At 48.5% G+C, this 285,186-nt stretch overlaps 1 protein-coding gene and 1 long non-coding RNA gene across 3 annotated transcripts; one reads left to right on the top strand and one right to left on the bottom strand.

Moving 5' to 3' along the window:
- The first annotated feature begins 14,184 nt into the window (after window positions 1-14,184).
- On the top strand, window positions 14,185-206,984 carry MVB12B (multivesicular body subunit 12B). 2 transcript variants are annotated; one of them, XM_047069613.1, is made up of 10 exons: window positions 14,185-14,305; window positions 27,660-27,782; window positions 77,920-78,027; window positions 82,977-83,073; window positions 90,632-90,761; window positions 94,580-94,702; window positions 124,038-124,132; window positions 182,552-182,607; window positions 185,170-185,229; window positions 203,254-206,984. In XM_047069613.1, the coding sequence occupies exons 1-10, from the start codon at window positions 14,231-14,233 to the stop codon at window positions 203,338-203,340; spliced, it is 954 nt and encodes a 317-aa protein (XP_046925569.1). In that variant the 5' UTR covers window positions 14,185-14,230; the 3' UTR covers window positions 203,341-206,984. The 2 variants fall into 2 exon arrangements, with proteins under 2 accessions (XP_046925569.1, XP_046925577.1); XM_047069621.1 differs by lacking the exons at window positions 182,552-182,607; window positions 185,170-185,229; window positions 203,254-206,984 and adding an exon at window positions 161,717-161,903.
- LOC124504230 (uncharacterized) lies at window positions 185,694-188,119 on the bottom strand. Its single transcript, XR_006960346.1, has 3 exons — window positions 187,908-188,119; window positions 187,507-187,757; window positions 185,694-186,270 (listed from the first exon to the last, which is right to left on the bottom strand). It is a non-coding gene; the product is annotated as an uncharacterized LOC124504230 (long non-coding RNA).
- Window positions 206,985-285,186: the final 78,202 nt, after the last annotated feature.

Raw genomic sequence — 285,186 nt, forward strand, 5'->3', positions numbered from 1 at the left:
TTGACCCCAATGCACTACCTCCAACTAGAAGTTTCTGGCACAGTTAGCTATATACCTTTGAGCAAGACATTCAGCATCTCTGAACTTCAGTTTCTTCATCTATAAAATACGCAGGTTTATGATAGGGATATCTACAAATAGGTTGTTACAAGGAGTATGGGAGCCAGGCACGCGAAGAGTTTAGAATATATGGTGCCCGGAACATGGTAGGCATCACATAAAAAGTAGGTGTTATTATTACCTTTGCTCCTACTTTCTTTTTTTTTTTATTTATTATTATTATTATTATTTAAAATTTTTTTTAACGTTTATTTATTTTTGAGACAGAGACAGAGCATGAACAGGGGAGGGGCAGAGAGAGAGGGAGACACAGAGTCTGAAACAGGCTCCAGGCTCTGAGTGGTCAGCACAGAGCCCGACGCGGGGCTCGAACTCACGGACCGCGAGATCATGACCTGAGCTGAAGTCGGACGCTTAACCGACTGAGCCACCCAGGCGCCCCCTAGATGTATTTTTAATGTTTATTTATTTAGTTTGAGAAGGAGCGTGTGAGCAGGGGAGGGGCAGAGAGAGAAGAAGAGAGAAGATCTCAAGCAGGCTCCACACTGTCAGAGCAGAGCCTGACGTGGAACTCGAGCTTACAAAATGTGAGATCATGACCTGAGCCAAAACCAAAAGTCGGACCTTCACTGATGGAGCCACCCAGGTGCCCCATCCTGCTCCTATTTTATTTATTATATAAAGATCTCTTTATTATATAAAGATCTCGGGCTCAGAGAGATTAAGTAACCTGCCTAAAGTCACAAAGCTGGTCAGTGGAATAAACCCCAGATGTTTGAGTCTTCTCAGCCCAGGTGCCCGACATGTGAGTAAAGAGGTCTTTAGAATGAGCCGGGCCCCAGCCACCATCTGAATACAGCCTCATGACAGATCCCAAATGAGAGGACCTAGCAGAACCCAGTCAACCCCTAGATTTGTGAGCAAAGTAAATGATTGCTATTATTGGACGCCACTGTTTCGGGAAGGTTTGTGGCACAGCGTTGGACACCAGGACCCCCGTTTGGTTGCTTACTAGGCACAGTGTACCCCTTGGATAGACACAAGGCCACGGTACCGTGTCGTTTGTTCGTTCATCCATCTACTGAGCAAATACATACTGAGCCGCCGTTCTGCCCGGGGCTCTTTTCTAGGCACTGGGGATTCGGCAGTAAAGGAGACAGACAAGACGAAAAACAGACCAACAAATAAAAAAGAAAATACCAGGTAGTGATAAATGCCAGGGTGAAAATAAAACATGACGAGACAAAGTGACAAATGGAGTCTTTTCAACTTAGGTGATCGAGGAAGTCTTCTCTGCTACTCTTAGGGTGAGGTGAATGTCAAGAGAGTAAGAGCTGGCAGCAGAATATTCCAAGGCAAAGAATTGCTAGTGGAAATGCCCTACGGTGGGAACGAGCATGTTTGGGCATCCTCGGAAGGCCGGTGTGGCTAGAGCATGGTGAATGGGGGGGCAGGGGCCACGAGAAGGACTCTAGGAGCTGTGCGGGGGAACACGTACGGCTTTGTAGGCCAAGGAGATGATGGTGGGATTTTGTCCAAATGCAACGAAAAGGCATTGGCAAGTATTTTAGCAAGGTGGTGTGTCCAGTGAGAGTAGGGCAGGCTGTGCTGCTATAACAGATAAACCCTAAAATCTCAGTGGCTTTCCACCACAGAAGTTTGCTTTTCTTTTAAATAGCAGTCACCTATGTGTTCGGAGGGGGGGTGGATTTCCTCTCAATGGCAGCTCAGAAGCTCAGGCTGCCTCCATTTGGTAGCTCCATTATCTTGTATCTTCCAGGTCACCGTAGGTCATCTACCTAGGGGCAGGTAGAAGGAGGGGACAGGGTGGGGAAGGCACACCAGGTCTTATCCGCCTTAGCCTGAAGCAATGCAGACGGCACTGCTCACATCCCATTGGCCAGTCACATGGCCAAGCTAACCATATTGAGGCAGGGAACACGCAGAAGACCTCACAGATAACACCTGAGAGCTCCCGACAGCCTCTACCAACCAGAGAGTAATAGAATCTGATTTGTATTTCAAGTCGGCACTTGGGGTGACTGCGAGAAAAAAGTGACCCAAGAATTCCCATTCCCATTGGGAATCCCAGCTATGAGGAGGTTCGGAAACTGTCGCCCAGCTGTCTCCTCTTTTGAATTTGTCACTCGTGGCCCTTAATGCTGGGCAAATTTTACCTGCTGGAACAAACAAGAAAAAAGAAAGCAACAAACAAAAAAAAAAAAACACAAAAACTTGCATCTGGCTCAGGTCAAAGCTGGAGCCAAGATTTCAAAACCAAATGTTTCATCAGGGAAGCCCTGATTCCCAGACTTTGGCATCATGGATTTGTAAGTTCCCAAAACAAATATGGAAACCAACAAGAGTTATTTTGTCTCATAAGTACATACTGTCACTTTATTTCATAAAATAATGGGCATCTTAATATTTATAAGTCAGAAGGAAATAATGGCACAATAAAGAACATTCTTTTTTTAATGTTTATTTATTTTTGAGAGAGGGAGAGAGAGTCTACGGCCATACCACCCTGAACGCGCCCGATCTCATCTGATCTCGGAAGCTAAGCAGGGTCGGGCCTGGTTAGTACTTGGATGGGAGAGAGGGGGAGAGACAGAGAGAGAGAGAGAGAGAGAGAGAGAGAGAGAACCGAGCAGGGGAGGAACAGAGAGAGAGGGGGACAGAGGATCCAAAGTGGGCTCCATGCTGACAACAGGGAGCCCAAAGTGGGCTCAAACTCATGAACCTTGAGCTCATGACCTGAGCTGAAGTCAGACACTTAACTGACTGAGCCACCCAGGCGTCAGAACATTCTTTTCACAGGAAAGACAGTTGACAACTTTACACAGATCATACACATACGTGCGTGCACCACGCACGTGTATCGTCACGCTAGGCCAATATGCACTAATAACGTATGTTCGTCGGCTTTCTGGAATTGCCTGTGAGAACCTTTTATCGTCATTAAATAAGTGAATCTGTGCCATGAGCTACTGTGTAACTATTCTGAGTTGCTGTGTGAGAAGCTGCTTGAGGCAGATTAACCACTTTTCACTCCAAGAGTCACCCTCAAAACTTTCAGTTTGGGAGTCACGTTTGAAATCCCTGTTCGTCTTCTTATACTGTGATATCTTAACACTCACGCCATGCCCCTCTCAATTGGTAGCCATCCAGGCCTCTTCTTGTAATAACTGCTTACCTGTTTGAGGTGTCTTTCCCCTTAGGTGGGGCTCCTGAGATGAATTCCGTGCTTACCCTGTAGCCTAAAGTTTAAGCCGGAGCAGTCTCAACATCGTGCTCCCCTTCGGTATGTCCCGCCATTGTCCCGTGATGTCGTAACTTACGGACGGAAATGCAATTCTGCTCGTGGAATGCCACATTGTCTTTATTTCTCTCGTTTCCCTCCTTGCATTTCCTGCCTCGCTGACAGGCACTGGGCCATGAACGGATACTTGGAGTCTACGGGACTGAGTGGACAAAAGCAGCCAACGTCCAGAGCCAAACGGACGCCAAGAGCCAAGGGTGGCCACCCAGGCCAAGCGCAGGAGTCTGGGGGAATGCAGGGGGAGCAGGCACCTGCCCTGGTGGTTGGGGACAGGCCAGGGAGGAGCGGGGGGAGCTGGAGGGCTAGAGAAGCCTCGTGAGGACCTGCAGGAGCTGGCTGGACCCCACCTGCTTCTCCAGTCTTACTTCCCTCAGCCCCCTCCAGTCAGACTGACCCTGCTGGGCCTCCTCTTCACACAAGACCTCCTTCTCCTCTTGTGCCCTTTGAGCACGTCCTTTCTGCCTAGAGGACCTCCTTCTTGTGCCCCAACCCTCGTTGTTCTGCCGGGCCAACCCGTATGCATCCTTCAAACGGAGCGTGCTCTGCCTTTTTTCCGCACGGCTCTCACTGGACATGCCTCGTTTGCTGCCTCGAGCCTCGAGGCTGAAATACTGGATGTGAGGCATACGAGAAAGAGAGGGGGCCAAGATGGCCCCAGGTTTTGGGCTGAGCAACTGGAGAAAGATAGCCTGTTTCTAACAGGCAAGATGGAGCAGACAGAGGGAGGAGTGGGTTTGGAAGGTGCAGTCGGAGCAACAGAAGTGTGACACTGGAGATGCCCGCTACACATTCAGACGGGCATGTCGGGTGGGCTGTTGGGTAAAAAAGTTTGCGGTTCAGGGAAGAGGACTGGGCTAGAGACAGAGTTGGGAGTCAGCAGTACCAGGCTGGTATTTAAAACCATTTTTTTTTGGATATGAGAGTCTGTGGGATGTGTGTCTTTTTTTTTTTTTTTTACATTCACTTATTTTTGAGAGATAGAGCACAAGTGGGGGAGGGGCAGAGAGAGAAGGAGACACAGAATCCGAAGCAGGCTCCAGGCTCTGAGCTGTCAGCACAGAGCCCAACGCGGGGCTCGAACTCACGGACCGTGAGATCATGACCTGAGCCGAAGTCAGATGCTCAACCGACTGAGCCACCCAGGCACCCTGGGATGCATGTTCTTTCAGACGCTGTCCTTCAGCCTAAGATGGCTGGTCCTTCCAGCAGGCCCTGGGCCACCCCTTAACCTCACCTTCATCCCTCCAGCCATGAACCCTTCACAGCAGCTCCAGCCACCCCTCACCTTCCTCTCTACTCTGCGTGTTCACACAGCTTACCTCCTTTGCCTGCCTGATGACGGCTCCTCGTTCTTCAAGGACCACATCCTTTCTCTCTGTAGTCTCTTCCTGGAAGAATGAGTATTTCTATTCTTTCTGTCACAACAGCACTTTGACCATAGGTTATCGATACCCTTGGGCAGATTGCTTCACACTATAATGTAATACCTGTGTGGTTGATAAATATTTTAGAAGATTACCCCAATGTGTTTTCTCCTTGGTAATTCCTTCTAGACCCTCAACCCGAGCCTCTTCCCTCCTTAAAACCTCTTTCCCAGGACTTAGTACTTCAGGGCAGAAATGATATAAAGTAAACCCAAGAACAAACAACCAACAAAAACAAAGGGTAACTTCTTGACTGTGAATTCTCAAATTTCACTGTTAAAAATCCATGGCATTAAGAGAATAAGAAGACAAGCTACAGATGGGGAGAAATATTTCTAGATGATGGTGCCTGGCCCGTGGGTAAATAGATGCGACCCTCCCCTGTGTCCAGTTTATTTGGTTCAGGGTAGACCTGACCTCTCGTCGGGAATTAGAATTCTCTCCCCGTAAGTCTGGAATTAGAGCTTAGAGACCCTTGTCTGTGTCTCAGATCACCGGAGCTACATGATGCATAGCGGACTGAGGGGGCCATTATGGCAGCCATGTTAGATTGGGAACCAGAGAGAAGAGAGGTCTGTTTGAAAGGGGGAAGGATAGAAGCAGACACATGGGGAGAAGGAGTAACAGGAGGCCACGTGACCCTGGACAAGCCCCAGAATTTTCCTTCCATGTGACTGTTTTCCTGTTTGTTCCACAAATTCTCTTTTTTGCCTAAGCTGGAGTGCGTTTCTGTTACTGATAACCAGATGATCGTTAGCAACAAAATCTGAATCTCCTCCAGACTGTGTGCACATCTTGAGGGGGAAACCGACTCTCTAAGTCCAGAAGCCTGACCAGGACTCTCCGTGAGAGATTGAAGAAACAAGCACTGTCCGTGGAAGAGTAGGACCCCATCCACCAGAATGTTGTCCAGGACTCTGGGAATCCTGTTCAAGAATTGCGTATAGCAAAGCTACAAGCATTCGATTTGGAGTTTGACGCCTCTGACCCTCACTTAATCACAGCATGACTTAGGAAGCCCCAATTTCCATAGCTGTCGCGTGGGGATCACAGTCCCCGCATCACGGGATCCAAGTCGGCATTGAGTGAAAAAATTTACGCAGGAGAGCCGAGCCCAGTGCCTGGCACAGGGGGAATGCCTGTGAATGGAAATTGTCGTGATTTCTAACTGCCGTTGAGAATGACACTGTTCATCCAAGAAATATATGTTGAGTGCCTCCCGTGTCCTGGCGTGACGGAAAGAGAGAGAAGACTGCCAAGGTGCTTGCCCTCCTGAAGCCTCCAGTCTAAAGAAAAGGAAGTGGCTGCTCTGGAGTGCCTTCCTTGTGCCAGCTCTCCAGAGTAAGCTCCTCTGTGACTAGGAAGTGGAGTGAAAGAATCACAATTTGGGTCTGTCATTCTGCGGTGCCCCCTTGTAATAAAAGCAGTTCTGCACGTGGTTATGGTTTCTGAGTTTCAACAGCACTGTTTGTGGTTGTTCTGGGTTTATTTTTCCTATCCTTACAGTCAAACTCTGTGAAAGAGAGCCGGCCACCTCTGCACCCCTGTCCCACAAATGCATTCAGCCCACCTGCCCGCCTTCTGCTTCTCCGGGCGTCTGTGTTCAGTCTGAGAGCACAGACCAGATCAAAATCCATGCAGATCAGAGCAAAGTTCTGTTTCAGCTGGCAAGACTGATAAACTGATGAGATTTCCCCCTTGCTCTCTTTTTTTTTTTTTTTTTTCAACGTTTATTTATTTTTGGGACAGAGAGAGACAGAGCATGAACGGGGGAGGGGCAGAGAGAGAGGGAGACACAGAATCGGAAACAGGCTCCAGGCTCTGAGCCATCAGCCCAGAGCCCGACGCGGGGCTCGAACTCACGGACCGCGAGATCGTGACCTGGCTGAAGTCGGACGCTTAACCAACTGCGCCACCCAGGCGCCCCACCCCCTTGCTCTCTTAAGGCAGCATCCATCCATTCTAGTTCCCACGGATCAATGCCGGAAAACAGCCTGAGGAGTAATGATGTAGTTGTTAATTGGGAGAGCTTTAAGGGAGGGGGCAAAGAGGACAAAAGTGAGCTGTGGGGATCTCAGGTTCAGGAGGCTGTCTGAGTTGATGCTTGGGCCTGTGTGCTCAAGGCCTGCTAAGCTGCAAAGACCTGCTCCCCGAACTTGGCCGCGTGTCATTGAACACCCTCTGGGATCTCATCATGTCTGAAATACACTGACTTTTTTCTTTCCTGATTAGATTCATTATTAAAATGTTTAAAAAAAAAACCCTTGATTGTCTTCCTCTCTGATAAGGAAACTATGATTGTTTTTTATTATTTTATTTTATTTTATTTTATTTTATTTTATTTTATCTTTTTCCAGATTTTCTGAAATACAATTGACATATATATTGTGTAAGTTTAAGGTGTACAACACAATGATTTGATATACATACGTATTGTGAAATGATCACCACCGTAAGGTCGGTTAACATACTCATCCTCTCCCACACTTAGCATTTGTGTGTGCAGCGAGAACTTTTAAGATCCGCTCTCTTAGCAGCTTTTAAGTATACAATACAGTGTTACTAACTGTAGTCACCAGGCTGTACATTAGATCCCCTGAACTTGATCATCTCGTCGCTGGAAGTTTGGACCCTTTGACCACCTTCACCCATCTCCCACCCTCACCCCCCCATGTCTCTGGCAGCCACTAATTTGCACTCTGTTTCTATCATTTCCGTGTTTTAGATTCCTCATATAAGTGAGCTTATACAGTACTTGCCTTTCTCTGTCTGACTTCTTCTTTTTTAATGTTTACTTATTTTTGCGAGAGAAAGAGAAAGAGGGAGAGACAGAGTATGAGCAGGGAAGGGGCAGAGAGAGAGGGAGACACAGAATCCGAAGCAGGCTCCAGGCTCTGAGCTGTCAGCACAGAGCCTGACATGGGGCTTGAACCCATGAACCACGAGATCGTGACCTGAGCCGAAGTTGGACGCTTAACCGACTGAGCCACTCAGGTGCCGCTCTGACTTATTTTACTTAGCATACTGTCCTCCTGGTTTGTCCATGCTGTCACAAATGGCAAGATTTCCTTCTTTTTAATGGCTGAATAATACTCCTCTGTGTGTGTGTGTGTGTGTGTGTGTGTGTGTGAAACTTTATCCACTCGTAGGTTATTTCTGTGTCTTGCTTTTGTAAATAACGCCACGGTGAATGTGGGCGTGAGGTGTCTCTTTGAGATCTTATTTTCATTCCCTTTGGATATATACCTGGAAGTGGGATTTCTGAGTGACATGCTAGTTCTATTGTTTAATTTTCTGAGGAACTTGCACACTGTTTTCCGAGGGAACAGTGATTTTAAGTGGCCCGTCAATAGGCCCAGCCTCAGGAGGTGACCTGATTGACAAAGCCGATTTCCTAGAGTCCCTTTACAGTTGTGTGTATGTGTGTGTACAGCTGGGAGTGGCCATGTGACCCATTTCTGGCCCATGGGATCTAGCGAGGTCTGCTGGGGAGTTTCTGGGAAAGACTTTGCTCCCTGTCCGCCTTCGTGCTATGAAAGAGGAGACCATCTAAAGCTGGAAGAGCCAGCCATTCTGTGCCCAGGAGGCAACAAGTGTGAGCATAAAAGACAAACCACCTGAAGGTGTCAGCAAAGGATGGAAGGACACGTGCTCTTAATGCCTTCATTCTCCTATAACAGGAAGACCGGAAGTAGATGACGCCAGGCCAGCAAAATAAATGCCTGTTGTTCAAGCTACCGTTGGCTGTTGGTCCTGTAGTTTGTGTCCATATACCTAAGATGCTAAAATACATAGATATGCTAAAATAGAAAATGAAAATCTCTATCCTCCCCTTACCTATAGCCACTGTTAAACTATTAACGTTTGGTATACATTTTCCAGGGGTCCAATGTATTCTAATACCTATAAATATTTATAAATACATATAAAATTAACGGGCTCCTAGAATAAATGCCTTCTGTTCTATACCCCGTTTTGGTTTTTTGTCTTACTTAACCAAATACCGTGGTATATTTCGATGTCAGTACAGCTTTCCTTTTTTAATGACTCAATCTTCTATGGCTGGACATTTAGGATATATCCAATATTTTCTCATTATAAGCAATGCTGAAATAATTATCCTTGAACATACATCTGTGTGCACTTGCCTGATTGTTTGCTCTGGATAATTATTAGACATGGACAGAGGGTATGCACATATTAAATGTTGACACATCTATGTATTAAACAAATGTTTATTGAGGGGCTAGTATGTGGGGCACATTTATGCTTGATGAACAGATACCATGGTGGAGCTTTTAGTCTGATGGGGAGACTGAGAATTGAACAGGTAAACAAATAGTAAATAGCTACAAATTGTGATGAGTGGGAAGAGGGAAATGAATGGATGTTGTGTGAATACAAAAGGAAGCTACTTAGATGACCAGCGAAGGCCTCCAAGGAGGTGACATTTAAACTGAGAGTTTAAGGATGAGAAGGGCCCAGGAGCTCAGTCTGGTGGCTGTTTTCCATTATATGAACGGAGGCAAAGCCAGGAGACTGGTAAGGATGTTATTGAAGTCGTCTGGGCAAGATAATGTGGTTTCGAGTGGAGTATTAGGAATATACAAATGGATCAGTGGACAAAAACAAAACATTCATAAACAGGGAACTCAGTACATTATAAAAGTGTGTATGCTTACAGTAGTGGCCCACAATTTTATTTACTGAAGTTTTACGTTATATTTTAATATGTTAGATAAGCAGTATTAGTACTGCTCTAACAGATACTAAAATATAAGTTAACGTGATACTAATATATGATATGAAATATGAGTTATAATGTAAGTTTTACATTATATTTTATATTCATTAGGATTACTATTCTTGTAAGAAATTTAATATAATCTCCAGTTTCAAAAATTTTCTGCATATTTTCCCGTATTTATCAAGATCAGTTTTTTCTTGATGTTTATTTGTTTATTTTGAGAGAGAGAGAGTGTGTGTGAGCAGGGGAGAGGCAGACAGAGAGGAAGAGACAGAATCCCAAGCAGGCTCCATGTCATGAGCACAGAGCCCAGCATGGGGCTCAGCCTCATGAACCAAGAGATCATGACCTTAGCTGAAATGAAGAGTTGGACGCTTAACTGACTGAGCCACCCAGGCACCCCTCAAGATCAGTTTTAAAATACTTTTGTCATGTTCCATTGCACCCCTCCCCCCAATCATATTGGTTTTTTAATTTAGATTCCACTAAATTTATATATTGAGTTAGGGGAGATAGACATCTTTGCAATAGTAAGACTTCCTCCCCAGGGACTTGTTATGTTCTTCCTTTTATTAAAGACTTTTATGTTTTTCAGTAAGGTTTTATAGTTTTCTTTCTATGGCCTTGCCGTTTCTTGTTAAGGTAAAGGCCAGGTATTTTATAGTATTCATTACTACTATGAATGCAATTTATTTTATTTTATTTTTTAAAGTTTATTTATTTTTGACAGAGAGACACAGAGCATGAGCGGGGGAGGAGCAGAGAGAGAGAGGCAGACACAGAATCTGAAGCAGGCTCCAGGCTCTGAGCTGTCAGCACAGAGCCCGACACGGGGCTCGAACCCACAGACCGTGAGATCATGACCTGAGCTGAAGTCGGACGCTCCACCGACTAAGCCACCCAGGCGCCCCTGAATGTAATTTTTTTTTTTTAAAAATCATACTTTCTAAATGGAAATCACTGGTATTTAGTGCTGTATTTAGGGGATCCTATAAGTAATACCTCTTTCCCTCTTCTGAATTTGGAAGAAATTGAGGCATAGATACAGGAAAGAGACATAGGAGATAAAAGTCCTGGAAATTGACAGGAAAATGTAGCTTTTGATCAGTAGCCAAGTAGGCTTTCTATAATATTTCCCCTTGGATGGGATGATTTACCTCTATAGTAGCAGGCAGTGCTGGACAATAGTATCTCTCTGCACCAGAAATAGGTCCATTTGCCGCATGGTAGAGAACACAGAAATACTTGCTGTCTGTGATCAGCCAACGCCAAAACGAACACAGAATTCTTCTGTATAGAAAAGAAGTCTTCTCCCTTAACAGGAAAGTGATTGATTTCAGTGTTTATCTTATAGCTAGCCATTTTACCAAAATCTTAAGATTTTTGACTGATTCTCTTTAATTTTTGTTTTTAGGTACACACTTAAATCATGAATAGATAATATCAATTTTGTCTTTTCCTATCCAATACTTGTATTTCTTATTTATTTTTCTTCTCTTATTTCATGGGCTTTAGTTTGTGGCAGCTATAGCAGGCATCCTTGTTTTGTTTCTGACTTAAATGAGAACACCTTTAGTGCGTCACCATTAAATATGGTTGTTTATGGCTTCTGATAAATAAATTTTATCATGTTAAGCTTGAATTTTTTTCCTCATTTACTAAGAGGTTTTAAAAATTTATAAGTAATTGGTGTTGAAGTTTATCAAATACTTTTAAATTTTTTTTTTTCAACGCTTATTTATTTTTGGGACAGAGAGAGAGACAGAGCATGAACGGGGGAGGGGCAGAGAGAGAGGGAGACACAGAATCGGAAACAGGCTCCAGGCTCCGAGCCATCAGCCCAGAGCCCGACGCGGGGCTCGAACTCACGGACCGCAAGATCGTGACCTGGCTGAAGTCGGATGCTTAACCGACTGCGCCACCCTGGCGCCCCTATCAAATACTTTTAAAGCATCTGTCTTGTTGAAATATCCTGTGATTTATTTTTTTTTTAATTTTTTTTTCAACGTTTACTTATTTTTGGGACAGAGAGAGACAGAGCATGAACGGGGGAGGGGCAGAGAGAGAGGGAGACACAGAATCGGAAACAGGCTCCAGGCTCTGAGCCATCAGCCCAGAGCCTGACGCGGGGCTCGAACTCCCGGACCGCGAGATCGTGACCTGGCTGAAGTCGGACGCTTAACCGACTGCGCCACCCAGGCGCCCCTCCTGTGATTTATTTTTAACAATGCAATGAATTTATAGACTCCCTGAGGCTGAATTATTCTTGCACTTTTGGAATAAATCTTGCTTGATCATAGTGGATTTTGGCTTGTTTTCCATCAAGTTGGACTCAAATTGCTAACATTGTGTTCGGTAGCCTTACAACTATTATATACTTAAATAGGTTGGTTTATAGTAGTGATTCACGTATTAGAGATAATTGGTGAACTTTGAAAAGGTGGTCCTGACTCAGATGAGTTTGAGAAATGCCATGTTTTTTACTCCTGGACTTCACAGGGACTTTACTATACTCATACTTACTGTGGTTCTCCAAAAGGTAGACTGTAAATGGCACGCGGCCCTGTCTCAAGTTATTTGACTGTAGACCCTCTTTTTCAAACAACCCTTATTAAATTATCTGGAGACCAGTGTTCTATACTGATCTGCAGTTCTCCTTTTTGGTGTAATCTGTCGGATTTTGGTATCAGAGTTATGCTAAATTTGGGAAGCGATATGGAATATTTTTGCTTTTTTTCTGTGTAAGTTTTTCTATTAAAAAACTTTTTTAATGTTTATTTGTTTTTTTAAATGTTTATTTTTGAGAGAGCAAGCAGGGGAGGGCCAGAGAGAGAGAGACAGGGAGACAGAGGATCTGAAGCAGGTCCCATGCTGACAGCAGAGAGCCCTATGCGGGGTTCGAACTCAAAAACTGTGAGCTTATGACCTGAGCTGAGGTTGGGGCTTAACTGAGCCACCCAGGCACCCCTGTTAAACATTTTAAATAACATCTAAACACTTCTGAGCAGAATTGCCCTAAAAAAGGGCTTGTCTGTGTAAAACAGAGCAAAGTGGAGTGGTCCTGGCTGAACTTGGCCACCAGCTGAGGCTATTTCCTCGGGGTCACTGGGGAGGCTGACAGGAAGCCTGGCCTGGCCCCCTGCCCCCAAGTGACTGCCCACCGCACAGAGAACAGCTAAGTGCTGACGGCTTTAGGGGTCAGTCCAGAATGTGGGGCTCGAACTCACAAACTGCGAGATCATGACCTGAGGGGAAGCCAGACGCTTAACTGACAGAACCACCCAGGCGCCCCTCTGTGTAAATTTAAATAACGGAGGGATTGTCTGACCCTTAATGGTTTGAAAGAACTTGTCCGTAAAACCATCTGAACCAGTGGCATTTCTGAGACAGACGCTTGGAATGCACACACTTGCCTGGCTTCCCCACAAGACATTTTCCCCGACAGCCAATTCTGCTTAGAAAGACCTAGAATGTGTGAAAATTAGACTTGATGTATTAGCAAATTGATGCCAATCACTCTTTGCATGGTCCTCAGCTCTAAAGGCTCCAGCCTTCTGACCACAGTTCTTTCAAATGGCAGGCCAGCCTCTGCCTGGGAATGCCTTGCTGGGGCTCTGTGGGGCATTTTTGGTTAAGGAATTATGCAGAGCCTGCTCCTGTCTTTGGTAGCAGCCATTCTAGCTGAGAGTCAAGCTCTGGACTCCACTCCTCATGCAGTCTTATCCTCTGGCCTATACCTTTCCCCGAGTACTGTAGGGCATCACTTCTGTAAACCTCTCCCTCTAGATGCTTCCCTGAGGGCAGTCCCATGGCCCCTGTGGGTTGATCATTTGCCCAGCATAAAGGGGAGGCAGAGAATCGCTGGGAGATTGGGGTCATTATGAGAGAGAGGCCCGTTTTTAGTGGAGTCTGGGACCTGGCTAAGCTTGTATTGGGTCATTTGGGAGAGTGGGGGCTCCCCTGAACTGGAGTGAGCGGAGCTGAAGGAATGGCCTGCAGTTCACGAAAATCTAGGAGGGCTGGGTGTCCCTGCTAGAGGACAACGTGTGTGTGTGTGTGTGTGTGTGTGGTGTTCATCTAAGGCGCCAAGAGGCCTGGGGGCGTCCAGGGTTCTAAGGCTGTGCTGAAGGACTGATACAGTGAGGCCTAGGAGAGCTGAGTGGGCTGCGGGGGCCCTGGAAGAGAACAGCTTGGCGGAGGGGATAACTAGGGCCCAGGCTCCAAGAGGCCTGGGGCTCCCGGGGCTCTGAGGCCGGGCTGGGGAGGGGGGGGGTTACCCGCCGGCTGGGGGAGGCCGGGCCGGGGGGCTCGCGGGCTGGGCCGTGGGGGAGGCCCGGGGTAGGCGGGGTGCCGGCCGGGGCGGCGGCGGCGGCGGCGCGGGCTCCGGACGCGAGGGCTCCCGCTCCCTCCTCCCGCCCGAGCCAGCCTCGGGCGCCCGGCGCCTCCCCCGGAGCCAGCGCCAGAGCCGGGAGGCCCGGAGCCCGGCCCGCCGCCGCGGCCCGCCGAGGGAGCCGCCGCCGCCGTTGTCGCCGCCGTTGTCGCCGCCGCCGCCGCCAGGCCGCGCCCCGCCCCTGCCGCCGCCGCCGCCGCCGCTCCCCGGTGAGGCTCGCGCTCGAGCTGCGGCGCCGGCCCCGCCGCCTGGGCCCCGGGCCCGGCCCCTCCCGCGCCGCCCGGGCGATGAGAAGCTGCTTCTGCGTGAGACGGAGCCGGGACCCACCGCCGCCGCAGCCGCCGCCGCCCCAGCGGGGAACAGTTAAGTGAGGTCGGGCGGGCCGGGCGCCGCGGAGGCTCGGCGGAGCCGGCCCTGCTGCCCCGGCGGACGGGCGGGCGGGCGCGGGCCCCGGGCCGAGGGGCGGGCGGACGGGCGGAGCCGGGCCGCGCCGAGGCCTGCGGGCTCCGTGCCCGGCCCGCCGCGGGGACAGGCCTGGCGGCCTCTTCCCGGGCCCGCGCGCGCCGCGGCTTCCCGAACCCCGGCTCGGCCTTGCAGCGGACAGGCGGGGGGGGGGGGGGGGAGCTCGGGGACCCGAGTGCCAGCAACGCCCCCAGGGCCGGGCAGGTGAGGGTCTCCGAGAGCCACCGCCGCCCAGGTGAGAGGTGAGGCGGCCCACCTGTGCCCAGGCCGCTGCGGCCACCTGCGCAGACTGGGGACATTGATTTCACTGGCCTGGCCTGGGGTCCGGCTCTCTGTGGTCACGTGGGTGCAGACCAACTTGCACCTGAGCCTTGAGCATCACCTGGGGTGCGGCCTCACCTGTGACCTGGGCACAGCAGAGAGGACACCCAAATGCCAGGGCACCTATCTAAAGGTGAGGCGCCCGGAGTGGGCACCCGAGACCCAGAGTACCCATCCTGGAAGTGTGATGGCTGTGTTGATGAGCACCCCACAAGGACTCCAGCCTAAGTGAGACAGACTTAGGACGGGGGGGACATCGGATCCCCAGTGACAGGCCCGAGTGAAGAGGGCAGACCTATGTGCATCTTTGTCCTCTTTGTTACCAACAGACAACTCTTCCTAAGTTATCAGCCTCTCGCACCGCTAAAGATGTGACTCGTCTTTCCCCTGCTTCTCAGCAGTCTCTTCAGCGAGGCGCAGAGGAAGGCCCCAGGAAGCAAAAGGCAAATGGCTGTTGCCCCTTCTCTGCTCCCCACCCCCACCCAAGAACAGACTTCTGCCACAAAAGCCACAACAGGCCAGTGACTCTTTAGGGGCCTTTGTCTCTGGTGGTTCCTTCTCAGTATAATCTCATTGTGCATTTCTCGACAGCTGGCTGCATCTCATCTCGTTTTAACAGGGGGAAAAAAACCAAGTCTTATCAGCTGCAGCAGAGAAGCTTTAGAAAAGTTAGGGGATAAGCTCTGCAGAAACCTAGGCAAACCGAAAAGCTCAGGGTCCTCAGAAGGTTAGTTACAGGGCACAGGTGACACCTTTCTAGCTCCCTGGAAATTGTGGCAGTGCTTTGAGATAACTGGGCCATGCGGAGAATATTGAAATGGAGCCTCTGAGAGGTGGGGCCTCTGCTGGGACCTAGGCACCAAGACCCGTGTGAAGCAGTTGACATGTGAATTACTGGTTCATTTGAGTCCAGAATCATCTTCTTTAATCAGCATTTTAAAAAATTTTGTTTAATTCATTTTTGAGAGAGACAGACAGAGTGCAGTTGGGGGAGGGGCAGAGAGAGGGAGACACAGAATAGGAAGCAGGCTCCAGGCTCTGAACTGTCAGCACAGAGCCCACCATGGGGCTTGAACTCATGAACTATGGAGATCATGACCTGGGCCAAAGTGAGGCGCTTAACTGACTGAGCCACCCAGGCGCCCCTCTAATCCGCATTTTTGATTCCTTCCTTCTAGCTCTTAGGCCACACTCCTGATTTATGCTGAAGGTATTTTCCCTGCCTGCCTCCATCCCGCTGGCAGACTCTTCCCACTTCCAACTGGAACAGCGCACCATGGCCAAATGCAAGGGCTTTAGAATTAGACCTCAGCTTAATCCTTGGCTTTCCTACTTCCTGTGTGTTCTTGGGTAAACTAATGAACTTTTCTGAGCCTCAGTTTCCTCATCTGTAGAGCGAGGCTAATGATAATATGTATCTCACGGGATTATGGTGAGCAGTGAATGAAATATTGCAAGAGAAGCATTTAGCTCTGTGCCTGCCTCAGGGCAAGTGGTCGGTAAAGGTTAGTGGTTATTAGTAAGTGTTTGTTGGCTTATTAATCAGAAGAAGAGCTTTATTTTTTTTTTTCTTTAGAGTGCCTTTCTGTTTGTAGCTCTCCTTAGGGCAATCAGGAAGGGATGTTAGCGTAAGAAGAACACAGGGCTTGGATTTAGGGGTTTGGATTTGAATCTCAGTCTCCTTCCTGCAATCCCGGTGACCCTAGGCAGGTCATGGAACCTCACAGAACCTTCCTGAATTCCAATGTCCTTCTATGTAGAAGTGGCTTAAGAATAAAACCTACCCCATAAGGCTGAATGAATTAATGTATGTGAATGCATGTGGCACTACAGAGGGTGTGGGGGAGTCCTCTCTAAATTTAGGTGGACTCCAAAGGCAGACCCTGGTTTTCTGGGTCCATCATTTAGACGATTTGGAGGTGGGAGGGGTTGTAAGAAAAAGAATGCAAGAATATCTTGCTTTTGTGCATTTCACGAAACCACACGGCCATGTGAACGCATTTCTGGGTCCCCTCTCAGGGCCTTGGAAGGGGTAAAGGGTGGGGGTGGCTGAAGGTTCATTGCTATCAGTTTCATGGCAGATCGGCTTCTGGGGGGGCGTCAGAACCTAGAAGTCCTGGGCCCCTCCACCTTAGCAGGTTGGAAGGGTTCCACGCGTCCCGCTCGAAGAGCGACATCCTTGCCACACTGGAAAGTAATGATAGAGTTGGAGCCGAGCATGGGAAATGTCAAAGGTGCTATTATGATCATGAAGATAACAAATGACTACATGGCTGGATGTGGTGGGCTGAGAACACTGTATTTAGTTGGTTGCGGTTGAATGAGCAGAGTCTCCTTTGCTAGTTGGGTTGTGGGAGGGGAGGCCTGGGGTCCCTGAACGAGCTGCCTCTCCCAGGCTGTTCTCGCACTCTCAGAGGCCCTCCCTGGCCAACATTTTCCTGGCCAACATTTTCTGGCCCCACTGGCTCCGGTTGGCCTTCTGCTTGCTGGGCTGCCCTTGGGAATTGTGGTTTCCCTGCATCGTCTGCGCTGTTTGCAATGAGGTTGCCTATGTCAGACCTCCTCTCCTCTGCTGCTTGAGAGGCAGAGCCGCTGCGGGGTGTACTTGACATTGCCTCCCTTGTTGGGGACACCCTGCGGGCACGTGTTTGGTTTACCTGACACAGTTCGGGTGAGATGTGGAGCTTGTGCTGGCGGAAATGTGAGAGGCCCGTGGGCCTGGAGCCCCGGAGTCACATGCTCAAGCCTTGTAGCTCCTACCTCCCTGAGGACTGGGGGACCACCTTGTTGCACTGTGGTTATAATCTTTCTTTATACATGAGATCTTTCTATACACACACATGGACACAGACGTAGCTGTTGTTTTTTAAACAGGTACTGATCAGCAAAAGCAAAATACTCAGGAGAATATCCTTTGATCCTTTAGAACTACAGCAGAATAAATGAATTCTTGGTGTGCAAAATAACCCTAAGATGTTTATGAAAATGCAGATTCCAGAGCCTCACACCCAGACCTCCAATCGGAACATCTGGGGAAGGGGCCCTGGGATCTGTGTGTTGAGTAAGAAATGTGGGGTTGTGCTTCTGCTTCTGGAAACTTGAAAACCACAATTGTGGAGGCTTTTTTTCTTTTAAAGCATACAACGCACATAACATAAAATGAACCATCCTGATCGTTTTGAGGTGTGCAAATCAGTGGCATTAAGTACATTCACACTGTCATGCAGCTCATCTTTGGAACTTTTTCATCTTGCAAAACTGTGTACTCATTAAACAGCTTCGCTTTCCTCTTCCCCCAGTTTCTGGCAGCCACCATTCTCCTCTGTGTTTCTATGAATCTGACTAATCTAGGAACCTCATACCCGTGGAATTATATAGTATTTGTCTTTCTAGACTGGCTCACCTCACTCAACACGATGTCTTCAAGGTTCATTCACGTTGCGGCATATGTCAGAATTTCTTTCCCTTTTAAGCTGAATACTATGCATTACGTGTATATACCGTATTTTGCTTGTCCATTCATCTGTCTACGGATACCTGGGTTGCTTCTGCCTTTAGGCTCTTGTGAATAATGCCGTTGTGAACATGGATGTACAGAGATCTTTTCAAGACCTGTTTTCAATTCTTTTGGGTACATACCCAGATGTGGAATTGCCAGACTATACAGTAATTCTATTTTTTTTTAAGTTTATTTATTTATTTTGAGAGGGAGAGAGAGAGAGAGAGAGAGAGAGAGAGCGCACAAGTGGGGATGGGGCAGAGAGAGAGAGAGAGAGAGAGAGAGAGAGAGAGAGAGAATCCCAAGCAGGCTCTGTACTGTCAGCACAGACCCCGACTCAGGGCTCAAACTCATGAACCGTGAGATCATGACCTGAGCCGAAGTCAGAAGCTTAACCAACTGAGCCACCCAGGCGCCCCTATTTTTAATTTTTTGAGGAATCACCCTACTGTTTCCCTTAGTGGCTACATTTCCATCCCCAGCAAACAGTGCACCAGGGTGCCAATTTCCCACGTCCTCGCCAACACTAATTTTTAGACTTTTGATAGTAACCATGCCAGTGGGTATGAGGTGATAGCTCAGTGTGACTGTGGTTTGCATTTCCCTAGTGATTAGTGATGTTGAACATCTTTTCATATGGTTGTTGGCCATTTGTAGACCACTTTTGGAGAAAGGTCTATTCAAGTCCTTTGCCCGTTTTTTCCCATCAAATATTTAATTTTTGTTGTTGATAATTGTGAGAGTTCTGTATGGATTTGGATTTTCACTCCTCATCGGATATGTGATTCGGAGAAACTTGCTTCCATTCCATAGGCTGTCTTGTTCACTCTCTTGACTGTTTCTCTTGATGCAAGTTCTACAAGTTCCTTACACGACACAACCCTGTGAAGGAAATATTATCTGTCGTTCCAATTCTGCTGGGGAGGAAACTTAGGCCCAGCTCAGCTAACGCACCTGCAGCCACACAGGTTTAAATTAGTGCCGGAGCTGGGATTCAAGTTCGGGTCCCTCTGACTCCAGAGCTTGCACCCTCTCCATCACTCTGCTTCGCTTTTCATTCCCGCACTGACCTGATACTGTAAGGAGGCCCCGCGGTGGTCTGCAGGAACGGGGGCGTTGGTTTGAGGAGCATTGGGTTACAGGAGAGGAAATCGGAACAAAAGACTTTCGAATCTCCTCCTTCCTTCCTGAAGCCCTGCATCATTGCTTGGACCTTAGAAATTGCAGAGAAATGCCAACAGGCTTTTAACCGTTTTGTTTGTCTGTTTGTTTGTTGTTTAAGCACCTCAGAAGCTTGTTTCGGCTGTCCATCTGCTACCCACAGTCCCCCCAGTGGTCTGTTCACGCCGCTGCTGATTCCACATCTCTTGCCCACAGTACCTTCACTGCCCTGCACCCTCTCTCTTTCCAGGAGGCCAGGTGGAGCGCAGGCTCTTCCCTCACATCTCCCTGACTCACCAGGCAGAAGGAAGTGGCCCCTCATTTGCAGTCTCTTTCTTTTGGGATGTTTCCTCTGGCGTGTGAGCTCCGTGGGTGGTGGCCACGTCTGTTTCATCGCTGTACCACCCAGCACAGTGGCATTTCACCTGGCTGTGCATTATCCAGTCTTGGGCCCAGCCCAACCCAATTAAGTCAGAGCCTGGGGGTTGGAAGGGGCAGCCGTGGTTTTTACAAACCCCTTAGGGGAGTCTTCTGGGAGACCAGCCTGGAGACACCCTGGCCCCTGCCAGGCTCTCATCCAGCCTGCTTGGGCTGGGTCACAATCACCTCTGGAGCTAGCTGCTGGGAGCTCTGCAGTCCCGACTCCCTTCCTCTGCAGCCTGCCTGTCCCTGGAAGCGTGGTGTTTGTCCTGGGCTCACTGACGCCCAGCCTGGCGTTCTAATTGGAAGGGGCCCGCAGGTCTGCTCTTGCCGTTGCCCTTGCTGTTTTATGTGCCCACCTTAATTCAGCGAAACGTGGGCAGTTTGGGAGGATAGGAACTTGATTCATCCGTGCATCCACTCACCCACCCACTCACCCATAATCCATTTATTGAGCACCCACCGTGACATAACACCTTTGAGCAACTAATGTTCTGCTAGGGAAAGTGTACTAAACCTTCTGAGAGGCAAGGCTGTGTGTTTCTGTGTGTGCATACATGTGTGTGTGCACACGTGTGTGCTGAGACCGTGTTCTTGGTGAGCATCGGCGTTCTCAGTGACAGCAGCTGTGTGTATGGGCACTCGAGGAAGGTTTGGGAAGAACGGGAGATGTGACCTAGGTTTTGAATGGTGGGGTGGGTGCCATAGGGGGAGAGCTGGGTGCTCTTGGCTGACTCTCTGGGGAGGGAGAGACCGAGGGACTCATTCCGAGGCTGTTCCTCATGGATAATTACCTTCGGGTTTTTTTCTGTTCATTCATTCGTCAAACATCTCATGAGTACCTGCTGTCTTGTACAGTTCAGATTGTGGACCAGCAGCTATTTGTCACCTGGAGCTTGTCAGAAATGCAGCTTCTCTGGGGCGCCTGGGTGGCGCAGTCGGTTAAGCGTCCGACTTCAGCCAGGTCACGATCTCGCGGTCCGTGAGTTCGAGCCCCGCGTCAGGCTCTGGGCTGATGGCTCAGAGCCTGGAGCCTGTTTCCGATTCTGTGTCTCCCTCTCTCTCTGCCCCTCCCCCGTTCATGCTCTGTTTCTCTCTGTCCCAAAAATAAATAAACGTTGAAAAAAAAAATTAAAAAAAAAAAAAAAAGAAATGCAGCTTCTTAGGCCCCATCCTACGCTTATTGGATCAATATCTCTGGGAGTGGGCTCCAAGAGTGTCTGTCTTAACCATCTCACCAGGTGACTCAGGCCAGAGTTTGAGAATCCCTGCTCCAGAATGTTGGATTTCCAACCGTCATCATTGCATACCCTCCCTCAGTGCTTAGCACAAAGGCCCCCCATAAATGTTTGTGGGCTTACTGCTGTGTGCCAGTGCTGCTGGGTACTGGGAATGTGAGAGATGCTTCAGGGGGAGGATGGCATGTTCAGCCAGGACATACGGTGATGACAGCCAGCAGGACACTAGACACCTACCACTGAGTCTCAGGAGAAAAGTCCGGGCGGTTGGAAGTATTTTGGAAGTCATCGGCACACAGGTAGAATGATTAGATGACCAAATGTCTGAAAGTCAGAAAGGGGTTGGTAGTGATGGGACACGCCTGGTTGACCTGAAGCTGGGTGTTCTGATTCTGGCCCGAGAGCCCATTTGCTGGGTGTTGAGGTGACACATTGGCATTTTTACCCTAGACACTGGCCATCAGGGTAAGGGTGTGCCTGACCTTATGTCCCTGAATAGCAAGAGAGCATTTCTCTTGGGTCCTCCTGGGATGGCTTCATCTGTAGAGCATCTGCCTTCTGTTGGGGGTCCTCCCTCTTCCTTCTCTCCAGGGGACAATAGGGCACCAAAACTTGATGGGAGTGGGCAGGGCTGACCCTCATTTGCAGTGTTTGTGGGCAGGTCGGAGTGGGGCTCACAGTATACTGGAGACTGCCCCCAGCACCAGGCTCCCTGGTTTTGCAGAGTTGGGCCTGTATGAGGCAGGGCTTTGGCCACAGCAGTGCTGGAGAACTTGATCCCGGATTTATTTTTGGAGCGAGAATTCCAGGATCTAACATTGCACTGTGTGAGCTGCAGCACCCTGAACCCCAGGCCCGCATCACATGTTTTGTAGAAAATCTGTTTGGTATACAAACGGTTAATATAAATCTAGGCATAGGCCCGATAGAATGGATACATTTATTCAGCAGACTCTTTTATTAGAAGTAACTGGGGCCTTTACTGGGGAAAAGGAAGTGCTCGCCATTGTTAGTTTCCCTGGCTGGGAAATTCTTTGCGATCTAGGAGAGCTTAGAAAAATATTTGCCTTAGTTTCCTAATATCTTAGCAGCCTTCCCGGCAGCTTGTGGCCTATTGCCACCTGACCATACTCAACAGTGTTTGTCACAGTGATTTGGCTTCTGACCAGGTAAGTGGTCCAGACCAGAGTGCAGGAGGCACAGGGATGCCACTCTGAGCTTCCACCGTGGACGCCTCTCAGCCTGTGCGCTGTCGTCCAGGAATAGTCCAAGCTGGCTGGCCGTTGGCTTGGGTGCTGCATGGACCCAGGCCTCAGCCTGCCATCTCCTAAGGAGGTAGGTCTCTGCACCTTAGCTGCATGGAGACCACCCAGCTTGCGTGTTTGTGTGTGTTGTGGTGTGCATTGGTGAAGCCTGGCCATGGGCTCCCTCCCATGGGAATGGGGCCGTGTCCTTCTGCACCTGCTGAAGATTTGTTAGCAGCAAGATGCCAGTAATCGGGGCAACAAGAGGGCCTCGGTTCCTGTAGACCGCTACTGCCACTGGGCAACAGGCAAAGAGCTGCCCGATGTGGGCACAGCGGCAGCTTGTATTGGGAGACAGCCCGTTCTCAGTCTCCACCCTGCTGTTGGTCAGGTTCCCACGGCAAGTGAAATATTTATCCACTTCTCTTCCCCAACCCCGCAAGCTGGTGGATGTGGGCAGTTTATGTCTTTTGTGCCCTTGACTTTGGATTTCAAGCAAGCTGATGGCAAGTTCATCCTTCTGTAGGGATTTAATTAATCCACGGGTTTTGTCATTTCAATTACGGTAGCCCAGTTTAACCTGCCCCCCCCCAATCCTTTGAAATTATTCTCCTCAAAAGTTGTGTGCAAGTCGCGCCTTCAGCCCTTGGCGGGCAGTGCTGGTGCTGCTTCTGAGCCAGCCTTCCTCACCGCGGCAGGGAGGCCGAGTTGGGGTTCCCGCTGCGCCTCCTTTGATGGCAGCGCCCCTTCCCCCCTGCGGTTATTGCCCCCCACCCCACCCCGCCTCTAGAAGGGCCTCGGCGGAGAGAGGTCTGAGCTCTGTTAGTTGGGTTTTGATTTCAGTACAGGAGTTGATAAAACGAGATAAACCCCAGGCTCGAAGGGCCGGGGAAATTAAACAGAGATGATATCAAAGTTCCCCTGAGTTTTCAACTGTGATACAGTAGCTTAGTTTTCTCCCAGACTGGGGCCGGGAAGCGCGCCTTTGATTCTGAAACAATATTCAGCATCAGTTAAGCCCAGCACTGCTGACTTTCAGGGATTAAGCACACTGTTGTAGTAATTCTTTGATCAGCTACAAGGGAGCAGTGTGCTGTGTGTATGAGAGGCTTTATAGTTAAAGTTCATTTCTCTGTGAACCTGGGATGATGGCATTGCCAGGGTGCTGCAGGGCTGGGCGCCGGTGCCTTCCCCAGGCACTGTTTGCAGCATTGCAGGCAGAAGCGGGAGGTGGATTTTCTCCTACCCACCCTTGTTGCATCGTATTCATCAGGCACGGCATGGAAAAAATCCTCCTGGATTTTCCTCCGGAAAACCCACCTCACTCTAACTGATCCCATGTAGCCCCCGTATGTACAGGCAACACACACACACACACCCCACAACACATTTACACATATTCTTCTGTCTGGCGGGGAAATCCTCTCGGGGTAGACACAGGAATAGCTGCCCAGAATAAAGCTCTGCAGCCCCTGGCCTTGGAAATGACGTAGTGGAGGCTGGCCACGCACTCGGGGTAAAGATTGGGATGGGGATTGGGGCCAAATGACCTGCAAGGTTAAATTGGGAGGACTAGCCAAGTCCAGTGTTGCCACTGCACTCTCCGTGTGCCCTCGTGCAGATGTGACTCCCGGGGGGCATCACGACCCACATTCCTCACGTGGCATTTACCAAGAACTGACTTAGTTTCAGGTTGGTTCAGTCTTAGGGCTCTGAGAAATCTCCACCTCTGTCGTCTTGTCATCTAAAACACTGGTCAACTTTTGGCTTTCCCCCTAGAGACCTTCCTTGCAGCCACAGCTGGGATGGTAGAAGTTTCCCCAAATTGCTCCCCCCACCTCCTCCCGGTTGGCCTCGCGACTTCCAGTTGGTAATGGAGCCCCTGTGTGCTGTCGATTGCGCTCGCACGGTGCTATACATCAACCTATTCCCTCCTGTGCAGTGCTCGGATCTCCCTCATTAGGCCTAAATTTACCTCTGTCCTACACAAACATGGCCTTAGCTCATTTTTATTGTTGTAAATTATTTATGAGGGAAGTGTTGAATCTTGAAACTGAGGTGTGAGGAAAATTAATCCCATGTTACTTTTATCTTTCTGTACTTTTCTCCCCCTTGTTTCACTTATTGGGCTATGGCTGGAGAAAGAAGAGCTTTGGCATTTTTAAAGATAATTAGTGTTGAAACTGCCTTCTCCATCTATCGGACGGGATGTTGGTCTCCCTCGGCACAGTGTCACGGAAAGCAGACCGGACCTGGGAAGGAGGACTAAGGGTCCTGTTTAGGTCTGCGAGCTGCCAGATGCCTGGCTTCTGACAGCCGTGGGCCTCAGTTTTGTCTTCTCTAAAATAGGGGCGATAAGACCCAGCCACCTCCCAGGTTTGGTGTGATCATCGGTGGAGAAGGAGCCTGAGAAAGCTTTTTGAGAAATGCAAAGCACCCTACGTATGCGGTAGAGGGGTGTCAGTGTGTTTGGTGTGCAGTTAGGGTTTTGAGATAGGGGTGGGTCTCTCTCTGCTGCGTAGCTGCTGAGGACGAAACCAGGGGGTTGTTGCAAGTAGGCCTTGGTATTTTACGTTTCAGACCCGCATTGCCTCTTGCCAGACAGGTTAATGTTGGTCTTAAACAGCCCGCTCCCCCCTCTCGGGCAGATCTGCTCCGCAGGCTTGCATTAATGGCCTCTTCTCCCCTCTCAGAGGCCTGGCCTGTGACCCTGGGCGGCCGAGTACTCGGCGGTGCCATCCCTTCTGGCTCGAGGCTCCACACAGCCCGGGAAACGTGGAGTGCCAGTTAATAAATGGCCTTTTGTTAGGAAGGTCAATTGAAGTGACGGTAGAGACGCTGTTAAAAGTAATTTGCAGTCAGAAAATATGTAATTCAGGGCAAGCTGCTTTGAGTGATTGCCTCTGCCATGGATATCTTGGGCGTTTCTCATTAAAAGCTTCCTTTGCCGGTGGTGGGGCTTCCTCCACCGCCGAGCCGGCCGCGGCCCCGCGCCGCGAGGAGTCATTTGTCTGTATTTCACAAAGGCTGCCTTGATCCCCAGGGTACAGCAACTGGGGGGAAAGGGAAGAAAGAGGCGTGCATCCGAGATGCTCTGTGCTCATGCTCTGCTGTCGCATCCTCCCGTCTGCAGGCCGGGCTGGGACCGTGCACGCATGGGCACGGGCCGCCGGCTCCTTTGTCTGCCTCAGCCGGAGGCAGCCCGCGGCCATCTTGGAACCTGCCGCTGGGCTGCCTCCCCGGTGCATTGTGGGAACGGCGGGGCTCCCGAGGCGAGTTTCCCCACCGCCCTTGACGGAGGGCTTCGGGAAGGGAGCGGCCTTGTCGTGGGCGTCCAGGGCCGACGTCGTGACCCGGGGCCGGGACTCTATCAGCAAATAAAACCTTTCGTATTTATTCCCATGTTCGCCTCCTGTCTCTCTGTCTCTGCCTCGCTCTCTCTGTCTCTCATGGTAGAGGCGGTACTAGCTTAATAATAATAATAATAATAATAATAATAATAATAAAAAGAGACTTACCTCGGATGTTCTTTATTAAATTCACAGCATGGTATTGTAGCACTGGCAGAATTTGTACATTCTGCTAATGAGTTGTTAATTGCAAAGCGTTTTGGTAACCAACAGCAGGTACCCGTATTTTTCGAACTGCAGCAAGGTTATTTTCGTGCTACCATACTATGGGATTTTCCAAGGGAAGATACTTTTTTGATTAGTGTTTGCTTCAGATTGGGCTGGTACACTTATTTACCTCTACACCTTCTTTACTGGGGCATGCATATCTACTCATTCAGTAAGTATTTACTTCATGCCTACTGTGTGCCAGAAGCACCAAGCCCTGTGCTTTATATAAACCTGGCTGGTAAATGAAATTTGAAAATAGAAAATGTGGCATGGTATGCTACCCCCTGCCCCGGGCTCTAGAAGCTTATTTTCAGTAGAATTAAGTAAAGCATAACTTAGTTTAGCTTTTGTCATAAACAGAAGTTGAGAGTGTGGCTGCTGCCAGGTGCTTCCTAGCGTTGATTGGAGACTTGGCTCGATTTCATTGGCAGGTCTGTTTTCCGGAACTTTTGTGGGCTTGGGGGGACACTGATCACTTGGGTGACTTGCATATAGCATTCTGATTGTTCCTATTTAAAAGGCTGCAGTCATTTTTAATGGCCTCCGCCTTTTCTGATTCTAGGCTGGGAACTAAGAGTATTTCTTCTCCCTGCCTGTTTGGTTTGCTTTAGAAGCAGTAACCAGCTTTGAGAGATCTGGTAGACCTACAACCAGTGGGATTTAATTGCTGCAGAAGGAGGTGGAATTTAACTTGCTCTTTTTCACTGCTTGTCCTTTTAAAAGAACTAAAAGTCATTTACATAAGGTGTTACCTCTTTTATTTGCTTTCTGGTGCACTGCCTCTGGAGCTGCCCAGACCCAGTGCTCTCTATATCCTACTTGTCTCCTCTGGTCACATCAGGAGGCAGTCAGCAGCAGAATAATAATGCCATTTCCCCTCCCTGTCTCCCAAAGTCCCCGGCAAGAATTATGGTCATTGTTAGTGTTTAGCTTTGAGTAAGTGCCCACATGACCTGCAGGATTAAACACAACAGAGGCACCTGCCAGCCCTCCCAGGAACGGCACCTACCACGTTTCTAGCCAGTTATGCTGGACCTGTGTGCCCCAAGCCTGCCAGTCTCGTCTGCATTTTATTGAGTGCCTACTGTGTGCTAGGGACCCCTCTGGGCTCTTCATTTATATGACTCCCTTAGATCTCATGGCAGCTCTTTGACTGTCAGTACATTGACCTCTTGCTTGCTCAGAGTCATGAGCCAGTAAGCCATGGAGCCTGGACGTGAATGTCATTCCTTTGCCTCCGTGCCCAGAACACTTCCTTCCATGTGTCTGGAAGCCTGCCTGCTCCACAGTCCACGCTTGGTTGTGGTAGAGGCTGTGGATTTGGAAGTCTGCACCTCCCCAAGGAGATAATGTACGGGAGAGAGGTGAACAATGCTGTTAGATTTAGCTGCGTCTGATTTATCCTCAGAGAAGCTACTGGCATCTGTTCAGAAATCAGGCAGCTTGTTGAGAGAGTCAAGAATGGTTTGCTTTTGGGTTGGAGTCAAAGTCACTTCAGGGACGCCCTCCCTAACTCTGTTAGCCCAGAGTTCAAAGCCAACTTGAGAAGATCAGGGGTCAGAGATAACTTGAGTTCTTGATCTGAGGAAAGGGTCAGGTAAGGTCGGGGCTCCTGTAGCTGGTTCAGGTAGACAGAGCTTCGCTCCGGATATTTGCCCCAAGATTCTGGCTCTAAGTGTTTGAGACTTTGTATCATTCACTTTAAATGGTCAGTTTGAATTTTGTGCTTTCTTTTTCCTTCTTGGAACCAGGACCAGTCCACCATGCCTGAAGTCAAAGACCTTTCAGAAGCTTTGCCAGAGACGTCGATGGATCCCATCACGGGAGTGGGAGTGGTGGCTTCTCGGAACCGAGCCCCAACAGGCTATGATGTAGTAAGTCAAGATCCACTGATTCAACCGATATTTGCCTCCTGTGTTCAAGCCCCTCTGAACCTTGTACATAAATGTGCTTCTTCCCTCTAGGAACTTAAACAGAGGGGGAAAGCATCACCAGTGGGAAGTACGGGGAGTGTCCTAGTTTGGGAGTCCAAGAAGCTGAGTCCATCTGGGCTGTTTCCTGGCCTTGGCTAAATCAGTTGACTTCTGTGATGGTCAATTTCACCTTCTATAAAACTGAAGGGTTGGCCCTGTTGATTTCTAAAGTCACTGCTAGTTGTGACATTTCATGGAAAGGATCCAAGAGCCTAAAAGAGCCGTGGCGGTTGGCATCAGTGGTCCTGCATGTGTTAATGTCATCAGTGTATTGCCCTATGTTTGTATAGCTCTTTGCAGTTTGCAGAGCAGTTTCCTACCTGGGAACTCATTTGGCTGTCACGGTTCTCTGGAAGGCTCGGAGGATAAGTAGCTGTATCTTCCCTTTGCTGATTAAGAGAACCCAGGCTCTGATAAGTGGAGTGACAGAGCCCCAGTCCTTGGGAGTGGTGACTCAGGACCAGACCCCCTTCCGAGTCCAGTGCTCTGCCTGATTACACCACTACAGTTTAGCAGAGAACTTGCTGTGCTTTTCAGCAGGTGTCTGTGGTGGTGTTCAGTAGATGGCTGGAATTGGTTATTTTGTTGTTTCGTTACATACGTCTTGATTTGGCTCGAGCTTAAAAAGTGCTGAGTAACATGAGGAAGGTTTTGTTAACAGTGACTGTGGTCACATGTTCTGAGATTTTCAGGTGGCCTTATTTTTACTTTCCTCGTTTTGTTTAAGACAGTGTTTTATTCTTATTTATTGGAAGCGTGCACCAAGAATACATACGAGTAGAAGATTATGGGTCTCCTCAGCCAGCACTGAAAACCTGCCGCCATGATTATATTAGCATCTGATGTCCCAGGGGTGGGAGGGCTACGACAGCAGGGCCCAGAAGAAGCCCTAAGGCATGCTTTCTCTGCCTTGACACTGTTGACATTTTGGGCCAGATAATCAGAGACTTCTGTGCTGTGGGACTGTCCCATGCCACGTATATAGGATGCTTAGCAGCACGCCTGGCCTCTACCTACTAGATGCCAGTAGCACCCCCCCACCCCCGCCCAGTTGTGACAGCCCAAACTGTGTCCAGACATTACTGGTGTCCCCGGGTGGAAGGGATAGAGGGGCAAAAGCAAGCGCTGCTGGGAACACCACAGTATGTATCGGGCCAGCCAGCGCTGGGTCCTGTGCAAGGCAGCAGCAGCCTGTTAAAATGCTCCCCATCACTTCCCCAACTGTTTGAAAGCTTATAAACATTTTAAAAGTGAAAGGGCGAGGGAATCTTTTCTGACAAAGATTTGAGTCTTACCTGCTGTCTGACTTCAAAGCACTGTTTGAATGTATAACTTACCATAAAATAGAATCATTAGATATGGCTCTGTGCCATAAAACTCTTGGGAAGCTAATAAAAATGTTCCTGATTTGAGAAGCCAAAGTGTCTTTTGATGAATTAGATATGAAGCAGCAAGTCATGAATCAGGGCAGGGGCTCAGCGCTCACGCTCTCTGGGAGGACTGGCTCGGGGGTCGCTCTCCTGGGAGGGCTCATGCGGGGGGCTCACCCCCAGGGCATGGGTCTCCGCGCCTTCTTGTTATTCTCCTCTGTTGATCTGTGTCTTTAACATTCGGCTTGTACCTTTGGGGTCATCTGGAAAGCTTGGCTGGTGGGTGGCGGATGGCCTTTGATAGTCTGGTTTTCTGAAAGTCTTGGGAAGTCTGACAGGAGCAGAATCTATCCCTATCATTTTCTCCTAACATCTAGCTCAGGGCAGAAGAGCGCAGTGTCAAATGAGTAAAATTAATAAGCACATTTCATGATTATGCCGTACCACGCATTATAGTAAAAGGTGAGCAGGGCAAGAGGCCCCCGAGGGTCAGCCTGGCAATTACCCAGCCTCCGCACGCGCAGATGGAGAGTGTCCGGGCTCCCTCTGAAAGCCCTTCCAGGGAGAGGGGTGGGATTCCTCTCTTTGTGCTGACCACTGGATCGTCCTCAGGTAAGATCTGGTTCCCGAGAGGTCCGACCCCGAGTTCAAGGGGAATGGCGGGGAGGCCCGTTCCTTTTATCTAGAGTTTCACAGAAACTCAGCCTCCAAACCGAAATATAAGGCGTTTTATGGTGGCGGGTTCAGAGTTGCTTAGACCCAACGTCAGTGGCCGAGGAAGCCCTGCTGTAGATTTGTGGCGAGACCCCTCTCTGCCGGTCACATCTGCTGTAGGATTAGTCCCTCCAGTGCACAGAGTACGTTAAGTGCCGTGACCACGAAGCCCTGAGAGTTTGGCACCGATGGGCTGCTGGCCCTGGGTAGCACGGCCGCTTTAAAGTGAGCACAGGCCTTGTGGCTTGCTTGAAGTAAAAGATGCCGCCTGTGTGTTTATAAAAATTTGATTTTGTAACTTCTCTTTCCTCCAGGGCAGGGGAAGCTTCTTAGGCTAAGGGGCTGGGGATAATTTGTGAAGCTTCTCAGTTTATTGTCCCTATTTCTGCAGCCCTCTGTGAGATCGCCTGCCCCCCTGCCCTTTCTGTCCCACTGCCGCACTCTCAGATCTTAGAGCACCTGGTGCGGATGTTCCCTGGCGTCACAGGGCGGGCGGGTTGCACGTGTGACGCCACGGCATCTGCGTCCCGACTCTGTTGTCGGTGCCTGGCATTTGCTGAAGGTAGCACATGCTGTTGTATCATCTTTGGGTGGTCAGTTTTCCGTGACTCGGGATGCCAGAGACGCACTTCGTGCTAAAACTCTCCTGTGCAGAATTAACCTCTGATTTCCAAGTCAATCTGGGATGTAGCAATCTGAGGGCATCAGGCTGGCCGCAGCTGATGACCACTGTGGGTGTATTTCTCATGTATTTCCGCTGAAATACGTCCTAATACGTCCTACCTTTTATTTACATTCTTCGGCCTTTCTAAACGAGTGTTTACAACTCGGAGACTAATGCCTCAACACCGTATTTATGGGGCGACTCTTTCCAAAACGGAAATAGCTTCCTTTGACAATACACTTTCAGGTAATATACTTTCATATGATAACATACTGCTTTGGCAAAAACTAACGAAACGAAAAGTCAACAATACAGACAAAGAGTAATCAAACACTCTAGAGTGTTTTAATTAATTTATTTTAATTTCTTTGAGAGAGAGCAAGCGAGCAAGAGGGACAGAGGGAGAGAGAGAGGGAGAGAGATCGAGAGAGAGAGAGAGAGAAGAGAGAGAGAGAGAGAGAGAGAGAGAGAGAGAGAGAATCTTAAGCAGGCTCCACGCTTAGCGCAGAGCCCAACGTGGAGCTCGATCCCACGACCCTGGGATCATGACCTGAGCCGAAATCAAGAGTTGGACGCTCAACCGACTGAGCTACTCAGGCGCCCCTGGAGTGTTTTAATTTAAATTGTTTATTTATCCAGCCTGTTTTGTGAGTAAATACTATGTGCCGGCTAGGAACTGGGTATATGCTGATGCATGAAAACATCCAGTGTTCCTACCTTCACAAAACTTACAGTCCAGAGGGAGAGGAAGACAATCAAATGACACACAAATAAATGTAAAATAAAATTGTGCTAAGTGCTTGGCAGGGAAGTCCTAACAGACTGTTTTATTGATCAGATCTAGCTTTCCAGATCAGTCTACCTTTCTTGCTAAATTCCAGGTTATGACAGCATGAACCTGCTTCAGCTTCTAGAAATCCCTCCTTTTCTTCTCTACTCTGAGACCTGTCTGCCCCCTAGCTTTTTCTGAGACCCTCCCAGGGCGCCACCTCAGTTGTGCTTGGGGTTCTTAGCTCTGGCTCTCTCCCCTGCCTCTGCACTGTGCCATTTTTCCTGGTGACACCTGTGAGGTTGCCCTTGGCTGGGTACATACAGCTCCTTGCTAACCTGTCAGTGAGTGACTGCTCCCACCTTCTGCCTGAGTCGGGTTGGACAGTGTGCCTTGTCCTCTACCAGAGTCACTTTTTTTTTTCAGTTTATTTATTTATTTTGAGAGAGAGCAAGAGGGGCAGAGAGAGAGAGAGAGAGAGAGAGAGAATGAATTCCGAGCAGGTTCTACACTGTGAGTGCAGAGCCAAAACTGGGACTCGATCTCATGAATCATGAGATCATGACCCGAGCCAAAACCAAGAGTCAGACGCTTAATGGACTCAGCCACCCAGGTGCCCCCAGAGTCACTTTTAATGAGACTTACCTGGAACTTTAGGGGGAAGGAGAGTGAGAGAGTAAAATTCAGAGAATACGGACGCCTGCTACTGAGGCGCAGTGTCCTTTGACCCCTACTTGCCCAGACTCTTCTTTTATTCAGCCCACCTCCCAGCAGCCTTTAGGGTTGAGTTCCAGCCTCGGAGAGAGTAGGAGATATTTTTCTTTTTCCTCACGGCAATCTAACACCGCCTCCATTCTCTTCCTGAAAATCCTCACCCTACACACAAGAGTCTTTGTGGCACAGTGACCCCAAAGTGACAGATTATCCCCTAGCTCAGTGAGTATTTTCAGATGTCCAGGTGGAGGATTCTCAAGATTTTGTGAGTCTCAATCCTCTGGAGGACCCCACGCCCCAGATTCCGCTGCAGTACGTCTGGGCAGGGCCTGAGAATTTCATGTTGACCAATTCCCAGGTGACGTAGATACTGCCGGTCCAGGGGCCACACTTTGAGAACCACTGATCTAAATCAAATCATTCTTTTTATTATTTTTTTTATTTGAGAGAGAGAGAGAGAGAGAGAGAGAGAGAAAGAGAAGGAGAAGGAGGGGCAGAGAGAGAGGGAGACACAGAATCCGAAGCAGGCTCCAGGCTCCAAGCTGTCAGCACAGAACCCACGGACTGTGAGATCATGACCTGAGCCGAAGTCGGCCACTTAACCAACTGAGCCACCCAGGTGCCCCTAAATCAAGTCATTCTTAAACAGTCTCCGCATGTGGCCACCACACATCTACCTCAGGGAGGGCTGTGCTAACTTTTTCTGTTGTTTTTCAGCCTCTCCTGATTTAGAGTTCTGGAAGTCTCTGGGGATGTGTGTGTATGTGGGGTTTTTTTTTTTTTTGAAATATATTTTAAAAATATAAAATGGTACTACTGATATTTTCCCAGCTTCTAAAAAAATAGTATATTGTGGGCATAGATAGCTCTCTATCAGTCCATGTAGGTATATCTCATCTTTTTTTTTATCTTTTTTTTTATCTCATCTTTTTAATGACGAATATTGTATTGTCTGACTATGCCAACATTTAGCTAATCCCACATTGAAGGGCACTTAGTTTGTTTCCCATTTTTTTTTAATTTTTTTTAACGTTTTTTTTAAATTTATTTTTGAGACCAAGAGAGACAGAGCATGAACGGGGGAGGGGCAGAGAGAGGGGGAGACACAGAATGGAAGCAGGCTCCAGGCTCTGAGCCATCAGCCCAGAGCCCGACGCGGGGCATGAACTCACGTACCGCGAGATCGTGACCTGAGCTGAAGTCGGACGCTCAACCGACTGAGCCACCCAGGCGCCCCTCCCATTTTTGTTTGTAATACGCTAAACAAAATCCTTGTATATGTATCTTGCTGTGACTGTCCTATTAGCTCCCTAGAATAATTCCATAGGTTGGAATTACTGGGTCAGGATATTCACATTTTAATTTGATTAACATTACTGATTGCCTTCCAGAAAGGCTGTGACATTCTGTCAGTTTCTATTCTCATTAAGGTGAATGTGAATAAAATGAATTTGGGGGGGTGAGGGTGCAGGGGAATGAAAGGACTGAGTCTCCCCCTCCCCCAGGCTCTGTGCCCAACTTCCGGTGGTGCTGGCACACCGCCAGGAGGGAGGGCCTCGTGATTCTATGACACTTGTCGCAGTGCTACCTGTGGATCTTCTCCCCAAGGGGTCTGTCATCCCTGAGAAACAGATTCTGTGTAGGACAGAAATCCAGCTTTAATTTCACGTGATTTCAGCGTATCTTCCAGCCTCACATCCTTCTAGTCACTTCTTTGGCCTCATCGAACCTCTCACTTCCTCGTGTTTGGAATAAGCAGAAACTTGATACCGTCGTACCTCTAAGTCTACTTTTCCCATAATTCCAGAATTCCTGTACCTCTCCCCCACCTTTCTGGGGTAGAATTTGACTTCTCCTTCAAAACCCCGTTTGAGTAGCTCCTTAGTGAAACTTCACCTGACATTACTCGTTCGTGTATTTATTCACGCATCGGTTTCACGAATATTGTCGATCACCTGCTGTCGTGCGAGGCCCTGGGAATCCGAGGTCTGGTGAAAGGTGAGAGGTGAGCCTGGGAGGGTGGATGAGGCCGGATCACAACACAAAAGAGCCGGCTGCTCTTCTGAGGGTGGTGGGGGTCGTCAAAGGGCTTCAGGAGGAAGAGATTCTTAGATTCGTGTTTGCACAAGTTCACCTGGCGTGTGCAGCAAGGAGAATAATTGGAAGATGTAGGTACCAGGGTAAGGGGGGATGGATTTGGAGGCCGTGTGCTAGCGCGGGGTGAGAGACTGGTGGGCTAACCACAGCCGTGGAAACGGAAGACGTAGATGGATCTGAGGGACATGGGAACGTGGGACATGGGCACCCAAAGACATATTCTTCCACAGAAAAAAATGGATTCGAGTGTGGGGAGGCGGGCGCAGAGGCGAGGAACGGAAGGGCCAAGATGACATGTGGCTGTCTTGCTGGGCAGCTGGTGGATGCTTATGCTGTCGCCGAAATGGGAACGTGGACGGCCGGTGGGGGGGGGGGGATGCGGGTGGGGCGCGCGTGGAGCAAGGCGATGCCTCAGTTTGGGGCACGCTCAGTGAGGTGCTTGTGTGACGTCCAGGTGGAGCTGTTGAGGGGCCCTCGGTCTGCAGGTCTAGACAGAGATCTGGGGGTTGTCGTCACATGGTGGAGACCATGGTGTGACTGAAGTGTTCCTGGGACATGGTCCTGTCGCATCAGGGTCCCTGTCCGAGGCCCCCCGGGGTATCACTGAGTACTGGGTACGAAGGGGGCCCTGCAGAGGGGACTGGGGCTGAGCGTCCAGAGAAGTAGGTGGGAACTAGTAGGAAACTGAGGGGAAAATGAGTCTGTCTAGAAGAAGGGTAGCGTTCACAGTCGCCTAAAGGTTAAGGAAACTTCAGCTGAAAGGTTTCTGTTGGGTTAATGCCAAGGAAGCGGGGTAGACTCAGAAGCAAGACCGGAGTGGACCTGAAAAGCCCACCTGAAGTGGGAGGGGACCTTGAAGGCAGGGAGGGAGAGGGAGATGACAACAGGAGGGTGGCATGGGATCAGGAATCTTTTTTCCTTTGTTTACAGGCGGGAGCGTGTTTGAGCACGCCCGGTGGGGAGGAACCCGGGGAGAGGGGCTGTCTGAGGAAGCAGGGCCCACGAGGGGCAGAGGACTCGGCGTCCAGGGCCCCCCGGAGAAGAGCCAGGAAGCGATGCTTTTGCGTGGTTGCTGCTTCCTCCTGGCACCGTGAGCTGGGAAGCCAGCCTTGGTCACGGCCACGACCGGCGAGTGGGCCTCGCGGGCAGACACGGGCCGCTCGTGCCTTAAGCCTGCGCTTCCTCCGTCCCCTTTCTCTCAGCACAGCTGCTTACTTCTGAAACTAATTAGACGACAAAACCTTTCTTAAAAACTGCTGGACCTGAATAATTTATATATGCCCTAAATGTATGTGGGATTTTCTAAATAATTAGAAGTTTCGAATGCTTGAACTGTCAAATGTGAGTGGCGCTGGGGGGCCTAGGCGAGACCGGCTTCCCTCTGGGCCGGTGGGCTGTGTCGAGGGGGCACAGAGAGGGGTACGTTTAGAGTCCTATGCCCGCAAATGAGGTCCTACTTAGCACAGTGGTGAAAGAAAGAGGTAATCTGCTAGGTGCTGAAGCAGGTTCCAATAAGCTGGTCTTCTTATGTAGCGCCCAAGGAATTCTTAAAAAGTCACATGAGGGGCGCCTGGGTGGCGCAGTCGGTTAAGCATCCGACTTCAGTCAGGTCACGATCTTGCGGTCCGTGAGTTCGAGCCCCGCATCAGGCTCTGGGCTGATGGCTCGGAGCCTGGAGCCTGTTTCCAATTCTGTGTCTCCCTCTCTCTCTGCCCCTCCCCCCGTTCATGCACTGTCTCTCTCTGTCCCAAAATAAATAAAAAACGTTGAAAAAAAAAAAAAAGTCACATGAAAAGCCTGTGAAGACACTAACAATATCTTACTAGAAACCTATGGTGGGGGACCCTGGGTGGCTCAGTGGGTTGAACATCTGACTCTTGGTTTCGGCTCAGGTCATATTCTCACCGTTACATGAGATTGAGCCCCGTGTCCGGCTCTGTGCTGAGAACGTGGAGCCTGCTTGGGATCCTCTCTATCCTTTTCCCTCTGCCCCTCCTCTCTCTCTCTCTCTCTCTCTCAAAATAAATAAACATTAAAAAAAAAGAAACATATGGGGGACATCACATGGGAAATGTGGGGTGTAGTCATATGTCTAGTCTGATCCCAGCTGACACGCAGCCCTCCAGAAATCTGAGGTGCTACTTGTGACCGGAAAGCGGTCTCCTGACCAGAGCCCATGGCCTCGAGGAGCTGCCCCCACCTCCAAACTCTCTCTGCCTCCACAGAGCAAAAGCAGAAGCAAGGGGCAACAGCTTCTTCCTGCCGCCTCCGGTCCCCTCCCCACCGCTCTGCTGTCCAGAGCGGAAACCACTTCAGGCCGAGACCTGCCTCGCACACGGGTTTATTTTCAGAACCCGAGCTTGTTTTGAGAAAAAGCACCAGGTGTTCCTCCCTTTTGTTTTGTGAGAAAATACATTAAACGGAGAATTACTAAAAACACGGATAGTGGTTTTATGACCGGCCCCTGAGCCTTTGTTTCCTGTGGCTTGGATCAGCCAACTTCGTGCAACGCTGGCCTCCTCCCTGCTCGTTTGCCTGTGCCCTGCAGAGCCCTGCCTGGCCTCGGACATCCAGGAGGTGTGCGAGAAGCGTGCCTTGTCTGCTCTTAGCATGAGTCTGTCAGAAATAGTGGCTCGGTCTGTTAAGTGTCCGACTCCTGGTTTTGGCTCAGGTCATGATCTCATAGTTCATGAGTTCGAGCCTCACGTCAGGCTCCACACTGACCGCACAAAGCCTGCTTGGGATTCCTTTCTCTCTCTCTGCCCCTCCCCAGCTCATATGCTCGCTGTCTCTCTCTCTGTTTCTCTCTCTCTCTCTCAAAAAAAAAAAAAAAAAAAAAAAAAGAAAGGAAAAGAAAAGAAATAGTAGCTTGAATTGTCTACTTCTAGACTTCTGTCCCACCAACTCTGCATTTTGGTTCTGACACAAAGACTTTCTTCTCACTAGTGACTTTCTCTGCAGCTGATTCTTCTAGACAGCGGGGAGAACTTGACAGTGCGGCATTCTGGTGCCTCCTCTTGTTCGCTCACCTTCCTGTTCACCACTTAGAAGGGCTTCTGACAAAGAAACCCCAGTTAGCTGGGTTAAGGGAAAAGAGGGACCTGCTTTAATTTTCCTTTTTTTTTTTTTTTTTTCAGTTCAGCTTTTTATTTGGAGATCACTGTAGATTCACATGCAGTTGTAACGAGTAATACGGAAAGATCCTGTTTTTACTCAAGTTCCCCTTATAGTAACATCTTGCAAATTCAAGTACCACGTCACAACCAGGATAGTGACCCTGAAACAGTCAAGACACAGAAAGCCTCTGTTTTCAAATGGACCTGGGATTTTATTTTTACCCAGGTGTGATGAGGCCAAAGGATCAGGCGACAAGTGCTGCTGAAAAGGTAGTTTGTTCTATTCCCAGCTCCCAGGGGGAGGAGACAGGCCATACCACTGCAGGGCCACCCAGGGAAGCCCCAGCAAGGGGCAGGAGGCAGAGGGAGGAAGCAGGGGCAGGAGCCTTTACTGTGGTGTCTGTGCGAAAGGCAAGGCAGGTCAGGTGAGCAGACTTTGGACCCTCTGGTTGAAATCGTTTCCGTGGGCTCTAGGCTGGAGGGCTGGTCTCCAGTTGTCAGATACCTGGCCCTGGGGTGATTTAGGCCAGGGGAACAGTGGAAGGAGCCTGGTAAAAGGAGGTGGATGGGGCTATAGACTCGGGGTTGGTCTGTGCAACTCAAGGTTGCGTGTAAACGCTGTGCTCATAGGCAAGTTGTATACAATCTCTAGCAGTTAACTAACATCTTCCTTAAGCGCAGAAAACTACTAATTTGTTCTCTGTTTCTATAATTTTGTCATTTCAGAAACGTTCTGTAAATGGAATCCTGCAGCATGTAACCTTTTGAGATTGGCTTTTTTATTGTTGTTTTTCAAAAACTCGGCATAAATCTCTGGAGATTCATCTATTGCGCTTTTCATAGCCAAATTGCATTCATTGGTGCGGCTGCACCACACTTTATCTAGCTGTTTACCTATTGAAGGACATCTTGGTTGTTGCCAGTTCGGAGCTATTGTGAAGAAAGCTGCTGTAAATACTTGCGTACACGTTTTTGTGTTAACGTACGTTCTGGTTCCTCTGGGATAAAGGCCCAGGCGTGCGGCCGCTGGTCATAGGAGAGGTTCATGTTTAGCTCTTTTAAGAAAATGCCAGATTCTTTTCCTGGGCGACTGTAACCTTTTACATTCCCGCTGGTAGTGTATAAATGACCCAGTTTCTCTGCCTCCTTTCTGACATTTATTATTGTCCTTTTTTTTTAGTATTAGACATTCCGATAGGCGTGTAGTTATTCGTCACTTGGTTTCATTTGTATTATGCTAGTGGCTGATGACGTCAGACACCTTTTCACTTATTTGCCATATCACATCTGTCTCTTCCGTGAAATGCCACTCCATCTCGCACTCCTTTCCTAATTAGGTTGTTTGGGGTTTTTCCTGTTTGAAGAGTCTATGTGTATTTTAGGTACGAGACTTTTGTTGGTTATGTGGTTTAGAAATCTTTTCTTCTGGTCCATACTTGTCTTTTTATTTTAACAGGGTCTCGGACGAGCAAACGTTTTAAATTTTGACAAAGCCCCACCTACCAATTTTTCCATTTATCAATCATGTTTTTGGTGCCAAGTCTAAGAACTGTTAGCCTGGCCTTAGATCCTGAAGATTTCTCCTATTTTTTTTTTTCCTACAAGATGTGTAGTTTTACATTTAAGTGATACATTTTGACTTAGATTTTGTATAAGGTGTGGACTTAGGTCTGCGTCCTCTTTGTTTTCTGCTGTGGATGAATGGCTGCTCCAGTACCATTTGTTGGAGAGGCAACCTTTCCTTTCCTCTTGAATTGCTTTTGAGCCTTTAGAAAAAATCAGTTGGGCATATTTGTGTGGCTCTCTCTTAGGTTCCATTCTGTGTGTATAGCCCTCCACCAATACCACACAGTATTGATTACTGCAGCTCTGTAATAAGTCTTGAAATTGGGTAGAATGATTCCTCCCACTTGATTCTTCTTTTTAAAAATTGTTTCAGTTGTTCGAGTCCTTTGTCTTTCCATATAAATTCTAGCATAATCTTGTCCATATCTATAAGAAATATGCTGGAATTTAGATGGGAACTAACATTTAAAAGGGGTTCTGACCCAGTTCCAGCATGGCGGGGGGGGGTTCTCCACACCAACAACAAGCAGTTCTGACCCCAGCAGTGGGTGTACTCTAGATCAACCATGAACTGTCTGCCCAGAGATAGCATCACGTCCTACAGGTTGAAGGCTCAGTCCCGCAAGACTTCCCCCTCCCCCACTTCAAATGACCACCACAGGCTGGGTTGTCACCTGTGCTTCTGACCTACCAGTTACAGATCAGAGGTTCCAACTACCGCTTCCTTGGGTTCAATTAATTTGCTAGAGTGGCTCACAGAGCTCAGAGAAACATTTTACTTATGAGATCACCAGTTTATTATAAAAGGATATAACCCAGGGGGGGGGTGCCTGGGTGGCTCAGTCATCTAAGTGTCCAATGTCGGCTCAGGTCATGATCTCATGTGTGAGTTGGAGCCCCGCATTGGGCTCACTGCTGTCAGCCCAGAGCCTGCTTCGGATCTTCTGTTCCCCTCTCTCTGTCCCTCCCCCATTCCCGCACATGCTCTCTCTCTCTCAAAAGTAAATAAAACATTACATAAAACAAAGGATATAACCCAGAACAGCCAGAAGTAAGAGAGGCCTAGGCCAAGGTGTGGGGAGAGGGCGTGGGACTCCTGTGCTCTTTCTTCCAGTGCACCATTCTCCCCACATCTCCACGTGCTCACCAACTTGAACTTGGAAGCTCTCTAATCCCCATCCTTTTGGATTTTTATGGAGGCTTCATTCCATAGGCATGATTGATTAAATCATTGGCCATTGCTGATTGATTCAACCTCCAGCTCCTCTTCCCTCCCAGAAATCAAGGGGTGGGACTACAAGTTCCAACCTTTTATTCATGGTTGGTTCCCTGGGCAGCCCCCATCTTAGGTGCTTCTCCAAAGTCACCTGATTAACATAAACCCAGTTGTGGTAGAAAGGGGCTTGTTATAAACAGTAAGACACCTCTCTGACCTTTGTGGCTCTGAAACAATTTCAGGAACTGAGGACAAGAGGCCAAATATTATAACAAAAGATAGTCCCATTACTCTTACTGCTCAGGAAATTCCAAGGGTTTGGGGAGCTATGAACTAGAAACCGCGAGTGAAGACCAAATATGTATGTCTTTTTTTTTTTTAATGTTTATTTATTTTTTGAGAGAGAGCGAGCGAGGGAGCGCAAGAGTAGGGGAGGGGCAAAGGATCCAAAGTAGGCTCTGTGCTGACCGCAAAGAGCCTGACACGGGACTTGAAACCACAAACCCTGAGATCACAACCTGAGCCAAAGTCGGATGCAGAGCCAACTGAACCACCCAGGCACGCTACCAAATACGTATTTATTATTATAAATCACAGTGTCAGGGGGCACCTGGGTGCCTCAGTCACTTAAGCATCCAGCTTTGGCTCAAGTCATGATCTCACAGTTTGTGAGTTCGAGCCCTGCATAGGGCTCTGTGCTGACAGCTTGAAACCTGGAGCCTGCTCCGAGTTCTGTCTCTCTCTCTCTCTTTCTCTCACTCAAAAATAAATAAACATTAAAAAATTTTAAATTACAGCATCACAATATTAAATCTATATCAATTTGAGGAGATTCACATCTTTACTATGTTGAATTTCCCAATTTGTGAGCATAATATTGTCTCCATTTATTTAGTATTTTGATTACTTTCACCAGCATTTTTTAGGTTTCAGCAGATAAGCTATATACGTTTGATATAATTGAACTTAAGTACTTCATTTTTAATTTTGAGCAATTGTAAATGGAGTTGTATTTTTATTTATTTATTTGTTTATTTCCAAGTTTATTTATTTGAGAGAGAGAGAGAGAGCAAGAGGGAAAATCCCAAGGAGGCTTCCCACTGTCAGTGTAGAGCCTGATGTGGAGCTCAAACTCACAAACCATGAGATCATGACCTGAGCCAAAATCAAGAGTTGGACACTTAACTTACTGAGCCACCCAGGTGCTCTCTATTTTTAATTTTGATGTCTGTGAGTTCATTGCTATTATATAGAAATAGAATTGGTTTTTGTATGGTTATCTCTGCTGAACTCACTGTTGTATGTTTATCTTTGCTGAACTTTTGAGACCTTGCTGAACTTACTTATTAGTGTATATTCCTTGGGATTTTCTGTGTAGACCATCACATCAGTTTTTCTTCCTTTTTAACCTATATGTCTTTTATTTCTTTTTCTTGCCGTATTGCAATGGCTGGAACTTCTAGCACTGTGTTGCATAGAAGTGGTGGCAGTAGGACATCCTTGCCTTATTCCTGATCACAGGGAGAAAGCATTCAGTCTTTCACCATTAAGTATAATATTATCTGTAAGGGTTTTTTTTTTTTAATTTTTTGTCTGTTTATTTAGTTTAAGAGTGACAGAGACAGTACGAATGAGGGAGGGCAGAAAGAGAGAGGGAGAGAGAGAAAATGCCAAACAGGCTTTGTGCTGTCATCACACAGCCCCATGTGGGGCTTGAACTCACGAAACCATGAGATCATGACCTGAACCAAAACTAAGAGTCGGACACTTAACCAACTGAGCCACCCAGGCTCCCTGCTGTAGGTTTTTTTATAGATGCTCTTTATCAAGTTGAAGAAGTTCCCTTCTATTCCTGTTTTTCTGAGTATTTTTATCGTGAATGGGTGTTAAATATTGTCAGATGCCTTCCCTGCATTGATTGATAAGATCATGTGTTTTTTTTTTCTTTAGCCTGTTAATGGGTGTATTACATTGATGGATGTTTGAATAATGAACCAGCCTTGCAAACCTTGAATAGATTCCACCTAGTTGTGGTGTATAATTCTTTCTACTTATTGTTGAATTCTTTTTGCTAAGACATTTTTTGCTAATATATATCAGTATTCATGAGAGATATTGATCTGATATCTTGATATTAATTTTCTTTTGGTACCATTTCTATCTGGTTTGGCAATACTAGATTCATAAAAGGAATTGGAAAGTGTTTCCTCCTTTTCTGTTTTCTGGAGGGGATTGTGTAGAATTGGTGTTAATAAAATGTTGGATTTTAATGTTAGGTAGAATTCTCTAATCTCTAATGAGATAGTCTGGACCTGGACATTTACTTTTTGTATATTCTAAAATGATGACTTCAGTATCCTTACTAGTTATAGGGTTATTCAAATAATTTATTTCATATTGGGTAAGTTATAGTAGTTTATGTTTTTTGAGGAATTGATCCTTTTCATCTAAGTTATCCAATTTATGAATGTAGAATTGTTCATAGCATTCCATTATTATCCTTTTGATGTCTGCAGAGTCTGTAATAATACTCTCCATTTATGATATTGGTAATTTGTGTCTTCCTTCTTTTTCTCTTTGTCAGTCTCCGTAGAAGTTTGCCAATTTTATTAACCTTTAAAAAAACCCCAGCTCTTCACTTCATTGGTTTTTCTCTGTATTTGCCTTCTCAATTTTATTGATTTCTGCTTTTATCTTCATTATTTCCTTCCTTTGCTGACTGTAGGTTTATTTTGCTCTTTTTCTAGATTCTGGAGGAAGGAGCTTGGATTATTGATTTGAGACTTTTCCTCATTTCTCATGTATGCATTTAGTTCTATGAATTTCCCTGTCAATAATGCTTTAGCTACGTCCCACAAATTTTCATACATTTTTTAAAAATTTTCATTCTGTTCAATGTATTTTTAAATTTACCTTTAAATTCTTTTACCCATGGATTGTTTAGAATTGTGTTATTTAGTTTACCAGCATTTAATGATTTTCCTGGAATTTTTCTGTTATTGATTTCTAGTTTGATTCGATTGTGGTTGGAGAACACACTCTGTATGATTTCAGTTATTTTAAATTTGTTGAGGTTTGTTTTATGCCCATGAAATGGTCTATTTTGGCATACAGTCTATGGTCACTTGAAAGACTGTGTATTTGTTACTGAGAGGAATTTTTTTTAAAAGAGGATTAGATCCTCTTGGTTGATAGTGTTGTTGTGCTCTTCTGTATCCTTGCTGATTTTCTGTCTAGTTATTCTATCAGTTTTTGAGATCAGGGTATTGAAGTCTCCAACTACAATTTCGAAATTTTCTGTTTTTCCTTTCAGTTCTATAGTTTTAGCTTCATATGTATTTTACAGCACTGTTTTCTGGTACATACACATTTAGGATTGCTGTCTTTTTGGTGTACTGACCCATTATTATATAATGTCCCTTTCTGTCTCATAATTTTCTTAGCTCTGAAGTCTTATTTTATCTGATATTAATATAGTTATTCCTGCTTCCTTTTAATTAATATTTAATAACTTCTTCTATACTTTTACTTGAGCCTACCTATAGCATTATATTTGAAATAAGCCTTTTGTAGGCTGCATATAGTTAGATCATGATTTTAAATCTACTCTGCCAATCTCTGTCTTTTAATTGGTGTATTTAGACCACTTATATTTAATGTAATTATTGATATTTTGAGGCTAAACCTGACATTTTATTTTTGATTTTCTGTTTTTGTTTGTTTGTTTCTGTGTCCTTTCTCCCATCTTCCCATGGGTCACTTGAACATCTGTTAGAATTTCATTTTTGCTTATCTAATTGTTTTTGAGTGTCCCTTTAATAGATTTTTTTTAGTGGCTTCTCTAGGTATTACAGTGTATGTGTGTGTGTGTGTGTGTGTGTGTGTGTGTGTGTCTTATAACAATCTACTGGTAACCTCATTTTACTTACTTCAGGTGAAGTGTAGAACCCTTACTCTCTTTTATGTCCCTTTACTTTCCCTCATTTATAATATAATTATCTTAAATATTTTCTCTACATATATTTAGAACCTTGTCAGTGTTATGATTTTTGCTTCCACCATCAAACATAACTAGAAATTCAAGAGAAGGAAAGTCTATTTACCTGCATTTTTGCTTACCATATTTTTTTTCTTCCTTCCTGATGTTTCAGAGTTTCCGCTTTTATCATTTCTGTTTAGAGGACTTCCTTTAGCCATTATTTTAGAGTATTTCTGCTTATGACAAATTCTCTTAGTTTTTTTAAATCTGAGAATGTCTCTATTTCCTGTTCATTCCTAAAGGATATTTCACTGGATATAGGATTCTGGGTTGACAGTTCTTTTAGCACTTGAAAAATGATGTGCCATTTCCTTCTGGCTACCGTGATTTCTAGTGAGAAATCTGCTGTCATTCAAATTGCTCTTCCCTTAATAGGTAAAAAATTGTCTCTTTCTCACTTCTTCAAAAAAATGTTTTTTTCCCTAATTTTTCAGAAGTTTGTGATGTTTCTTGGTGGGCATTTTTTTGGATATATTTGGACTTTGCTTACCTTTTTTGACTCTGCAGCTTTATGTCTGTTGCTAAATTTAGAGTTTTTCACCATTATTTCTTCAGATACTTTTTCAAACTTACCCGCTTTCTCTTGTCATGGAACTCTAATGGCAGAAATGTTAGATCTTTTGTTACAGTGCCACAGGTCCCTGAAGCTCTGTTTATGATTTGTGCAGTCTGTTTTCTCTCTGTTGGGTAATTTCTGGTCTGTCTCCCAGTTCACTGATTCTTTCTTCTCTCTTCCATGCTGATACTGAGCCCACCCATTAACTTTATTTCAGTTACTGTATTTTTCAGTTCTAAAATTTCAATTCAGTTTTTTGTATTTTCTATTTCTTTCTGAGACTTGCTGTTTGCTAAGACTTTCTATTTTTTTTCATTTGCTTGAAGCGTGTGCATAATTGCTCAGTGAAGCATTTTCATGATGGCTGCTTTAAATTGTTTTTTTCTTTCAGATAATTCTAACATGTCTGTCATCCTGATTTGGGTGTCTATTAATTATTTTTATTCAGTTTGAGATCTCTGTTTCTTTGTGATGTTTTTGATGAGTGAGTTTTGATTACAACTTGGAAATTTTGGGTATTATGTTGTGAGATGCTGGATCTCATTTAAACCTTCTGTTTTAGCTGGCTTCTTTTGACACAATTCTGGTAGGAAAACGGGAGGAAACTACCTCTTTACTGCCAGAAAGAAATAGAATTCCAGTTTCCCCACTTGGCCTCTGTTGACACCCGAGAGGTAGGGCTCCTTGTTATTGCTGGACAGAGGTAGGAGTTCTAACTCCCTACTTACCCCCCACTTATACCTCCCTGATAGGAGTGCCTCATTACAACTCCCCTGTGGCTTCTAGTGACATCACATGGTTGGGAAGGTGTCCTTGTTAGATATCATGGTGATATCTAACAGAGAGGTCCTGCCTGTCTGTTAGACCTCTTCAACATCACCCCATAGGGGAGAGGGAGAGATGTGGGGAGGGGTACCACATTACCATCTGGTGGGGATGAAAGTCCTGGCTCCCTACTTGGCCTTCCCTGACACCATCTTGGCAGAGATGTTAGGATGCACCATGACAGCCTGGTGAGGGTGGGAGTCTAGATTCTCTACTCTGACATTGCTGGCATGAGTGGGAGTGGGCACAGTATTTTATATCGTGTCTGGAGTAGATCTGTTAATGTCTAAAAGTTTCTGTCTTGCTAGGATGCCCCTTTGGCTGGAGAAAGCAGACTTTTGTTGGGGCTTTTTTGGTCTGTGTCTGTTGCTCTTTCTGGGTTGCTGGCTTCTTTAGCTCTAAGACTGGGATATGTAGGGCAAACAGAAACCCACAGAACTCACCATCATGTTGTTCCTTGGGTCCTGAGGTCCCTAGCCGTCTGCCTTCTTCTGTCACCTTCCAGGGTTTACTTATGTTTGTTTTGTGTAATATCCAGGGTTTTTAGTTGTACTTAGTGGGAAGAATAGGGAAAAGCGTATGCATCCCATTTTCCTGGAAGTGGAAGTCCTGGCTTGCTTTAATTTTATGTTAATTCTGGGTTAACCAGAGAATCTGTTTGTTTCTACGCCTGTCGGAAATCTTTCTAAAACATTTATGTTTCAGCCTTATTATGTTTATAGGCAAGAAATATGCTACTGGGAGCTTGCAAAATACTTGCCAGTTACTCCTTAATGTCGACAAGACTCGAAATGCTTCAGGGCCACCTTTCTAATTTTTGTGGCCCACATTAAAGTATTAAGAGACTGTTTGCATGAGGGATGGTGCATATTTGGAGGAGAACATGTGGTTGAAGTTGAGAATTGTGGGTGATGAGCTATGTTATTGAAAGATTGAGGATTACTGGAGGGGAGGTAGAGTCCATGAAATGTCTCCAAATAGGGGAGATGACAGTGGAAGGCAGCATCTGTTCTGATTCTTGAAGTGGGTAGACACCCAGGGGTTCTAGCAACCAGTTGTATTTATTAAGTAGTTATTTGTAAAGTCTTGCTTTGTTTTAATAGCAGGTAACTATTAATAGTTTGGTCTCTATCCTTCAAATCCCTTTTCTGTGAATTTGAATATACAGTTGATCCTGGGCACCTGAGTAGCTCAGTCAGTTAAGCGATCAACTCTTGGTTTCAGCTCAGGTCATGATCTCACAGTTTGTGAGTTCAAGCCCTACATCAGGCTCCACACTGTTACAGTGTGGAGCCTGCTTGAGATTCTCTCTCTCTCCCTCTCTCTCTGCCCCTCCTGTGTGTTCTCTCTCTCAAAATAAATAAACTTTAAAAAATATTTTTAGAAATACAGTTGATCTTTGAACACCATGGGCTTGAAAAGTGCAGGCCCACTCATGTGGATTTTTTTCAACAAGTACAGTGAAGTGCCATAAATGTGTTTTCTCTTCCTTATGATTTTCTTAATAGCAGTTTCTTTCTCTAGCTTACTTTATTATAAGAATATGGTATAGGATACATATAACATACAAAATATATGTTAATCACCTGTTTATGTTATCAGTAAGGCTTCCAGTCAATAGTAGACCATTGATAGTTTTGGGGAGGGTCATAAGTTATACATGGATTTTCTGCTGCACACAGGGGGTGTTGGTGCCCCTAACCCCCACATTGTTCAAGGGTCAGCTGTACTTATATATAAAGAGAGAAGATGTATAGTTTAGTGGTAAAAGCATAGACTCTGGAACCCTCCTACCTGGGTTCAAATCTTGGCTCTGCCATTTATTAGCTGTGTGATCTTGGTCAAGGTACTGTACCTCTTAGTGCCTCAGTTTCCTTGTCTCTAAAGTGGGGATTAATAACAGCTTTCCTCATAGAATTGTATGGGGGTTAAGTGGGCTAATGTTTGTAAAGTGATTAAAATAGTAACTTGGCTTAAGCTAGGTAGCTGTTACTATATTATTATTAATATACATATGCTATACATAATATTCTTTGACTTTTCTCTTTTCTTAGCTATGTTTGTAGGAAATCTTTCTATGTCATGACCTGTATGTCAACCTCATTCCTTTTAATTACTGTTTTCCCACTGTGTAGTAACTTGTTAACCACTGTCCTGTGGGTGAAAATTTATTTATTTATTTATTTATTTATTTATTTATTTATTTAGTCAGTCTTTGAAAGACAATGCTGTGATAAGTAATACATGTCTGGGTGTGTGCTAATGGATCAAAGGATAGGTACACTTTAAATTTTAGGAGTTCTTTCCAATAGCTTTTCAAAAATGCTTTACCAATTTATATATATTCCAGTAAATGACATACAGAAGTTTCTATTTGTCCTCATCTTTTCGATCACTCTTTATTAGCAGTCTTTATCTTTATCATCAGTCTTCTTATTTTTATTTTCCCAAATTAGGAGCTCACTGTGTGGATTTGTAGTATTGTTTGTGTTTAGGTTGAGTATCTTTTCCTGTCGACTGGCCATTTGTATTTTTTCTGTTAATTTCCTGTTTTTATAGACATTGACTCATTTGGTTAGCTTCTTATTGATTTGTGGGATTCCGTCATATATTCTATTTACCAATTCTTTGCCTATTACATATGTTACAAGTATTTTTCTCTCAGACTATCATTGTCTTTCAAATGTGTTCACAGTATCAAGTTTTATTGTTTGTTCATGTTATCAGTTTTTGGTTTTTATGTAGTCAACATCTGTCATGTTTTTTTTTTTTTTTTGTCTTAATGCTTTAAAAGATTTGTCTGGATCATAAAACTAGTAAATGAAAAATTTCTGAGAAACAGTACATTTAAATAGTCTCAAAGTATCGCTCACAAAATATTTATTAATTACAAAAGAACAAAAGTGGGGAAACCAAACAGATACCAGCATAAATAGGTGATCCAAGTTAACATTACCAGTAGTGACACAAATAGATATCATGTGCCTCTTGATATGATACACTGTGAAGGACACGGTATATGAATAAATATGTGAATATATATATATATCGCACATATAGAGAGAGAGAGGAAGAGAAAAAACAAATGTCGTAAAATGTTAACATTTTAGGGAATCTAGGTGAAGGGTATACAGGAATTATTTGTATTATTTTTGTGACATCTCTAAATCTTAAATTACCTCAAAAGAAAAATTTAAAAAAATTAAAGAGACGCAAAAAAGCCTATCTACCCCAGGATTATAGAAATATTATCCTGTATTTTTAGCTAATACTTCATGTTGTTTTGTTGACTGGGCTTTTTAAACATCCAGATTTTTGTTTTGGGTTATAGTATAACGTAGAGTCTTAACATTTTTTGTCTTAACGCTTTCTGAGCACTGTCTTCTACCTTTTGGTTTGATGTACTGCTGTTGTCATAAACCAGACCCCTGCATATTTACAGGTTGGAGCTTTAGACTGGTTGAAAGCTCATTTCTGGTCCCAAAGATGGAATTCAGCAGCTTCTTTTCCCTTAGGGAAAGGGCCCTTATGCAGAGTGGAAGGCATGAGGCAAACAAAAATAAGCTGTGTTGCTGTCGCCTTCCGACCCCCCTGACCCCTAGCCAGCCCCCTGGGATTAGAGGGATGGGGGAGGGGAGGAGGGGAAGACTTGATCCTAGGGGTCTGCGAAGAATCCTGGGTAGGCCTTGCCTTCAGGGTTGGGATGTGAGGCTCCTGTGTGTTGCCAGTAGATTCGACAGCAGCTGTATACAGCAGGCCCAGGCTGGGGGGTTTAAAAACTCTCCAGTTAGGTAAGACTGTTCCACTAACAGCACATCATGCCCTTAAAATTCATCTTAGCTTTTGTGAGTAAACCTAGAACTACGGCATCATGACAGTGTTGCAGCATCTTGCTGTTCACTTAAGGCCCGCAGGCCTCAACGGATTTAGAAAGCAGTCTGGTGACCACGGGGAGAAATCTTGTTGCCAGGTGGCATTTGCTTGAGCCCCAAAGGCAGGAATTTTCCAGGCTGTTTCTAGGTTCTGTTCCTTACCATTTATCCATTTAACCTATTCTTCTACAACAACACACTGTTTCTGTTTTCGAAACTTTAGAGCATGTGGGGTTTTTTGAAGTTAGTAATTCTTTGATTTTCTGAAAATTAAGGTGAAGTTGCCATAACATAAAATCAACCAGTTTAGAGTGAACGATTAAGCAGCATTTAGTATATTCGCAGAGTTGTGCAACCATCACCTCTCTCTAGTTCCAGAACATTTATTTCATCATCTGAAAAGGAAACCCAGCAGTCATCAAGAAGTTGCAGGCCTTTCTCCCCTCCCCCAGCCCCCAGCAACCACCAGTCTGGGTTCTGTTTCCATGGATTTACCTGTTCTGGATATTTTGTATAAATAGAACCCTATACTATACGACCTTTTTTATTTGGCTTCTTTCACTCAGCATGATGTTTTCAAGATTTCCATAGCACATTTTGATATCTGATAGAGCCATTTCCTTCCTTCATGTTCTTTTTTTCAAAAAATTTTGGGTATTTACAGCATCTTATCTTTTTAAAAAAAAGTTTTAATGTTTATTTATTTTTGAGAGGAGGGGGGGAGAGAAAGACAGAGACAGAGAGGCAGAGACAGAGACAGAGAGTGCGTGAGTGGGGGAGGGTCAGAGAGAGAGAGAGAGAGACACAGGAACCCGAAACAGGCTCCAGGCTCCGCACTGTCAGCACAGAGCCTGACGCAGGCCTCAAACCCGCAAAAGGTGAGATCGTGACCTGATCTAAAGCTGGACACTTAATCGACTGAGCCACCCGGGCGCCCCACGTCTTATCTTTTCTAAAAGAACTTGAGAATCAGCTTGTCACATTCCACAACATATTATGTTTTGATTCTCAGTACAGTTGCACTGAGTTAGCATGTCGATTTGAGGGGAATCCGCATATTTACAATACTGAGTTTTCCCGTCTAGGAATAAGGTGTGCATTCTCTTTATTGAGGTTTTGTCTTATGTCCAGTAAAGTTTTATAGCATTCCTCATATGTCTTGTCATTTCTGTATGTGCTTTTTTGTTTGTTGTGCATAGGTTCTTTTTTTGTATAGCTTTAGTGAGGCGTACTTGACCTACAATATACTGCATAAATTTAAAGTATTCAGTTTGACGAGTCTTGACATGTGTATGTTTACACCTATGAAACCGTCACTGTCAAGATCATGAGTGTGTCCATCACCCCCAGAGGCCCTTCAGTAACACATCCCTCACTATCCCAGCCCCATCCCTAGAAAGCCACTGGTCTACTTTCTGTCACTGTAAGCTAGGTAGCATTTTTTGGAACTTTATATAAATTCTTTTTTTTTTTTCCTTTGGTCTGGTCTTTTTTTCTCAGAATTCTTTGTCTGACTTTTTTCTCTCAGAATAATTCTTTCAAGATTCATTCACCCTGTCGACTGTATGAGTAGTTTTTGTGTGATTGTTAAATGAGTAGTAAGTACTTCATTGAATAGTTATATGACAGGTTATTTGTTGATGACTATTTGGGTTATTTCCAGTTTGGGCTAGTGAAAAATAAAGCTACTATGAACATTCAGATACAAATCTTTGTGGGGACATATGCCTTCATTTCTCTTGAGTAAAAAATGTAGGACTGGATGCTGGATTGAATGGTAATGTACATTTAACATTTTAAGAAATTGCCAGTGTTCCATATCCTTGTCAACATTTGATTTGCTCGCTTTTTTGAATTGTAGCCATTCTACTGGGTGTGTAATGGCCGTTGATTATGGTTTTAGCTTGCATTTCTCTGGTAACGAATGGCTTTGAGTACCTTACCTTGTGCTTTTTTGCCATTAGTATGTGTTTATGTTGGTGAAGTGTCCGTTCCAATTTTTTGCCCATTTTTTATTGGGCTTGTTATCTTAGTTTGAAGAGTTCTTTGTATATTTTAAATACAAGTCCTTTGTTGGATATATGTTTTAAAAATATTTTCTCCCAGTTTGTAGCTTTCCTTTCAGTGTATTTGAAAAGCTAATGTTTGATGAAGTCAAGGTTATTAATTTCTTTTTTTTTTATAGTTGATGCTTTTTGTGTAACACTTAAGAAATCCTTGCCAAGCCAAAGGTCAAGATTTTTGTCCATAATCCCTTTGAGAAGTTTTAAATTTTTAGCTGTTACATTTAGGCCAAACTTACTTGAAGTTAATTTTTATACATGATAAGATACAGGGATCAAGGGTCATCTTTACAAATAGCTGAAGTGAAGATTATCCTTTCTTCACTGAATTGCTTTGGAACCTTTGTGAAATATCAAATGATCATGTATTTATAGGTATATTGCTGGGCTCCGTATTCTATTCCATTCCATCTGTCTACATGCTAAAACTGCACCCTTAGATTACTGTAGTTTTGTGATAATTCTTAAAATCAGGCAATCCTCAAACTTTATTCTTCTCTAGCTATTTTGGTTATTCTGGGATATCAAAAATGTCCTTTGAATTTTAATATAAATTTTAGAATCAGCATGTCAGTTTCTAAAGAAAAGGCCTGCTAGGACTTGTGATTGGGGTTGTACTCAATGTATGGACCCATTTGCATAGAATCATCATCTTAACAATATTGAACCTTCAGATTTATTAACATGGTTCATCTCTTTATTTATCTAAGTCCTCCTTCGTTTCTCTGGTAGATCCTTTTTGGTTTTCAGTGTACAACTCATGCAGATCTTTTGCCACATTTATCCTTAAGAATTTCATACTTTTTGGGGTACCTGAGTGGTTCAGTCAGTTAAGCGTCTGACTTCTGCTCAGATCATGATGTCACCATTCCCTCAGTTCAACCCTGGGGTCGGGCTCTGTGCTGATGGCTCAGAGCCTTGAGCCTGCTTCAGGTTCTGTGTCTCCCTCTCTCTGCTCCTCCTGCATTCATGCACTGTCTCTCTCTCAAAAAAAAAATAAACATTAAAAATTTTTGAAAAAAAGAATTTCATACTTTTGATGCTATTGTCAATGTCATTTATTTTCATTTTAATTCCATTTTAGTTTTTTTTTCATTTTTTTAATGTTTATTTTCTTTTGAAGGAGAGAGAGACAGAGCATGAGTTGGGGAGTGGCAGAGAGAGAGAGGGACATAGGATCGAAAGAAGGCTCCAAGCTCTGAGCTGTCAGCAGAGCCTGATGGGGGGCTCGAACTCACAAACCTGAGACCGTGACCTGAGCTGAAGTCAGATGCTTAACTGACTGAGCCACCCAGGCACCCCAATTCCATTTTAGTTTATAGAAATACAATTGATTTTTGTATATCCATCAGATATTCTGCAACTTTGATTAGTTTTTATAGCTTCTTTGAATATTCCTTACAACTTTTCTACATAGACAGTCATGTTGTCTGTGAGTAAAAACAATTTTCCTTCCTCCTGTCCAGTCTGTATGCCCTGTTATTTGTTTGTTTATCTCTACCTTACCACACTGGCTAGAACTTCCAGTACACTTGGCTAGTACTCAGTACACCTGAGTTAACCTGGTGAAGGCAGATTCACTTGCCTCGTTCCATGTCTCAGGGGGAACAGCATACAGTGTCTCACTTGAATATAGTGTTAGCTGTAGACTTTTTGTAGGTACTGTTTCATAGGCTTAGGAAGTACCCTTCCAGAAAGCTTTTATCATACATGGATATTGTATTTTGTCAAATGCTTTATCTATATTGAGATGATCATGTAGTTTTTGCTTTTTAATCTTTTAACATGATGAAATATACTGGTTGCTTTTGGGATGTTAAACCAAACTAGCTTTTTTGGGGATCAACATCACATGGACATAATATGTTGTCCTTTTAACATATTGTTAGATTCAATTTCCTAAATTTTGTTAGAACAGTTTATGTACATATGCATGAGAAATATTTGTTGGCCTGCAGTTTTCTTTTCTTATCGTATCTCTGTCTGATTTTGATATTAGGGTAATGCTGGTCTCATATAATAAGTTGGGAAATATGTCTTCCTCATATAAGTTCCTCATATATCTTCTGGAATATTTGATGTAGAATTGGTATTATTTCTTTAAAAAATTTTTTCTCTTAATGTTTATTTGAGAGAGAGAGAGAGAGAGAGAGAGAGGGAGAGAGAGCATGGGTGGGGGGAAAAGCAGAGAGAGAGAGAGAGAGAGAGAGAGAGAGAGAGAGAGAGAGAAGACACAGAATCTGAAGCAGGCTCCAGGCTCTGAGCTATCAGCACAGAGCCCGACATGGGGCTTGAACTCACGAACCATGAGATCATGACCTGAGCTGAAGTTGGACGCTTAACTGACTGAGCCACCCAGGCACCCCTAGAATTGGTATTATTTCTTCTTCAAATGTTTATGGGATTTACCAGTGAAGCTATCTGGACTTGGTCATGGGAAGGTTTTATAAACTCAAGTTTTTAAGTAGATATAATGCTGTTTATCTCTTCTTGAATGAGCTTTGGTAATTTGTATGAGGGAATTTTTCCAATTAACTGAAGGTTTCCAGTGCCTGGGCATAAAGTTGTTCATAATATTTCCTTATCGTCTTTTTAATATCTTCAAGATCCATAGGATGTCTTCTCTTTCATTTCCTATAATGGCAGTTGGTGTCATCTCTCTTTTCTTGCTCAGGCTACCTAGAGTTTTATCAATTTCATCCATCTTGAAAGAACCAGCTTCTGGTTTTATTGATTTTCTCTATTATTTTTTCTTTTCTATTTTATTGTTTTCTCTTTATTATTTTCTTTCTTCTGCTTACTTTGGATTTAATGTTCTAGTTTCTTAAGGTGAAAGTTATAGTCATTGATTTAAGACGTTTCATCATTATTAGTATAAGCATTTTTAGTACTATGAATTTCCCTCTACACCTTGCACTAGCTGCATCCCTCAAATGTTGATATGTTGTGTTTAATTTTAATTCCATTCACAGTACTGTCTAATTCACCTTTTGGTTTCTTCTTTGAACCATAAGCTATTTAGATATGTGTTGTCTCACTCCCATGTATTGTGAATTTTCTAGATATATTTCTGTTAGTGATAACTTACTTCATTCTAGGCCATCAGAAAATAAACTTAGTTTTTTGGCCTGGTGCAAGAGTCAGTAAACTTTTTCTGTAAAAGTCCAGATAGTAAATATTTTAAGCTTTGTGGACCAAATATGTATATTGATTTTTTTAACCCTTAAAAAATATAGAACCATTTGTAATTCATAGACTGTACACAAACAGGCTACTGGCTAGATTTAGCCTGTGGGCTGTGGTTCAGGCCTAGATGATCTGTCTTAGTAAATGTTGTATGTATACCTGAGAAAGTATATATATATATATTCTGCTGTTGTTGCAGTTGGAAAGTTTTTGATAATTGTTAAAATAGTTCTTCTTCACCTCTCCCTTTTGTGGGGGCTCTAATTACATGTATATTTGTCTACTTGATATTGTCCCAAAGTTCAAGTAGGTAGACAAATCCTAGAAGGAAATAACAAAAATGAGATCAGAAATGAGAAGTAAAGGAAGAAAGAATTGTTAATTGAGAATTGATTCTTTGTAAAAAGCAGAATAGATAAACTTGTAGCAAATATGGCAGTAAATGGAAATAAAATGAAGATAAGCAGAATTTTGATTGAGAGAAGGAAAGTAAGAGTATAAAGAGATTTGAAAATTGTAAGAGAATATGATGTGTAACTATTATATGCAGTCTTATGCGACTAAAATTAAAAATCTTGATGAGTTAGATCATTTCCACTGCTATTTAAGAAGAAGAAATCCTATCGCAAACGTGCATTGAAGGAAGAAATTGGAAAAGTCATTAGAGAGTTATTTCTAACAAAAGCATCAGACCCAAATTGTTTTAAGGTAGCATTCCCTAAAATTGTCAAGGAACAGGTAATTCCCACATCTTCAAACTATCTTAGAGCTTTCAAAAAAGAGGGGGAAGCTTTTCCTTTTGTTTTACAGAGCTAATTTAATTGATAATTGATATTGCTATTGTGCATGGTACTATTTTTTCCCATTGTTTTCTTCAAACGATTATTAGTTTTGGCTTGCATAGTTTGTATAAAGGAAAACTAACTTTTAAAATACATTTATCATGAGATGCCTGAATGGCTCAGTTGGTTAAGTGTCCGACTTCAGCTCAGGTCATGATCTCACAGTTTTGTGAGTTCGAGCTCGTGTTGGGCTCTGTGCTGACAGCTCAGACCCTGGAGTCTGCTTCGGATTCTGTCTCCCTCTCTCTTTACCCCTCCCCTGCTCATGTGTGCGTGTGCTCTTTCTCTCTCTCAAAAAAAATAAAAATTTGTAAATGTTCATTTATTTTTGAGAGAGAGACACAGAGTGTGAGCAGGGGAGGAGCAGAGAGAGAGGGAGACACAGAGGCAGAAGCAGGCTCCAGGCTCTGAACTGTCAGCACAGAGCCCGATGTGGGGCTCAAACCCACGAGCCGTGAGATCATGACCTGAGCCAAAGTCGGACACCCAACCAACTGAGCCACCCAGGAGCCCCAAGAAAAAAAATTTTAAATACATTTATCTTGTGTCCAACAACCTCATTGAATTATTTTATTGCTTCTGATTTCCCTTTCTATTCCTTGGCTGCCCCCATGACCCTTTGGACCATGGTTTAAGCAGATGACAAGTTTGTAAGGTTTATGCAGTAGGAAATGATATGATTGCAAATTCCACTGTGTTGTGAGGGGGAAGAGTTTAAGAAAGCATTGGCCTGCTGACTAAGCAGATATCCATTAATAGCATCTCTACTCTCCTTTGCTAAGAGCTGTTGAAGTGTCTCCCCACCCATCTCCCTAACTCCATTCTGACCTCCAGTCTTCCCTATGTGATTGCAGATGGAAACTTTCTAAAAGAAGCAGACTACTCCTGCTCAGAATTCTTCTCCAGCTCTCTGTTCCTAGATTCAGAGACCAATTCATTGTTTTACTTAGACACCCGGCAATTAACACTGGGTAGGTGTTTATCAAATGGATGGGCTTCACTGGGATCTCAGACCTTTTTCTTGACTTGCCCCTTCACTGCCTTTCCACCCTCATCCTGCCCCCTTCAGCTCTGTGTGCTTCTCCAAATGTGCCGTTCCCATTCTTGCCTGTGTGCCCTTGTGCGTGCACGCCATTCCTCTCCCTGGGGAACTGTGTTGGAACTCTTTGTATTTTGGTACTTTCCTCTCTTGCAGCTCTTACCACTCTGATTGCAGAGGTCTGCCCATGCGCACCTTCCTGTGAGGCCCCTGGAGGCTGTGGAACAGTGTCTTTCATGTGGCTGCACCCCCAGTTCCCTGCACAGTGCCTGAGAGTATACGTACCCCACCAGGCACGCAAAAAACGTTTATTGAATTGAATTAGCTGGCTCCTTTGTTCTGCCTTTCTGTGCCTGGGATAGCGGATGCCAACATCCAGCTAAGTTATGTTTGTGTTAAACATGAATTGAAATGCAATTACAGCTGGCAGTGTGGTTTGAGAGCCGAGCAGCAGAGTAAATAAGAAGGGTGACTTAGCCGCAAGTGCCAGTTCATCTCCTTTGCTTTCCTGCCTCCTGTCACTGAGTGTGACGCATGCACGAGCAGCACGAGTTCAAGTGTCCTCCCTTATACCCCAGCAGTTTAACTCTTTCCGTCCTTCTGGTCTTCTTGGCTCTCTTCCAAGGGCCCCTTTGTCAAAACCGGCCAGAGGCCCAGAGCCAGGCCCTGCGGTCGGTCGCAGGTGGTTGTCTCCAGCAGGAGGCTGTCCTCCCCACTGCAGGTGTCGCCCGAGAGCTGGGGCAGAGGTGGAGTCAGCAGCAGGGAGCAGGGGAGCCTGGGCCAGGGTGCAGGCCGGCCTCCTTCCTGAAGGCCTGGGGGAAGCCGTGTGGAGTCACTGGATTTTCTGCCAATCCCAGAATTCCTAGTTTTTGCTCTTTTCTTAACCATATCTGCTAGGGCCCCAGCTAAGGCAAAAACAGTACAGCTTACCAAAGACATTGCCTCCTGATCTTAGACCCATTTGGGGTTTTTTTGACTTTATTGAATTGCATGAAGAAACCACATCTTATAAATGGACCTACCTTGAGGTCAGTTGAATTGGCCAGAGAGAGAAACTTCCTTCTTGTATTTGGGAAGGCACTTAGATGTCTTGGAGTGTCAAGGTGGGGGCCTCCAGAATCTTTCAGACCGTGCAGTTGCTTGTTAATGAGCATTCATATGGCCTCCCTACATCAACTGGGCATGCTTCTTTGTATAAGCCTGCTCTCGTGGGCTCAGAGGCTTTCTGAAACTTTAGAGACGGAGCTGAAGGGGAGAGGAAGCGTCCGCTGACTGGCAGACATGTATTGGGCCCCAACGAGTGTAGGTCCTGTGCTGGGTCCTGGGAATCGTGAATGTCAGATGTGGTCCCTGCCTGCGCGCAATTTACGGACCTGAGCAAAAGGGAAGAGGTGCGTATCCTTGGGTAGCCCTCTTCCTTCCTGAGATTAATCTTCCCAGGAGAATCCTCATTCCCTCTCCTTCCTGCCTGGGTTCTTGCTTGTGAATCCCTCTCATTCTCCCTCCCTCTTCTCCCTCTTTTCCCTCCACACAAACGTACTGTGGTCCCCTCTGTTCCTAGAAACTGATGCAGCACCACCCCCATCACCTTCCTTCACCTTACCGTCCCCTCCAGCTGCTGTCTTAATAGTCCTTTCCCTCGAAGGTTGTTTCTGCCTCTCCTCTTCTTCACGATCTCCACTCACCCTTACTTCCGAATTGTCTCCCTCGATGGCTTTTTCCTAATTCTTACTCTCCTTGATCTCATCTCAACTTTGGACACCGTTGGCCAGTTCCTTCCTCCCTGAACATAATCCGTTTTCTGAATGCAGAACTGGCCTATGCTCCCTATGGACCGTTTGGAAGATAGAAAGTACAAGGAGGGAAAAAAGGGGTTTGTAATCCTACACTCAGAGGAACAATGCCAGTAACATTGTGACCTGTATTTCTTAGTTTTTTCTTCGGCGTGTGTGTGTGAGGGGGGTCAACAGTAATGGGATTCTGCTCTCTATTCTGTTTCTGATGTACCTGAACCACACACTGTGCTTATTATCGCATTGTGTGTTTTTAGTGTATTATTGTACTATTTTCTTAGGTCATCAAATATTCTTCTATAGCCCTTCTTTCTTGAAACACTCTTATCCCTGAAATGTGATTTCAGCTGCTTTCTACGTCATTCTTCTCCGGTTTCCCCTCCCGTGTAGTCCCTCCCCAACACTACGACATCCCCGGGTTGTGTCCCAGCCTCCATCACGGTGCGCTCTCCTCCGGCCTGGGTCCCAGCCACCCGGAGCCGAGCCGCATCCGCACGTGGGCAGCCTGTGCTCGGGCCGCTGTCGTTGGCCAGACCCATGTTTCCATCTGCCTGCCAGACTCGTCCACGTATTGCAGTGGTGGCACTCAACCTGAGTATTCCCAGAATGAACCGTCTTCTGTTTCCTTACCACTGCCCACCCAGCCCCCCAAACCACAGCCGCCCCTCCTGCCAACTCCTTCTACCAGGTGGAGACCAGACTCTTCCTGGACCCCCCCGCCCCCGGTCACGGCCCCCACCCCTGGCAAGCAGGTTCTTGGATTCTACCCCCGTGCCATCTTTTACACTATTCCCTTTCTGTCTCTACTGTCACCAAGGTCAGCCTTCACTATTCAGGTCCCAGGTGGCCTCTTCCAAGAGGACTCGTCCCTCTCTTCTCAACTTCAGGGTTTGTCCTTGAAGCATTGGGGCGAGTCCTAACTCCTGCACCTGCTGTGCTCCCCCAGGTTCTGGCTCCTCCCACCTCTGCTGCTCAGCGCATCCCGCCTGATGCTGCACCTCTGACTGTTTCCACGCCGCCCCCCTCCCTGCGCCCTGATGTGCTTTCTCGTCCTTCCGAGCACTTCCCTCCATTGTGGTACTAAGGGAGCTCTCCCTGCTCTTCCGGTAACTCCGAATATCCCTGCTATGTCTGGGCCTGTGCTAGTTGTTTCCATAGACAGTGTTTCCTTCACACAATGACCCTGTGAAGTTACTGTTACAACCTTCTTTTACAAGAGGAAAACGAAGCCCAGGAGAGCTCGAGGGCTCTTCCTGAGATCACACAACAGGTGTGGATGAGCGGAGATCAAACCTCGGTCTCCTCCGTGTACACACTGTACCCTCACTGCTTATTCAGCTTACCTGTCGGCCTTCCTCTGAGGAAGGGACCGTGTCTACTCATATTTGCGTATGCGGAAGAGCATCGTGCAATGCCTCGCGTGTCTGAGCGCTTAGTAAATATCTGCGGAAGGAAAAGTAAAGACGTGAATTGCACCCCAGCGATGACTACATAGGCAGGTAGGGGTCCCCGTTTAAGGCCAGATCAGCCTGCCTACCTGAGCGTGGCAAGGAGTGTTTCTGCTACATCAGCACCAGCATTTGCCACTGACTAAGGGATTACTGTGTTCTAGCCGCCGGGCAGAGCACTTAATTTGCACTGTCTCTCTTAATAATTACACAACTGTCTGAGGTAGAATCTATTGTTTCCCTTTATGGAGGCACAAGCTGGGGCCCAGAGAGGTTAAGGAACTCAGCCAAGGTCACACAGCTACTAAGTGGTGAAGCCACGATTTGAACTCACATCTGTCCAGTACCAAAGCCCGTGTTCTAAACTGCTACGTTCTCCTGCTCTCCTGGCCCAGGAGAGTAGGGATTGGGTGGTGTGAGGCATAGGTTGTTATCCCAGGGTCCCGTGAGGAAAGGGCTTTGAAATACTGTGCCCTGGTTAGCAAAGACAGAGAGGAACTAGCCTTAGGAGCGGCTCCTGTTTTCTTCTCTCTTCTTCTCCTCATTCAGCAGACGCATCCTCCATAATAATTCTCTCTTACTGTCTGGATCCTGTGGTAGAGAGAGGATTAGTGAACCCTGCCCCCCTTTTTTTTAATTAAAAATATCTTCATGACATTTAAAAAATTATAAAAGCTCGTTTCAGAAAATCCAAATCATATAGAATTATATGAACTGAAGAATGAGAATATTACCTTTCTTTTCTTCTTAATCCTACACTTATTATTAGCAGTTTGGAAGTATCCTTCTAGGCTTGTTTTTTTTTCCCCCCTTTTTTGCAAAAAAAAAAAAAAGTATTTATTTTTAATTAAATAAGGGATACAAAAAAATCTTATTTAAAAAAATCAAATAATACAGCCGAAAGCTCAAGTCACTCTCCACCACACCCCTAATTTCTGTTAGCCACTCTCATCAGTTTGTTCTTTTTTTTTCCTTTTCCCTCGGCACTTACGCGTTTAAATGACTGACAGAACTATGTTGCTATAACTTGACTTTTTAATATAAATTAGATCACGCAGCAAGCTCTTGCTTTATTTTTCCCGAACGATGCGTATGCCGGTTAGATCTTTCTAGATTGATGCGAATAGGACTAACACGTTCTCATTCCCTGGAGTGTGATGCTCCATGGCAGGCTGAACGCTCTACACGAGCATTCTCCTGGGTCATCTCTGTCCAGTTTTTCACTGCAAAGAGCCTCAGGGCACACCCCCTTTTTGCGTTGCCAGATTTAGCAAATAAAACTGATCAGATGCCCAATGAAATCTGAAAAATTTGAAAATTTTTTAAATTTGAAAAAAATTATTCACTGTTTCTCGTGTATCTGAAATTCACATTTAATTCAATCGGGCGTCCTGTGTTTCCTCTCGCAATTCTTCGCCTTTTACATTTATGAGTATTTGAAGGCCCTACTCCTTTTTTTTTTTTTTAAGGTGTCTACGATATCTGATTTTTTAAAATGTTTATTTATTTTTGAGAGAGAGACAGAGTGCAAGTAGGGAAGGGGCAGAGAGAGAGGGAGACACAGAATCTGAAGCAGGCCCCAGGCTCTGAGCTGTCAGCACAGAGCCCAACGTGGGGCTTGAACTCACAAACCGTGAGATCATGACCTGGGCCAAAATCAAATGCTTCGCGAACTAAGCCACCCTGGTGCCCTGATCTGATTTTTTTTAATTAAAAATTGTATTACTAAATATTTCATATACAGTTCTTGAATAAGGGGGTTTGGGGGCACTGAACCCCCCCACCACTGGCACAATTGAAAATCCATATATAACCGCTGACTCCCCAAAAACTTAACTACTAATAGCCTACTGTGGACCAGAAGCTTTACTGATAACATAAACAGTCAATTAACATCTTTTTTTGTTATATGTATTACGTACTGTATTCTTACAATAAAGTAAGCTAGAGGGGGAAAAATGTTATTAAGAAAACAGTGAGGAGAAGAAGAAAATACATTCATAGTACCAAACTGTATTTATCACACACACACACACACACACACACACACACACACGCACACACAATTCGCAAAGAAGTGCATCTACACAAACCGGTATTGTTCAAGGGTCAGCTGTATATAGAAAAGTATACAGAGTAATGTAACAAATATCCATGAAACTATCATACAGCTTCTTCAGATATTAGTATTTCACTAAGTTTATGTGGGATCTTTGTTTTTTTCAATAAGAGAGAGAGAAAACCTTATTGGTGCCTGTGTACCCTTCGGACCATGCATCCTTCTTTACCCAGAGTAACTACTGAGTTTGGTATTTTTCATTCCTATACATTCTTCCTGTTTTCAGACTTTGTATAGATGACTTCCATGTGGAATCCATTATCATATTGTGCATATTTTTCAACTTGTTCTTTCGCTAAGCATTGTTTTCGAGATTTATCCTTGGTGATACATACAGCTCTAGTCAATGTATTTTCAAGGCTGTATAAAAATCTGTTGCATGAATATACTATGACATATGTATTCATCCTTTTGTTGATAAGGATTTGGGTTATTTCTGATAATTTACCATCATAAACAGGGTTGCACCTAATACCTTCATATCTTTGTGCTAAGAATTTCTCTAGGGAGCACTTACGGCGTGGAATTGCTGGGTCATTTTCACCTTACTGAATTTAGTAAATGTGTTTTCCAAAGTGGCTGTGCCAGTTTGTGTCCTACGCGTTTTTGTCAGATATTTACAGGTTAGTCAGTGGTTTGCTTTGAATGATATAACATTGTCATTTTTAATTTGCATTTCCTAGAGAGGTTGAACGTTCCCTCCCATGGTTTCTCCATATTGTATATCATTTTTCTTTTGGCTTATCTCTTTTTCTCATTGATTTGTAGGAGTTCTTTATTTATTTTGGATATTAATCCACTGTGAGTCCTGCATCGCTCACTGTCTGAGGCTTGTCTTTTTACTGTTTTTAGTGTCCTTTGCGGTACTGAGGTTTTAAATTTCAGGGTCGTAAAATTCATCAATCTCCTCTCTCACGGATTTTTCCTACACATGCATCCATTTCTTTAACAATTTCCTCTATTGAAATCATAAAGATTTTTTAACATTTTTTTGAAAGGCTTTAAAATCTTGCTTTCCACCTTTAATCTTTAACTCACCCGGAATTTGTTTTTATGTGAAGTAAGGCTCTAATTGCATTTTTGGTTTCACAGGATGTCTGAGTGGTATTGATTGAAGAGTTCATGCTTGACCACTGCTATGTCGTCTGCAGTTCTGTCATAGGTTGTGGTGGAGAGGAACCCGCCTCTGTGTGGCTGCCAACCAGCCGCAAGGAAACCTATTGCTGTTCTCGGTGCAGGTCTCCATGTGGAGACCCAGGGCTGTGTCCTGGCCGGCCATCTGGGCGTGGCAGAGGCAGGAGCACTGTGGCCCCAGCCATCTTTCCCAATGACCCAGAATGGAGCGGACATTTCCACTTTGCTCTAGCCGAGCACCCTGCCCGTGTTTACATCCCATTTCCCTGCTTATGGCTTTGCAGTCCCCAAGAACTGACTCCTCTGTGTGTCTGTCTTTCCCCCCCAGCAGGTGCAGAAGCAGGGCTCCTGATTTCTTGGGGTGTCCCCGGGGGCCTCTGCTTTCTTCCACCCTGCCCCGCCTCAAGAAGCAGTCTTCTCGGGGCGCCTGGGTGGCGCAGTCGGTTAAGCGTCCGACTTCAGCCAGGTCACGATCTTGCGGTCTGTGAGTTCGAGCCCCGCATCGGGCTCTGGGCTGATGGCTCAGAGCCTGGAGCCTGTTTCCGATTCTGTGTCTCCCTCTCTCTCTGCCCCTCCCCCGTTCATGCTCTGTCTCTCTCTGTCCCAAAAATAAATAAACGTTGAAAAAAAAAATTAAAAAAAAAAAAAAAAAGAAGCAGTCTTCTCTGTGCCTGCTGGAGTCACGGCAGCTGTGCGGCAGGTAGAATGAAGAAGGGTGTTCTGCATAGCCCCTCGTGCCAGCTGTAGTTTGTGCATTTTCTCATTGCTCGCTCTTTTCCTTACTCATTCAGCCAGTTGGCAAATACCTGACTGTGTATCATCAGGGGGGCTTTCCAGGGCCAGGGGTCCTTCAGCCAGGCCCTAAGTGAGGAGAACGTTCCACACAACGATGTTCCAGAGGGAGCCCCAGGAGCGAAGCCAGGGAGGCAGGAAATCGCAGAGACTAAGGGAGATGGGGCAGCCTCAGGGACAGAGGTGTGCATTCATTTCTTTCACTAAAAAATGTTAGACATCCCAGCTGAAAGTCTGTGGCAGACCTGAGCCGGCTGTTCAGGATACAAAATGATAAAATAGTGCAAATGGAATCAAAACCAAACAACAACCAAGAGTTTCTGGACTCGTCCTCAGTCAGATGGCTCTTTCCACTGTAGAGTTTTAGAAAGCCTTTTGGGCACACAGCCTGTTAGGGAGTCAGAAGGAAGGCCACTTGGGCTCCCATTCGTGCTGTGCCTAAACTGCTCTGAGGAAGAGGTGAAATGGCTTCACGGTTGGCCATTGTCCGACCTGGGCCAAGTGTCTGTGTTTCCACAGTGGATGATCTAACACGTCGAGAGCCCTTTGAACTTCATTCTTATTCATAGTGTCAGCCAGATATTTCCTTTGGAATGTCTGCAGAGTTTCCCGGCCCCTTTGATTGTTTTGTGTCTGCCAGATACATCTTTGAATTGTGGGTGGGCTCCCTTAAAACACCAGGGTGTGAACGGGTTGGCCAGTCTGCTAGTTAGCCTGGTGGTGAGCCGTGGTGTCTTTTGAGAACCCCTCGTTAGGCAAGGCGAACCTGATGCTGACATCGAAGAACTGTTGATGGCTGCGAGGATTTACTGCACAGCCCCTCTGCGGGCAGCCTCGTTGGGTAGCTGATTTACAAAGTGTTTCTCAAGTTTAAATCCGACAGATCGTCATTTCTCACCCCATCAAACGAAGTCTTTTAGATTGTTGTTCTTATTATAAAAGCTGCGTAGAGTCAGAAGGTACAAACTTCCAGTTATAAAATATGGTGTTCATGGGGAATGATGTCCAGCATGGCAACTATAGTTAATAATACTGTGTTGCATATTTGGGAGGCTAAATCTCAGAAGAAAAAAAAATTCCGTAACTATGTGTGGTGATGGAGGTTAGCTGTACTTATCGTGGTGATATTTCGTAGTATAGACAAATATCGAACCACTGTATTGTAAACCTGAAATTAATATAATGCTGTATGTCCATTATGCTTCAATTAAGAAAGAGAACACCAGAAAATACCCAGAAATCTCAACTGCTCACAACCAGACAGTAGTTAATGCTTTGCTTTATATTTGTCTCAATCTTTGTGTACACAGATGATTTTTAAGAAACAAAATATGACATTGTACTACGTAAATTATTTTGTAACTTCGTCTTTTCCCCTGAACTTTCCATGAGCCTAGATACGTGTCCTCAAAATCATTTCCAGTGGTGCTGAGTCATCCATCTACTGTAAGGATGTTCTTTAACCATTAGAAATTTATCATTCCCCTCTTTTGCCTTTGTTTTGTTATTGTTCTTATTTATTCTTGAGAGAGAGAGAGAGAGAGAGAGAGTGCAAGTGGGGGAGGGGCAGAGAGAGAGGGAGACACAGAATCTGAAGCAGGTTCTAGGCTCTGAGCTGTCAGTGCAGAGCCCAACTCAGGACTCAAACTCATTACCTGTGAGATCATGACCTGAGCCAAAGTTGGATGCTTAACCGACTGAGCCACCCAGGCACCCCCCCCCAACTTTTGCCTTTAAACACTGTGCCCCAACGGACATATAGATAACACTCCTCCCGTCTGACCCCACTCCGATCACAGAGCCCCCCTTTCTGTCCCTTTGATCCATCTGCCTGGTTTCTACCCTGTCTTCATGGTAGCTGTTCCCTTGCCCTGCAAGGCTGTTCCTCCAGATCTCACGTGACCGTTTCTTCTTGTCATCCAGGTATCAACACTGAGGCACCTTATCAGAGAGAGCTTCCCTGGTCACCCCCCTGAAGCAGACTCTTTTCTTCAGTCACTGTCCCCGTTCCCCTATTTTATAAATGCACTTAGCATTCCCTAAAATTATCTTACATGTCTGTTTATTGTGTGTCTTCCCCCATCGAGACTGTGACCCTGGGGGTCAGTGACCAGGTCTGGCTTGTTCAACTACCTATCATCTGCACCGTGATCAGAGCTAGGCGCTCAGAAGTTCAATGTGAATGAACAAATGATGTGTGTATTCTTGTGTTCACATCTGATCTCTTCCTGAGGCTCTCTGCCCAGGAGTGGAATTCTTTGGTCACACTGTGACCCATGTGCATGTCTATTTTTAAGGCATTTGATATGCAGCACCGAATTAATCTAATTTAAAGTTATACTACTTTATACTCACGCCAGTAGCAGTTGGGGTGCCTCTTTCCCCCATAGCCTCCCTTGACTGTTGCCATCTCCCCTCTTTGAAACGTGTCTTTGGTAAAGAAAAGTGGCATCTTGTTGGCACTCGAATTTAATAAGTACGTAGGTGGAACATATTTTCGTGTTTGTTGGCCATTCGTCTTGCTTCTGTGAACCGCTGGCTCATGGCCACAGCCTGTTCCTTGACCGGAGTGTTCGTCTTGTCCCTGCGGCTTTCTAAGAGCGTGTAGATAGGTTCTCTCTTAAGCTTCTTGGTAAGAAGATTTTTCCCCACACTTAATATACCATGGACACAATTATAAATATACCGCATCCTTTTTTTTTTTTTTCAAATTTTTTTCCTAACGTTTATTTACTTTTGAGACAGAGAGAGACAGAGCATGAACGGGGGAGGGGCAGAGAGAGAGGGAGACACAGAATCGGAAACAGGCTCCAGGCTGTTAGCTGTCAGCACAGAGCCCGACGCGAGGCTCGAACTCACGGACCAGACCGCGAGATCATGACCTGAGCCGAAGTTGGACGCTCAACCCACTGAGCCACCCAGCCGCCCCTACCACATCCTTTTTAAGAAGCGAGTAAATATTCTATGGCATAAGCATACCATGATTGATTGAGCCAAGACCCTTTCATTCCTCAGTTTCCTCATCTATGAAATAGATAGTAACTCATTATCATCATCGTAACTTGTAGTGTTGTTGTATAAATGCATTGCTTACTCTAATGATCTAGGGTGAATAAAATACTGCACTTAGGCTCCTGGCACACAAGATGTACACCATGAATGTTAGTGAGTGCGGTGTTTTTACCCACAACACGTGGGGGATGCAGTGGAGCAGACTGGACAGGTGTGGCATCAGGTAAAAGTCCAGCGTGCCCCCCACCCCGGGGAGGCCTGAGCTGGGTGTCGGCCCTCCAGAGAAGCAAAAGCGCTGTCTTTCACTGAGGTCGGCTTGCTCAGACTTGTCTTGGTTTCTGTGTGCTTGTGTACTAGTTTTGGTTGCATTTGCCTACCCTCCCCCTTACACAGGTGAGCTCCAGGACCTCTGTGTCTCGCAAGCAGAGGAACGCAGTGAAAACACGGGGCCTTGCCTGAGTGTAGACACCCTTTTAAAACCAGTGGAACCACATGATCCTCTTAAGAGATACTGAAAAAGCATTTGACAAAATACAGCATCCTTTCTTGAGAAAAACCCTCAAGAAAGTAGGGATAAAAGGATCATAAAGGCCATCTACGAAAGACCCACCACTAATATTATCCTCAGTGGGAAAAAACTGAGAGCTCTCCCCCTAAGGTCAGGAACATGACAAGGATGTCTCCCTCTCACCACTTATTCAACATAGTGTCGGAAGTCTTAGCCTCAGCAATCAGACGACACAAAGAAATAAAAGGCATCCAAATTGGCAAGGAGGAAGTCAAACTTTCACCCTTCGCAGACGACAGGATACTCTATGTGGAAAACCCAGACTCCACCAAAAAACTGCTAGAACTGATACATGAATTCAGCAAAGTTGCAGAGTATGAAATCAGTGTACAGAAATCAGTTGCATATCTATACACCAATAATGAAGCAGCAGAAAGGGAAATCAAGGAATTGATCCCATGTACAATTGCACCAAAACCCATAAAATACCTAGGAATAAACCTAACCAAAGAAGTAAAAAATCTATACACTAAAAACTATAGAAAGCTTATGAAAGAAATTGAAGAAGACACACAAAAAAATGGAAAAACATTCCATGCTCATGGCTTGGAAGAATAAATATTGTTAAAATGTCGATATTACCCAAGGCAATCTACATATTCAATGCAATACCTATCAAAATAACACCAGCATTCTTCACAGAGCTAGAACAAGCAATCCTAAAATAAATATGGAACCAGAAAAGACCCTGAATAGCTACAGCAATCCTGAAAAAGAAAACCAAAACTGGAGGCATCACAATTCCAAACCTCAAGCTGTATTACAAAGCTATAATCATCAAGACAGTATGGTACTGGCACAAGAACAGACACATAGATCAATGGAACAGAATAGAGAACCCAAAAATTGACCCACAATCATATGGCCAACTAATCTTTGACAAAGCAGGAAAGAATATCCAATGGAAAAAAGACAGTCTCTTTAGCAAATGGTGTTGGGAAAACTGGACAGCGACATGCAGACGAATGAACCTGGACCACTTTCTTACACCATACACAAAAATAAACTCAAAATAGATGACAGACCTAAACATAAGACAGGAAGCTGTCAAAATTCTAGAGGAGAAAGCAGGCAACAACCTCTTTGACCTTGGCCACAGCAACTTCTTACTTGACATGTCTCCAGAGACAAGGGAAACAAAAGCAAAAGTGAACTATTGGGACCTTACTAAGATAAAAAAGCTTATGCACAGTGAAGGAAACAATCAGCAAAACTAAAAGGCAACCGACAGAATGAGAGAAGATATATGCAAATGACATATGAGATAAAGGGTTAGTATCCCAAAATCTATAAAGAACTTATCAAACTCAACACCCAAAAAACAAATAATCCAGTGAAGAAATGGGCAAAAGACATGAATAGGCACTTTTCCCAAGAAGACCTCCAGATGGCTAACAGACACATGAAAAAATGTTCAGCATCACTCAGCATCAGGGAAATACAAATCAAAACCACAATGAGATACCACCTCACACCTGTCAGAATGGCTAACATTAACAACTCAGGCAACAACAGATGTTGGCGAGGATGTGGAGAAAGAGGAACCTTTTTGCACTGCTGGTGGGAATGCAAACTGGTGTGGCTACTCTGGAAAACAGTATGGAGGTTCCTTAAAAATTAAAAATAGAACTACCCTACGACCCAGCAATTGCACTACTAGGTATTTATCCAAAAGATACAGGTGTGCTGTTTCGAAGGAACACATGTGCCCCAGTGTTTATAGCAGCACTATCGACAATAGCCAAAATATGGAAAGAGCCCAAATGTGCATTGACAGATGATGGGATAAAGAATATGTGGTTTAAGGGCGCCTGGGTGGCGCAGTCGGTTAAGCGTCCGACTTCAGCCAGGTCACAATCTCGCGGTCCGTGAGTTCGAGCCCCGCGTCAGGCTCTGGGCTGATGGGTCAGAGCCTGGAGCCTGTTTCCGATTCTGTGTCTCCCTCTCTCTCTGCCCCTCCCCCGTTCATGCTCTGTCTCTCTCTGTCCCAAAAATAAATAAACGTTGAAAAAAAAAATTTAAAAAAGAATATGTGGTTTATATATACAATGGAATATTACTCAACGGTCAGAAAAGAAGGAAATATTGCCATTTACAACAGCGTGGATGGAACTAGAGTGTACTATGCTAAGCAAAATAAGTCATTCAGAGAAAGACAAATATCATATGACTTCACTCATATGTGAAATGTAAGATATAAGACAGATGGATGTGAGGGAAGGGAAGGAAAAATAATTTAAAACAGAGAGGGAGACAAACCATAAGAGACTCTTAAATACAGAGAGCAAACTGAGGGTTGCTGGCAGAGTGTTGGGTGGGGGGGAAGACCTAAAGGGGTGAGGGGCATTAAGGAGAAGACTTGTTGGGATGAGCCCTGGGTATTACATATAAGTGATGAATCACTAAATTCTATTCCTGAAATCACTATATGTTAACTAACTTGGATTTAAATTAAAACAAAAATAAATAATAAAAAAATAAATAAAACCATTAGAGTCAATAGCTTAGACTTAAGTCTTACAAGATAAGGAAGGCGTTTCAGCATTAAAATTAAAATCACCATTTTCTTCCATACTTCCAGCACCAAAGCAAAACCCTCCAAACCTACATGCTTCCAGAAGTGTTCACAAGCGTTACCTTTTCTGCGGCATTTGGTACTGAGCTGAAGCAGTGTGTTCCCAGCCTCCTTTCACTATGGTGATACTGGTGGGTCTCTGAAGTGGCCCCGAGTGGGTCTTTCTGTTTGGATGATGTTCTTCTGGTATATTCCAGGTATGCCCCCATGTGGCTTGTCAAAGGCAGGGCCCATAGGTGTCCTGGTTTTGACCTAGCAGGTTGCCTGTCCTTCCCTGGGCGGTGAAGGGTGACTGCTTCCTGAGGGTTGAGGTGGAGACGCAGGAGTGCACAGTTGGGCTGGTGACCTGGGAGGTCCCCCCATCTTGGTTTACTGAGTTGACGTTGTTAAGTTTACCTCACTTCTCTGAGCCTCATTTTCTCACGTGTCATCTGTGGAGCAAACAGTACGTATGTCATTGGGTTGTTGGGAGACTTCAATAAGAAGTGCACGTGACTTGCTTAGACCCTTGCCAGGCAGACAGGAAGTCCTCTGCAAGGGTTCCAGCCCCACTGCCTGTCCTGAAACCAGGAGGATTTCTTACATTTGAGTTCACGGTTCTGTTACAGCACCCATGCCCCATAGGCCAGCTGTGGGGAGCCAGTCACACCGCACAGTGGCTGTTCGGGCTTCCCGTGTACACATTTTTTCCGTAACTGGGGCACAGTGGTCCAGAGTGTGACCTCTGAACTTGGGCCAGAGAAGGATTCAGAGGCCTGGGCCGAGAGACAGAGGCTGAGTCCGGATCCTGGTCAGGCAGCTTCCTCTAAGGTCTTGTGGTTGGTTCTGCAGGGCTGGGACTGTCACTCACAGGGGACCCCCAGGGTAACTCTAGGCGGATTCGAGCAGCAGAGGAGGCCAGAATCCTCTGTGCACGCAGCTTTGGACATTGTTACACTCTTGGGAACCCACTGAGGAGGTGACTGGCATTGAGGTCATGTTGCACCTGGAGGAACATCCCTGATGGTGGGGGTTTCCCTAAAAGGAATCGTCCATTCCCATAGTGTCTCCCATGATACATTTCCCAGCTCTCTGATTCTTTTAAAGTTAAAGTTCACTTTTCTTTCAACAAAAGGATACATAGGTAAAAAAAAAAAAAAAAAAAAAAAATCAAAGAGTACCGAAAGGCTCAGAAGAACAGGCAACAGCCCCCAGCCTGTCTGTTCCTTTTTTACTCCCCAGAGGCACTTTCAACCCTTAGATTTCTTCACTTCCGGTACTTTATCTCCACCTTTCTAAAAAGTTTGAATGAACTACTTATTTCTTAATTTACCTATCCTACACATTCAGTTCTCTTAAAATCTCCCCCAGCAGGCAGCCTCACAATTTTTGGTAACTTGGTGGTCAGTGTTTACGTATTATGACAAGGCAGACTCTGGGTACCGCTCAGTCAGGTAATGTACTATGGGTAGTTTTTCTTTCTCATGCATCCTTCTCATTTTCTTGGAATTAGTTATTGACTTGTTTCTTTCATTTTGCTTAACTGTCTAGGTGCCTATTTCTTTTATATTCTAATTTTTAAATTTTCTTTTTAATGTTTTCCCAGCTATCATTTTTATTTTATTTTGCTGTGTTGTGTTTTGTTATTTTATTTCCAGTATAGTTAACATACAGTGTTCTGGTAGTTTCAGGTGTATAATGACATTCAGCACTAACATACATCGTGACACAGCATTCCTTAAGCCCTGTGACCTATTCCCCCATCCCCCCTACCAACCTCCCCTCTGGTAACCATCAGTTTCTTCTCTGTAGTTAAGAGTTTGTTTCTTGGTTTGCTTCTCTCTCTCTTTTTTTTCCACCTTGCTCACTTGTTTTGTTTCTTAATTTCACATATGAGTGAAATCATACAGTATTTGTCTTTCTCTGTGTCCTTTTGAATTAGTATTTTTGTATTTTGGGGGTGTGATTACTGGATCATAGGGTAGTTTTCTTTTTAAGGAACCTCCATACTAATTGCCTATTGATTTTTACATACATATTAAAAAATTTTTTTAATTTTTAAATTAATAAATTATGTTTTCAAACAGCTTTATGCCTGTGTTTTTACTTTTCTAAGTGCTCCAGTACATCTGTCACACACCCATCCATATTTCTTCCCAGGGTTTAAGTACAGTTCCAGAAACTGTCCTAGCCACTCTTCCTCCAGATGTCCCACCATGGCTTTCTCTCCTTTTCCTCACATCTAGGCCTGGGCACCCCTGTCGTCACCGTCCCATGTAGGATCTGTTTCCTGGGGTTCATGGTTTCCTCTTCATTGATTTCATCCCCAGTTTTGCTGATGCATTCTCCAGTAGGTTCCTAAGAGAGGGCTGCTGGAAGATTAAATCCTTGTATGTCTGCAAATGTCTTTATTCTGCCCTCACATTTAATTGGTTTGAGTGGAGAATTCAAGAATTCCCCAGAATCTTAAAGACATTTTTTTCCCTTGTCTTATTTAGCACTCGGTGTTGCTGTCGAGAAGTCTGATGTGTTCTGATTCCCATTCCTTTTTATGTGACATGGTACTTCTCTCTGGAAGTTTGAAAGATGGTTTATTTCTCCCAGATTTGGTGGGATTCTCTCGTTTTGCTTTGGGGTGGGACTTTTTCATTCACTGTGCTGGAACACTCACGTCCTCCTTAGTATGGACACTCACCTTCTCTTCCATTTTTTGTTTCTCTTTCTGGAGATTTCATCATTTGGATGTTGTCCTGATCCCTCAGCCTTCTTTGTTTGACTTTCCTATAGCTTATCTCATCTCAGTATTCTGCTTTCTGGAAGTGATCCTCAATTTTCTCTTCCAGTATTTTTTTTTAATTTTTAATTTTAGCTATAACTTTTTTATTTCTAGGTTCTCTATATTATTCTTAAATTGATCCTTTAAAATGGTTTTCACAATATTCCATTCTTTGGTGGTTGCAATATATTTATTAATCCCTTTGAAGATATGAATTATAGATTTGGCTGCCTGTTTCTTAATTTTAATTGTTTCCTCATACTGCTTATACTGTCTCTGCTACCCTCAAATGCCCGTTGTTCTTTTTTTCTTTTTTTTTTTTTAAGAAAGGATTCAATTTTGTTCCTTTTTTTTTAATGTTTATTTTTGAGAGAGAGAGAGAGACGGAGAGCAATTGAGAGAAGGGCAGAGAGAGACACACAATCTGAAGCAGGCTCCAGGCTCTAAACTGTCAGCACAGAGCCTGACAACACAGGGCTCTAACTTATGAAACCCGAGATCATGACCTGAGGCAAAGTCAGATGCTTAACCTACTGAGCCACCCAGGTGCCCCTAAATGTCTGTTTTTCTAATTTGGACACTGTCTTTCATATTTGGGACTTACCTTCAGCACCTGGTGATCCTTTGCTGTCAGTTTATGTTTAAGAGTGGGGCACTAGTTAGTGGGGGTGGAGTGCCAGGGTGGGGGTGGGGCCTGTGGGCTGGTGGGTGGTGCACAGGGTGATGTAGCAGGGAAGTAGCTTTTGTAGCAGGAGACCCCGAGAGTCTATGCGTGCTGGTCTATTCTCTGGCACTCTTTAGTATCTCCAGAAACGAATCCTTTGGTATCCAGTGCTTAGGGGATACACACAGCTGCTGAGACACCAGAACCAGGAAGGAGGATAAGCGTGGTGGTGGCAGGGGAGGGGGGCCCACCATTCAGTATGCACAGTTTTCAGTCTGGAGTCTACATCCTCCTTATGTTCTGGAGTCCTGAGCCTTACTGGTTCCATTTATGCAGAAAATACATCTGAAATGGGGATGGGGATCTGGGAGTATGACTGCTGTGTTTATAGACCTTGTTCCAATCTTCCTGTTTCACCCTCATCCCCAGTGGTATCTGGTGGCTCTGGGACGGTGTCCCGGGGTGCAAGTCATTAGACCCTCCACTCTGCTAAATCCCAGCCTTTCACTTTACACATCTCTTTGCACAGACGGTTGTTGACATCTCTCTTGCATCGTGCTCTTCTCCTGCTCTGTATTTTAGTGGGTTCATGCCTTCTCCACGTGGTTGTCATTTGAGAAGAACATCGGCAGAGAAGGGAAACATCCCCATGTGTTCGGTCCGTCACTGCCCACCTACTCCTCTCCACAGGCAGCTCCTATACCCAGGGAAATGCTGGAAAGACAGGGAGGGCATGAAAGGGTGAGTGTGTATAGGAGAGAAGAATGTGTATATGTGAGTGTGTAATTAAAGAGCGTGTATGAGAGAGAGAGAGAGTGTGTGTGTGTGTGTGTGTGTGCGCGTGTGTGGCACGTGTGAAGCCCTGTAATAAATACTCTGAGCAATGCACTCAGCAGCAGCAACTCCAGTGATTTGGGGAACAGGGCAGGGTAAAAACAAGATAAGCGAAACAATAAGGGACCTCATTGTTGAAATGGGTATGTGGCCTCACAGAGTGGGGATTTTGAAGGGGATATACTCAGCTCAAGGGATTACATCCTGGAAACTTCATTTAAAATTTTTTGATTACCTTACTCGGGTAGCTAGCAAGGTGTGTGGCTTTTCACATTTCGACCCTGACTGAGTGGCAGGTTCGTTCATTCCTTCAACAAGCTTTGATTGAGCCCATATGTATCAGGCACTGTGCACAGTGCAGGGGATGGATGGCAATTGCTATTTTCCTTGTGAAGCTTGTAGTCCAGGGGCAGGATAGTAGGGGGCAGGTAAACATTAAGTGCACATGTACATAATTTGTGTTTGAAGGCCAAATCTAGTCCCAGAGATGGGGAAGGAATCCCAGAGGACCAGCTGAACCCCAGTGTGGCAGTTTAGGACTTTTTGAATCTTGATGTAGCACGATGTCACTTTAAAGGTGTGGTTCGATGTCAGACCAGCTGTCCTCGTTTTCGGTTTAGACGTGTTAGTGCTGGCTCTCTGGGTGCCCCCTGCTGAGCACTGAGGCAGACGCTTTGCATGTACGGTCATCTCTAACCACGGAGTCCCCAGGAGGAGGGGGTTTGCTTAAGCCATCCAGTGTCAGGTTCAGGTCTGCCTCTTAATTTCATGGGCTGCGCTGCACCTAGATCACCTCTTCCTGCAGCCCTCAGCCCACCTCCCCATGGCCTCTCCCATCCCGAGAGTCAGAGGCTGGCCACTGAGTTCTCACGGTCAGAGTTGAAACGTGAATTTCTGCAGGGGGGCCTGCGCAGCCTCCCGCCTCACACGTAACTTATCGTGTACCTCGTTAGCTCATCTAATTTGGGACACAAGCATTAAGGTTCATAAACACCTTTGTGTGACTGGATTAGAAAGAAGCTTCTGGGTACATCTTATTTTTACAGGGAAGGCGAGGCTGGGAATGCCCGGCCTTGTTACCCCAGGGCCACTTTCTCAGTGCTTCTGATGAGCTGGGACCCGGGACCTTCTTGCTCCTTGTTCTAGTCCACCCTCCGTGTGGGTCCGGGCTCTGGGCACCTCTGTGTTCTGCCCAGACACACACACACACACACACACACACACACACGTGCACACACACATGTGCATACACACACATATGTGCTTGCACTCTCTCTGTCTCCCTCTCTCTCTCTCTCTCTCTCTCTCTCTCTCACCACCCTCCTCACCTCCCCTTGGTTGGGGTTGGAGGGCATTACACATTTTTACTTCATTGCAAATGAGTTGTGGCCTCAGGGCAAAGCCAGGCCTTTGGTTGTGCATTTTTAATGCCTTTCCAGTGCAGGTTGGAGGGCTATACCGCCTGGGCCTCCCAGGTAAGGGGCAATCCCGCTGCGCACCTGTTCTCTTTACACGCTTGTACCGGCCTCTTTATCACAGTGAGGTGTCTTTCCCACCCAGAAAAAGGAAAATTCAGGCAGTGGGGTGAGCAGAGGGGGAACCATCCTTTTCAAGTCCTGGAAACAATAGCCTTGATTTAGGGTATACCCGCCCTCCAGTGGAATTACTAAATATCCAGGAGAGCCCTTCTGAACTCCATTCCCTTTCTGGTGGGAGGTTAAAGACAGCTCTGTTTTCTGAGGTCCCAGCCTGGGATTCCACAACCTTCTAGTGTTCTGCAGACTATTTTTTTAATGTATCAAAAATAAGGCATTTATTATTGAGAAACCACGGTTTGTGTAAGTTCCCTTATTTCTTTGTTCCTCTAGCATCTTTTATTTTCACATCTTCATGGTTCTGAAATTGGGATGCATCTTAAAATAGATCCATACAGTTTGATATTTGATTTCCTTTTTTCCTAAAGGGTTATTCTTTCCATCCCTGAGTGATTCCCAAGTGACTACATCCTAGAATTGAGGAAGTACCAGAAAAGTACAGTTTGGGAAATAAAAATCTTTCAAAACTTAATGTGCTGACTTCTCCAATCCTTTCTTGGTCCATTGCAACAAAGGTTGCTCTTTTCTCGTTAGAACCACTCCATTCTCATGGAATCCACAGGAGAAAACAAACAAAAGAGATGCTTGGTGGTGGAGAGTTAGGGCCCCTGCCTTATAGCTCATGTTTTCCAAGAAACTTTATGTAAGACCATTGTGGGGGAAAGTGCTGATGAGGCCTATGCTGTTCCAGGTCGTCTCTTTCTGTGGGGGTGACATAGTTGGAGCAAACGGTTCCTGAAATTATCCCCATACCATTCCTCCCCCACATTTCAGGTCAAACATATTTGCACATGTAGCATAAGGGTCTTTCTTTTTCTCGTGTTGCACTTGCTAATTTACGATTGTTCAGTTTGGGGGGGGGGAAGGCATTTTTCTTTTGCCAGTTGGCCTTTGGGCCTCTCTGAGGCAGCCTCCGAGAATGTAGCTGTAGGGGGCCCTGGGGATGCCCCCCACGCCCCCGCCCTGCTCATGTGACCACCAGAGGCCGTTGGCGTGCTGTGTGGAGAGTCCACGGGATGGGGCTGAGACCAGGCAGTTTTTGTGCAAAGAATGGAGGTGCTTTCAGGGATTTGTCAGATCGAGAACTGCCCCCCGATGTCTAAGTCCCAACAGGACGACCAGGGAGACAGCAGAGAACAGATCGTCTTGGAGCTCAGTCTGAAACAGGGTGCTGCCCCCCCAGCTTCCTGGATGTGCCCCCTCGGGATGCTGTCCTCTGGAGCTACCGAGTGAGACAGCAGAGCAAGCCCCGGCGGTCTGTGACTAGAACAGTCTGAAAAGAAATGGGGGGGTGGGGAGGGGAGATGCTGTCCTCATCCAACCATTCCTCTCCTGCTCTCCAATCTCATCGTCAGCAGATTGCCCCAAAGCAGGGACTTTCACGCTAAGCTCCCCGCCCCGGCCCAGTACACAAGTCCTTTAGGACTCAGATCAAGGCTGGCTTCATGCTTGAGCGCTTCTGAGAGGAACACCTCTGTAGCTCTGGACGGGGAAATGGCTTCTTAGTGAGGCCATAAACAAGGAGCTGAATCTTTTTTATTTTTCCATCATGATACAGTTTCCGACCTTGAGTACCACTCGTGGAGCCTGCATACGGAGGAGACAGAGAGGAGCGGGCTTCCCTGGTACCCCGCCCCCCAGCCCCCACTAGGGTCCCCTTGACGAAGCATCCTGGCTGGCCCCAGGGCCCTGGAGCGGGCGGTGCTCCTCTCAGGTGGCATTTCACACCCCATTGGACTTTTTTCTGCACCCTGTATGTCCCCCGAGTAAGTGGTAATGAGGAACTTAATGTGCTGACTTCTCCAATCCCTTCTTGGTCCATTGCAACAAAAGTTGCTCTTTTCTCATTAGAACCATTTTTGTCAGGGTGTCTTTAATCAATGGCTTCCCTGGGGACAATATTTTTAGAAGTTGTATTTTTCACATTCTCCCTTTTCCCCTTTTGGAAAATCTCTTCCCGGTGCCTAGTGAAATGAACTAATGAGATGCCATGAGAGTTCGGGCCAGTGTTAATTGGCGCAGGTATGGAGAAGATGCTCACACACGCCTCCTTTTCCAGCCTGCCTTACCTGTGCTCTTTTTCTCTGTCTCTTTGGTGTAGGTTGCACAGACAGCAGATGGTGTGGATGCTGACCTCTGGAAAGATGGCTTATTTAAATCCAAGGTTACCAGATACCTGTGTTTCACGAGATCATTTTCCAAAGAAAATGTAAGTCTGGTAGTGGTGTCCGTTTGCTGAGTGAGCACAAGGCATTTACGTGCCTGGCTGAAATTTCCTCTTTTTTTTTTTTTTTTTTTTTTTTTTTTTTTGCTGTTGTTGTTGTGGTTTATTTTCATTGCCATATTAATCTGTGGTTTTAGTGAACTGGGTAGAAACCAGCAGCTAGCGCTGTGTTTCATTTATTAACGGTATTATTAGCCACGTACCCAGGTGTACCGTGAACTCCATTAAAATGTGTTCTCAAAAGGGAACCAGGAAATTTCTCCCCCAGCCATCATTTGCCTACCTTTCCTGTAAGTCACAAATCACAGGGTAGTGTGGACGTGAGAGTTTGCTAGTGCAGCTGGATTTAAAGCCGGCCGATAAATGGAAGCATGGCTGGAAGGACACTCCATGATCACCTCTTCTCCCAGACACGGCCTCGTTTCCCAAATGACTTTCTCCCTGAGTCTCTGTGACGTTTGACATTTCTTTGTGTCTGCAGGTAGGTGTCTACCACATGTGTAGATGTCTTTCGGTGTGGTGTTCTTAATTCTTGGGCCCGTAAATTAGGAAATTTTAAAGCTATCCATTAAGGCTCTTCCAATAGAGTGTTTTAATGAGTGGCTTAGAAAAAAAGGGAAGTAGCTTTCGTATCTACCCAGAGCTACTCTGAGTGGGGCCTCTTAGAGGCACTGCAAATAAACCTTTTCCATCCTCAGACAGTCTCTGCGAGTATTCGCTCCTTTCCCAAGATCAGAGAGTTTCTGTGCTTATCTAAGGTCACCTGTCTTCCCTCGCCCCAAACGGGGAGCTGTCAGACTTTGATTTTCAGGGGTGACATTGTATTTTTGGCCTAGATGTCATTGTCTCTTTCTAACGCAAAAAAAAAATGGGGGGTTATTAATTTATTTTTATAAGTTTTATTGTAACAGTAACAGAAGCTCATGGTTTAAAAAGAAAAACGATTTTTTTCAAACATCCTCATTCAGAAGTGGGAAAGGGGAACAGTCGGTCTTTCTCCCCATCACATACCACACGGCCTGTGGTCCTATCCCTGGGTCCTCTGGTGTCCCTCAGTGATGTCTGGACGTAGACAGTCACATGGTTCTGTGGCTTGCACACTCTCCCACCCGCCGTCCCTGTTGTTTATTGTTAAGTCTTTGTTAGGAAAATCATTTCCTCATGTATCCAGGAGTGGGGCAGAAATCATTGCTTTAATTTTCTCCCCCTAATTACGAGAGTAACATATGCTGGTTGCAAAGGACAGAGTTCCTAATGGGGCAGGGACAGTCCCGGCACTAAACACTGGAAGTCCTTCTCGTGCATGTGGGAAGGTGGCAGCTAAGGCTGTAAGGAGTCTGAGCAGGTCCCTGGGTGCCGCCCTGCGAGACACTGGAGGCTGGGTTGCCTTTCCGGACGGACGTGGGCTCGTGCAGTTAGGGGTGCGTGGCCCCATTCCTCCTCCCTGCGTCCGTGTCCACACTCGGTACACTCTCCCGCCCCCTTTGTCCCTGAAGTTGACCTAAACCCGCTTTTGAAATGATTGATATTTTTAGCTTTTGTCACCTCCGTCCGGTCTGCCGGCTGCCACTTTCCGCAGGTCAGCTCATTCCTGCCACTTAGGGCGGGATGGACGAACTCCCCGAGGAGCTGAACAACTCACTGTGGCCTGGTCTCTTGGCTCATCACTGATCTCTGCTCAGCCTCTTCTCCTGACCGAAGAGGCTGCAGCTCCAAACCGTACCCTCAGAGGACAGCTACGATGTCTTTGATAGTTTTTGATTTCTAGGGTTATTTTGTTTGATTCTTTGTTTGTTTTTGCATTTGCCCTGAAGGCTGTGGGGTGTTGTAGTCTAGGCCAGAAGAGTTCTGGATCCCTTGGAGCTGGGGATGGTGACAAGTCAAAAAATGACAGAAGTCACCAACGCTTGTTTATTTTGGGTGTCCCGGGTAAGTGTATTTCATATTATAGAAGATGCATCGAGTTTATCAGCCTTTGTTGAACATTAAAGAGATCTTACTGAGTGCCTGCCTTGCAGGCCTCACTCCAGGAGGGCCAGGCGTTGGGGGGGGAGGGGTAGGGTGTTAGCAAAGGGCTGGGGGAGAAATCTCGCTTCCCCTCTGAAGGAGTATAGGAAATCGGTGCATTTTCTTTTCCGAGGAAGAATGACTGAGTCCGGGAGTGAGATCCAAAGGGATCCAGACGAGGGGGGGTTGGCAGGGACCCACTTGCCAGCTCAGGAGCACAGGAGGAGTGGGGTGTGTTTTAATCCCATACAGCCAGTCTGTCCTGGTTGTGCTGTCACCACCAGGACTTTGCATAGTGTCATTTTTTACAACTGTAGAGGAGGGATGTGGGATCTCAAGACTGGACAGATTCTTAATTAGGCGGCTCGAGACTCCCAATGTAGGAGTTTTGGGACACTCCTTTGGAACCTAAATTCCTTTCCCCCAATAACGCTATTAATACAGAAACCTGGCTTTGGAGTGACATTGCTTCCTGGGGAAGGATCGAGATTAATTGCACTTTTCATGCCCTGTACTTTCTGCATTACCTGTAATAATAATGTACATAGATTAGGTAGGGAGGATATTAAACAGAAGGATTTATGAACATTTGAATATTAAGTTGGTTATCTGTGGCTACCTTAAATGCAAGGTTGTCAAAAATAATTACAGTATACTAGCAAATACTGGCTACCAGAGACAATATAAATACCCTGAGTCAGTGCATATTGGGCTTTTGGCATGAATCATTTGCTCAACAAGGATTGGGAATACGTTCTTCATATTTATGAGGAGGAAATGAAAGAGAGCACGGGATGGGGGAGGGGAGAGGAACAAGCAAAATTAATGGTGTCGCAGACCTACTGTATTAAACCCGGTACAGCAGCAGCCCCGTGCACGGAGGGACCACACTTGGGCTGCGGGCAGCTTTGACAGTGCAGCCTCCCGTTTTGTATGCATGGGAGGGTTTTTGATGCTTTTTTTAATGGCCACACCACTGATGTTCTGGTTTTATGATCAGGGACATTTGTAGAGTGTGGAGGGTGAGGTCGCTAAGTGGTTTGCAGTTGACTTCTGTGAAACCCAACTTGTCAAGTAGAAGACATTTGAGAAGGATATTGATGAATGCCCATCCATCTACGGGGCAGGAAAACACAGCCAGTTGTTAATTTCTCAATGCAGAAAGCAGTGATGACATGGAAAAGCAACTGCCAGGGGAAAAAAAATTATGATAGATTAGATCAGGCAATTCTGAAAGCAGCTGATGTTTTCGAGTTAGGTTAACGGTTCAGACCTTTTCTACACGGTCAGAGATTTATTCTGCATTAGTAAGATTCCCCTTTCCACTTGCTGCACTGCACTGGGCATTGTTTCCCTGAGACCCAGCTACCTGAAATGTAATAATATAAAATGGTCCTCAAACACGATAGTTCAGGGAGAAAGAAACGATTTTGCGACAACAGGGCCATGAAAGCACTGGTCACAGTTTGCACTTGACATGCCGACTTTCACGATTAAATCTGGAGAATGTATTTCATTTGTGCACTTTTGGGGTATGATGGCTTTATCAAATATACTTTCATTTTTATGTTTATTTTTATTGTTACTTTTGTTTTTGCTGATACAGTTTTTTTTAAAAAAATTTTTTTAACGTTTATTTATTTTTGAGACAGAGAGAGACAGAGCATGAACAGGAGAGGGTCAGAGAGAGGGAGACACAGAATCTGAAACAGGCTCCGGCTCTGAGCTGTCAGCACAGAGCCCGACGCGGGGCTCGAACTCACGGACCGCGAGATCATGACCTGAGCCGAAGTCGGCCGCTTAACCGACTGAGCCACCCAGGCGCCCCGCTGATACAGTTTTGATTTGTCATCCAAGCAGATCTAATCTCGTTGCTGACTCTGGCCCACCCCGTTGAAAAGGTGCCCCCCAAACGTTAAATTGTTCAGATCATTATTGAGCACCTGCTGTGTGCCAAGAACCATGCTAAGCTTGGGTTTAGAGTAATGACAGATGGTTTGGGTCCTCGTGGTTCTTGAACCCCAGTGGTGAGACAGACGTTAAACAACTAACCTCACAAAGATGCCATTACAAATTGATACGGGGGAAAATAGAGAGTGACCAAGAGAGAACATAGCATAGAGTTTAGATGGTAAGAATCCCCTGACTGGTTTTCTGAGGTCTTGTTGGCACTGAGCGTTTCCACCGGAAGTGTGGGCTGCAGGCACCAGTATGTTTGCAGACGATCCCCTCTTGCAGTTCCAGAAAGGGATGTGCTGTCTGCAGGAGGTATTTTTGCACTGGTTACGGAAACTGCGCACTGTGGACCACCATGTACTGCCACTGAACAGAAACTTTAAGAGGCCCTTGGGCATGTCATTTTAGGAGATGTGTAATACTGAGGCAGCAGGGCTTTTCACTCGGTATCAGTTTATGATTCTTGGGATTTTACGGAATGCATCTAGCAGCCAAAACGTGTCAATATGCAGACCGGCCATCGCGCAGGAGTGTGACTGGTTCTCCGTTAGGCTCCGATGCAGCTCTCTCCTGCTGTGGTGACTGCCCCGGGAACGTGCTCTTTCTAAAACCCGCTGGCCCCCGAGAGCTGAGGCTCCAGGCTGAGTGGCAGCCTGGTCCCAGGACGCGTGCGCACAGCTGCCCTCTGCTGGGTTATGTGTCGAGCGTCTCCCGGGTTGCTGTCTAGCCAACTAACCAAAGCCGTGGCTGAGTGAGTGGCTTTGAGGTGCCGCAGATGAAACTCCTTCCCGGGGGCCACGCGCGTCCCCGTGTAACCGCTGGGGAACATTAAGTGGCACCTACTCTAATTAACCTGCTGTCGTAAAGCTGCACCAGTCATTGTGTTAAATATGCATCTCGAAGCCAAAATGGCAAACCCACCACAGGGGTGTTCAGATTAATAGTCTGTATCTCTTTTCTTTCTTCCCAAGAGTCATTTAGGGAACGTGTTAGTGGATATGAAGCTCATTGACATCAAGGACACTCTGCCTGTGGGCTTCATCCCGATTCAGGAGACGGTGGACACACGTGAGTCTCCCTTTAGCACCACTCATTACGACGGGACTTTTCTTCCTGCAGGTGTATTTTTAGAGGTTTTGCATGGGCATTTTTCTTTGGGAACATTCCAGGAGGCCTTGCTGCATGCCCGTGAATGAACCCTGCTGCTTCTGACGCGTGTCTGACTTGGTTCTCCGAGGAGTTTGTGGTGTTCTGGGGAGCAGCGTGTAAATGAGCAGAATGTCCTTTTCTCTTACAACGGGCTCCCTGCTGAATCGGCCGCCTCAGGAACACAACGGTGAAACTGCTCGTGGTTCGTGGTTAGTCCATCCTCTGGTGTTAATGGAAGCCAACCTTGGCGCAAGACCCAGAAGCATCAGGAAAAAAATCAAAGACGCCTGGGGAATACAGGTGCAATAATGTCCTTATTTTTGGCTCTTGGAGCACACAAGAAAAGTCGGAACCAGAAAGCCTGCGCTAGAGGACACAGGGTTCAAGTGTGAGTGAATACTCTGACCCCTGAGCCACAGCGAGCAGAAGCGCGTCCCCGGCCAAATAGAAGCTTTTTCAGGATCCTGGAGTGCTTTGAGGTTCTTGTCAGGCACGTCAGTTATTAAATCATGCTGGAAAACCTCTGGATATTTGAGCCTCCCCATTTTGATACAACTTAACTTGTTTTATTTTTAACTACTGATCCCAACTTTAGGATGTCCCCAACAGTGAAGCAGCAAATGGAAAACAAAGAATCCTTTCTTTATTACATATGATTCACTTGTGAAATTCTGGATCTCATTCTTTGTCATACATGCTTTATTTTTCCATAGTTAGTCCCATTTTGGGCCCACAATTTTTTTGCTGTTTTCTTGCTAGCATTTCATATAGACCAGACTTTGCATATCTACACAGACGCCATATAGCCATTTTTTTTTTAATTTCTTTATTGTAGAGAGAGAGCACATAGCGGGGGAGAGTGGCAGAAGGACAGAGAGAGTGAGAGAGGAAGGGAGGGAGAGAGAGAATCTTAAGCAGGCTTCACACTCAGTGTGGAGCCCGCCACGGGGCTCAATCCTGGGATCGTGATCTGAGCCGAAATCGAGCGTCAGCCGCTCAACCCACATCTGAGCCACCCAGGCACCCCCCCCACCCCGCCACCCCTGGCCATTATTTTAATGAAACAAGGATATTCCAGTGTATAGCGTATTTTTATTTTCTTAATTGTCCTCTCACTTTTGGCCATTTTGTTTTTACTTGTTATATACGTATTAGCTAATAATCATGAGAGCGGACGTGTTGTAACCTAACAGATGCTAACCCCTGTGATAAATGGTTCCTGACTTCACTGAATCTTCAAAAGACCCCTATTTAGAGATGAGCATTATTAAACCCATCACATGTGAGAAAAATGAGGCACAGGAACTGCTGAGGGTTTGAAGAACTTATCCAAGATTCAAGTGGGGGAGTAACTGGAAGACACACGCAAGTCAGACTCCAGCCATACTGTTAGCCACACAGCCGCCCTGTAACAGCATGTGGTTAAGTGCCTTTTACAGAAGGGTTTTATATATTTATGCATCAGGGTTTTCTGGTAACGGTTCTATTGAGATATAATTCACCTACCATATAATTCACCCATTTGAAGTATCCATTTCAGTGGTTTTTAGGATAGTCACAGAGTTGTGCAACTATTACCACAATTAATTTGGAAACACTTCATCATCAAGAAAACCCTCTACTCATTAGCAGTCACTCTCCATTTCTCTCCAGCCCTCACCTTGCCACCGCTTCCCAGCCCTGGGCAACCACTAACCTACTTTCTGTACAGACTTGCCTGTTCTGGACACTTCATGTAAACAGGATCCTCCAACATGTGGTCTTTTGTGATTGACTCTTTTCACTAAGCATAACCTTTTCAAGGTCCACGTTGTAGCATGTGTCAGTACGTTATGCCTTTTTATTGCCGGATAATATTTCGTTATCTAAAGGTCCCACATTTTGCTTATCCATTCAGTTGGTGGACATTTGCACTTTTGGCTATTAGGATTGATGCTGCTGTGGGCATTCATTACAAGTCGTTGTGTGGTGTGGACCATGTTTTTCTTGCTCTTGGGTGCACACCTAGGAGTGGGATTTCCAGCGTCACATGGTAACTCTGTATTTAATTTTTTGAGGACCCACCAAACTGTGTTTCAGGGGAGCAGCACGATTTTGCATTCCCACCAACAGTGTTTAAGGGTTCCAGTTTCTCCACATCTTCACCAGCACTCGTTATTACCATTCTGGCCATCTTAGTGGGTGTGGAATGGTCTCTCCCTGTGGTTTTGATTTGCATTTCCTGATGGTTAACGGTGTTGAACAGCTTTTCACGTGCTTGCTGGCCATTTGTATATCTTCTCTGGAGAAATGTCTCTTCTGATCCTTTGGCATTTTAAATTGGATTGTCTTTTTATTGTTGAGTTGTAAGAATATTTTCAGATATTCCAGATACAAGTCCTTTATCAGTTATATGGTTTGCAAAATTTTCTTTCTTTGGGTTTTCTTTTCACTTTCTTGACATCCTTTGAAATGCACAAGCTTTTTATTTTGACGGAGCTCGGTTCATTTACTTTTTTCCTTTGTTGCTTATGTTTTTGGTGTCATACCTAAGAAAGCATTGCTTAACTCAAGATTACCAAGATTTATGCCCGTGTTTTTTTCTGAGGGTTTATTGTTTCAGCTCTTACATTTATGCCTTTGATCCATTTTGAGTTAACTTCTGTGTATGGTGTGAGATAGGGGTCTAACTTTATTCTTTCACATGTGGATGTCATGTTCTAGCACGATGTGTTGAAAAGACTATTCTTGCCCCCGCTGACTTGTCTCAGCATCCTTGTTGAAGATCATTTGACCATAAATGTGAGTTTGTTTCCAGACCCTTGAGTTCTCTTCCATTGATCTGTATGTCTTTCCTCATGCCAATAGCACGCAGTCTTGATTACCGTAGCTTTGTGGCAAGTTTTGAAACCAGGAAGTATGAGTCTCCCAACTTCATTCTTCTTTTTCAGGATTATTTTGGCTATGCTGGGTCCTTTGAATTTCCATGAATTTTAGGATTAGTCTGTGTCTGCAAAGAAGCTAGCTAGGTTTTGATAGGAGTGGTGTTGAATCTCTAGATCAGTTTGGGTATGGGTAAGATTTTGAATGATTTTCTTGTGATGAGTTTCCAAGTACTTGAGGCTGCAGGGTCTTAGGTCCGCTCTGGTCTGCTCCAGCCTTCTTCTACAAACATTTTCCTTCTCTTCAAGCACTCTATACTTGACCCACACTGAGGTACTCACTCTACACTCTTCACTCCTGTTTCCTTCCTGACTCTGCTTATTGGCTGTGTTGTTTTCCTTGCCTGAAATGCCCTTTCCCTCAATTCTGAGCGTCCACACCCCTTAGCTTTCAAGGGCGAGCTTTAATTCTGCCCCCTGCGTGAAACCGTCTCTGACCCCGAGGTACCAGTTTCAAGTAAGTTCGCTCTCCTCCACGGTCAGCGAAGATTGATGAACGCCTCCATAGGCACCACAGGCTTTGCGAGAGAAGGTGACTAAGATACTGGGCCTTCCCTCCAGGAGCTCAGTCTGGTGGGTGACCTGGCCCTGAAAACAAGGTCTCACGTTACAACGTAACCAGACAGAACTGTCATCCGTCAGAGAGCAGGGGCCAGCTGCCTCCTTTCCACTTTTCATCACAGCCGGCACAGCACACGTTTAGTGGAGGGAGGGAGCAACGTAAGCACTGCGGTGCAGTGGTCGGAAGCCAAAGGAAGCGATCGGGTTTGCCTCTCAGTGGCCCCCTGTTCTCTGTCAGGACACGCTGCGGCTTGGCGTGGGGGAAGCACGTGGGCTCCGGGGTCAGACTCACTGATACAGGGTCTGGCTCTGCCACTTACGGCTTTAGCACCCCAAGCACATGACTTCACCCTTCTGGGCCTCAGTTTCCTCATCTGTAAAACGGAGGGGGGAATGTCCGATACCTCGTAATGTTTTTAGCTTGGATTTTAGCCGCGTCTATGTCTTCTGCGCATCTTTGCTACTAACCTTTTTCTCTGAGGGTGAGATTCATGTTTAATTCATTGTCGAATCACCTAAGGCACCTACCATACACAGCACCTTGCTCGGAGGATGGGCTTCATAAAGATAAGCTTTAGTAGTCTCTGTTGCCAAATTAACTTCCAGAAATACCAGTTCACGGTGCCACTAATGATACAGGCTTGTTTCTGTTTTCCAGAGGCCTGTCGGCGTAGGCTTTAAATTTTTATTCAGTTTTACTATTCTAATTTTATTTAATTTTCTCGTCATCATTCATTAGCAAGACCTGAACATTTTCACACGTGTTCGCTTGCTGCTTTTGCTTATTCTTATGTGACTCGTCTGTTTAGGAACTAAAATTGCCTTGTGGACTTGTATTCATTTCCCACTTTTCCCCCGTGTTTTTCTTAGGTTCAAAATTTGCCTTGGTGTTCGTTTTTGACAACTAATTGACTTGTGATGTCTTTATATCGATACACTGGAAAGCCACGAGGGATTTCCCATTCTGCATTTTCCTCCTGATTTGTTGAACCAGTTAAGTGAGGAGGCCCAGGGCCTCGTCCTGTCTGGGCCTGCGGTCTGGCTGCGGTGCAGCCCCCGTGATCTGGGTGGGAAGCCTCTTCCCCGTGACTGGGGGTCTGTCACTTGGCTGCCCGTGGACATCCTGAGGGCAGGTCCTCGCATCACCAACAAGTGTCTCCCCACACACGGAGAGGGGGTGGGCTTAGGGTAGCCTCTTCATTTCGGGTTAGATGTCGTTTCCTAGAGCCTCTTCCCAGGGGCCAGGTGAGCCCAGACCGACCGGAAAGACCTGTGGTCAGCTCTGTGCAGTTTGCAGCGCCTTTAAGGCCCCGATTTTATGAAGTCAGCCAAAAAACAAAAAAAAGAAATGAGACTCTTGTAATGAATTTAAAATAGTTTGTTGCTATCCACACAGTACTTAAAAACTGGAAGACTGTTTGTTTTAGTAAAGTGCTGTATCCTTCCTCTGTGTTCATTAGCATGACTGAACACATTTCTATTGACTCTGTATAATGTGTTTACTTAGAATCAGGCCTGTTTAAGCATGTGTAATTAGTGGCTCCGTCTCTTACCCCGAGTTGCTGTAGATGGAGGAATGGAGCAAAGAGCAGGGTGGCAAAGGCAAGTAATATGCCGGCCTTTTCGTTTATTGGAGGAAAGGTCTCACCTTCTTCACACATTCAAAGGTCCCATCTTACCGGCTAATAGTTTCTGAAGGGGCAGGGTCGCTACGGGTGTTTCCCGCCCGGGGTAACCGTCCCTGCCTTGTGAGGTATGATGTCTGGGGTCTGGATTGAGGACGTTACTACTCCTAGCTCATAGATCGGATCTAGCCCTCAGTTCCCTTGCCTGGGAAAAGAACCCACCAAGTTCCTGAGTTTCCTCCCCTCCCCACTCCCAAGTCTACGAGGCACCACCACTGATGGCGATCCCCCCTCCGTCAAGCCAAGACCAGCAGCGGGACTGCCCTTCCCTCCCCGTTCTGTTGTCTGATTTGAAAGTGCGTACTTTCTGCCCCAGAACTGAAAGGTCCTGAAAGTCAATGTCAAACACTGACATAAATTGTGTGCTAGAGGTTTACTGGTAATAATGACGATAAGAACATTCATGGCTGTGCTTTATCGAGCACTTACTATGTGCCAGGCACTGGGCTAAGTGAAGCATATGATGTGGTATCACATTTCGTCCACCCAGTGTCCCTTTGGGGTGGGGTTCCATTAACTCCCTTTTGCAGATAATGAAACCCAGGCTCAGAGAAATTAAGTCACTTGCCTAAGATCATAGAGCTGATGGCGGAATTGGGACTTCAACCCAGATACATCAGACTCATGTATTGAGTGGCTGCAATGGATTGAAATTCATTTTTTAAAACCACAAATGGGGGCGCCTGGGTAGCCCAGTCGGTTAAGCATCCAGCTCTTGGTTCCGGCTCAGGTCACGATCTCATGGTTCGTGACTTCGAGCCCCGAGTCAGGCTGTGTGCTGACAGCACAGAGCCCGCTTGAGATTCTCTCTCTCCCTGTCTCTCTGCCCCTCCCCAGCTGGCTCTCTCTGTCTCTCTCAAAATAAATAAATAAAACTTAAAAGAATAAAACCCACAAATGAACAAACCAAAAAACACCTGGTTGGTCACCATTGGAGGTTGCTACATCACCAACTCATTGCTCTAAGATTTAATAGGTAAGAGCAAAGAATCATGTGTTTTTCTTTCCTTTCCTGTACCATGCCTTCTTCAGGGAGACCAAGTAGTTGACGAAGAAAAGTTATTTTTTATGTAGAAGAATTCCAGCTAATAAATGCAGAAGAAATCCCAGAATTAGAAAACGGCCATTTTGAAAACTTTAATGAGATTATGGATCTAGGTAACAGTCCTCAGTGGATGAAAACACTGCTCAAAGGAAGGTAGTTGGGGACTTTATAACCCAAGTTCCGGGCCGACACCATGGGAACCCAGGGTGGCACAGCCGGATGCCATACCTCATGATAGGACACTGTTGGACATATATGTACCACTTGTGAAGCATTCCTACCTAAAAAAACAACCAAACGAACAAACAAAATCTAACCTGAATCTAATCAAGCCTTCCACTCTAACTGCCACCTTACAGGAAATACAGGAGAATGACCCAATCTTACCAACTTGTCAGTGCCCTGAAGAAGAGGGGAGGGTGGAGAGGTTGTTACAGAATAAAAGGAACCTAAGAGTCCTAACAACCAGAGCTGGTGCATAGACATTGTTTGGATCTTGATCCAGGGAAAGCAATAGTTAAATGATATTTTTTGAGAATAATAGAGAAAACTTAAATATAGACTGTTCGTGATAGTTAGGAGTCATTGTTCATTTTGTTAGCCGTGATAATGGCGCGCGGGTCATACGAAAACTGATCGTTTGCCTTGGATGCCTACTGAGATATTGATGGGCGATATGACACGGGGCGGGGATTCATTTTAAATCCTCCAGCAAAACTACCAGGGAATGGGGGAAAGAAAGAGGTGACAGCAGCTTGTCCGTTGTTGACAGTGTTGAAACTGGATGATGAGAACAGGTGGATTCATTCATTCTGTTGTTCTCCCTACTTTGGGGAATGTTTGAAATTTTCCATAATAAAAAGAAAGAAGAAAAGCCCCAGTGGCAAAAAGCATTAATACTCAGGGTGTCCGTGGGTATGTCCCTGATGGCTTGAGCAGTGAGCAGATGATGGTTGTGGCAGTTATGTGGCTGTGAAGCCAGCTCCACGGGTTTATTCCAAGCTGCTTCTCCTTGCAGAGGTGTGTGCACCCCTGGAAGCCCTTCCCGGCAGGGGTGTCTGGGGTCAGGTCCCGAATGCAGGGCAGGGCTCCTGGTGCCTACCCTGCAGTCCCAGCCTGTGGAGGGCAGGAGGGGTGCAGCCCAGTGGCTGGGATGACCGGTCGCTTTTGCTGCCAAGAAGGGAGCGTGACAGGAGACACGGCGTTCAGAATAGAGATGTTGGCGTCTCTGGTAGACTCATACCTTTTCTTGTCCTTTTCTTCAGAGGAAGTGGCTTTTAGAAAAAAGAGGCTGTGCATTAAATTTATCCCACGGGATTCAACTGAAGCTGCGATTTGTGACATTCGGATCATGGGCCGGACGAAGCAGGCCCCCCCTCAGTACACGTTTATTGGGTAAGTCTCAGGAACGCTGATCTCCTCTCTTCTCTCTGCCAGGAGTGCTCAGGTCACTCCCAGGGCTGAGGTCCCGAGACGGTGTGTGACCCGGGGGCTCTCGGCCACCTGCCTCTCTAGCCTGAGCTCTCATTGCTGCCCTTCCTGCTTACGCTGCTGCCAGTCCAGACGCAGAGCCCTTGACCTCTCTGTGCCTCTGCTCACACTGCCTGCTCTATCTAAGGGACTTTCCTTCCCTTGTCCTCCTGTGTGTCCGTCCTTCAGGCTTCTCGGGGGCCTTTCCACATACCTGAAAGCCCAGATATTCGCTCCTTTTTGACCACTTGGCCTCAACCCTCTACATTGTGTATTCGCCCCACCAGAGTTTAAGGAGCACCTGTTTTGTCCCTCAGGGCCAAAGACCCCGGCTGTGGTGCTGAGGGAGCAAGCAAAGACCTGCTCTCATGGAGCTGGTCTTCTAAAGGGGGAGACAAGCAGCAAACAAGAAATAAACGAGACCATTTCAGTTAATGGCGAAAATGAAACAGCAATGAACGGAGGCTACTTCAGCGAGGGTGTCAGGAGGGTGACATTTGACAGAGATGTAAATGTCAAGAAGAAAGCAGCTCTGCAGAGACTTGAAGGCAGAGCCTTCTAGGCCCAGGAGAAGAGCGAGTGTAAAGGTGGGAATGGGTGTGGCATGTTCAGGAGCAGAAAGCAGCCCAGTGTGGCCGGCACAGGCAAGCGAGGATGAGCCGGGGTTTGGAGTGAGCGGTTAGCAAGACCTCGCACAATCGTGGCGGAAGTTTGAATTTTATTCCAAGAGCAATGGAGAGCCATCGGAGGGTTTAGAGTCGGGAAGAAACATGAACATTGCCTGACTACATGATAATTCCTTGTGCAATTCTTTAGTCTGATGCTCATCCTCCCTGATAAGCAGAGGACTGCTGAGGGCTTGGCCCACTGTGTCCTATTCACCCGGTAGCCTCAGTACCAGACGTGGGCCCAGCTCTGTAGCTGTTTTATAAATACTAAGTACAAAGAATCTCAGGATTTCACTCTGGGCTCTAGATTGTAAGTGACAAGAAACCCAACCCAGGCTGGCTTAAGCAAAAGGAAGAATTCGTTGGCCGACGTAACAGCAGAGATCAGAGGGCAGGATGGCTTCAGGTGTGGCTGGAAGTAGGTGCTCAGAGGACATCCCTAGGACCTGGTTTCTGCCATGTTTACCTCCTTTCCCAGATTCCTTGGGGTAGATGCCTTTCTTCCACATGCTCTTCCCCAGTGGACTCATGGTGGTGTGGGAGCTCCGCCTACTCATCCTCCAGGTTCAAGTTCTGAGGCAGAGAGCAAGTCTGTGTTCTTGATCATTCAAACAAGTTCTAGAATTCAGTCTCAGTGGTCCTGATTGATCTCACTGGGGTCATGTGCACCCTGAACTCATCACTGCTCCCTGGAAAATGTCATTCTCTGAGAAACCAGGCCTGAACCGGAGGCAGGATTGGCTCTGTTGGAACCCAGGGGCTACGACTGAGGAGACAGCTGCCCCCCAGATATGGAGGGAAAGCAAAGAGTCAGAAAGAGGGACGAGTGGATGCTGGATGCCCAAAAGATGACAGGTGTTCATTATATTCAGTCAAGTGAAATTCAGGTCTCTCCAACCAGTGAGTCCCATAGATCATTTTTGGTTCCCCTGGCCACGGGCCTCTCTCCCTGTCCAACTTCGCAGGTACCATGCCCGTCCCCGTGGGCCCCCATGGGTGCACTCTCCTACTTGGCTTTTGCAGTGACCTCTATATCCGGGTTGTGCTCTGTTTTGCTTCTTGTTCACTTGAGCCCAGGTCTTCACTCTATAAGCCAAGCCTTTCTCCGCGGAGCTCTCCCATGGGCAGTGGCTGGGAATGTGGTGTTTGCATGGAGCACCTGGGGAGCAAGTGTCTCAGGAACACCTGATTTTCATCTTGGTGCACAATTAGACTCTCGGCTGTGGAATCTGAATGTCCTGATTCAGGATTTTGTGGTCCCTAAGAAGGATTCTATGATCATCCTCTTCCTACACACTGAAAAGTCCTGTTTTGCAACATGGTTTAAACTAATTATATAAACAGGATTACAGGAGGAGGAAATAGTTAAGAGAATGACCATACTTTAGGTATTTTAGAAGCAGCTATTTACATACAAATAAAAAGTCATTTAATAATGAACTTTTTTTTTAATATTTATTCATTTCTGAGAGCACGAGTGGGGGAGGGTGGGAGACACAGAATCCGAATCAGGCTCCAGGCTCTGAGCTGTCAGCACAGAGCCCCACGTGGGGGCTTGAACCCATGAACCGTGAGATCATGACCCAAACCGAAGTCAGATGCTCAACCGACTGAGCCAGCCAGATGCCCCAATAATGAACTTTTAAAGTCTAATTTCAGTTACTATGTGTATTTTAAATTACAAGCTATAGTACTTTAAAAGACTCCATTTTTAACCAGTTTAAATAATTCTAAAGAATAGATTGTTACCATATGTATCTTGATAATCAAAACTAGAATCTTCTTTCTTTTATATCATTCTGAAAAGATTGCTAAATTAGCACATTTGGTATCATCTTGGAGCAAACATTCTTTTCCATAAGATGACAATTCCCGCGTTGTTTTTTTAAACATTTATTTTTACGTAATCTCTTGGGGCTTGAACTTACAACCCCAAGATCAAGAGTCACATGCTGCACCACTTGAGCCAGCCAGGTACCCCCAGTGCTATTGTTAAGGAAAGAAGGAGAACAGTGTCTAGAACTCTGAGTCCCCTTCTTCTTAAAGATGAGCACATATATTACTTTGCAAGAGTTTGAGGTTGTCGGCTGGGGGAAACACACCTCAGCCTGCCAACAGCTCCTCCAAGGCCATTGCCAAGATGTGATGAAATCAGCATAGCTGATGGGAATCATCCGTCTAATAAGACCTGTTTGTGGTTTAGAAGAGTTCCTATAGTGTAGTGAGGAGGTACTAGAAGTATCCACTGCAGAAGTCTATCCTCATGGTTTGACGAGATACAGTTCTATGGGGCAGCTGAGAAGTTGTAAATTGGATGTGGCTAAAATAATCCCATTCCAGCTCCAAAGACCAAACCAGTCTCATAACCAGTCCTAACTGGGTGTTGTGGGAGTGGACTGCAGTGGGTGTGCGGATCACAGAACAAGAAACCCGATGTGGCATTTGTCAAGCCCTTTTGGGACCACTCTTGGTTGTAGTGGTCTGTGGGGCACATGCCTCAGGCTTTGTGGCTTGAAGAGATCTCCCAAACTGACCACGAGAAGGAGGCCAACCGCTGGTGACATCCAGGCAGTAGGAGCTTTATCCAGAAGTTGGGATGTGTTCTTGAGCAGGGTGGGGCTAATTCCACCCCCCCCACCCCCCCATCCCGCCGTTGTTAAAAAGCCAGGCACACGCATCCATTCATCCATTGTTGCCCCATCTGTCTTGTGCTAACCAGGTAAAGGACTTCAAGTGGATCATTACATAATTACTTACAGTGAAATGGCAAAATGAAAAGAATTTGGAAGACGGAGAACTAAGGAAAATGTCCATAGTATAACCGGGAAGCAGCTCCGGGGTGGCTAAAGAGGCATGTCAGAGAAACCTGCCTTGTTGGGACAGTTGACTTCACATTAGGCTCTGAACTGTGACATCTGGAGCACAAAGGGAGGTGACATAAGTGATCATTGTGGGCAAGAGTGGACTCCCCGGTATTTGAGGCTATGATTCTTTTCAATGAATTGGTTCACTTTGTTCCTCAGGTAAATGCTTTGTGCTAAACCACACCATGAAGATTTCTCTTTTCTCCTAAAGGGAACTGAACAGCATGGGGATCTGGTATCGAATGGGCAAAGTCCCCAGGAATCATGACTCATCTCAACCCACAACGCCTTCCCAGTCATCCGCTGCTTCCACCCCGGCCCCCAACCTTCCCAGGTGAGGCCTTGTCAGTGGTATCCTATGCTGTTACGCGCGTTACGGTCTTGTGGTCTCGGGTCTCAGAACAGCTCCACTTAGTGTGTGCTGAAAACTGCAGAAGCAATAAACCGTTAGAGGAGATTTTTAAAAACCCAATTAGAAATGTTTGCATTACATGAATGTAAAGGCCATTCTGTATTCTGTTTTGTACGTATTCTGCCGGCTCCTAAAATAGCAGAATATGCAACTTTAAATTGGCCTGCTATTCTAAAGAGCTCATACCTGCACACAAACGCGTGATTTATAGCCACGTGGTTGGGAACACTGGCCATAAGAAGGTAGAATTCCTTCTCTGCCTCGGCCAACAACTCATTTGAGGGTTGGTAAGTAATTTTGTTCATTTTCGTATCATTTCTTTTCCCAGTGAGCCACAAACTAAGAAATGGGTAGTTTGGGTATGAGAGAATAGTGAGAAGGTTTTCAGGGCATGTTGGTTTCAGTAATCCTGCAGAGAAGCTTAGGTGAGCAAACTGGTCACTCTGTACCTGATTTCAGTTGTAATAGACGTAGTAATGGTCTCTACGCTTTCAGCAAAAAGTAGATGGTGACAAGAATCCTGTCAAATAAAAACTCTTCCCTCTCAGCCCTTAAACTTACCGTGGTGAGGATTGCCTAACGCAGAGAATTGTCAATTTCGTGTGCTGTGCACCTGAAACTAATAGACTGTTGTAAGTCAACCATAGTTCAATAAAAACAAACAAACAAACAAAAAACCCCTCTGCTTTACTAGTAGTGAATTATTTGAGGGCAAGGAACAAACAGCCGTGAGGGATTAAATTTGAGAAAGGGATTACAAAAATAAATAAAACAAGTAAGAATTGGCGAGGCAGTGCTGTTTGGGGATTGATGTAGCACAAATGAGGAATCTAAGAGCTTCCACATGGGTGAATAGAGATGAACAGCGTCTGTCGGGAACAGATTGTGGGGCTCCTCCTGGGCCCCACAGACCACACCCTGCCCTCCAGGAGGTGCAGAGGAGAGCCTGGTGTAGCCACCGGTTCTCCGCGCGCTGCTCCTCTAGCTGCGCGCCCGCCCCGACCTTGGCAGAACACCACTGGCGTGAGCCAGCAGCTCAGAGGACTCTGTCTCTCGGGACATCCCCCATGAAGCCAATCTGGTCTTTCCTCATGACAGTTTCACGAACCCTGAGCGATACTTAAACTTGACCACCTGGAATCGCCTGAAACTTTGCAAGTAGTTTTCAGCCTCCCTCTGGCATGAAGAGACAGGAATAGCCAGTGAGCTTCCCAGAGTTGTACACTGAACAGTGGATGTCTCTGGTTTAGGAGTACCAGGCCAGCGCAGCTCAGTTCAGTTCAGCACTTTCTCAGTGCCCAGGGCACCTGCATGGCTGTGGTCACTGTCAGCTGCACCGGGGGACAGCCCAGGCCCATCACCTGTGCTCAGGTCAGCTGAAACCCATAGCCCGGGAGTAGTCACAGCTGCTACCTATTGACATCACAGGGTCTGGAAGGGGCTAGATATGGGCAGCACCTCCGGGCAGGCTCTAAGTTTCTGTCGGATAAAGAGCACTGGTTCTCTCAGTTAAAGCACGAAGAGCTCCCCCCACAGAAGCTTGCCAGTCAGCCAGAGAGCACGGTCACCAGCGATGGAAGCAAGAGGGCCCGGGAACACTGGCCACGGGGAACCAGGTAGAATTGGAGATTCTTGGTATCAGAACGAAGGGTTCACAAGGCTTGTATATTTTATACAGAACCTCTTGTTGTGGTTTGCAATGGCTCCAAGGAATTTGGATCAGTTTTGTTTTACTTGCCAAATGAAGCAGATGTCAGCATAGTCCATATAAAACGTATTGTCATATGACTGAGTTAAGTCTGCCACTGTGCAGTAGGATAATCGACTGTTACATTAATGCTTCCCAGTAAAAGCCACTGTCTGTCCCAGGCTCTCCTCCGGCACTGGGCAGCACTTCCTAGGTGGCATGCACATCTCGGGGAGCCTCCTAATGGACGGGGGCGGTTTTGGCGTCTTTGCTTTTTGTATTGTTTCCCTAACTAGTACCTTTGACTTTTAAAAAATGAAATGCTGATGATTCACTCAAAATGTCCACTGAAGATTTATGAAATGATGAGTATTTTCCTGGAGGCTTCAGGTCTGTCGGGTCTCCAGCAGAGGAATGTGATAGCTTTATCTCTGTGGGCGATGCTAGTTTTCCCATGTGGGGGTCTGCATGGGGCCCATGGGGTGAAGGCCTCCAAATCCAGCTCCTGTGAACTCTCTCCCATCCCGAAGCTTCAAACTTTAAGCTAAAATAGTACTCTTGTCTTTCCTTCCTTTTTCAGGCTTCTATGCCTTTGCTCACGTGGAAGCCTGTGTGCAACAGGTGTGTCTTAGATTCCCCTGCTTTAGATGTCAGCTCAAATGCTTCCTCTGCCAGGAAGCCTTCCCTGAATGCCCTGGGGCTGGGCCTGGGCTGGGCTTTTCTCTCTGAGTGCTTCTTCTTGGTCATCATGCCTTCACTTTGGGTTGTGGTCATGTTGTGAACTCCTTGAGGGCAGGAACCATGTCCGGTATCTGTTATCTCTAGCGCTCCGCACAGATCTAGACATGTACTCAGTTTTGCAACAAATGCTTCTCTCACAGCTTGGGACCCTGTGCTGCAGTCCTACCCCCCCCCACCCCCACCTCCTGCCCCTGACGACTCCTGAGTCCCTGAGCACTTCTTGGGCCCTTTTCTGATTCTAGCCCAAGCTTAAGAAATACTTCCAAGTGCGGTCTTTGTGTGGACACAGGGATCAGGTGGCAAAGCCAGGCTAGAGGGAGTGTGCGGTGGTGCAGCGCCCTCTACTGACCAGATCTGGAGGTGGCCGGGAGGACCGGCAGGCGGGTCCGAGCAAGGGGCAGGAGGCCGTTTTTCCCAGCAAATCTCGCTGAGGGGACTGGAAGGGACCGAGGGAGGGGCCGGTAAAGACCCTGTTGCCTGCTTGAGCTCAGGCTTTTGCCTCAGAAGCTAAAAATGTGTGCTCTGCCTCCCATTTCTTATGTTGTCCCTCATGTTTCAAAGAATCCCACGCTGTCTTTTTGGAGCACTATTATCCCCAGCTTATTTCAGACAAAAGGAACGGTTGGTGGACTTTTCCAGAGTTGATGGGTCATCACCTGAGGACCTCATGGTCCTGGCAGAACTGCCCTCTCTTTCCAGAGGCAGTTCCTGGCCCCGGGAGCAAGCACTTCCTGCCTGTTTCCTTCCTGTTGTTGCAGAGAATGATAGTCTTTTCCTTTCGGAATGGTCAGGCCCCCGCAGAGACGAGGGAGCCCCTCGGTTGTATCCAGTGAATGGACACAGTGTTTGGTAAAGTTCACGGCAAAAGGCAGGATGAGGCATGTTGGCAGTGCTCTTTTTCCTCATTCAGGAAACCTTTATCTCACACACATACATCGCTGCACGCATCTGCCAACCACTTCCAAGCAAACAAGGACCTGCCTCCTCTTCCAGAAGCATGGAGCCCATGTTCTCTCCGGGCATCAGTGCGGCTCCACCTTCGGCCTGTCCATTCCATGCACCCCGGTCAGGGTGGTCCGGCCTTGGGGCTGAGACACAGTCCCATGTCCCCATCCATCCTCCGAGGCGGCCACGGCTCTGCGAGCCCGCCTGATACATACAAGCAGACGGTCGGTCTGTGGATCCAGGCTTTTATGGTTCTCTTCCATGCCGCTGCCTTAGGGCAGGGGGAAGCGCCTTCCTGCTTCAACCAGAGCAGCCCCCGCTGCTCCCTCTCACGCCGGGTTCTTACATGTGGTTCTGCTGCCCCCGGCTCCGAGGTTTGGAAAAGCTCTGGGAGGCAGGTGGGTTCACAACTGATAGAGCACCAGCAGCCCCAGAGTGTGGATAAATGAACGGTTCCGTGTTGTCCCGGGTGGGGGCCCCTGGTGGACTGCTGCCCCCTGGCTTGCTGAACGGTAGAACCAGTGGCTTGATGAAGACATCAGAGGCATGCTTATCAAATTTGCAGATGACACAGAGTCCTTAGGGAGTGCTGATGTGCTGAACGACAGAATCAATACTCTGCATCTCCTCTACAGCTAGAACACCCTGCTGGAACCAGGAGGTGAAAGGTGATGGGTGAAAACGGACGGCATATCACCCCCCTCCCCAGGTTAAAAAAGTCAGTTGCACAAGGACCAAACTGAGGAGACCCGGCTTAGCAGTGATTTGTGTGCAGTGACCAGGCTGGGCACGAACTGGGGTTGTGTGGAATGCGGCCTGGTGTGCCCAGTGGGGCGTGTCCCAGGAGGTGGCGTCCCACACCTGTCGGGTTCGTTGGGAGGGTCACGTCGATTGCCACACACCTCCTTGTGAAACTTACCCAAATTGAGCACCGAATTAGAGTATGCAGAACTGCTGTTTTGACCTGAGTAGAGACCTGGCAATTGGCTTCAGGCGTTTGGTCAGTGGGTACAAGGCAGAGAAGTGTTTCCAGGTGGGGATGGGTCATGGGCAATCCCAGAAGACAAAAAATCGAGACTTTTCGGACCTGCAGGGTTCTTCATAAGCCTTATTTAAAAAGTATATCCCGGGGCGCCTGGGTGGCTCAGTCGGTTAAGCGGCCGACTTCGGCTCAGGTCATGATCTCGCGGTCCATGAGTTCGAGCCCCGTGTCAGGCTCTGTGCTGACAGCTCAGAGCCTGGAGCCTGTTTCAGATTCTGTGTCTCCCTCTCTCTGACCCTCCCCCGTTCACGCTCTGTCTCTCTCTATCTCAAAAATAAATAAACGTTAAAAAATTAAAAAAAAAAAAGTATATCCCATCCCCACCCTCAGATTCAGACTCCTTGCCAGAGGTGACTCCAGGGAGCTGTGGCAGGTGGAGAGGGCGCAGAGCAGTGGGTGTTTATCGCCGTGGTCTGCTCTGTGTGTGCGTGGCTTTTAGTGCTTCCTCACTGTCTGATTTGTGGCCGTTGTCCCCTTCCCCTCACCAGTGCTGTTGTCTGGGGAGGAGGCTTGGAGAGCTGTGGAGGGCCGTGTGGCACCCTCCCTGGGATGGAGGGCACAGAGGGCCCTCTGCAGTTGCTGACCTGGTGTCTGTGTCCCGGCCTTGGCATGGATTTTGTCCCTTTCCAAGTTCGTCTGAAATAAGTAGTCTGGACTCCCAGGTGCTAGAATTTCTAGCTTATGTGGACACCGGGCTTGGGCTGTCCTGGGAAAGGTGGAGTGTGTGGTTCCAGGAGCTCCTGTCTGCCCTTCCCGCCGGCCCAAGTCTTACATGTCGTGTTTCTGAAGGACAAGCTGCCACCTCAGGCCGTGGGCACGTCCTACGATCCTCCGCTGACATTGTCCCTCCCCTGGGAGAGGGAGCCGCAGAGCACACGCTCCTCTGCTGTTGAGTCCTGCCCTGCAGCCTTCGCCTGCGAGGTGCAGCCTCTGGGGAGCCTCTCCCAGGTGCCAGGCGGGGCTGAGCTTCCCTCATAAGGCGCGTGTCACTGCCCTGAGTTGTTCCGGTAATCTTCCGGTGATTTGTCAGCTCCCAGCGAGTTGTCAGTCACAGGTTCCAAAGTATGTTTCTTAGTGACAGACATAATTGTACTTAACTTTTTGCGTGGATGTTATCAATCTGTGACAGATACTCTGGGAAATGGGGCATTTTGATTGCAGAAGGTCTGTCACACGCGTTTAGTCTTCCTCTCAGGGACACCAGGATTCAGTCACAACTTTTGCTTGTCGATGTCAGGTTTTGAGAACATAGATCCTTGCTGACCTCAAAAATCGTTCCGTCACTCCGATCCCAGGGCTGTCATCGGAAAGGTTAATGGCTCTTCCTAAAGGAGAGAGAAAATCGCACTTCGAGGATCTGGAATTCAGGCCGTGCACGCCCAGGCCCAACCCCCCCCACCCCCCCCCCCCATCACAGCCGTTGTCAGAGGCCCCTGAGCCGCCACACTCTGTCCGGCCTCCCTGACCCCGCCTTCCTGGGGATGTGGGATCAGCTCCGCCAGTTGATCAAGCCGCAGAATAAGCCAGCAACCCGGACAGAGCCTCGGCTCATGGGCTGGCATCCTGTTGTCAAAACTGACAGCTTAAACTCCGCAGGCCGCCTCTGTCGGTGGTCAGTTATGAGATGGTTTTTGTGCTGTAGATGACATGTGTCACCTGCCCTGTTGTTGCCGGACTTGAACGGGGGGTCCAGGCTGGCACCGATCAGGGAGGCCGAGTTTCCCTGTTGAGGTGTTTGCCACCGGCACTGGAGATCCTGCCTATCGGGAGGCCCAGCAGGCTTGCCTGGTTTATAGGTTTGATGCGGGAGGCTCAGCGGAGGGGAGGGGAGGGGAGGGGACGGGACAGGTTTTCAGAGTTGAAAGCTGTTCTTTAAGGTTCCTCACTTAGGAGAAGGGCTGTCTGTGTCCTGCATCAAGGTGAGATGAGCAGGCAAGACCAAAGATGGATTCTGTTGGTTCTCTTCTTCCCCCATAATAGTAAACCGTATGGCCTGGATTCCGAGCTCCCGTCCACAGAAGCAGGACCGTCTGGGGGCACATGAGCCCCGGGGGAGCACCCTGGCTTGGTCCCCCTGAAGGAGGGCTTGGAGCTGGCCGGTCCAGCAGGGCCCTCAGAACCTTGCACCTCAGCAGGGCGTTCCCAGGCAGAACTGTGGGTCTGGCTTCACTTGGGATCATTAGACTTCCTTTTCCTTCACACGAAAACCACACACATTTTTGTTGGTTTAACTGTGAAGATGGGATACACATTTTCATATCCTTCCGTGCCGTGTCACCCCTTTGAAGATGAAGACTTAAGGCAGATGTTTCTCGCACGTAGAGCACAAGCATGGGCATTCACCGTGTATTTGAGTTCTCCTCTGCTCCTGGTACCTTCCACCCACTCCGTTCAACAGAACCAACAGCCGGGGCGTCTCGGAGGAGAGCTGTCTGCATGGGCAGGACCCGAACACCAAATCAAAGTGAGATTAGACCCTGAGCTTCCTGGGGCTCAGGTATTACTTCATTTCAATGGTTCACCTTTATATTCTCTGCCTGGAACTTCAAAGTCCTGGGTTGCCTGCTGTCCCATTGAGGTTTTTAGACTTGCACATGTTCTTTTTTCTTTCTGGAACTTTCACTGGCTTCCTGTTATCTGACCTATCTCCCATATCATCTTGCATCAATCCAGGTGAATCTCTTGACTCCCGAGCATCTCAGCCTCATTCCAGAACCATCTCTGCTCTGGCCATTGCTGTGTATCTCCCCTCATGCCTGCCCCAGGCCCTCCTGGAAGAGGCAGGCCAGACTCCAGAATACTGAGGCTTGGTCCTGTCCACCTTCCGGCCTAGGGTAGCCTTTGCCTCTTCTAGAAAGCCCGGCCCGGGCTGCTTTCCCCCTTCCCCTCCTCCAGTTTCTCACACCAGACAATTTGGCATTTCACATTTCCCTGTCATTGCTACGTATATTTATGTTTGCTCTTATGACTAGATCTGCTGGCTTATTGATAACAGGGATTCTCCTGTTTCCTTCTCTCGTAAAGCTTCGGAAAAGGTTAGTCACACAGAAATACAGATGATAAGGTACTACCGTGTATGGAAATCTAGCAAGTTCTTTTGGCCGTGTCAACTCAATTCAGTTAAGCGTCAGTGAAAAATGTGTGGCCCCCAAATGGCAGGGACTTTTGAACACCAGGTGCCTGGCACATGGTAAGCACTCAGAATGTGTATTAAATGTATCACGTGAGCTGGTTTAGATACACAGGACCAGGTATCCTGTATTATCCTTCTCCACCTTCCATTTATTCTGCCAGCCAGCCAGTACAGACTTGCCTTTGCATTTGCTGGGTCTCCAACACTTTGCAAGTGCTTTTGCAAACAAGAACTCACTTAATCCTAATAACAGCTCTGTGAATTAGGGTACTGTTATTCATATCCACTTCAAGATGAAGAAGCTGAGACCCAGGAGGTTAAATTCCTTTCCCAAGGTCACACAGAGCTCGGATTTGGACCCGAGCAGGTGAGCTGCCTGTGGCTTACAGGCCGCCTGTGCCCGGGTCACTGGCTGTGGAGCAGCCAGCCAGGTGGCCCAGCCGTCTCCACGTGCGGCCTCTCCAGGCTCCTGACCAGCAGCTGGGAGCCGGGGGCTTCCCGGAGCGTGCACGTGGGGCTGGGGGAGCCCGTCGTCTTCCTGGGCTCCTCGGGTCGGAAGCTGCCCTCGCAGTCTGCACTCACACCCTCTCAGGAGACACCCGGATGTTGGCCGGGGTCCTCCTCGGTGGCCGAGGAGAACATGTGGACGCCATACACGAGAGGGTCCTGGCGTCACAGCTCAAATGGCTCCCGAGCCCGCGACGAAGCGGGGTTACGAGCAGTTTGATTTATTCTGGCGATGATGAGAGCCCTGCGAAAGAGACCTACAGGGGAGGGTTCTCTGAATATCTCTCAAGTGCCGGTGTCACCGAGCTGTGACTGCTCTTGCAACAGTATCAAACTTCGCTTTGGTGTCAGTAATTTTGAAGGGGAAATTTCATTAGAATGCAGTTTGGTATTGTTGGATATGAATGATGGGTTTAGGCTGAGCAATACACTTTTTGATATTAATTTTTAATATGGCTTCTTGGGAAGTCAGAGCTTCTATTTAATGAAGAATTGACTATTAGTCAATACAGCTCCTGCCTCTGAGCCGGCCTTCTTTGCTCTCACTCTTCCACATCAGATTTTGACAAGGTATTTGCTGCTTGTAAATGTGGTATCTTTGTAATTTTTGTGACTCTGTGAGTGTCTTATTTTTCTTGGTGGTTATGATGGTTCTGCGTGCTTCTTGTTGTCCCGGAAGCAGGGCTGTAAATGTGAAATGATTTCCTCCTGTGCCTGGTTCGCAAGTGCATGGGGCTCTTTGTGCAGTTGGTTTAAAGCTCCAGGGTTTGGAGAAAGGCCTTTTTCAGGATTATGAAAATAGTTTTCCGTGTGTCAGAACAGATTTATCAGTTCACTTTAGGGTCGGTTTTGTGAACCAGACCATTTAGAAGAGGATATTTTACCTTTTATCAGAGTGGAAGCTGACAGTCTATTTGCAGGTAGCTCTATGGAATATTTCACCTGGATCTTTCAGTGTAAATCTAGCCGCCAAACAAAGTAAAAATGGGCGTTAAGCGAAATTTCCCGTGATTTTACCCACCCCAACCCCCACCCCCGGGCTGTTCTATTTCAAGGCAGGGTTTCAATTATTAATTTGGATATTTAATAAAATCCCTTGCTTGCAGGAACTTTTAAAAGTCCCCTTGAATTTTATTCGGGTCGGGTTTTTGCCCGTGGGTCGGGTAGCATTCAACTTGAATATCTTTCTTGAGCAGATGTTTTGTTTCCAGTTGAATAATAATATTAACAATCGAATAAACGAAATTATCACCATCATTATTTCAGCCACAATTTTTTGAGCATCTTGTGCCGGGCACTGTGCAAACACACTTTACAGATATTGTTTAAATCTTCCTAACCACGCAGTGAGGTGCGTAATGGAAACGAGCAAAGCTTTTAAGAAACGAGCAAGCTGCAGCCAGGAGAGGTGGCGGCTGACCCAAAGGCAGAGCTTCAGGGCTCAGAGGAGCCAGGACTGGAGCCCAGTCCCACCACCCCTGCCTGAGTGTTAAGACTCTTGCCTCAGTGTCTCCTGCGGCCTCGACCAGGACCAGACACAGCCACAAGCCACTTCAGCCCGTGGTTCACATTGTACCTCCTCCTTAGTCATTGCTTCATTTTGCTCAGCAAATTGTTTTCCACAGCTTCTGAGATTGATTGAGCAAGGAGGAGAAGAATGCGCCTTTGATTCTTTGTTAGGGTTTGTTATTTTCGGCTCGGACTGTTCCCCTGCCCGCCCTGCACTCTCACGCACGTAGCCTTTTATGAATCTGAGTTTGGCAGTCTCGCTGCTCTTGAATTTTGGAAAAGCGGATATTTTAGTAGGCTGGAAGAAGATGAAAAGCTAGAAGTGCCCATATGTTCCTTGTTTTTTAAAAGTAGGGTCAGTGAGGTTTAGAGACTCTTTAAATATTTCAGTTTATAAGATTAGACTAGATCATCTGGAATGGAAGTGTGGTGCCCTGGGTCCCAGACTTCACTTTTTTCTTCATTTCTTTTATATGGGAGGTAGGTGTTTTGGCATTGCAGGGTTCAAGTGTAATAAAACTTAAATGTAGTGAATAAATACCATGATTTGGAGTGTTGCAGCAGCTATGAAGTTAGTTTCCTTTCTTTTTCTTTCTTTGTTTCTTTTTTTTTTTAAAGTCATCAGTGATTGAAAAATAACAGTTTAGTACAAGGATGGTAACTTAACTGAAAACTCCAAAGCCTTAAATTTGAGAATGCTTGTTGAGTGCACCTGGGTTTGGAGTGTAACCCCCCCCCCCCACCACCACCCCCCCCCCCCCCCGCCTCTACCCCCTAATGTATATACACAATGCTGGATATAACTCCAAACTCCAGAGTCGAGTCTTTGGCATTTTTCTAAGGAAGCATGCTCTTCACCCAGTTAAATCTTGGCAGGCTGAGGTTAAGCCTCGCTCCTGAAATGTCGATTTGAGTACCCTGAAATTGAACACAGCGGTGCGTCTTGTTAAACCCATGCCATCCTTTGTCCTCGCACCCTCTTGGCAAGTGATGTGGTTGGTGGTGGTTTTTCTTGATCCCGAGGTATCTGTAGAAGCCCACAGTCTGAGCAACTGCCTACCCCAACCCCAAGTCTCCAAGTGAGGGGCCCTTGGAGGTGACTTACTGCCACGCACGTGGAGAGAGGCAGGGGGGCTGGGACCAGGTCTCCCCTCCAGTTATGGTCCAGCTAGCATTTGATACTTCGGGCTGTGAGGTGTGACAGACAGCACTGTGCTGCCCTTGGTGACCCCACACGAGGTCCTGGGAGAAACCTGGCTGAGGAAGGGCTGTGGTCACCACCCTGGTAGAACCTCTGAATACCCAGAGAGGAGGGACCTTGACCTTAATTGTCTTCCAGGGCCCCGCCCTTCTCCACCTACATTAAGCGGGAACTTTGTGCTCCCTGCATTTCCTGTCATGTTCATTCACTCTTCATACCTCTTGGATTTCTAAATTTCAAGAGTAATTTGTCACTTTAGAGGAGGGAGTCATTAATAACCATTATTGAGAACTGTCGAGCCTTCCTCTCTGTGTGTGAGTGTCTGAGTTAAGCATCCAAAAAATTGGCCTTGTTGGTGGCAAACAGGGCCTCAGTATTGACAGATCAGGACTGCCCCACCCCCACTGGTCTTTCTCACGTTCTAGTTTTTCCAAGTCTGTCTTTAATCACCGAGAGAGTGGCGGCCGAGTGGTTAAAGCATGTCCTCCTGGAATTCATTAGTATTATTACCAAAGACCGTGTTGTAAATTGTTGATTTTTTTTTTTAACTGCTTGGAAAAAATTTCTCAACTATTTCATTTTAATGTGCTTGAAGAGTAAAAAAAAAAAAAAAAGAGGGGGTGGGGGAGAAAGATTTTCCTCGTCAAACATTTGAAACAAAATAGTTCTGAAACCCTGGCTTCAGATCTCTCTGGGTGTGGGCTTTGAGTGGTTGTCCTAAAAGGAAGCTGAAAATAGCATCTCCCTCACCTCAGGCTGTGGGGTGCTGGCCGGGAAGAACCCCCAAACCTTCTGAAAGTGGTTAAAAAGAATTGGCATTCGGTGTATGTTAATGCACATTGTTATTCTTTAACATTAAAATTCCACTAAAGTAGTAATAATTACTGTTAATATCTTCCAGTGGAAACTTACAGTAAAGGAGCAATAGTAGAAACAGTATTTAAAGGAGAGCTGCAGCGTGATAAGAATGCAAATAAGTGTTATTAGCCTAATGATTTTGCCGTCGCCATGGTTGTGCGGCACCAGTGTTGTGAATATGTCATCCGGCACCCGTGAATTTGGAAAGTGTGTCAAAACACAACTTCAATTAGTTTGCTCTAATTATGGCTCTGGAGAGTTTGTAACTACATCACTCCTCATTAAAAGAGATTTTCTTATATGGATTAATGTAATATACAAAGGAAAGTTTCAAAGTTCCCGACGCCGTTTGCTCCCGCAACGAGGCAAGCTCAGAGCGGGGCTGTGATGGATCCTGGGTCTGCTGCTGCCACCGGCCTGGCCGAGGCAGGGGGCCGAGCGGCGGCTGTGGCCGGAGGGGAGCCGTGCAGACTCTGCCCGGGGCAGCCCATCCCTCCGTCTGGTTAATCGGCCTCCTGCTGAAGTGGCCGTGCAAATGGAGTTTGGACGATTTCCACAAGAGGGTAAATGAACCCATCTCAAGCCTTTAAGAGAAAACTGCTGATCTGCAACGAGGAGGATGTCCCTCGTCCACAGCACCTGTGGCGTCTGGCAGCCGGCTCAGCCGAAGGAACTCAAGACCTCCCGTGGCCATGTGCAGTGTGTGAAGTCAGCCTTTGGTCCTGTCCTGGGGGCCTTGAGGGAGACTTCCCGCGAAAATTTACTTTGGGTCCCGCAGAACCCCAGGGCATCTGTGAAATGTCAAAAGTCTTGTCCCAGAGTGAAAAACCGTACTCGAAGGAAAGGATATCTCTTGCCTAAACTGATAGGTAGTTACAGATGCGATTGTGGAGCTGTCGCCGTTTTGGAAGAAGGAAAGTCCACATTTTCTTAGGCTGTTACTGACTTCCCTCCCCTTGGACCCCTGCAGCGCCCACCTCTGCGAGGCCTCCCCGTGCAGGGGCTGGACGGCTACACCAGGCCTCCAGCCTGCTGTACGAGGACGTTTCCTTGAGCTCTGCTGCCCCTCCCCACACCCCATCCTCCTGAGCAGCTGGCCACAGCACCCTTAGGACTCCCCAGTGTGGGGAGCCCGGTGGTACATTTTGAATCCAAGAGTTAAATTGGAGAATGCTTGTTGAGTGCACCTGGGTTTGGAATGCAACCCCCCCCCCCACCCCCTTATTTACACACCCAATGCTGGATATCTAAAATACGGCTTTGAATACATTTGTACTTTTTTTTTTTTTTTTTTTTTTTTTACCTCCGTGTTCTCTTTGTCCTTATTTCTGGTGAGTACAAGGGCGGGTGTGTATAATGAGTGACTTGGCCTTCTTTACACCACTCACAAGCAGTGTTCCCTTGCTACCCTGAGCCTCCGTTACCTCTTCTGTGAAGGTGGGGATAAGACTATCTCCCTTGGAGATTGTTCTGGGGACTAAATGGGGGCCACATGAAAGTGCCCCACCAGACACACCACGGGCCCTCGTGCACGTGGCCTTCTGTCTTGGTCCAGGGTTTCTTTCCGAGTCCGGTCGGAGCGTGAGCACCTCATTCCCTGAGACCTCTCTGTTGCCACCACTTGGCTCCCGTCGGCCCCAGCCGTAGCTTCAATCACACCCCCCTCTCCGGCCCAGCTCTCACGGAGCCAGACTGTGGGCGCAGGGGCCCCCCAGGGCTGGGGCGGGGATCGCTGTGCTCACAGGTGAGCAGCTGGTGAGGGGTTAAGATAGTAATTGTGTAAGTCTTCCAGGCTTTCTCCCAGTTCTGCGATAATTTGATGAAGAACTTCACCCTAATTAAATATTCAAATTAGGAATAAGTGTCAATATGGCTTCCCATTGCCTGGAATGATGATTAATTGTATTCAAAACTCTAGTGGCCCACTGTAATCTAAACTGAACCGTTGTTCTTGATTATTTCTGCACCACACTTGCCATGTTTTTGTTTTAAGATTTAAACTAGTAATTGATTTGCCATATGCTGTCGAGCTGCACATACTTTCAAGCTGCACGTTGAGGAACTTGGGGAGTTTGGAATTGTGATTTCCTTAGCCTTCCAGTGGCAGTTTGCCTGTCCAATGCAGAGTGATTTGGTTGGGAGAACGTGGTGTCTGTGATGCCCATGAGGAAAACTCATTATATAGTCAAGTTGGTAGGCTGAGGTTGTATTGATCGTGGCACACGAGTTGCTTGAATGGAAAATGAACAAATCCGTACATTTGGTTGGTGCTTTGCGTGATTTCGGCAAAACAGCATGTTCTAGTGGAAAAAAGGATCAGGTCAGATCCCAGCTCGGCCAGTTTCTTTAGCTCTGTGACCTTGGGCAAGTCCCTTAACCTCTCTGAACCTCCTTTCCCCTGGTCAGTAGAATAATACTTACCTTGCCGGGTTGGGCCAATTAGGGATGAGTGTGAATCGTGAAGAATAATTGAGGTGCTCAGTGAGTGGTAACTGTCCTAATAATAGTTGATTGCAGGAACAAAGGCTTCATGTCATGCGCCCCCCCCTTCCCCACCTCCTGACCATCAGGAGTCTGAAACCACCTCCCACTTTCCTGAACGACCCTGCACTGGACACTTCCTAGGGTTTAGCAGAGTGCCTGGTGCAGGGTAGGCACTCAACAGATGTTTGTTTGTTTTATGCCATTGCTTTAAAATTAAAACCTAGAACCTTACTTGTATACCTTCTATTTAGAGCTTTTTTACTTTGCAATATAGGCAATTTATGTGTTTCAATTTACTTATAGATAAATTCCTAAAGAGGACAGGTAGAAGTCTCATGTGGCTCTTTTCATTTTTTTTTTTTAAACTCTATTCTTTTAGCACAGTTGTAAGCTCACTCTAAAATCGAGGGGAAGAGATTTTTCATATATCCCCTGTGGTCACATGTACGTAGCTTCCCTGTTATCAACATTCCTCACCAGAGTGGTACTTTGTTTGTTTGTTTTTAAACCAGGGATGAAACTACACTGACACATTGTAATCCCCTCAAGTCCATAGTTTGGGTTTGCTCTTGGTGTTGGACATTCTGTGGGTTTGGACAGATGTATAATGACCTATGTCCGTCGTCATAAAATCATTCAGAGTATCCTCACTGCCTTGAAAATCCTCTGTTCTGCCCATTCACCTCTCTCCCAGCCCCTGGAAACTAGTCATCTTTTTACTGTCTCCACAGTTTTGTCTTTTCCAGAATGTCCTAGAATTGGAATCCAGTAGCATGTAGCCTTCTCAGATTGGCATCTTTCACTTAGTAATACGCATTTATCATTTGGGTTTTCAGACGATCTCTGTGCCAAACCTGTGCTTGGCATATAGTAGGAGCTCAGTTAAAAACTGGTGGACTGAGTCAGTCACAACATATGACTATGGCAGCCTTGTGTGCCTACCAATATCTCAGTCCGTCTGCCCTTGGGCAGCATCAATTCATTGGGTATATTTGGAATCAAGTTTCAAGTCTGAGCATAGAAAGTTTGTGAGATCGTGAAGATCATCGTAGAGGAAATAGGTCTTTTAGGTTTTACAAAACCTCACTTGACTCTGCTGGTGTCAGCCACAAAACAAAAGGAAAAATGTCTCATCAACCCTTAAAAATGGTAGTGAAACTTGCACGTGGTTATTTCTTTCTGAGGTTGGTTCCAAAATCAACGAGAAAAGAAAACTCCCCAGACCGAAAATTATTTTAGGACCTAGAGTCCTTAAAGTCCTCAAGACTTTCAGTCTCAGTGGAATGAAATTGCAAGAAAAAAATCGCAACATTATCTCTCATTATCTCTGGGTCTTCACAGATCTAAATCTAACTCAGAACTCAGTTTGGAAGCACAGGGGACCTGGAGTGGGAATCCTCTGCGAAGTCTTTGAGGATACCGGTGCTGGTCGGGCTTTCCAGCTGAAAATGATTCATTTTAATTACCATCCAGGGCGATCTGATACCTGAGCATATGGTCCTTAAGAAATAAGCTTGCCCAAACTGTCAGCGAGTGTGGGCAATGGTCAGGGACCTCATTCTGACACCGTTGACCAGCCTTGGAGAGCGGACGCTCTAGAAGGTGCTTATTAAAATGCCAGCAGGTGCAGCGAGGGTCCCCTTTCCTGTGACTCCCTCACCCTGCTTGTGCCAGGTGTTTTATAAGAGCCTTTTTCTTCATTAAATGGCATTCATTAAGCACGTCCTTACACCTGGCACAGAAGCTGTGTGTCACAGATGACTTCTTCCCAATGGTGTTTTGCAGGAATAAAGTGGAATTTCATTTAGCCATTTGCCGTGTTCTTTCTCCCCCGACCACCTCCACTCAATTATTGTGGCTTTTGCATATTCTATTCCTCCTCCCCCCTCCCCATTGTGTTACTTTCTTTTGCACGTTACCTCTGGTCCTTGTCCACCAGCAGGCAGGTTAGCTGGAAAACAAGATGTTCCTTTAGCACCGAGTGCTGTGCTGTTTGCTTTCGTATACGTTTGCTCAGCTAACACTCCCGGCAACTTCTGGTCTCTGCCATCTTCCTTTTACTGATAAAAAGAATAACTTCCCATTAGAAAAAATTAACACATAAAAATATATGAACGGAGAGGGGGATCCACACTCTCAGCTCAGACGTCCGTGGTCCACACTGTGATCCCAGCCCTGCCACCAGCCCAGGGCCATCTCTTCTGTGATCTGATGTATCCTTTCAGGTCCCTTTGGTTCTTGGGTGCCTGTTACATATATGGGTACCCTCAGAAACAATGTGTGTAGGGTTGTTTCCTACTCAGGGTTTGTTGTGTTTCATTTTGATCAAACAACTGAGACTTTGAGATTTGGCTGTGGTGATAGAAAAAGTCTGGCATTTTCCTTCTTCTGTCCTAGTTCAGTATTAAAATGAACATTTTCCCAATTCACTGCTCTGACAAACACAGCTGCAAGGATGCATCCACGCCTCTCCTGCAGCTGAGTTCACGCTCCCAATAACATGGTCAGCACCCTCCCCCAGTTCCACCCGGAAAACCTGTAAACATCATTTTATATCTGCAAAGTATTTTGAATCAGAGACTTTATAATGTTCCATAAATTATGTCATATTTATAACCTAACGTTCTGGTGTTTGAGTAGAGCGTCACGATTCTGAGCTGAATTTTGTAGTTTTCCCCGTCAGGGTTCAGATCCAAGCTGTGTCCCCCCACCCCCCCCCCCCAGGCAAGCTGCTGAGCCTTTCCGAGGCCATCTGTCAAACAGAGATGATCTCAGCGCCCAGTTGTAGGATTCGGGTGGGGGTTACGTGATGCATGTGAAGGGGAAGCCCTCCGAAAATGTCGCTAAGGTTATTTGCCTGTTTTTATCTTCAGTAAGTCTTTTCCCACATTTCCAGTTATTTCCTCAGGCTCCATTTCTAGGGGGAAAGAAAAAACGCAGGTCCTTTGTTCTGCTTTCTTCCCCACTCTTAGGTCTTAACTTCAAATCCTTTGGCGCATGTTTGAATGTATTTCTTTCAGAGAAAGGGACGTGAATGGTCTTGCTTGGTCAGCGTCTTCACCTGCGAAAGACAACTTGAGGGAATAAGAAACTGCTGGAATTCAGCTCTGTCTTCCTTCAGAACCTCTGTGGCTCCTTTGTCTTGAGGCAAGTAGTAGGACAGAGGAAAAGTCTGAAGTCACTGTCGGTGTCTGCCAGGATTCGTCTCGCAGCGGGTCTCTCTTGACTGCCATTTCTGGAGGACCGTCAGCCCGGTTGGCTTCTTTCTTTAGGTGTTTTTGTCTTCTTTTTTAGATCAGGGAAGTATTTTCAGCTTCACTAAAGTATACTCAATCTAGGATAAACTGCACCTATTTAAAGTAGAATTGGATGAGCTTTGACATATGCTGCCATCACCAAAATCAACATCCTGGAATATACCCACCACCCCCAAAACCTCCTTGTCCTCCTTCATAGTACACCCTCCCTCCTCAGGCAGCCGCTGATCTGCTTTCCATCCCTATGGGTTAGTTTGCATTTTCTAGAACTTTACATAATATCACGGAATGATCCCACATGGACTTTTTACTTTATTTTTGACTTGGCATAATTATCTTGATATTTACCCACCTTGGGTTTGTCAGCAGTTTCTTTTTTATTGTTGAGTAGTATCCATGGCATGGATATACATACTGTGATATAGTTACAAATCACTGGACATTTAGCTTGTTTTTAGTTTTTATTACTACAGATGAATAGCTGTTTAGTACATTTGTGTATAGATCTTTTTTTTAATGTTTATTTTGAGAGAAAGCAGGGGAAGGGCGGTGGGGGGGAGGTGCGGAGAGGAGAGACAGGGAATCCCAAGGAGGCTCCACACTGTCCGCGCCGAGCCCAATGCAGGGCTCAAACTCAAGAACTGTGAGATCACAACCTGAGCCAAAATCAAGAGTCCGACACTTAACTGACTGAGCCACCCAGGCGCCCCCTGTGTCCGATTTTTTGTACAGACTTACCCTTTCATTTCTCTTGGGTAAAAATCAAGAAGTGTAATGGCTGGCTTGTATGATGGGGTATGTTAAACTTTCTAAGAAACTGCAAACTCTTTCCTGCAGTTGTACCATTTTACATTCCCACCAACAACACGTATGAGTTCCAGTTGCTCCTCGACCTTGCCAACAGATTGATATTTTTAGCCTATTTAATTTTTGCCATTCTAGAAGATGTGCGGTAATATTGCACTGAGGCCTCAATCTGCACTTCCTAATGATCAGTGAGGTTGAACATCTTTTCATGTGCTGATTGCACATTTTCTCTAGTGAAGTGTCTGTTCCGATCTTTTGACCATTTTTTTTTTAACTGGATTATTTGTCTTGTATTAAGTTGTAAGAGTTCAGTATAAATACTGGCTATAAATTGGATATGTGTTTTTCAGTTATCTTCTTCAGGTCTGTGGCTTGTCTTTTCATTTTTGTAACACATCTTTTATTTTATTTATTTTTTTTTAATTAAAAAAAATGTTTTTATTTATTTTTGAGACAGAGACAGAGCATGAGCGGGGAAGGGGCAGAGAGAGAGAGGAGACACAGAATCTGAAGCAGGCTCCAGGCTCTGAGCTGTCAGCACAGAGCCTGATGCGGGGCTCAAACTCACAGACTATGAGATCATGACCTGAGCTGAAGTCGGACGCTTAACCAACTGAGCCACCCAGGCACCCCGTAACACATCTTTTAAAGAATAAGAGTTTTGGGGCGCCTAGGCGGCTCAGTTGGTTAAGTGTCTGACTCTTGATTTCGACTTAGGTCATGTTCTCCCAATTTGTGAGTTCAAGCCTGGCATCAGGCTCTGTGCTGACCTCAGGGAGCCTGCTTGGGATTCTCTCTCTGCCCCTTCCCTCCCAATAAATAAATAAACATTAAAAAGAGTTTTAGATGTTGAAGTTGCTTGATTTTTTTTCTTGTATAGTTTGTGCTTTTCTGTGTCTTATTTAAGAAATTTTTGCCACACCTAGGGTCGCAAAAGTGTTCCCCGTCGTTTTCCTCTAAAAGAGGCCATGCTATGCCTATGAAACCAAGATGCATTTAAATAGTATCAAACCCTAGGACTTCTAGACTTAACAATTTGCCCCTTCTCTTTCCTTTTTTCTAAGAACAGTTCTGTGAATCTCGGGTCATTTTATCAATGGTGTGAGGAAAACATCAAGATTCATTTATTTACATGTGGCTATCTAGTTCCAACACCATTTGTTGAAAAGATTACCCTTTCTTCATTGAATTGTCTTGGCACCTTTGCTGAAAATCCATGGATCATATATGTGTGGGTCTATGTCTGGACTCTCCATTCTGTTGCATTGATCTATGTGTCTACCTTTATGCCCTAATACCACACTGTATTGATTATTGTAGCTTTATACTAAGTCTTGAAATTAGGGAGTCTGGAAGTCAGGATTTATTTAGCCATGAGTCTTTATTGATTTTTGCTTGGAATGCTGGAAGCCCTGTTGACTTCTATATTTGGTTGGGTATTTTTTTCTTTTGATTAGGCAAGCTTTAAACTTTTTTTTTATGGTTGTTACTTTTAATTATTCTGATTTCTTTCTAACACTGAGAATATTTAGATTGGTTTTCTGTGTTTATCATAGTTTTCCTCATCATTTCTCTCTCTACATTCTGGAAAATTTGGGGGAATTTCCATGATATTACTGATACAGGTTTTTTTTTTAATTTTATTTCTGTATTTCTAATGCAGATAACTTTCTCTGTATCCTACAGTAAATTCTTTTTTTAGAGCGAATTTCTTGTTGTGTGACCTTTTTTATAGACCTAGGTATGAGGATATGTATTTCTAGACTGGGTGTTGACCAAATGGCAGGATGTATGACTTCTCCCCACATCTCATTTAAGTGCTCATTACTTAGGAGACATCCTAAGGTAATGAATCTTCATTACCTTTCTCTGTTTTCTTTAGTTTTTGTAGAGTCTCTGTGAGAGGAGACTGGCCAGAGCCATCACTGGCCCTACAAACCCTACAGTCCTGGTTTTTCTAGGGCACGTACGCTTTCATCCCCCTGATTTGATTTTTTTTCAACTGTCAATTCTTTGTCCCAGTGTGAATGAATAAACAACTGTTATTCCCCCGGTATTTTGAAGATCTGTTTCCATCCAGAGCGGTCTGCCACTTCTGGCCTTGTCCCCCAAATACAAGTTTATATTCTCTAAGTGTTTGCTCACTACCATTCAGAAAAGGGATTCACAGGCTCATCGGGGAACTGTGAGGTAGCTCTCATGTGACGAGTGTCATGATCCAGTTACTATAACCAGACACCTGACTCCTCTTTACTGGCTGGCCGTCTAGGCACTGTCCCCTTGCCACCCTGCTGAGGCTGTTAAATCAAGATGCATTTAATCAGAGTGTATCAAACCCTAGGCCTTCTGGACTTCATAATTTTGTCCCTTCCTTTCATCTTCTCTAGAATAGTTACTGTGAATCTCTTGGGTCATTTCCTATTTTATTCCTGCTATGTCTCTTTTCCTTTCTATATGTATGTATATAATTTTTTTTTTTTTTTTTTTTTTTTTTGACAAACATGTTCTAGCTCTGTCATTCCCCCTTGCAGGATTCAGGTAAATGAATAATAGGTTAAAGCAAAACCTTCAAATATTTTAGACTACTTTATTTTTTTTTAAATTTTTTAAATGTTTTTATTTATTTTTGAAGGAGAGAGAGACAGAGCATGAGCAGGGGAGGGGCAGAGAGAAAGGGAGACACAGAATTCGAAGCAGGCCCCAGGCTCTGAGCTGTCAGCCCAGAGCCCGATGCGGGGCTCAAACTCACGAACTGTGAGATCATGACCTGAGCCGAAGTCGGACGCTTAACTGAATGAGCCACCCAGGTGCCCCTAGATTACTTTATTAGGAACTAAATTCTTGGAAATAGTTACTTGCTTGGCCTTAGCAAGTAAGTCTTGTCCTCTGTCTTTTTTCCGCTTGTGAACATTTTTTAACTTTTTGCCACGAGCACCTTTTTCTTTAATGAAGAATACTAAGACCAAGCCTTTGTTCTTTTTCTTACTACTCTTCTAAACCCCACCCCACCAACTTCAGACCTCAGGCTTTTGCAGAGTTCCAACACATTGTCCTACAATAGTGGTCTTTAAGCTGGTTGGTCTAAGACTTTCATAGTTTTAAAAATTGGGGATTCCAAAGAGCTTTTTGTTTAAGTGGCTTATGTTTATCTATAATTACCTTATTAGAAATTAAAACTGAGAAACACGTGAAACACAAGAATATGCAAGGAGACATCAGAGCGAGCGATGACCTCAGAAGTCCCGCAGCTTCTGAAAACTTCTTTCTGCTTGTAAGAGGAGGGGTGTCTTGGTATTATTATTTTTTTTAATGTTTATTTTTGAGAGAGAGAGAGAGACAGAGTGCAAGCAGGGGAGGGGCAAAGAGAGAGAGGGAGACAGAATCCAAAGCAAGCTCCAGGCTCTGAGCTGTCAGCACAGAGCCCGGTATGGGGCTTGAACTCACAAACTGTGAGATCATGACCTGGGCTGAAGTCTGATGCTTAATCGACTGAGCCACCCAGGCATCCCGGTGTCTTGGTATGATTATGAAAATAGTTGTGACCCTATGGACTCCCTGAAAGTGTCCAGAGGTCCCTGGAGCACACACTGAGATCTCCTGCCCCTGCCGAAGGTGGGTCTAATACAGCTGTCAGCCCCGGAAAAACGGAATGGGAGTTGTAATTTCACACCACAAAGTTTGTTCTGCATATGTGCGTGAACATGTGTGCACCCATGCGTATATAAGAGGTGAGAGATAAAAGTGACGTCTGTCTCCAACCTTGAGTCTGCCTCTGCCTCACCAGCCACCGTTCCCTCCATGCTGCCCTCTGACAGTTTGAGAGGACAGCAGGCATTACGGCCGCCTGGGCAGAGCCATCTTCATTATATGTGGCCACTGGGTCCAGAAGATTAATGGTAACATTTTAAAAATTCACACAGACCTGGAATCAGCACTAGAAAATACAGATTTAAATTAACAAGGAAAAAGCAGAATCCCATCAAAGGAAATAAATCGTGCTGGCAACTATTGTCACATAATAAAATGTATTCTATAACTGAGGGGCTTTTATATGGAGCTGTCTGCAGCTTAGTGGCCATGTTAATTGAATAAGGTGCCTAAAACTGACTTGGGGGAAAAAAATGAAATTCCCCTCAGCATCTATTTAGCCAGAGCCCTTGTCAGCAGCATGTGTGATGCTGACCTATTTGTTACAGAACCGCCAGCCCCTCCTGCGGAGAGAGGTGATCACTCAGCAGGGTGTGCCTGTCTCCTCCAGGCTGTTCCCCGGTAGGGAATGGGGAGGAACATTAGATAAAGCTCCCCTAGGATTTAGGGGCTCTTCTAGTTGGAATTCTCCAGTTACCAAATAGATTTGGGAATAATGAGCCATCATTTGAGTCAAGTGGCAGAGATTGTTGGCCTCTGATGGTCGATCCCTTGTTCCAGTGGTCCAAGGCCTACTAGGGATGGTTCTAGAAGGTCTTCATCTCTAGGTGCCCCCCTAGGTAGAGCGGGTTTCCTCAGTCTTTGGGTCTTTCTGGCCTGCCCGTGGTCTTTATGAACACTCTTAAAATCTAAAACACATTGCTCTGCTTACAGAGTAATCAACGACTTTGGGGCCCCTTGAAGTGACTTCACTGAACTTGGTGTCTTTGGGGGCACCAGCAGCCATCACTTTTCAGTTTTGTTGGATGCCATGGAGTACTCGTTCTTCTAACCCCTCTGGATTGGGTGCTTCAGAAGAGCATCTAGTGTCCACGGTCTGCTGAAGCACCTGACTGCTTCCTTCTTTCCTCTGCCAGCAACATCCAGCATCATGAGTGGTGCGTTCCCTTAATCTCTTTAGACCATGAGGTTATGGGAAAGAAGCCAAGGTATTGAGTTAACCAATCACAACTTCATGTGTGAAAATTAGGCCTTTGTATCTTCCCACCAGATGCTATAGTAACAGGCACGGGCTCTGGCTGTTACAGTCTTCTAAAATGTTTTAAATGGCTGTAAAATTATTTTGTCAGACAGTTGTACCATAATTTTTTAACCAGTCCCCTATTATTTGAAATTTTATTCCATTTTTTGCATTTTAAGCAATGCCGTGATGAATGTGTTTATGTTTATGTAAAAATATTCATGAAGCAGAAATAGTTGCATTTTCCAAACACTTAACCAACTCTGTCCTGGGGACGAGAAAGAGACAAATGGGAAGTTTTCCCGTAAGTTTCCCCACATTGTCTCTAAGTACAGGTCAGAGTCAGATTCACCCTTTCATTCAGGCATTAGGTAATCTTACAAGGCTCTCATATTTCCAAGTGCCCACTGTGTGCAGGGCACTGTTCTAGGCACTAGGGCTTTGGTGGAAAGAGAAAGTGTAGTGGAGATCATGTTCTGGTGACTTGGAAGCAAATCGGACAGTCCTGTAGAGTGGGAGGGGTCTGCAGAGAAGAAAGTGGGGTGTCATAAGAGCAAGCGTCTGGAGGAGAGGTGCCCCAGCAGACATCTAGGGGGTGGCCTGCGGGGGGGAGAAGCCAGCTTCTGGAGAGCTGGGGGAAGTGTGTTTAAGGCAGAGGGAACAGCAAGTACAGAGGCCCTGAGGCAGGAATGAGAGTTCAAGTTGCTGGTGAGGTTGGAGGAGGTGAGTGCAGGGACCGTGAACAGGACAAGTTCAGAGAGGAGGGACGGGCTGGAGCTGGCAGGACGTCCCAATGGTGGGGCAGTGGGATTTCATTCTCCCGCAGAGAGAGGACACCAGTGGGTTCTGTAATGGTCCTGGGCTGAGGCTCTCGTGAACAGGACTCTAAAACAATGGCAGGAACAGGAAGAATCAGAATAGGATCTGTATGTGAAATTGTCACCGACACTGTCTGCTCTGCCTCGTAGCGAGGTGTGCACCAGCAGGCAACATACCCTCACTGAAGGGCACCCAGCGCCTAGGGCAGTGCTGGGGTTTGAACCCGCGTCAGGCTGACTGCAGGGCCAATACCGTTCACCACCGCCACCGCTCTGCCTCCCTGGGTTTGTGGTTGGGCCGTGGGTTGTCCCACGCTGTTGTTTTTCCCTTTGTGAGGTGGTATTAGAGGGACTGTGACCTTCCAGGGTCCTCAAGCTAGCAAGTGGCAGAGATGTGGCGTCCTTGACATCACTTTCAAGGGGGGCCTAGGGATGGACCGTGCAGTCCTCACTCTGTGTAGCCGGTAGTCAAGACGATACATCAGGGCGACTTTAGGGTAATGGTAATAATCTCCGGAGGACACATAAACTAACCTTTTCATTAATTCCCAGCTTTCTGTTTGTCAGCTTTACCTCAAAAGCCCCAGTCCCCTGTTCTATTGAATAGAGTTAACTATTCTTATGTGAAAAGGTTGCTGGGAACATTAGGCGAGGGGTATATGTAAAGAAACTCAGCCCAGTGCCTGGCGTGGGGTCCCCCCCGACCCCGGGGGACGTAGAATTTCCTTTTGCTCTGAGACGCCGCTGAATGCAGAGCCTCCCTGGTTCCTGTTGTCTGTCATTTTCAGGCTAATCTGACACCGCAGCGCCCCTGGGCCACTTCTCCTTCAGCAGGTGACTTTTTCTTCCTCTTTAACCACAGGTTATCTGTCCCCTCAGCCCCAACTGTCCATCCTCATTAAGGGAGGCCTTGCTGAGCCTTTTCAACCTCCTGTTTGTTCCCACGTCCCCTCCTTCCTGTGGCCAAACAACAGAAGCGAAAAGCCTCTATTTGCAGCGTAGGGAACTCTTCTCCCCAAAGCTGTCTCTGGTCCGGGGCCTCTCTTCCTGCCCTCTGAATGCTGCATCATACTCTTGCAGGAACCACTGTAGCTGGAGTTTTGGGTAACTTAATTTCAGTTCAACACATTGCTATGGAGCAATGACTCTGTAAGAGGCACAGCTGGGTCTGCAACTTGAATGCTCTTTTAATTCCACATGGACTGTGAAAACCGTACATTGTCTAGAGTAGGAGATCAGAAACCTTTTCTCTATCCTCCCCCCGCCCTCCACCTCCCATAGATTCCCGACCACCACCAGTACTGATTTCTTCTTCCATCATGCCTGTTTTCCTCAGAGCACAGAGGAGTGGGATGCATGGTCTCAGAGGAGACTGCTTGAGTCTAATTGGCAAACACGCATGCACAGAAACAAAATAATAGATGCTATAGCCATTTATGTCAAAAAGATCCAAAGGTTTTAATGGAGTAGGTTGAGCACTTGATGTGGTCAACGTATGTTCAACAGTTGTCTACCCTAGGTCAGAAATCGTCCTAGAAAATGGAGTACAAAACTGATGAGCTTTGGCCCTGCTCTTGAGGTCACAGTCATGTTAGGAAGGCAGACTCGTATCAGATGCTTCAAGTATATCGTGAGAACTGGAGACGACGGCGGGGGGGGGGGGGGGACCTCTGTGATCCCAGAACAAGCCCAGGGAAGGTTCTAACAAAGAAGATATGATTAGGTGGGGTCTTGAGGGATGGATAGGAGTTTGGAGGGTAGGTAAGGAAGAAATGGAGATTCTAGGAAGGAGAGCAGCATGGATAAAGAGTCAGACTAAAGCATGAAAAAAAAAAAAACATGGCATATTCAGAGGTTTACAGGACTTTCCCTCTTCCTGGTAGAGGGAAAAGTGAGTGACAGGAGACAGAGTTGGGAAAGGCAGGCTGGTGTGTGAGGGCAGCTTGAGTCAGGGTGTGGATGCAGGTTAGGTTGCCCAGGGAAAGCGTGCAGAATGGGGCGCGTGCTAAACCAGAACCCTTACAAATGGCAACTTTTTAAAAAGTTGGAGGAGGCGCCAGAAAGGACCATCTACAAGGAAGGGAGGCTGGCCAAGGGAGGGAGGGCTGCAGAGCCTATCAGCCGGGCACAGCCTGATGCCCCAGGGAAGCGGGAAGGTTCAGACCAGGGAGTCCACGTTGAGTGGGGCATCTGAGGAGCCCCACACCTGATTTCTCTAGCACATCCTTCATGTTTAAGTCCTTTGTATTCTAGAAGTGCCCCCAAACCATTCATCTAGAGGGCTGCAGCAGGACCCTTTGGCAGGAATTGTTAAGGGTCTACACACAGTAAGTGCTGAATAATTGCAATTTCCTGATAACCTCCGTTGTAATTTGCTGCTCCGTTCCCGTACCGTGGCGTCTCAGCTTTATTTCCTCACTTTCCCACAGGCGGGCATTCTTTTAAAATTGCAAATTGGATCTTGTCACATCTCTGCTTCAAAGTCCTCCTGGATACAGTCCGAGCTCATGCAGGGCCCTGCTGTGCTGTGGCCCCGTAGCCGTCTTCAGCCTGGTCCCACACCCTCTCCCGGCCTTCAGGCTCTGACCACTCCGGCCTCCTGCCAGTTAGGAGGCTAGTTTCGCCTTTCTGCCTGTCTGTCCTCCATTCCCTGCCCCCCCCCAACACAGCTCTTCCTGTTTTCCATGTGCAATCACATTTGTAAGCAAGCGTTCCTGTAACTTGGTGGGCATTTTCATGTCCCCTCCCTGCCTGCTCTAGGGTGACCTCTGCCCACACAGGGGCCCTGCCTGTCCTGCACCCCTGCCCCGGGCCCCATCTATGTGTTCTCGCTCCAGACCCCTTGGCCCGTCTCTAACCACTGAACGGCTGTGCTGGCCCTGTCTTCTCTTCTGGCTGCTGGTTGACTTCTTTGCCACCGTCCAGGTCCGCCGGTCTCCTGAAGTCCCGCTAACACCCACCTCCTCCATGAGCCTTCCTTGAAGGCCTCCAGGCCCTAGAGTAGCCACCGCACTGCACAGATGTGTGATGTCCTTAGTTTGCTTGCATGTAGCTCTTGCAAGTGCTTTCAAGGCTTGGAAATCTTAAGGAAGGGCAGCCCTGCAGTGTAGTCCTTCCCTGGCTTCTGGAACTCCCCTCACTGGTGCAATATCAGCGTCTGCCTCAGCCAGCTTCGTGGATGTGCTGCCGGGACTGGTGCACCGGGGCCCAGCCTCGAAGGGCCCCACGCTTGGCACAGTGCTCTGCTGTCCCCATCTTGAAATTTCCAGTGTTTGAACCGGGGCCTCCCATCCTGCACCGGGCCCTGCACTCGCCTCCCAGGGGCGGCACGAGGAGCCAGGAGAGAGTGCGTGAGATCTGCACACCCCGAGGCCTGGCACACGGCGAGCACCCTCTGCAGGCTCACCTGTCATCATTTCTGCTCCGCTCAACCACAACCACAGTCAATAATTCATTCTTCTGTTTGCTCAGCTTCATTGACTAAGTGCTGTGGTCAGAGGCGCCGATCAACTGTGTAAAACCCTTCTGCAGCTGCTCTTCATCGTCTCAGGGTCCCAAACCTGGCCAGCCTTCAGAGTCACTGCTGGAGCTTGTTAAAAATAGATTTCTGGCCGCACCCCAGGCCCGCTGAACCCGACTCCCCAGGGGCGTGGCTGTGACTCTGTAGTGTTAGCAAGCTCCCAGGTGGCTCTAATGCCTTCATTTGTGCTGTGACGGGCGGAACAGAATCGGGAACCTTCATCCTAGGGGATAGAAACCTTGCAGTAAGGCATTCAGTGTCCTTTCCAGCGCCATTTCCACGTGTTCCCTGACCCTGTGCCAGTGTTGGCTTTCCCTGACTCTCCACTGAGTCCCTTGTACTGTGTCGAGACCCACGTCCTCCTCTGAGAAGGGGTCACTAGAAGCCCATCCCCTTTGTCGGAACTCTTGTGCTCACTCAGCACCCGGGCGCATGTCCTGTTCCACAGTGGCTTGCTTCTGTACCTCAACACCCTGTAGCCTGGGAGCTCCTTCAGGGAGCTCCCCTCTGCATCCTTAGTTAGCATCAGTAATGAGCAGACATTCAGATTCAGTACACACACACACGTCAGGGTCTCCCTGTGCTTCTGCCTGCTGGTGGCCCTACACTGCTAAGTGCAGCCTGTGCTCAGCAAAGCCCTCCTCCTCCCCCCGCCCTCCCGTCTTGGTTCAGCCAGGCTGTTCCGTGACATAGGTGTTTGCCTCCGTGCTTAACCCTGCAGCCCAGCAAACCGAATGCCTCTACAGCCTTAGGTGCTCATCTTGTAGCCAAGAGGCTTCTGCTCGCTCCTGGCTCTGCGGAAACAGGTCTTGCCCAGAGAACCTTCCCTCCTAGGAGCCTGGATGTACAAGAGTCATTCCTGGAGGTCACACATTTGTTGTGTGAAAAAGGCAACATGTACAACGTAAAGCTTGCTTGATGTAATAAACGTTCCCTTCCGCCGTCTTTTCCCTTTTGGGAATGACTGAGTGTGGCCAAAACTCTGGCTCCTGAGCTATTTCAGGCCACCTCCCAGTCATACCAGGAAGAGGCTTTATTGTTTGTTTGTTTGTTTGTTTGTTTGTTTTTTCTATGCAGACCTGGTGGGTTTGAAATATATTTCCTATCGTTTTCATCTTTTTTGCATTTGCTAAAGGCAGCTGATGACCACACTAAATGGCTTATCTACTTTGATTGAATACTCGCTTCTGCTCTGTGCGCACTGTGAGCTTTAATGGCCAACACCTGTGCCGTAAAAGACAGTGTTGAATCAATCAAAGGTGCTTTCCTAAGCACCTACTGTGTGCTTCTGCCTGAGGGGGGAACATGCAGGCATAGCCATTCAGAAGAGCATGCCATTCTGATTCTCAGTGGTTGTTAGTTTTCCTGGACTCACATGGTAATAATAATGCTCAACACCTTTGTTCACAAAGTGCTTCCTGCACTGTTATCCTCAGTGGCTCCATGGGACAGGTATGAAAGCCATTGGGTAGATAATGAGCCAAGATGGCAGAACAAACCGAGATGCCTGTCCAGAGCCTAAGTATTTGCTCCTGCTGGTATATCTTGCCCCGTGGACCGAGGTCGAGACTAAGTTGCCCACCTCCTTCAAGCACCTTGGGTTGGACATGCCATGAGGCTTGGGAAACCCTTTCTTCCACTTGGATGTTCTTTTAGGAATTAGAAAAAAAGGTGACTTCTGATGCCTGGAAACTTCGGAATTCCTTGGGGGAATTCGAGCCGTTGGGGGGCCTGCTCACCAGGGCGCCCCCACCTCATGCTCTGTGTTCCTGCGGGCCGTTGGTGGTGTGGGGGCTTTCTGGGCCTTGGGGAGTGCTCTGCGCGCCCTGTAACCTCCTTTCTCCTCCGTCTCTTTCTTAGGCACATCTCTCTAACGCTCCCTGCTACCTTCCGAGGCAGGAACAGCACTCGGGCTGACTATGAGTACCAGCACTCCAATCTGTATGCCATATCAGGTACGTGGGGCCTCTGCTACTGGCCAGCTACCGTGTCTGTGTCCCGGGCACCACCTCCCTCTGCGTGTCTCCTGGCTTCGAATGGCATCTGTCTTCCCTCTCTCTTTCACCCTGCAAGGGGCCTGTTCCCTGCAGAGATCAGCCCTTTCCTTCCTTTGTGTCACCTCAGCACTTAGAGGAGGGCCAGATACTCCGTGTGTTTTGAGACTAATGATGAAAAACAATGTGTGGATTTCACAAGCTTGAAGGGAGGCTTCCTGAGAATAGTCCCTGTATTATTCACCTGCCGGGGCCAGGGCAGATTGCCCCTGGGGTCTTGGGAGCAGCACAGAGCCCAGGCCCGGTCTGCTCACCAGCCCACATCCAGGTCTGTCCGCACCTCTCATTTCCCAAAGCCAGATTTGTGGCCCGAAGGGACACCGGCGGTCTCCCCTCCCAACCACCATCGTGGGGGTCTGCGATTTCTGAACCCGGCCTTGAAATTGCTGGTGTTACTTTGGCAGGAACGTCAGCGGCGTGAGTCTCCCTTTTCACCTTCACCCGGGGAGGGGGACTCCTGCAACCCTTATTACAGAGTGGAGATTCATTAGGTGCCTGGCAGCACAGGTGACCCGCTAAGAGCGGAGGAAACCCGCAGGCTCACCTCCGATTATCCTCGGCCTCCAGTCAGGGGCGTTTGTGTATCAGGGGAAGTAGCAAATCGGTGCCACTTACCAGCGCACACCCTTAATGGTGAGTGACGTTTTGAACACGGGAACATGGCATTCATTCATGTACCATAATGAATCCGTTATTTAAAAGGTAATCTTTTTTCTAAAAATTGCAACTTGGGGTTACTAAATAGATGAAATAGAACAATGGTATAATTCATGTCAGTATCAGTTTCTCTTGTTATGATCACTCCCTAATAGGTTTGGAAGTAGAAGCAAAAGCCAGTTGTTCGATTTCTGGGTGGGGAAAGGGAAGGCCAGGGATGTTCTGAAAGCCCTGGTCGCCCCAAAGGGTAGAGGGAGCACGTTGTCTCAGAAAAGCACCTCCAGAGAGGATTTCTTTTGTGCTGTGGCTATTTCAGCAAAGTCGACAAGGAGCATAACGAGTGTGGAAAGATGACCTATTTTGTAGAAAAGCTGAATATTTCCCCAGATGCTTCGTGGCATGGTGGTGCAAAACAGGTCTGTGAAATCCAGCAGGGCGACCCCGTTCCGAATGCACATGAGGAAAGCTCAATCAAAGCAGATGACTTTTTCCCTCCAGCTTGCAAATCTTTTTCCAGCCACGGTGTTCCGCTCCCCCCACCTTACCTGGGTTCTCTGATGGCTTTCCCAGCTGTTGACATTTCTGCAGAAAAGGGCCCACAGAGTGAAATCTCCCCTGGTTTGGCAGGAACGTTCCTGTCTGCCTCTGGACCACTGCTTCCTCGCCCCGTGGCTTTGATGAGGTGTTGTTAGTTTAGCAATACCGAGGTAACGGCCTCAAGACACAGGGGAAGCCATTCAGAAACTTCCTGTTACATTTATGTAAGTGGCAGTCTGTTGGGTTTTATCTTCCAAACATCTACCGTCGAGGCTACGGCAGGGCCGCGGGCAGCCCCGGTCTCGTCAGCGGCTGCGGGCACCAAATCGCTCCACCCGGGTCCGGGACGGCTTTGTTGTAATGCTGCCAGGAAGAGTCCGCAGGGCCCGCTGCCTCCATAAGGCCTGCAAGCTCAGCACTGGGCAACCGTGGTGCAGCTGGGAAGCCTGCCCGCCCACCCACCAGCTGCCTGCCTGCGAGCCGTTCTGGTAGAAGGGAACAGGGACCACCCCCACCCCCACACCCCCCGCTCCGTATGAACAGGATCTGGCGCTGAGTGGCACATCTCAGTTTGGTATCGCAAAGTTAAGGTTTCGATGGTTTATTCCAAAGACACTCAAGGCAAAGCGTGCCCAATGCATGGTCATCGGAGCTCTGCTGGTAACCAAATGAATGGATCATCCTGTTCTTCTGGACCGGCTCTCTGGTGCACGTTCACCACAGACTCCAGGGGCCAGGCCTTTGGCACACACCCCTGGTGCACTCTGGTTCCTTCCTGAAAACATTCAATCATGGCTCCCTTCGTTTGTAGGCCCTTCCAAAGGAGGTTTCCAAACTAAGTAATCAGAAAAGCGAGCCGCCCACTTGTAACTCGTATGCGTCGTTACTAAAGTAATATTTACTCTTACACCTTTTCTCAAAGGCACACCTGTTAATCTGTCCTCTTTCCTGTACCTTCCACGGAGACGGTTCGTGTGTGTCAGGCCTGCAGGGGAAGAGATGGTGCTCTGAGCTGCTAGAGGAAGGGGAGGAGAGAGTACGGAGCCCTGGCCTGAGCACACGGACGTGTTCGTGAACTGTTTATGGGAGGGAGGAAGGAAAGCCTTTAGCCTGGTATCTGCCCTGCTCGGGAATCCTCTCTCTGACCCCTGGGGCAGGCGATCATCCCGATTGGCCATTCGAATGCCTCTGGCATCTGTGCCCACTACCTCCGGCCAGCCCGTTCTGTCTCTGTGGGGCCCTCCCTTGTTCAGCTGGGCCCTGTCTTTCCACATGTTCATGTTCATTCAGCCATTTGGGGGTCCAGATACAATCCATCAGCCAACACGTGCCAACTGTTCCGCCAATAGTTCTGTCTTGCCCACGGAAGTGGGATGAGGGGCTTCTGCTGACTCAGTGCTGAAATCCTGAGAGGCTCCTGTCCCCTTGCTCAGACACCCTGTACGCTCCTCACACGGCCACAGAGCACACCTTTGATCCTCCCGCTTCTGCCAGTAAGAACTTCAGAGAAATACTTAGCGGTGTACGAAGAGATTCATCCACAGGGATGAGCAACGCCGCTTCTTAAAAATGATAACACTCAGGAAAAGGGGTTGGGGGATGGATCTCGTAAATATCCAAAACAAAAGCAAAGGGTTAAATTATGAAACGTTCTTACAATGGCCTTGTCAGGCATGAAAAAATGATGTGGATAAAAAAGTGTGCATGGATGGTAAGTGGCAACCAGAGTGTGCAATGTGATTGCATTAAAAAAAAAAAAAATATGTGAAGTCTGGAAAGGTCTGGGAAGGTACCTGCCAGGGTGTTTCCAGTGGCTTTCACCAGCCTTGCCTGCTCTTTTTTTCTTTTTTCCTTCTTTGTAGTGTCTCATTTTTCTATGTTGGCAAGTGTTGCTTTTATAATAAAAAGCTTAGACCCAGAGTTCATTTGGCATGCTCTTGGCCCCACTGGCCCCCGTAAGTGCCTTGTCCTTTCTGAGAGCTCACAAGCCTCCTGACTCAGAACGGGCTTCTAAATTCTACTGGAGATCACTCGCAGGCCACAGGTCAATTATCTTCTTATGGTCCCCTTTTGAGAATATGTGGGTTTTTTCTATTGTCCAGTCCCCAGAATCTCCTGTCCGCCGATATCTTCCAAAGACTGCTGACTGCAAGGCTGACAGCATCTGGCCTGTTCCACTGGTGGTACAGAGGCAGACTGAGCATGAGAGCCTGGCAGCTTGGGCCATCTCCCCACATCACCATGTCCCTCTATTCATTAGGGCTTGAGGATGATTTTCCTGGAAAGAGGAGCTAGAAATGAAATGGTGGGTGCCTGGTGTGGCCCACTGGACTATCTGGTGTGGCAAACCACTTTTGTTTAATTCTTACATTTGACGAATGGCAGCTCGTGGGCTCGCGCTCTCCTGGCGACATTCTAACCTGTTTGTTCCCCTCAGTTAGGTGCCTCTAAGACCTTCCCTCCAGAGAGGGCTCTCCTCAGGGCCACATTGATTTTTCTAGATTCCATCCCGCATCCCTGCTCCTGAGTGTCCTCGTTCTGTCTCTCGATGCTGGTTTTCTTTGTAGGAATATCTTCTCTCTCCTGGGAAGTCTTCTGTTTTAGTCCCGAACAATAGCCTCCGACCCTTCCTTTTCCCCCTTAGAGCTGTTTTAGATGTCTAGATGTCTGATTTATTTATATTCCACCTGTTCCAGACAGATAGAAGGCAGCTCCAAAGATAACACGTAACCAAATCAAGGTGGAAGTGAAAACGGAAGCATGAACAAAAATATAGATTGGAAAAGAGGGGGTGCAGCTGTGGGCGAGGTTTTTCACAAAGGGGATTCTGGGTTTGGCTCTAAATCAGGACAAGCTCTGTATGGATAAGAATAAAAATAAGCTGGTTGCTTGGGAAGAGCCTAACTTTTCCTTTTATGGAATTCTTCCTCATTAAGAGGGCCCTATACGATGCTGTCTGTGGACAGCAGAACAGCCCCTGTTCAGGGAGTTTGAGAAGGACAGCCTGGAGGCCTGTGTACTGGGGGATCTGCTCGTGTTTGAACCCCTAACATGCTTGGTGGTTGAAGGAGACGTTTTCAAAATGTTCTTGTGTGGGGCTTCCCGTGCCTTAGGGACTGGAGCCACGGGGAGTGTCAGGAATGAGGAGCTCCCTGACCTCCTGTCCACCCTGGACAGCGCACCTGGGCCATAGGCTCCCATACAGAGCGGCTCTGCCACGACATGCCCGCGATCACTTTTTCTAACCAAGGAATGTCTGCTATCTGACTTAGGGCAGTTTGGCTTAATGAACAGGAGGCAATAGGTATGGGGAACCACGCTGCGCTACCCTTTTGTTGTTATCAACTGATTCAGACCTCCAAGTGCAGATTTTTCCCCAAAGAACTCATTTGTCTCCCTTTCGGAAAAAAAAATTGACATAGTAGTGTAAAATAGTAAAACTATGCAAATGCATATAGGAACTGGCCTCAAACAGTCCATGAATTCCGGATGAGCCACAATGCAGAAATACCCAGAAGCCTCACCGCATGGGGGGCCGAGCGGCCTGGCTTCTCTTCCCTTTGGTACATAGGCAGTTGGCCTTGTTGATCTCTTCATTTGTCCATCAGCATGGGGCTGACCACAGAATTGATTGCCCACACCATCACTTTTGAGAGTAGAAGAGGTCCCCACTTGCACCCGGACAAAAGCTGTAACCTGGAACTGTCCCAGCAGATGGGCAGGGTGGGGGCGGGGGGAGTTTCCCCCCACCTTTAGTGTTCTTGGGTCTTCTCATTTTTTCCAGAGTTCTTTCTGATGGCTGGAAAAGCCCTGCTATTGCCCTCTACAGCTGTGCCCTCTTAAAATCCCAGCCCCCTTTCAAGATGTTGGGCCAGGAAGCCCGTGAGCACGGATAATCTGAGTCCATCGACTCATCGCCTTGACTCACAAGACTTGCACAGAGAGGAGAAGGATTTCATCTGAAACAGAACCGTGTATGAGCTGTGTAACTCTGACATCAGACCAGGAAAGCACAAAGCAATTAAAAATAATTAATGATTTCTGAATATCAGCCTTCTCCATGCAGTTTTAATCTAGTCCTCATTTAAATTGGAAGATGGACATTTAATTATCAGCATTATGAAATTCATGATTTATATATTTCATCCAATTGGATAAAATTTCTGCTACCAGCTCATCTTCTTCCAAAAAAAAAAAAAATCTGTATGTTTTACAGTGTGATCATTTAAAAACTCCTCTGCCCCATACCAAACAATTATACACACATTTTTCCTTTCATTTGCAGTGATTACATTATTTCTGTCTTTTAGGGAAAAAAAAAAAAAAATCTCACCTGGAAAATTGAACGTAAACCTAATCCTTTAACGACCATAAAGTATGGTCGGGTTGGACAATGAAGCTAAGAGACCAAAACAATAGGGGTGCTCGAGAAAGACGGTTTGATTTTCTGTGTGAGACGTTCTAACCAACAACTGCTTCGCGCCCAGTGTTGCTGGTATTCTGCAGGATTTGTGTCCGCATCTCCCGTGTGCATGCCCCTGGTTCTCCTCTTCCCCTGTGTTTGGGTGCGTGTCAGCCATGCGTGGGTTGAGGGACAATGTTACCAGTAACCACAATTGAGGGAACACCACTGTCTTCCAGGGGAAGCCCCCACCTAAGTACACCAGGCAACCTCTGCGTTCGCAAACATCCCCCATGGCCTTTGTCCGTCATGGACGTACTCGTGTGCCTTATGTGGCCTTGTATTCAGACCCCCGCTTTCCTTCATCCTCCACCGAGGATTTTCAGAACCACCAAGGATTGGTTGGAGAAGGTGGGGGCAGGGTGGGGGAGAACGTGGAGGGGAGGGTGGCCAGGACCCAGGAGAGAAGCCTCCGTTTGACACAGCCATAGATAATAGCAGACGGGGGAGATTCCTGAATGAAGCGAAAGAAATATTTATAATAAGGGTGCTCAAATCAAGGAGGAAATAAGTCATTTTAAAGGCAAATAAATTTTTATCATCGCCCCTAACAGCCATGCGTCCCTTGTCTATCCATCTATTCTTGCCCTGACTGACAACAAAATCGAGCACAAAGAAAAATATAATAAGAAAAAGAAGAAATGAATGGGAGCGGATGGGGAATTGATCGCATAGTGTATTTGTATATCCTGATGTAAAAGGTGCAGTTGACAGGTGGCCAGGTTTGCTCTGTACACAACCATGTGTGTGCTGTCACGCGCACGCACGCTGCCTTGTTTCGATTGATGAATTGCCTGCTTTCTTGATTAAACCTTCCGTCACTTAAGAAACAAAAAGCCTGTGTTTAGATGGCAGAGTGGGACATGTCAAAAAAATCTGCCTCCTTTACCTTTGTGCAGATGTTGGGCACAGACTGTAACATGTATTATTAAAATGAATGTGGCATTTACTGTGCATTATTCCTTTCCTGGGAGAAAGGACTATAAATTATATGCTAATAATAAGCTTTAACCCTTTCGAAATGCAAAAGATTTAAGAGTGCAAATATTCATGTAGGCCTGGCTAATTGGATGTGCTTTTATACACCCACCGTGATGGCTGTGTCACCGAAGTTAATGAACAGCGTGTGCGGGCAGGCACACGGGGCGCTTGGGGAACTCTCGCCTCCTGGAGGTGTTCCGCTTGGCAAGTGCCTCCTCTAGGATTTCACAGAGAGACCCTGAAACCCCTCAGCTGGGCTCGGGATCATCTTACTTGGGATTAAGTATGGATCTACAGCCATGGTGAGTGGCCCCAGCTAGTCTCCTAGAGCTAAGCATCAAGGGTGGTCCTCTCCTGACTTTCCTGCCTCCCCGCTTGGGGCTGGCCAGGCTCGGGCCGGCAGGACCAGGCGTTGGTGCCTCGCACTTACTTGTCTGTCTTCCTTTACCTGGCTCGTCTACCCTCAGTCCGGTTGCCCAGGTCACAGACTCCTCTCCCCAAGTAGAACTCTGCAGAGCAAAACCTTCATGCCTGCCCCATTCCACCGTGTGAATTCACGCCTCGCTTGCCCAGCATTGAGGCTGTCTGGTGGCCAGCCTCTACTTTGCCGGTGCCTTCTCTCCATTTCTCTTCACCCGTGCTCCCCAACCTGTGTCACTCCCGTGTCCTCAGCTTTGTCTCTCTGTGCATTTGCCCCTGCCGGTCAAATGGCTCAGATTGACCTACCTTCTCTGTGGACCCATCTTTGAAGGCCTGTCCCCAAACTGCCACTAAGCTTTTCTGATTCTCTTCCATCTGGGACTGCTCTCTTCCTGGTTTATGTACTCCCACACTGTTTTGCGTTGGAGAGATTTCACCTGTGAGCACTTGGAGACAACAAAGGTTTACGGGCAGTGAGGAAGGAGGCTGCCTTCCATTCTTTTTTTTTTTTTTTTTTAATGCCTATTTTTGAGAGCGAGACAGCGTGAGCAGGGGAGGAGCAGAGAGAGAGGGAGACACTGACTCCGAAGCAGGCTCCAAGCTGTCAGCACAGAGCCCGACGTGGGGCTTGTACCCAAGAACCACGAGATCATGACCTGAGCCAAAGTCGGACGCTTAACCGACTGAGCCACCCAGGCACGCCATGCCTTCCATGCTTCCTGAACCAAGGAAGTTGTAATTAAACTAAGGTGAAAAGGAAGGTTGTTAACTCCTTTATTTGTTTAGCAGACCCTGAGAGCTCTGTGTGCCCAGCCCCATGCTCCCTCCGAGGACCATAGGAAGCCTGTGGAAGAAGGTTCAGCAGGTGACTGAGGGGACATTTGGAGTCAGAAGCACATGTGGCCATCACACAGAGCCTCCGCGAATGACCACACAGGTTGTGCACCACACAACACGTGTGGATGGCTCCCCACCAGAGTTGTGCCAGTGCACGGGCATACACTAAGTTACCTTGGGCAACTCACTCCACGCTAGGTGCTCCTACCTGTGAAACGATTCAGTAAGGACTGCCGCCTTCCCAGCATCGGCGTGAGGAACCGGGGGGTAGAAGAACATTTTAGAAATCGGGAAGCAGTACAGGAGTGTCCCTTCTCTCCGTCCCCGCCTCCCCTGCAGGGCTGTGAGCAGAGCAGGAGCCCAAAGACTTGTTGAGAGTTACCACTCGGGACACCCTGGCTCTTGCCCAGCCCGGTCTCTGTCGTCTTAACCCGCTCTTCTGTGATTTTGTATGTAAGATTACTTCTCCGTAATCACAGTGCTCGGAGAAAATCTCGTCGTCAGTCCGAACAAAGTTGCAATAAAGGCTCTCTGGCATGGCTCTGCTCGGCACCCCCTGGAAATGGAGACATTCTGTCACGCATCGTCACTTAGAAGTGGGCTATTTTCTGTGGCTGGCAGCCCACGAGCCCTTTCTCAGGAGGGTGACGGAATGATGGCTTGGGGCAGGAAGGAGAGAAGTGGTTGGCAGAGTGAGCCAGCAACTTCTATAAAATCGCCCAATGTGGCTTTGGGTTTTTTTTGGAAGAAAAGTACGTGGGGCAGCGGGGCCGCCCAGGGGGCTGCTGTCTACTTAAGGCTTTCATTTCTGCCTTTCCTGTGCTCCACGAGCAGGAGAAAGTTGAAGACTTTTTCCAGTTTCGTCATTGTGAAAAAAAATTTAAAAATTATTAGGTGACAGATACTCCGGTGCCCTTGAAGGGCTAGCCCCACCCTCCCGCTGTGCTTTCATTCTCTCTCTGGTTTTTAAGCAAGGCCGAGCTCAGGCAGGCATTGGTTTAATGGCCCGCATCCCCTGCTTCAAGCCAAGAGCAAAGCAGCCAAGGGGCAGCGGGAAGAACCAGGGCAGGAGCCAGAAAAGCCAGATTCAGGCCCCGTTCTCCCTCTGATGAGCCCCGAAATGGCAGGCACAGCACCAAGCCGTCCTGGATCTGAAATCCCAGATCTCTCCCGTCTCCGTCATTGCAACAACAGCATCAATAATTTAAGTAGAACGGTGTCTCGGCTCGTGTTTCCTGGAAGCTTCCCGGGCCTCAGACGTGGTCTCATCTCCGGGGTGGCAGCGGTCGCCCCCACCCCCCAGGGTCGAGGACGCCGTGGGAAGGAGCCTTGCGGGGTTTATGGATTCGGTGCCCACTGTGTCACCGGCAAGCATGTGCGGTTGTTGCCCCCAGACCATCCAAACACTGCTTTGACTGGGACGTCCCCGAACGCAGGAACACGTGGAGAAAAACCGGCTCTCTGAGACCTCTGTCCCTGTGTGTCCATGTCCCGTGTCTGGTTGTCAAGCAGGAACGTGCCTCCCTTTTGCCGTCCTACGTCTCCTCCTGGTGGGCAGCATGCCTGGGAGCCCACAGGGTCCTCTCTGCAGGCCTAGTCCCAGAAATGCTGGAAAACCAAGGGAGTGTCTTGAGCCCCTCTCTTCGTCTGCCCTTTGCCTTTCTTCAGAGGGTTTCTCTGGGGCAAATGAACTAGCCTAGTTGGCCCAACGCACAGTCCTGCCTCAGGACAGCTGATACCAGGGCAGCCTTTCTGTCTTTTTCTAGCTCTGTCTCCCTCACGGTAATAGGCTGTTGGCTGGGAGGGGGAAATGCCATAATTAAGGCAACTTCTTTAATTTAAACACATTTAGGGAGCTGAGGTTGTTTTTGCTTTTATTAAAATGGATTATATTAATTTACTTTAATAATACCTAACCCTCCTCGAGCACTTAGCCCGTACAAGTCTCTGTGTAAGCACCCTGTGCACGTTCTGTCATGTCACCCCAACAATCCTCACCAAGAAAACCTTTAGGGCTTGTACCATTACTAGTATCTTATTTTATTTTATTTTATTTTTTTAAAGTTTATTTTTGAAGGGGAGACCGAGCACAAGTGGGGGAGGGGCAGAGAGAGGGGGACACCCGGCATCCAAAGCAGGCTCCAGGCTCCAAGCTGTCCGCACAGAGCCCGACGTGGGGCTCGAACCCACAAACCGTGAGATCATGACCTGAGCCGAAGTCGGACGCTCAACCGACTGAGCCACCCAGGCGCCCCCATTATCTCTGGTTTGTAGGCCTAGGCCCAACTGCCCGTGTTGCCGAGCTCCCATGCTCAAACCTTGTAAGACACATCTCTCTTATAAATAGCTTTATTTTATCTTTATAAACATTTTTATTTTACAGATGGGGGAAACAGGTTTTGAGAACTTGTGATCTCTCCACAGTTATACTGCTAGTAAGGGGCAGGGCCGAGATTCACCCCCAGGTCCCTCTGATCCAGCCGCTAAGTTCCAAATCCCCACACCGGAGAGGTGCTCCAGGATGTGTGTGGCCATTTGCTCCCCGTGCCAAACTGAAGCTGAAAATGGCACCCACCCCTAGAGCGAATCACTCTGGGACTGACTTGGGATATTAGGTCTCGGCATTGTTCAAATCTCAGGTGATTCCCTGGATTGTCCTCTCTGAAACCTCATCAGAGCGAGGCCCTTGACACTGGGCGGATGACCCCTCCTGAATCCACAGAGCAACTGAATGGTGGCTGTGGCCCCCCGTTGGCTGTTGCTGGGCAGAACGGTGAAAGGATAAGGTGCAGCTCCCTCACTCAAGCTAAGCGGCCTGAGTCAAGGAGCTTAACTTTTTTGTCCCTAAATTTCCTAATCTGTTCAATGGGGATGACCGTGGTTTGGGGTGAGGCTTAGAACCATAGCTGGTGCACAGAAAGTGCCCATAGATGTGTTGCTGTGATTGTAATTATTCCATGGCCCCTTGTTCCCACTGCTTCTCGGATCTTTCCGGACCAGGAAAGGGAATATTCCAGGAACCTCCTCCCCCATCAGTAGGTGGTTCTACCGCTGCTCTTGCTATTGGTGACCTTTGTCTGGGGAGCTCTGGGCACCTGGATTCTCCCTTGCCGTGGTCTTTTCTTAACCCTGTGGTGAGAGTGGGTGGCCCAGACCCACCCCTTCACTTAACTGGGACTGAGCTTTAGCTGTTCTCCCCTTCTGCCCGAGCGGTCCTGGACCAGGCCCACAATAGGACGTTTGTTTGAAGTGACAGTCACCTGTCCGTGCCTCCCCTGCCTTGCAGCTTCATTCTCTGGCTCGGGGCTCCTAGGATGCATCCAAGCCCGAGGTGACTGACCCTGTGGGTCCCTGTCAGCGCCCAGCCCATGTTTCCCTCCTGCCCGGGTCCGGCTCCCCGAGCTCTGCTGCTGCCACCAAGCACCCGAGCTTTGACCTTGCCGACTTAGACAGCAACCACGGGGTCAGACTCCAGGTTGAGTGCGTTTAAACTCCTGATGGCTTCATGAGTGAAGTTGGGGGCATTTGGAAGAAACTGGGGAGAAGTTGGACAGCCACGGAGGATTTGGGGGTGAGATCAGAAGTTATCCTTCATCACACAATGTGAGCATCGTCACTTTTGTGGCAGAATGAATGCATTCGCTTGCTCACGTTAGGACAAAAATTCTGATCTCTTTTAGAACAAGGAAGCCACCTTTCCTGTGGACAGAATACCTCAATCTATTCGTTGTGGTGCATTTGGGGTTTTGTGTCCTGCATATCCACTGCATTTTCCCTCTCTTTTTATTAATGGCCAACAATGGTCCTCACCTGTTGTATTTTCAAAAAAAAAAAAAAAAAATCTCCGTGCTCCAGCCTACATTTGGATGGAATATATTTGTCACATATCCGAGAGAAGGAGGCCCCTTATTTCCCAGATTTGTCTTTCGATTGTCTCTAAGACAATGAGTGATGCAGAACTCTAATTCAAGGCTGAGATCCTTTGTCAGAGAGAGGTTTCTCACGCCTGACTTGTTTTATAGCGTGAACGATCTCATGATCCACTGGCCAGACAACATCCATAATTTTGAATGAGAGAGTAAAGCTTGCCTCGTCGGCCCTAAGCATCGTTTCTGGTGAGACACTTAGAGGTACTTAATCGCTTGCTACCTGGAGGCAGTAAACGCACCCATATTGATGTTCCACTGCCCTGCATGTTTACCTTAAGTGCGCCCCGTGCTAACAAAACACCCGTGTCAATCCTGTCGGAAGGTCCTTTGGCTCGTGAATTACAGAGTCCTCATTCACCCTTATTCTGCCAAAGATGGTTGTGCCTTTTGTAGGCCCAAATGAGCAGCAGCTTTGGTCAGAAGCCTCTTGGCTATTTATGCTTCTTATAAAACTTTGGCTGTCTGATTGGTTTCTCAATTCCAAGAGAGTTGATCCAGCTTTGGTCGTAACATCTCATTCGGTGCTGAGTTCTCTGCTGGAATTCAGGGTCCCTTCTGGGATGCTGACACAATGGTGCCCCTCATTCACTGGGATGGGTCTAATGCCCAGCCCAGGGCCCGGGGGCCAGGAGGCACTCAGTGATATTTGTTGTTGGATCAGTTCTCGAGATTCACCCTTTCCAGCTGCATTGACTGTGTGACTTTGTTCATTTTATGTGACATTTCAGTTCATTTTCTGTATTTTGAGGATCAGCTAATGTATGTGAAGTACCTAGTACTGGATGGGCACCCAGAAATTGTAGCCGGTATGACCGTCATAAACACTGTTATTCCAGCAACGTGCTACTCATTATTCAGGAAGCACTGGTCTTACTCACCCTGCAGTTTGACATCCCACAACACCCCCCCCCCCCCGCCCAACCTAAAAATGCAGTTGTCGGAGGGAACAGCTGCTTCACTAAGGAAGAACCAGAAGGGAATTCACACCTTCAGGGACCCTGCCAAATACGGGGGACTTCTCGGTGGAACATAAAGCAAAACTTCCATCCTAGTCCAGAAATCATTAATTGCTTGAAATGTTAGTTTGCTACTGGGTAAAACAATTTTAAAGAAAACTTCTCAGCATTGAAATCGGCCTCTGATTTTCCCTATCCCTTCTCATCCAGTTAGCTCTGATTGAGAAAGGATCATAGCTGTGTTCAACCCTTGAAATGGTTTGACTTTGTCTTTGCCATTTGGTTTGTGGCTTTCTTTCCTGCCCCTCCTATCCCAGAACCCTTTGGGAAAAAGGTCCCCAGAATCCTTACAAAGCTGTGAGCCAGGGCTTGATTTCAGGGTATATAGTCCTACCACCCACCGAGCTGATCTCCAAGTCCCCTGCTCCAGAGCTCACGGCCAGGCCCAGGGGCCCCCAGGCTCTAAGGCACCACAGCCTGGCGACACGGCCACACCAGGCATCCAAGGCATCCTTGCTCTGCGTTTGAGAGTAGATCAAACAACTTTCCTTGATGTCCCCATCTTACGGGAGGTCACGAGGCCTATCTATCAATGGTGAGGAACTGTTCCTTTCTTCAGGCTACTTTTTTTTTTTTTTTTAAAGATATTGTACCTTTTACTTGGATTTAATGAGGACAGACATTTTAATCAGAGGTTAGTCATTTATTTTTGCAAACTATTGTTTTGATTCATCATTTTTGCAGATAATTAAATGGTTCAGTTGGCACAGTGTGTCTACTTTATTAAAACAGGTAATTTTGAAAAAAAGAGATGCTATTTTTTGGATCACTGCACAAGAATTGCTTCTATCTTCATCTTTGAGCATAGTTTCTCATTGCTTTGCCAGAAGGCTCTCCTGTTCAAGCATTTGGTGCCCTCTCTGGTCTGGAGAGGCTTGCCCTTGGATGATTGGGGTGTTAGCCACTCCGCCCTTTGAAACGGGAGAGGAAGAGTAAATTCTGTGCTGTTACCTTTTAGAAAGCCTCTGGGGTTTTAATTGGATTGGGGAAAAGAGCCTACAAGTTATGAACTTGGCAGAACAGCAGCCGTGGTACTGAAAACAGATTAATTGTAGCCCTCACAGTGGGTGGAGTTTAAAAGTCAATTACTGCTTGTCCTATTCTAATTTACACACCTAAGATTTGAAAAAGTCTGTCACTTAGTGTGAAAGTGAAAAGGTTATGTTACTAGTTTGAGTATACCTGTGTCTTTTCACGTGTAAATGCTTTAGCGACATATATTTGTAGGTAGGCAACTTGTAGCTGCACAGCTATAATATAGCTACATCTGTGAGCGCGACTCCTTATGAGGAGTAACCTTTAAGAGTTAGCTCCTTTAAATCCATAATGGCTTAGACTATCGTCCTTTGTCTTGCGGTGCAATCTACTTGTAGGCACCGTGGCCAGCCCCTGCGGAGCCTGGGGAACGCTCTGCTCCTGGGTCACGAACCAGTAAGGGAATGGCCCTTCGGGAGTCAATTTTTTCAAAAACAAATTGCTCATGACATTTGCTTTCTTTGATTTTTCCGTGTTTGTGTCCTGAATCAGTTAATTCACTCATTAAAAGGATTTATTTTAGGAGGACCAATTAAAACTTTGGAAGCTAATTTTTTGCTGAGCAGCGCAGACCTCTGAAAAACACAATTTATAACATGGCTTCTGCCCTTTTCCAGCAAGAGCCGTCTGATAATGCCGCAGCCTCCGGTGCTCCTGGAAGTACGGAAGGAACCGTTGTTCTTTGTCCTCCCCTCTGGGCGAAGCTGCCGCGTGGGTGGGTTTCTCCCAGCCTCCATTGTTTTAAGGTGAACGGGCAAGTCTGGAAAAGTCCAGCCCAGGAGTGGCACCCGCCGCATTTGTTTGCTCGCATCAACCCCGTAGTTTAATTTTTTTTAATAGGAAGCTGCTGTGTAGTTTGGATATTTAAACAGTTATTAACCGAATGACAATTAACAGATTGCATAGACAGATTTTCTTTTGAAAACCTCTGAAATTGAGTACAGTTTGCAAAACTATCACGGCATAGTAATGACAATGAATTTTGATTTCCCGGAACTGATATTAGACTCCTTATTAAACTATGTGCATCTGCTTTTAATTTACTCCAAATAATTGGAAAATGCAATGAAGCTTTCCAATTAAAGCACGGCTTTATGCTGTTTAATAATACCCCCATAATATTATAGCTTATGAAGTGACAGGTGAGTTGGTGTATGAATAAAACATAAAGGCAGCAATAAGGGACAGAAAACCGGAGACAGTTGTGGGGATTTTAAATGCTGGATGTAATTTGCATATATTAATCTCTTCTTTTCAGCCTTATCAGGCCTTCTTCAGTATTTGAAGTTAAAATAGCGTTGACAGGCGGGAGTACGCTTAGTTTTTTCAAGGATTTATTACTTGTATAATTTCTGATCTTTAATAAGCAGATATGACTGATCCTCATAGTTCTATAGAAATCGGTTAATTGTTCCAGATGGCGTGTACTGATTATGCAAAATTACTTTTCACACCATTTTTTTTGTGATGGAGTTTGGAGTAAAATTAAATTTTTTATAGCCTTCTTATCATGCTGTTTTACAGTGGTTTTTCCACAGAAGTTGAATTTAATCTACTATATTACATTGACCAGCACAGTTATTCTAATGTAGCATTTTGTGATTTGACAAAGAATAATAGAACACATTGCTCATTGTTCATTACTGTGTCCCTAATAAAAAGGAGCTCCTGTGTATAGAACATAGCTGTTATTTATGAAGAATGCCTAATTCATATGGTTAAAAACGCAAAATTGTACTATGAAGTAGTTCCTTTTGGGGAGAGAATATCTGAGAGAAGGAAATGGCCATAGGCACGCTGCTACAGATTTTACATGCTGAAGGAGGGGTCCTCTTTAATGAGCAGACTGTTTAAATTGTGCTACTTGCTTTTTCTTTGAAGGGGGGAAAAAAGGGGGCCAGATAATCTCATTCTATTAAGAGAGGTGTCATCAGTTGACTTGTCTTGATTTACATAATCCCAGAAGCCTTTCATAATTGAATAGCATTTATAAAAGGTGGGATAAAGTATCAAAAAAAAAAAAAGTCCAAAAAGCCTCAATGATAATTCGTCTCTCTCACATTTCCCAAAGTGTTGATCGTCGCAAAGCGTCTTGTGCCAGTGTCAGAGCGGAGTCCGGGTCGCAGGTGACATGGATCTAGGCTTATCCGTGTCCAGGCTCTCAGATAACATTCTCTCTACAGTTCAGCTGGTGGTGGGATTTGAAAGACTGAGCAGATTCACCCCCAAAATGGGATTGTAGAGCTGTTACCTCGATGCAGGGGCAGATGCAGTTTCCAAGGGGGTGGGAGGCGATAGATTTTCCTGTTGCCCCAACAATCCTGCCTGGGTGTGCGGTATTTTATATATAGCAGATAAAGGACAGTATTTCTATGTATATAATCTGAAGTTTAACTTGTTTTCAAAACAGACCTCTGCGTATTAAGTCTTAGAGGAACTTTTAGAGACTCTGGATATAGATTTTTTTTTTTAATTTTTTTTTTCAACGTTTATTTATTTTTTGGGACAGAGAGAGACAGAGCATGAACGGGGGAGGGGCAGAGAGAGAGGGAGACACAGCATCGGAAACAGGCTCCAGGCTCTGAGCCATCAGCCCAGAGCCCAACGCGGGGCTCGAATTCACGGACCGCGAGATCGTGACCTGTCTGAAGTCGGACGCTTAACCGACTGCGCCACCCAGGCGCCCCATAGATTTCTATTTTGGAGTCACATCCCATATGCAGACACACTGACAAAGACCATTCTGTGGCCGGCCCAGCTGCTTGCTCCAGGTAGCACAGTCCTGGCCCATTACCCACATTGGTCGTCCACAGGCCTTGAGAACTTTTCATCGCTTGAACTTGAGGTGGATCTGGATCTGTTTACAGAGTTTCATTCCCCTAGGCCCCTGGGGTGTCAAACTTTTTTTTTTTTAATCTACGGCAATACTGATTGCTCTTCACCAGAGGGGTCCCTGGAGTGGAAGCAGGACCTCACTGATACCTCCATGAAACAGACAGACATAAATCCGTGAACCTCAGAACTCAGAGGGTAGCTGTCCGTCTGGGTCTGTTGGCACTGAGGCATGGAGTGCAGGACGGCAGTCGCTCTATGGGAGTTTGAGATCTCCCCCGACCAGTCGAGAAAAAGATTCAGTTGGATGCCCAGGTGTTACCACCACCAGGGTCCTGTAGTATGTACTGTGTACCTTGGCCTTCGGGACACCTTTGATTAAATCCTGTTCTGTATCTAGTCCAGTCTTGAAGGAATATATGCTGTATATTTGGCTACCTATAGTTCCACAATGACTAGTTAAACCAAACATAAATGTGATCCACAGCCCAGTGCACTTCAGAAAGGCAGCACTGGTGAAATTCTGTATTCACTTGACCTCCTTAAGTACTTCCAAAACTTGAAACCTTTCACACACCCTCTTTGGTAAACTCAAAATATATTTTTGTGAGAATGAAAATTATATGAAAAAGAGAATGCATAAATCAGACATGATTAAAAATATTTGTTCTAATGCAGTAATAATTTGGTAGTAATGCTTTCATCAGTATAGCTTAAGGCTACATTAAGTGGACAGACTTTATATGGATTCTCTAATTTTAATCTTCAAAATGCTATCTAATGTCTCATTAAGACTTGCATATAATGTATCTTAAGTACAGTCATTAAATATAGTTTAGGGAGATTTATGTTCAGATATTGCTTAAAGATGTTTTAATAGGCCCATTTACTCTGATGATATTAATGAGCTCTTAATACAGACGAAGCTTCCAAAACTAGTGGTAAAGACTCCAGCCTGAACACAACAACTTGGAATTGGTGCCTGGTGTGGACAGTCGCCCGCAGGTTAGCCCTGCTAACATTCCTGGGTCAGCACAAGCCCCTCTGATGAGCCCTGAGTTCTGGAAAAGGGTCTGCTCTTCCTGCTTTGTTCTGGCTGTTGACCCCAGAGCACTCCCGTTCTTCCGCATGTCTGAAAGCAGTCCTCCTTTTCCCCAGAAACTGTGCACAAGACACGTGCTAATTTGGCCAAATTGTACATCTTCAAGGTCATTTGAGCGGCATTGACGCTCTTAGCGGTGTTGCTGGGGCACGGGAGGGTTAAGGGAGGTCTTTGCCGTGCTTCCCGTGTAAGCATCTGCCAGGTAAGGTGTGAGCAGTCTGGCATCGTTATGTGAACAGCTTCGATCTGCCATAAGTGAACTGTAAAAGGTCACAGGGGTGTGCTCTCATCTTCGAGGCATTCGTAGTGACTGAAATATACCTAATAAAGCAGTCCTGCTAATTCAAAATTGGAAAGGAAAAACCCAGCCCGACAGCAATCTCTGTGCGTCCCATGCCCATGCGTGACCGTTCCCCGGGCCCTACTTTCAAACGTGTCGCAAAAAAAATCTGTGTCGGTATTTCCTTTTCTTTCAGAGAAATATTGAAAAGCACATTTTTTTTTTGTTTCCATTATTTTAAGGGAGAGGGGGGGAAAGAAAGAACCTATGAGTTCAGAGACTTTTCTAATTACTAAATTGGTTTGTTATAAAAAGATAATAGCAAATTTCTTCTTTTCATAATTGGACATTTCTTCCCTGTAGGCTAATGCACGCACAGCCCGTGCATGCACAATAAGTTGTGCTTTTGAAAAGCCATAACTAGCTAATAACAGCTACAGTGTCATCAGAGAGTAATGGTGTGCTGATTAGCATAATTAATGACAAATGGTGGTGCGGAATTGGTGGATTGGTTTAGCGGATGATGAATGCGGGGAGGCCCGGGCTGGGGCCTGCCAACTAGGCCTCGCTGGCTGTCAGCCCTTCTGTTCTCACCGAGGCAGCCCTCATTAGTCACGATGGGAGGTGCCAGTTTGTATTCTGTTTGGAGCACAGAAAACTTAATAATCCAAGCAAATGTGGCTCTCCCTTTTTCCTCAATTTACTCACAAAATTCTCTGCTCACCCGTTTCCTTTGCGGCCGAACCATGAAGACACAGCCGTTTCAAGATGCTTCCCTGACACTTGAAGGGGAAACGAGGTACCGTAACAGACACTCATATCACCACGCTTTCCTCCGCCCGTAGATGGATTGCTCCCGTTACGAGGGCTTCTGCTTCGTGGACTCTGTTTATCTGAGTATTTATAAGGGGAAAAGAGATGAACTCAGGAAGCTATACATTCTGTCCTGAAATAAGACTAGCACATTTATCTCTGACTTGATTAATCAGACCTAATTTGCATTCTCAAATGAGACTGATAAAAATGGATTTACCTTTTAACCTTTAGAGGGGGGAAAAGTATTTCTCTGCAAGATTTCTGGGGCTATCTTTCCTTAACCGATAAGAAGCCATTCCTTTATCAATAAAGATGAAAATCCTTAATTTGCATTAGCGAATGAGACTAATTATTATATAGTTAATTAGCATCTGGAAATGAGGATTATCTTAATTACAAAGCACAATTTCCCTAATAGCTACAAAACTGTAAGTTTGATCCGTGTGGAAGTTGGTAACTATTATTATGTAATTAGAGATAACATTAATAGTATAGAGTCTTTAGGCATAATTTGCATATGCAAATGTAATTTACCTGAACCAAGCAAGTGGACCGTTAATGATGGGAGTGTGATAGAGCCGACTGAAAGTTTTAGAGAGCTGAATGGTATCCGTTATGCCAAGTATCTAAATTACAAAGTGATAGAGCAGGTATGGACCTTTTGTATTTGGAAGGTCAGAGTTTAAGAAGAATCAGTAGCTGGAGGGTTAAATAATGAATCCAACTGCTTCGGGAAAGAGCTGGCCACATGGTCCTCTCCTTGACTTCAATTTCCGCATGCTTCCCAACATGCCTTGAATCTCAGATGTACTTTCCTTACGTACGTGAGCATTTCTGAATATTGGGTCTATCTTCTGACTGACATGCACTTTTAAAGCAGTTATACACACACGCGAGCACAGCAAGTTATGAAATTGACAGTAGAGCTTACAGTTCTTGGGGGAAATTCCAAGCCTTCTGAATTCCATCTGCATGGTCCTTGAGTCGGAGATGCTGCTTGAGCTACGTATCCTCTGGTACCCATCCACTTCCCTCCTTCAGGCTGTAGCCGTGTTTCTCGAAAGATGGGGTGGGTACCCATGAGGGAGAATGAGATGTGAATGGCTTCTTTAACCTTTTATTTCACCCATAATAGCATATCAGTGAAGATCATTGTTTAGAATGAGATTAAAGTAGGTATATTAATGAGTCTTTGGGTTAGGCTGCAGTAAAAGGCCCCCAAATCGCAGTGGAGTACAACACCGCCATTTGTATGTCATTCAGGTTCTAAGTTGGAGACTGTGGGTTGGTTGGGGTCCTGCTCCATAGGTCTTCTTGTTCTGGGACCCAGGCTGAAGGCAGCCTCAATCTGCAACATGCTGTTGTTAGAGAAGAGGGGAAAGAGCAGGAGCCCCAGAAGTAACACCCAGTGGCTCTAGAAGCTTCTGGTCAGGCATGGCAAGGCATCTAGTCCAGTCAGCATCAGTGTGCAGGGCTGTGTCGTCTTCCCCAGGAGGCCCTGACCTTCCCATGGCGCTGGGTGGGGATGGTCAGACTCTCACAGGAAAGTGGAGGCGCTTACATAGGGGTGGTGGTTTTGAGTTTTAAAAAATGTTTCAAAAAAACAATAAGATGGCAATAAGTACACACCTGTCAGTAATTACTTTGGAGCTTTTAGTCCATTTACATTTAATCAAAAGACATAGGGTGACTGAAAAGATAAAAAAGAAGAAGACTCATCTATATGCTACCTACAAGAAGCTCATTTCATATCTGAAGACCCACACGCACTGAAAGTGAAGGGATGGAAGAAGCTATGCCACACAAATGGAAATGAGAAGAAAGCTGGAGTATGATACTCAGATGAAATAGACTTTAAAACAAAGACTGAACAAAAGACAAAGAAGGTCATTACATAATGATAAAGGGGTCAATGGAAGAAGAGGAGGCAACATTCATAAATATTTATGTACCCAACATAGGGACACCTAAATATATAAAGCAAATATTAACAGACATAAAGGGGGACATTGACAGTAATAGAATTATAGGGGACTTTAATACCCCACTTACATCAATGGACAGATCATCCAGACAGAAAATCAATAAGGAAATACTGGCCTTAAACAAGAAATTAGACCAGATGGATGAAATAGATGTACACAGAGCATTCCATCCCAAACCTGCAGAGTACACGTTATTTTCAAGTGCACATGGAACGTTCTCCAGGATAGATCACACGTTAGGCCACAAAACAAGTCTCAATAAATTCAGGATTATGAAATTGTAGGGGCACCTGGGTGGCTCAGTCAGTTAGGTCTCTGACTTTGGCTCAGGTCATGATCTCATGGTTATGGGTTCGAGCCCCATATCGGGCTCCATGCTGACAAAGTGGACCCTGCTTGGGATCCTCTCTCTCTGCCCCTCCCCCACTCATGCCTACTCTCTCTCAAGTAAAAAAATAAACTATAAAAAATGAAATTATATCAAGCAGCTTTATCAACCACAATGGTATGAAACTAGAAATCAGTTATAAGAAGAACACTGGGAAAAACACAAACATGTGGAGACGAAACAAGCAATGGGTAACAAAGAAATGAAAGGAAATCAAAATGTATCCTGAGACAAGTGAAAATGGAAATACAGTTTTCCAAAATCTATGGGACATAGTAAAAGCTGTTCCAGAGAGAAGTTCATAGCTGTACAGAGCCTACCTCAAGAAACAAGAAAAATCCCAAATAAACAATCTAACTTTATACCTAAAGGAATTGGACAAAGAAGAATAAACAAAGCCCAAAGTTAGTAGAAGGAAAAAATGATAAAGATCTGAGTGGAGAGAAATGGAATAGAAACTACAACAACAACAACCACAAAATAGAAAATACCAATGAAACTAAAAGCTGGTTCTTTGGAAAGAGAAACAAAACTTATAAGCTTCTAGCCAGACTTAGCAAGATAGAGTCCCAAATAAAATCAGAAATGAAAAGTTACAACTGCTACCACAGAAACACAAGAGATCATAAGAGACTACTACAAACAATCATATGCCAACAAATTAGGAAACCTAGAAGAAATGTATAATTTCCTAGAAATGCCCAACCTTCCAACACTGAATTGTGAAGAAACGGAAAATCTGAATAGACTAATTACAAGTAATGAATTGAGTCAGTAGTTTTGAAACTCCCAAAAAACAGAAGTCCAGGACAAGACAGTCTGGGTGAATTCTACCAAACATTTAAAGAAGAGTTAGTACATATCCTTCTCAAATTATTCCAAAAGATTGAAGAAGGAGGAATGCTTCCAAACTCATTTTATGAGATCAGCATTACCCTGATACCAAAACCAGACAAAAGTACGACACACAAAAAGAAAACTGCAGGCCAGCATTCCTGATGAATATAGATGCAAAATTCTCTAACAAAATATTGGCAGACTTAATTCAGCCATACATTAAAAGGATCATACACCATCATTAAGTGGGGTTTATTCCAGGAATGCAATAAATCAGTGATAACATCACATTAACAAAATGAAGGATGAAGAAAATCATATGATCATCTCAGTAGATGCAGAAAAGGCATTTGATAAAATGCAACATCCATTTATGATTTAAAAAAAACTCTCAAGAAAGTGGATGTAGAAGGAAATTATCTCAACAGAATAAAGGCCATATATGACAGGCCTGGAGCTGACATCCTATTCCGTGGTGAAAAGACAAAAGATTTTCCTCTAACATCAGGAACAAGACAAGGATGCCCAGCCTCACCACTCTTGTTCAACATAGGGTTGAAAATCGTAGCCACAGTAATTGAGCAATAGAAAGAAATGAAAGGGATTCAAATTGGAAAGGAAAAAGTAAAATTGTCACTATTTGCAGATGACATGATATTATATACAGAAAACCCTAAAGACTCCACACACAAAAATGTTAGGAGTTAGTAAATAAATTCAGTAAAGTCACAGGATACAAAATTAACACACAGAACTTGATTATGCTTGTACACACTAATAATGATCTATAAGAGAAATCAAGAAAATCCTATTTACAATTGCCTCAAAAAGAGTAAAATGCCTAGTAATAAATTTAACCAAGGTGAAAGACCTGTACGCTGAAAACTGTAAGACACTGATGAAAGAGATTGAAGAAGACACAAATTAATGGAAAGATATTTCATGATCATGGATTGGAAGAATTAATATTGTTAAAATGTCCATTCTACCCAAAGCAATCTATGGATTCAAATGCAATCTCCATCAAAATTCCAATGGCATTTTTCATAGAATTAGAACAAAGAATCATAAAAGTGTTCATGCAGTCACAAAAGACTCCTAATAGCCAAAGCAATATTGAGAAAGAAGAATGAAGTTGAAGGTATCATGCTCTGATTTCAGACTACTACAAAGCTCTAGTAATCGAGAACGTATGGTACTGGCATGAAAACAGACACACAGATCAGTGGAATAAAATAACAGATACCGGAAGTAAACCCACCCACATAAGGTCAATTAGTCTATGACAAAGGAGGCAAGAACATACAATAGGGAAAGGACAGTGTCTTTAATAAGTGGTGTTGAGAAAACTAGACAGCTACATGTAAAACAGTGAAACTGGACCACCATCTTACATCATATACAAAAACACATTTAAAATGGATTAAAAGCTTTGAATCTAAGACCTGAACTCCTAGAAGAAAACATAGGCAGTAAGCTCTTTGACATTGGTTTTAGCAACACTTTCTGGGGCCACTCTCCTCAAGCAAGGGCAACAAAAACTTGAACACCAAACTAAAAAGCTTTTATACAGAAAGAAAGCCATCAACAAAATGAAAAGGCAACCTACTGAATGGGAGAAGATACTTGCAAATCATACATCTGATGGGGGTTAACCTCTAAAATATATAAAGAAGGTATACAATTAATATCAAAAATACAATCCAGTTTAAAAAACGGGCAGAGGACATGATAGACATTTTTTATAGAAGACATACAGATGGCCAACAGGTACATGAAAGGATGTTCCACTCCTCTTCAGGGAAATGTGAATCAAAACCACAGTGTGATATCACCTCACACCTGTCAAATTGGCTATTATCAAAAAGACAAAAAATCACAAGTGTTGGCAAGGGTGTGGAGAAAAGGGAACTCTAATGCACTGTTAGGGGGAATGTAAATTAGGGCAGCTGCTATAGAAAATCTGGAAGTCCCTCAAAAAATTAAAAATAGAACTACCATAGGATTCTGCAGTTCCACTTCTGGGTATTTATCTAAAGAAAATGAAAACACCAATTTGAGGGGATCTATGCACTCCTATGCTGATTGCAGCATTGTTCACAATAACCAAGATATGGAAGCAGGCCAAGCGTCCATTGATGGATGAATGGACAAAGAACATGTGGTATATACATACAATGGACTATTACTGAGCCATAAAGAAGAACAAAATCTAGCCATTTGCAACAACATGGATGGGCCTTGAGGATATTATCCTAAGTGAAATAAGTCAAAGATAAATAGGTGATTTCACTTATATGTGGAATCTAAACCAAAAAAAAAAAAAAAAAGGGAACAAACAAAACAGAAAATGACTCATAAATATAGAAGGCAAACTGTTGGTTACCAGAGAGGACTGTGGGGGGGGGGGGGAGGCAGTAGGGGAAATAGATAAAGGGGACTAAGAGGTACAAACTTGCAGTTATAAAATAAGTCACAGATGGGGGCAGTACCTGGGTGGCTCAGTAGGTTAAGTGTCTGACTTTGGTTCAGGTCATGATCTCACAGTTCGTGGGTTTGAGCCCCGCATCAGGCTCCACGCTGCCAGTGCAGAGCCTGCTTGGGATTCTCACTTTCTCTCTGCCTCCCCCCCCCCCACTTGCTCTTTCTCAAAATAAATAAATTTAAAAATAAATAAATAATAAAACAAGTCATGGGGATGTAATGTATAGGAGAGGGAATATAGTCAATAATATTGTAAAAACTTTGGTGACAGATGGTAACTAGACTTATAGGGATCATTTCATAATGTATAAAAATATCCAATCACTGTGATATACACCTGAGACTAATAAGATATTGCATGTCGTTTATACTTCAATTTTTAAAAAGTGAGTTTCAACCAAAAAAGTTTCAGGAAAAAAACAAAAGTAATACAAAATAAAATCAAAATGTTAATGTAAAAATTTTTAAAGTGAGTTTTCAGATGTAATGAAAAATAAAAGTTAGTTATTCTGGAAAAAATAAGTGAAGCGGGACATGAGACATGTCCAAACTTGCTAAAGTTTGGGAAACATTGGCCTATGGTTTCTGTAGCTTATTTCAACAGTCAGGAGCTTGATTCTCCTGGCATAGTTAGGTATTAGCACAGGATTTTCACAGGTGTTCCAGTGTGGTGGAAATAGCGTTTGCCCTCTGGGGTTTAAGGCTCATTTTGACCTGTTCCAAACTTGAGAAGGTCACTTCTTTGGGATTCAGTTTTCCCAGCTGCAAAATGAAGCTGTTAGACTAGGTGGTGGTCCTTCTTACTGCTCTGCCCTCCCAGCACCCCTCTGAGCACCTGTTGAAAGCCAGGCACTTTGCAGGGGCTGGAACAGAGGTGTTCCAGAAAATGCTGCCGCAGGGCTTGTGGGACTCAGCAATTCCTATAAGAACCTTAAGAAGTTTGTTGTTAGAACAGTTCATTGATATATATATATATATAATATGTATGTATATATGTATATATATAATATATATAATATGTATGTATGTATATATATATATGATATATATATAATATGTATGTATATTGATATATATATAATATGTATGTATATATATATAATATATATGTATATATATAATATATATATACACACACATATATATACACACACATATATATACACACACATATATACACACACACATATATACACACACACATATATACACATATATACATATATATACATACACTGATATATATATATGTATACACTTTTTTAATCAAAAACAGACACAAACTTCTGTGAATTGTAAATTCAGGCAATATTTTAGGATATATCTTTTAACCTTTTTTTCCATGCCATATATATCTTTATATAAATATTTCTACCTAATTGTCCATTCTGGTTTTTTGTCAGATTTATTGAGATATAATTTACATACAGTAAAATTCACCCCTTTAATACGTATAGTTCTAGGAGTTTTGACAAACATCCAATGACATGCTAAATGTCATGTAACCACCATCAGAAACAAGATACAGAATTTTTCCTTCACACCAAAAAGTTCTCTGGTTCCTCTTGCAGGTCATTTTCTGCCCCACCCCCAGTCCATGTCAATCACCCATGTTTCATGTATCATAAATAGAGTCATACAGGATGTAGCTTTATGTGTTGCTCAGCGTCATGTTTTTAAGATTCACCCATGCTGCATATATCGGTAGCTTGCTCCTTTTTGTTCCTGAGAATGTCTGGTCCGTTTTGAAACCTGGTCACAGACTTCCTCCTTGCCTTTCAGTCGTCTGCCTCAGGGCAGATTTAATGGTTGTGTAATCTTCCTCATGGCTGCAGAGTGCACTTGATCTACCGGGTCCTCTAAGGCTGGATATTTACATCGTCTTCACTTCTAAAGTACTTTGGTGAGCTTTCCTTTAGATAAATCTCTGTTCCTTAGGGTAAGTGTGCATTTTTAGGCATTTTAATATACAATGACACATTGCCCACCAAAATGGTTTAATCCATTTATACTTACACATGTGTGAAAGAGCTAGGCTTTACTTTCCAAAATCCTTATCGGTTTGAAAGAGGACATGGCATCTCACTGTGAGTTGATGTTCCCAGGATTCCTGGTGAAGGGCTCATTTCCCTGTGCTGATTGGCGGCTGTTCTTTCCTAGTCCTTTCCCGTTCATGCCCTTGTTTCTTTTCTTTCGACGTCCGGCTTTTGTTTATCGAGCTGTCACAGCTCCTTATGGAGCAAGTTCTTTTTTTGCTCTCATGTTACTACTTCTTTTTTCCAGTTTGTGGTTTCTCTTTTAATTTTGCTTCCCCCCCACCTTTCTGTTTTGTACCTTTGCCATCATATTTGAGAAAGGACTTCTCTGTCTCATGGTATATTCTGTTACCTTTTTTTTTTTTAAATCTAAAATCCATCTGTGATTTGTTTTGATATGTGACATGAGGGAGGTGTCTCAGTGGCTGAGTGTCTGACTCCTAATTCCAGCTCAGGTCATGATGATCCCAGGGTCGTGGGATCGAGCCCCCCATCAGACTTCATGCTGAGCCCTTTCTTCTTTTGCCCCTTCCCTGCTCACATGCTTGCTCTCTAATAATATATAATTATATATAACATATATATGTACATAAATTATATATTTATGTACAATTATAGAAATATAAATATATTTATTATATATTATACATTTTATACATATATGTATATATGTGTGTGTATATGTGTGTGTGTGTGTGTGTGTGTGTATATATCTTAGCATGAGTAAGGATCTATGTTTTTCCAAATCATCATTGTCCTAGCATCACTTATAAAATTACCTTTTTTTTAACCAACTCATTTGAAAACAATTTTATATAAACCTGTTAAGTACTATAATAATTTTGCAGCTTGTATCCTGTTATATTTTGTTGACTGAATGCATATTCTGATGAAAGGACCATTCTTTTAACTCTTATAAATGTATGTGTTTGGTATTCTGTCTTATTATCCTTTGTAGCTGGTTTCAAAATATTCCTAGTAATCCTAGCTCAAATTTTTACCCAGTTAAAATTCAGAATCACTTTTAAGTTCCAAGGAAAATATTTTCAAGATTTTGTTTGGGAAAATATTGAAGCTGTAAATTAATTTTGGGAGAATAGTCACCTTTAAAATACTTGATCTTTCCTTCTAGAAATGTAATATGACTCTCCATTTATTCGAATGTCCTTTTATGTCATTTAAGTAGAATATCAGAATTTACTTTCTGTTGATCTAATGCCTGGGTTACAAGTTTTTGTTGTGGTTGCTTTGCCCACTTGGTTCTAACCGGGGGTTGCTTATTTATATATTTTAAATACTGTTGGTTATTGAATTTTTAACTAGCTACCTCTCTTGTATGTGTATTATTTCCAGTAGCTTCCAACTGATTTCCTTGGGTTTTCTCAATAGACACCAATATCACCTGCAAATACAAGTTTGTTTCTTTGATAACATTTACGCTTCATTTCTTTTTCTTGCTTTATATTGTTGGCCAGAACGTCCAAAGCAGTAAATGATAGTGGAAATTGTTTGCATTCTGACCTGGTTCCTGGCTTCGGTGGGGATGGATGTTTCTAGCGTTTCAAGTCTGAGGTAGGGAGAGAGAATTTGATCATGTTAAAGGAACAATTCTTCTATTCCCATTTTCCTGGGAGGTTTTTTTTTTTTTAATTCAGGCACTAATTTCAATTTCAAATAAAAATAACTTCAAAATCTCTCCATACAGTATTGTATTTTTTTCTCATTTGACTTACTGTTACAAATCATTGTATTCTGGTGATATGGCATTTAGAATATTGCTATATTTCTACAGTAAATCCTTCCTTACCACAGTGCATTATTATTAATGCTAGATTTGAGCTGCTCTTATTTAAATTAGGATTTTGGTATTTATATGAGATTGGGCTTAATGCTTACGAAGATATTATTTTTGAGTGATCCAAGAATCAGAATTTTTTCTTTTAAATATGAGAGTATTTTTTAAATATTGTAATTTCTGTTCCTTGGGGGGGAAGAAAAGGAAAATGAAAAAAATTTCCCTGTAAAAACTAAATGGACCTGGCGAGCTAGCAAGGACTTTGGGAGGAGGGACAATAATTTCGATTTCTTTCACAGTGTTTTTTTTCAGGCTTTCTGCTTTTTCTTGAGTCAGTTTTGTCATTTACATTTTCTTTGAAAGAAAAACCAGCCCTTTTACCTGAATTTTAAAGTTTCGTGGTATAAAATTGTGCCTAAGAGTTTATCTTGATTTTAAAATTAATATACCTGCAGTCATAGGTATTCCTAATTTTTTTCCCTTGTTCTTGTTAAGGATTTATTTGCTGTATTTATCTTCTCAAATAACTAGTTTTTGATCTATTTATAAAGGCATTAGGCTTTTCTGTTTCATTATTTAATTTTATCTTTATTAGTTCCTTTTTTCTACTTTCTTTTGGGTTTTTTTTTTTATAGCTGCTTGAGTTGAATGGTCACTTCATTTGTTTTGGTTTTGTTTCATTTTTTAATATAATTTATTGTCAAGTTATCTAACATACAGTGTATACAGTGTGCTCTTGGTTTCTGGAGTAGATTCCCATGATTCATCACTTACATACAACACCCAGTGCTCATCCCAACAAGTGCCCTTCTCAATGCCCATCCACGCATTTTCCCCTCTCCCCCGCTGCCCCCTCCCCATCAACACTGTTCCCTGCATTTAAGAGTCTCTTATGGTTTGCCTCCCTCTCTGTTTGAAAGTATTTTTCCCCCTTTCCTTTCCTCATGGTCTTCTGTTAAGTTTCTCAAATTCCACATATAAGTGAAAGCATGATACCTGTCTTTCTCTGATTGACGTATCTCACTTAGCATACCTTCCAGTTCCATCTACGTTGTTGCAGATGGCAAGATTTCATTCTTTCTAGTTGCCAAGTAATATTCCATTGTATATATAAGCCACATCCTCTTTATCCATTCGTCAGATGATGAACGTTTGGGCTCGTTCCATAATTTGGCTATTGTTGAAAGTGCTGCTATAAACATTGGGGTACAAGTGCCTCTATGAATCAGCACTCCTGTATCCTTTGGATAAATTCCTAGCAGTGCTATTTCTGGGTCATAGGTAGTTCTATTTTAAATTTTTTGAGGAACCTCCACACTGTTTTCCAGAGTGGCTGCACCAGTTTGCATTCCCACCAACAGTGCAAGAGGGTTCCCGTTTCTCCACATCCTCGCCAACATCTGTTGTTTTGGTTTGACTTTTAACAAAAATATTCAAAGCTGTGGAAATACCTTTGTGTATCACTTTGATGGAAGGCTGATATATAGTAATTACATTTATAGGGGCACCTGGGTGGCTTAGTCGTTAAGCATCCAACTTCAGCTCAGATCATGATCTCACTGTTCTTAGGTTTAAGCCCTGTGTCAGGCTCTGGGCTGACAGCTCAAGGCCTGGAACCTGCTTCAGATTCTGTGTCTCACTCATGTTTGTTCTCTCTCTCTCTCTTTCTCTCAAAAAATGAATAAATGTTTTTTAAAAATTATAGTAATCACATTTATAAATACACAATCACTTTAGTTTTGATTGCCTCTCTGACTCAGGTGTTAATACTTTCTCTGAGTGATTGAGATTTTAACTTGTTTCTAATTTTATTGCACACTGGTCAGAGAATATGGTCTCTGTAATGTTCTATTTTTTCAAGTCTATAGAGTCTTTGTCATCTAATATATTAGCTGTTTTAGTAATTGTTCCATTGACACTTGAAAATATATCATCTTTCTGTAAGGCACAGTGTTTGAGTTATACACACAACTCTTCAGGTAGGATGGATGGTTATATCCGTATCTTTATCTCCATCCATCCTGCTTGGCCAAAAAATGATAGCTTTTCTTGTTTTGTAAATTTCTTATGTCTTAATCATTTTTAATCATTTTATTTCGTATATTTCACCATAGTGCCATTCAGGGCATGAAGGTTAGGACTGTATATGTGACCCTTCATCAGAATAAAATCCCCCCTTTCCGTTCCATTTGTGTTTTGTGCCTTAAGTTCTAGGCGGTCCTTGTCGCATATTGGCTGTCGGGTGTTTTGCGGGCCCCACAGCCTGGCTGTGAGCTCTGTCACACTCCCCTCTGCTCTGGCCAAGTGAAGCTCCTCCTGAGGCTATTGCCCACATAGGCCTTTGCTTGGTTTTCCTCGCGCATCACAGAGAGCCTTTCTGTTCCCCTGTCCACATCCCCACCAGCCTCCAGCCTGCACGGTAGCCACGCCCTTCCTGGAAGCCATCCCTGGTGACTCCTATCCTCCTTGTGTGAGTGGCTCCAGCCTGCCTTTGTACCCAAGCGTAAGCACATCTCTCTCAAGTGCCCTCCGTATGCACATCAGCCGCCCCGAATCCCCTCCTGTGGGCAGGAGCCCCCTTCCAGAATTCCCTTACTCAGACTGGAACGTGGGACCAAGGCCCGCTCCGGCTTTCTCTCCCACTTAGTCACTTTGTTATAAAGGAATTGATTGCTGCTATTAGACTATTCTGTTTTTAAGAGTTCATCATGAAATACTGTCTAATTCACTTTTTTAAATTACTTCAAGAGCCTTACTCCAAAATTTTGCTCATTAGTGCCATTGAAAGCTTTCCCGTGTCCCCTGGTGATTCTCCAGGGACACGCACAAGAACACTAGACAGCATGGTGTAGAAAAGGCAGCAGGGACTTTGGAGACCCCCACCTTCCGGGTGGGCACCATCCCGGTCACCTGTCTGTGGCAGGCTCCTTGTCCCTCCTGCACACAGGGCTGCGAGGATCAACAATTCAATCAGCAGCCACCGAGCAACTCCCGCGTGCCAGCCCAGCTCCAAGTCCGCTTGATAACGTCCACGGTGCCAGCAGAGAGCCTGGGGACGGTGGTCGGGGACCTAAAAAAGCACGGGGCCCCTCACCAGTTTGCTGTGACCTGCCACCAAAACCGTGCAGTACAAACCGTGGAAAGCAGGTTGCTCTTTGGTGCGTTGGGGTGGGTCTCAGCAGAAGGCCCGGTGGCCACAGGTGCATGCGGTACAGGCGCTTCACGGGGCGATCCTGGGCCCCAGAGATCCGCAGGCCCTTTTGCTCTCGGGCTGTCTGCCTGACAGACAGCACGGCCTCCCTGGTTTCCTGTCATTAGCATGGTTTCTTTCGGATGACAGCGAATATGCCCACAGCACCTCCTTGCTAAGGCTCATTTCCAGAGGAAGACAGAAAGTCATTCTTCATGGTCAGAAGTAAGGACAGCCTATAATTTGGGCAAATTTAGCCACTTCCTACCTTTCCTGCCCGGAGAACGAGGAGTATTTCTGAACCTGGAAGGCCTGGCCTGGTAGGCCCCGAGTCCCATGGGCAGCTGTCCTCAGGCTGGGATGACCGTTCAGTCATTACCCATAGTGAGAATGACTGGTTTCTGTCCTCTCTTGACCAGCCTTGCCTTGGAGGAGCAAGTACTGTGAGTGCCTGGTTTCGGGGAGAATAGTCCATCTTTACTGAGTTAAAATCGCCTTCATGTGTGAACTTGCTTAATCTATGCAACCACCCTGGGAGGCACGTAGGATTACTGTTAGATCCCCATTTTATAAGGGAGGAACCGACGTTCAGAGAGGGTAAGTGAGTTTCCCAAGGCCACACAGTAAATCACAACAGTTCCACAGAATTCTGTCATAGCCTTTGATGCTCTGCTCTTAGCTTTCTTATTTCCTAGCCTGGATGCTCCGCGGGGGATGTGCTTGGCTTTATCGGTCTTTGCATCCCAGCTCCCTGATGTATCGCGTCAGAGTTGACTGAGGGCTCTGCAGTCAAGTTCATTTTGCGGTCTGGTCTCCGCTCCGGCCAACAGCCTGGGCCTGGGCCGTGGCAGCGGCTGCAGAGAGGCAGAGGCAGGAAGGCTCATTAGGTGCTGAGCACTGCCGGTTACCTGGGCCACGTGGGGCGTAGACGCGGGCCATCCCTGGGAAGGAAGACCCGGCTCCCGCGAAGGCGGCAGGCAAATTCCATTGCCTCTCATTAGGCAGCCGAACTGATGGCCGGCTGAGCCTGCAGATCTGTCCAGGGACTGGTGGACGCCCCAGCTTGCTCCCAGAGCAGCCTGGGAAGCCAGCCCCCTTTGGGGTGGCACAGATGGCAAGCCCAAATGACAAAGTAAACTCCAGTATGTCTTGGAGACACTGTCAGCCTGCAGCTTATTTGTCATGTCATGGCAGCCTTGTGGATCAAGGGCACCCTCCCTGCCCGCCCTGCTCCCTCCCCCGTGTGAGCATTATTTACAGGAAACTGATTTTTAGAGGGTTGGGGGGGGGTGCACAGTGACGGAGGTTTCCAGAATGGACACTGGTCATTTTCTTTTGCCTTTGGGAAGTGAATGATGCTCATGGCAAACACCCAGCATTTAGAGTATCAGCCCCTGTTCTGAGCACTTTACCTAAACTGTCTCTTCTGCCCTGACAGAAGAGGTGGGGGCATCCTTAATCCCACTTACAGCTCCAGAAACCAAGGCACAGACAACTGAGTTCACTTACCCAAGTCACACAGCTTAGGTGGGTTGGCTCTGCACCTGCTCTTAACCTCCACGCTCGGTTCCCTCAGTTGTAGAAACAGAAATGGAGGCGTGAAAAGCTTCCTCCAAGAACACAGGGAAGATTCAGTGAGATACAGCCTGAGATGCCGTGGAGGGGGCTGGGGAGGCAGGGAGAGGAGACTGGTTTGGAAAGGTCCACCCTCTGGTGTACCTGTGGGTGGAGGAGTGGTCGGGACAGGCGGGGGGGCACTTATTGAGAGAGGGGTCCTGAGAGCCCCACCCACCCGCAGTCAGGAGCAGCCCCCGGAGACCAGAGCATAGCCTGGCTTGGAGAGGAGTGGATTCCGTGAAACCCCACAAGCAGCAGGAGTTCAAATGAGGGCGACAGAAGCAGAGGGAGCTCCGCGGTGGGGCTGCCTTCGTCTCAGCTTCCCGAGGGAGGAAGAGAGAGAACGCTCAGGGGCCTGGGCTGGGTGCCCAGGACACGACGTGTCCTTTGAAAGCATTTACTTATCTTTCTGATTTAGCTTTAAAGATGCCCCAGAACTCACCGCCTGCGGGCACAGGTAAGCAATGAAAAGCCAGGCAGAATACAAAGAGCAGATTAGGCGATCCATGGGATCGAGCCCGAGCTGTTGGCAGAGTCTCTGTGTAAATTCCGTGTGGGTTGGTTTGATTGAGGACACCTGGAATGTCGTGAGCTCGGTGGCTGTGAAAGTCGCACCGTTTCATTCCTCAGTCCCCCTTATGGGTTATGGGCAGCTCCTTTCCGAGCAGCCCCCTGTGGGGGGTGGGGGGGAGGCAGGGGGTCAACTTGTCCCAGCCTCGTTCAGACTTTGGAGGTGTCCGTGATCAGCAGAGGCACCTTCTTCTGCTCCGGTGCCTACGAAGAGGGAAGACGCTCCTGGGTGCTGTGGAGGATCTTCCTTTTGTGTGCGTGCCGGCTTGCAGGTGTGCACACACACGTGCACCACACGCGTGTGCACATACGTGCACTTACAGCGGGCTTCCAACTAGAATTTGCATTGTGAAAACGCAGACCCAGCTTAGTGCCCAGAGTTGAGTGTAGGCCTCTCAGCGAGCCATTGATTAAACCCTGAGGCCCCACTTCCTGCCAGTCACTCTGCTTCATTCGGGGCCATAAAAGGCACAGAAGACAGGTCCTGCCTTTGGTCCAGGGCGCTCTCCTTCCGTGTACAAGGCCAGGACTCAGCTTCGGGTGTGCATAAGCCTGAAGGTCCTTGGAGTTGACCTGAGAGCCAGGGAAGTGTGCTCCCTGTTAAAGCACAGTCTGTTTGGTGACTTGGGGGCAGCCAGCATTAACAGATTCCACGGGGCCTCTGGCTTGTTGGTACAAGACATTGGTTCTCTTCTGAATGTTGCTGGAAATAACAGGGCAGCTGTCCAGCCTCTCTGTGCTGGGTTAATAGGTAGAAAGTGTTCCAACCGGCAGGGGAAGGGGACAGTTTTCAGAAGCTATGCCCATGCCTTTGCCCTCAGACGTGTGTGTCTGTGAGAGGATGTGATTTGAGTTTGGTGAGTGTTTTGGCCGAAATCACTGGAAAAGTAATTGGAATCTCTTAAGGAGGAAAGGAAGGAGGAAAGGATGTTCAAGGGTAGTTGCTGATTGATACCAAAAACAAAGGAGCTGCAGGATGCTTAGCAACTTCCGGCTCTGCAACTTGTCATCTGGTTCTTTCTCTGGGACAAGTGGCCTGTCGTGGGGCGTGGGATGGTGACTCTCAGATCAGATGGTTTCATTTTAAAGTGCTGGACCCACATAACAGCTCTGCCCCTAAGACAAGCCCCTCACTCCCTTTGAGCTTCAGGTCAGTCTCTGTTAAGTGGGGATTGTAGGAAGGACTAATTAAGGCACTTGTAGTGCATCTTTTCTTCTCAGCTGTGAGATACACAAGGATGTCTTCTCTGCTCACACGGACTGGGAAGGAACTCTGTTTCCTACAGCGCTGGCCCTCTGGGTCCCTTGGTGCTTCATGGAAGAGGTAGTTAGTCACACAGGCTTGGCATCTTCTCTGCTACGAGGCTCCTGTGGTTGCTTTCTATACACACATGCACACACGGCCTCCCTTTCATTCTGGAACATCAACGTTATCAACCTGGATGCCATCCAGGCCTGGGGTGAAGGCTTACCAGGACCGACAGGGCAGAGCGAGCGAACGAGAGAGAGAAAACAAACATCTCAGGTCCCATTAGGGACCATCGGAGAAAGAAATGCAGTAACACAGAGGAAAGCTTCCGGAGACAAACACGTAGAACACATCCCCCTGAATCGGTATGACTTCCCACCCATTAGCACTTTCCTTTGGTCCCTTCAGTTGGAAACCATCTTTCTGTCCCGAAAAATAGCCTCTCTGCTTTTATTTCCAAACTTCAAAGATGACTTTTGAAATAAAGTTTTCCAGTAAAATTCCAAAGGTTTTACACATGTGTGAAAGGAGGGGTCTGGCTGTTAAAATGTGTTTCCTCTGCCCCGTGGTCCCCTTAACCACAAAAGCCCTGCAGCTGCCTCCACTTTGTTCTCTTAAATATTCTACCAGCTCGCCTCGCCACCCCGCAAGCAGGCCGCTTTGGTCTCTTCCCTTCACCCCCTCCAAGTCTTACTCAGTAGAGCCTGGCGGGGCAAAATTGGCCTTTAGTCTCCCCGTCCCCCCCACCCCGCCCCCGTCCCTCTGATCGCTGGAGGAGACCTTCCCTATTTGGGCACTGTTCACAGCTCTTCAGCTGGCCCCAGGAACTCCAGTCTCTAACTGGAGGCCACTGTGGCCCCAGGCTGGGCCAGTGGAATGCTGGGCCCTGGCCAAAAGAATTTCCCATTCCAGAGTAAAGATGAGTCTTCAGTGGCTGGCGGTGTGGCCGTGGTGGGTTTTCAACCTCTTCGTGTCTTCCGTCCCACAAAAAGCCCAACTGAATCATTGGAATGGGGGGCATTTTTGAACTTCGAGTGCACTGTGTTACGGCTCTGGGGTCATGGGTGATTCTAGAACAATAAACTTGGACAGGTCACCTTGAACGTCTCTTCCGAACACAATAATTAGACCATAAGTGTTTTTGTAGGATAATTCCCCACCATATTCCCAAGTGCCCAAGTTTAAAAACCGCTCTTCACACAATTCTCCCACGAAATGTAGGAACATAAAAAGTGAAACATTTGGGTGAACTTTGAGAACTAATGATTCTATAAATAAGAACTGACGTCATTTATAAAGTTATTTAAATAAATGTTGTCACTAAAATAAATTCCTCCGTATATGACATCACCATTAATAACAATTTTAACCGTGAGTTCTGTTTATGTAGAAAAGAATTGGGCCAGGACCCAAGGTTTTTCTAAGCAGGCTGTCAGTGTGCTTGGCCGAGGTTCCCATTTTTGCCCCTGCAAACCACCCCCACCCCGCCCCCCACCTCAGGATGTGCAAAACGTTGGCAGGAACCTGGCTGAATTTAAAGACACCTTCAGAACCCGGAAGGAAACAGATCAGCTCTGTTCAGGCCACCTCGCCTCTGTCTGAGAAGGCTTTTTCTTTCAGCAGAGGCCAGTTTGCTCACCATTGATCACCAGTGCTGTCCAAACACCAGTCTTTAAAGCTGTGTTAGTGGTTGTTTCATCAGCAGCTTCCCTGCACTCTGCTCCATCCAGAGTCCCCTCCCCCCCTTCCTTCCTTCCTTCCTTCCTTCCTCCTTCCCTCCCTTCTTCCCTTCCTCCCTCCCTTCCTTCCTCCAGTCCTTCTTCCTTCCTTCCTTCCATACCTCAAGTGCAGGGGGCTCCCTCTCGGCCGTCCACACTCTCCCCTCGCCCCTTCGTTTTCTTCCTCCTTTCTCACGCCCTCTTCCGTTCCATCACCAGCACTGGCCTCCTTGGTGGAGTCCATTTTGAAGAGTAAGAAACCATCACCTCCAGAAGGTTCCCGCTTTTTCAGGAAAAAAGCAGAGAGCAGCCCAGCTGGGCTGAAATTCAGGTGTTGGGTGTCAGTTGGGCCTACTTGCTGGCCGAACGCCCCACACCTGGAATCGCACTTTGTCCTTGAGCAAAATGACAAGGTAGTTCATGTCCTGATCTTCGGGATTTCCACCAGCAGTGGGCACCACGAATGTTGTGTTCTCAAGTACAGGGGAGGGCCTGCTGCAGGGGTAAGGACGCAGCTCCCTCTGTGTGTGCCTTCTCTGTGTTTATCACACCTCAGATGGCCCCCTGGGGGTCTTCGTGAAAATAGAGAAGTGTCACGTCTCCTAGATGGTGGGGGGGGAAAAGGTGTGCTGGAACAGCTCCCCTAGCTCCTGGCCATTTGGGATTTTACAAGCGGGGCATTTAAAGCCACCTTGTGTTTTCTCAACCTTAGGTGAACATGAAGTCACAGTTTGGTGTTTGTCCAACAGCCTGGCCGGAATCAAGCTGAGAGCGCCAGTCAGCAGGCTAGCCCCTCTCTCCACCAAAAACTAAACGAGAAAAACAAACCAAAAAAAGGTGTGCTTTCAAGGTGTTCCTGCCAGAGACAATTTGGAAACTCTTTCATAATAAAGACTGAGCAGACTATTAATGACACTTGTCCTCTGGACCCCCATACTCCGCCCCTCCCCCCCAGCAGCCCTGAACATTCTCTCCCTGAGAGGCAGCCTTTGACTTTGGCATCAGGGGTCCCTTCCAGGCCTCTGCTGAAATGGTTTTTCCATTGACCCAGTAAATGATTACACAGCAGTCAGGAGGCCCATAGTCAACACCTGGCTCTGTTACAGGCCCACTGGGCTGCATAGAGCAGGCCCATAAACCTCTCTGAGCTCCGGTGTTGTCATGGCGACCGCGGAACAGGGTCAGCCTCTGGGGCACAGGGTAGAAACTAGGATAAAGGAGATAATGGGTGTGCGATCCAGAAGGGAAGTTACTCCACAGGTCTTCCAACTTGGGGAGTGTGAGTTCTCTCATTTCTAAGCTGCCCTCACTCCACACTGGCCGATAGCTTTGTCTACCTGCAGGGTTTCTGTTTCCCCTTCTGGTTTTTGGTTTGGGGTTTTTAAATTCATGTAATATTTCCCCTTTCCTGGGGCTTTAAAGTATTTTTAAGAACACGCCCCTGCTTTCCCGTTGAACCTTGCGTTTCATAAGGTGCCCCCTAATTCCTGCCTGCGTTGCTTCCTCCCCAGCAGCTGCAGTGACTCTGAAAGCCTCGTGGTGGAGAAATCACTTACGCATGTCTTTTTAAGCTGTTAGGTTCCACTGAAACGTATCCTTTCGTACTTTGTTCTGACCAAAGGGTCCTTTTGAAAAACTCAGGGCAGATTTTCAAGTGGCTGGAAGTCATTACCCAGGGAAGCCCAGAAAGGTTGAAGGATCCAGTACAAGTTAGAAATGGGTTCCTTAGCTTCAAAATATAAAGAGCTCAATTTGAGTTAGGTAGAGAGAGGAAAAAAAGAAAGCCTTCTGTCTGGATTCCAGAAAAGACCATCATAAGCTAGTTGAAAATTACCTTTCTTTCCTACTGTTGAGGGTAAAAGCGATTCAAAACCCTGAGGACTCCAGGGGCACTTGGCTGGCTTAGTCAGTTGAGTGTCTGCCTTCGGCTCAGGTCATGATCTCGCCATTCATGGGTTTGAGCCCCGTGTCGGGCTCTGTGCTGACGGCTCAGAGCCTGGAACCTGCTCGGTATTCTGTGTCTCCCTCTCTTTCTGCCCCTCCCCTGTTCATTCTCGTTCTCTCTCTCTCTCTCAAAAATAAAAGACATTAAAGAAGGGGAGGGGAGGGGAGGAGAGAGGGAGGGAGGGAAGAAGGAAGGGAGGAAGGAAGGAAGGAAGGAAGGAAGGAAGGAAGGAAGGAAGGAAGGAAACCCTGAGGACTCCAGAAACTCACCACAGATATAAAGATAGACCAACGACCTTTCTGGGTATCTTGCCCATGGAAGATCTGAACCAAGAGATACCTGTGGTTGGGTTACATAATACGTGATTAATAATCACTTAGTGGATAGCCTGGTTGTGCTTTGGCATTGGTATTTCTTGACATCTTGTCTTAAATTATGTAGGAGTGTCAAGATCCTGACCTTCTAAGCTAGATGCTGCTGGCCTCCCTTGGGACTGGAAGCATGGCTCCCTTGCCTCTCACTGCCATGAGACAGGGTGACCCCCATTTGCCTCTCTGGGTTGTGATGTGGTCTAGCACAGTGCCTGGCTTTTGCCAAATGACAGCAGTGACCAGTACTGCGGTACTGCCTGGCCCTGCCACAGTTAGTCCTTATGGGTAAACAGAGACCTGTTTGTGCATAAATCTTCAGGAAACTGTAGCCCTGAGACCCTCACGGAAGCACTCTCTGGCTCCAAGCACAGGCTGGGGCTTCTCATGGTGCCATTGAGCCAGAGTCTCGAGGTTTGGGGCTAGGGATTTTTGCATTTTTCAGGAGCATCCCAGGTCATTCTGACACATTTGGAAGTCTGAGGACCTGTGGTTTGGAGAGAGAGGATGTGTCTTCTGGAATGTGAGGGCCAGCTTTGAAGACACCATCTATATTTTTATTTATTTTTTTTAAATATTACTTACTGTTGACCTGGTTTCCATACAATACCCAGTGCTCATCCCAACAAGTGCCCTCCTCAATGCCCATCACCCACTTTCCCCTCTTCCCCACCCCCCATTAACTCTCAGTTTGTTCTCAGTATCCAAGAATCTCTTATGGTTTGCCTCCATCCCTCTCTGTAACTTTTTTCCTCCCTTCCCTTCCCGTATGGTCTTCTGTTAAGTTTCTCAAGATCCGCATATGAGTGAAAACATATGGTATCTTTCTCTGACGTATTTCACTTAGCATAATACCCTCCAGTTCCATCCACATTGCTGCAAATGGCTGGATTTCATTCTTTCTCATTGCCAAGTAGTATTCCATTGTATATATAAACCATGTCTTCTTTATCCATTCATCAGTTGATGGACATTTAGGCTCTTTTCCATAATTTGGCTATTGTTGACAGTGCTGCTATAAACATTGGGGTATGTGTGCCCCTATGCATCAGCACTCCTGTATCCCTTGGGTAAAATCCTAGTAGTGCTATTTCTGGGTCATAAGTTAATTATATTTTTAAGTTTTTGAGGAACCTCCACACCTTTCCAGAGCGACTGCACCAGTTTGCATTCCCACCGACAGTGCAAGAAGGTTCCCATTTCTCCACATCCTCCCCAGCATCTATAGTCTCCTGATTTGTTCATTTTAGCCACTCTGACCGGTGTGAGGTGGTATCTCAGTGTTGTTTTGATTTGTATTTCCCTGATGAGGAGTGACGTTGAGCATCTTTTCATGTGTCTGTTGGCCATCTGGATGTCTTCTTTGGAAAAGTGTCTGTTCATGTCTTCTGCCCATTTCTTCACTGGATTATTTGTTTTTCGGGGGTGGAGTTTGGTGAGTTCCTTATAAGGGTTTTGGATACTAGCCCTTTATCCAATATGTCATTTGCAAATATCTTTTCCCATTCCGTCGGTTGCCTTTTAGTTTTGTTGATTGTTTCCTTTGCAGTGCAGAAGCTTTTTATCTTGATGAGGTCCCAATAGTTCATTTTTGCTTTTAATTCCCTTGCCTTTGGAGACGTGTTGAGTAAGAAATTGCTGCGGCTGAGGTCAAAAAGGTTTTTTCCTGCTTTCTCCTCAAAGGTTTTGATGCTCTCCTGTCTCACATTCAGGTGAAGACACCATCTTCAAAGTGCTAACAAAGGCCACGCTTACCAGTGCCTGCCTTACCCCCCTCGCTTGTCTGGACTGGCCCCTCTCCCACAGGGGCACCATCTCCAGAGACGTGATTGTTCTCCAGAGAGAGGGCTCCTGTTCTCAGGGCTTGTTTTCTGTGGGCTGGCTCCCCAGGTGGAGGTGCCCTGCCCGAGAAGCAGGGTCTCCTGCCATTTGCGTTACCTATCTGGACTTTCTACTTGGGGGCTCCTATTTGAAACCACTATGTTTTTTTTTTTCCTGCCTGTGGCATCTACAGTGTCATATACGCATCTCAGCTGCTCTAGAGGATGCCTGCCAGTCTCTCTGAGAGGCCCCAGCAGTCCCCCAAACGAATCTGCCACCGCACGGTCTCTAACCCTGGCACGCCCCACCTCGCTGCATGTGCTCTCAGTGGCTCTGTTCACACCTCCCTGAGGGGGCAAAGTGAGGCTCTGCTCCTGCAAGTGCTCCCTGCACATGAGGCAGGTCCTGGGTGGAGGCAGCCTGGGGCCTCGGGCGACCAGGGCTGCAGCTCCCACTTTGCTGGAAATGTCCCCGTGGAAGTCGTGAGCACTTGGGCCCCAGTGTCTCCACCTGGAAAAGGAAGGCATTCCAGAGAATAGGCACCAAACTAAACCTCTGGCTTGGACCTTCCCGGGTCCTTGGATTTGTTTATCAAATCTCAACGCACCCCATCTCAACGCAGACCACATTGATAGTTGTGCCAGTTAGTAGGAGATTAGAGTGACTCGGAGCAGCCGCTGTCAGGGCCAGAGGGGCGGGCATCCCCCGTGTCCAGGACTGTGGTCCAGAGAGGATCGAGAGGCTCTGTGGTGTCGTGGGAGGGAGGCAGCTCCTCGGTTCAATTCTGCTTCTGCGTCTTGCTGCCGTGTGCTCCTGGCAGGTTGCCTCAGTGCCCTTAGCCGGAGCGTCCTGTGTAAAATTGGAGGGGGCTGGGGGTGACGAGAATGAGTAACAACAATACATAACTCAGGATTGTCATGAGAAATCCATCAAGACACAGAAAGCCCCTAGACCAGGGCCTGGCACAGAGTAGGAGTTCAACTAACTGTGAGCCGCCACCACCGCCCCCCTCTTTGGGATTTAAAGTACTGATGACAGGTGCAGGAGGGGATAGGGGACAAGTCCCTACTGTCCCAGGCCCCGGGATCAGACATCCAGGTGGGTGGTAGAGCTTCTCACTGGGATCCGGGAAACAGAAGCAGGAAGCTTGTAAGGGGAGAGAGATCCACTCTTTCTTCTCTGTTGGGGGAGTGGGGGGGCGGCGGGAACAATGCCTCACTGCCTGTTGTGTTGCGTCCCCAGTGGACACGCCAATGCACGTGGCCGGCAGAGAGTCCCCCGCGATTCCGCCCGCTGGCTGGTTCGGGGCTCATCAGGGACTGCGTCTATTGTCTTCCAATCACACTGCCACGGAGTAGTTTGCATAAAGTCCCAAGTTTGTAATTAAAACAATTGAGAAACAATTTTCGCTATATAAAAAAAAAAAGCTGAACAGGAAGTGTCTTTTAAGCAGATGTTGTGCTGTGAGCCATGTAGAAATATTATTTTATCATCAACCCAAAACGGTTATCTCAAGACTTGAAAACTAAGGGAACATCTTTTCTACTAACCCAGCGTTTTTTAGCGCCCAATATCATTTCACGTTTAAAGGTGACAGCAATATCTTTAACGTTTTTCTATTGGATTAATAACATTTAATGTTCAAAGCAATAAAGTGAAATGTTTTCGTGAGGGTGCTTTAGATCGCTAGTGGAAAATTCAAGTGGGGAAAAAAATTTTGTAAAAAGACCACACACACAAAGTAATAGACGTCGAGAGCCATAAACTGGAAAGGGAGGCTGGGCATGGAGGTGGTTTCGAGGAGCTTGTGGGTGTGTGAGGCTGGGGTCCCCGCCGGCCGGGCGCCAGGAGGGGCTCCGTGCTCTTGGCAGTGAGCGCTGGGAGCCCTCGCCCCGTCCCCCAGCCATTCATCTCCACCCAGCAGCGGAATATGACAATGTTAGCATTTTTCATTTCCCTGACGTTACCATTAATAAAGCGATGATCCAAAAGGGGCTTTGCTGAGTCTGTTCTTTATGCTACCATCACTCACGACTAGATAATTTCACACAGGATCGTTTTAAAATTAAATGACGATAAAAACGCTCTGCTGTTCTGTGTTCACCAGTTCATAGAAGTCTATCAAGTCATTAATGTGTCATGACAAACTGCTCGATGGATACAAGAGTAATTAATTATTTGAATAAATAACAAGTTGAACTTGGGGCTTTGAACCACAATGACATACGCATCCCATTAAGGGCGTCTTGGAACCTTTTCAGGGCACTGGTATGAAGAGTTAAAATGCAGGCCAGGGTCTCGGAAATGATGAAAAACAACTTCGTAAACACAGGGTAATATTTTACAAGGAGAAAGCCAAAATGTCACATTTCAGCGCCCACATGTTGTTCGGCGTTAAAAGTTCTCTGGCAGCGGCCATCTCAGGATCCCGCTTGATCAGTGATGATTTCAGAGAACAATTACACAGATTTTCATAATCACCATTAATCTCTGCATATTTTTCAAGATAATTACAGCAATTATTATTGAGATTTCTCTTTTATATGCCCATTGTGGAAAGGAACAAGTGCTTATTACACCGGATAGTTCAAAGGACCCTGGATTAAAATTCTTTGTCATCTCTGCGCTCGCTATTTCAACCCCGTGTTGCCTCTGAAAGTTCATCAGCTCTAGAAATTAGAGTCCTATTAGCAGGCTCTATTATTAAATCTCAAGGCTGAGCTTGGGTCGTGGTTAGAGTGGATGGTTGAATTGTTCGCTCGTGGGGCTGCTGGGTTCGGTTGGAATTACTGTCAGGTGGCAGGAGACGTCTGTGACAGGTGTAGTCAGAGACGGGTGGCAGCCTTATACCTATTTCCGTGATAGACTTACAAAGTGAACTAACAACCAATATTTAGAGAATACATTTTTGTGACATGCCCTTTAAAGGTTAATATTAAATCTGAGATCTGGGTAATTTATGGCATTGTACTTCACAGACACGCCAGGTTTAACGGAAGGGAGCACACTCCCTGGGATTTCCACGTCAAGGTGGGTGTCCGCGCAGGCATCGTTTCTCAGAACTTCCTCTTCAGATCACCGCTGTCCAGAGAGCCCGTCCGCAGGACGGGAGTTTGTGGAAGGTGATAAACTGCTTTCAAGAGAAGCCGTTTCCTGGGGCGAAGTTTCTCGAAAACGATGCTGTTTGGAAACGCACCGCGGTGTAGATCCAGTGTGCGCGCTCCTGTGCCCCATCCCAGCCACGGGCATTCATTTCTAGTCTCCTGTCATTCCATGCCCTGCCGTGGGGGCCGGCGGAGCCTGCCCACCTCCACCAGATGGTAGAGGTCTAGCTACGTGAGGCGGACGACGGCCAGGCCTTGGCTGCTGAGCTGGGAAGTTCAGGATTTGAGCTTTCTGTTGAGGGAGAAAAATGCAAGACCTAAAAGTGCCCCTTTTTTCCCTTCCAGCTAAGTTCTGGCCTGGTCTGAATGCACGCAAGCAGCGCGGTCTTGTGTAAGTTCAAGTTGGGTTTAGACTGCCGTCAGGCTCTGCGTGGAGGTCCCGTTTTATTGGGCCCGTCCCTGTCTGCCACTGTGCCTGGTCTCGGAACCACCCAGCAGCTTAGGGAGGCTGAAGCCTGGAGCCGCTCAGGCAGCCTCTCCCACGGTGGCTGCGCCTCGGGGCCCTCGTCCCAGAGTCTCTCCTTCCCTGGGGGATGCCCCGGCCCTGGGAAATTTGATCCCGCTAATCAAGGTCAGAAGAGCTCGGTGCGGTGGTACCAAAATGCCACATTTTGCGCCATTTCTCTTTAACCTATGGGCAAGCTCTTTTCAAATCTTAAATAAAATGTCTAATGGGGTCCTACCTGTCCTCTTTGGGGGATATTCGAGCCCACTATCCTGTTGATAAAGTGCGTGGGCGCTCAGACCATTAAAAGCTTACCTACGAAGTGGAATCATGACATCGGAGAACGAACGGCAGAGGCGAGTCTATCTGTCTTGGCTGTAAGAGTGTCCCCGGGGAGAGTGCCCCGAAGATGCCGCGGGCGGTGGCTCCCAGACCTCTTCCACCTCCACACGCCTGCCACCCGCTGTCTCCCCTTCTGGATTACAGTCCGCTTCCATTTGTAGGTCACGTTTTCATTTCTTGGAGGATATCCCCGCCTCATCCTTTGCACAGCAGGAAGGCGGCGGACTTGGAGCGAGCATCCCCGTTCCTGTCCCGGCCCTGCCATTCACCAGCTGTGTGGCCCTGATAAGTCCCTTCCCTTCCGCGTTCCAGGTCGCTTTGGCAGGGTGGGCATGGCAACACCTCACAGGGCCATCCGGAGGTTTAAACAGGGCTGTGTGCAATGCCCTGGCCCACTCCTCTGCCCCCCGGGTGGGCACACCTGGGGCAGTGCTCTCCAGAGATCGGTGGGTCCAGAGCGGCTTCAGACATACGGAAACCTGGGACACCTTCTCTCCTTGCTCTTTGGTTCCAGCAAAGGGAAGGGGAGGCATCTGACCAGAACCCGTTACAGGGCTTTGTGAGTAGAATCTGGTCGAGGGCTAGAAAAGTCAGCAAGAAACCAGCTGTTACCTCCAGGGGGGTTGAGAACTGCCTCTTCTGGGGCTTCATCCCGGTGTCAAATCACCGATACGGATTTAATATGATGCTTCTGTGAGACGGAAGAATGTCCAGCTAGGAGGGATTTTAGACTTCATCTAGCCCAGGGCTACACCTCAGACTCACCTGGGAGTGTTGAAAACCTGCTACCCGGGGCCCATAGCTCAGAGCGAGCAAATCAGAACCTCCTGGGGGAGGAACAGCAGGTGGCATTTTTTTTTTTTTTTAAGTCGCAGATGAGCACCGGCTGAGACATCTGGCCCAGCCCGTTCACTCTCCGATGAGGACACTGAGATGTGACCGCCACGCACGTGGGCCTCCTCACTACAAGGCTGGTTTTCTTTCCACTGTCACTGCGTCAACAGATGCTGTCCCCCTCTCAGGGCATCCCGTCAGGAGGTTTGCGATGTTGGCATGACCCAGCTGGGATCCCCTGCCTATGGTGCTGTTCGCCGGGTTTCTTTACTGTAAAATTAGCATGTTTCCTTTTGTGGCGGATATGGAATTAGTGGGAAGTATTTGGGGGCTACGTGAATAGCTCCCTCCTCATCAGATTATCCACCGATTTTTGTAACTCCGTCATTCCTTCGATAGGAGTTGGCGTTTTATTGTAAGGAAGAGCTTCCCCTCATCCCCAGTTTGTGCGTGTTGGGTGTGCACTGGTGCGTTCTTATTCATTGTCATCATTACTTTGACACTCAAATTGTTCCGACTGGCCAGCGGGAGCCCCTTCCCACTGGCTCCCAGATCCTTCTGCGGACTTTCCGTGATTCTTTGAGGATGCCTTTCTTTCTGGTACAACAGCATGTCCCGGACTTGTCCCTTCCCCGCCTCCCTTCCATCAGCCACTTCTCCACAAAGAGCCCCTGTTTCTTCCGGAGGAGAACACTAGAACCCAAAATCTGGGCACTAGGTGTGGCTCATGGCTCCTGGGCTGTCAGGGGATAGAGATATACCTACAGTTGTGTATGTTGGGAGTGCGTGTGCATACATCTAAGTGCACAAGTGTATAAACACATATGTAACTGTGTATGTTTATGTATCTATATCTACTTCTTAACATCAAGCTTATGCTGTCACCTCCGGATTTGATCCAGCACCATTCTAACCCCCTGGCCGATTTGTCTTCCTCAGCCAGAGCATCCGATGTCAGCAGTCCTCAGTCCCCTGTCGTGGGCCTGCCCTCTTCCCACCGTGTGTTTTTCCCAGAATGTCTCATCTTCTCTCGTGCCTCAGTCACCAGCAGGCTGGAACCCCCCAGTCCTCCCCAGCCCTCACTTCTGTATTTCCATCTGGGCAGTCCTTACCGACCAATGTTGCATCTCGCTCATGACGTCCCAACCACGTTCACCAGTTTCTCTCTTGGGTTGTCTTGCAAGCCTCTCAAACCCAATACAGCCAAAAGGGCCCCCACCAGCTTACCCTGCACTCCTCTCCCGGTCCCCCGGCCCCCTATTCTCCCGATGGCCAAGCCGGAATCTCGGGGTCACCCTCGCCTCCTCCCCCTGCTCCTCCCCCTTTCACTGCTGCAGCCAGTTGCCAAGTCTCTTGGCCCTGCGTCTGAATACCTCTCGATCTGTCCCCACTACTCCCTTCTTACTGTCACAGTCCTAGATGCCACCACCGGCATCCCGCACCTCTTTTCCTGCCAAGAACCTCCTCCCTCAAGGTCCTGCCTCCAGCCTCACTCCCTCTAATCCATGCTTCTCTCCACACTCAAAAAAGACTTTCCTAAAACAAAACATGACCATGTCTCTCTCCAGCTCAAAAACCCTTCAGTGGCTCTCCAGGGACCTCGTGGTGACATGCAGGCCACTTAAAATGGCAGTCAGGGCTCCTTATGAGCTGGCCATTGCTGGTCTCTCCACTCTCCTGTTCAGCTGTTAAAAAGACCGAGATACGTCTGTCGCTACCAACATGGGAACGCTGACAGCTATTGAAAAAAAGCAAAATTCAGAACAGTTAGCTCTGCGATGATACTGTTTTTATGAAAAACACAGGCACATACAAGACAAAATTCTGTATTTCTTCTCTACGTATGCAAACGGGTCCGTACGTGCATGTATTCCGCACATGCAAACAGGCTGGGAAGACCCCATGGGCCGTGCATAGACCACATCCAGGGCTAGGCCTGAGGAGGGTGTGGGATCAGGGCTCTGAATTCAAGGGGCGCTTCAACTCAGCTATACTTTTGGAACTGTTTGTTCAGAAAATGTATTCATCTGGGGTGCCTGCGTGCTATGTGCGGTTGGTTAAGGATCTGATTCTTGGCTTCAGCTCAGGTTGTGATCTCAGGGTTGTGAGATGCAGCCCCGCCTGGAGCCCCACGCCGAGCGTGGAGCCTGCTTAAGATTCTCTCTCTGCTCCTTCCCTCTTCTCCTCCCCTACTTGCTCGCGCTCTCTCTCTCGAAATTAAAATGTATTCCTTTATTGAGGGGGTTAAAAAAATACAACTTAAAAAGATACAGGTCTTCCTCGTCTCCCTGTGGGGTTATGTCCCAATAAACCCAACGCGGGTTGAGAATGCATTTACCATTCCTGCCCTCCCGGCATCATAGCCTAGCCTAGCCTACCTGAGACGTGCTCAAAACACTTACGGTGGCCTACAGTTGGGCAAGAGGGTCTAAAAACCTACTATATGCTGCTAAAGTGTTGGCTATCTCTTGTAATGTGTTGAATACTGTACTGAAAGTGACAAACAGGATGGCTATTCGGGGATAGCATGGCCTTCGGCTCGTGGTCACCTGGCTGCCTGGGACCTGCCGCCCTGCACCACGAAGGGACCGTTCCACTCATCGCTAGCTCAGGATAGGATCAAAATTCAACTTTTGAAATCTGGCCTCCACCAAAAGCACGTCCCTTTTGTACCATCATAAAGTGGAAAACTCGTAAGTGGAACCGTCTTAAGTCGGGACTGCCCGTGTACGAGTCGGTCTTGAGAAGATGGGGAGGCGTGTGTTCCTGCCCATGCAGCCGAGCCCTGCCCACACGCCCTGCACCTGACGTTCCGGCGCTCAGCAGCTAGAGGCCAGGCTGTTCCGCATCCGCACTTGGCCCCCATCCCCAACTCGCCGTGGCCTGAACTGCTTGTTCGGACCATGCCTGTGTTCCGGAGGACTGTGGTCGCTCCCAGGGGCAGCAGACCTACACTGGCCCCCCCGTCTGCTTCTTACTCTGCCTTTACAGAGCCCCTTTTGTTACGCTCCAGCTCGCTTAGGAGTTTCTGTCCCACACTGGGGACATTTACCCCGTGGCTCCTCAACAGTCCAGGAGCCTTTTGCTCATGGGGAAAAGTGTCACTTAGTTGGATTTTATCTTTACCTTGAGCAAAACGTAGTAGGTCTCTGCCCAAGCCACTAAATACTTGCGAAAATTTAAAAAGCGTTTCTGGGGGTGCCTGGGTGGCTCAGTCGGTCGAGTGTCAGACTCTTGGTTTCGGCTCAGGTCATGATCTCATGGTTCATGGGTTGGAGCCCCAAATCAGGCTCCGAGCTGGCAGTGCAGAGCCAGCTTGGGATATTCATTCATTCATTCATTCATTCTCTCTCTCTCTCTCTCTTTCTCCCTCTCTCTTTCTCCCCCTCTCCCTGCTCCTCCCCCGCTCACTCTCTCTGTCTCTCTCTAAATAAATAAACTTAAAAAATTAAAAAGCATTTCTGCAGCAGAGGGAGGAAGATGTCCTTGTGCACAGGCCTAGAGTTTCCCGTGGCTGTGGAGCGCGCGTGGCCCAACCTCTCTGGACTCCTACCCTCTAGGCTCCCTCTGCTCAGGCCCCAGCTCCCGGGCCCCTGAGGGCAGCTCTGGAAGTGGGGGGGCAGATGTTGGAGGGCTCTCACTTTCCTCCCAGGGATGTGGGGGGATGAAGTGGGCCACATGACTAAAGTGACACTTACTGGCAGGTGTTGTTCTGTGTGGGGGACAGGGAGGCCGAGAAATGAAGCGGGGAGACTTCCTAATTGCCCCCACTCGGTAGAACCTCAGAGAATATTCATTTGTCAGGTGAAGCCACCTTTATGTTGAAGAATATGCTATTTCTCATGGACCTGGCACCCAGGGGCAGTTTTCTTTACTTCACTTTTGGGACTCTTTCCTGGGGGACATGAAGCAGCCTGGGCCCAGCTTGGGCCTTGCTCCTACTTGAGCTTGACCTATAATGCCAGAGACGGCAGACCCCAGGGAGAGCCATGGTCGGGGGGTGGGGGGCACTGAGGTACTCCGGGGCAGGCACTGCTTCGGCACCTCCAGAAGCCTCTGGATTGGGACTCACAGCCCCGGATTACAGAACTTAACGTGGCTGCATGTAACGTGTTGATGTAAAAGGTCGAAAACCACAGAGGTCTACTCTCTTGGAAGGGCATTCTCCCCAACTGCAGTGGCGATGAAGGTCATGGTGACCGTTATCGAGCACGTACTTTGTGCCTGGGGCTTTATCTCCTTTAAGCTTCACAGCGATCCAGGAATGATCCTTTCCTTCTACAGTTGAGGAAAGAGAGGCACGGAGAGATTAAACCCTTGTCCTGAGTCCGAGGTGGACCCGGCCTGAACCACGCCTCTGCAGAAGCGGGGGGCTGTTGGTATCTGCGAATCAGTGGTAACTACCGCGTGCTCCGTGCCCACTGCAGGTGGGGCCGTGCTCTGCCCTCTCTCCCCTGAGGGTTCATCCCTGGAGCAGTGCTGCAGAGTGGGCGTGGTCAGTCCTCTCCCATGTGACTTGGGCCCAGTGACTTGCCCAGCGCATCCCACAGCCAGCAAGTGGCTGAGCCCAGCTCAGGGCTCACACATGTCTGACTCTGGCACCCACTCCCTCCTCCCTCAGGAGGTCACTGTGGCTAATAAGTCAGTTCTTTGGGCTTATGAATAACCGGAGAAACAAATTGCTTTGGGGATCCAGAACGAAGTGGTTGGCCTTATGTGGGCTGACTTGGAATGTCACTGAGCAGACAGTCCTGGAGGTGTCTACAGATATCTTCCAGGGAATATCCCCAAAGTGAAATCACCAAGAAAACAGAACAGGCTTGGTGTTTGGGTGTGCAAATGAATTTTGAGGACCGGCCTTGAGATCTTGAGGTGTTGGCATCTTTCCCGTCACAAATTGTAAAGGACTCTTGAATCCACTGGGAAGGAGAGAAGAAAGGGTCAGGTTGCTGATTACTTACAAGCAGGTACCCGGGATTAAAGGCCTTGCACCATTCCAGCTGCATTTACCTTTATTCGGAAAATGACCACCTGCCAATAAGCCACCTCGTTCGCCGTCGTCTGTGCAAGTACTTCTGAGCTGTTGTGACTCCAGTTCACGTTACAGGGCTTTACCTATAAGCGGACGATACTTGAGATGCTGGGAATGGAGTCTTTTCCTTTAAATATCACATTTTTTGCCACGTGATTTTATGACCCTTTGTCAAGCATGGTGAAATTAAAACATGCATTGATTAGAGCACTTCCTCGGTGAGATGTCTGTGAGGGAAGGGGTGGGCAGCCCTGAGCAGCTGTGGGTACCCCAAGGCAACGGGGTGGCCGTGGTTCTGGAGCCCTCGGGAACTGGTCGGCGGTGGGTTGGCATAGAGCCCGCAGAAGTCCGATGGTGTGTGTTTGGAGGAGAGAGTTCAAGGGATGGCTCTGAGGGAGTGCCTTCTCGAGTCAAGTGATAGCTCCCGTGCGAAGGGGAGGTCCGGGAACTCTAAGCCTGTCCTATCCCCAGCCAGAGTTCCTGCAGGGTCCTAGCTAGGCTGTCTGTGTAAGCAGGAGTCTGATTCTACGTCCAAACAAATACGGTGTGCAAATCGGACTTACTTCCCCCAAGAATAGCAAAGTCAGGTATTCGGGTCAGTTGGGGGGGAAAAAATTCCCCCCCTTCTCCTTCTTTAGAATAGGGGGTGGTAGCAGATTAGAGCTTTATTTGTTTAAACCTTGCAGATTCTGTAAGCATTCACAATCCTCTTGACTTGTAGTGCCTGATTGTAAAAAGAACAGTTGAATGAGCTCATTGTTTCCTGGGTTTTTTTCTTTAATGTATTTTACAAACACTCCGGTGACAGGCCTGACACGCTGATTTCTATGTACTCGCACTTCAGTCTGGGATTACAGCATTAATAACAGAGTTCCGTGCATCATGCCATTTTTAAGCATGATCGTTATGATAAAGGGCATATACTTAATTACAGGCCTGCTTAATTACAGCTCTGTTGAAGCTCGTTTGTTTAGGAGAATGCTAATTGCACTACGGAGCCCGCGGCACATCCTGGCTTTCATGTGCCGTATGCTGCTCCGTGCCGTGGATCAGCATTTTGTTAAAACTGCCACCAAAAATAAAATTAAAAAAAAAAGAAGAAGAAGAAGGAAACACAGTCCTGGTACTAAAAGGAAGCCTGTCTGGCGCGTGGCTGTAGGTCGGGGCGGAAACCACCATTTGCGGGCCGGGGGCCTCGCTTCTCTTGTGACCGGGGTCCCTGTCACCCTCACACAGCCTCCTGAGAGCTGCGTCTTTCCCCCCATCTCACAGGGTAGCCGAGGCTCAGAGTGGTGGGGCGGCCTGCTGAGTTGGAGGTGAGACCCAGGCCGTTGAACCGCCAGGCCCACCCTCCCGCCGCAGCCCTACAGTGACACAGCCACTGTAAGCTGGACTCTGTACTCGAATCCTGGCACCTGACTGCTCTCGGCCTCGGCTTCCTTTTTTTTTCTTTGCAATGTTTTAATTGTTTATTTTTGAGAGAGAGTAGGGGGGGGAAGGGCAGAGAGAGGGAGACAGAGGATCCGAAGATGTCGGCACAGACCCCGATGGGGGCTCGGACTCATGAACTGCAAGATCATGACCTAAGGCGAAGTCAGATGCTCAACCGACTGAGCCTCCAGGCGCCCTGCGGCTTCCTTGAGTATAACTTGCAAGCGATCCGTGTTGAGGCTTAAGTTACCTGCTACGTGTTCACCACCCAATATGGAGGAGGTTCCTATCCTCTTGCCTCATTTGTAGAACTGGGAGCAGTTCTGTTACCTCCAGGGTTTGGCGGTGGGTGGGGAAGGGGGCTTTGTCGTGTCCCTGGGAGCCAAGGGGCCTAGAGAGGGCACTGCCGTGTGCCCCAGGAATGCCACCTTTGGTGCCAGCAAGAAAAGGACAGGCGTTGTCCCTGCTTCTGGGTTGTGGCCACGGACTGGCCAGGCGGTGCCTGCCTGAGATCCCCCACCCAGACCCCGGCTGCCTGGGAGGGCAGCCTGGGGGATCCGAACAGTGGCTCTATGAGAGCAGGGACCCCCTCGCTCACAGCTCTCACTCCAGCTCCCCCACGTGTCTCTCTGAGTAGACTCAGCAATAGACTGAGCGAGTGTCACAGTCTCTGAGCACTAAAGAAAAGTGAAGACAAAACACTGGCTTCAGCTAGGGGAGAAAGAAAGGAAGGAAGTAACGTGGCTCCCCCGTGAGTAGCCAGGATGGAGATGATTTATGAACACTCTTTTGGAACACATGAAAAATGTGTGCCATTGATTTTAAGAATTATGTTTGGCAAATCTCTAGATATTTTAAAATATGGAATGGCTGCCCAGATAAAGAGTAGAAATGGATGTTATGGAATTAGAAGGGGATTCAGCAGTCCCACAGATCAGCTTTCTCCCCAACACATAAAACCCCGCCCTCACTCCCCAGCACGTGGCCTCTGCCTGGACCCTGGTCAGCCAGCTCTGCTGTTCCTCCCTTTCGTCCTTGCCCCATCCCTCTAGCCCTCGCCCTGTGGTAGCTCTGAAAATACGTGCAGACATTTGGTTACGATCACCTTCGAGTCTTCTCTGGACCAGGATCCCCATCTTTCTGCCCTTCCCCATGTGCTGGCACAGTGCTGGGTTCTAGAGGGTGAACCAAAATGGACAGGGATGACACCTTCCTGGAGCATGAGACCTGATGGTTTCCTCCCCTCTCCTCACGTGGTCTGACTTCAGGTCCCTCACCATCCTGGGACTCCTTGTAGGCCACCTGAGAGGACCCTTTGAGAGATCAGTCCCCATACTGAACTCACAGTCAAGCCCAGAGCAGACCAAGATGGCGGCTCTCTCACCAGCACCAGGACTGTCGCACCATAACTTACCCATGGCACCCCTCCTGCCCGGTTAAATACCAAATCACGTTACCGACTTGTTCAGCTACAAACCAGTCTCTTTTCATGTCTTCTATTGTTATTTCACTTGTCCTTCATCCCACCTAATACAGTAGGTTTTTTAGACCTAAAGTACAGGACTTACTAGCATTGACCTTCAGTAAATTCCATCGTTAAATTTAGCCCAGGATCCCAATTTTTTGAGATCTTTATTGGATTTCTCTCTGTTTCCCAGTTCATAGACTCTCCTCCCAGATCTCTCCATCAGCCACATCCTAGATAAGCCTACTAGGCATGTCTTCACTGAACTAATTGATAACGCCCTGGGCACCCTCCGGAGAGGTCAGTTGAGGTCGGTGTCCATCTATTAATCAGCTTCTTGAACATCTAGTCCAGCTAGTTATGGATTCCCCTCCCCTTAACATTGTCCAGCCATATTTATCTGTCTTGTCCACACAGGTAACGTGAGAAATTCTGCCAAGTACTTTGCTAAAATCCACATTCTTTCAGCCTACTCAAACCTTTGATGTACTAGATTTTTTAAATAAATGAAATTTGGCTGGCAGACCGTTTCGCAAAGTTTTATTGGCTCCCCTTTCAAGGGGCTCCCCTCCTGGCAACAGCATCCTGTCCCTCTCGCCAGCTCCGTCCAGGAACTTCAGCCCACAGGATCCTATCAACTTGCTTTCTTTTTCCGGCAAGCCCGTTAAAAGTCTGTTTTCTAGAACATGAGAAGCGTCCAGCCGTGCCCATCTTTCTATCGTGAACTCTGAAGTGGAAATTTATCCCAAGGTTCCCATCTCTCTCCCGTCACCAGTCAGCTCCCCTTGGCAGTCAGACTGGATCTGAGTGGTCCTCCCCACCATCTCCTCTGCCGCCGAGCCCATCAGCAGGGCACCAGCCATGGGGCGAGCCAGGCCAGCATAGCTCTGAAGGCTACGGCTGCCTCTTCTCACACAGTCTCGCTCGGGGTGCCTCTTCCCTTTCTTCTGTCCACAAGGGCTGCCTTTAGTGTGGCCCCATAAAGACGTCGCTTCTGGTCTTCTGCCTTCAGCCTCCTAGAGAAATTTGCTCTGTGAGGAAATTGCCTTTGACTCTAATCGAGGGCCAGAAGGAGTACCTTCATCAAACACCTTGATGGTCACATGGGGGACTGGCCCATGGCCCCAACATATCCCCCCCCCCCCATTCTCCAGGTCTCGAAGTAAGGTCTCCACCTGGGGAAGGGCGTGGTGGGGGAAGGGCCTGAGGGCGTGGTGGGGGAGGTGCCTCTGAATGAAACTCCCTCCAGGCAGCTGAGAGACCTACCCACTTCCTCTGGTCTCAGAAGCTAAGACGGGCCTTTTGGAAATGCTGTGCGTGCGTGTGTGCCTCCCTGTCCTAACCTGAGAAGGAGTGATGCGACATTCCAGGAGGCCAGGCCACCGTGGTCCGGAGAGCCAGATCTTCTAGATCTTTCTTTTCAAAGGCATGACCGTCAGTTGGAAGGAGAGATAAAAACACACTGCTGTGGGGAATAGAGGGAAAGTGCTGAGTGCTGGGGGATGACTCTGGAGGGGGGAAGTGCTTTGGAAGAAGAGACAGGTGGTGGCTGCTCAACATTGTGAATGGACCAGATGCCGCTGATTGTTCCCTCTAAAATGATTAATTTTATATTCTGTGAATTTCACCTCAACGAAATTTACTGAATTTTTACTAATGTGCTAAAAAATTTTTTAAAAGCCCAAGTACTCCTCCTCCCTGCTTAAATCTTCCCAGTTACTAGCGGAAGATGGCAGTCAGCAGCTCACCGAGCCCCCAGGGGCTTAGGTACGTGCCCTGTGGGGCCAGCCACCGAGCCCCTCCGGGCCCTGCCCTGTGCCGGGGATGCGGGGATGCAGAGGGGACTCTCGTGGACTGCCAGGAGAGGAGATGTGGCCCCGGCCAGGTCCCCGGGGAGGAGGGGGAGCGCCTCTGGGACGGCTCACCGCTGGAGGGGCACTCAGAAGGGCAGCCAGGGGTCAGCACGAGAGGGGAGGGGAGAGGGCGTTCTGTGACGGGCTCGCAGGCCCTCACGTGCCAGTGAGGACCCCCACCTTAGGAATCCCCCCGTTTGGGGAGCTGATGTGCTCCCAGCTTGGGACCTCCCTGCCTCGCCCCTGCGCCCACTGCTCCCCAGGCCTCTCGTTTCCGGGGGTGATCAGGCCATTGCACGTCACCCCATCTCCAGAACACACGTTCTCTAAACACACGTGGGCCTTCAGATGCAAGCACTGTCATCAGCGAGGAGGAGTTCTTCGCCTGGCTTCTCGGAAGCCCCCACACGCCTATAAGCCTCGTGAATGAATGATCAGGGCTTCTCCGCTCGGGGATGTGTGCTGAAGATGGGCTCGCTGAAGACTACACCGGGCCCTGGGTCAGCGTGCTTCCTGCGTGGGGTGCGTGGGGCGAGCAAAGGGAGCTCGGCCTTGGGCCACGCTGCCTAACAGGCGGAAAGAAACAGCAAGAGGTGTGTGTGTGCAGACGTGTGTACAGGGAGCAGAGTGACGTGGCCCTGGCAGGGGACAGCAGTGGGCTTGGGGAATTTAAAGGAGAGGCAAAGTAGACCGTGGCTTTCACCTTGACTTGGGACGGCCAGAAGCAGGGCGACGCGTGGCCAGTGAGCGGGGAGGCCTGGGGAAGGGCGGGTCTGACTGAACTATTCTCGCACACACCCACTTCCTGGCCTGGGTCGATCAGGAGGAGCTCGTAGAAGGGCCACCTGGAGACTTAGGGAGAGCATGATAATGGTCGTCAAAACCTTGAAGAGGCCCTGGTCTGGAAGAGGCAGATGTGTTCTCAGAAATTCCATTTAAACCTAATGGAAGGGTCAGAGGATTTGAGTCACTGCTTGCTACCTGTGTGCCCTCAGCAGGACCCATTCTGTGACATGATGGCAAGTGCTAAGTGCTACGTGCCCACCCGCCTCTGTGGCACTGAGAAGGGGGCAGGGGGTCAGGGGTCGGAGAGCCATCGGGGGTGAACCTTGGCTCACAGCCGGAGTTGGGAAGATGGTGGCAGTTGCTGGGTAGGGATCGTGGCCTCTTCTTGGATTTTGGGTGGGACCCCGTCCTGTCCTCTAGACAGCACGTGGCCTTTCAGGGGTCATCTGTTCACTGATGGGTTTTCGCGGCTATACACCAGCGTGCACGCATATGTGCGCCGATGTCACCTGTCACGTCCGAATGTGTGACGTACTGCGGAAGACGACTGTGGGCTTCTTCCCATCACCCCTTTCTGGGGGAAGTGTCACACTGTTCCTGGCCCTTAGCTGGAGCTCCTCCAGGCAGCCCCAGCGGCTTGCGGGGACCCCACAATGGGAGAAGCCCCCCCCCCCCCACCGACCATGGAAGTCTCTATCTGAGCCAGGGGGCAGGGGGACAGGCCTTGGATAGCAACCTTAGAAAGAAAGGAAGCTTCCGGCGGTGCGGCAGCTGGGGCCAGCTGTGCTATTTCCTTTTCTTCAGACTTCCCAGAGAAGGCTTCATTCTTTTCCTCTCCAAAATAAATTACGAACATAGAGTAAAATGATCCTCTTGGCGATCAGACCTCTCTGACTCTGTCCCAGACTTCTCTCTTTTTCTCCTGCTTTTCTTCTTTCCGCTCCCGCGACTCTTCCTCCTTAGGACTGAAAGAAATTGCCACCTGTATGCCAGGGAAGCCCCATTTGGATGCTGGGGGAAGCCGCTTCCCAGGGAGCCCACTCACCACGTCTTCTCCACGTCCTCCTTGGCCACAGTGTGCCTCAGGACCATTGCCGGCAGGGCCATGGGGAGGGAACCGCACCACAGACCCTGGTGTTTCTGTTTGCTTGGGACCCATTCCCATTCTGCTGTCCCCTGAAGACAGCAGTCCATCTAAAAAAGCCCAGGCCCGGGGTGCCTGGGTGGCTCAGTCGGTTAAGGGGCCGACTTCGGCTCAGGTCATGATCTCACGGTCTGTGAGTTCGAGCCCCGCGTCGGGCTCTGTGCTGACAGCTCAGAGCCTGGAGCCTGTTTCAGATTCTGTGTCTCCCTCTCTCTGACCCTCCCCCGTTCATGCTCTGTCTCTCTCTGTCTCAAAAATAAATAAACGTTAAAAAAAAAAAGTTTAAAAAAAATTAAAATAAATAAAAAAATAAAAAAGCCCAGGCCCAGGGGACGGAGGCTGAACCACGGTGGCCACGCTGCCCCCACCCTGCTCCGTGCCGGGCGCCACACATGCCTCCAGTGCACACGCACCCTTCCTCACAGGCCCTGCCATCCTCCTTTTAAAATGTAACTTAAGCTCCCTGAAACCCACAGGCAGGATTCAAACCTAGTCCTTCTGACGCCCAAGTCACTCTTTCCTCCAAGCTGGACCTTTCCCGTGGGCCCGGCAGCCTGGAGGGTTGTGTCGCTCTCAGCTGAGAGAACGTCCGCTGCCCATCTCGCAGAGCACAGCTGTGTCCCCTCCCCGCCTGCCTGAGCCTCTGTTCCTGCCGCCAGCCCCTTGGTGGCCCCCGCTGCTTATAGATCAGAGGCCTGACTCCTAGGTGGCCTCTAGGTCCTTCTCTGCCCCCACGGCTCTGGTCTGTGCCTCTGTGTGGTGCTCCGGGGGCGTGTGAGGTGTTGGCCTTCTGCACCGGGTGAGTGTCCTAGGTGCAGGGGTGGTACCTGTGCCCGTGTCAGCTTGTACTTCGTCAGCATCTCAAGTCCCTGAACGTCACCGGTGTCTGCAATGCCGTTTCCTCTCTTCTTTTGCAGCAATGGATGGTGTGCCTTTTATGATCTCAGAGAAGTTTTCTTGTGTTCCAGAAAGTGTAAGTGTTCTGCATGATCTCCCTTCTGTCCTGTCACCCCCAGCCCGCCTGCGTTCCCTCTGCTCATCACACAGGGCCCCCCCGGCAGCCCTCACACCCTGGTCCTCCCTCGTGTTGTCCCAACTCCCTCTCTGGGCCCCTTCAGCTACGGCTGCACGTAGCAGGTGCTCGGAGAGTTAGGGAAAAGCAGGCACGAGGGGCGGGGAAGGAGTGAGGCAGACAAGCGGAAAAACTCAGATTCGGCCATGGCCAAGCCTTTTTTTTTTTTTTTTTCCCCCAAATGTGACCATAAATTGGGCTCATTGTGAATGTTCTTGGTTTCCAAGCTCAACTTCTTAAATTTTTTTTAAAACGTTTATTCATTTTTGAGAGAGGGAGGGACAGAGAGGGTCCGAAGGTCAGGACAGCGCAGAGCCCGATGTGGGGCTCAAACTCGGAAACTAGGAGATCACGACCTGAGCTGAAGTCGGATGCTTAACCGACTGAGCCACCCAGGCGCCTCCAGGTTCGACTTCATTTTTGTTTTTTTTATTTAACCGTGACAACATTTTACAGAAAGAAGGCTGCCTGGTTTTTTCATGGTCATTGCCGGATGCTGCGATAACCACACTCTCTGCTCTGGATTGGAGGGAGGCCTCAGAATGGCAGGGCCGGCCGGCTAGTGTGTGTGCCTGTGGCTGTGCTCTCCCGCTCACTGTGGGCCCCCAGGAACCCCATGCTATGCACCGGCCAGCCGGGGCCCCTGAGCTATCTCTGATGACAGGGGGCCTGAGGGGGCTGGCTGGGGGCCTGAAGGCCCGATCCCAGACTGTGGGGGGAGCCCACCCCACCTGGCACTCCTGGGACCCTGTCAGATGGTGCCCCCCACCTTGGGTGCAGAGCCCCCGCCCTCAACTGTTTCAGGCCTGGCCCGTGCAGGCTCGATAGACTTGTTTCAGGGCTTTTAAAATCCTTTTTGCAGAACTTTGCTTCGAGTAGCTAATAACCGTGAGGGCCCCAGTTTGGGCACCAGCTAAAGAATCCCTCAGTGTATTTCTTGGATCCAGCTTAAAACCACCCGGCTTGCGATTTGACCTGCTCTGTAGTTTCCATTTTCATGAAATATAATAGGCCTCCTCTGAACCCTTCTGGTAAGCAGCTTAATCTTGAAAAATGCTCGTGACGTGACATGCGGAGCATGAGTAACTTCAGCCGACGCCACTTGGCCGCGTTGCCATGGCAACGCTGGCGCCTCTCCCGCCCCGCTCCCTCGGAGAGGCTGTTCTGTCCTGCGCACCGGCTCCAATCGGGAAAGTTTAGTGGGGCAGTTAGAGCCTAATGATGCAACAGCTGGACCTCTGCTGGATGGCGGGCAAGCAGCCCCGTTCTTGCCACTCGGGCTGGCAGCGGGAGAGAGCCAGGCTGTTTTGTGGCTACTGGCAGCGCAGCCCCGGGAGCGGAGTGCCGACTTCGGTGGCCCTGCCCCAAGATCGCCCTCGCCAGCTCGCTGCTGCCCGCGCTGCCGACTCAGCACGTGCCCGAGGCCCGGTGGCTTGGGCCAAGCCCCGTGCCGCACACCTCCTGTGCTCTGTCCTTTAACCTCCCCCGCCAGCCCAGCCAGGATGCCCCACCACCCTGCTCCGAACAGGAGAGGAAGCCCCACCTCTGGGCTGTGGCTGGGAACCACGAAGGCCTGGGCTTTTGTCTGAGACTCCGGTTTCACCTGTTCGTCCCGGCTGCCTGTTTTCGGCCCCCCCCCTCAGGAATATGAAATGCCCGATGTGCCCAGAGAGGGCTCAGAGCAGGGGCCCCAGTGACCAGGTCCCCTCTCACCATGCGTTCAGCCCAGGCTTCTCCGGGCTTCCAGCTGACCCTTGTTGCCATGTGCGTTTGATTTTTCATGTTGTCTGTTGAAAAGCCAGCGTCCTCAGAAAAAGTTCCCATCTTCATGAACTTCTAGAAACGCCCATTAAAGTGCAGTGTTACCAGTTTTCACCACGACTGATCATTTCTCAAATGATAATTGATGGGCACGTCCTTCATTCCCCTTGCATTTCCAGAGGCCTAGAACTCCCTCCGGCTCCTTCCCTGGATGTCAAGGAGTCCCAGACAAGAGACTGACCATCCTGCCTCCTGGAACTGCTTAGACCCATCCCACCACGTAGATGGAGCAGTCAGGGTGGCATGTGGTGAAGCCCTGTGCCCCTCCGGCCCCCCAGCTGTGAAAGGAGCAAACCGGCTTTTGACACGGGCATGGAGAAGAGGCGGAAGTGATCAGTGACAGTCACTGTCTTTTAGGAGGGCTGTGACCTTGCTGGGTGCTGTCGACAGATGACCAGGCAGGGTCCCTGCCAGCAGGGGCCAGCCCTGTTGTCGGCCAGGTTTTCTGCAATATGTGCTCCCGTCGCTCACCCCTGTACCCTCAGTGATCACTAGAGTCCTGGTGGGTTTCCACTGAAAGAGAATAGAGAAAACGCTAGATCACATAGGGTGGTTTGAGATGTCACTGTCGTCATGCATAAAAGCGAATGTGAAACAGCATTTTCCAGCCGTTTAAAAGGATGCCTTGATCTGTGTTTACAGATGCAGCCCTTTGATCTCTTGGGAATCACCATCAAATCTCTGGCAGAAATTGAAAAAGAGGTAAGCAAGCTGGCAGAGTTGGGGGCAGGTGGGGCCCGGGTCTACGGTCCCAGGATCTGGCGGGGACGGGGGGGGTACCTAGGTGTGGGGGGGCCTCCAAGGAAAACACTTCCGTGTTGCTCAGATTTATTCCTTAGAAAAAGAAACTCACTTTTAACGTGTTTTTTGCTTCAAATCACATATGACCAACACCTCCTTGTGTTCTCTAAGCCGGAAGGTTTTAAGTGACGGATGAAACAATTCGGGCCTCAATGTTTTAAAATGCTTCCGTTTTTTTTTGTTTTGTTTTGTTTTGTTTTTTTTTCAACGTTTATTTATTTTGGGGACAGAGAGAGACAGAGCATGAACGGGGGAGGGGCAGAGAGAGAGGGAGACACAGAATCGGAAACAGGCTCCAGGCTCCGAGCCATCAGCCCAGAGCCTGACGCGGGGCTCGAACTCACGGACCGCGAGATCGTGACCTGGCTGAAGTCGGACGCTTAACCGACTGCGCCACCCAGGCGCCCCAAAATGCTTCCGTTTTTAAAAGGTGGAGGTTGGGGGATAGGCCCGGAGTCTCCTTTCCCTCTCCTCCTCCTGCTTATTTGTCATGAGGAGGGGTTTGGGGAAACGTCCAAGGAGCCTCTTCCAGGTTTAGAGCAAGGATCAGGATACATTCCATTGTGCCTGATAAGCGAGGCCCCATTCGGCCGCCTGGTTCCACATGGTTTGGATGTTTTCCTAATAAAAAAGAAAGAAATCCAAGACTCCAGCCCACGTGACAACTCTGAGGAACGAGAGCCAAGAGGAGGGAAGGAGCCTGGGGTCAGACCCGCCGGTCAGTGTTTTCCCTGTTTGCGTAAGACATCACTGGAGTGTGTGTGTCGTCTCTTATGTGTAGACGGTCGTTAGGCAGAGTCACATGCTTGCATCCGGCTCTCCTCTGAGAGGCACATTTGTCTCCAAGATGGAAATGGTAGAACCATTTCAATATTCTCAGTTCCTTTGGGTTTTCTCCTGTATACCCAGCTAGCAGAAGCAGGTTGCGTTATTGAAAGATGGCTGAAATCAAGGAAAATTGAATCAATGTAGTACAACAAATTTCTAAAGCTGTCATAGCAAAAACAAGACAAAAAAAGTCCCCCTTTGTCTTTGATTCTCACTAAATCATAAAAACCAACCTGATTGTCATCTATAGATTTGGGGGGAGGGGGCGAGAGCTGGGCAGTGAACTTGGGGAAAAGAATGGCTGGCCACCACATTGGAGATACATAGGCTCCGTGTATATACGTGGGGCCCCGTGCACCCCCTTCTCAAAAGCAAGCAGCCCCCAGACGGTTCTGCCCGCCGCCTGTTCGCAAACCGCCTTCGCCTGGGGCCCTGCGCAGGGTGGCACGGGTGAGCGTGTGCAGAAGGTGGCTCACTCTTTCAAGGTGGCTTTCAAGGTGGCTCACTCTGGCTGCAGGGGTAAATCAGGGGCACGGCCTGTGACCCCTTTAGGACGGACAAGGTCACACAGACGTCTCACCCGGCTCCACGCTGACCGGGGGCAAGCGGTCCCCTCTCTGTTTGAAGCTGGGATAACAGAAGGCACATCATGGGGTTTTCAGGAACACTTCACGAATATATGCGAACGCCAGCGCCTGGCACCACGGGGCTGAGGGTGCGGAGGTGTTGTGTGCTGGACCAAGGAGGCAGCGTCTGAATGCCGTGTTTTCTCCTGCCTCGGGCCTCCTGTGCCACAGCCATAGCCCCCTTTATTTCAGCACCTGCTCTGTGCTCACCTTCAGCTCGGGGCTGTACCTTCATTCCCACTGGTTCCCACCCCCAGAAATTGAGACTCTGGAGGTGAAGCGTCTTGCCCAAGATTGAGACCCAGCAGTTACACTCCAAACCCTGCCCCTTATGACTTAAAGTCTGTGGTTTCACATCCCTTGAAGGGGCTGATGGGGACAACGGTGCAAGGGAGGCCGGTCGACCTGACCCTGGCAGGGCCCGTGAGTCACCGGGAGGGGGTAAAGTAGGCGGAGCCTGTGTGAGGCTCGGTGCGGGTGGCAGAAACCACCAGAAACCTGAATTCTCATGCTGAGGACGAAAATCTGACCCAAACATGTGTCTTGTTAGAAGGCGTTGTCTTGATGTCCGGTGCTCTGAGCAGAGGCTGGCCGGGGAAGAAAGAGTTCTGGACTCGGCCGCCCCGGGCTTAGATCTGAGCAGCGCCACTTAGCTGTTCTAAACCTCCGTCTTCCCCCCTGTAAACTGGGAGAGTAATAAAAAATCCTCACTGCCAGCACTTACGGGGTTTGACCGAGATAGTCGCTTACAGGGCTTAGGACGATGCCCAGCGTGCGGCCGCCGTGGTCTCAGTCACGCTGGTTGTGACTCTTCCCTATTACCGTCCACGGGAAGGGGGGGCGAGCAGCGTAAATCCATCCCGTGTCAGCACGGCACGCCGCTCTGCCACTGGAGGCTAAGCAGTGACGTCCCGCGTGACCACGCCAAGCTTGATTTCTTGTTTAAGTGATGGGTTAAAAATACTCGTCTGTGTTCTGCGTTGAAGGAAATTAAAGTGGAGTTAAAATGAGGGGAGATGGGGGAGGTTGGAAACGTTAAATAGGATATAAAACCGTCGCAAACACCACCACAGTCAAGAACGCTGTGGTTTTTTCGTTTAATCTGAGGATTTAGAAGTTACTTACCCAGGCCATCCGCGTGCATTTCATGGTGATTAGTATGTTGATATCACACTCTGGTGAACGGGCTGCTGCTTCGGCAACAATGGCAGAGACTTTTCTCCATAAACAATCATGAACTTGCTCCTTTTCGCCCCTGAACTAAGCATAGCTCACGGAGTCGGAGGCCGAGGAGAGAAGCTGGGCCCACAGCCCCCTGGCCCCGGCTCTCGGCTCCGAGGGTGGGGCCTGCGTCGCTGGGTGTCCCTTTGGTCAGGATGATTTTGCAACTTCCCATTCCTGGCAAATCTGGCTGCCCCTGGGGGCTGCAGGGTGGGGGCTGCCTGGCAGAGGACTTGGCTTTGCTCATTGTGTCATACTTTACACTGGTAAGCCAAACCCCTTGCCCACAAAAAGGCAGGAGACACCCTTTGGGTTCGGGGCCGACACGTGACCCGAGCCGCCTCTCTGCCCATCCTGAATACCTCCCCGATCTCTTGGGCTCCTAAGCAGCAGGGAGAGGCCGGCATCCATGGAGGCCGCCATGTGCTGTCCTCCTTCACTCTCCACACCCTGTGCAGACAGGTGCTGTTGCCCCCGTGCAGAGCTGAAACCTGGGCTCGGTGGTCCCAGCCGTAAAGGAAGTTCAAGTGCAGTCCCTGATGGCAACACATCGTTCTGTCTGTCCAGAACCGGGGTGGGTCTGCTTTCCTGCTGACCTTAACTTTACGTACCCTGCTCTGCCTGGGGGTGTTTCTGAATTTAAGCCTGTGCCCTATCGCCATCATTTGGCCGCAGGGATTGTTCACTCCATGAAGGACCCCCCTCACCCTGTCAGCTTTGAGCTGGGTGGTTAGGGACCAAAGGGAATACCCCAGCAGCCAGCGCAAGCAGGGACCCGCAGTGCACCCCAGCCTGCCACACCCGAGAAGCACCCCAGTAAGAGATGGAGAGAGACCAGGTGTCACCCCAGTTGTGAGTGGGCAGTGCACCTCCAGCCCCCCCTCCCCCCAGAAGCAGGCGAGCTTCAGGGAAAGTGTGACGCTGGGCCCTGGCCAGGCCAGCAGGAAGACGCATGAGGCCCCCCCCGACAGTGTGGCTAACAGTGTGGACTAGAGCCACCCGCCACGTTGGTGGGCAGATACCGGGTGTTTGCAGGGACGTATGTGGACCGTGTACACGGTGGAGGCAACGTGGTTGGGTGGAGAGGGCACGGTTTGCGAGCTTGGATACCTGGGGTAGCATGCCAAATCTTTGCATCAACGTGACCCTGGGGCAGGTCCCCTGGCTTCCCCCACCCCAGCCCGAGCGCTGGTCCCGCATCCGTTGTGATTATGGCATATGCAGCACTTGGTTAAGTTTCTTGAAAGACCCCCAAGAATGGTCATGTTTAAGGTCGCGGCTAAAACCTGTGTAGATGCCATCGAGCAGAAATGGGGGGGGAGGGGGCGGAATTCTTCACAAACAGGAAACCTGCACGACTCAGAACTACTCTCAGCTGTGGGTGTTGACAGTGGACGAAGCGGTGCTTACTAAAGAAATTCTCACTTGAGTGCCATCACTCTCCTGGTGCTCAGTGGTGACACCAGCCTCCTTCCTGCCCAGCCTGTTGTCCAGCAGCCATATTCCCTGCTGTCCACGTCCGTCCCCGGCCGGGAGCAGGGCCTCTGCCGTGTAAATTAGTCCAAAGCATGAGAAAGTGAGTTGTTGCTCCTCTCCCCTCAGCCACAGGAGGTGATCGGTGGCAGTGATGGGGAGGTTTTCTGGCCCAGGCCCCTCCCCCATGGGGCTGAGCAGCAGGAGAGTGGTGGTGGCCCTGGGGGACCGTGTCCCAGTGAAAGCCTTACTGTCCTTCCCGCTGCCCGGACAAAAGGTTGTCTCTGTTTAGGAGTCAGGAAAAGTGTAATTTTGCAGCCAATCCCTGTGATGAAGCATCTTCTCTCGGAGAAGATGGACGTATAAATATTCTCCGTCTCTGCTGCTCTTTATGTCCCTTGTAAGCAGTTGACCCACTTCCCCATCTGATGGATTCCCCGTCACAGCCAGGCAGACGCGTCCCAGCTCCACAGTCCAGGCAGCAGCCCCTAAAATGATCCCGGTGTCTCTGTTCCCCTTACCATTACTCTGCATCCTTCCTCCCCACCCACTGCCCCACCTGCCCCGTGGCCCTGGCCATCCCTAGTCTCGCCCCTCCAGCAGACCCTCCAGCCCTCGTCTCAAGGAATAACGGCCAAGAGACAGCGGCCTTGATTGTAGATTTCACGCTGCATGCATAACAACCTGCAAGCCTTTGACAACTAGGAGCCAGCAATTCCTATGATGAAGTGGCATCCAGCACCCGTCCTGCCTTCCAGCTCAGTGCAAAGCCATTTCCCCACCTGCTGCCGACCTCCCGCAGGAAAGCACGATGCTCACCCTCCCTTCAGTGGGCGCCACACTGAAAACTGAGCACGACGAGGGAAGCTTTATCAGCCCACCGTGCTTCCTTGTAGGGCGCACAGCCTCCATTTTCACCCGACTTTAAAGCTGAAAGACACGGGAGAGTCTAATTAGTAAAGGGACGATCTAATATTAATCACTCCCTTAAAATTGACAAGGGAGGCAGTTCATTTAACCACTTAATTGCTACAGGTTTTTATGGGCTGCTGTCTGCAGACATATTTAATGAAGAAGTTATAAATCTAAGGGAGCTTAAAATTTTAATTTTATACCTAAATATTTTCCTTGTTCTCATGTTTGTAGTCAACCCTCAAGAGTGTAGTCACGTGGAATGTTCTTTAAATGAACATATTTGCTAACTGGCGTCATTTCAGTTTTTAAAACATTGGTTCCAGCAATTAGGCATTTTTCTCAGTTCCCAAATGACTAGAGAAATTCGTCTTGATTATAATTGCTCTTAGCCACGCATATCTAATTTGTGTCTTTTTAAGTGTTAATTAGTAAACAGTTTGAGCTGACATCTTTATGTGTTTGTGTGTTGAAAAATGGGGCTCATTGCTTATTTAGCTTGGGGCCGATTCCACTAGCATTTACGTCACGACATTGAGGTGAAATTAATGGAAACACGTGTGGCAGCGCAAGGTAAAAAGAATTTTCGAATTCAACTTTTGGGCATCCACTTTGCTCGGGCTTCTACAGGCCCCTTCAAGTAGATGAGAGTGGATTTGGGACCTGCACACGTGGGAAGAAAGCGAGGCGGAAGATTTTTGTGTCAATAATGAAATGGCAGAGTCCCAATTTTATAAAAGCAAAATGTTCATGTCCCAGCACAATTGTTCATTCTTTCTACTTTTGGAAAGCTTTCATTGTGCTTATTAACGGTAAAGGATTTCGTGGAGGGAGAGGTTGCAAACTCTGTGGTGTGGTCCCTTGGCACCATCTAGTGGTCAGGTCTGGAACTGCAACAGGAAATAAGCTGCCTTCTGTCTAGATGGAAGGTTTTCACCCCCCAGAATCTTTTTATTTCTCAGTGAGGAAGCGGATACGTTTTGGGAAAGAAATTTTCCTGATTTACTTATTAAATAAAATTTAGTTAAATAAACAGAAGTTAGCCTGTTCTTCCTCCCTTTTTCATTATTGCACAGAGCTGCCACCCACATTCTTACTGAGTTGAGATAATTCCAGCCCCAAACAAAGAAACCTAATAAATTAGTTTAATGGTTGGCCTTTCTGAAGGCTCACGAGAAGTGTTAGGCTTCTTCTGAAATATGGGGCGTAGCTTGGGGACCGCCACTTCATAGACTCTCCAGGAGTCTGACCACAAAGCTTAAGAACCAGTTTGAGGCCACAGACGAGATTAGTTCCCTCCCCCATTAATTGTAGCAGATGTCTTGGACAGTTGATCATCTTAAGCAGCTACCCTGCCAGTCAGAATCCATTTTTTAATATTTAGGGCGTTCCCCTTGAGTTCAAAGGTAGGTCGTACATGTTTATAAAACTGCAAACATCACAGAAACACGTAAAGTAAAAGGTGGATGCACACGCGTGAGGTAGGCTCACACCGTGCGTGATCCTCAGTACCTAGCTTTGTACTTGGCACAACCTTCCACATCATTCTGCACAGACCTACCTCATTCTTTTTAATGACTACATGTGGTTCCCTTTTATGATTATGCCGTAATTTATTTAAGCAATCCACTATTGATTGACTTTTGAGTTGTTTCCAATTATTCACTCTTACGCTGCTGCAGTATATTTCTTTGTACGTGTGTCTTTTCTCCCCTGGGTCTTTCTTTAGAAGAATATATATTACCAGTTTGTCTTCCAAAAAGGGTGTGCGCATTGAAACCTCCCCACCTCACCCCGTAGTGTATGAGGGGGTACCTGCCCCCCCACATTCTCTAACTATAGCTGAGCAGCACCAGGATTGAAAGGGGAACATTCTTTCATATGGTTATTGCCTATTTGTAGTTATTTTGTGAATCTCTTCTGTTTGTGCCCTTGCCCAATTTTTTTCTGTTGGCTTAATTTTTTTTTCATTTGTTTTTAAGAATTCTTTACGCCCTTGGGACACCTGGGTGGCTCAGTCAGTTGAGTGTCCGACTCTTGATTGCAGCTCAGGTCCTGATCCCAGGGTTGTGGGATTGAGCCCCACCTCAGGCTCCGCACGGAGCCTGCTTGGGAGTCTCTCCCTCTCCCTCTCTCTCAAATAAAATTAAAAAATAAGGAATTCTTCGTGTTCTTTATAACCACTTTCTGTCATATGTCAAACACACACTTTAACTGGTGGTTTTTCTTCTTGTTAATGATGTGTTCTGCCACATAATAGTTTTCATTTTTCATGGGCACTTTTGTCTTTGTTTTAATGTTCTATTTATTTTGGGTTTTGTGTCATAGTCAGATTATAAAAATAATCAGTCTTATTTTCTTCCACTCTCGTATTTTAATATATTAAAATACTAAATTCTTTTCAACAACTTAATCCATCTGAAACTTATTAGAAGATAAGAATAAGGACCAGCTTTATTTTCTCCTATAGCATTAGCCAATTTTCTGAATACTGATTGCTTTCTTCGGTGAATTTTTTTTTTTTGAGAGAGAGAGAGCGAGCGAGCAAAAGAGAATGCAAGCAGGGGAGAGGGACAGAGGGAGAGGAAGAGAGAGAATCTCAAGAATCTTAAGCAGGCTCTGTGCTTGCAGAGCCGGACACAGGGCTCGATCTCACAACCATGAGATCCTGACCTGAGCTAAAATCAAGAGTCAGATGCTTAACCAACTGAGCGACCCAGGCGTCCCCCCCCACTCCAGTGAATTTTAAATCCTGGCTTCCTCCTATCGTTTCGTTATGTAAGTGGATCAGTGGACCTTTCTTTTGACTCTGTTCTTTTTATATTATTGCCACCCTGTTCTGAATCTTATAACTTCATAATAAGCTTTAATATATGATAGAGTTTTCCCTTTATGACCCCCAAATGGTCCTAATTACATTCACATGCTTATTCTTCCAACTTTAGAATCTTTGGGGGGCGGGGAAGGTTCCAAAAACTCTGTTCTAGTGTTTACTGTAACTGAATTCACTACATAGATGAACAGAGGAGTGCTTGGCGTTTTAGATGAAGAGGCTCCATCCAGAGAGCAGAGTAGAATAGTTGTTCTTTGTAGGGATCCTGCACGCTTCTTTCTAGGTCATTCCAGGTGTTTTATGTTTCTGTGGCTCTTGTGAATGGCTCTTTCCTTACATTTTATTTCCCCGACATTTGTGTATCAAGAAGCTGCTGGCTTCTCACCAACTTCTTCTGTTGTCTCTGCTGGTTTTCCAGCTCCTTTCCTCTGGTGTCCCTGTCCCTGGCAGGCAGTTGTCACCTGCGAATACCCATGTGGCCTCCTTCCCTGGGTCTGTCCCTTCTCCTGCAGGCCTCTGCCAGGGACCTCGGCCACCGGGCCTCCTTGTCTTACCTGTGGGTTAACAGAAGTTTCTAATTTCAACAACCCATAATGCTGCTTGCTGTGGTTTGCTCGTATAGACGTCTTTTTTTTTTTTTTAATCTTGTTAAAGAATTAGCCGTCTAGTTCTGCTTTTCTCAATGTTTTTTACCAGGAATGGATGGTGGCTTTTGATAAATGTCTTTTAATCATCTATTGAGATGATCATATATTTTCTCTACAGCATATTAATATGCTGGATTATGTTCATAGAGTTCCTAATTCTGAGAGGCTCCGCGCCCCCAGCCGCCACCGCCCCTTCGGTTCCGCAGGCAGCGTTGTCCCCCCCGCCCCGCCCCCCACGGCAGCGTCCTCTCCCATAGCATTTCCCCCACCCCCACCCCAGCCCACCTAGCAGCAGCCACGACCCAGACTGCTGCCACAGGGGCTCGGGGCATTCATCGCAGAAGTAAGAGAAGCAGGCTGAGCCCGTGGAAATGACGCTGACGCGGAGAGAGCGTTCAGCGGACAGAATCACCTGTCCCGGTTGCCCCCGTGGGGCGTATGCTTGTTCAAACTGAGGTCAAGGTGAATACGTGGTCTCCTGCCAAGTCCTTCACCAAAGGATTTTCCTCTCCATGGTTTGAGAACTCTCATCCCCCACGTTTTAAAGTCATCTCCCCCTCCCCCCAAACCGAACTCTTACAAGGTTGCCAGTCATGTAGGTAAAAAGCATGAAGACAGAAAGATCAGGGAGAGCACTTTCCCAGAGCGACCACACAGCCTCTCGTTTTCCAGTGCTAGAAAGCGGTATTGTTTTAAATACTTCCTACAAGTCGCTTAGGAGGGGGGAAAGCCTGGGGAGGGAAAACGCAAATAGCTGCTTTTTTTAGGTAAGATTCGGGTGAACACTGAAATGCTGGCCCAGTGAGGGGGAAGTCCCCACGGCTGCCCGCAGACACAGAAATGGCATTTTCAGCAGCGAAGGCACCGTCCTTCCACGGCAGAGCAGACAGGCTGGTCACACAGGCGCCCACCAGGCCACCAGCCCTGCGGTGAGGCGGGGGAGGGGCAGGGACGTAAGACGCCTTCTGTGTCCTTGTTAATCACACAGCAACCCTCGGTTCCACCACAAAATGTGCTCTTCCCCCATTTTCCTAAAAATTGCATGGCCTTCTCAGTCTTTCATTTTCATACTTGTAATAGTCATGGCTACAAGAATTATTTCACTTTCTTGCTTCCTTTGTCCCCATCACCCCCACATACTCACAAAATCAATCACAGCGATAACACAGCAGTTGCCACTGCCTGGCTGGGCAGTTTATAGGGAGGGGTGGGGAGTGTGGCAAACCGGAAAACGCATGCTTCTTGAAAAGCAGCAGCCTGCAGTCACAAAAACGAACATCCGGACTTGCCGTAGCCCCCTGTTTGTCTAATAAAAGCTGGAAAATGTTGGCATTTTATGCATTCTCTCAACTTCTCAGTGTTTATTTTTAAACACCCACGAGCCAATAATGTGTGAACCTCCAGCTTGTACACAGTGTGTGCACAAAGATACCAACACAAATCACACTTAGACTCATAATCTTGCATTCACAGGGGTGGTGTGGACAAGCACCAGGCTCGGGACTTTACACGCATGAGTTAAATACCACACGCTAGGGTGCATCCCACCATCCTGCTCAGAGGGCTGTCGGAATTCAGAAAACCCACACTGGACTGACTGCTGCTTCCACAAAGGACTGAAAATCAGAATGACCTCTGAGCTGCCTGAGAATATAGCCCCTAAGCTACCTACCTTCTCTCCTTTGCACTAGGCTGTTCCCAGAGACCTGCTCTGTCCCTTTCCTCACCCATCCTATTCCATCCGTCCACCCATCTATCCGTTATTCGTCCAGCCACCCATTGGGAAGTGTTGTGGAGGCCCGGGGGGTGTGATGAATTCTCCCCAGGGGAGAAGGGAACATGTCTCAGAACAAGTGCCCCTTTAGCTGGGCCTTTAAGGACAGTAGGGTTTAGCTGTTCACGGGAGACAGTGTCCCAGTGTTCAGAAAGGCACAAAGGTATGACTGGGCCCCGGCCCATTCAGGACTTGCTGCTGGGCAGTGGGGGAGGAGAGGTCCAAGAGCTTTCATGGGGAAAGGTCTCAGCAGAAACCATTCAAACCTCACTCCGGAAGAGGGGGGATCCTGGGGCTGTGTGATGGGGCAGGGATATGGGAGTTAACGTTCCACTCTTCAGAGCTCTCCGACGCTCCTCCTCCTCCGTCGGCGTCCAGCTGGAAGGTGCTTTGTGAGCTGAGGGTGCCTCTGGAGTGGGGGGCTCTCCTGGCACTGAGCCCAGGGAGGCAGGCTGCTTAGGGCAGGGAGTGGATACCGCCATCCCCTCCTGGGAGTCCCAGGCTGAGAGCGGGAAAGGGGGGAGGTCTGGGTGCTGAGGATGAAAGGGATCTGGGTGCCCCAGAGTGGAAAGATGCAAGGGCTGAATCAGTGGAAGGTTGTACGTTAATGAATTCAGCATCTGCTTTCAGAGCCCCCCTCTGGCTGGTACTGTGCCGGGTACAGTGCCCAGGCAGACATGGCTCCTGCTGGAGCAGGTGCATCTTGGAGGGGTTCTTCTTCAGACCATCATTTAGGAGAGACGCAGCAATGGGCCTGGGTGGGCTCAGGGCCCCGACTTGGGGGTTGCTCCTCTCTCAGAGCCCAGGAACCCAACAGAAAAGCCAGAATGGACACAGAAGTGGCTTCCCCAAGGGCTTGCGGGAGCCACACGGACCCCTCTGTGGAGTTGATGTGGGACCAGAGCATCTATACCCGACCATGGTGGTGGTTAAAAATGCCTCCCTGCAGTGCCCCCAAGCCCTGGTGGCATCAGAAAGGCTGCTCAGCCTCTCAGAGCCCCGGTTTGCTCACCTTTAGTGGAAAGACAGCAATACCAGCTTCCTGGGACACAAGGATTTGGTCCCAGCTCGCTGACTCGGGACGTGGTAGCTCCTGCCGCGCCCATCCCCTTACTAGTGACCACAGGGGTCACAGTTGTAATCCATGAGCCCTGAGCTCCAGGCCTGTTCTCCAGCTCTAGGGTGTTCTAGAACCTCAAGAATGGGGAGGGAAGTCCTGGTATCCCCACCCTCCCCTGTGCCCTCAGGCCGCACAAGGACAGCCCTCCTCCAGGTAAAGCAGTTCCACATGCTTGTCGGGACCCCAGCGCTTCCCCTGCCTTCCGCCAGTTTTTCAGAGATCTCTGTAGAACCATAGTCTGAGTGCAAAACAAGGACTCCCATGGGAGGAAAAATAAGAGACCACAAAGTGTCACAAGCCTTGGGCTTGGTTCTCAGTCTCCCCTTCAGGAGCTTGAAGGGGTGGACATATTCGGATTAGCTGGACAGGCCTCCCCAGTACCCAGACGAGCTGCCCTATGGGGACGTGAGGCCCTTCCGTGCCCACTCCTCACAGGGGCACTGGCTTTGACCTCGCACGGGGGGCTGGGTGCCAGCAGCCAGGCTTCTGGAGACAGAAGGGGACTCAAGCCCTTCAGTGAGGGGTAGAGGCTTCCATCGCTGATATTCTGAGAGGGGTTGAACCGTGGGCACTAAGAGTGAAGGCCTGGGCTGTGAGGAACGAGAGCAGGTGCCAGGACAGGCTTGGGAGGGCAGGGCCACTAAGAACCTCATCCACCTTCCTGTCTGTACGGCGCCAGGCCCGTGTGAACGAGCCTTAAGTGAACCGGACTTCCTGTTGGCCTGAATCTTGGCCCCTTCACTTCTCCTCCACCCGCCTTCACCTGGCCAGGCCTCCGAGGCCCCGCCTGGCCCCTCCGGGCCTGTTCTCGGTGCACCCTTCCAGCTCTTCCATGATCCACCCCAGTGCCAACTTACACTGGCTCATCGGTTCACATTTGCCAGTCTGCCCCCACCTCCGAACTGCACCTGCACGAGAGGAGGGTACAGATGCTTGTCCGACGCCAGTTGCCCCACCAGCCCTGCCCCTGTCCGTAGGGGCTACTGGGGGCCTGGTCCAGCTTTGCCCTGTCTCTCTCTGGACCTTTGGGAAGTCCGATCCTCCCCTGGGCCTCAGCTTCCATATCTGCACTACTCAGGCACTAGAAATAATCCCTTACTATCTTTTCTCCTCTGGAGCCTCTGATTTGATCATTACTGGATTCAGGGAGGAAGGGTATATACTTGCCCTTTTTTCCCTCCGCAGATCTTCCTCAACTTACAATGGGGCTTTCCTCCCAGTAAATCCATTGTAAGCTGAAAACACCGTGCGTGGAAAACGCACTTAATACGCTTCACTTACCGAACAGCCTAGCTTAGCCTGGCCTACCTTAAACTCCCAGGACACATACAGTAGCCCACAGTTGGGCAGAAGCATCTAACACAAAGCCTGTGTTGTAATAAGCTGTTGACGATCTCCTGCAATTTGTTGGATACTGTACTGAAAGTGACACGCAAGATGGTTGTATGGGGACAGCATGGCCGTCAGCGTATCGGTTGCTGAGACCCGTGGCTGAGGGGCTGCCGGGGAGCTCTAGCTGCCAAACATCAGACGCCAGGACGGGGTTGGGAGGAGTTTCGTTCAGCACATCACTGGCTTTTGCACCTTCTTAATGTCAAAAACATCCAGGTCGAAACGTCGACATCGTAAAGCGGGGACTGTATTATATTCGGTAAAAGTTTTCAGGCAGTGATTCTCCACCTGCCTAACCAGTAAGATCTCCTGGTGCTTCTGGAAAATGCTGATGCTGTCAGGCCAGGCCAGTTGAACCAGAACCATCCCACCGGGGGCAGGGCCCGGGGATCGGTGGCTTTGGTTAAAAACCTTGATTCTGATGCATCAGGAGGACTGGTTTCTTCATTCTCAGGGTGCTTTCACACGAATTGTCCCTGGTGCTTCTCACATCTCTGTGACCAGGTGAGGGTTTGATCACCTCCTTTCTGCCAGGGAGGCTGCAGCTAAGCGACTTAGCCTCCACGGTGCAGCCAGAAGCCAAGGTCGGCATGTCCCATTTCCCAGGATGATGCCCTTGCTATGGCAAAAGGCTTTTGGAAGCTGGGGCGCACGCACTGTAGCTAGAGAGGCCCGATGCCTCAGCTGCAAGGTCTCCCAGACAGAGGCACACGGTGCCTGGGCCCCCGGAAAGCCCCAAAGAGAGCCCCTGACAGTGACGTCTCTTTTCCCGGAGAGACCGACAGGCCCGGGTGCTGTGATGGCCTGTGTCCACCAGAGGGCGCCATGACCTGGCGCTGCTCAGCTGGGCTCTCGGCTCTGCGAACCCAAATGCTTTTTAATTGAAAATTTTTTTAATTCAAAAAGGATTTGCTGTTTGTACGCGAGTGCAGGTTTTCCTTATGCAGGAGACTAATGTCTTGAGTAAACAGATCCGGGCCCAAATCCACCTTCAAAGGTACTCGCTGTTTGCCCAAGGGAGTGAAAGACCTTCCAGAAGCGGCCCTAGTCTCTTGGGCAAACACTTTGGGGCCAGCAATCCCCGGCAGAAGACAGTGTCTGTGGGAAGGGTTATCCGCAGCCTAAGGGGGATTATGTCTGGGGACATATGTTGAAATTTCATTTGGGGAGTTAGAGAAAACAAGAGGTGGGGGGAGTAATGCTTTTCTCCAGCCAAGATAACCTAAAAAGGGAAAGCTCCCAAGGGTAGGATTGGCGGGGGGGGGGGGGGGGGGGGGGGGGGTGCGGGGACAGCAATCTGTGCGCTGCGCCAGGAGCCCTGGCCCGCTGGTGGGGGGAGGGGCGCGCGCGGGCTGTGAATCAGGAAAAGGCAGTGTGTGCACCCGGGACGACTTCTTCGTTCGCGAGGTGCCTTCCGTCCGCTGCCCCAGGCGGACACCTCCCAGGCGTGGCCCTAGAACAGCCAGAGTGAGGCCTCTCCTGAGCCTTGCCATCTCGGCCCTCTGCCTACCCGCACCCATTCCCACGTCCCGCTTTTGGGTCACAGAATTGCCTGAACTAGTCCCCAGAACAGCAGCAGGCCACCTGGCAGTTGGGTGACAATGAAGGATCCTGGGCTCCACCCCAGACCTTCAGAGTCAGGACATGCGTTCTACCAGGACCTCCAGGGGATCTACATGTGTTCAGGGTTCATCAGCCTGCTAGTCTCTTGCTCTGGGTGCCCTCTCTCCCCGCCGCTGAGGGGTAGCCACGCCGGCCAGTCCACACTGGCACCTTGGCCCACCCAGAACTGCTCCTACGGAGGCCACTAGGTGTTTTCAACCACCCTAGCCCCGGCCCGTGCCGCTCTGGCGCTCATGCCTGCCCTCTGCTCCCCTCGCGGACCCACACCTCCGGGTCCCCCACCCCCACGTGCAGGGCCCGTCCTCATCTTCTGACCCTGTGTGCTTCTCTTGAAGCATCTCCACATCTGTCACTCCAGCTGCCCTTCCCCCCGAGTGCTTCTAATCCCCGACCTTTTATCCCTGGTTCCACGTCTCCCCAGCCGGGCTCCTTCCCTTCGGTGCTGCTGGGGACCGCCCTCGGCCACTGGCCGAAATGCACTCCTGCCCTCCCACAACCTGCCTCTCCTCCTGTGTTGCCCCCTTTGGTTAATGGCGCTGGGACGCACATGCTCTGGCCCCGTGCCCAGCACCGGGCGGAGGTGGTGGGTGCTGGTGGAGTCGAGGAGGGAACCTTCCCTGTTGTGATGCACGCGAGCAGCCACCAGGTGGCGGTATTGTCCCAGGCTTCGCCCAAAGGCAGCCTTGTCCGGGGCCGCTCTGCTGGGCCAGCCTCCTGGGGCAGGAGTCCATCCTCGGCCTGTGCCCTGGTCATCAGGGAGCCCAAACGCGAGCGGGTTGGAAGCTGCTTTAATAGCTTTTTCGAAGTAGCCAACAGATGTGCAGTGAGTGCCTGCTTGGCGCCAGGGCCGTACAGGCCCTTAACCTGCTGTAGCTCACGCCGTCTTCCCAGTTGGCCCTGGGAGTAGATTGTGACCCCACTGACTTTTGTGAGGTTTAACTGACATATACCACGAGCTTCAGGTGTCCAACATAACGAACCCATATTTATATAGACGGCAAAATAATCACAATGAGTCAACATCTGTCACCATGGTGACAAGTTTTTGTGATGAGACCCTTTAAGATTTATTCTTAGCAACTTCCAAATAAGCAACACAGGATCAACCGTAGTCACCATGCTGTGTGTCACATCTCCTTGACTTATCTTACAACTGGAATTTGTACCTTTTGACCCCCTTCGCCCATCCACACGCCCTCCCCTGGCGAGTACCAGTCCGTTCTCTGTACCTGTTAAGTATGGGGTGTTGTGTTTTTGTTTTGTTTTGTTTTCTAGATTGCACAGATCAGTGAGGTCACATGGTATCTTTCTCTGACTTATTTCACTTCACACGATGCCCCAGGGTCCAGCCCTGCTGTTGCAAACGGCAAGATTTCGGTTTTGTTTTTTTTTTTTTACGGCTGAGTCATATCCCGTGGCACATATATGCCACATCCGTATCCCTTCATCTGTCAGCGGCCACGGAGGCGGTCTCTGGCGTGGCTGCTCTAGATGGTGCTGCCGTGGACGTGGTGCTGCAGGTATCTCGCTGAGTTAGAGTGAAGTGGAATCGCCGAGTCCTAGGGGAGTCCTAGGTTCAGGGTTCTCGGGGTCCTCCAGGTGGCGGCACCAGTTTGTGTTCCCAGCAGGGCACAAGGGTTCCCTTTTCTCCACAGCCTCGCCAGCACTTTCTTTTTAATATTTATTTTGGGGACAACGGGAGAGAGAGAATCCCAAGCAGGCCCCGCGCCATCCGCACAGAGCCCGACGCGGGGCTCGAACCGGCAAACCGTGAGATACGATCTGAGCCGAAATCAAGAGTCAGAGGAGCCTCAACCGACCGAGCCACCCAAGCACCCCAGCACTTATTTCTTAACGTGACCCCACTTTAGAGATAGGTTCACTAAGGTTCAGAGAGGGGCAGAGACCTGCCTGAGGTCACCCTCCAAAGCCCTTCCCTCTCGCCCCTTCTGGCAACAGACCTTTGTAGGGACCACAGTCACAGCTGCGGCGTAGGCCCTGTGGCTCCGGGCTCAGGAGCCACTCGAGCTATTCAACACAGGGATAGGATGGGGCCAGTGCAGATCTGTGTCCGTCTGTCCTGGGTCAGCCTTTGGGGCCCTTCGGCAGGGGTGGCCTGCTGGACTGTTTACCCACCATTTCTACTTGAGGGAAAAAGCCTCAGAGGTCTGCTCCCCCTCATTCAGGACTGACCCCTAAAGCCGTCAGCACTTAGCTGTTCTCTGTGCGGTGGGCAGTCACTTGGGGGCAGGGGGCCAGGCCAGGCTTCCTGTCAGCCTCCCCAGTGTCCCCGAGGAAATAGCCTCAGCTGGTGGCCAAGTTCAGCCAGGACCACTCCACTTTGCTCTGTTTTACACAGACGAGCCCTTTTTTAGGGCAATTCTGCTCAGAAGTGTTTAGATGTTATTTAAAATGTTTAACAGGGGTGCCTGGGTGGCTCAGTTAAGCCCCAACCTCAGCTCAGGTCATAAGCTCACAGTTTTTGAGTTCGAACCCCGCATAGGGCTCTCTGCTGTCAGCATGGAACCTGCTTCAGATCCTCTGTCTCCCTGTCTCTCTCTCTGGCCCTCCCCTGCTTGCTCTCTCAAAAATAAACATTTAGAAAATAAAATGTTTAACGACCACTGACCTGATCCAAACTCCTCACTCCTAAACCCCTAGGACCACACGGCTGCCTTGGCACATAACGGGCCGGGCCGCTCGCCACAGGCCCACTCCCAGCCTCTGAAGCCCAGGCCAGCAGGCCCGTGTCTGCTGGAGGGCACTCCTCACCTGTGTCTGCTCTTCTGCCTGGCACACACCCCCATTTTGATGCCCACCGGGTCTTCGGGGGGAACCATGGGGGCTCCCGGTCCCCCAGCAGAAGTACTTGCCTCTCTGAGTCTCCATTAGACTCCGAGCCCACCTATACATGCTCCTGGGATCTAGGGTCAGGTAAGCTTCCGTCTTAAGCATGAGGTGGCACAGGGCACAGATGTGCCCCTCCGGGTGCCACCCTGGCCCAGGCTGGGTCGCCGGTGTGGGCGCTGTCCCCGGGAGCCTCGGCTTTCATCAGCTAACCAGGACAGTCACCCACCCTCCAGGGAGCAGCTCTGGGAACTCAGAGAGGTACACGGACCTGTGGGGTGCTGCCCCTTCCCCGCACCGCTCCGGTGTGTCAGCAGCCGTGCCCAGAGAACACGGAGTCAGAGGGCCCCTGGGCAGTTGCGGGATGGGGTGTACCTCGCGCGACCCTCTCCTGCAGGCAGCCTGGCCCGGGGGCAGCGCGTGGCTTCGGGCGCTGCAGCCCCCGGACCAGGACTCCGTCCTCACACCCTGGGCGGCCAGAGCGCGGTCTGCGCACACGCACGCACGCTGGCACCACGCGTGGGCGCACGCTCGGCAAGTTGGCCCCGGGGCCTCCGCGGGCCGGGCCGAGGCCTCCCTGCGGCCTCCTCGCGCACTGACCACGCTTCTCTGTCCGCTCCCTCCCGCAGTATGAGTACAGCTTCCGCACGGAGCAGAGCGCTGCGGCCCGGCTCCCGCCCAGCCCCACGCGGTGTCAGCAGATCCCCCAGTCCTGAGGCCCGGCCGCCACCCCGCCCCCTCGGGGAGAAGACGCAGCCGCCCGACTACTGAGCGCCCCTCCCTCGCCCAGTCCAGTCCCTCCTGCCCGCCCTCACAGCCCGCCCACCCCCGGGGGCTCGCCTGGGAGACTCCGGGCGGCTAAGCGGTTACCTCCTCGGCCATCAGCTTGCCTGACGGGACACCCCCGCCTCCCCGGGGACACTGTTCATAATCTGGACTAATCTGTGTTTGCTGTAGTGACCAGCGGCTCCTGGCGTGTCTGTGTGACGACCGGCCTCCTACACGCGACCCCACCCACCGCGGGAGCCACCCGAGGGCCCCGCGCAATTGCGGAGCTTCCCGGTGACCCGCTGGCTCCCTGTCCTCCTGGCTGTTGCCTGCCGCTAAGCTCGCACGTTCCTCCTGGAAGCCTCAGACGGTGGCAGCGGGGCACAGCCCCCCGCCGGGGCTCCCCCCGCGCCCCAGAACTGACAGCGACAAACGCCCTGAGCGTTTCATGGCAACCCTGAGGACTCGAGGGAGGAAGGAGCCGGCGGCCCCCGAGCGGCCCCAGGCCCCACCGGTGGCCACCCCTTCACACTCGGCCCCCAACCGACACACTGGACACGCAGAGGTCGGGGCGCAGCCGCCCGGCTGCCCCCACAGAGGACGTCCCCGCTGGGCGAGAAGGCCGAGGGACCTGGTGCTTGCTTGGAGGGGAGTTTTGCTGCCCGGGACACTGTGCTCACCCACCACCCGCCCTGTTCCTCCCAAAGGGCTCATCTCTGCAACGCCCACGTGCCCTGACCCAGAGACGCCCCTCCCTGGGCTGCGGGAAAGAGACCCCGTGGGCTGGTGTCCAGCCGCAGAGGGACGCGGGCACGTGGTCACCCAGCTTCGCAGAGCCAGGCTGCATCTCGATGGGGTCTGCCCACAGCAGGAATCATTTGTAAAAGTCCGTCTGAGCCAGGTCACCGAACTGGGGCCATGACTGGCCAGTGGCCACACTGGCATCTCCCACAATGCCGGCTGCCAAGTTCAGCCCCACTCGGGTTTGCCATGAGAACAGGGCTGCAGCCACCCCTGGGGGGCTCAGGCCCCCACCTCGACGGCCTGCCTGGTCTAGTTACCAGGGTCTGTCTCGATTCCACAGAATGTTGGGATCTCCCACCTCGGAGGTCACTAGAGGGCAGCAGGAGCTTTGGATGGGAGGCTTGACATGCATGGGGGGGGGGGGTGGGAGCGGGCTGAGGCCTGGAGAGCAGGGAGGTGCCCCCCCCCCATGAAGGTAGCACAGGGGAGCCACAGCCAAGGACGCTCCCCGCCTACCCGTGGCTCCTGGGATGGCACGTGGTGGCTGGGGCAGAACTGGCCAACGTGTGGAGGGTGGCCGCCGGCTCAGAGGTGGGGGTGGGGCAAAAATACCTCCTGTACCTGCCGTCAGCAACGCCAGCTCCAGAACCTCTACCCTCACCGCTGTCGCCCCGGATCTTCAAGGCGATACCTCCTGATTTCTGTGCATTACAGAAGCGGGCACCTCTCCCTCCCTCCGCCCAGACCCGGGACGTCCTTGGTGGAGCTGGCCTTCCTGTGCCTCCCACACAGCAAAGCGGCAGGAAAATGCAGGCGGTGTGTGGAACCCCCGGGGTCCAGGAAGCCAAGGGCTATGGTGCTCACCCAGGAAGGAGAGAGCTTCGAACTGGTCTCAGATGTACACGCCGAGATAAGCTACTTGTGTTTCTGGGGAAACTGGAGGAGTCCCGTGGGGCCCAGAGAACCTGTGTCTCCTGCTGCCTTTTGGACGGGTGGCCGGTCCAAAACCAAGTGACCTGCATGACCCCAAGCCCAACACAGAGGGACGACCAATTCCTTCTGTACCATTCGCTTGGTGCGTGCGCTTTGTTCACGGCCTGACTGGAAGATTGCCATCTGACAGGCAGCGCCCGGCAGCCCTTCTCCCTTGACCGACAGCCAGGGGTTTTAGCGGCTCTCAGGGCCGAAGACGACCACGTGGGAGCCCAAGCGTGGGTGCAAGAAGGCGGAGGTGGGCAGGGAGGGTGGCTGTCCCCCCCCCAACTCCGGGGCCATCCTGCGGTTACGGGATGGGGCTGCGGGGCCACCAGGAAGAGGCCAGACCGGTGTGGATGCAGGCGGCCTGGGGTGACGACCTCCACTGCATGGTAGACATAAGCGACGTGTAACGGTGACTGAACGTCACCCTAAACCATTAGGACAATTAGGCAGTGACCGTGTTAGGGAAAGGTTGGCGTCTGTGGTAGATTTTAGGCTGCTCCCAGCCCTCTTTGCCTCTTGGGGGGGCGGGGGGGGGGGGCGCGTGCAGACAGCAGGACAGCCCAGACCCCTGGCACACCACTGGAACAAGGCGACCTTTTCTTTCTGGGAGGGCGCATTGCCTCACAAACCCTGTGACCACACAGGCAGGGAAGGACAAGGGTTCTCGGAAGTGTGAAGGGCAGGGGCCGGGCCCTGTGTCCCCCAGCACTCCCCGCCACTCCCCCAGAGACCAACGAGAGCACAGGCTTCCCTGCTGCCTTCTCTCTTCCATCTGAAAATCCATTCTCTCTCCAAAACCCTTGGAAAGGGCATAGTGCTAATAGGGGGTAAGTAGGTTGCGACGTGTTCATTTGCAAATTTTTATCAAGGCTTTTCCTGCCCCGAGTCCCGGAACCAATATGGGCCACACGCCCCTGCCACCTGGAGAGCTGGGACCAGGTCAGGACCCCCGCCCGCCCCGGCTTCCTTGCTGGCAGTTCTGACCCCTGCACAGTTGGCCACCAGGAGCCCCTGACATTTGCTTCCCCACCCCCCACCCCCCGTGCTGTTCAGAAAGGCAGCACGGCGGGCGACAAGGACTAACACCTACTAAGCACCTGCTCCGTGCCAGGCAGTGGCACATTTCTCCTCTTTAAGCACATTTTCTCCCGTTTTTCTCCCTTGAAAAACACCCAGAAATGGATGTTCGTTGCTCCCGGTTAGAGGCGAAGAAGCGGAGACCAGTCCGCGGCACAAAGCTGGCAGGTGGCAGAGACCAGATTTGGGCCCGAGGCTCGTCGGACCCCAGAGCCACTGTGCCGGCTGGGCCAGCATAAGCACACGCCTCACAGCCCCTTTTGGTTCCGGTCCCGTAACGGACCTCCCAGCGCCGCCAGCCACGCTGGTTCCGGCGCGATAGCGTCGCCGCTGCGCCATGGTGCTCGGCAGGGGGCGGGAGCCCAGCTGCCCCCTCGCTCCACCCCGACGACGAGGGCTCCCCTGAGATCCAGGGAGCCCGAGAGCAAAGCAGGGCCTCGACCCGGCAGCCGCGTGCCCACGGGGGGTGCGGGGCCGAGCTCTGGCTCCGCCCACTGCCCCCCTGCCGCCCGGGCCTGGAGGCGGCGGCCCCTCCTCCTTCGCCCGTCCGGATGCCGCCCCACGCCCCACAGCGGCCCTCGCCGCCAGGAGACGGGGCTTCTGTTCTCCCCGCGACAGGTGTGTGGGCTGCCATGGGACGCTGGGGCCACGGCCGGGCCGCTGTGCCCTCGCCATGGGAACGACGTCCTTACCGTATTTATTTGAGGTGACTCTGTACTTGGCGAAGGGAAGTTTCACTGTGTGATTGTCTGTCTTAATATAATTTGTTAAATAAACGTTTTAACCTTTTCCCGGGCTTGCTGCTGTGGCGCTACCTCAGCAAGGTCGGCGTCCCTCGGGGAGGCTCCAGCATCTTCCCCGGCTCCTGGCCGGGGAGGGGGGGGGGGGTGGGGAGCAGACAGCCACCGCCCGGCCTTCCCACCCGCTAGAAAGAAGCCGTGGGCTTCGATGCCCCTGTTTGGTTTAGAGACCTGGTTACGAACCGGAGGAATTCACGAGGGCCTAGAAAGCCCTGCCGTTCTCTGGGAACAACCCTCAGGAATGCTCCTTAGAGGCAAAAACCCCAGTTGCCACAAAAGCACCTGAAACCCGTGCGCGTCAACAGGTCGCCAACAAGAATGCGCTTTCATGTGCGGCTTGCCCGGGGCCCCGTCTGCGAGGGGTTCGGGGCGGCCGGGCTGCTCGAGAGGACACGCGGCCCCCGTGGTTTCGGTCCTGTCCCGACGGCTCACCTGCTGGCGAGACGCCACTGTGAACGCCGGCGAGGGGACCAGAGGCCCGCGGGACACGGCCCAGGGCTCCGTGCGAGGGCCGTCGCTTCAGATCTCACTATCAAGGCTCTTTCCCTCTTTTGTAAGTAACCTTTGCATTTTTGGGCTTGACGTGACAACCTGAGCTGTCACTGCCTCCAGCCCTGTTTACGCCAGACTCAGAGTGGGGCCCACCTTTAGCTCACCTCTCATCAGGGCCATGAGAGTCCCCCAAGTGTCCCTGCCTCCAGCCTAGGACCCCCACCTCTGGCATCTCGCAAGAGCGAGGAAAAGCAGACCAGAGAATTCCACGAGAAATCCACAAGGAACACTCAACGCAGGGTCTGAAGAGCTGGATTCCGATTCTGGCTCTGCCACTCCCTGACCACGTGCACGTCACTGGTTACCCAGCACCCGCGGAAGGAGAGGGTGCGTCCCTCCTGGCTTACCCTGGGAAGACGGGAGGAAGGGCTCTTAGCGTCAGCAGAGACCACGTGACTTGCCAGGTCTCTCTTCGGGGCCAGGGTTGGGTGTTGCCATCCACAGCCTAGTGCTAGGTCACCCAGGAAGTTCAAGTGGTGGCCTCGGACTGACATCCAGGGCACAGAGTCCGTTTGCAAGAGGCCTCATGCACTGCTCAGACAGACAGACGGATTCCCCAGAGCCGGGAGGGGGAGGCAGCTCACAGACCTTAGGGCAGCAAGAAACCAACACCTACACACGACAGCCTAGGCCAGGGAGGGGTGAGTGGCCAGACCCAGAGGAAACTTGGAACCCAGAGCAGGATGCAGCCAGGCGGCACCTGTTTCTGCCTCATCTGAGCATCCGCTTCTAGTTCTCTCACACTCGGGCCCTCCTTCTCACGTGCTCTGTCCACCAGTGTGCATGGCACATGCGCCTTTGGGTGTATACACAGCCACTCGAGCTTACATGTCTCTGTTCAGAAGATCCAGAGGCAAGAGTCCCAGGACAGACTCTGATTGGCCAGCCTGGGTCACGTGACCCTCTCTGCCCCAGTGACTCTGGCCTGGGGCGGGGAGGGAGTGTGTGATCACAAAGTGTCTGGAGCAGGTCTAACTTATTTAGAGCCTCATCAGGCATCTGCTGCAGGGGAGCCCGAGGCTGTGCGGGGAGGGGTAGCACCTCTTCCCCGGGGAGACGGAAAAGCACTCCATCAGCAGCTCTGTGCCACGGGGAGAAGACGCTGAGGTGGGTGGAGGGGCATGCATCCACCCGTCCATCTGTCTGTCTGTTCTCTCAAACCACGTTGTAAGAGCACCTTCCACACGGAGGCGAGAGTGTGGGCACCGGGCAGTCAGCAGTGACCCAACACCACAGAGGTCCCCCTCCTGGATCCATCCCGCTTACCCCCTGCCATGTCTCTCCCACTTCTCCCCCTGCTTCTGCCTGTTGTCGTTGTCTCCTAGCCACCCTGGCTCATCCCTAAAGCTCTGGGCTCCCTGAGCCCCACCCTGACCTTTCTCTCCCCTTCTGCACCCCCCCCCCCAGGCTGCTGGGGCAGCCCGTGTCTTTAACTGTGCTCAGCTTTGCTGCCGGCCCCGCGTGCGAGGCCCCACCCGGGTGTTACCCCTTGACATCGTGGGCACATCCCAAGCAGAGCCTACCATCTCCCACAAGCCCCAAGCTGCTCCCCTTCTCCTGACTCCCGGTCCTGGAACAGGCCCCCCCCCATCTCCACACCTGGAGGCCCCCCGCCGCCACCACCAGCTGGAGCCGCCTGTGATCACCCCGTTTCCAGCTGGACAGCTCCCCCCTCTACACGTGCATTCAAACTCTGCCACTGTTTCCTCTTACTGCTGCTCCTTTTAAAATTCTGCCCCTTGACGCTTTTCACCTGGATTACAGCATCAGCCCCTTAGCCGGTCCCCTGCCCCCAGCATCTTCCCCTCCCAGCCACCTTCCTCATAGCCATCTGTCGGGATGCCTCCACTTACAGTGCCCGCCCCCCAAGAATGAAATCAGAGTCCCTCAGGTTTCCAACACCATCCTTCCAGGTCTGACCCTGCCTCCTGTCCCAGCCTCACCTCCTGCAAACCTCCCTGATGGATTTTGCATGGTTCTTCACACCCTAAACTCTGTACTTCCTTGCTTTTGCATATGCTGTGCCCCCTATCTAGAATGCTTGTCCCTCATTTTTCTGTCTGGTCAAGTCTTGTTCATCCTCGAAGCCTCTGCTCAGACACCTCCTCTGTGATGTCCTGCCTGACCCCCTGGAGGCAAAGCTAACATTCCTCCCCTTCAAGCCACTCCATACCTTGCACACTGGAACCACTGACCCATGGGCAACACTGCAGCCCTCCAGTCCTTTCATTAGACGACCTGCTCCTAAAGGAGGGGGAACAGGTCTCATTCATGACACCTTCCTCCGTAGCCCCATGTATACGCACCCAACACAGGCCTTGAATAAAAACAGGCAAGAGCAAATGCTCAGTGAACGACTAACTCAAAGTGGGTAGGACGACAGGTGGGCTGGACTCCACTGCTGAGCAGCACAAGAAGGATGGGCCCCGGTGGCCCTTGCCGCGAGGTTTGTGACCACCCCAAGGGCTGTGATGACCAGCAGCAGCCCTCCCTGGACAAGTCCCGATGCTGGCCCCAAAGCGACCAGAGACAAGAGAACTGGGCCCTCACCTGGCCCACCTCTGAAGCCACGGCACCCAACAAGATCCATGATGGGGGTGCAGCAGGCAGGTAACGGCCATGGGCTGCTAGATGTCCCCCTGAAGCCCAACTCAAGGGGCTGCCAGAGAAAGAAAGACGATCCATAGGTCACAGGAGCCAACACTAAAGCTAGGGGGGCTTGGGTCTAGGGGAAAGCAGCAGAGCAGGGGGCAAGATGGCCGCTGCCACCGACGAGCGGCAGTGTGGGGGCGGGGGGCAATTTGCTGGCTGCGCTCGTTCATCTCCACCCCCCCCCACACACACACACACATGCACGCGCGTTGCCCCGGGTGGCTCAGGTCATCCCTTCGCTACCAAAACAGCAGCGTGGCTGACCCCTAAGCTCCCACCTCCCTTCTCCCCACACCTTGGGCCAAGTAAGTGCAACCAGAGACACGGGTCTTGGGAAAAGTGGTGCCAGGCAGAGGTCTTGGCCCTTTCCCTTTGGGTCTGGATCTCCTGAAGGGGAAGGGCACGCAGGTAGACGTGGGCACAGTTGAACAGCCGAGACACATCCGTCCCTCCTCCCTCGTCACTCTCGGGAGGGGGCACAGGACTCACAACCTTAACTGCACAACGGAACCACCTAGAGAGTTTTTAAGACTTCCTGTGCCCAGACCACACCCAGATCAGTGAAATCAGAATCTCCGAAGGAGGGACGCATGAGTCCGTCATTTTTCAGTCTCCCCGGGTGATGCCAGTGTGCAGCCGAGTTTAAGAATCACCAAGCTAAATTCTGGGCTTTCCCAGATGCATGTTGCTTCCCTCAAATACACGTTACCAGCGATGGGGCTTAGAGTCCGAAGGAATAAATCCACAGGAGAGAAACAGACCCCAGAAGAGCTGGTCCACCAAAAGGAACACAAGAAGCTGACCAACCAAAAACAGAAGAAGAACGAACAGACCAGAGAGAACATGCGTTTAGTATAAACAAAAACTAGCCCCCAGGAGAGGAGGACACTGGAAACATTAGGGGCTTATTCAAAACAACTTGCTTCTGCCCATCAGTCCTGAAATGCTGATAGGCCAAAGAGGAAAAGAAACTGATATATCAGCAATTGCACTTGAAGATTTTACTACACCTCTCCCAGAAACCAGCCAAGTTCATATAACACAAGCAAATACGAGGCCAGCATGACCCTGATACAAAAAACAGGCAAAGACACCACAAGAAAATTACAGACCAATATCCCTGGTCAACACAGATGCAAAAAAATCCTTAATAAAATATTAGCAAGCTGATTTCGATAGTGCACTAAAAGGATCATAAACTGTGATCGAGTGGAATTTATTCTAGGAATGCAGAGATGGTTCGACATCTGCAAAGCAACCCATGCTACACCACATCAATGAAATCAGGCTAAAACATATGCAGAGAAAGCATTTGACAAAATTCGACATCCATTTGTGATAAAAAGCTTTTAAAGTGGGTATAAAGGGAACGTACCTACATGTTCCTGTTCCTGTACCTGTATATTCTCTATAACATAATAAAGGCTTTACAGGACAAGCCCACAGCTAACACACTCAATGGTGAAAAGCTTTCAGCTTAGAGGGAAAGCTTTTAAGATCAGGAATCAGACAAGGATTCCCACCCTCTCACCACTTTTATTCCATATAGTATCAGAAGTCCTAGCCAGGGCAGTTAGGCAATAAAAATAAAATACATCCAAATTCGGAAGAGAGAAGTTGTCATATTTGCAGACAACGTGATAGGATATAGAGAAAATCCTAAATACTCCACCAAAGAAACGTTAGAATAAATGAATTCAGTGAAGTAGCAGATTACAAAAATCAGTTGCATTTCTATACACTAATGATGAGCTATCGCAATGAGAAATTAAGAAAGCAATCCAATTTGTAATTACATCAAGAAGAATAAAATACCTAGGAATAAATTTAACCAAAGAGGTGAAAGACCAATACACCGAAAACTATAAGACCCTGATAAAAGAAATTGAAGAAGACACAAATAAATGGAAAGATACTGCATGTTCATGGATTGGAAGAATTAATAATATTAAAATGTCTCTGTTTCCCAAAGCAATCTCCAGATTTAATGCACCCCCTACCAAAATTCCAATGGCATTTTTCATAGAACTAGAAGAAAGGATCCTAAAATTTGGATGGAACCACAAAAGACCCAAGTAGCCACAGCAATATTGAGAAAAAAGAACAAAGTTGAAGGCATCACGCTCCCTGATTTCAAACTATATTAAAAATCTATAGTAATCTAAACAGCATGATATTGACACAAACCAGATACATAGATCAACAGAACAGAAGAGAAAACCCAGAAATAAACGCATGCATACAATGACCAATTAACTTAGGTCAAAGGACCAATAACATACAATGGGGAATGTACAGTCTTTTCAATAAACGGTGTTGGGAAAACTCGTCAGCCCCATGCAAAAGAATGAACCCGGACCACTTTCTTACACCATGCTGAATTAAAGACTTAAGTGTAAGACCTGAAACCACGGAACTTCTAGAATACAGCAAAGGCGGTAAGCACCTGGACATCAATCTTAGCAAGGTTTTTGATCTGACTCCAAAAGCAAAGGCCACAAAAGCAAAAATAAACAGGCGGGACTACATAAACTAAGAAGCTCATGCACAGCAGAAGAAATCATCAACAAAATGAAGAGGCCACCTGCTAAGCGGGAGAAAATGTTTGCAAGTCCTATATCTCCTAAGGTGCTAATATCCTAAATATATAAAGAACACATACCTCATACAACTCAAAGGCAAAAACATAAATGAAACGATCTGATTAAAAAATAGAGGACCTGAATAGACATTTTTCTAGAGAAGACATCCAGATGGTCAACAGACACATGAAAAGATGCTCAACATCGCCCTCGAGAGGGAAATGCAAGTCAAAACCACAATGAGATACCACCTGACACCTGTTAGAATGGCTAGTCTCAAAAAGACAAGAAATAACAAGTGTTAGAGAGGGGTAGGAAAAGCCCCGTGCTTGAGAGCCCTGTTGATGAGAATGTAAATTGGCACAGCCGCTATGGAAAACAGTAAGGGGATTCCTCAAAAAATTAAAAACAGAACTCCCTTGTGACCCATCAATTCCACTTCGGGGTATTTATCTGAAGACAATGAAAACACTAACGTGGGAAGATACCTGCACCCCTAGATTTATGGCAGCATCATTTACAATGGGCAAGCCATGGCAACAGCCTAAGTTTCCATCAGCGGATGGATGGATAAAGACGCGGGGTGTAAATACACCTTAATAGTATGCCACCGTAAAGAAGAAAATCTTGCCACTTGTGACAATACGGATGGAACTTGAGAGCACTGTGCTAAGTGAAATAAGCCAGACAAAGACAAACACCGTATGATCTCATTTATAGGCACAATATTTAAAAAAAGAAAAAAGTTCGCAGATACAGGGAACACGTTGGCACATGCTAGAGGCAGGGGGGTGGGAGTAGGAGAAAATGGGTCAAAAGTACACACTTGTAGTGATAAGAGAGCATGGTGACTACAGTTAATAATACCGTTTTGCCTCTTGAAAGTGGCTAAGAGAATAGATCTTAAAGGTCCCTTACAAGAAAAAAAAATTGTTAATTATGTATGGGTGATGGATAGTAACTAGATTTATTGTGGTGACTATTTCACAAGATATACAGCTATTGAATCATTATATTGTAAACCTGAAACTAATGCTATATGCCAATTATACCTCAATTAAAAAATACACATGAGCGGGGCACCTGGGTAGCTCAGTCAGTCAAACCTCCGACTCCTAGTTTCAGTTCAGGTCACGATCTCACGGTTTGTGAGTTCAAGCCCTGCACTGGGCTCTAGGCTGCCAATGCAGAGCCGGCTTGGGATGGATTCATTGATTCATTGATTCATTCATTCATTCTCTCTCTCTCTCTCTCTCTCTCTCTCTCTCTCTCTCTCCCCCCTCTCCCCCCCGCCCCTCCCCCTCACACCATCTCTCAAAAACATTTTTTTTTCCCAAATACACATGAGCAGACAGATAAAAAATTCAAATAGCCTAATTAAGAAGCTAACATGGAGTCCATATCCCCTTAAAATTTGCTATGTACTAAGCCACTGGAGAAGTCTCAACAAATTCCAAAGCACCAACATCATACCTAAGATCATCTCTGATTTGGGTGACAGGACTAGAAGTGTGTAAAATGGGAGCTCCTGAACATCACATACAACACAAAACACACAACTAAGAGAAAACCATAAGGGAAATTACTGAGATCTCATCATGGAACGATAATGAAGTACCTACCCAGGTCAGAACCTTCAGGACACAGCTGAAGCAGTAAATAGAACAAAACTTAGTCTAAATTTATCCCAAACCAAGAAAGGTCGAAAACAACCAACCTCAACTGTCCGCTGAAGAAGGTAGGAAAAGAGCAGTCGGTCAACGCAAGGAAACAGAAAGTAATGACTAGTGAGGGTAGAATCAATGAAATAGAGAAAACATACAGAAACGTGAGCAGTGTTTTCTCTGAAAAGAGCAAAAGACAAATTTCTGGAAAGAGAGACGATACAACTAAAAATCAAAACAAGAAATAACCACGGACATAACAGATTCACAAGTTTTTTTATTAGGAACCCTCTGTTACAGATCTGAAAAAATGTAAGATGTCTAAGTGACATAAGAATTCTAGAAAAAAAAATATGTCAATTATATGTCAACTTAAAAAGAGAATGTCTGGGGGCGCCTGGGTGGCAAACATTAGAACATCAATTCCAAACCCTGGTGAGCATGTGGCTGTGCTGCGCAAGAGGGAGAAGTCTCACTGGATGTGGCTTCAGGGGACAGGGTTTGGGTCCACGAGTGGACGCGGCAGGAAAGCACATCTCCGTGTGCCCGGAGTTGTCCGGCCATGCAGGAGCTCCCTCACAGACAGTGAGCGCCCCATCACTAGAGAAGCCCGCTTGTGGAGGACACTGAGTGCACGGGGGGTGTTTTATCGGTTCTCACTCATCAGGGGGTGGATGACTTCACTAAGGTCAACGGTTTTATGGTGCTGTGTTGCCGTCATTCCATTGCTTTCTTTCACGTGTTGTTTTTTTTTTTTTTTTTTTTTTTTTACTGAAGGGTAACATTCATACCAAACAAGTGCCCAAGTCGTAAGTGTACTACCTGATGAATACTCACAAACTGAACACACCCATGTAAGCAGCCCAGACCGAGAAACAGACTCCACCTGCCTTCGAGGACCCCCGGGGCCCACCCGGCTACCATCCCTCAGAGGCAGAGGAGCACTATTCCTGACTTCTAAGCCCACAGATCAGTTTTGTTTCTGACGCCTACGTAAATGGAATCCTAGGGCACCTGGCTCTTTTGTCCCTGGCCCCTCACCCTCGGCAGGATATCGTGAGGCTCACCCGTGCAACACGTGGCGGGGGTTCGTTCACTCTCTTCGGCAGGTAGTAGTAGGTCCGCGGTGTGAATGCACCGGTTTCCCCACCCCAGCGCCAGTGGGCTCCTGAGTTGTTTTAGTTCGGGGCCTGCCGCGAGCAGCACCGTGGACACTGGGCACGTACATCTGGTACGTGCAGACTCATCGCTGTGGGGATCAGCATCGCCAGGAGCGGAATTGCTGGATCGCCGAGGCGGCACGCATTCGGTGTTGGTAACACTTCCAGACGGTCTTCTAAGACGGAGTAGCGATTTACGCTCACACCAGCCATGCGCAGAAATTCTAGTTGCTCCGCGCCCTTAACAACACTTAAGACTTTGCAAAATTAGCCATCTCGGTAGACATGAAGTACTATCTGACTGCATTTGAAATCTGCTTTTCCCTATTGACGAATGAGGTTGAGCGCACGTTCATGTGTTTATTGGTCCCTTGAGTATCTTTTGTGAAGACCTAGTCTCTTGCCCATTTTCTACTGTATTGTCTTTTTCTTAGTTTATTTCTTAAGTTCTTCATATGTTCGCAAAATGAATCCTTTAAAATATACATATATGTGTGTGTATATTATACACACACACGCACACACACACATATATTTGCAAATATCTTCTCCCAACTATGGCTTGCCTTTCCTCCCTTTTAATGGTGTCTATTGATGAACCGAAGTTATTCTCCTACAAATCAATAGCAAAAAACCTAAACATCTGATTTGAAAGCGGGCAGAGGATCTGAATAGACGTTTTTCCAAAGACGACATACAGATGGCCAACACATACATGAAAGGATGCCCAACATCACTCATCACCCGGGAAATGCAAGTCAAAACCACAATGAGATATCACCTCACACCTGTTAAGATGGCTATTATCGAAAAGACAGAAAGAGCAGGTGTTAAAGAGGACAGAAAGAAAAGGGAACGCCTGTGCGCTGCTGGTGAGAATGTAAATTGGTGCAGCCATTATGGAAAACAGTACGGAGGTTCCTCAAAAGTTAAAAATAGAATTACTATATGATCCAGTCATCCCCCTTCTGGGTATTTATCTGAAGAAAATGAAAACACTAACTCGAGAAGATATCTGCACCCTCACGTTCAGCGCAGCATTATTTGTAATATCCAAGACGTGAAAACAACCCAAGTGTTCACTGATGGATGAATGGATAAAGGAAATGTGTTATGTGTGTTATACACAAATATGTATACGTAATATATGTTATACACACACACACACACACACACACACACACACACACAATGGAATACTCTCCGGCCATACAAAGGAATGAAATCTTGCTATTTGGGACAATACAGATGGAACTTAAGGACATTATGCTAAGTGAAATAAGTCAGACAAAGATAAGTACCATATGACGTCACTTATCACGTGGAATCTTAAAAAGCAAACAAAAACCCAGTTCATAGATACAGAAATTGGTAGTTACCAGAGGCGGTGGGGGGAAGGGGTCAAAAAGGTACCAATTTCTAGTTGTAAAGTAAGCAAGTTATGGGGATACAATGTACAACATGCTAACTACAGTTAGTAACACCGTGTTGCACGTTTCGAAGTTGCTAAGGAGACTAAATCTTAAAAGTTTTCATAAGAAAAAAAACTTTTATGACCACGTATAGTGACAGATGTCCCCTAGCCCTATTGTGATCATTTCACAATACATACAAATACAGAATCACTCTGCTGTATACCTGAAACTAATATATATGTCAAATATACCTCAATTTGAAGAACTATAAAAATTTTAAGACATTATCAATATAGTCCAATTATCAATCTTTTCCTCATATGGGTCTTGAGAAGCTGCCTATCCTCACAAGCAGACTCAAAAATGGCTTTTATTTCCTGCCAGTACCTTCCCTTGGAGAGGAGCCCTCAAAGACAGGAGAGGACAAGCCCCTGGGGGAGATGACGTGGGTGCTGAGTATACATGGGGTGGGGGGTGGGGCCTGGGTTGGAGGACGTTCCCAGTGACGGGGAAGCAAGTGGGCGGTGGGGGCGATCACATCTGTCCACACAGCATCCCAAACACCCACGGGCCGGCACCACACTTCACGTGTGTCATCACCACAATCCTGCACTCAGGATTCCCCCATCCGGCAAGTGGGGAGACTGAGGCTCCAGACAGTGCTGGGAAGCACGCAAGCAAACCAGGGCCAGCTCGGGGTGCCCGATCAGAGAATGCCCAACTCCAGCGCTGTGCCGGCACGCAGCCTGGATGGAGTCCTCCCAGAGGGAAGCGTCCCATCAAGTGGTGGCTACAGCAGGGATACCTCCCTCGGAGGTCAGAGGGGCCCCACTCGGCACGCAGCTCTGCCACCTCCCCTGAATGTGACCCTGGGGCTCGGGGATAACAGCAACTAGCCACCCAGCGCTTTCCCGAGGAAAAAGAACTCAGACCCAGAACCTGCTTGGCCCAGGGCAGGGCACAGTGCCAGGGGCAGCGGAAGGAGCCAAAGGCATTTGGCCACGGGGAGGCCCCACAAGGCAAGAAAGGGGGCCGAGTGACCGTGGCCCACCCCAGACCTGTCCACCTAGTGTGGGAGCCTCCAGCTTAGTACACACCGGTGCCCCCCTCGGTGTTCCGTGGCTGAACCTTGCCAGAAGGCCCAGGTACTCTGGAGCTGGCTTCCAGGCTCAGTACTGGCCTCGCTCTATCCATCTCAGCTTCCTGGTGGATAATGAGCCACCGCGGCCTTGTCCAGAGCTGCAGGGCTGGACCCCCACCACCCCGCCGCACAGACTAGACGCGTTCCCTGGAGGGGCCTCCTGCAGGAGCTAGGACGGCCTCTAGCAGCAGGTCCCGGGGAGGCGGCACTTTGCCGGGAGGCAAACCCCCCTCTGAGTTCCACTTCCCGGCTGAAGAACCCAGGAAGTCTCTTGCACTTTTCTCGAGCCCGCTTTCTCCTCTGGAAAATGAGGGCCGCCCTCGAGGCTCCCTCTCAAGGCCGCTGGGCAGGGTCTCAGCAAAGGGCCTAGCCTGGAAGGCCCCCTCCGCCCGCAGCCCCGGGGCGGAGTCGGGCCGCGGGTGCGCACACCCGAGTCCGGCCGCGCGGGGGCGCTCCGCCGCATCTGGCCGGCCCCCTCCGCCTTGCTGACGCTTCCCACCCTTCCAGAAAGAAAGCGGAGCTGCGGGAGTTGGCCTGACTGCCAGAAGGAAAACCGATCCATCGTCTTCGCGCCGCAGACGTTTGGTTGGGTGGCGGCCAGCCCGCAGTGCCAGCCTCGTCTGCACCCCTCAGGGGTCCCACCCGGCTCGCGGGGAGCGGCCCGCGGAGATTCTGAATCACCCGGATGGAGGACTCGCCCGACCCCGCAGCGCTTGCCCTACCCTGGAATCCGGGGTCTGAGCCAGGGCTGCGGGACGGGAAGCCCCCGGCCCCACCCTCCCTTGCTGGTGGGCTCAGGCAAGTCACGTCACAGAGCCTCCACCCGGAGCCTCGATTGCCACATCCCTAAAATGGGAAAGTCCACAGTCCCTGCTTTGAAAAGTTGCTGAGAAGGTTAAGGAGTTGTATCGCCGTCGCCCACCTTCCTGGCCTTAGGCAAGCCACCTGCACCTCCCTCCCTCATCCTCAGTTTCCCTGGCCACAAAATGGGGATACCAGAAGTCCTTACAAGGCCCCTGTAGACAGGGGATGGCAGCAGCTGCCTGGCGCCCCTCGGTTCTCAGGAAAAGCAGCTCCTGGGCTTGTTCTGGAAGCTCAGCAGCCCCCCAGTCTGGCCGCGTGCCTGCGCTCCAGAAGCCCACAGGTTGTCCTGTAGGGACCCAGGCCACTCAGCTGGGGAGCTGCTGGCTTAAGGCACAGGTGGTGCTCCCTCTCACGCCTACCTCAAACGGGGTGCTCCCGTGCAGCCCACAGGCGTCTGAGCGGGTCTCTGGGCCCTCCCTGGGTGAGTCGCCAGGCAGAAACACTCCGCTTTTTTGACACCATCCAGAAGATGAACATGTCCCAGGCGTCTAATCCTTCCCTTCCTTTTGGCAACTGAAACTGCCCCGACACATAACCGAGGTACTGGGTGCAGCGCGGGGGTCCATGCTGGAGTCATGGCCTCCCGCAAAGCCAGCCTTGGGACTTGGGGAGCAAAGCAACGCTGCCAGGCCAGGCTCTGCCAGGCCAGGCAGGGGGTGACCCCTGACCCCCACCAGCCCACATCACAACATGCTTCCAAACTGGCCCCAACCTGACGGGCACGCGGAGAACCCAGACTTCCTTCCCCACTAGGGCTGCCGCCTGCCCCCATTTCCACCCCCCCCCCAAATATTTGGAATGGTCTTTGACTGAAATGAGATTAATCCTCAGTTCTCTGACAGTGTCTTTGGGCATGTGTTTTTATAACCTCTCTTTCAAATGAGAACCATTTGTCGCCGGGAAGCTGGGGAGGCCCAGCCCCAACTGCTGGGCCAGGCATCACCGGCACCTGATTGAATGTCGAGGACAGTGCAAGGGGGCAGGGCTGAGGTGAGGGGCGGGACATAAGCAGTGATTACCTGTCCTTTGCTGGTCTCTGCCCTGTCCCCAGCCCTAGCCAGTGGCAGAAGCCAGAGGCCCTGGCTCCAACCCCGCCCGCCCCTCGAGCAGCCATACATACTGGAGCTGGTGACTTGACCTCTCTGAACCTTACTTTCCTCCTCTGTAAAACGGGAGGGATGTTGGCCCCCATCTTTCGAGTCACGTGCCCAACGCAGCAACTGGAAGGCGGCAGACCCTAGATGCTGAAGGAGGCTTTTGCACAGTCCCGGCCCCCTTGGAACTCCTGGTGGAAAGGCAAAGTACTCCTGGCTGGGGCCTTCCAGGGGGCTGCCAATGTCTACCGTACGTGTGGCTCGAGCCTCCTCCCCCTTCCAGGCTTAGCCCCGGGCAAGAGGGCATCCCTGCCCAGAACGAAGTTGCTGGAGCTTTAATATGGAGAGGGCTGAGTTTATAGGAACCACAACGCAGCCTCTTTAATTAACTCCCAGCCCTCTGTCGGTGGCCTCCCCCCCTCAGCACGGTCTCTCCCCCAAGCCCAGGACCTGTTTGAAGTTTGCAACCCCTCCCACCCCCCTTCCTGCTGGCCCTGCTTGCTGAACCAACTACAGACCCTTCGGGCTCAGCTGGGAGGGATTTACTGGAGAATTTCAATCATGGGTTCTTGGCTCAAACATGTTGCTTCCCCCAAAATCTCCCCACAGGAGCCTGATGCTTGTGGAACCAAGGCTTGAAGGAGGGACTCTGATGACCTCAGAACTCGGAATTCTACCCGGGCCTGTCAGACATCTCCCAGCCCCTCACTTGGAGGAAGGGAGCACAGAAGAGCAAGAAAGACGCAGGTTCCGGAGACAATGCAGAGGTGCGGGAATCCGTTGACTCCTAAGGAGCTGCTTAGAAATAATTCCACCTTCACCGCCACCCCCTACCCCTGCAGGGGCACGTTCGGACAGGTGTCTGCATCTCTGCGGTGTAAGTCCCCGTTGGTCCTGGAGCTGGGGGAAGTCTGGGAAGGAATCGGAGAATCCCGATGGGTAGAATGAGACACCGAAGCCACGGAGACGTGCCGTTTTTCTTAAGCCGTGTGGCTTGCCTCCCCCAAGGCGGTCCCTCAGCATTTTTCAGATGAAGGAGCCCACACCCTTCCACGGGAGCCACGCCAAGAAGGTCCTGGGACAGCGGGCCCCATATGCCGCTCATTTTCCTCCCCCGCTGGGCAGGGCTGACTCGTTCCATTTCTCAGACGGAGATCTTTGCGAAAATGATGGATAAGCCACGGCCCCAACTGCTGTGGCCCTGGGGAGAAAAAACATCTTTTGCAGTTTCGAGTAAAGCCTCCCACTTCTCACTTAATAAGTGCTGAAAGCGGCACAAACAGAAAGAGCCCCAGCTTTCCATGACTAACAAGATGACCACATCAGGCGGCCGCGCTGGGGGGATAAGAGCGAGCCGGCCGAGCGTCCCCGGAGTGAGGAGTCCGGTTCCCTCCCAAGATGCTCCGCCAACAGGGCTTTGAAGGCCAGGCCTGCCGGCCGAGCTCCGGCGCTCCGACGAGCGGAGGGGGGCAAGGGCCGGGCCTCCCTCCTGCACGATGGGCACAGATTGCCCGAGATAAAGGAACCACAGCTTCATCCAACTTGTGCTGATTCGCTCTTTTCAAAAGCCCTTTCAGATGGTTTCACTTCTCCGCGCGCTTTGTTGAAAGATGTAAAAATTTCAAACCACCACAAAGTAAACATTTCAAAACTCGCTCTTTTCAAAATCAGTCACATTTTCAAAAATCCCTTGAATTCCATCTCTCTGCACCGCCCCCCCCCCTTTTGCTCTCTTTGGATTTGAGTGTTTTTCATTAATTTAGGAGCAGTCCAGGTAAAGCTGGTGTTTGCGAGCCGTGTTTTACGGGCGGGAAGTAGCTTTGTTATTTAAGAGATGTATTAGATAAGTCGGTGTCTTGTCAAAATCAAGCAGGTTTTCTTTATTAGGGTGAAATCGTAATGAACTCATCTGCTTCTAATATTTATAAAGAGAAGAGAGGCCATTAATTCTACTGCTCGTGAATAAAACCATCTGTGATTTCTTTCCATTTGATGGGTTTTGGTTTTAATATACATTTTTCACAAATAAGCGCAGGGATTTTTTGGTGAAAATGTCACATTCAGGATCTCATAAAGAAAGAATGCAAAGAGAGGAAAACGAAATGTTTTGTTAGCTAAGTAATTTCTCACCTTGCAGAGTGGGGAACATTTGAGCCAACTTTAGCACATTAGGTGATAGAATCGCCCGTTCAACGCTAATGCAATCCATGACATGTTACAAGGCAAACCGCGTCCGTTTTGAAGTTTGTTTTCCTTCGGGAATTACACAGTTCATTTAACCTAATCTGTCCTGACACTTGAATTATAATATTATGAGCTTCTTCAGGGAAGTAAAACAGTAGTTGCCTGCTTAAAAGCAAAGCAGAAGTTAATAAAGTGGGCAAAATGTCAAGGAAAAGGGGCTAATCGAATCATGGTGTCATTCTCTAGAGAAAATACAGTCAAGTTGTATTTTTTTTTCCAGTGGAAATCTTGGACGCCTAATGACATATTTCTGTCCAGGAAGAAATCTGAACTCTGAAACCGAACTTGATTAAACCCCAAACTGCAAGACCTTGCCCAATGGGACCACTCGGGGACTTTGACTTCTGGGTGTCAGAGCTTAATTAAAATATTCATCCAGCTGCTCTCCCCTCACCAAGGGGGCCCAGAGGAATTAAACCAATAAGCTTAATTCTATTAGTTCACCTGCCTGTGTACACAGAGATGCAGAAAGACCATTTACTGGTTCAGAAAAAATCATCAGACCCACCCTGTAAATGCAGCATGGGCTGTCACTGCATCACCAAACGGTCCCCCAAACGGAGGTCCGCACAGCACTCTGGAGTCGCAACTCCCGACTCCAAACATACACAGCTATTTTTAATCTCTCTTCCAAGAAAATGAAAATGCCAAGCAAGTCGTTAGAAGGACTTCCGCGTGTGCTAGGATTTATAGGTCATTTATAATAACATATAGCATTTACTGGATTCTCTGTGCCACTGTGCCGAGCCTTCCCCATTCAGGTCTCCGGGAAATCTTCATTTCCCTTTTATGAAGTAAACGCCACTCATTACCCCCACTTGGCAGATGAGAAAACTGAGGCTCAGAATTCTCAGACCTGAAGGGACCGGAAGCCCAGAATTCTCAGACCAGAGTCTGAGCTCTTAACCCCTAGTAAAGAGGGCTTCACGGACATGTTTATCCTTGAGTTTTAATTTATTTTATATCTGCCACACACACCGAGAGGGTACAACGTAAAAGGTATAGGCGACACGAAGGCAAACGTCAGTCTCGTGCTTTCCCTTCCTCAGCGCCCCCTGCTCCGCTCCCCAAGGCTGCCACTGAGGGCAATTCCCAGTGTCCCCTTCCAGAGTTGAGGCTCATCCCAGCAAGTATGTGCATATATCCTTTTTTAAAAAAACGCATATGGAGCACAACAGGTACACCACGCTGCAGCTTGCTTTTTTCCTGTCGTAGTGGGTCTTGGGGAGTTCACCATCTCATTCCTGAGACAGCATTCCATTCCATTCCATTCAATAGACGTAATAGACTCAACCATGAAATTGTCCATATTCAGCCACTTGTGACCAGCAAAAACGGTAACTCAACGTGGTTCTGCTTAATAGGTTTCCCCCCGGTTTCCTGTGATGCACGCTGAGGTGGTTTCCCACCTTGTGCACCTACGAACCGCTGTGCTGAAGTGTTATCTGTAGGACAGATTCCTGGGAACACGACTTCCCTGTGATGTGGGCTCGGCAAGTCCCTTCCCTGGGCCCGAAGTCTCCGAGACGAAGCTGCCATACGGGATAATTTCTGAAGACCCCCCCCCCCCCGCAGGCCCTATTGTTCTGGAAGACTGTAATCCCCACCTCTGTAATGGCACATCACAGCGATTTCCCACCACCACCTCGTGGAACACATCCACAGATCAGGGTCCCCCAAATCACTGTGGCAACAAATGTTTTCCACCAAACACTAACTCCCTCCCTGCTGACTGTATTTGTCAGCCAGGGAATGAGACATTTCCCTGTGATCAATACAAATGGGATAGAAATCTATCCCAGGCAGCCACAGCAAGACTTGGTTTTTTAATAAGGGGACCTCCAGAGGATATTGCATTCCTATGACAACAGCCGACAGACCTTGATTTTTAGTGTCAGAACCTGTTTAAACGCAGAGGTCTGTGACCGAGGACCAGCCGAGCGCTGGGTGGGTGTCTCGGGCTGGAAACAGACTGGTTCTTAAAGGCTGCTGCGAAAACCAGCCGGCTGTCCCGGCCCGCTGCCTGGCCTCAGCCCCCTCGGGCCACCTGTTCACGAAGGCAGCCGAGTTTGCCAGCTGGGCTGCAGTGAAGCCGGTGAGGCTGGCCGGCCGGCCAGAGATATCTGCAGCCACAGACCTGGTTATTTACGGCTTGCCGGTGGTCTCGGGTGACTGGGCATCCCCGGGATGACGGCAATTGGCCTTAAACAAGCCCAGGTTCCCCAGGCAAAGGTGGCAGCGAGCGCGAGCGACCGTACTGACCGGACTCCTGGCTGTAAATTAATCCGGTAACAGAGGGACTCAAAGAGCCACCCTGAGGTGGTTACGGTTTGCAAAGACTTTGGGAAGGGCCAGGTACACAGCGTCCGGGACAAACGAGGATGTTCTGAAAACACGATTGTTGCCCCAACGGTCTAGATGCCTCTGGGTCGCCTCTCCCGATTTTTCTGCCTCTTTTAAAATTATCTGCTGATACCGACCAGGCAGAGAGAGATGGCAGAAAACAGGAAAACGGCTGGCACACAAGGGAGATGGGATCAGCAGTGATTTACTTCCAAGGATCTGATATTTTAAGTTATTGTTGTGTGTGTGCAATAAATCATATTTTAAAGCATCTGTTAATAGAGTGTTTTCCGAAAAAAAAAATAATTAAAAAAAATTCTTTCAAGTGGATGGGTTGTTTTGAGAGGCTGAATCCTTGGGTTTTATTAAGAGATGTGACAATAGGAATGTGTCAATAAATTTTTCCTCTGGGAAATTTTACCACCCAATCTTATCATCTAGAAAAGGTCCCGTCCTTTAAAAAATTGGAAGAAAAGAAGCCTTAGATGGTATTGCTTCAAATACTTTGTTTGAATATATGTAAATGCATTTAGTCCTTTGGCTTTTTAACCACTGAATTCACGTTTAGGAATTTTAAATACCATGATGGGCTCTCTCCGAGTTTCAAAAGGCAACTCTCAAAATTACATCTACCAAAGCCCTTAAAATCAGGCACAGAGGTCCCCCAAGGAAGGTCTTGGGGGAGGATTACAGCATTCCTTCGTGTGACACAGTGCACCCCGCTCGTGGGCACACTCAGACCCTCTGCTGAAAGGAACTAGCTGGGCTGCAGCTTAAAACTAATCTTGTCCACGGCTCCCTGGCAAGAGGTCAGGAGGCGACTCTTTCAGAATATGATCTCCGGCGAGATCTGAGGGGCTCCAAGATATAACAAGTTGTAAAAGGGCAGGGGGGTGGGGGGGAGAGAAAGAAAGAAAAGAACAAAAGCAAAATTAAATTTTTACAATTAAGTATATATTTTTTTTCATTTAGTTAATTTCCAGCCGCTCACGTTTATTGCACATTAATTATGCATACAGCTTTTGTGCGGCTTAAAAAAGTGAAGAATGAGATCCTTATCCTTTTATGGAGCATCAGGCTGCCTTGCTGGAGGCCCCGCCAGCCAGCCGCTGAAGAAGCTTCGGGTCAGAAGGAGCAGAGGCTGCTCCCCCTCTGCCAGCGGCCAGGGCACTTCACTCCTGGTCAACACTCAGATCCCCCCACCTCGACCTTCTTAAAAGGGTTTTCTACAGCAGGGGCGGCGATCGAGGGCCCTAGAAGGCGGCTGCAAGGGTTTCTAGGCCGAATCTAGGGAAAAGAGCCCAAACTAGCCCCCTGACTGGCCCCACTCAGTTTGTCTTGACCAATAATCTGCGTTCAAACGCACTGGCCCGGGCCCAGGTGTTAAAGTGGAATGCTGACAAGGCCTTTGTGGGGACGGGTATGGGGGACACACTTCCTCCCTCCCAACCCCTGCCCCTGAAACACGCCAAAGGAAGCAGAGGATACGGCGGTCCAAGGTGGGAGTATCAGCTGGCCCCAGCCTCAGTCCCCTCCCCAGTGACCTCAGGAAGGGATGGGCAGGTGGCCCTCTGCCAGAATGCTGTGTGACAGCAGACCAGGGCCACAGTGTCTCTGTGCCCTTCTCTCAGGACCTGCGTGGAAGCTCCCCTGGATGGCAGCGAGTCCTGTGCCTCTCTTCCTGGGAGGGCCCCCCAAACCTGCTGCCCCCCACTTCGGCTTCCCAGCCCAAAACTCACCAAAGAGAGCCCCACCACCCAAGCAGAAGTGGGGATTCATCCAGGCAGTCCCTGTACCAGCTGCCCAGACTTGGGCAAAGAGCACAGACCCAGAAGCCCAAGGCTCCTAGCTCCAGCAAGGGAGAGACCCTCGGGGGCCTAAAGCTGCCCGCGTTTGGCCACAACCCTTGGGCCCTGCACGGAGCTGGGCTCCCTGCATCAGTGAAAACCTGCCCTTCCTCCTCAGCCTGAGGCCGTGTGCCAGGTCACCCACCTCACGGATACCAGGCACCCAGCCTCAGCTAGCCAGGCCGGGGCAGTCACCCTACTTCCCGCACAGGTTTAAGCAGACAGACTCCAGACCCCGGCCCAGCCCCGCGTTCACCACTGGGCAATCTGGGTAACAGGACTCCCTCTCTGATCCCAGATTCCTCATCTGAAAATAGGGAGCCGAACCGGACACAGGGCTGTCCTGGGGTCTGGGTGGAATACTGCCTCTGAGGCACCCAGCCCAGGGTGAGCGCCTGCAAAAGGAGAGCTCACAGCTCTGAGAGGCGGAGACCGATTTCACAGCTGAGGAAACGGAGGCTCTTGGAGGGAAGGTACGCTGCCCAGCCGGCACGACTAGCCGCGTGACCTCGGTGGCCTCTTGGGTTCCTCTGCCCTCAGCTCACGAGGGGCTGGAATCTGACTCCTTCTCCAGCCACTGATGGTAAAGACCAGGCGAGAGTAAAGGAAACTCAGGCAGTTGGAACCTCTCCCCCTCAGGACAGCTTCTGTGGCTGCTGCGGGTTTGCTGGGCCCGTCCTTCCCCCCGCAGGAAGAAAGGCTGGCACACAGGCTCTTGGCCCCGGCACCCTCCACTTAGAGCCGCAAACCAGCAGCTCTGAGACGGGATATCGCCGAAGGAACAAAGACCACAGGAGCGGCTGGGCCGGAGGGCTTGGCAAGCCGGGGCCTGCAGGTGGCCATCGGGGTCAGGCGTCAGGAGCGCACGAACGGGGGCCCCCAGCGCAGGCACCGGCACGGGCTTTGGGACTGGGCCGCCTCCCCCTTTTTTGGTCTTTTAATAAGAAGTGCTCCCCCAATAGTCCTGCAGGAATAAACTGTAAACTGTCCCTCGGCCCTTCTCTTCTAGGTTTCCCCCACCCGTCCCGTGGCTCTATGACGGACTTTGAAAATAAAATTGTCATCATAAAGAAATCAACCGTACATAATAATAAACAACATGTTTAACATTTATTAGTCCGCCTTCTGACAAACCGAAACGTGAAAACATGCCAAAATTCTGGTTTCATAAAACAATTTTTCATCAAGTCCTTTCCTTTGACAAAATGCCTCGGTTTTTCATTCCTGGCTGGTGAGATTCACTTCCAATGAGGCACCGTTTCCAGAAACGGGTCTTGGGCCTGATACTCCCAAGTATCTCTGGCTCCGTTAGACTTTCTCTGACAACATCCTGGCTTTCTTAGTGAGCAACAGTAAGCAGGCCTGATACCCAGGGAAGGGGCGGCCGGGTGGGGAGCACCACGGTCATAAAACAGAACCTCACAACGCAGCCAGTCGCGGGCACCAAAACCCCACTTTTCTTTCCTGTGGTAAAACTCACGCAATATAAAATGCACCATCTAACCATTGTTAAGCGTGCAGTTCCCTGGCCTTAAGTACGTTCACGTTGCTGTGCAACCATCCATCTGCAGGACGCTTTTCATCTTGCAAAACTAAAATTCCATACCCATTAAACAACTCCCCATATCCCCCGCCCTGTCCCCCCAGCGACCACTAGTCTACCTTTGTCTACGAATCAATCTGAATTCTCTAGGTACCTCCTGTATGTGGCATCATATAGCATCTGCCTTTTTGTGACTGGCTTATTTTGCTCGCTGTCCTTCAGGTTCAAACGTGTTAGGGCATGCACCAGAACTCCTGCCTCTTTAAAGCTCGATACCATCCCGTTGTACCCAAACCCTATTTCTGACATCCCACAGCTACTCAGCGACGTACGCAAGTAGATGATCACTTTCACAGATGCACATTACAATGCTCCCCTTCGAAGGGGCCACACAGCGCCCAGGAAGACACCCCATCTCACCCCCACCCCAGCCCCGCTTTGACGGCCCTGAGGGGAGCTGGGGATCTGGGGGTACCCCAGTCAGCCCAGGTCTCACAAAGATTCAAACCCAGCGCCAGTCTGCCTGCCAAGCCCCTACTGTCCTCACATGCCTCTGTCCTCGGAGCAGGGGCAGGGGCAGAACAGGCTCCTCTGCGCTCCGGGGGAAGGGCCTGGGATGGGAGGCGCGGTGGCCTCCAATGCAGTCAATCAAATCGCTCCCAAGCACCTACTGTGCGCCAGCAGTCCGCTCTCTGAGAGCTCACTGCCTCTGTCACCGCACGTCATTCCACCCTCCTCCTAGCTGCCCCGAACGGGACCGAAATCAAAGGAAGCTTTTGAAATAATCCTGTTCTGCCATGCCTTTTGTTCTTCTGAGGTACCATACGGTCCTTACGTCTAATTATCAAAATCCCACCCTCTCGAACTACCACTAATTTTCATCAAACGGGAAGGCTGTTCCGGTTACAGAGGAAACTACTGTCATCTCAGAAGATGCACACTGGAAATATCTAGGGCTAACACAGGAAACTTACTTTCAAAGTTAGAGCAAAAAATACTTGTAGATCTAGGGATCCCAGACGAGGCAAGTACGGTAAAATGTTTACATGTGGTGAATCCAGAAGGCCGGTATACGGGCATCTGTATACTCCTCTTTCAACTCTTCTGTGTGTTTGGGTGTTTTCGTAATAAAAAGTCTGGGGGAAAATCCTCTCCCTTTACTATGTCCCGCTGCACTCACTTCCTACAAATGTGACCCAAAGGTCAATGATGGGACACGAAAAGAACATTCTGCCAGGCAGACGAGCAGGTATGCCCAACCTTCCATCTTGTGATGGAGGCGTCACGTGGCCCTGCCCACGAGCTGCCCAAAGAGGTGGTTCAGATGGGAGCCTGAAGCCGCAGCAGGGGGACTCTCCCATCATACACCATGCCTAGGAACTCATAAGGACGATGGCCAGGGCTGTCATCGGACACCAAGTAGGAGGTAATGTCCGCAGTTTTCTCTCCCCGCGGCGTGGCCACACTCTGGGCTGTCCCCATCGTCTGTGAAGTGTGTGACACAGAACCTGTTGCTCATCGGACTCAGAAACCCCTCTACGAGCGCAGGCACCACACCCACCTCACTCGCCGCGGTCTCCGGCCCAGAGCCCGGCACAAACCGGGTGCCTGATGGGATGAACTAAAGCTTACGACTGAGGTTCTCTTTTCACAAGTTACAATAAAGTCGAGGGCCTTCCTCACAGCTGACCACAGACGGGGGTGAGGGGCTGGGAGGGTGGGCATTGGGCACACCTGCTGCCCGTCTTTCTGAGCAGCTGCCGTGGAAGGTAAGCAGGCGGCAGGCCCGAGGAGTCTCGACCGGAACGCCTAAAGAGCAGACACCTGGGATCAGGGGAGGAGAAAAACAGGTGAGGCCAGAAGATAGGGGTGGTGGCACACCAGCCCCTAGATCAGCGACAGACGTGACCTGGTCAGAACTGGGGATCCAGGTGAGCCTCCCCAGAGCAGCCTCTGAAACCAAGCACTCTCCCATGGGAAGGCCCTGGGGTGGGACAGCCTTCCTCTGGCCACTCAACGTCTGCCAGCCGGTAAGGGGGACCGGAAGAGGGGGGGCTCCCTCTCTGACAAGGGGGAACCACCTAAGAGGGTGTGTTTTGTAACCATTAGAGATCACAGAGAAGCACGCTGGGCTGGGGGTGGGCCTCCTGGGGCCCCGGGTGGCCAGCAGGCAGCCAAGAGGGACCTAGGGTGCCAGGTTCAATGCTCCCTTCCCTTCTAGAGATGCTGCCCAGGGCAGTCAGGGCTCAGGGAGACCTCTGGACACCTGGAGGTGGCAGGGACCTCTGAACTGGGGACTTGCTGACTTTGTGGCTGTGGCCTTACAGAAAGCCCATCACGGGTAAGAAGAAATGAAGGAGGAACTGTGCAGGTAGAAAACTGGTTTGTCCACGGGCATGCGAGAGGGCCAGCTGCGGTCCCTGCCCCTTTCACAAGGCCAAGAGTTAAAAGCTGGACTGTGGGAGAACAGATTCAGTCCTGTGCTGACCCCGACCAGCAGCAAGCCACCTAGATCCCGGAGCCTCCCTTTGCTCTTCTGTGAAAGGGGCACAACAGTGCTACTGTAGTCAGTGGTCCTTGTCAAAAGACCTGGCACAGTGCCTGGCCCAGAGTGAGCGCTCAGTGAGGGGTGAGTGTTATTATCACGGCCGCTGTTATTGCGGGCCGTGTGCGCTCCCCACGCCAGCGAGCTCTGTGGCTGCTGGGATTTGCAGAGATGCACTTTACACAACGCTGATCCCCAGGGCCGGCAGACACAGCGTGACGGCAAGTAGGTCTCAACACTGCATCCAAAGCCCCCTCCTCACCCGCTGCCTGTGTCCGAGGTCAGCCTTCCCAGTCCAGGGGCTGCCATCTCCCTCCTCTCCCCCCACCCCAAGCCCCGGCCAGGAGATAGGATGGCCCGTGTCCCCCCCCCCCGAGGACGCAGGCCAGAGACTTGGCCTTGCTGTTTGCCACGAAACAGCAAAACCACCGCAGGGTTCAAAAGGAAAACCTGGTAACTCGTCCCAGACGGTCCGTCCGCTTTATCAAAGCTGATTCCAGGGAGCAGCGTCCCCACCGGGAGAGGCCACAGCCTCATTAGAGAGTTCTGGGAACGTTGAAATGACCTGGCCGCCGCGCGTCCCGGGACAATTAGGACCGTCCCTGGGCCTTCAAAGGCGAGCGCCGTGTGCGTGCGCGCGTATGGGTGTGCGTGGGCGGGGATGTGCGTGTCTTCTTGCTTTAGTGCTTTTTGGCTGTTTTTCTCTTCTCGGGTTTCGCCCCCGTCAGCACCGGCTCCGTGCGTGTCCCAGCAGCCCCGTCTCCGACCCCCGGGACACCCCCAGAGGTCCCAGACCTGGCAAAACCTCCCCGCATGTCCTTGGAACAGGCCCCAGGACGCCGCCCTGAGACACCCAGCTCGGCCAAGAGATGGGAACCATGCCAGCTCTCTGGCCAGTTCCTTCTGCTGCAGCTCCCCCATCATGAGTCCAGAATGCAAACTATTCCCCCACAGCAAACTCCCGGCTCTGGTTTCCGGATGCCTCCCTCCGATGCTGCAGTCTAAGCCGAGATTCTTCTCCAAATCCCGAAGAGCACCTCCCCCGCCCCTTTCCTGTGGAATGTTTCTTACCCACGTCAGGAGGCATAGGCAGGGACAGTAACACGTTCCTCCGCACCCCTGGACGCTGTCGGGGCCTCAGTTTGAGAGGCGTCGTGCCGTCCGGAGACGCGGGCTCGTTTTGGGAATGCCCCCCCCCCCAAAACAGATCCAGGCCACGCAACACGGGCCTGCCCAGTCCTGCCAACGCTGCCGCCCATAGCCCAGGCCCCTGGCACCATGGAAGTTTCCTGTAATCGATGACTCCACTTGTGAGACGCAGATTCTGACATCGGGCAATTATTGGAGGGGATCCGCATGTTGCTTTAAGTGAGAAGGCAAATTCTAGATACTTTTGTCATAACACCAGAGGAAGCAGGCGCAATATTTGCAAAATTGGAAACAGCCTTGGGTCTCAGCCCCTCGCTGATGGCACTCAGGTATTAATCCATTAAGGCAATCAAAAGAGCTTAAATAAAAGTCTGAAGCCTGCAATATACATGTCCATGAACAAGCGGTAAAACTTCCTGAAAAGGTGATTTCAAAGCCATATTGCCCACGCTTGGCAAATTGCATATTTAATTATTTTGTCAGTCCCTCTTTCTCCTCTAATCTTTGGGGAAAATGCCCTGAGACATACGAAACCAGTTAGGATAATTAAGGTACGATGGAATTAGGTGTCGGCTGATTTCTCAGAAAGATGCCATCCTCTAACCTGGTATGAGATGTGTGCAGGCCCCAAAAAGCAGTAACGTCTGTAATGTCTGCCTTTCTATGGAAAGATCAAAGGTCTTTTGCCCCTTTCAGGATGTTTGTAGAATTTGTTTCCCAATTATCCCACATTTGCGCACTGGGACATCCTAGTTAACTCTTTGATGGCACCTCTGGAATTGGGCCGTAATTGACATCAAGCTGCACCTCCAGGCTCCAGGCTGGGGGCCAAGGTTCTGATCTGGAGTCTATGCTCCTAGAGGAAAGAAGATGGATGGAAGATAGAAAGGGGGTAAAGGCTGAGGTTTGGGTCCCTTAGAGCCTGGCTGCCACATTCACTCAGTGATGAAGGACTCTCCATTATTCAGACTTGGCTGAACACTGGTAAACTCCTCTGCTGTCACTCTGGTGTGAATTTGGGCTAGGATTTGGTCTTTGCATAGTTTTGCCGTCTTAAGATACAGACACTGAATACACTCAACATGTTATTTTCCCACATCAGGATATTTCTTCTTGTCCAGAAAGAGGTTAAAAAGGGAGAAAGCCATCAAATATTTTGGAAAGGGGAGAAAAAGTCATCAAGATTTGAAGTTTTAGTTATGGCAATTTGAACCTAAATGTGATTAGGATAGTATGCCGAGGTATAAAGTCAAATGCTAAAAAATTGTAAAGAAAATATGAAGACTTTTCCTAGCACGTATTTCTTTTACTTTTTCACTATTTCTTCTTTTCAGGTCTGTCGGTCTTTCTGGACTCTGCAAATATTTTTTTCCCCGACTGCTTAGTTCAAATAATTTGTCTTGAACATCTTTGTCTTAGGTTAAGAGAAAGGGAGAAAGAAAAAGACAGACCTAAATATTTATATGCCAATACAATGGCCCTCCTGGAAATAATTTTTTGAAAAAGCCCTCAATAATTTGAAAAATGAAATACCATGGACTCAAGCAATCACATCCTAAGAGCTGCCCCAAGAACCTGTGGTGGTCCTTTACCCTTTTCTTACCTTCCATATTATCCCTTAAAAATCCACCTGTGTCCCAGCAAATTTTTAATCAAGGAGATGAACTCCCAGAGCATCAGAGGGAAAAGTTTCCCTTAAGGCAGCTGTTTTCCATATTCTCACAGAGGACCCAGAAATCACAGAGGCAGCCTGTCGGCACTGCCGCGTTCTCTACAAACAACGAACTCAAAAATGACTCGTTTCCCAAGTAATTTTCATTGTGAAGAAGCCCCCTACAAAAATACATACTGAAAGAAAAATAGCACACGGAAACGCATTTTCTACTCTTTGCAACAGTAAAGGGGTGATTACGGTTTCTGGCGTTTCCAAATGCTAACAGCAAGTGCTTCTAACCCGGGTTCCTGCTGCCTTAAAAATGCCCTGGAAGGTTCTGCCTAGGAGGGAACAGGCACCCCAAGCTGGGGAAAGGGCCCTAGAGTTGTCAGATTTAACAAGATGCAAATACATACCAAAAAAAAAAAAAAGCACCAATTAGTATTTCAGATAAATCAGAATTTTTAGTATAAATGTGTCCCAAATATTACACTGGACATACTTATACTAAAAAATCATTCCTTGTTTTCCGAAATCCCATTTGCAAAGAGCACTCTGTATTTCATCTAACAACCCCAGCCCTGGGTTCCAGATGGGATACAGGAAGCAGAGCAGGGACATCCGAGTTTTCCCACCCAGAAGCAGAATTGCGTCCATCGAGAAAACACCGTTTGGGGTTGCGTCGGGAACAATGCTTGGCTGCCATCATCCTGCCGTGTGACTCCCACGGACCTGTCTCAGTACCCCGGTTTTCTCATCCAGGGGTTGGGGGTTGGAGTGAGGTCTGAGGTTTGCAGGCAGGAAGCTACTAGCTCTATGCCAGCCCTCAGGGGGCTTGGTGGCATCTCGCCTAGCCCTCCCTACCCAAGCCCCCGTGTCCCTGATCAGAGGGAGGCAGCACCAGGCTGCTGATCACCCAGTGAGAAGACAAAGCCTTTGCTTAGGGCACCAGCTGAACACGGACACCCAGGAATTTTAGCTGAACTGTTTTAAAGCACCAATGTACTCATTGTGGGGAGACCTGGCACTTTGTAGGCCTTCCTAACACTGCACAGTTTGGTGCTGTTTTATTTTGATAAACCGTGGGAGTTGGGGGGGGGTGCAATCATGACAATTTAGGGGTTTTGACAGCTGAAGGTCTTGACTTCTGGGTCTGGCGGTCCCTGGCCTATGTGGGTTCAGGCCTTCAAGATACAGGGGTTCTTGAAGGGGTTCCCCCAGACCCCTCACTGCTCAGTGAGCTTCGGGAAGTGACCTCAGAGGCTCCTGTTGGAGGCTTGCGATCTGAGAATGCCAGCCCTGCTGGGGTGATCAATGCAAATCATGTCCGTAGGGGAAGAGGGTGCGGTTCTTCAAGGCCAACCTTCCATATTCTCTCTCTCTCTCTGGCCCCAGGCCCCACTTAGGAGCTGCCGTCCTGTTTCTTCTGACAGCGCCTCAGAGGACTGCCCTCCCTTCGGTCCAACTATTCCCTCAGCCAGTTCTTTCTCCTATCCCCCCTAATTCCCTCCTGCTGTAGAAGCTCTTCTGGTCCTGCTGAGCCTCCAGGGGGACAGAGAACAGCTGGTCAGCATCTGGTGCTCTCCATTAGCCAGGGCCCCTGCCCCCTGGGCCTTCCGCTCCCCGGGCGGAATAATCCCGCTTCCTCTAACCTTTTGGCTGGGTCCCGAGCCCCAGGGCTTTCATCATGTCCAGTGCGGCCTCTGATGCCCCTCCAGGCTCCTTAGCCCTCCTACGGCTTCTGCTGGGCCAGGCCAGGCTGACCGGCTAGGGCTGGGTCAGGGGGTGAATGACCCCCGCTCTCCTCCCAGCCCAGAGAAGTTGGGGGGGGGGGTGGAGGGGCAGCTGTGTCTAGGGGAAGGAGGCAGAGGTCAGGGCCATGCCAGGTTCTCCCACTGCCAGGTGAGCCAAATTTTTTCGTCTAGAAATTGGGGACCCTATGATCTCCCTCGAAGGTTTGGTGGGAGGACACCAGCAGGGCATATGGGTAGAGCCCTTTGCTTCTGTTCCAGGCCATCCTGAACTCCTCTTCCTCTGTTGGGTGATTTGGGGCCAGTAACCTTGCCTCTCAAACCTGAGCTTCCTCACCTATAAAGGAGCAGTTAGGAAATTCTGGAGAGCAACCTGCAACGTTCTTGGCCCTGCCCCCACAGCAAGAGCTCAGAAATGTTAGGATGTGTGTCGTTGGTGGGTGCTGTGAGCAGCGACAGTATCATTATTTGTCATCCCAGACCAGAAGCGTGCACGTCCCAGAGGCCCAGCCCTGCCTCCCTTCGCAGTCCTTGGTTGCGGGCCTGTCGGACTCTGCTGCCGCCCCTGGCTGGGAAGCAGGGGTCTGCAAACACAGTGGAGTTAGCTTTCCCGCCTCAGTGCTCCCAGAAAGACTTGAGGAATCTCCCCTTTCCAAAAGTTTCCGTGGCCTCAGTGTGGTGCCTCTACAGGCCCTGAGGGTCAGAGAATGGCTGAATCTGGTGGTCCTGTCCCTTCCCTCCCTTGGGGTGAAGTGTATGTGCCCCCAAGCCAGCATGGGCACCGAGCCGGCAAGGTCAGTGCTGCTGAACTCCAATGCTCAGCATTTACAGACTTGAACAAAAAAGCTCACAGAGTTTCTGGCCTCCGTACGGACCTCGGGTTCATGTCCCTCAGGAGACCCAACACTATATAAGGGTCCCAGAAACGCCAGTTGTTCAGGGTCCAGAAGCGGCATAAGCTGTCGGATTTAGGAATGAGCCCTCTGGTCCTCAGGGGTGGTTCGTCCTGGAAGGGGCTGCAGAGCCACGCCCTACCCGCACCGTCTCCCTGGGGCCTCTGTGAGGCTTGGGAGCCAGGAGCTTGGGGCTTGCTCTCCAGCTCTCGTCGAGGTTGGGAGAGAGCCACTGGCAACGTCCCCAGCTCCCCCGCTACATGCCGTCGCATCTGCAGGCACAGCTCTGCACCCAGCACATACCTCACGATTAATTTGGTGATCACAACTTGGAAAGGATCCCGGAGACTAGAACGCTATTTATTAAATGCGAACTTCTAATTACTTCGCGGAATGCCGATGAAACTGCTCCTTAAGTAATCTTTTTTTCTAGTGACTGAGCCGCAACGTATTTTTCTAGCAATTATTTTTAACATCCCCCCAAAGTTGCCCCGAAGATATGCAAAACACATTTCGTACGAATCGCACTTAAGAGAGACAAGCTCTCTTTCCCCTCCATCTCAGTTACTAAGAAAATGGGAAGTCAAATTTGTCGATAATCACATGTCCGCAACAGATCCTACTGGGGGTGGCTCCCCCACAGCAACCAAGGAAGGGAAACCAAGAAATAAACCAGAACACATGCCTTCAATGTCTGTGTGTGTTTGCCATTCCTGCCAAGGTGTGTCAGTTCCAGGGCGGAATTTTCCTGGCGTCAAATGGCAGCGAGTCCCTGGCTCCCCCCAGGCTCTGCAAGTGGGCTGGATGGAGTTTAGAGCCGTAAGAACTTACCTGCGGGCGTCCCGAGGGGCAGGCTCGTCTCCGAAGCTGGCTGTGCCAGGGCTGGGCGACAGAAGGTGGAGGTGCGGCGTGTGGAGGCCCTTTGTGGACAGGTGCACGGGCCCATCCCTCTCCGAGGCGCTACCTGCGGTTTACTGGACGTTTATTAGAAGCCCACGCAATATCATGGAGCACCTGCAGGCAATAAAACCCCTTACATGTGTGAGGCCTTGAGGAAATTAACGGCTCCTCCCTGGGGATGCATATTTTGTGAAGATGTTTATTACAGATGAAGTGCTCCCGGGGTGGAACATTAACAAGTTGTACAGTGATAAAAGGATTTTTATCCTTTTTCGGTGACAGAAGTAGGAAGAAGGCTTTAACGGAATCCATAAAAGGCCGACTTCCTAATGAATTTTCTTAACTCTTTATTAATAGGGTCAGCTGAGTGGAGTCGGGGTCCTTGGACCGCTGGACAAGGGGGATGGAGACAAACGGGGGGCCGAGGGCCTGGAGGCTGGACAGAGAACGCACAAGAAGGGTCTGGGTTCGAATTCCAGGCAACAAAGACCATCTGAGAGCCGGGTGCATGAGGAATGCATTCGGCCCCAGGAAACTCATTTGGAGGCCCCTCCAGGTGATGGGGTGAGTCAGGCCAAAAGGCAGGTTCCAAACCCCTCTTTTTAACCCCCTGTTCCCCACTCCGGCCTGCAGGCCATTACCAAGATGAAAGCCCAGAGAATGCCTTTGGACCATGACTGCGGAATCTAATTGAATTATATGAACGCAGTTAAACGTCTGCTTCAGAGAGGCAGGGCTCACTTTCAAGACTGGATGCTTCAGGAGTTAATGGGCTATTTGAACAATACAGGCCAAGAGCCGAACACAGGTGGGCTGTGTTAATAACTTTATTTAGACCCGCTTTTTTTTTTCCCTTTGAGGCGCACAAGCCTTCCATTAATGCATTCATTAGAGTTTATGGCCGGGCTCTGGTTTTCTCCTAATGACACTGTCCAGACCCGGCTCCCCGGCTAATTGAGGCCAGCTGCCCGGCTGCCCCGCCCCGGCCTTGGGACCCAGGGTGACCAGGATTAGCTGCTGGAGCTGGACCTGGGCCTGGGCAGGGCTGGGGAAGATAGCGGTTGAGGGAGCGAACCCTGCTGCTCCCCCGCCCCAGTAGCTACGGGAGAGAAGGGGTCAAGGGAGCCTGTGGGACACCCAGCCCCACCCAGGCACAGAGAAGGAACCCAGATGGGTGAGCTTCTATTCATTCCAACCCACCCCCCTTGCCATCTCCACTCCGGCCCCCTCCTGGCCCTCCTCCCCATTGCAGTCACACTGATGTTCCAAAAGGCCAATCGGATCCTCTCAGGTCCTGCTGAACAGCCGCAGGGGCTCCCCACTGCCCTCAGAGGAAAGTTCAGACTTTGTGTCGGCATTCGACGTTGCTTCTGTTGTCTCCAGCCTCATCTGTCACTCTCATCTTCCTGCATCCTGTGCCCATCCTCTGCTTGTTGTGAACCATAAGCCAGGAATGCCTCCCCTTTATCCCCATGGGCACCCCCCGACCTTCTCTCAAACCTGCCAGACCCAGTTCAAATGCAGCCTCCTCCAGGAAGCCTTCCTTTTCTGCCTGAGTCAGAATCCTATGGATGTGGGTATGTCTTATCATTGGCTCCCTCTGTCCACTAGACCATGAATATCCTGAGGGCAGGGTCCATGTTCATTATTATTATCAAAATAACTGTAACACACTAGTTGTTCCCCTTGTCCAGCATTTACCGTATGCCGGGTGCTTTATGAGCATTAGCTCATTGAGCTTCCACAGTACCCTGGGAGATACAGTAATTGTCCCCATTTTACAGATGAAGAAACTGAAGCTCAAGGACAAGAAATCCCTTGCCCGAGGATACCCAGCTCTCTCATTTACCAGACCTCACTTCCCCTCCCCCGTCGACATCATGGGACTGTAGCAGCTGTATGCTGGAATTGATCGATACCAGCTTGGAAGTGCTGCTTGTTTATTTTCAGGAATTCATTTTGTGAGCTGGTTGTTAAAAGCAGCCGCTGTTAGAAATTAAATTATATAGGGGCGCCTGGGTGGCTCAGTCGGTTAAGCATCCGACTTCCGCTCAGGTCATGATCTCTCAGTCTGTGAGTTCGAGCCCCGCGTCGGGCTCTGTGCTGACAGCTCAGAGCCTGGAGCCTGCTTCCGATTCTGTGCCTCCCTCTCTCTCTGCCCCTCCCCCGCTTGCACTCTCTCCCTGTCTCAAAAATAAATAAAAACATTTAGAAAAAATTTTTTAAGAAATTAAATTATATAAACTTACAATTAAATAAGTGATATGAAAATCAAAGGTAATAAATACTCCAAACCCATCGATTCCTATAAATTCACTTCATTTTACTCTCACCGATGCTCTTGACATTGTCTCTGTCCATTGTCTCTGTGTTGTAAAACTACCATATGGTGGTAACTGAACATCCCTTCCCAGCTCCACGTTTGGTGACATCATGTTGGTAGCTTGAAATCAGCCACGGGGTCAAACTTTGTACCGTGGAAATTGGCAAACTGTACAAGTCAGGGTTGGTTGACTTGTTCTCCAGAGAGCCGCTGGTAAGACGTGTACAAACATACCACCAGATTCTAGAGAAGAGTCAATAAAGAATCTAACTAGAGCCCTGAGCACAGGGCCTGGTACCTATTGGGCACCCAGTTAAAAGTTGGTTTGAAGATTATGAGTGGTGGTCATGGCAACAATGCCAACCATGTCATGCTCCCCATGTGCCACCCCCCAAACCTCTCTCCACCCCAGTTCTGTCTCCTGAGCTCCAGACCCACCTCGCCCCAGCTTCCTGGACACCTCCATTAGCATGCTCAGGAGCTCCTTGGAGTTGACACGTCCAGAATGGAATCTCTGACCCACCCCCGGGACTCCCCAGCTCAGTGAATGGCGTCTTCGCCCCCCAGTGGCCAGGCCATCCCTCTTGCCTCCACCCTGTCTGCCAATCCCCACCACCAGCCCTTCACCACTACCTCTTGCCTACACTGGGGTAACTCACCATCAGTGTTTGCCGATCTCACTTCCTCCAGTCCACACCCTTCCAATGGGCATAAGTCTAAGCCTATTACCCAATCACCTGCAGAAGAAGGTCCAAGCTCCTCCCTATCACCTAAGGCTTGCTCCAGCCTCCTGCTGCTAACTACAGGTCCTCATCTCCCACCTCCTCCCTTGGTACATTCTGCTCCCTGCGATGCCAAACCACTTATATTTATTGAGCACATTCTTCTGGATGGCTTTGAGTACTGGGGCTACAAGAGTGAACAAGGCAAAGTCTGAAACTCGCACTTTAGCAGACAAAAAAAAAAGTTAAAAATCATATATATATGATTATATATATATATCGGGACACCTGGGTGGCTCAGTCAGTTAAGCATCCCAACTTTGGCTCAGGTCATAATCTCGAAGTCTGTGGGTTTGAGCCCCCCTCGGGCTCTGCACTAACAGCTCAGAGCCTGGAGGCTACTTCGGATTCTCTGTCTCCCTCCCTCTCCCTGCCCCTCCCCTGTTCATGCTCTGTCTCTCTCTCAAAATAATAAACATTAAAAAAAATTTTTAAATCATATATATATCGTATGTGTTATGATATATACGCACACATATATATATGTGTGCATATATATGTGTATATGTGTACATATGTATGTGTATGTATACTATCAGGTGGCTTTGCTAGCATAGAGGAAAATAAAGCAGGATGAGAACAGAGAGTAATAGAAGGGGTTATTTCCTATAGGGGTAGAGGACAGTCTCGCCAATTGGTGACATTTGGGCAGAGACCAGGAGAAAGTGCAAAGGCCCTGGGTCGGGACCATTAGGGCTATGCAAGGAACAGCAATGGTTAGAATAGAGTGATCAGGTAAATTCAGAGAAACACAGGGCTCATATCACATCAGGCCTTGTTTGGGCCAAGGACTTGGAATTCATCCACAGTAAGCTAAGAAGCCATTAGCAGATTTTCAGCAGGGGAGTCACAGGATGCACTAGGAGGCAAGTTCAGGTGTCCTGAGGGGACGACGGGGGCTACGCTGGCTCCTCCTTCTGGACCTTGGCTCACGGTATCCTGTCAGCCTGGAATGGCCGGTCCCCACTTCTCCTTATCAAGTTAAGTCTAAATCCAGGGCCACCTCCTCCAGGAAGCCTCTTTGATTTCTCTCCCTGGGTTGGGTCAGGTAGCGCTTTCCCATGTTCTCCTGATGCCCATTCGTATCCCCCTCACTGCAGTTACCTCGCTGTTTATAAGGTCTCTCTCCTCACCTGTTTCCCCAACAGCCAAACAGCAACTTAATTAAGTACAGGGCCTGGGATTCTTTCACCACAGGGACAGCATACAACCAAGCCCAAAGGAGATACTTAGTGAACATGTGTTGACATAAACTAAAAGATACAACAATATTAACAGAGTGAATGCCATTCAGCAAAAACTCAAAGAATACCTTTTAAAGGGAAGCTTCGGAGCACCTGGGTGGCTCAGTCGGTCAGTTAAGCATCCCACAATTGATTTCAGCTCAGGTCGTGATCTCGTGGTTCATGAGATTGAGCCCCACTGCTCTGAGAATGAGGAGCCTGCTTGGGATTCTCTCTCCTTTTCTCTCTGCGCCTCCCCCATGTGTGTTCTCTCTCTCTCTCTCTCTCTCTCTCTCTCTCTCTCTCTCTCTCTCTCTCTCTCTCTCTCTCTCTCTAAACATCTAAAAAAATAAAAGGAATCTTCTACAGGCTTCCAGAGATCTTGCACTGAACAAACAAACATGTTCCTACCCTCTTGAGTCTCCCGCTCTAGGGTCTGGAGAACTTCCAGAAGTTAGGTATGGCCAGAGTTGAAGAGAGGGAGGGGGAATGGTGACAGCTGATGCAAAGTTAAATCATACTGCGTAGGCTAAAGAATTTGTACTTTATCCTGTAAGCAATGAGAAGCTGTTGAAAGCATGTGGACTACCCAAATTTCAGTTCTGGAAAGATGACCCTAAAATGGCACCAGGCCCAGATGGCTTTATGAGCTTTCACAAAGAATAGATACTTCACATGCAATTAATACCTTCCGGAGAATAGGAAAAGATGGAAAGTTTTACTTATAATCCTGTGAAGCTAATACTAATCGGATACCATAATCCAACAAAGACAGCACATAAGCCCTATGGATCAATGTCATCTGAAATGTTGATGGGGAAGGGCACCTGGGTGGCTCAGTCAAGTGTCTGACTTTGGCTCAGGTCATAATCTCGTGGTTCATGGGTTCAAGCCCTGCATCGGGCTCCACACTGTAGGTGCAGAGCCTGCTTGAGGGTCTAACTCTCTCCCTCTCTCACTCTGCCCCTCCCTCACTCATGCTCTCTCTCTCTCTCCCTCTCTCTCTCTCTCTCTCTCTCAAAAATAAATGAACTTAAAACACTTTTGAAATATTGATGGGGAAATATGAAATCCAACACTCTCAAAGAGAATCTAGTAGAACATGAAAAGTATAATACACCATGATCAAATAGCATTTACTCTAGGAATGCACGTCCAAGAATGGATGGTCAACCTGAGGAAAAGCTACTTACAGTGTCCATTACATTCAATGCCCATTCCCAATTTAAATATTGTGGAGACTTCATGCTTAAAAATGAAACACCAGGTTGCTGACAAGGATGCATCTGTGACATCATCCTGGCTCAGGAGTCTTCCTCCTTTTGTCTTCATGACACAGACACACTCACCCTTCTCTTCATGGTCACCCCCAGGTGTTGAAAGTGGTACTCAGCTTACTAATCCTCACCTGAAGTTATTCGTGATTCCCAGACCACGGATTTAAACCATCCACTCCAAATAATCATGACATGCCAGGGAGCTAATGGGAAATACAAATACTGGGAAAGAAAGTATGACCATTTTCTTTTTTTTTTTTTTAATTAAAAAAATTTTTTTTTTTATTTTAGAGAAAGCCAAGCAGGGGAGAGGGGCAGAGGGAGAGAAGAGAGAATCCGAGGCAGGCTCCATGCTCAGTGCAGAGTGTAACATGGGGCTCAACCCCACAACCCTGAGATCATGACCTGAGCTGAAATCAAGTCAGACACTCAACCAACTGAGCCACCTAGATGCCCCAGTATCACCATTTTCAAATGAAGATGCTGTTTGCTATAAACTCGACACTGAAATAAAAAATTATTAGAATTTATTAGTCTATTATTAGTCTGGTAAAACAGCTAGTGGTTAGATAAGCAGAAATAGCTTTCTATATTTCAGTGACAAGCAGTTAGAAAATATCATGGAAAAAAATCCCATTTATAGAAGCCATAAAAAGAGCAAATGGCTACAAATAAATATAACCAGAAATGTATAAGACCTATACAAATAAAACTAAAAACCTTTATCAAGGGACATAGTACTCTTGAATAACTGGATGGGAAGATTGTTTACCATAAAAATCTACAAAATGCTTATCTTCTCCAAAGTAATCTATGAATTTAACCCATATACAAACAAAAATCAGGAATTTTTTTTTTTAATTTTTTTTTCAATGTTTATTTATTTTTGGGACAGAGAGAGACAGAGCATGAACGGGGGGAGGGGCAGAGAGAGAGGGAGACACAGAATCGGAAACAGGCTCCAGGCTCTGAGCCATCAGCCCAGAGCCCGACGCGGGGCTCGAACTCACGGACCGCGAGATCGTGACCTGGCTGAAGTCGGACGCTTAACCGACTGCGCCACCCAGGCGCCCCAGGAATTTTTTTAATTAAATAAATCTGGAACTACAAATGTATTAGAATTACCAAAAATTTTTTGAAAGAAAGATTTATGAGGAAGGTTTGCTTATACAATAACAAAATATATTGTAAAAACTATAGTAAATAAGTCAGGGTGCACCTGGGTGGCTCAGTCAGCTAAGCATCCTCCTCTTGATTTAGGCTCAGGTCATGATCTCATGGTTTGTGAGTTTGAGCCCTGCATTAGGCTCCGTGCCGACAGCGCAGAGCCTGCTAGGGATTCTCTCTCGCCTCTCTCTCTCTGCCACTCCCCCAGCTCATGCTCACTTGCGCTCTCTCTCTCTCTCAAAAATAAACAAAAAAAAAATTTTAAATAAAATAAAATAAATCAAGAAGACCCTGGCAGAGGAAGAGACAAGCATGTCAATGAGACCGATCCAAAAACAATGAGAAGTAAACAGAGCGAAATATATAATTCAAATCCATAAGGAAATAATGGAACTTTTAATAAATAAGTGAAAACATTAGGGAACCATTGGGAAAAAAATAAATTCAACTCCTACCTTCCATGAAAATAAATCCCAGATTTACTAAGGATTTAAGACTTACTTTAGAAAGGAACTTATTTAATTACCACAAGAAAATATTGCTGAGCATTTTTATAATCTTTTTTTTAACGTTTATTCATTTTTGAGACAGAGCATGAATAGGGGAAGGTCAGAGAGAGAGGGAGACACAGAATCTGAAACAGGCTCCAGGCTCCGAGCTGTCAGCACAGAGCCTGACGCGGGGCTCGAACTCACGGACCGCGAGACCATGACCTGAGCCGAAGTCGGACGCCCAACCGACTGAGCCACCCAGGCGCCCCGAGCATTTTCATAATCTTGAGTGTGGGGGAGATCTTTCCAATATGACTCAAAAGACCGAAAAACTTTTTTTAAATTGCTATATTTAGCTACATAAAATTATAAAATATTTGCTACATATATAACAGAAAGAAGTAAACAAACTTACATATAAGAATCTCTTACAAATCCAAACATATGATAGAAACAATTCACATAAAAAGAAATTAAAATGGTCTGTGTATGTAAGAAAAAGTGCCAACCTCAGCCATGCTCAAAAACGGCAAATCAATATAACATCGAGATAGCAGGTTTTGCTCGTCAGATTGGTTAAAATTCAAAAGAATAGTAACACCCAGTGCTGATGAGGATGCAGGGAAAGAGACAGTCTCGTGCACAGCTGGTGGGAGAGTCGACTGGTGCAGCCTTCTAGAGGAGGCAACATACACTAATTAACTGGCCTTCTAGGACTTTATCATGAAGAAACAGACAAGCTCCATGCACAAGAGTGTTCAGTGAAGCACTGTTTATAAATAGTGAAAAATCAGATACAAACTCAAAGTTTAGAGAAAAGGCTAAATAGTTACACATGCATCCTAAGCAGCATTAAAAAGAATGAGGGAGACCTTTGTGTGCTGATACGGAACCACCTACAAGACTATCGTTAAACATGAAAAGTAAATGCCAAGCAGTATATATATGATGTTTGTAGTTGTGAAAAAATGTGTATGTATATGTATATGTATATGTATATGTATATGTATACACACACGCATACATGTATAGGCACAAACATTCTAAAAAGATGTCCCCCAAATTGTTAACAGTGGTTTGTTGTGGGGGGTGGGATATAAGCCATTTGTACTTCCAAATTCTTTATCTTGTGATTTTTTTTAATATACAAAAATAAAATGAGAAAGCTATGCCAAATATGTGTGTGTGCATTTTCACGAGAAAGCTGTCAAAAATTATCAGTTTACTAAAGCACAAATAACATGATACCATCTTTTTAAAAAAGAGTGTGTGTGTGTGTGTGTGTGTGTGTGTGTGTGTGTGTGAGTGTGTTTTGTATGTATCTGGCTTATTCATTACTTCATCTCACTGTTGGGCACAAAGTTGGGGCTTAATAAACATTTGCTGAACAAATCAAAATTTATATTCCTGGAAGATATATGTTCCTATTTTAAATGGTGCTGGTTCCTGGGTGATGGGACTATGAATAATTTTTATTCTATTTGTTGTTTTCCCCTAAAGTTTAATAGGTATTGTGTGCATTACTTTCATAACTTTTTTGATTCAAAAATAGAAGCTAATCATTACTCTAGAAAATTGATAACAGGCTGGTCAATGGGCCAAGTGGTCGAGGTCTGGGGCCACCGTGGAATATGGGGACTGGAGAGGCCAGACGTCCTGGCATAGTCTGCCCAGGGCACAGTCCAATAAAGATCCCTTCCCCACTGTCCTGATTTCCATCCCAAACAAGCATCACACTCACCTGGAAGCTATAAAAACAGTCACACTGCCAAGCCCGGGCCCAAATGAGCCAGCTCTCTGGAGGTGGCCAAGGGCACCGTGGTCTGGAGCTTCCAGAACCAAGTGTGATGCCAGGGCACAGGCTAGCCTGACCATCGGGGTTGGATACTACTGCTTTACTGACATCCCACATTCAAGGCCTCTCATGACCTGGCCTCAGTTTACCACTCCAAAGTCAAATGGCACCCTGTCTCCCTTGAACCACATTCCCCTCTACCCCCATTAAACCTGTCACTCTTCCTGAAATAGGCCCTGCCCCTCACACCTTCACATGGACAACTTCCCGATCTGGGATGTGGCCCCCACTTTGCCTCCTGGCACACTGCTAACCACGGAAGCCGATCTTGAATGCAATTCAGAGATTGCATTGCAAAGGGGGTTGACAAAGGGGGTCTGGAAATAGCCAGCAGCCACACTGCATCCAGAGTCCCGGGGTCTCCAGAACAGCTCACCTTCCCCGGACTCCGATCACCCCTCCCAACCCAATTCTGGGCAGATGGCCTGCAGCCCTGAAACTGCGGCCGGCATGCCGCGTCCATCCTGGGGACAGGATGCTCAGGCACAACGCCCTAGAACCCTCCTCTCTTACAGATGTGGTTACTGACGCCCAGGGAGGCTGGCGCTATCCCGACCACCCCCTCACCCACCACAACTGCTGGCTCCTAGACAATTCTCACACATTAATAAGCAACAAACACCCTGCCAGAAAACGCCAATCTTGGGGCCTCTGGGTGGCTCAGTCAGTTAAGCGTCCGACTTCGGTTCAGGTCATGATCTCACGGTTCACGAGTTCGAGCCCCACGTTGGGTTCTGTGCTGGCAGCTCAGAGTCTGGAGCCTGCTTCGGATTCTGTGTCTCCTTCTCTCTCTGCCTCTCCCCCACTCTCAAAAATAAACACACATTTAAAAAATACTTTTAGGGGCGCCTGGGTGGCGCAGTCGGTTAAGCGTCCGACTTCAGCCAGGTCACGATCTCGCGGTCTGTGAGTTCGAGCCCCGCGTCGGACTCTGTGCTGATGGCTCAGAGCCTGGAGCCCGTTTCCGATTCTGTGTCTCCCTCTCTCTCTGCCCCTCGCCCGTTCATGCTCTGTCTCTCTCTGTCCCAAAAATAAATAAACATTGAAAAAAAAATTAAAAAATAAATAAATAAAAAATAAAAAATACTTTTAGAAAGCTGCATTTAAAAGAAAACACCAGGGGCGCCTGGGTGGCTCAGCCAGTTAAGCGGCCGACTTCGGCTCAGGTCACGATCTCGCGGTCCGTGAGTTCAAGCCCTGCGTCGGGCTCTGTGCTGACAGCTCAGAGCCTGGAGCCTATTTCAGATTCTGTGTCTCCCTCTCTCTCTGACCCTCCCCCGTTCATGCTCTATCTTTCTCTGTCTCAAAAATAAATAAACGTTAAAAAAAAATTTTTTTAAAGAAAACACCAATCTTTCAATCAGTGCGTCGTGGGTGGAGTGAGGGCCTCCTGATCTGCACAGAATCTCTGCTGGCTCAGGGGTCTCATCCTGGAATTGGGGGTGGGGCCCTGGCTTGGTCCTGGCCCATGGGGGGTTCCGGCCGTCCTCCCTTGCCCCTCACCCAGCCCAACACCTACCCCGAGCCTCTCCAGCTGGGCACAGCACCGAACACCCAAGATTCCTGTGTCCTCTTCCCCACATCTCACCCCCCAGCCGGTGAGGGCCGAGCCCTGGATGTCCTCGTGCAGGACTGGAAGGATGGATGCCATTTGTTGGGAGGAGAAACTGAAGGGCCCTGGATGCTGGGGACGGGGTGAGGTAAACGGGGTGACACTGGACCTGTTTCTGGAGGGCCAGCTTCTCTCACCGTCTCTCTGGTTTGGATCTCAGTGAATCTGGTGGCCCCGGGCCCAGCCACTTGGTTGGAAGGGTGTCCTGGAGCACTCGGCATGACAGAGAGCAGATCTCGGCAGCGGGCAGGGCCACAGTGGGCAGCGAAGCCACCCCGGTGGCGCACGCCCACAGCAGAAGAGCGCAGCGAGCCCCTGGGGTGAACCTGAACCTGATTCCTTGCAAGACCCCAGCACCCGCCCCAGATGAACACAGGCTAGGAGAGAAGGAAAGACAGAGCAAGTGGTGTCGAGCCCAGCGGGATTCTGTCCTGGGCGACGTGAGCCCTGCCAAAGGCCTGGCCTCTGGCCATCAAATCCCACCACTACCCTTGACTGGCTCCTCAGCTGCGTGGCTTCAGGCAAACTCCCATCCTCTCTAACCTCACTTTCCTCCTCTGTTAAATGGGCATAATGCTCCTGCCTCATCACTGGGTGGCTGTGTGGACGAAACGAGAATGTCCACGTAAACGCTCAGCCCAGCACTGCTCTGGCTCTGAGTGAGCACTCACCTGGTGGTGGGGAGACCTCGCCAGGGCCATCTGGTCCTCTCCTTGGGCCCCCGACTCCAGGCCCTCACCCACTGGCTGGTCCCCAAGGCAGTTGGGGCCTTCAGGTGGGAAGCGCCCTTGACTTCTTAGGGCCCCAAACAAGTCCCCCCACCACGGGCCCTGCCTAGCCTGTGGCCGACGCCTTCTGCTGGGCTCTCCCTCCAGGCCTCTTATCTCTCGCTCCATATTCCTGTGGCCCTAACCCTGCTCTGGTCTCCACACTTAAAGGAAAAGTCCTCGGACTGCCTCCAGCAGCATCTGGGCCCTCTTGCTCACCCCTGCGCAGGCACACTCCCAGGAGGGTCCTCGGCACCCCTGCTCCTCACATCTGCCCAGGTTCCGCCCACGCCCCCTCGCCCACCCCCACCTCCAGGCACATCTCTGTCCTGTCCTGGCTTCTTGAGCCAGCCTTCCTTTGAGATTCTTCCTTCTCTTGGCTTCTCTCTCCCTCCACACCCTGCCCCCCACCAACTCTCTGGTCTTCACAAGCAACATCCATTTTGCTCCTTGCTGAATCCTGAGCACAAATGAATGAATAAACAGAGAGAAGCCAGAGCCCGGTGGGAGGGAAAGGGATTGAGAAAGCCACAAAGACAGAGCGAGGCAGGAGAGGCCGTCATGATGGGCAGAGCGGGCGTCACTGTGCAGACAGGGACCCGCAGGAGGCTGGAGACACTAGCGATTGAAGGTAAGGACCACGGAGCCAAACACACTGGATTCTAACGCTGACTCTGCCTCCACTTCCTCATCTATAAAGTGGGGCTAATAACCCCCCTCAGAAGTCATTTAGGAGGATTAAGCAAGTGTACGATGCCAGTTCGCTCCTGGCTGGTGCTTGCTTAGGTGCCTGAGATCATCTCCTTCTCACCACAAGCCTGGAAGGTCAGATTAACGTCCCCATTTTTCAGATGAGAAAGCCAAGGCCAGAGAGGTTATGTGGTTTGCTCAGGACCACAGGGTTCGATTCAAGAGTGACGGGGATGGGATCTGAACCCAAATGCTCTGACCCCAAAGCCAGTGCTCCCAAACACAGCCCAGCAGCCCAGCACAACACAGGTGCTCCAGTAGTGAAGGTGTCTACCCAGCTCGGGGGCTTATTCTCAGGGGTTGCCTAGAGGTGAGGTCAGTAAGGAAGCCCACAGAGGTGAAGTCTTTGGCTGGAAAGTAAGGACCTAACAGGCTAGATGAGAAAGGACAGAGAACTTCACACTCCAGTCTGGGAGTCTGAATGTGAGCCAGTGGCCACAGGGAGCCAGAGCAGGTTCTTGAGTGAGGGAAGCCCTCCAGTATCAGTGGGCGAGGTAGACGGAAGACACTATGTCCATGGAGCAGAAGTTTATCCTGTAAGAGGACAAGGCTCAGGCCTGGCTTATCCAACCATTCAACCCTCTGCACCTGCTTAGTGCCTGGCACATGGTAGGCAAACTAGTGATGGATAAATGAATGAAAGAATGAATGAATGAGGTTGCCACATTGAAATGGATTACACCTTCAACCCGACAGGTTCTCTTCTGGGAATAACGTGTGTACAAGGTTCTTCCACATACCTTTGCTAATAACAACAAAAGACAGACCACGGTCAAAATGTCATCGCAGTGGGCTGGTTAAATAAATCAAGGCCATACACTCAATGGAATACTGTAAAAAGAAGAGCACCTTTCCACAGCAACACGGAAAGATGTTCAGGACCCAGTAAGTGAAAAGGGCGAGGGAGAGGTCACGGTGCAGAGTTTTGTACGTTCGCATCTTACGATCATACGAAACATCCGTGCGCATAGAGAAGCTTGAGAAACGCTGACAGCCGTGGCTCTCTGTGGCAGGTGGAGGTAGGAACTGGGGACCTCACCCTTCTGTCTACAAAAAACTTTGAGCCACATGGATGGTTACGTATCAAAATAATTAAATTTAAAATATTTTGTGATGGGTTCCAGGGTTGAGGCAGGGTCCAGGGAGAAGAGGGTAAAGATGAAGACTGCCCTCAGCCCTGCTTTCTGGCTTTGAGGAGCCAAAGCCAAGGCCATGCATGCGGCGCTGGATGCACCGCGGAGCACCCCTCGGGCCCCTACTGAGGGGTGACTGGGGTGGGGGCAGGAGGTGACGAACCGGCAGGGATCACACCTCTCCCCCGCACAAGGGCAGGCTACCCTCCTGTTGGATGCCCCTGATGTGCAGGGGAGGAAACTGAGGCACACAGGAAGCAAGACATTTGCCTGCCGGGTCCCTGGCCTAGGAATGAAGTCAAACTGGTACAGGAACTCCTGTACCAAGTTCAGGATTATTCATCTACTTCACTCACCCATTCGTTCATTCATTCATTCTCAGATAACCCTTGAGCCCCTGCTCTCTGCCGGACTCTGCAGTGGATTCTGGGGACTCATACTTAAATCGCAAGAGGGCGAGGAGAGACACCTAGGGCTGGGATTTGAACGACTCATCAGAATCCATGGATGGGAGACTGGGCAGAGGGAAGAAGTACCAGCAAAGCCTGGGAGGCGGGAGGGGCGCGGTACCACCGGGGACACAGGCATGGGTGCCCAGCCTCACCCTTCCACTCTTGACTCAGCCTCCAGACAGAGCCGGAGACCCGCCCAATCCATGAACACCCCAAATTGGAAACCCCGGGCTCCATGCCGGCGCCCTAGGGGAGGGGCAGGAGAAAAGCAGGAGCTGGGCGACTGGACGGGGCCAGCAGGCGTGTGAAGGCAGGGCAGAGGGCTCAGACCCGTGAACAGAGCAGCTCACCAATGTGCGCTGCAGCAGTGAGGGGCACAGAGCAGGAGGGCGCTGGTGGGGGTGGGGGCGGAGGGTGGTGGCAGCTGCTGTCCCTCTCTAGCCGGGCGATGCACAGGGCTGATAGCGGCACCGCTGGGCCAGCTGAGGGGGGCTCACTGTGTCCTCCCCCCAAAGTTCTTTATCAGCAGGATGCGACGTTGCCAGGGAACCTGCCTCGGGCCCTGCTCCAACCGTTGCTGGGAGAATTATCAGAAAGATTTGAGTCTTTTTAATTAAATCGGAGCCAAATGCAATCCTGTACCCGCCGCCCAGAGAAGCCCATTCAGTATCCTGTCAATGTCTCTGATAGCTTTGTCTCGCAGACCCTGCTATCAGGCCACCTATCTGGTCGCAAGGCGGGCACCCCTGTCCCCAGCCTGACAGAGGCAGGCACCTGGAGGGTAAATACATGGAAAGGCCCCCTCTGCAAGGTACTGACTGGCCTCCAGGGAAAGCACCCGGAGCCAGGCAGGAAACCAGGCATCTCCAATCCCCCCACTCAGCCTTCAAAGCCACCTCTCTGGGCCACAGTGCCCAAGCCCACACCTCTCGAGCTTTTACTCAGTGCTAGGTGTGGTACCCCGCCTGCAGACTCCTCAGGCTGCAACTCAAAAGGAAGGTTCTGTTATCATTCCCATTTGACAGAAGAGAAAACAGAGCCCCAGGGGGGGAAGTCACTCACCCAGGTCCACACAGCTCGAAAGCGGCAGAACCAGGATTCAAACCTGGATCGTTCTGACTCCAAAGTCGCCACTCAATTGCCGCATCTCCCCAGCTTGGGCCTCCCCAACCGTCCCAACCTCCCTCTTGCCAAAGGCCTCCTGGTCTCCTTCCAGAAGCTCCCACCACTAGTGGTCACAATGCTGACATTACTAACAGCCAAGACTTTCTGAGAGCCCACTGTGCGCCTCATCCAGCCCCCCCCCCCCAGCCTCAGGGGGCAGATTCAGCCTCTGCCCCATTTCGTGACAGAAGAGTGAGTCACTCGCCTGGTCCCACAAAGCCAGGGAGAGTCCTGCCCAGGGCTTCCTCGTTTAAAGCTGGCCATCTCAGCCTGGCTCCTCCCCAAAGGAGACAAGTGCATGCCTCGCACAGCCCGGCAGCGGGAGGCAAGTCAGGGTTGGGGCTTGGAGTTGGTTCACACTGTGGCCAGAGGACAAAATTAACTCGATAAATAATGTGGGCACGTGGGGGTGGGGGTGTTCTTTTTAGAAAACCCGGCAGCTCTGGGCACCCATGCCTATGCGCTGACTTTATAGAGCTAAGTTTTAATTGCGGGCCCCACACCCTGGCTGCAGCCACCCGGCAGAGGAGGATGTGTGTTCTTTTTAATTAAATCTGTCTGTTATCTCAGCGTATTGTTGTATGAAGGGAGGCCCATTAGTGGCTCGTGGGTTGCTGGGAAACCGCATGCTGCATTGGACACACAGGCCCTGCAAAATCCTCCCACAGGGCCACGATCGCTGACCCCTCCCTCCCCTGTCCACACTGTACCACCAGGGACAAGCTCCTGGACAGCGTCCTCTCACACTCAGCCCCAGTAAGCTCCAGGCAGGCACCTGCCACTCGGAGCTCTTGCTAAGTAGGGGAGCCCCTCACACCAGGAACTGGGAGGAGCTGGGCTCTGGGGTCAGAGAACCCTGGGCTGAATCCTGGCTTGGCCACTTGTTTGCCGTGGGACTCTAGGGTGGTAACTTTACCGTTTTTGGTAATGGTGACGATGGGCAGCTTATATTTGCTGGATCATCGTGGTAGGTAATCTACAAGCTTTATGTGCACAATGCTGTTGACCTTACACAACACCCAGAAGTAGGGACCGTTGTTATCCCCATATACAGGTAGGGAAACTGAGGCTCAGAAACAAACTATTGTGGGTCACACAGCTTATATTATGGCTGAGCTAGGATTTGAATGGACGACTGCCTCGATTTCCCCACCTGGAAAATAGAGATAACAATCCTCAACTGGGAATGGGGGCATTATATAGGACAGTGAAGGGCGTGGAACAGGTTTCAATAAATGATGGTTTTCATTTGGCCTTTGTAATTTAAGTACAGGAGTAGCCATTAGCCCCATTTTCCAAAGGGGAAACTGAGGCTCTGGTCCCCACAGTCCCCTGTACACACTCCCCTGACATCACCTCACATCTGGACATCCCAGCAGCCTCCTTATCAGGTTTCCTGTCCTGATTTCATGCCTTTCAATCCTGTCTCCTCTGGGCACCCAGAGCTATCTCTCATTCTACCATTAAAATAATGCATATTTGATTTTTACTTGATTATAAAATAAAATCAGGACAAATATGTACAAAGACAGAAAAGTATAAAAAGAAAATTTAAATCACATGTAATCCAGGTCGCCTAGGTGGCTCAGTCTATTAAGCTTCTGACTCTGAATTTCAGCTCAGGTCATAATCTAGTGACATTGAGCTCTGAGTCAGGTTCCATGCTCAGCATGGAGATTCTCTCTCCTCCTCTCTCTCTCTGTCCCTCTCCTGCCCACTCACACTCTCTCTCTTAAAAAAAAAATTAATTAAAATAAGTAAATAAATCACATGTAATCCTATACTGTTATCTATTTGGGTTAACTTCTGTCTGTAATTTTACTGTTGGCTCATTCACTCATTCATTACTTAGTTAGCCCCTACTCTGTGACACGCCTTGCACATGATACTGGGGGGAAATGTTGTGAATAAGACGGACCTGGTCACTGCCCTCAATGAGTTCAACATAATGAGAGCTTATTAAACAGACAAGCACATCTATAACATTGAATCTCAAGAGTAAAATGTGCTGCACCACATATTTAAAGGATTATACACCATGACCAAATGGGATTTATTCCTGGAATGCAAGGGTAGATTGACTGAAAACTGATCAACATAATGTACCATATTAACATAATGAAGGGGGAAAAAACACATGATCATCTCAGTTGATGCAGAAACAGCATTTGACAAAATTCATCACCATTTAATGATTTTAAAAAACACTCAAAAAACTTGGAATAAAATACAACTATCTCAATATAATAGAAACCATATATGAAAAACCCACAGCAAACACCATACTCAATGGCGAAAGACTGAAAACTCTTCCCTAAGATCAGGAATAAGGCGAGGAAGCTGGCTTTTGTCATTTCTATTCAAGATAGTACTGGACATTCTAGCCAGAGCAATTAGACAAGAAAAAGAACTAGAAGGCATCCAAACTAGAACAGAAGAAGTAAAATTATCTCTGCTCACAGATGATATGATCTTATATGTTGAAAAGACCGAAATTACACACACACATACACACACACATGCACACGCACACACACACACACAGGCAAAAACATAGTTAGAACTAATAAATTCAGCAAAGTAGCAGGATACAAAGTCAACCCACAAAAATCAGTTGCATTTCTGTACATTAACAATGAACAATCTAAAAAGGAAATTAAGAAAGCAATTCCATTTACAAAAGTATTAATAAAAGAATAAAATATTTAGGAATTAACTAAGAAGGTTAAAAACGTACAACAAAAACTACAAAACATTTCTGAAAATAAATTAAAAATGACAAATAGATGGAAAGACATCCCATGTTCATGGATAAGAATAACTAATATTTCTAAGATATCAACACCACCCAAGACAATCTACATACTTACTGCCATCCCAACAACTTTTTTTCAGACACAGAAAAACTCATCCCCAAAACTAAAATTCATATGGTATCTCAAGGGACAGCAAATAGCCAAAACAATCCTGAAAAAGAACAAAGTTGGGTTCACACTTCCTGATTTCAAAACTTAGTTTAATCAATTAATCAAAACCATGTGGTACTGGCACAAAAGCCAATGAGGTAGAATAGAGGGTCCATAAATAAACCCTCACGTGTATGGTCAAATGACTTTTGACAAGAATGCCAAGACAAGTCAATGGGGAAAAGACACTCTTCAACAAACAGTGGAAAGAAAACTAGATATCTGCTTGCAAAAGAATGAAGTGAAACTACATGATCGAGCAATTTCATTCTGGGAATAAATATACTCAAAAGAACTGAAAGTAGGAAGGCAAAGCGAAACAAGGGAAGAGAGAAGAAAACTCAAACTCAAAATTCTACGAATTTTTAAAAAATAGATTACATTCAAGAAATAAGTAATGTGTTTTTCAAATATTATGATTTAGAATTTTCTCTTTTTCAATGCTTATTCATTTATTTTGAGACAGAAGGAGAGGGACAGAGAGACCATGAGTGGGGGAGGATCAGAGAAGGAGGGAGAGAATCCCAAGCAGGCTCTGTGCTCATAGCAGAGAGCCCGATGCAAGGCTTGAACTGTGAGATTATGACCTGAGACAAAATCAAGAGCTGGACACTCAACAGACTGAGCTGCCCAGGTGCCCCTAAAAACTTCTCTTTGGGACAAAGCTTTGCTATCCATTCACCTGGATTCAAATCCTAAACCCATCACTTCCTGGCTGTGTGACCCTAGCAAGTGGCCTCACCTCTCTGAGCCCCAGGTTCTTCGTCTACACTGTTCAGATGGGAGCAGTCCTTTGAGAAATGAGAAGAATATGTATTAAGTGCCCAGCACGTAGTAAGTACTCAGTTCTTCCCACCTGAACTTGACCAGGGCCCTCACACTCAGCTCAGCCTGAGCATCCTCACTCCCTGACCCACACCGGGACCACCTCTAGCTCCGGCTTCAATCGAGATCTCTCCCTCTGGGGGTAGCCCTGAACAGATCTGGCACCAGGTGTGCCTAGGACGTCCCCTCCACATTGGACAGGGGACTGGAAACGGTGGCCCCAAGGAAAGGGCTCTCCCTCTGGGGACCTACAGCCCCATCCATCCCCTGCCAGCCAGCTGACGCATCTGACGCCCATGTGTGTGCTCCCTCGGCCAGGGGTTTGGGTTCCTTGTTTTATGGTTTTCTAATCTTCACTTGGCAGAAAGGAAGCGGTGGGTCTGCCGGGCCGTGCAGAGAGTGGCCGGAGGATCCACAAAAGAAAGATTCATGAACCATCAATGGGAGTGCCTCCAAGGCTGCCCCAGCCCTTCACACGGAGATAAATCACCGCTAGGGAAGGAAGATAAAAGGTGCTGGGATGCAGGGTCCGTCTTATGAGAAGCAATGTGCTGAGGGGGACTTCTTCCCTGAGCTCCTGCAGAGCTGGACTGGTGATGGTCCCAGGGGCCCCTGACCCACGTCTTCCCCAGACCCAGAGGACACGTGGCCTGTACAGTCACGCAGAGCCTTGTACTGAGAAGGGCTTCATGCTTGGCTTAATGTTCTGCTGTTGCTGCCTTGAAACTCGTAATAACTTTTGAGCCAAGGCCCCACATTTTCATTTTGTGCTGCGTTCTGAAAATGATATACCCAGCCGTACCTGGCCGGGAGTGGCTTTGGACATCTGATGCCCCACACCCTCTCTGGTGGATTTTTATCTGGCACAGCTTGCACACCTCCAGAGACAAGGGTGGCCCTTGTCCTCCTGGGGTGGCCTCAAGTCTGCTAACAGGTAGCTGAAGCCCAGAGAGCTTACCTCACAGTGGTTGAAGGAATGATCCCGGTCTAATAGTCCTGGCTATTAGTCCTGGCTAACAGTCCACTGGCTATGTAACCTGGGGCATGTTATTGCACCCCAGTTTCCTTGGTTGCAGAGTAAGGTTAATAATAGGGCTATTGTGAAGAGTCCAATGAGACGATGCATATATGGTGCCTGGCATAATCTGCTCCTGTACTTAATCAATGATAGCTGTTATTATACATTATTGTAAAAGGTCTCCTTCTATCAGGGTGGGATCTGCAGGCCTGAAGAATGGTTAGAGGGAGGAGGCAGAAGATGGTACATGCAAAACACACACACTCTCTCTCTCTCTCTCTCTCTCAAGTCAAACCTATGAACTTCACCTGGGCTCCACCCATCAGGTACCTTGTTCTCTGCTGCCATCTGCTGGCATGAATCAGGCACTGCACCACAAGTGGCATTGCTGGACACCAATTTTCATCTGTTCTAATAAGAAGAAGATAATCAAATCATTTGACAGTTTACAGAGGGCAGACTCTGTGCAGGCACTGGGGACCTCATGGTCCCTCTTGGAACTGCAATTTTTGTGGGAGAAATGGATAATAAGCAAGAAAACCAACAGTTTGATTTCCGCTGGTGATAAGCACAATGAAAAGAAGAAAACAAAAAGGCAAAAGGCGGGGAATAGAGCCAGTGGGCCCTCAGTGGAGTCAGAAGGGCAAAGTCCATTCTGGGGCAGGGTCAGGAGGGTGACAGGCTGGGAGGCAGTCAGGCAGAGGGACATGGGGTGGGACACGGGGTAGAGCTCTGCGGCTTCTCTGGTCCCATCGGCCTGGCTCCTCAGCCCCGCCCCCACTTCCTGAGCAGCTCTGGGCAACTTCCTCCCCTGACCCAAGACTCAATTTCCTCATCTGGAATATGGGGAGAATCACAGCCACGTCTCAAATCAGTGCTGTTGGGTGCATTCAGTGTGATCCTGGAGGGGAAAACATTTTGTGAATTGCGTTATTCTTATCCATTATAATCCGATTGTCAGTTAACACTTGTTATGCACCTACTAAGGAACTCTGCTAAGCTCTTTGGTAAATTACTTCAGTGAATTCCTTTAAAAAAACCAACAACACCCCCTGCTCTGTAGGTACTGTGATGATTCACCACTTACAGCCCAAGGACACGCAGGACAGTGGCAGCACAGGGGCTTGGGTGAGAGTCTGGGGACAAGGCTGTCAGCGGGAGGCTGAGTTTCTGGCCCTCCTCCAGAGTAGGTCACCTGCACTACCCTTGGGGCTTCACCACCCTGAGGTGAGACGGCGGGAGAAGAAGGAAGGACCTCCCCCACGGCTGGCTGGGTTCCCACCTCCACGACTCAGGGAAACACCACCTGTTGAGTAGGACTCTCCCCCACACAGTGCCACCCTCCAGATGCAGGGGCGACCTGGTCATTCACTCTAAGCCACCCCGTCCGACCCTGGATATGCTGCCTCTTCTCTCCGGCCTCAAGTTTTCTCATCTCTAAAGTAGGGGAGGGGGGGCGGGGAATGAGCAGGATCACTGGGAAGCTCGTGAAGTACAGAGTTAAAGGTGACAGAAACCGTGAAGTACAGTGCACACAGGCCCCAGCTATCCGTGCTTCTTTCCTTTTTTCAATTTTTTTTAACATTTATTCATTTTTGAAAGACAGAGAGTGCAAGCAGGGGAGGGGCAGAGAGAGAGGGAGACACAGAATCGGAAGCAGGCTCCAGGCTCCGAGCTGTCAGCACAGAGCCCGACACAGAGCTCGAACTCACAGACCGTAAGGGAGATCATGACCTGAGCCAAAGTCGGACGCTTAACCGACCGAGCCACCCAGGCCCCAGCTCTCCGTGCTCCTTTCCGAGCAGCGTGTGAGGCACTTTTCATCCTCACGACAACCCCCTAAGTGACCGGCTCATCCTGGTATGTCTGGACCTTTCCGGATTCTAGCACTCAAAGTCCTGCATCCCAGGAGATCCCTCGGTTCTGGGCAAACCTGTAAGGTAAGAATATTTTCCACGTGTTCCAGGTGAGGAAACTGAGGCTCAGAGTAGATACACACTTGCTCAGGGTCCCACAGCGAGGAAGGGGCTTCAGAGCTGTCCTTTGACTAAGGCACCTGGCCGATCCCCATGGACAGCGAGAGCCATGGAAGGTTCGAGGCAGTGGTAGGCTCATGCCCGGGAGCTCACTGCCCACCCAGGCAGGCCTGTGCTGTGCAGTCATTGAGGTGTCAGCCAGCGATACACTTCAGAGGAGGACAATCTGAACGAACAGCAAAACACCCTGTTACACTCCCTTCCTTGTTTAGGTTTCGACTTTGAAGACACAAATGCCTCAAATAAGTTCAACATGGGCTGGAGGCCCAAGAGACTCGGGCCCCAATTGCTTCCAAATGGGGCAGGAGACCTCACCTCCCCAGAAACTGTGGTTGACGTACACATGGTTTCAGATGCCTGAGCGTCCCTAGCAGGGCAGGATGGGGCCGCATGTGCTCCTGGAAGGCAGGGCCACGGAGTGGGAAGGGAAGGCTCAGGCTCAGGCTCAGGGTTGATAGGCTGGGGACAAACCCCAGCCCTGAGCTTCTCCCATCAGCCGCCACGCATTGAGGGACCACTGAGTAAGCCCATAGACATCACTGGGCTCCCACTGTGGCTTGGCGAGGTAAGACCAATTATCCCCGTTTTATAGGTGGATAAGCCAAGGCTGAGAGACAACAGGACTCATCCCAGGTCACGTGGGCGGAAGCGCCTGAGCCAGATCAGACCCAGGATCCTACAGCCTCAAAGCCCCACTGTTGCCCTCCAGATCCTACCTCCTGCAGACTTGAGGTGGGACCTGGGTGGCTTCTCTGCCCTCTGTCTTGGCTGCTCATCTGGAAGACGGGAGCAGGAGCCCATACCTCCACGTGTGTTGAGAGGACTCCAAAGAGATTGAGTCTGTAAAGCATTCAGGAGGGATGGGATCACGGCAACTGAAAAGGCTGATAACAGTTACCACCACTGACATCCGGTGACATTATCCTCATGTTCAAGTACGTGATTTGCTACTATAGTTTTGCTGCCACTGTGGCACCTGGGAGCAAGGAGGGCTATTTATTGAGCACTTACTGTGTGCTGGGTCCCGCTGCTGGTTCTTACAGACATTAACTCATGTAATTCTCACAACAACCCCAAGAGAGGCACCCTCATCACCCTCCTTGGCAATTTACAGGTACAGCACTGACACCCAGAGAGAAGGAACCTGCCTGCAATCACTCAGCTACTAAGTGGTAGGGCTGGGGTCTTAATCCAAGCAGGCTGGGTGGGTCTACACTCTGAGTTTGATTCCATAGGACAGAGGCTCCTGGAGGCAACTGGGGCCCCTGGGACAGGGGCAGAGCCACGGACTCCTGGTTTTGGTGAGGGGCAGGGAGCTGGACACAGTCGGGGCACCTGGGGCACTGCAGGTGGAATCCTCCCTGCCCTAGAGGAGGTCACAGACTGAAGAGAGAACGGCAGGCATCCGTGACTCACATGATACAGGCAAAGGCTGGGCTGGGCAAGTTCAAGGAGGAGAAGGGCGGCCTTTTCTGAGAGGGTCAGAAGACCTGGAGAAGGGGCCCTGGGATCTGGCCCTCAGGGAGCTCAAGCTGTTCACCGGGGAGCCTTGAAGGGTCGAGGGCTGGGGCAGAGCCAGTGGAGGGAAGGAGGACCAAGGAAGGGGGCTGGGGAGGGGGGCTCAGGGCTTGCAGGAGGGAGCAGGCAGGGTCCTCACCCACAGCTCTGAAATCTTCCCCTGGAGAGGCAGGGAAGGGCTGGAGCCGCAGCCAGGCTGACAGGACAGGACAGGACAGGACAGGACGAGGCAGTGGCCAGCGGGCAGGGAGGGGGGAGGGGCCACAGATGGGAAGCAGGTGGGGGGTGGGTGGGAGGCAGGAGACAGATGAGGCCTGGACAGGGAGGAAACAGAGAACAAGATGAGAGATAAGATTTCAAAGGCGCGTCGGACGGTGGCAGCGGCAGAGCACAGAGCAGCGCCTGGACGGGGTGAGGCAGGGGTGGGTGGGTGGGGAATTCTGAGAGTCCTGAGGAGGGGAGGGGACGGGAGGCCCAGGGGCAGCTCTAGACAGGGCTCCCCAGAGCCCTGTCAACACCACTGTGTCCCCTAGGGCTGCCCCCACTATGTCTCTCATCCTGTCTTGCTGTCCCCCCACCATGGTCTACTGTGTCCCTGACTCTGTCCAGTTGAGAATTATGCCCTCTATTCAGGGGTATGCCCAGTACTGTCCCTTGCGTCCCTAGCCACCACGTGATCCCAACCTCTCCCCATCTGTGTCCCTGTGGCACTAGTCATGCCTCCCCTTTTTTTAATGTTTGTTGATTTTTGAAAGAGAGAGACAGCGTTCACGCACGAGTGGGGGAGGGGAGGGGCAGAGAAAGAGTGGGACAGAGGATCCGACGCGGGTTCTGTGCTGACAGTAGAGAGCCCAGCGCAGGGCTGGAATTCACAAAGCGTGAGATCATGACTTGAGCCAAGGTCAGACACTTAACCGACTGAGCCACCCAGGTGCCCCTGGTCGAGCCCTTTACTGCACCACCCACATCTAGGGCCACTCTGGACTTTTGGTAACCATGACGATGATGCAGGGAGTGAGCCCGTGCATGGAGCAGGTGAGGACCTAAATCTTAGCCAGTGAATCCAGTGTGGGTCAGGGGTTTCATCTGTGCCGCAAACACAGCTTGCGCCCAAGCTGTGCGTGCAGCGGGATGCAGGCCTTCAGGAAGCATTTCCCCAGCCCTGCAATGCGGCAGGCACTGTTCCAGAGCTACGGCAGAGAGCAACACAGGCCCATATCCCTGTCCTCGTGGCACTCATGTTCTAGTAAGGCAGGGATGGGCACTAACCAAAATTAATAAGCAAAGAATACCACAGGTTAGATGGTGCTGAGTGCTCCAGGAAAAACAGAACAGGGAAGGAAGTGAGGAGGACTGGGCAGGGGTCGGGGCAGGGAGTGCATTTCAAAGAAGTTACAAGCAGGGAGGTGACTTAGAAGGCCATTGCCGTCATTTGAGCAAAAGGTGATGGTGCCCTCGACGAGACACAAGTAAAGTGCTCAGAGTCAGGATATACTTGCGAGGGAGAGATGAGAAGGTTTCTGAAGGACTGAGGGAAAGAAGACAGGTCTTTGGCCTGAGCAAGAAGCAAGAGGGAATCCCCTTCGTAGAGATGGGGAGGCTGTGGAACGACCAGGTGGGGGCGGAGGTTCCACGTTGATCTTTAACTTCGTGCACAGAGGAGCAGGTGGGTGCCGTGGGTGACAGTCTGCAGTGGTTGCAGAAATGCCACTGTCTGCGTGTGGGCAGCTTGGGCAACGCAGCACAGCAGAGGGGCTGGACCTCAGAACACAGGCAGATGGAGAGCAGCTCTTGGCACGGCAGGTGTTAGCATCTGATCACCCAGAGGGGCAGGAGACAGCGCGGCGCAGAGCAGAGGCTGGGCGGGGTGGGTAGAGCCAGCAGGGTAGGCGTGAGGGTGGAGAAGGTGGCCTCACTGTGCTCCTTTGGGAGTCCTGGAACCCACCAGCCCAGCGTGGATGGTCCTCCACAGCCTCTGACGTCGAGACAAATGAAGAACCTAGAGTTAGACTATATTTGAATCCTGCCCTTCTACATCCCAGCGGGCAAGCCTGGGCAACCTAGTCTGAAACATCTACAGGATAAAAGTTCTGTGCTCAGTGATTGTTCAGGGGGAGCTCTCGATTCTCTTCTTTCTGTGCATCACAGCAAACCCAAATTCACTTTTGTAAATGATTTTACCTTGGTTAATGTTTAGCAGGTACATATTAACTCACCAGTCGTTCTGGTAAACACTCTGAATTATCTTGTTTAACCCTTATCCTAACCTTAACCTTTAACCCTCTGTCATTTAAATACAAATCACTGTAAAGCAGTCAGAGCCTGTCTGGCTATGAACCATGTGACTTCTATTCAACCATCAGAGGTAGAATGGCTATGAAGGGCACACTGTGGACTCATATACAACCCCAAGCTGCTTGAGGCTATTAGTTAAATGTCACAGGATGTGGAATACTACTCAGCGATAAAAAGTAAGGAGCTCTCAATACTGACAATCACTTAGATGAATCACCAGGGAATTGTGCTGGGGGGGGGGGGGGGCGGGGAATTCCCACAATCATGTATCATATGATTCCATTTATATGACATTTTTGAAATCACAACATTTTAGAAATGAAAAATAGATTAGAGATTGCTAGAGGTTAAAATGGGGGGGGGGCAGGAAGGAGGGGGTGTGGTTATAAAAGGACACCAGGCGAGTCCTGTGGGGAGAGAACTGTTCTGTACGTTGACTGTGATGGTGGATACATGAATCTATATACATGATAAAATTGCACAGAACCAGGGGCGCCTGGGTGGCTCAGTCAGTTGAGTATCTGACTTCGGCTCAGGTCATGATCTCATGGCTGGTGAGTTCGAGCCCTGCGTCGGGCTCTGTGCTGACAGCTCAGAGCCTGGAGCCTGCTTCAGATTTGGTCTCTTGTCTCTCTCTGCCCCTCCTCTGCTCGTGCACTGTCTCTGTCTCTGTCTCTCAAACATAAATAAACATTAAAAAATTAAAAGAAAAAATTGCACAGAACCAGACACACACACACACACACACACACACACACACACACACACACACACACAAATGAGCCCAAGTAAAACAGGGGAATCTGAATAAGCCCTGTGGATTGTATCAATGTCAATTTCCTGGTGGGGCTGTTGTACCACATTTTAGGAGACGTTACCATTGGACTAAAACTGGGTAAAGGGCATAGAGAGGTATCTCTTCATTATCTCTTACAACTTGTGTGGATCTACACTTATCTCAAAATAAAATGTTTAATTATTAAAAACAATCACGAGATGTCCACCAAAGACAACACCCTGGCTATTTACTCCTGGGCTAGTCATTGCCTATGGGCGAGGGGCCACTAAGACACTGAAAGCTTACAACGGAAACACATTATCTGAATACACAAAATAAACTCTACTTCTGTCTAGAGCTAGGGTGTCCAACAGGAGCCACTAGCCACATATAGCTGCTGAGCACTTGAAAGAAATACAGCCAGTACCTACTGACATGTGCTGCCAGACTCACCAGATTTCGAGCACATAATATGAACGAAAGAATGTAGACTGTCTCGTTAATTTTTTATACGGACTATATGTTGAAATGATAGCATTTTTATATATTAGATTAAGTAATATATTTTATTAAAATGACTTTCGTCTGTTTCTTTTTTAAATGACTCCTGGAAAACTTTAAAGCACAAACGTTTTATGCATTTCTATTGGACGGCACTCCTGGAGAGCAACCGGAGGCTCTACAAGTATCCTCAAATCACAAAGGTTCCAACTGGAACTCACTCCTGGTTTATGTCACTGATGTCTTTTCTGACTTCCCAAAGGGCACTCCCTGCTGGCTGTATCTCTGCAGGACCCAGATCTGGTTCTGTGTGGTATCAGAAACCAGCTAGGCTCACGAGGCTTGGCCCAAGGTCTCCCCAGAGGTCAAGACCAGTAAAAGCCACAACCCGTGTACTTTCCTTTTTTTTTTTTAACGTATTTATTTTTGACAGAGCACGCACAAGCTGGGGAAGGGCAGAGAGAAGAAGAGACAGACGCCCAAGCAGGCTCCACACCACCAGCACAGAGCCCGACATGGGGCTCGAACTCACAAACCACAAGATCGTGACCTGAGCCAAGATGGAGAGTCAGAAGCTTAACTGACTGCTCACCCGGGCGCCCCAACCATGTGTTCTTTCTGATGGTAACCACACCCCTAGTGGTGAGCACTGCCTAACATACAGAATCGTTATGTTGTACGCCTGAAAATAATATAACATTGTATGTCAACTATACTCCAATAATTGAAAAATAAAAAATAAAATACTCTCATCTTTCTGAAACTTATGGCTAATAAAAAAATAACACTTTCATTTCTTTCTACTAAAAGAAAAAAAAAACCTACAACCATATGTTCTTTCTAGAACGTTTCCTCACAAGTGGCTCAGAGGCTCAGGCACAGGCTAATTCACTCTCACCTTGGGTCCTGGCCCCTAATGTCACCTCTTCAGAGATGCTGTCTGGATACCCTGAAGCACTTCAGATGCCAGTGGGCTCCGTAGCCTCTATTCCAGGGGCACACAGGGGTGACAAGACAATGCTTCACTCAGGGTGGGTCACACGTTGTTCACTTTCTACATAAGGGCTTCTCCCTGCACACTGCACAGTGGAAACCCACTGGGAACTCACACACTTGCAACCCAAATGTGTAGGAAGGGCTAACACCCAGTGCGGTAAGCCTTTGACCAATGGTGGGGGGCTGATATGGCGGACACATACACGAAGCCTCCACCCGTCCTACGGGATTGAGGACGCATTGTCCCTTGACAGCACTGGCCAAGTGGATGACACATCGTCATGCTGGCTCTCCCTCCTCCCTGATTCACTCTGCGTCCCTCCCTCCCATAAAGTACTCTCACTGAAGCCTAGTCTTAGGCCCTGCTTTCTGGGGAGCCCAGGCTAGGACAGAGGCTCTCCACTGGCTGTCCGTTCCAGAGTGGCCCTCCCAGCCCCAGTCCCCAAGTCCCCCCAACTCTTTTTGCAGCATCTTCTATGCCTCTCTGATCACGCTCACTCTCCATGGGCCCCAAACCTGAAACCGGGCCTAGTGCATACTTGGTGCTCGGTAAATGTTTGTTGATTGAAAGGAAAGACCCTGACAAAGCCTGCCTGCTCCTCTCGGAGCAGCAGACTGGGAAATCCAGACTCTCCGTTTGCCCGCTGTGAACCAGGCACATTTAGTAGAACATCTAGTAAGCTAATGGGCCTTTATGCTGGGGAAAAAAGATGTCGCCCTTCTTAAAAATATTACCTTTTGGGCCCACCCAGGCAGGCACCTTACCCTTGAAGGTGATAAAGGTCAACAACAAAGAAGTATTAAAATCCACCAGTCAGAGAGCACTTTGAGTGATTCTGGGTGCAAATAATCCCGCCCTGGAGCCTGGAGCTTCCAAACAGCTGGGATATTAGGAAGTGTCACCAGGCCCCAGGGAGGCCTGGGGAGCCTGGGGGAGTTGACAACACTTTCTTTCGCAAAGTGGCAAAGGTAAGCTTCTCAGGTACTGCAGGTGCTGAGCTTCTGTGATCTCATCCGCTGGCCTGGCAGCTTGCTCCTCAGGGTGGGGGTGGGGACCAAAAAAGATGCCACACGCAGGGGCGCCTGTCACATGCTTTGTCATCACCACCATCTTTGTTGTTCTCCCTACTTATGACCCTGAACCTTTACTGTCACACCTAAGAGGCAGGTCCCAGTCCCCTCAGACAGACCACATCTGTCCAAAAAGGAATAAATCCAGAACAGTGGTTCCTTACTGAGGGCAATGCCCCCCCGCCCCCTCCCCCAGGGCACATGTGGCAATGTCCAGAGGCATTTCTGGTGACCACAGCTAGAGGGAGGTTCTACGGGCATCTAATGGGTACGGGCCAGGGATGCTTCATCCTCCAATGTATAGGACAGTTCCTCACAATAAAGAACTACTCCATCCCAAATGTCAATGCAGACACAGTAGAGAAGCCCTGAGTTAGAGGATGTGGAGTATGTATGGAATGTGTCCTCAGCCTCCTGCTGTATAGGCAGTGTGGCGGCAGGACCCCGGCCATCCTGGGTTTGAAGTCCAGACCCCCTTAGAGAGGCTGTGTATCCTAGGAAAAGTGAAGCTCCCCTTCTGAGCCTCAGCTGTCTCGGCTACAAAATAGAGGTCAACACTGACCTCTTTAGATTTCCAGAGGACTAAAGGAGGTAATGTACAAAAAGGGTTTAACTCTATTCTTCCTGGGGCACCTGGGTGGCTCAGTTAAGCATCCGACTTCAGCTCACATCATGATCCCGTGGTTCGTGAGTTCGAGACCCGCGTCAGGCTCTGGGCTGACAGCTCAGAGCCTGGAGCCTGCTTCAGATTCTGTGTCTCCCTCTCTCTCTGCTCCTCCCTGCCTCGCGTTTTCTCTCTCTCTCTCTCTCCCTCTCTCTCTCTCCCTCTCTCTCTCTTTCAAAAGTAAACATTAAAGAAAAAAAATTTTTAAACAACTCTTTTCTTTGCAAAGAGAGATCAAGGAATGGGGGGGGGGCCGTGCTGGGGTGACTAGAACCCCAAACTCATGTCCAATAGCCTGTGACTTTATTTGGAAACAGGGTTTTTGCAGATGTGATTACTTAAGCCGAGGACACACTGAATCCAATGACTGGTGTCTTTGTAGAAAAGGAGAGGGGCAAAGACCCAGAAAAGACACACGGAGAGAGAGGGCCATGTGCAGACAGGGGCAGAGACCAGAATGGTGCAGCTACGAGCCCAGGAGCGCTGAGAATTACTGGCAACCCCAAGGAGAGAGGCATGAAACAGATCCCTGGGGCCTCAGAAGGAACCAATCCTGGGGCACCTGGCGGGCTCCATCCGAGGAACATGCAACTCTTGATCTTGGGGTTTTGAGCTCGAGCCCCAAGTTGGATGCAGAGATTACTTGAAAATAAAACTTAAAAAAGAAAAAGAAGAAGAAGAAGAAGAAGGAACCGATCTTGACGACACCTTGATTTCAGACCTCTGGTCTCCAAAAACTGTGATAAATTTCTGCTATTTTAAGCCACTAGTTCGGGGTATACTATCTCCCAGCGGCCGTGGCAAGCCAATCCAGGGCGGTGGCCCTACCGTGGCTGTGCTCCTCATCACAGCCATCTATCCATGGCACACTGAGGGAATACGCCCAGCAACACGAGGTCTCCGGGACCCTGACAGTGTCTGCACACGTTTGCCCTCCAGCATGCTGCACACAGCTCAAACGCCCGGGATGTGTCTGGAGCTCAGGGGTTTTTTCCAGACGTCAGGGAGAATGTCTACATCTCCAGGCACAGTGAAGGTGCACCATCTGTGAGATCCAAGGAGGCTCTCTTGAGCCTCTGGGATCCACCTACAATATGCTGCACGCACCGTCAGCAACACCTGTGTGCACCACCCCCGGGGTGAGTCCGGGGTGACATGGCTAGTGTAGTGACACATCGGAAGAAAGGCGAACAAATGCGGAAGGACACAGACCGCGGGACAGCCACGGCACACAGAAGCCTCGACCACATGTGTGTGTGGAGAGCGCAGCAGGTGTGACCCCCAAACGGCATCCCTGGATGGCGTGTGCAGCATGGAGCGAATCCGGGACACTCCCGGGTGTCCACAGCAAGCCGGGGATATCCACAGCCCAGGGAGGATGCCTCCCCGCGGAGACGACTCCAAGGACTCGGAGCAGCTATGGCACATGGAAAGCAGAGAAGGAGGAAAATCCATTTGGGGCCAAGAGCTCTGTCTGAACTTTGTCCTTTTCTCAAGCAAAAGAAAATATTATTTCACCCTCTAAAGAACCACACATAATAACAGGCGAAATGTCAAGACCAATGTTGATATAAACCCCCAAGGAAAACAAACATCTCCGTACCTTCTCCGCGGCCTCCCCACCTCACCCTGCTCGGCTAGTTTAAACAGATCTAGCAGTGGGCAGAGGGGAGGTGGGGAGGGGGAGCGGGCAAAGGCTGCCTGGCTGGGGGGGGAACTAGGAGGAACGCTGAACCTCACCAGGACCAGGAGCCGTCTGGGCGATCCTGGCCTGGAAGGACACAGGGACCAGACCAGCTGTTAAGAGCCTGGCCAGCTTTCAAATCCCAGCATCCGTCACTGCCTGTGTGACCTTGGGCAAATAGCCTGACCTCTCTGAACCTGAGTTTCCTCATTGGCAAATGGGAGGAGGGCATGGGATAATTCGGGTAGAACACTGAGCATAGTGGCTGGTACACATGGTAAATGAAAGTGGCTGCCATTACTGATGATTACCCTCTGTCAGGACAGATTCCCCCCCCGCCGGGGGGGGAGGTGGGGGGGCCCCAAGACTGCACAACTATGTGAAAGAGCACGCACTAGGTGTCGGTACTAGTCTAGCTACCTTATTGGAATCCGTGCGGGTCTGTGGCAATTACCAGCTGCAAGTGGGGAAACAGGTTTGGAAAGGTGAAGAGACTCGCCCAAGGTCATAAAGCTGTGACCAGGGACCGTCTGGCTCCAAGAGGGATGATTCCTGAACTCATCCAGGAAGCTGGAGCCCCAGTTCTAGTCCAAGACTCTGTGGGACTCTCCACACCCTGGAATGAGAAGGGGGGGGTGTTAGATTACACCTCCCAAGAGACCCCTGAGTTTGGTTCTGGCATGAGGCCCCTGGTTGTTGGCCCTCCCAGCTCTACCCAGGTGGTCCTCCAAACTTCCACTCCAGTTTTCTTTTTTTTTTTTCTTTTCTGAATGGAAGGCAACCCAACAAATATTGTTGAGCTCCTTCTCCATGCCAGACCCTGGGCTGAGCACTAGAGACCCAGAGTTAAATCCTCCCTGAATCTAGGCCTCAAGTAACCCCCAATCCTAGTGGAAGCATGAGGCTGGGGGAGATAAGCAGATACAACAAGGCTATTATAATATAGTAAGTACTCACTTTCATTGATGCCTGCAGAGGTTCCAGCGGGACTGTGAGAGAGGAGGTATCTGTGTCTTCCGGGGGATCAAAGGGAAAAGGCGCTTGGGTATGAACAGTAATCTGCCTGGAAGCCCAGAGAGGAAGGGTGTTGAAGACAGAAGGAACAGCTCTACAAGGGCATGGAGGCAGGAAAGCCTCGAGTGATGGGGGTCTACACATAGTTCGTGTGGATATCGAGTGTGGGAGATTGGCAAGAGAGGGCAGTGAACTGATCCCAGATTCCCCAGTGAGAGACTGAGATGGAGAAGCTGCCAGGGGCCACATCATGATGGGCTTGATGGAAGTGAGTTTCACTGGGAGAGCCACAGGGAGCCACGGAAGGGATATAACCAGATCACATTTGCATTTGGGAAAGATCACTCTGCGTGCAGTGGGGAGAAGAGGCGAAGGCTGGAGATGGGCCAGAGAATACGGTGGCCTGAAGCGGGGCAGTGGTGGGGGGACGCTGAGGACAAGGGGCCACCCAGGATGGGCACAAGGTAGAATCAACAGGACTTGGGGCCCAGTGTGGGGCCAGAGGAGTAGAGAATGAAGAGGACGGAGAAGTCTCGAAGACGCTCTAATTTCACCTCCTGGTGAGGGGGCAGCCCGAGAGGAGAGCTCATGAGGAACTCCGACGGGGATGCCCTCAGTCTGTGGGGCAAACGTCCTCACCAGGACACCAGCGGGCAGTCGGCTATGCCTTTCTGGAGAGAAGCCAGAGCTGGGGTGGAGGCTTGGCCATCCCCCCCAAGGTCACAGTGGCTGACATTTCCCAGGGGGGACGGAGCGGTGCAGGGAATGTGGTAGGCCTGGTTTGGAACACTCGGGCATGCCAGTATTTAGGACTTGGAGCAAAGGAAGAGATGCCAAGAAATAGAGAAGAAGCAGCCAGAAGGTGGTGACCCAGAGAAGAGATGTGCTAAGGATGTGAGGTGAAGACCTGAGAAATGTGCTGGACAACGTGGAGGCCACAAGTCACTGCAGGGGAGGCACGGGGATAAGTGTCAGAGCGCCAAGAGCTGAGAGGCTGGTGTGAGTGAGGAGGTGGGCAAGGACGAGGGCCATACCCTGGTATTTTTTTAATGTTTACTTATTTTGAGAAAGAGAGAGAGAGAAAGCAAGCAGGGGACCGGGGTGGGGGGGGGGCGGGCAGGGGAGGGGGGAGACAAAGAATCCCGAGCAGGCCCCGCACCATCAGCGCAGAGCCTGATGCTGGGCTCGAACCCACGAACTGTGAGATCATGACCTGAGCCGAGACCAAGAGTCAGACGCTTAACCGACTGAGCCACCCAGGTGCCCTACCCCCCATCTTTTTTGAATGCATACACTGGTCTTTTAAAAGCTTGGCAGGAAATGGAAAGAGAGATAGAAGATGGTAGCTAGCAGGAGGCTCAAGGTCAAGGGGGATTTTTATTTCAAAACGAGACACCTGAAGAACTGCTATCGACTCAGAAGTTCAAACCACAGGAGCTGGTGGGTTCCTGGAGGCAAGGAGGTCCCTGAAGAGAACGCCAGGTGGAGGTCTGGCACCCATGGGGGTGGTAGGGCTTCTGCATGGAGACAGCGACAGAAGTGACGAGAGGGGAGGGTCAACCCAGCAAGAGACGGAGGGATGGATGTCAGCACCAGGCTGTGGGGCTCGTCAAGGGCAGGCGGAGGAATCCTGCGGTGCATGTAGCCGAGAGGTGGGGAGGCAGAGGCTCTGCGTTCAGACTGACCTGGGTTTGCATCCCAGCCCCACCACTCACCAGCTGTGTGACCCTGCAGTCCCCCCGCGTGGCTGTTCCCTCATCCCTGAGACCAGGATAGCAACGGTCCCTGCCCCGCGGGAACAAATGCACGAAAGGCATTCGGCACAGGACCCTGGCGGGCAGAGGACCGCGATAAATGTTAGCGAATAAGAATAATAAATAATGAGGAGCTATCGAAGGGTTTTAAAGCCGGGAAGTGACAAGGTCAAATCTGTATTTTAGAAAGACCCCGCTGGAGGAGGAGGTAGCCTTGGGGAGAAACTAAAAGGTCGTGCACTTCTGGAGGTATTTCTCTGAAGTCTGTGGGAAGTTTGTAGTGTCAGGTTAAAGATTTTATTGGTTCCATGTTTGGTTTTTGATTCGGCCGTTTCCTCGGGTCCTCGCACGTCAGACGCCGGCCTTACTGGCGTGCTCGTAACTGGCCTGGCGAATTGGATCTATGTGTGGCTTCGAGATGTATTTCAGAAGTGAAATAAACTAACAGGAAAAGTGAATAGAGAACAGCACACACGGGTCAGCCCTCCCCTTACATCCCTTATGGCCTGGGTAGAAAAAAGCTTCCATTTGCGAGAGGCACTAACAGTCTTATAGAAGACTCCTGGGGCCCATGGTGAGCCCGAGGGCTTAGAACGGGGTGACATGGAAGACTAGCCAAATAATAGCATTAAGAGTGGTTATGAGTGAGTTTTTACTCCTCAACGATATGCACAGACCTCTGACGAGACAGACACTGTTATTAACCCCATTACGCAGAGGTGAACACTGAGGCCCATGGAATGCTGCTTGCGCAAGACCTCAGCTTGGACGGGAGCCCCTCAGAAGAGACACCCCCGCTCTTATCCACCCTGTTTCCCAGACCCTGGCCTGTGTGGAGCCCCAGGCAGTACTTACTCCAGGAAGCCCCAGGGAGATGGAGATCCTCTGCCTGTAACACAAGCACAAGGTACAAAGAGCCCAGGGAGCAGCAGCCTCCCCTTTCACTTCTCTGCTAACCGGCTGTGTGACCCTGGCCGAGCGGCTTCCCTCTCTGTACCTTGGCGGCCTCCTCCTCAGTCACGTGTGGGTCAGTGTCTAATGCCCGGGGCTGCTTTGTGGATTTCAATGGCCCCTGCCTATTGGGCCTAGCACATAGTAGGCACTCCACAGGGGCCCGAGCCCTCTACCAGGGTTTCCCTGTCAGGGCCGATTATCTCCATGGAATCCACGCTGTGAAAATAAACATGAACTCAAGTGGCCCCAGTCTCCGTGGCAGACAAGGGGAAGCCAGGTCCCCAGCCTGTGTCTGTTCTGGGCAAGAACAAAAGTTTCCCTGTGAAGTTGCCCCCACCCCCGCTTCCCTTCTGGAGCCAGCTGGGATTGGGGAGGGGCGGGGAGGAGGGGGCCAGGCCTGCAGCCCAGGGAGCCCAGCTGCCTGTCAAAACCCAGTCTCCCTCCCATCCAACCCCATCCTGACACCACCCCGGGGCTGAGGCAGGTGAAGGGCCTCCAAACTCAGGAGCCCCAAGGCAGAAAGCTGGGTCTGGTAGTAGGATTTAAGGGAGAGAGGATTCCCCCCCCCACCACCCCGGCTGGCCCTGGGGACAGAGTGTGCAGGGACCGGAATCCAGGCATGTGGATGGGAGAAGCCGCCACTCCCCATCTTGCAGAGCACTGAGCACTCACCCACCGAACACCCCTTCACCCCCCAGCTTCCCAGTTCAGAGCCTCTCAGACCTGGGGTGTCAGGAACTGAAGGGAAACGGCTGGTCCTGGAAGACACAGCAGAAACCAGCACAAAACTTGGTGTCAGAGAGAAACGGCACAATTCCGGCTCCATCATAACTTGCCATGAGACCCCGGGCAGCTAAGGTCCACCCTGACCCCCGGCTCTGCATCTGCGTCAAGAATGGAGCACCCGGCTGGAGCTGAGCGGTAGCCACATCCAAGTTCAGCAACACACTTCCGTTCAGCAGCTATTTGTGCCCCCTGAGGACCAGCCAGCACCCGGGGGTGGAGGCGAGGCACACCTGTGGTCGGTTCAAACACGTGACAACCTGGGGGAACAAGGGAGCTGGGCAATGGGAGCACAGGGGCAGGGAGGAGCAGTAATAGGACCCGAGGGCCCCCAAGGGAAAAAGAGCCAGACTCAGCCCGGGGCTTGAGAAGCGGAGGCGAGGGGCGCCTGGGTGGCTCGGTCGGTTGGGCACCCAACTTCGGCTCGGGTCATGATCTCACCGCTTGTGAGTTCGAGCCCCGCATCGGGCTCTGTGCCGACAGCTCGGGGCCTGGAGCCTGCTTCGGATTCTGTGTCTCCCTCTCTCTCTGCCCCTCCCCCACTCACACTCTGTCTCTCAAAAATAAATAAACATTAAAAATTAAAAAAAAAGGGGCGCCTGGGTGGCGCAGTCGGTTAAGCGTCCGACTTCAGCCAGGTCACGATCTTGCGGTCCGTGAGTTCGAGCCCCGCGTCAGGCTCTGGGCTGATGGCTCAGAGCCTGGAGCCTGTTTCCGATTCTGTGTCTCCCTCTCTCTCTGCCCCTCCCCCGTTCATGCTCTGTCTCTCTCTGTCCCAAAAATAAATAAAAAACGTTGAAAAAAAAATTAAAAAAAAAAATTAAAAAAAAAAAAAGAAGCAGAGGTGAGCGAGGGCAGGATGGGGCTGGTCTGGAGGGCAGTGTGGCAGTCTTGACACGGGTATGGACCCAGCTCTCCTGCCAGTGTGCAGTGTGACTGCTCCCTGAGGTGGACGGGGGCCGTGGGGAAGAAAGCCCTGCTTTACTAGACCCTAGCCTTTTGTGTGCCCAAGCAGACCTGCCGTGGGTCCCCTAACCAAGCAAAACCCAGAGGAGCAACCTCTCTTTCCGCTCCAGGCTCATCAGAGCACAGGAAGCCCACAGGTAGGAGCACCTCTGTGTGGACACTGGGCCACGATTAGAGTTCTGACATGGCCAAGGGCCATGGTGGTGAACTTTGTTCAGCAGGGCAGTGGCATAGGCAGTGAGGGAGGAGGCAGGCGTTGTCAAATGATCACCAGGATTTATGTGAATTATAGCTCGATAATGCTGTTTCAAAAACTTAATTTGTTTTGGGGTGCCTGGGTGGCTCAGTCGGTTAAGCGTCCAGCTTCAGCTCAGGTCATGATCTCGTGGCTTGTGGGTTCGAGCCCCGCGTCGGGCTCTGTGCTGGCAGGTTGGAGCCTGGAGCCTGCTTCGGATTCTGTGTCTCCCTCTCTCTGCCCCTTCCCCAGCTCCTGCTCTGTCTCTCTCAAAAATAAAAAACATTAAAAAAATTTTAACTTAGTTTTTTTAATTTTTTTTAAGTTTATTTATTTATTTTTGAGAGAGAGAAACAGAGTGAGTGGGGAAGGGGCAGAGAGAGAGGGAGAGAGAATGTCAAGCAGGCTCCACACTGTCAGCACGGAGCCCGATGTGGGGCTCAAACTCGCAGACCATGAGATCATGCCCTGAGCTGAAACCAAGAGTCGGACATTTAACTGACTGAGCCACCCAGGCGCCCCTCAAAAATTTAATTTGTGATTGTTCGTTGCTGGTTTATAGAAATACAACTGATTTTCATCTTTCGATCTTGTACCTTGAAAACTTACTAAACCCACCTATTAGTTTTAGCAGCTTTTTGTAGATTATGTTGGATTTTCTGCATACATGATCATGTCATGTGCAAATGCAAGTTTACTTTTTCCTTCTGAAATAAAATGACAACCAGGACTTACCTGTGGGTGCATGTTACACATCTTTTGGGGTTTCCCTGAAATACCTACAGAAATGGGGCTCTGCAAAGTGTTAGGTCTCCTGACTAAAGAGGCTGGTGTTCAGAGCTAGCAGGATTCAGCTTATTGTCATCATAGGCTGATGAAGTCAGTTATGGAGATCACAGTCCCTCCCCTTGGGGGGTGGGGCGGGGATTGTGATAATTCATGACATGAGAACTGTCAAGTGTCTGATGCAGAGCAGAATTTGGAGCCCCCAGAACTGTGCTCCCTATTGTCTGGAACAGACATTTAAATGTTTGAGGGGTGCCTGGGTGGCTCAGTCAGTTAAGCGTCTGACTTTGGCTCAGGTATGATCTCACAGTTCATGAGTTCCAGCCTGACGTCAGGCTCTGTGACCCCTCCCTCTTTCTATCCCTCCCCAGCTCACGCTCTGTCTCTATCAAAAATAAACAAACATTAAAAAAAACATTAAAAAACATTAAAAACATTTAAAAAAACATTAAAAATTTTTTAAAGATGTTTGATAATGGATTGCTACTGACTGAATGTGCCCCCCCCCAATATTCATATGTTGAAGGCTAACTCCCAATGTGATGGTATTTGGGGGGCCTAGGGGTGGTGATTAGGCCATGAGGGAGGCCCTCATGTATGGATTAGTGTCCTTATAAAAGAGACACTAGAGAGTTTCCGACCCCTCCCACCTTTTGAGGATACAGGTGTTTATGAACCAGGAAGCAAGTCCTTGCCAGACACCGAATCTGCTGATGCCTTGATCTTGGACTTTTCAGCCTCCAGAACCATAAGAGATAAATTTCTATTGTTTATAAGCCCCTCAGTCTCTGGTATTCTGTTACAGCAGCCTAAAAAGACTAAGTAAGATATGTGTTTTATTCAAAACAAGCATTTCAATAAAATCTACAAGTGTAAGTTTTTCAGTCTGGAAAACTGACTCTGCAATCCTAGTCTTAGACACTGATCATTACAAACCTATGAAATGCATAGAGATACAGATCGATCGATTGACAGATAATGGAGAATGCCACCACACCACCATTTACTCAAAAATAACTTGGAGACAATCTGAATACTCAGCAAAACCATAAAATGCTACGCGGCCCCTACAAACAACAGCGCTGTGCAGATACATCTTCATGATGCGTTTGCTGTGTATCCGAGTGAAAGAAGGTACAATATAGTACTAAAGAATAATCTCATTTTGGATTTTATAAATACATACATATAGGAAAATGTCTAGAAGAAAAGTATTTCAAATATTTACCTGATTATCCCTAAGGGGTGAAATAAAGAATAATGGGCACGTTTCCCCCCTGATTTTCCTTTTTGTCTCATCTGCATTTTCTTGCTTTTCAATAGCGAAAATTATAACAACAGTACAAACAACTACCATTTATGAAGCACATAGTTTGTGCCAAGCACTGTACGGAGGGCTTTCTATACATTTCCTTATCCAATCTTCACAACAACCCCGGAAGACAGGTGGTACTGCTTTGTAGGCAGGATTCTTTCCATCAAAAGCGACGGAATACCCACCTCCAGCTGATTCAAGCAAAGAAAGAGGATTCGTTACCTTGTGTCAGTGGAAAATCATGACTGGCATCACCACGAAGGGCTCAAAAGTTGTCCACCACAACTGGTTTCTCTTGGCTCTACTCTTCCGGAGCGCGTTCTCGTTGCGGAGCAAAAAACCTTTGCAGCAGGGACCGGGCCACCCTCACAGCCGCAAGGCTATGGAAAGGAAGTGGTTCACGGAAGCCCTAAGGAGGACTCCATTGGACTGGCTTGGGTCACATGACCGCCCACCAGCCAATCTCTGCTCAGGTGATGGATGCACTGATTGGCTTAAGCCCAGGTCACATGCCCGGACGCACCGAGCCCGGGAGTGAAATCGTGCTTCAGAGTGGGCAACACCTGGTTGCCCTAAAGCAGAAGCGGGTTAATGGATGCTGGCTGGAGGTCAAAACAAAACAAAACAAAACAAAACAAATAAACAGCGGCCATCCGCCACAATTATCATCTCAAACCTCCTGATGAGGAAACTGGAGTTCATCGATGGGAAATAGTTTGTTCAGAGTCACATGGATAGTAAGGGGGGGAGGGGGAGGACGACTTGAACCCTCACTGTCTAACTTGAAAGACCCTAAACTTATTTACTATGTGTTAGTGCCTTCCGTGATTGCTCGTCTATTCTTTTGATTAATTCAGAAACGAAACGAAACCATAAGCCCCTGGCAGTGGTTTTAGAGTACCTGGCTGGTTAAAGGTGCAGGCGGGGTCACAGCATGCCTGAAATGCTTGTGCCAACACTTCCTTCCAAGATGGTGACCATCCGGTTGCTTCGTGTCTTTCCATCAAGACAAGTTGCCAAGAGCAGCCCTGACGCCAGCAAATGGCAAGTGCCAATTCAGAAAAAAAGAGAAGATGCTCCAAACACACAAGTTATAATAACAGTATCTGATATTTATTGGTGACTTATCATGTGACAGGCATTGTGCTCTTGGTTCTTTGTGACCGCCTGTGGAAATGGGAACAGTTGCTGCCCTGTATTATAGATGAGGGAACTGAAGCACAGAGAGGGGAAGTTCCTTGTCACAGTCACCCAGCCTCTCAGGTGATGCCAGGCTTAGGTTGAGTCCGACTCCAAAGCCAACCCTTAGTCACAGGTTCTGATGCCTACCGTGGCACCTCTGCAACCAAGAGAGAATTTTAGTGGTACCTGCAGAGATCAGAACTGTAAAATACAAATGATAACTTAACTCTGAGTACGAAAGGAGCCAGGTGAGGCTAATGCCTGCGGTTGACGTCCTCATGGCATCTCCCTGGGCATTTTCCAGGGAAAGATTGTGCAATTGGGGCTGAGGCGCAGCATACAGCCTAGAAACCTGCTAAACGTTCTTTTTGTTGTGATTTCAGCCTTAATCATGAGTTTATAATTATTTTATATGGTAAAGGAAGTCATTACCAGTGAAAATAAATCCAACCTCTAAGTAGACCCTTAGTTTAAAAGGACGTTCAATTAGGAGAAGGTTCATGACGGGGCGCCTTGGTGGCTCAGTCAGTTAAGCATCTGACTTCAGCTCAGGTCATGATCTTGCAGTTTGTGAGTTGGACCCCTGCGTGGGGCTCTGTGCTGACAGCTCAGAGCCTGGAACCTGCTTCAGATTCTGTGTCTCCTTCTCTCTCTGCCCTTCCCCTTCTCACACTCTTTCTCTCTCGAAAATAAACAATAAAAAAAAGGAGAAGGTTCATGATACATTGTTAGTGATGTTTTTAAATGCAAACTACAGATATATATAGATATATATACTATATATGGCATATATATGTGTGTATATATATATATATATATATATATATCAAGATCTAAATGTTGTTTCTTTAAAAACAGATAGCCAGGGGCGCCTGGGTGGCGCAGTCGGTTAAGCGTCCGACTTCAGCCAGGTCACGATCTCGCGCTCCGTGAGTTCGAGCCCCGCGTCGGGCTCTGGGCTGATGGCTCAGAGCCTGGAGCCTGTTTCCGATTCTGTGTCTCCCTCTCTCTGCCCCTCCCCCGTTCATGCTCTGTCTCTCTCTGTCCCAAAAATAAATAAACGTTGAAAAAAAAAAAAAAACAGATAGCCATACATAAAAAAGACCAAAGGAATTAAAAGGCTAACCCTGGGCTCTAATATTATGGATTGTTTTTATTTTCCCATTTATGTTTTTCATATGTTCCAAATTTTCTATAATGAAGTAGATTGTATCCATAATTTAGAAATTATTGAAATTATTGAATTTTTTACAAAGGTTTCTGAGTATAAGAGTCATTAGACTTCCATAACACCCTGACACTTTGTTTTTCTTTTCTTTCTTCATTTATTTACTCATTCAACAAACATCCACTGGTTTCTGCTGTCCTGGGCTCATGCTCAGAGTGAATCAGATGCAGATTCCCTTGAGGAGCTCCCAGTGCAGCGGGTACGTACAGATGGACAGACAGGCAGTCCTTATACCATAATTGTGGTTCATCTCTGCACCCCAGTCCCTGGGATGGGGTCCAAAATAGAGTTAGGTACTCCAGAAATACTTATGAAAAAATGGGTGGAATCCACGGAGACATGAGTTCAAGTCCCAGCTCACAGAGTTCCTGTTCCCGCTTCTGCAAAATGGGGGGGGGGGGGGCAGGGGAAGATAATACCTACCTCGTGGGATTGTCTGAAGGCTCGATTTGCATGTGAAAAGTGTTCTATGCAATGCCTAGAAGTAGTACTAGGCCCTTAACAGAGAACAGAAACAGTTTATTTCCAATTGGGTAGATTATGACAGTGTGTAAAGTCTGGGGTCAGGCCTTCCTCTGCAAGTATCTGGAGCTTGACTAGAAAGAAATTTGATTTAAAATTTGGAGGAGAAAAGTTACCTAAAGGCACAGGAAAGAAAGAGAGGCAGAGATAGAAACTAGGCTTCTCATAATAATCCATATTTGTAGATCTGACTTGGAAAACCAGGCAAATATTTCACATAATCACAAAACAATGGGAGGGGCACCTAGGTGATTCAGTCAGTTAAGTGTCCAACTCTTGATTTGGGCTCCGGTCGTGATCTTGAAGTTCTTGAGTTTGGGCCCCACCTTGGGCTCCATGCTGACGGTGTGGAGCCTGTTTGGGATTCTCTCTCTCACCCTCTCTCTCTCTGCTCCCCCCCCCCCCCCCGCTCACACTCATGCGCTGTCTTAATGTCAACTGTTTCAAAAAGAAACTCCAAGTATCAAAAGCAAAACAAACAAACAAAAAGCTAACTTATGGTAAGTTGTGATAACCACATGCAGAGGAATGACTCCAGGACTAAAGCACAGTAATTTTGACTGTCTATCCCTAATTAGATATTCCCTTAAGGCAAAGCAAAAATAAACAAACAAACTGCAAATGAAAAAAATCAACAATTATATTGTTGGTGGTACTGGGAGTTTTTATCTGAGAATGTTATGCAGAAGTGGGGCTCAGTGAGTAAGTGTATCTTTCACTGGGAACTGGAGAAAAGGACACCCAGCCTGGAGAAAGGATATACAGATATAAAATGAATGAGGCTAAGTAGAAACACTGTAGTAATGAATTTAAATTAGAAGTATCAATATGGGGGCACCTGGGTGGCTCAGTTGGTTAAGCATCTGACTTCGGCTCAGGCCATGATCTCATGATTCATGAGTTTGAGCCCCACATCAGGCTCTCTGCTGTCAGCACAGAGCCGGCTTCAGATCCTCTGTCCCCCCCCTCTCTGCCCCTCCCTGACTTGCGCATGTGTGCATGCTCTCTCTCTCTCTCTCTCTCTCAAAAATAAATAAACATTAAAAGATTAAAATCAACATGAACACATGACATATTTTTCATAAAGCAATATATTTTTGAGCAGTTTTAGGTTTACAGAAAGTACAGAGAGTTCCCACATCCCCCTTCATCTCCCTCTCTCCCCAGGCTCCCCTTTTATTAACATCTTGCATTGTGAGATACATTTGTTACAATTGATGAGCCAATATTGATACATTATTATTAACTAAAGTCCACAGTTTACATCGGGTTTCACTTTGCCTTGTACCTCCTGTGGGTTTGGACAAATGTATAAGGACATGTTGCCACCACTATAGCATGGCACAGAATAGTTTTATTGCCCTAAAATCCTCTGTGCTCTGCTTATTCATCCCTTTATCCTTCCCCGTCTTCCCAACTCTGGGCAGTCACTGATATTTTTACCATCTTCATAGTTTTGCCTTTTCCAGGATGTCATGTAGCTGGAATCATATAGTATGTGGCCTTTTCAGATTGGCTTCTTTCACCCAGAAATATGCATTTAATTCTCTCTGTCTTTTCATGGCTTGATAGCTCATTTCTTTTTAGCACTAACATTCCACCGTATGGATGTATCACAGTTTATCTGTACACCTACTGAAGGGCATCTTGGTTGCTTTCGTGGTTTGCCAATTATGACTCAAAATATATTCTATCTTTTAAAAAAAAAACGTATTTCCTAGCTCTGTCCACTAAAAATGCCCAGAAACAATGACCAACCCAATAGCAATGAGCATCACTTAAACCTCAATTATGATCTCTAAATACCACTCCCCATTCAAAGGAGCTGGGGCTCCTTGGAGAAATAGCTGGTCCAGGTGGAAAATATACAAGATGAGTCTGGGGCATCTTGCTATTCCAAAAAAGCAAGGAAGTTATCAAAGTCTTCTGGGGTCGGGGGTGCCTGGGTGGCTCAGTCGGTTAAGCGCCTGACTCTTGATCTCGGCTCAAGTCTTGATCTCAGGGTCATGGGTACAAGCCCTGAGTTGGGCTCCATGCTGGATGTGGAGATTACTTAAAAGAGAAAAAAAAAAGTCTTCTGACGTCAAAAGGCCTCGGGGCCAACCCAAGAGGCTCTCTCTGGCCACATGAGATCATTCAGGCATCAATAAGAAGAAGAATTGCAAAGGATGGAAAAGAGCAAATGACATTGAATCCCTATGTCCATAATGATACTTTAAAAAGCTTAATAAGAAAATAACTCCAAGGATGTTACAAAAGAAAATCATTACTTGAAAACTATTACAGAATCAAGGCATTGTACACACTGAGTGATATGCAGGGTGTCATGTACCTCAGGATAATGAAAGTGTTGGTGACAAGTCCCCTTTTACAAGCATTCCAATGAATAAATGAAGAAGGAAGATAGAATTAGAAGATCATCATTGTGCCATCCCTAATGAAATAATGACCCTAGGCAGTGACTATCAACAACTGCTAATGTCACAAAAAGGGAGATCACAGATACTATGGGCCTCCTGACCGAAGGACACAACACCTCCTGTGAAGTATTATGGTCAAAAATTGAACCGGAATCTGATAAAGCCTCTGGATCTAGTTACAGGGAACACAGAGGACAGAGGACCACGTTAGAGAACTGCACAAGCAGCACAACCCACATTGCGGGGGGGGGGGGACCCTACAGGACAAACAACCAGGTCCCTTCAACAAATAAATGAAAAGGGTACAGATGTGAGGACAGAAAGAGGGCAAGGGAGAGAGAGAGAGAGAGAGAGAGAGACTACAGATTAAAAGAGACTTAAGAGACATATATGGTCTTTTTAATAAGGTGTAAAACCTTTATGAGACAATCAGGGAAATGTAAACATTGACGAGATGTGTGAAATGACAACAATTCCTCCAGGTGTGATAATGACATTATAACCACAATCTTTTTTTAAGATATCCTTATCATTCGGAAAGATATACCAAAATAGTTATGATTGAAATATCATAGAGTCGAAGATTTGCCAAACAATCCATTGGCACATTATTCTCTCGATTTTTATATATGTTTGAGATTTTCCAGAACAAACAAAAAAAAAACATACCAAAAATAAAAAAGCATCTCTCAACCGAGGCAGAGGCGGGACCTCTTGTGCCTCTGATGTTTTTATGTGGTCACCTTAACTGTGGCCTGAGTGGCTACTTTCTTTCCAATCCTCCTTCTTCCTTCTAAGTGTCTGTTGATGAGTTGGTTCTAACCCGCTGGAGCAGAGGTGCGCCTGGGTGACGCCCTCTCCCCCCATCAGCCTGCACCCTGGGAATAACCGCCAACCACTGGGTAGAGGGCACCAAGCTGGGTTTGGGCCCCAGCACTGGAGCCAAACTTTGCAAGAGTGAAGTAGGAACATTTTAAACCGAACCTTTCAGGACAGGCTCCTTTCTGGGTCATGTGCAGCACTGGGTGCTCACAGCCGGGTACAAGCCAGGTGGATAAAAGCAGGGTCATGTAATGATTAAGAGTCTGGGCTCTGAAAGACATTGGTTCAAATCCCAGCTCTCCCAGCATGTGCCTTCATCTGTCTGAGCCTCAGTTTCCCCACCTGTAGACTGAGAACAATACGAGTACCTTCCTCATAAGGCTGTTGTGTGGATTCAGGGTATGTGTGTGAAGCACTGAGCTCAGTGCCGGGCTGGAGTGGTACTCAACACACAGTGGCTGTCGTTGCTCCCGCTGCTGTTACTACTATTCTGTGTTCATTATTATATAGCCAGAATATAAAGTAGGGCCTTTCCCCCAAAATTATTCCTTATATTCGCTTCTTTACAGACTAGCTTGTATTATGGGGCACTTCCTTTTTTTATTTTATTATTTTATTTTTGAGAGAGAGAGAGAGACAGACAGAGCATGAGTTGGAGAGGGGCAGGGATTAAAGGAGACACAGAATCCAAACCAGGCTCCAGGCTCCAAGCTGTCAGCACAGAGGCCAATGCAGGGCTCAGACTCATGAACCATGAGATCATGACCTGAGTCAAAGTCAGACACTTAACTGAATGAGCCACCCAGGCGCCCCTATGGGGCACTCGCTCAATTATTTCATTTTGACCAATGCAATGCCATTTGGAAAAGATGCATAATCCTAAAAAAAAGGCTGCAATTCGTGCTCATTCTGGATGTTAATCACAGTAACCTGACCAATGGGCTAAAAGAGATAAAGTAATTTTGTGTAGCTTTGGAATTTCTCCTGTGGGTGTGGCCTTGCATAGGCAGGGGTTGGATACTGTTGCAAACAAGCCTTTTACGGTCCACTTAATAAAGCATTATAGAAACTGTACGGATTATGAATTTATACCGACTAGTATAACCTAATGGTATAATGTTTGGCAAATAGGTATTTGTGGTGTAGACAATTCCAGCACCACACATGAATTTGCATGTCAAACAACTTAGAGAGCAATGGGGACAAGTGCTTTGGGAAATGATGCTGGACATCTTTAAAAGTGGTTTAGTAAAGACAGCGGAGACAGACTCAAAAATGCAGGCAAAATGCAGGCAACACAAGCAAAAAATAGATAAATCAGATTTCAAGATTTAAAACGTCTGCTCACCAAAGTGCACAATCAACAGAATGAAAAGGCAACCCAACCATATGGGAGAAATTATTTGCAAATCATATACCTGATAAGGGGTTCATATCCAGAATATATAAAGAATTCCTACAACTCGGGGCACTGGGGTGGCTCAGTCAGTTAAGCATCCAACTTTGGCTCAGGTCATGATCTCATGGTTTGTGAGTTCGAGCCCCACTTCGGGCTCTCTGCTGTCAGCACGGAGCGAGCTTGGGGTCCTCTGTCCGCCCCCTCTCAGCCCCTACCCTGCTCACGCTCTCTCTCTCAAAAATAAATAAAAACATTAAAAAAAAAAAAGAATTCCTACAACACAACAATACAAAGAACCAAACACGGGCAAAAGACTGGAATAGACATTTCTCCAAAGAAGATACACAAACGGCCAGTGAACACATGAAAAGATGCTCGGCGTCACTATTCATTAGGGAAATGCAAATCAAAACTGCAGTGAGATACCTCCTCACACCCATTAGGATTTATTTCTTGGAATTTCTGAGACTACTTAATTTCAAATTCTTGCATTACTTTCTTTTTGTTATTATTTTTAATTGTGATAAGATACATATACATAACGTATACATATACATAACAGAAATTCCGAGAAATAAATCCAGATTTTTAAAATTGTTCCTCCGCCCCAATGCCCTGAAAACAGTTTTCCTTTTGCAGGGTCCCCTTGGGGCTGTCACCTTCCAGTTAGCCCCACGATGAGCTCCTACCATGGGAAGCTGGCCTGTGGGGCCTCTGCTCATACGTGGCAGACAAGGAGGCCTTGAGGGTGGATTCTGACAGTCACCGCCAGGCACTGGGTGCTTATGACTGGGACCAGTCCCCTGGCCACATCCACTTGTCACTTTGCATTGTGTGAGGCCATCACAAGGCCCCCAGGAGCTGCCTTTGTGGCTGTCATCAAGAATCCCCAGAGACCAGTCTCTTTTCTCACCCTCTCTCATTCTGATCCCCCAGGCCTCTTAGCTCTTCTCCATCCCCAACTCCCTGCTGCCTCAGTTTCCCCAGACTGCTACACCCTCCCCTAGAATCTAGCAGGCCCAAGTTTTCCTTTGCATCTTCTCTAGCATGGGCTGTGAGTCCAAGCATTTCCAATCCCATCCTTAGTGCTCTTGGGTAGAAGGGAAGGCAGTGAGGGGGACAAAGGAACTGAGAGGATCATTCAGTACCAACAGTGAGACTCATCCCATGCCTTGGGAACTCATTTCTTGCCTCAAGTCCTCAGCTGGTCTACACAGGAGAGGCAGACCCCCAAGCACCGAGCGAGCACAATGTGAACCGTGTTATATTTCAAGGGCACTTGTCCCCTCTCTGCTTCCACTGCTTTGACACTGAGTGGTGCCCTCTGCATCACTCCTTCCTGACCCTTCCTAGATTTCTCCCTGCGACTTCAGGGGGCATGGGGTGGGGGGGGAGGGCGGGGAGACAGATATTTCCATCTCACCACGAAGGAGAAATACATGTTGCTGAAAACATTGAAGAGGTAAACAAA

Source organism: Lynx rufus, unplaced genomic scaffold, assembly GCF_022079265.1.
Source record: "Lynx rufus isolate CCGP_SWC_20201006 ecotype Redwood Valley unplaced genomic scaffold, mLynRuf1.p SCAF_10, whole genome shotgun sequence".
Classification (NCBI taxonomy): Eukaryota; Metazoa; Chordata; class Mammalia; order Carnivora; family Felidae; genus Lynx; species Lynx rufus.

What these genes read in the sequence shown, in the direction of transcription:
- MVB12B (XM_047069613.1), top strand. Translation starts at nt 14,231, where the DNA reads ATGAGAAGCTGCTTCTGCGTGAGACGGAGCCGGGACCCACCGCCGCCG. An exon ending in CAATCTGTATGCCATATCAG is followed by an intron (nt 124,133 to 182,551) that starts GTACGTGGGGCC and finishes CTTCTTTTGCAG; the next exon opens with CAATGGATGGTGTGCCTTTT. An exon ending in TTTCTTGTGTTCCAGAAAGT is followed by an intron (nt 182,608 to 185,169) that starts GTAAGTGTTCTG and finishes CTGTGTTTACAG; the next exon opens with ATGCAGCCCTTTGATCTCTT.